Raw genomic sequence first — 206,480 nt, 5'->3', positions numbered from 1 at the left:
TGTAAACACTGTGTGCTGTGCTCTGGCTAAACCAACCTAAATAGAATCATATGCTCTTGCCTGATTTTGATCAAATTTGTACTGCTACATGACGTACAACCGCATAGAGCTGGTATTAAATGATCACAGAACCGCTGTCTCAGTAGTCTACCAAAGCAACAACTCTGTGGTTAGAAAATTAAAGACATTTCATCTTAGCGTCTGCTCTTTGCTTAGAATTACAAACATCCTCATCAGTGGAAGCTGTCGTTTCTAATAAATGGACAGCTTCAATCATTATCATCTAGGATGTCATCGGGAGCAGAAGATGGAAGATGCAGAAAACATGCCTCAGCTGTAGGATTCTTAATGCTCGTTTTTTTATAGTGACCCAGACCTCCTCTAATGGCAAAAAATATTGCTTTTTGTGCAGGATAAGGTTATTTGTGTGCCCCTATTTGCTCTAATAAAATAATTTTTTTTCCAGCCTACAGAAGGTGTATCGTATTTCCATGATTATAAACTCAGAAGATTCCCTGGTGATTATCTAGCCAGTGGAGGTTATACGCTATATATACTATAGAAGATTTTACATGCATATAACAGTGGTGGTTGATTATTTAGTTCTCTGTTGAACAAGTCATAAGATACACCTGAGTTTGCATGAGAACTTCTTTTAAAACAATACCCAGTCTTTTGTTTAAAAATTTTGAACCATAAACCTTGGCATGTTATTCCAATGATTAATTTATCCTTGCTTTAAAATCTGTCTCTTTTTCTAGTCCTAATTTTAAACTTATGGTAGATAGAGTTTCTAATAGCTTATGTGTAGAGGGAAGAATCTCTTTGACTTCTTTCCTATTTTGGGACCTCCAAGCTTTGATTAAGTCATCTCTCAACTTCTCTTGTTAATCAGAACAAACTCCTTGAGTCTTTAGCTATAAAGAATATTTTGTGGTCTTTCAGGTGCTTTGCAGGCGCTTCCTTGCACCCTTCCTAAGCAATACTCATCCGTCTTGGACTGTGGACAACAGCATCAGATGCCAGACCGCAGCTGCGTGTACCTCAGTACCAGGCACAGAGGCAATATCGCTCACTTATAAGTATCAGAAATTCTGCTGTTCATAGATCCAATTCTACTCATAAATCCAATTTACCATTTGATTCTGGCTGTAGATCTTACACAGCTGATTAATCACCATGACCCCTAAGACCTTTCCAAATCAAGGCATCCCCTAAAGAAATAAAGATAAGTCCTACAGACTTTGGTTTTAAGTGCACAGCTGTTTAGAAATATATTTGCTTATGTTCATCTCACCACCCAATCCAAAGAATTTCTTTCAATGATTTGCCCTTTTCTTGATTTATTATCCCCTGGGTCTTCGTGACATCTGCAAATATTATCACTTAAAGGCTGCCTGTCTCTGATTCCTTCTCTGCTTGTTTCCATGGGATCCAGACGCTTTCATCTTAGAAACTGGTGCCTAATAAATCTGGTTGACCAGGAACCGCTCAGTCCCTTTTAGGTTCACGAGGTTGGTACTTTTCCGTTCGAACCACAAACCTTTCCTCCTGGCATAGCTTCACCCGCACGTCACAAACATGAAACCCCCTCTAAGTTTCACAAACCTCGCGCGGGAAAAAAGCTTGGTTATAAATGATATCCCTGTTCCCACACGGTGTGACTGCAGCAAAACATAAAGCAAAGAGCATCTCCAGACTTGGTCCTTAATTTGCCCTTTTGCTATTCATCTGGCCAAAAACGTGTTTGCTAGTCACCATTGCCTTGCCCCACGCTTCCTGGCGAGGGAAGAATTAGCCCCTCGGATATTTCACAGCCCGGCAGATCCGTTCACGGTGCCACAAGCAAACAGACCTATCTCCCACCCTGCGCAGCGTCCCAGCTGTACCACACTGCCAGCGAACAGGGAGGCCAAACGCATCTTCCCCGCCATCCCGTGCCCGCTCCATGCACAGAGCTGGCGGGAGCCACCAGCAGGCACGCTCCTTCTTCCATCCCACGATGAAAGATTGCCGTTATTGTAGGAAAAAATCTGACAGGTCTTGCTTCACCTCCCCGTGAAGTAAGATTCTTAGGACCGACCAAATTTCTTAGAATTTGCTTGGTCCTAAAATACCAAGGAGGACGGAGAAGTATACATGCCTGATCTAGCTGAAGATGTCCCTGCTCATTGCAGGGGAGGTTGGACTAGGTGACCTTTAAAGGTCACTTCCAACCCAAACTATTCTATGATATGCTTTTATTTGACAGCAGTAATGCAGACTGGTAAATTCTATTAAAGTACTTAAGCCCGTAAGCCCTGGTAGCAATACATACTTGTTCGTTACACCTCGTTGTAGTACTAATAATGTGAAAACTTTAATGGTGCAAATCTTCAGTAAGACAATAAAATATTTCTCCCTACAAACAAAAGATCAACATTATTCACATGTGACTTCCGCAGTAAATGACAAGATGACAGTCAACTTAAGGACATATTATTTTTAACGTGAGTCTTCACTAAAAATATTTATGATATTCACCCCTGTATATTTCAGCTTTATTAATCCAAAATACACAGAAATGTCCCTTTTATTTACTTTTTCATTTATCTAAACTAGCCTTGGCTATACCCAGCCGATGTTAATTTGGAGCTCTCCCATACGCTATGGCTGTTTTGTGGATTAAGACTCTTTCTTTAAATTAGGAATACAACTTAAACAAGGTTAAAGTAGCAAAAATGTATTTTTTCTTTTCTGGTAAGTCATGTGCCATCCTTTCTATATTAAAAAGTAAAAATAGCTATGCAAACCATCTGATGGGATCCCTTGAAAGTAATGTGGGGACGCTATTAGAGCAATGCCAGAATTTCAACTCCACATTAAGTTAATAGACTCTATGAAAAACTTTGCGGCGCAATTTGTCCCCGAGATAATTGAATTTAAATCACAGGAATTATAGCAAGAATTAATTTAATCTTGTTATACTTGGCTCAATTACTAAAAGCATCAGTTTTACTTAACATTGGTATTTGTGGAGTTACTGACTTATTTTATTTGCTTCTGTCAGAAAAATGTATCATCTTAGAAAAGTAAACAGACACATCCTTCACTCTCTGCTCTGTTTCTCATAGCCATCTCTCCGCCTTCCTTTCCTGCTTTCTCTATAGATCAAATATTTCTCTTCTCAAATCTGTCAATTTGCAAGGCTCCCCACTGAGGGCACGTGCTTTCAGCGTGCGCTGGGAGTGAAAATAAATGGGACAAACTGCGTGCGTAGAAGTAGAATCATAGAGTCATAGAATCATAGAAGCTTCATGGTTGGAAAGGACCTTTGAGATCATCGAGTCCAGCCCAGTAAGCATATACCTCACTGGCTTGGCCACAAGAATACTCTGCAGGTTTCAGCACTACATCCACCAACTCTTGTAAAAACTAATATTATTTTTTTTTTGCCATGGCAACAGTATTCTCTAGGTCATCTTCAAAGAAGATCAGGACCGTGGCCACGAGTCCATCTTACTTTTTCAGGATGACCACACGGCTGCATTTATACCCCCCCACCACGTCGCATACATCTTGTCGCTTCTTCCTTTCACTTGTGCAAGCAACAAAAACTCCACTGGGATTAAGTCTGTCTCTTTCCTCTATTAAGGAGGCGGGGTTTTTTTTGAAAAAAGATCTGGTTTGATTTTTATTTGAACAAGTACCATGATAGACTTCAAGGAGAAAACCGACCGAAGTAGGAATTTTACATATTGATTTGCTGTAATTGGAAAGCTCCCAAATATTGTGCTTAGTAGAACACATAAAAAGATAAAAGCAATGGCTCCATCACAGCGCCAAGTTGTTGGGTGGGCTAAATTCTTTCCGTTTTTCATATAAATAATTTTGCCACCTGTTTTCTCCTTTTTAAGCATCAGGACAGAGGCAAAGCTCTTTTCCCCCACCCCAATTTTGCCATTTTAAACCTTTAGTGGTTCGGAGATTGTTTAAATAAAATGTTTCCTTTCGTTCTAAGCATTTCAGAAGGAATATATTTATTAATTTGTATGTGATTTTAAAGTATCACATTAGTAACCCTAATACTTTACCATTTGTTTCTCTTTCTCTTTTAGAATAAATGTTTTTCAAAAATTTGCATCTGCAAGGTCTGAATTAATTCAAAGCAGCAGATACTTAAGTTTGTGCCAGGCTTCCCAAAGTCTGTAACAACAAATGCAGAACTCCATCAGAGGTATTTGGCTCAGATGTAAAAATGAGGTGAAGGTACATCCTGTCTTGAATCGCTTCAGTTCTTGTACTATGAAGTGAAACTTTAAAAAAGGACAAAAAGGAGGAACTCAGGAATTACTGATCCATCACATAAACTTCAATTCTCCCCAAAATAACAATAAACCTTTTGTACGTACTTAGAAGATAACAGGGAGGGGTGTAACAGATACATGTATTTTCAAGGACAAATAACGTCAAACAAATCAGGCCTGTGGATGGGGTAGATGCCACGTACATCGATTTACTAAATTTACTATGTATTTGATACTGATGTGCCATTTTCCTAGGAAGCCACGTTTCAGCTGAAATATTCCTGAGAGCTCACAGAACCGATGACACGCCATCGGGAGGAAGCCCTGCTCCACATACAAGCTGGAAGGATGTTTCAATATCCTCATTAGTGGTCAGGGTGATCAACCGAGGAGGTTGTAGAGAGATGGGTATTGGTCTCTTCTCCCAAGTAACAAGCGATGGGAGAAGAGGAAACGTCCTCAAGTTACGCCAGGGGAGGTTTAGACTGGATATTAGGAAAACTTTTTACACTGAAAGGGTTATTAAGCATCGGAACAGGCTGCCCAGGGAAGTATTTGAGGCACCATTCCTGGAGGTATTTAAAAGATGGGTAGACATAGTGCTTAGAGATATAGTTTAGATTAGTGATGTTTTTTGTCAGAGTTAGGTTGACGGTTGGACTAGATGATATGAAAGGTCCCTTCCAACCTAGGCGATTCTATGAGTCTATGTTCATCACACCTAGACAAACCCAGGCTGATGTTATTTAAGGTGAGGCTTCAGCTGGAGCATGGTGCCCGATGGGTGCTGCATGTCAAGCGAGGCACAGGAAACACCTTTGGAAGTGTGAGCTGAGAGGTCAATGATGAGAATGAAATTGGGCGTGTTTAGGGTTGAAACGTGTGACAACAGCCTCCAAATGCACCAAAAGTTATCATTGAAGAGGCATGGAATAGGTTACCTGTATTCACAGAGGATGAGATGAAAATTGCAGCACGACAGATTTAGGTCGTTCACTAAATACATCTTAGGAAGGCTACAAAGTCCTGCTCATCAGGGTTTGAGCAGGCAATGCCTGTTGAGGATGGTTTGGATACAGTTGGTGCTGCCTTGGGCCAAGAGATCGGAGTGAATGACTCTTTCCAAAGGTATTTTTTTGAAACCATCCATGGAAAGCTAGAATGCCTTAAATCTGGTTCAGCGATCTCTTTAAGAGAATGTATTAGCACATGCCCTCAGGTAGGGGCACTGGCAGAGGTCTTTACTGAAGGTTAGCAGCAGCTTAAGGAATCGACGCTTGCAGCCATCTGTGCTTTCACGTCATTTTTTTGCTGACTTTCAGGGTAGCCTGTTGCAACTTCAGCAGCAGGTCAGGGTGGCCAAAGGGGTGGGATGACAAACACACCCCACCCAGACATCTCTGAATGAAGTCGACAAGGGGAGAACAAACTTCAGCCCTGTTAGCCCCTGATGCCACTCAGAAGGAGGTGTTGAGCTGGTTATCCGTGCCAGCAGAACAAGCAGGAGATGCTGACTCTGAGAGGGAAAAAACCGAGAAGGGGAAATAAAACCGGCGGGAGGGCGATGAAGGGGCTGGTGGATTGTCCCTCCACAGCTCTGCTGCTGCTCCAGTAACACATTTTTCCCCAAGGCTTCCTTCTCACTGTGATTTCTTTCTTCCTAAAGCTCTTCGTTTAGAAAATAGACAAATTTCTGCCAGTGCATAAGTAATTTCCCCCTTGTGAAACCCAAAACTCCAGGGAATTGTTTAAAAGCATCCTGTCTCTTATAGGTATGCGCAGAAGTGGCTATTAGAGTAACGAAAGGAATAATAATAATGAAGAGAGAATGCATATGGTGGAGAAAGTCTATGAACGAAAACTGAAGGCTAAAAACATTTCTCAGGTGCCACGTGTGAGACAGTCCCAAGCAGCAGGTATCGTAAACTGGGAGAAATGCAGAATTTCTACAATAGTTTGGATGCTCTCTCAAACAGAAAGTAGTGGGTTTCAAGGCAGCTATCAGGGTTTTGCATATAAATCATAGAATCATAGAATCATTTAGGTTGGGAAAGACCCTTGGGATCATCAAGTCCAACCATCAACCCCATTCTACAAAGTTCTCCCCTACACCATATCCCCCAACACCACATCTAAACGACTCTTAAACACATTCAGGGATGGTGACTCCACCACCTCCCTGGGCAGCCTATTCCAGTGTCTAACCCCTCTTTCTATGAAGAATTGTTTCCTAATGTCCAGCCTAAACCTACCCTGCTGCAGCTTGAAGCCATTCCCTCTTGTTCTATCGCTAATGACCTGTGAGAAGAGACCAGCACCAACCTCTCTACAATGTCCTTTCAAGTAGTTGTAGAGAGTGATGAGGTCTCCCCTCAGCCTCCTCTTCCTCGAACTAAACAGTCCCAGCTCCTCCAATTGCTTCTCGTAAGATTTATTCTCCAGGCCCTTCACCAGCTTCGTTGCCCTCCTCTGCACTCGCTCCAGCACCTCGATATCTCTCTCATATTGAGGTGCCCAGAACTGGACACAATACTTGAGATGTGGCCTCAAATGTTACTGATATTTTGTTTTTTTTTTTCTTAATTCATTCTGTTACTTCAGTTCTATCCGAAGGGTTACCAGGTTGAGACTTGTGTGCATTTTGCTCTGCTTTTAATATGTTTATCATTTTAATAACCTATGGCGGGTTGTTACTACCTGTCTGTCTGGCAGGAACCACCCAACTACCACGTTGATGAAATCCTACCTTCAAATGTTTTGCAAAATTATTTAACAGGGAAGAAAAAGGCCAGCTGGCATGTTTACAATAAAGAGAATGAAGAACAACATTTCCTTGAAGAATTTACTCAAATTAGGCTTGCATACTACGTGCCAAGAAAAGAAGGAAGTTTCATGTTAGCATAAATGGATGAAAATTAGTGTATGCTTTTTATGTGATATATGCTAAAGGCAATGCTGGTGGAAAAAATACAGAAAAATGTAAAAAAGCTCATTCTTTTAATGTCTTTCTACCTTGAATTAGGAAAAAAATTGAAAGTTCCTTTTTTTCCCCCCAGGGAACGGAAATATTTATAGAGGCAGGGACTTTGCTTGCGGATGTCTGAGCACAGCATTGGAATCAAAATCTGTATGTTTCAGTGTGTCCAATATATCCAAAATATTTTGCTTCGAAAAGGCAGGCATGTGTTACTATTTTCAATGCGCTTCATACAAAAAAAAATGTCAATAATGAAACATTCACTTTGTTGATCCGGTTTTCACTGAGTCATTAAGGGTAGGGAACGGAAGAGACGGAGGGAGATGAGGCATCTTTGAACGCTGTAGATAGAGCAAACTACCAAGAAATTCAACCCCAAACGTCTAGACTAAGTGGAAAAAAAAAAACCTTGAAAAGAATAAATAAAACAAACAATCCAAACAAACCACACGACTTGGAACAAAATCAAAAAATCAATGAAATTAAACCAACCCCTGGGCTGTGTTGGAGATGTTTTGATGCAGTTTGGTAGACCAGCCAGGAGAATCGCTCTCTGTTCCCAAGCCGGTTGCGAAGACCTGCCTCCAGTGAGCTCTTCTCCCAACCCAACATCCCCATCGTCTCAAGGGGACAACTGGTCACTCCTCATTTTAGCAGGCAGCTCCTCTACCTCTCACTAATGAAGCTTATCTTTGCCTCGGGCCTGACTTCAGTTCCCTTGCCCTTCTGTAAATGTGGCAGCACACCCCTGAACAACAACCAAAAAATCTTGTGATTCTGACACCCGTCCTCAAATTCCATGTCGGCTTTGACAGACTCATGTTTTTCAGCAAAATAATTTGCCCATGATTTTCAGCCAGGTCAGCCAAGCAGCCCAGACACCTCGGTCCGGGCAGAAACTGTGCTTTTCAACCCGGTGAGCAGAGCTCACGCGCAGGGAAATCACATGGGGCAGAGCTCCTCAGCAAAGGGCGAAATCTGTTTCCTTCACAGAAAGAAACGAAAAATCAAATTTGGCAGTCGGGAGCCCGAAAGGGCAGGGCTGAGTTGAAGTTGCATTGCACGGGTTTCATTTAGACCCAGCAGGATCTGTGCCGCGGCTGATGTCTGTCCTCCTTTATCCAACGAGACCTTGAAATGTTCCTTCAACCTAAGTAGGTTGTTGTAATCTTCTGGGGCCTATACTAGCGTTCCACTTAGGGAAACCCAGCTTTGAACTCCAGGGGATGAAACGAGGCGAAAGTAATTGCGTATCTAGCCGCAGGTATAAGATTCAGGGCACACAAAAACAGACAATGGGGCTGAAGGCACAGCGAGAATCTGAATTTCAGGGCAAAAAGGTATGTATAGCGCTTGAGTTGAAGAAGCAACTTCAAGTGGCTTGAAGTTCCTGTACATGAGTTTTCAGTTTTTGTGGTTCAGCAAGCAAGCAAATGCGAGGCACCAGCATGACATACATTTCATGGCAGGCCACTTTTGCCACAAAGCCCCAGCCTGGCCAAGGCTAACGAGGCCAGATGTCGAGAGGTATAAACAACCATCATGTGAGATCCTCTGGTGCATCATGAGGAAAGGAGGGGAGCTGACTAATCTTTCTCTGACACTTGTTCTTAGTGTAAAGCCCTTTATAGTACGACATTCCTCGGCAGTATCTCACACTCGGGGGACAAAGGGAAGGAGACCAGACATCCTTGGACAACCATTGCTCACCATCAGCTTTAGAAAGCTGCCTTCCAAAAAAGCAAAAGGCTCGAAGTCATCTTGTTTGCTTCCTTCCGAGGTTACGCTCCTACCATCAAAGCAGCTCATCAACAGACCGCCGATAAACTTATTATCAACAAAAATAGTTCCTTTTTCTACTGCCGGGAGAAAGGCAGCAATTTCGGTTCCTCAAATGAGCTATACCACTGTGGCACTTCTTTGGGCCTGGCTTCGGGGTACACCATCTAAACTTCATGGGATTTTTCCATAGGCTTAGTTAAACGCATAGGTAAGACTTCACCTTTTTTCAGCAATAGTGCTACTTTTTGTTAAGTTGCCAATGTATTTTGCAAAAGCTCTTAGGTGGCAGTGTGCCATTTTTTTGGTATAAAGAGCTTTAAAACACAAAGAAAAAGAATATATCTTTAAATAAAACTATTATACATACAAACTCCTTCTTCTTTCTTGTGAAATCCAACTCCTTTTCGGATGTTTGTGCTTATCAAGTAGATGACTTGGAGATTACTTTTTATAATCAAGCATGATAGCTGCAAATTCAAAAGGGCAGGCTGGAATGCAAAGGAATATAGAAAAACTGGGGTGATGAACACCATTATTTTGGATGGTGACTGAGCTTCATTTTCTCACTCTCTCCTCCGGTCTTCTCTCTCCTAGAGTATCTAGAAAGATACTTTTTCACATATCCCGCTATTCTGCAACAACGGGGAGAAACAAATGAGTGAAAGTGCTGAGTTCACAGGAGATACAACATCCACTTGAAGAGTCCTAACACACTGGCCGGTGTTCAAGGCTGGGCTGGTAACAAGTAAACTGAGAAGACTCAAGTATACACACCGTGCATTAATAAAAGGCGTGATGGAGGGCAGGGAAATCCCGCTGCTCCATAAGGCAGGCGTGGTGTCCCTGGAAATGAAAGGCACCCCGTATCAAACATGGCCTACATGTCCCTGCTGTCTTCTCCGCAGTGGCCATGCCGTGTCCCAACTCCTGCTTGTCTTAAGGTACGTGCGGGACCACCCGGCTCTTCTGTAGGGCAAAGAGGCTGCCCAAAGCGGGTTAAAACGTGCGGTACCGCGCTCTCAGACCCCTGGTGGGGGGGGCAAAGGGCTTCCTCCACCACCAGGACCCCCACTTTGACGCCTCCTGGTCCCCAGAGAGGGCTCGGTGGGAGCGGAGCGATGCGAGGGGCACCCAGCCGGGCCCGTCGGGGCTGCAAGACCCCGCTCTCCGCCCCCCCGGGAAAGGGGGAAGCGGGAAGGAGGCATCACCCCGGCGGGGCATGAGCGGCTCCCCGCGCACGGAAGGGGGTCTTTTCCCCTCCCCGCACCGCGCCGCGCCGCGGGGAGCATTCTCGCCTGCCGGCCCCGCCGCGAAGCCGACAACCCAAGCGCGGCTCTAAACCGGCTTATGCCCAAAGCGATTTGCCTGTAATCCGGTGGGTTTCCCGGGGCGGGGAGGTGGGTGGAGGAGCGGGGGGGGGCCGGTGTGCTCGGCGCCCGGGGAGCCCCCGGGGCGGCGCGGCGGGCGGGCAGGGGGCGGCGGGGGCGGGCTCCGCGCCCGGCACCGGAGGACACGGCGGCGGCGGTGATGTGATCGGCGCGGCAGCTGCCAGGCCGGCTCCCCCGGGGGCCGGGGCTCAGCCCGGTGGCCGTGGGAGGGAGAAGAGCCGGGCGGGGAGGGGAGGAGGGGGCCTGGAGGGGGCCGGGGGAGAAAAAGGGAGGAGCGGGGCCGGGGGTGAGGAGGAGGAGGAAGGTGGGGGGGGAGGAAGAGCGGCGCTGGGGAAGCCGGAGGAGCGGCGGCGGCAGGAGGGAGGCGCAGCCCGGCGTAACCTGCTCGTCGGCGCCGTCCCCGCGGAGGTAGGGGACCTGCTGCGGGGTGATGGAGGAGCACGGGTACCCTTCCTATAGCGCCCGCAGCCCCGCCTGGGAGGAACTGGTAGGTACATGCGTGCCTGGCAGCCGCACAGGCATTTCCTACCCTTTTTCCTGCCTGTATTGTTCAGCCGGGGTGTGTGTGTGTGTGTCGGGCTGTCATCCTTATCGGTGTGTGTGTCCCCCCTCCCCTTCTTTCCCTTCTTCCCAGCCCGGCCGCCGGCCCTCGTCCTTTCCCCGCGGGGAGCGAGGGGAGAGTTGGGGGGGGGGTGGGGGTGGGGGTGAGCTTTTCGCCCCCGCCGTGTCCGGCCATTTGCTGTCGGGCTCCGTCCCTCTGGGGGGACGGGGAGTTCGTTGCCCTTTTCTGAGTTTCGCTGCCCGGGTGGAAAGCCGGGGATTAGCAGCGAGAGCCCTGCCTCCAACTTTGCCGGGGGGGGGGGGGAGTGGGGGGGGGGGGAGTTGGGGCGTGTTGGGTGTTGATACCATTAAACGCCTTCTCTTAGCACAGCAAAAGCAACGTGTCCAGCGTTGGGAGGCAGTTTCCAGAAAGAGAGACTTTTTTCTTTTTATCCCCCTTGTTCTTTTGTAGTCTGGCTGGGAATTGTCCCCGTTGCTGCGTGGCGGCAAAGCGGGCTGGGGTACCCCGCTGACCCCCGGCTTTGTGGGGTGCGGGGAAAAGTGGGTGCCTCTCAGTCGCTCCGAAGGGAGCTGGGGTGCCTAAACTGGCCAGGAGGAAAGCTGTGGTGTGGTGGCTTTACGGTTTGTTTAAGCAACTCGGCAGACCCACCTTCCAGCCGAAGGAAATCATGTCACCGGCATCCTCAGCAGGCGATAAAATCAGATTTCCCTTTTCAGGGCCGTCTGGTCCCGCTCTTGGGCTTTTCTCCATTGTGCAAACACACACATATATACACACACACACACACACACACACCCCGGGCAGGGAGGGATAAAAATAGGCTTTGGGTAGCTGCTTGGGAGATTTCAGGCTATCTGAGAGGTCAAGGCTGGGCTGTCTCTGGCCCTGAACTTGGTGAGGCGATGTGAAGCACTGACCCATGCCACTGCCAAGCTCCCCTTTCGATGGCTGTGCCATGTTTTGCTAACTCGTTGCGTTGGTCCGGGGCCCCTGGTTTTTCCTTGTAAACCCAGTTTTAAAGAGCAGCTGGGGGAGAAGCACACTTTGCCTGGATCGGTGTTCTCACTCCCGGGAAAGCAGCAGCCCTGGAGATACCCACAGTGAACTAAGTTCACTCCCTTCCCTGCTTAGGATTTGTAGCCCTCCCAAATACGCTTTTACTAGCCTCATTTTTTGCTGTGAAGTTGAACATCCCCCTTCACCGCCCTCTGCAGTCCTCCAGCCCCGAAGCTGCTGCCGGAGATGCAGCTGTGATAGGGAAAACAGCTGTATGCGTGTTCCGGTAACATGGAGCTGACACCGAAAGGATCAGGCAAGGGAGACCCGAGATTTTTGCCTGGAGAGATGAAGACATCGTGGGAGGAAGGCGGCGAAGCTGATTCCCGCGAACACATTATCCTATTAAACAGTGACATTTAAATTGGCTGCCGTCGTCATCCGAAACTCAGCTGAAACTTGGGAGGCAGATGGATTGCAGCCCCTCTGCTTGGAAATGCAGAGTCCTGGCTGAAGCATCCAAACCCGCTTCCTTCTGCGCGCAGGGCTCAGATAAACAAGGAGCCGATCTTTTTTTTTTTTATCTCCATTTCCCCCTCCCCCCGGTAAGGGCCAGGATTTGGGTCATGTTTATCATTTCATTGCTGCATTTGTTAAAGAGTACATCCATGAATGCAGTTTTAAGGTTAACCACTGCACTGATTTCCTTTACGAGACTCTAATTTCAGCTAAACCACTCAACCCTTTACCTGGTAACCTGCTGATAAAATACATAGTCTTTGTGGCAAAAGCCACATCGTTCTTTTTGTACCTGCTCGTCAGCAGGCTTTTTATTCTAATGGGAGCAAAGGGAGATTTAGGTGAAGGGAAGGCAAAAATGATGAAGGGAAAAAAAACCCGCTCAGACCTCTCCCTCGCTCTCAAAACACAGAAAAAGAGCAGCAGGATAGAGGAAACTATTTATTGCAGGTTTTGAATCTGTGCAAGTTAATTTTCTATGCAAATTGTCAGAAGTCATTGGGAAGTGCTGTTCCTATAGCTGTTCTGAGAAATAAGTGACAGGCGTCAAATGAAGCCACAACTTCTCCTTTGCCTGTCAGGGTTGGACATGTCTGTGTGCAATTTCAAATTTCTATACAATCCTTTCCTTAATTCACAGCTGACTTTTGAATGGGAAAGCTCTTCCTGACTCCAGTAAGAGTTGCATGATGGAGCTAAATAAAAGTCAGAGAAAATGTAAGGCTTATCCCACATTTTTCCCAGAGAGATTTGGGGACTTTATACTCAAAATATACACAATATATGTCTTAGAAATTTCTAGACCCGACTTTCATGTTTTACAGGAGACCTGAGTTCTTCACCTTTCCCTTGAAATGCATAGATGGGTCCTAACACATTTGCAAAGTGACTCTTTATTTTGATGACCTACACTGGTCTATACCTTTTCACTCTGAAGCGTACGACATGTTTTTGTAACCTACAGGTTACAGGAATGCCTCGGCTACTCCCAAAACAGCCACGAGCGACGCAGTTACTCTCTTTAACAGTGGTATGCATACATTTTGTTATATTTTGGCTTCCCCTTTGGTAAGTAAGGGAGCCAAGAAAGAATAACATCGCTAACTTGATCTGCAGAGGGAGTTCAGACAGGCAGCCCTGAAATTAATTTGCTCAGTGTGGGGAGTCCGGTTAAAAACTGTAGTTATCACCGACCACCAAAATTAGGAAAGAGTCAATAAAATCTTTTAAACACGATGAATTGTTAACCTGACACATATACCGTTATTCATCCAGATCTCCTCAGAACAACTTTTTGAGGTGGAGGAAAAAAATCAGCTTATAGATGCCAAAGTGACCTAGAGAAAAAGAGGTAAATGTGCTTGTTATGAAGGGAATCAATATTAGAGCTGGAATCAAATAATGCATTAATCTGCATTATAAACTATAATCTCCAGTGCAGCTAGAGTGGATAGGTATTTGGATTTTTTTTTTTTCCTACCGTTGCACGTGCATTTTAGCGACACATACTCTGTTATTGGGACTGGATGTGGTCGAGTTAAAACGCTCTCACGGTGCATATATGTACCCAGCACTCTGGGGTTCTTTGACTAGGAAGGGTAGATCATCAGCTCATACCAATTGCCGTAGCACAAATGATGTAAGCGGAGCCGTTTTCTATCAGTTGAGCATCTCCCTTTAAATGCCAACCTTTCTTTAACGCTTTTCGCCAGTCTTCCCTTGCTTCCATTAGGAAATTTAAGGCAATTACTAAAGAAGCGTGAAATAGAGTATGTTAAATGCAAGACATAGCGCATGCAAATATTGTATGTTTTTAATGGCTTTAATGTGTTTTAATATAGCCCCCCCCATGTTCTTCAAGAGCCTTTTCAGAAATCTAGGGGATTTTTGTGGTACCATTTGTACCAGCGTATTCATAGCCTATATTCACTGAGCTGAAATGTGCTATTCAGTATTTCTCATCTCCAGTCTGACATTGCTCACCTGGAAGAATTCCAGCTGTGAGGTGAAGGGATGGAAGTCAAGTTGGCAGTCCTTATTGAGGCGAAGTTTCGTGGCTATCTTAGGCAGCTTTAGCTGAGTAAAAAGGCTGGAACCGGACCCTGATTATCTATTAATGCCTCTGAAAAGAAGAACAAGTGGAAACGGTGAGATCTTTAAAACTGTCTTTGTGCACGGACAACGTATACATTTGTAGAAACAACTTTCTACACTAACATGAATGAGTAACTTGGGTATTTTCAACAATACTTTGCTTGCTTTCTCCATTTTGAAGAGCTCTGTATGCATTAGCTGGCTAGAGATTTTAGAGCCTGTAATTTTACAGATTCCACTACATAGTTTGTAGAAAGCATATTCTCACTCAACTGTACTTGTGGGACATTTCCTATCATTTGCGGATTTAGGTCATTGCTACTAAAATCTTCACATTAAGTGACATGAGAGAACATTCCTAGTACTTCAGGTTTTTGTCATAGCACTCACTTGGAAGTAAAAGGCTGGTGCCTTCCCTCCTTGTAACTCAATTTTTGTGTTTGAGTCATGAGGAGAGAGGAAGAGCACAACAGGGTAGCCTGTGCGAGGACGCATGATGCCCTCTGCACGGTGCAGAAGGAGCGCAGAAGCTGGGGCTGATAGTTGAGCTCAGAACAGAAGTTGAAGAATTGCATGTATTCCCCGCTTCACCTACAGATAGTCTTTTACCAGCTTTTATGTATTTGAGATGAAATCTAGTGAAGGAAATCTGAGCTGGCTATACAGACATCTAAGGAGATCTCCAGCTCCTTTGTTGGCATTGTAATAGCCACCGGATGTCATGGGAGCTGCTATATTTAAAAACCAAATTATTAACTTGTTTCTATTTTTCTGTGTAACATATGATGAAATGATGTATTTACATCCACTGCTAAATAGTCCAATGTTTTACAAAATTCCAGACAAGTGTTTAAATTAACTTGCAGTGTAACCAATTGTGAAAACAGAAGACAAACCAGATCAGTGTCTTGCTCTAGAAGATGCTGGTGCTGTGTGTTTAGTATTCCAAAACTTCAGTGGAAGGCTGTTTTTGGAAATAAACTTTAACCACCTACTGTTTTTAGGACCCATGTCTAAGTATGTAAGCAACAAGCAACGAGATAATGTTTTACTAAAAAAAAAAAAACAACAAACGCCCAAAGATGCAAATTTAGGGTCATCAATAGAGTCAACTTCATGATCTTCCTGAGTTCAAATGTCCTAATCCCAAGTGATACGATTGAGTAATACGCTGTCTTTGTGTGCCTTTCCTCCTCGCTGTCTCGTCTCTCCTTTTCAGCTGGATTTGGAAAGGTATTTTCTGTGGGTGAAAATGTCTGCTTGTAAACAGTTTTGCACGTAACTTCGCGCAGGATCCTATTCCTGTGATACAAATAGATGGCAGTCACATGCGCCGATATTTTGAATGCTTTTTTAGTATGGGAACAAATCTAACTAACTAATGTTGTTCGGCTGGCGCTGTTTAATTCAGCTGAATTAAATGGAGTTAAGTCTTGCTGGTGTTCTGTTAGCACGAAGTGTTCCTCAAATCCCAGTCGCAATTACATGTAATACGTGTTAGCATGAATTAGCAAACTCTGTCTTATCATCCTCTTGCAATGTTCAGTTGTCATTTACCTTCCAAAGGCTCAAGGAATTGCAGTGAGACGTGTTCCGGCGTAATTTGCTCTTCCTGAAATTAAGGCAAAGAGGAAGAAAGGAGGGTGGAAAGAGCAAGCATCCATAGACTTTGCTCTTAACCCATCTTTCTTCCTAGCCATGCCCTAAATTAATTCACTGTGAGCAGGACATACGTGCGCTTGCCCAAGTTTGATCCCATGTTTTTGATAAAGGAGAACTTTCTCAGGGGAGGAGCGAGACAAGACAGGAGTCATCCCCGAGTTTCACAATTAGCCTGTAAGGAAAAGGGACTGTATGAGAACTTCAATCTATTTTGAGATGTGGTATTAACGGTAGGATTTAGGCCCTATTATTATTCTGATAGGGAATGTAGGTAATACGATCAAAATTCCTTTAAAATATAACTTCATAGAAATGCTGACCTTTTTATAAGGTAACTTTTGGCAATTTTTTTTTTAATATAACTTAATAGAAGCGGTCCTACGTAGCGGACAGTAGTAGACTCTCATTTGAAGTCCCTGGTGCAGCAACATGGAACCAAGACGCAAAACTTACAAGGCTTCATGGAAATATTTAATTTCACCTATTCCAAACAAGTCCCAATAAAAGAAATGGGATACTCCAGAGTGTATGAAGTTAAGCTCGTGGCAAGGTGTCCATAGTGTACGATAGGTTGCCAACTATGGGTTTATCTTTATTTCTCATTAACTGCTTTGTATTTAGGTACTGTGTCATTATATTAGCGAATTAAGAGATGTCAGTTCCCTTTCTAGAAATATAAATAGAATTGTGGGAACACAGAAGCCACAAGTTTTGATTGCTTTCTTATGTTTAATCTGGTCCATGCAGCAAGGAGTTGTGTGTTTTATTTAGTATCGCTGTGATTTAAGTGCTTATTTTGAACACTGACTACATACAAGCCACAACAATTTCGAAGTCTCACAATTCAGAACATGTGGTGACATTTCCAGATCGTGTGAGCTGCCAGATCTGAGATTAAAAGGGAAAACTGACCCTTTTTCTCCCCAAAAGTAAAAGTTCCTCTTTTACAAAGACAAAAATGAATAAGAGTAATAAGAAAATTACACTAAGAGGAGAGACCTGGGTTTGTTTACCCTGGAGAAGACTGAGAGGGGATCTCATCAATGCTTTTAAGTATCTAACGGGCAGGTGTCAAGAGGATGGGACCAGACACTTTTCAGTGGCGCACAGTGACAGGACAAGGGGCAACGGGCACAAACTGGAACACAGGAAATTCCATCTCAACATGAGGAGGAACTTCTTTGAGGGTGGCAGAGCACTGGAACAGGCTGCCCAGAGAGGTGGTGGAGTCTCCTTCTTTGGAGACATTTAAACCCTGCCTGGACGCGTTCCTGTGCAACCTGCTCTGGGTGACCCTGCTCTGGCAGAGCATTGGACTAGATGATCTCCAGAGGTCCCTTCCAACCCCTGCCATTCTGTGTTTCTGTGAAAATAACTGGAAAGCAACACAGGCATTTGCCAAAATTGTCCAGCGCTTTGACGCTGAAGGGTGCCGTGGGATTGACTGGCTGGAGGTGTGGATTAGGAACCCGTTGCGTTCGGTGATGTCCATCCAGTCCCCAAAAAGCCACCCTGCGCTCCCCAGGGCGTGTGTGCAACACAGCCGTGATGGGACAGACCCTGGGGAGCCCACCCGCCTTCACACCCGCACGTTTTCACCGTGAAACATTGAAAACCTGGCGTTCTACCTTCAGGTCACCCGGGTTGACGAACCCCTGGGTAGCGGTCGGTGAGGCGAGCAACCTGCGGCCCCCAAGGTACCTGAGGGCCGCTCGCAGCCTTGTGCCTCGTCCCACCGCCCCCGAACCAGGCGGGACTCCGTTCGCGGGAACGCCCGGGGAGGTGCGGGGATCGCCGTGGGCCCCTCCACCCGCCGTGGCCAGGCTCCCCCCTCAGACTTATCCCGCCGCTCACCTGAGGCGCAGCCCCCTCCCGCCGAGGGCCGGCCCGACCGCCGCCGCCCGGCGCCCCCTGCAGCCGGCCCGGCCGCTGCCGGGGGCCGGGCCGAGCCCGCCCGCCCCTGCTCCGCCCGCCGGCGCCTGGCGGCTCCCCAGCGCCCTGACAGCGGGCAGCGGCGGCCGTCGTGGCCGGGCCGGGGCGGGCGCGCTGCCCTTCCCCGTCAGAGGGGGCGGCGGAAGATGGCGGTCGGGCGGCGCGCTCCGCTCCGCCAGCGCCGTCCCCGCCGCCTCCGTCTCCTCCCCCCCGCACCGCCTCTTTCCCCACCCCTCCCGCACCGCCTCCTCCTCCTCCTCCTCCCCGGGGAGGGGAGCGGCAGCGGCTGCCCTGGCTGAGCCGGGCTCGTGTGCTCTCTCTCGGCAGGAGTCCGGGAAGATGGCCGGGGCCGAGGCGGGGATGAGCGGCGCCGGGATCCCGCAGCAGCCTCAGCACCAACCCCCGGCGGCGGCGGCGGCAGGGGGACCGGCGGACGAGTCGTCGGACAGCGAAGGGGAACACGAGGGCCCCCAGAAACTCATCCGGAAAGTGTCCACCTCCGGCCAGATCCGCAGCAAGGTAAGGGGGGAGCGGGGTGGGGGGGGGGCAGGAGCCGGCGAGCCCCGCCACCTCCGGGGCGAGTTGCTCCATCCCCATCTAAGAGCGGGGCCAGCCCGGAGCCGGCGGCGGCCGCTGCATCCCGCCCGCATCCCCGGGAGCGGCGGCGGTGGAGGAGGGGGGTGGTGGTCGTGGTGGTGGTGGTGAAGCAGCCGTGCCTCTTCCTTCCTTCCCTCTCCCCTCCTCCCCGTCCAGCTGTTGCGTCCACATCTGTCCCCGGCTGGCAGGAAGAGCCCCCCGGGGCGGCGGGGGCTCCGCGGGGGCCGGAGGGGAAGCCGCCTGCCCCAGGCAGCCGCCCTGCCCTGGCCGGGCGTCCTGGGTGTGGGGGAAGCGGCGGGCTGCCTCCTTCCCTCCCTTCCTCCTTCGCTCTCTCCCTCCCTCCGGCTCCTCTTCCTCGGGGCACCGCTGCCGCGGGGATCCCGCCCTGCCTGCCCGCAGCGCGGGTGGGCTGTTTCAGCCAGCCCTTCTTCCTCGACAACTTGCCTTCCCCCCGCACCCGCCCCTTCCCTCCCCGGCTTCTTCACCCCCGAGCCCGCCGGGGCACCTCGGGCTGCCGGTTTTGGGGGAGCGGGAGTGCCGCCGAGGAGGGGAACGCCAGGGCTGGCACTTGGAAAGGCGGGACGGGCTTAAAACTTCTGTACATCCTCGCCCGCGGGGCCGGATACGCGAAGCGGCTGTCAGAATTTCAGGTTAATGCGGTTTTTTGGGGTTTTTTTGTTTTATTTTTTTTGTTTGGTTTTTTTTTTTTTTTTTGGCTGCCGAAGTCATCCTGGTGGAATTAACTTTTTGTGGTGGATGGTGTATTTACATCACGGTGTTTTTTTTTTTTTTTTTTTTTTTTTTTTTTTTTCCTGTGAAGCGAACTTCAAGAAGCGTGCATTTAAAAGTGTAAAAATAACGAGACCTGACTTAGTTTCTGTGTGGGACAGTCCCATAACACTGTCCGGAGTGTGGCCCGCATTCAGCGACGGGGTCTGCACGAAACCCTGTGGAGGAGAGCCTGTGGGTGCAGCGACGCCAAGATCAGGGGGTTTCGCTATAGGCGGCTGGTTTGAGGGGCAAAGCGACTCCCTGCAGGCCCAGACAGATCACACTTGGGATTTGATTTCTACACGATAGGTCATGTGTTGCTGTTTCCTTTACAGAGCACCCATTAAAGTTAGTACGGAGCTGTTTGTGGGGTCCTGTTGGGTTGTTGCTGTTTTGCCTTTAAGCTTTCGCTTCACACGCTGCATCCAAAAGGCAGCCACCTTTAAACAGAAAAGCATTGCTTGGTAAACAGTAGCGTTATCCCGTTAGGCGAGGTGGAAAGCAGTTTTTTCCTGAAACCTCCTAAACGTGATGTGTCATCCCATTTTATTGCTAAATGTTAATTTTGCATTTGCAGATGTTAGGCCTGGCTGAAGGGTTACTATAGTAAATAAGTTACAACTGTTGCATCGTGTTGGAAATGTAGTTCTACACAAACTTTCGGCTTTAACACCACTTCTGTGTGGCGGTGTTCAAAACGTTTTTAAAGTGACAGAGCATGATGCTTTGTCAGCTGTAGTGGTGTTAATTGTATTCGAAAGTTTGCTCTCTTAGTTGATGCTTGTGTAAGGAAGGCATGTGGATTATGGATGTTACTGAAACAGGTCTGTGAGCATGAGATTCCAGCCAGTCCTTACCAGCTGTTATGGGTTGGTGGGATAAACGCAAAGCTGGGGTTGCCTGAAGTTCTAAGGCAACTCTACAAGTGATGCTTTTGCTTATCTTAGTTTGCGTCTCAGTTCTATTTCTGTGAATCAGATATATGTAGGAAAAACTGACTGCTGACATAATTGGAGTCATAAAATGTTGCTTTACGGCTCGCGGTTTACAATAATATGCAAGCCCGAATATAAACATCTTTCTTTCCGTTTAATTAAAAGTGATATATCTTTGTTAAAGATGAGACCCGTGTTAAATAATTCAGTAGCACTTTATTTTATAACTCACGATGCATTATTTAAAAGTAGCTATATTTAGACAGACAACTCCCATTTAGTTTAAGGGTGTTGTATGTTTGCTGTTGTAGTAGTTGGTGATCAGTGGTTACATGAAACCACTAGAGCAAGGAACATCAGGGAGCTGCTCTTTTACCCAGCTAGTACCTTTCATTCAAATTAGATTTGTTAAGCTTCACTTACTCGGTGAATGTGTTTGTAAGCTAAGGTTTTAATTAAATGGATGGGTTTGTCTTACAGCTAAGAATAGACTTTTGAAAGAACCCAAAACATGTACATTACATTTATCATTGATGCTTGTGGGCCATTTAACGCTGTGCTATTACTCTCCGGAGGTTGCTTATATACTTACTCGAAACATTTCAGCAATGTGGTATTGATTCCTTAGCTCAGAACTATACCCAAAAGTCTCTGCTGGTAATTGTTTTTATTTTACTTAAGGAAGATGTTATTTTTAGATGTTTTGGTACAGTTGATCATTTGTGAAAGCTACCATATGGTGATACTTTGCAGACAGAATCATTCAGTGGATTTTTTTTTTTTTAAACGTGTATATAATAAGATTTAGCAAATCTATGTATAAGAGCGAACCCCTTTCGCTAGCACAAACAAAGTCTAAAAATTTCTAACACCTGTAGTGCCTCAAAGGGAGTTTTTAAGCTTTGCGTTCTTCTTCCTAAGTAAAAACCAGTAATTATTTTCCTGGGGGCAGGGGGTGAAAAGCATAATGTGAAAATAGAAAAAAAAAATACTATATTGGCAGATGTACTTACACTGAAGTTCATTGCTTGCTTGTGATACGCTAATCATATGCATACAGTTCTACTTAAAATCTGTTGTCCAGTTTTACCACCACCTGCCCAGGTTGAATAGCAACTTCCTCTGCAAATTGCTCGCTTGATTGCAGTGGAACTACTTTTACGGTAAATCACTACGAGGAACGGGTGGGCGATAGGGCCAGATGTTTATGTAATTTCTATTTATGGGTATATTTTTAATTTGTGCATATGCATCCCTCACTTTAAAGGCATGTCTGTGTCAAAATGTGGCCATTGTTGATTTGCCCAAACAGAAAACTTGAAGATCAATGTGTTTTGGTGTGTGCAAGCCTGAGAAGGATACTTGGTTATAGAGGGACGCTGTGGCAGTAGGTGTCTTTAGGCGAGTCAGGACCAAAATTAATTAGTACTTCTGAGAGAATCCAGTATCTTTAAACCTAATCCTAGAAGCTGTTGCATCTCTGGAGCTCGTGTGTGTTCCCTAGACGAAATGCAAGGCAACAAACAGGTGGCAAGTACCCCGTGAAGTTCAGGCAGTTTTGAGCTGAAATCCCCAATGGAGAGCATTGAAACAATTCTTGACTTCGTGATGTCTGCCCACAATTTCCTCCCCACCCCTCTGGGAGACCTGAATATTTACTATATAAGAAGTGTCTTGGTAAAAAATATTTTTGGAATATATGTTTTGTTTCTATGAGGATTTTGGAAAACTGTAGTCGGGCAGTTCTGAAGTAGTATATATGATGCTGTACACACAGTGTTATATTGGGGATTTAAGTCGTGGAAAGTTCTCCACGCATCTGCATTAAATTTGTCTTCTTAACTTTTAAAGATGCCGGTTAAGACAGGCAGCGTCGGTGCCTTTCTTAAATGAAACAGATGACTTCAGATCTTAGGGGCTGCAGCCTGAAAACTCTGCCTGTCATCAGCTGGGTTGTATTTTCTTTAAAGTTAATCACCGTAGTGCAAAGTACATTCCTTAAAAAGATGGTCTTGCTTCAGTTCTTTGTAGCTGGGACCTGTCGAGAAGGGAGGGTTCAAATTAGAGCTGACACTTTTTCTCTTTAAATTCTGCACATCGTGGAGGGAAGCACAAGATTAATAAATGAAATGGACCCTGGATACTTGGAAATAGAGTCGTCAGATTGAGCACGGCTATAGTTCCTACTCTTGTCTTGAGTACTCTCTGCTAAAAAGTGGATATAAAGAATAGCACTTTCATCATTGACCTGGCTTCCTACTTTAATGTGTCCATGTGCAGTTAATGGGAAAGCTCTGCTGGATACGGTGTTTTGCTGTCAAGGCTGCAATTGGGTATCTGGCCTGTGTTTATTTTTGGATGAAGCAGACATTCTGGAGCAGAAAGTATAAATCAGGAAATGCAAGAAAATAGGGTATATTGAGTGAGATAAATACACTTGTAATGTATCCAGGAGAATGCTTTCTTCCTGTCCTTCACCCCCAGTGGGTTTTGTTAATAATGAAATTACTGTAACATGGGAGACGTTCAGAAACACCGGTGTGTTATAATTAGCGGAGATGATACAGTGTTGTTTAGTTAAATGGCAAGAGTTGTTACTAAAATTATATTATCTGGGGTCTTAATATATTTTTTTTTAGGTATCCTAAATCATTATGGGGTAATAAAAGTAAATTAATTAAATTCCCCACTGTGTTTTTATTGGCCTTAGTGGATAACACCGGCCATTTAGGAACTGAGCCTTCACTAAGTTTCTAACCTCTTCCATATGGTGACATCTGACAGTGCCAAGTCCCAGTAGTCACATCCTGTTTGTTTCTGGTATACATTTCTCTCCGATTACCGTCACTTGTTAATTCACCTAAGTGTAAAGTGCTGTGGTTGATACCGGCGTTAGACTTCACGAACATTGTACTCTGCAATGTAATCTGCATTTTCTAGCTTTGATGGTTCCTGATTTACTCAGCTGAGTAGCGGTTGATTCCTTTCTGGTTAAGCAAACATGGTTTTTGTGTACCAGAAGTTCTCAGGAGAATGCTACGGTAGCGAATTTAGCCCCATTGGGGATCCTGTATGTGCATTAGGATTGTCTGGATCTGCACAGCTTTAAAATGCATTGTAAATTGCAATTTATTTGGCAACAGCAGTGACACATGTAGTGTCACTAAACTTTATTGTTGTGTTTACACAGCATGGGGCAGAACTAAAGGGACCAAGTGTATAGAAATCGTCCTCAAGTTCTTGGTACCTGGCAATGCCTATGGAAAAGACTGACGGGTGCTGCAGAATATCTGTCTGCAGCATTCGTATTTTCCATCATTTTCACTTTGCAATTATATAAGTTGTTTAGTGCTTGCACTATATATCCATCCTTAGTGAAATGTTTCGCCAACTTTTTTCACAACTGTTGTAAAATCTCTGGAAAATCCGATTCTCTCCTCGCATCCTGGGGTCTTTAATCTGATTTTTAAGTCAGTTATTCAGAATCAGTTCATCAGTGTATGCTCCTGATACGCGCAGGCACACATACTCATGCGCAGAGTAATATATTTCAGGTTTCATGTACATACATATATTATTCAGTTCTCAAGTAGGCCTGGACGAAGCAAACCAATTTTTAGCATGAAACGGTGCACAAACGAGGAACATGGTATTTCTTCTCATACTTGCTGGATCTCTACGTAAGCTTTCAAAAAAGGGTCCGCTAATGGAAAATTTCAGCCAGAGATGTGATAGTTTTGGGAAGTTAAAAATGACTGAGCATACTATGTAGAAGCGAGCAGGCTTAGAATGGAAAGAGTTACACTATTTAAGGCACAGTGGTCATTACCACTCCAAATCCTGACACGTGTTTGTATAAAACTGAAATGAAATATGCTAAGGCATTTTAGTGATGCATGTATTGGCAAAGCTTAAATTGCCAGCTAAGTACCAGAAAGGAGAGAAAGGAGGAGCTTGTAACATTTTTTAGTAGATATTTGCAAGCAGGTCTTTGAAGAAAATGTTGGTGTGTGTTTTTTTTTCTTTTTTTCCCCTAGAATATTTAAAGGATTAATGCTGTTTTGTACTGAAAAATAACATGAATTATACTTTTTGTTTTTTCACCTCCCAGACAGCTGGTGAGCTGTGAATGTGGAAAAAGACAAGATAATCATACTCTCATGTTTAATATAAGAAATTTTGATTTTTTTGTGTGTGTGTGTTTTTTTCCTGGGGAATGCTTTTCTGCCAAAAAGATCAGGTGAAACACATTGAGCTTCTTGTTTAGTTTAGAGAGAATTTCTGGTTTTAAGAAGCACAAGAAGAGACTAATTCAAGAATAAATGACAACTGGGAATCCATTTATGAGATGCCTTATCTTGTGAACTTCATGTGCACAGTCCTTAAGACACATAACAGCCATGCCAGAGCTCAAGAAAGGACTATTCTAGAGCTAGATCTTTATCCATGTAAGGCTATATGGATAATTTGTGGACATTTTGAATTGTTTCCAGCAGTTACATCAGAATCCAAGATGCAAGACTGCTGTATGACTACTGTATGACTAGCTGGACTAGCCAAATTAGTTTGGATATCTGTAGCAGAATACATAGAATTACAGTGATTTTGTAACTGAAGTAGTAATCGCAAGAATAGTCTGTCTGGTTGTCACAAAGCCTGTATCTCAAGGTAAGTATTGAATCCACTTGACTCACTGAAGACGATAAAAGGCAGCTTAGACCAATGTTCTTGCTCTGGAATGCTCCAAAAGGCTAAGTGTTTTTTTGTTTTTGTTTTTGTTTTTTTTTTTTTAAAACCAATGTTACTCTCATTTTCTTTGAACTCTGACCAACCATGCTTCTGGTAAGGGGTCTATAGAACAGCATATACAGGCTGGAGACCTCAAAATCTAAGTGCAGCAAGAAGGTAACGTGTTTGTGTGTGGATTCATTGAAGCTCAGAGTACGAAGTTTTGGGTATAAAATAATGCTTCTGTAGTCATTCTGATGTTTTGGATGTTTTCCTCTGATAGGTATAATTAAGACACAGTTTGGTGTCTTGTGAAGGTAGTTCGGTAGCTCCCTTGCAGAGGAACCACAAGACCAATATTTTGTTCTGGTTGGCCATTACACTTTTGAGATTCTTTATAGTTATTTGTGACATAGGTGGATGTGATGTTATAAAGTAATTGACGGCATGGGTAGCTTTGTTCATTTTTTTCAGTTTGATACTTCGGTACCTGGACTTTGTCTCTTACGAAGAGAGGTAACTCTTTCTTTCACCTTTGTACTTGCTGCTGCCTTACATTACTGTTTTATCCTTTCCCCTCCTGCTTCCAAAAAGTAAGTTGCGTTCTCCAAAATCTTCTTTTAAAAACCTAAGAGCAGGCTACTAAATAACAGTGCAGTAACCGTGGCTGTGTTATACTAAGTTCAAGCCACAATGGCAAAAAAAGCCTAGCTTGGGGACATCCATAACTTACGTCCTCCACGTGATAATAAAATGAAACCTCATTCTTTCTTAACGTAAACATTGCATTTATCACAGCAAACAAGCTTAATGCTGACCCAAAATAAATATTATTTCATTGATATGCTAAAAATAAGACCACTGCATTAGATCCATTTAAAAGGAAATGAGAGATTTATTCTAGTAAAACATTGAAGTTCATACTGAAACACTTCAGTCGTCCTGTACACTTTTATATGATTAATAACTTCTTAAAATTAAGCCGGCGCTTAAGTGCTCGTTGGATGGGGGCCATAAAAATTTTGTACACGAAGTCAGAATGTAGTTGACTTAGAAGACTTTTACCGTGTAGGAATTATCCTGATATATTGCATGATTATGAAGAAAGAGCAAACCTTTTTATTTTATTTTTTTTTTTCCAGCTAAGTTTTTCATTTGACTGGTGTTCCTGGTTAGGAATATTTCACCGCTTAGATACTGAAAGCACGATAACAAAAACCTGAGCTATACTCCTGGGAGAGTTAACGTTATTGTAATGAATTCAGCAAGGTTTTAGACTTGATGGGAATTTATTTGTTTATTAGATGGGCCGCCTGAGATTTATGATGAGCCGAACCATTAATTTCCTTGCCTTTAAACGTTTGGGGTTTGCAAATGGTGTGAGATCGCGCTACGTTATTGTCACTTAGCAACCTTAATAGGGTTTTGAAGCTGAAGAGGAGCATGTGGGTGGTGAGTCTCCCTATGCATTTGCCGAGTGGGAAGCAATGCGAGCCCCTCTGTGTGCAGCCGTCAGGAGGATGCGTGTCCAGCCCGTGCCGAAGTCTTTCTGGATGTGCTCACTGAGGAGAGCCGGCTGTGCCCTCGGTGTCATTTTGCACTTCTGGCATAGTTTCGTGCTGGGAAGATCTGCCGAGGTTTTTCATGCCTGCGGAGATTTAAGTGGATCTAAAGGGCTGTCATGCTGCTCTGGTCAGTTATGTCCTGTTGTGTGGTTGCTTAAATTTAGCAACCGAGTTTGACTGGCTTCAGTTTGACAGCTGGTAGTCCTTATTGCCACTGTGATCCTCTGGATGGAGCAGGGAGGTCTTGCCCAGCTCTTGGTGAGAAGGGTGGCTTGCTCTGGTTCAGCTAGGGATGTCAGAAGGGATCAGCGTGGCTAACCAGCAGCCCCAATTGCCCGTCACGCAGAGACTTCTACCCACCCTGTACACACACTCTGTTGATCGTGAGGACGGCACATACTTCTGTGTTTGTTTTAATGCTCCCATAGAGACATCTTGCTTCTTGTTCCCTCCTTTCCTGCCTGCTGCTGTCACAGTTTCTTCAGGAATTCGAACAGAGAAAGGGTGACATCCCTTTTCCTTTCAGCCTGTGCCCCTGCAAGGTTTCTCCCAGTAATCCCCATAAAGAAAGAACTGCCCAAGACCAAAAAGTTTGCTGGGCGTGGAGTCTTAGAGAGGGTGAAGATACGTGAGGTTGCTCCTCTGGATAGTGCCTCCTCCGTCAGTGGTGCTGATCAATCTTGGGAGCAGATGGTTTGCTGGGCAGCTATTGACTTGAAAACTAATGCACCCTTTTTTCTGATTTTTCAGCTGTTATTATCATTTTTTTGCCCGATAGCCTCGGGGAGCTTTACACGAGTTACACTACAGACAAACATTGATTGCCTCAGCCTCAGGGGTCTGTTAAAGTGAAAAAAGAGAGGGAGAGCACAAAGGGTAAAAGGGGGTTTAGTGAGTCAAGGATCCCATCACTGAAAGAAATAGTGGTGTTCGTGCTGTAAACAGTAATTCTTTCTATTGTATATTTACTTGATATATTTATTATACGTGGATTCTGCCTGGGAACAATGCTGAGAGGCCACAGGTCTGCAACGGGGAGCTACTGTGAGTGAGTTACTTGGGTGTGAGATGAAAAGCCAACATTTCTGATTAAACCAGAGCTTTTAAGGAAATAAAAAAGATTTTTATCGTTTACACAGCTTCTCATTACAGACAAAATAAACAGGAATAACCTTCAGAGCCATCTATCTGATGTTGTTAAACTTTATTTTCTTTCCCCAGAGCGAGGGAACTCATTCAAGCAAACTTTGCATATAAAGTGGAAGTCTGCGTTATAACACTTTTGTAACAGGAAAACAGAATTTAGGAAAACTTCTTCATGTAGCTCAGCTGACTGCATCATGTGGCTTTTTTTGTTATGAATGAATCTGGGCTAATACACACATTTGGATGCTGATTCTTGCCTGCTTTTGGGAGCACGCAAGCTTTAGTAAAGAAAGGACTTACCCGTACTGAGTCCAGTGGTTAACATCTCGGTCAATGTGCATCCAACTACATGCAGGCAAGATAAAATTTATACCTGAGACACTTTACTGCTTAGGCCAGTGGTCTCCAGCCTTCCCCAATCCACTGCAAATAAGTTTTCAAAAACTCAAAGGCAGTTACATAAATTAGGGTCTGTGCTTGTATCCTCTCTAGTAGATGACAAGCTTTTTCCCTTGCCCTAGTTGGTAATTTTATAAAATACATGAAAAAATACTCTGGGCTGCAGAGGGTTGTCAGATTTCTATCTGTGCCCCTGATGCAGCATCACAAAACTCTGTTCTGCAGCTTCTTCAGCATTTCAAAGGAGAAGAAGATCCTAATAAGTACAGAACTTCTGACGAGCTCTTGTCAAAAGCAAGCTATTAAATGTTCTGGCAATGTCAAGCTGTACGCTTAAGAACCCATCAGTGCTTTTGTGTATTATCTCATGTTACCTGGTGTTGCCAGGTAAATGCAACTACAGTGAATAGCTTTTTTTTTTTTTTTTTGTTGAAAGAATACATAATCTTTATTCCAGTTCCTTTAAGCTTTGCATTTTCTTTTCCCATAGTGCTGATTATATGTATATTTCAGATGATCTTACTTCTTGTATAAAGAGACCAGTAATTCTGTATACAGGTATGTGCATGTGAACCAATACTGATTTTTTTTTTTTTTTTGCTTACACTGATTAGGGTAAAAGAAAAAAATCTTTTTAAAAAACAATCAGTTTTTCACTTGGTCCCTGTGCGCACCACTGAGGAGGAGATAAAAGGAGTTAACATCACAGGTTCTACTCCTTCTCCACCCTTCTTCAGCCAGGGATCTGTTGCCAAGAGTTCTACAAAGGGCTCCTATGTCAAATTACCCTTTGAGCCCATGATAAACCTGTGTCCCTGGGAGGTTGTCTCACAGTGAGGAGTTAGAAATGAGAGGGAAATCTTGTGGTTTTCTATTTGAGTTTAAAAAAAAAAAAAAAAAAAGTCACAGCCCGGGCAAGAGGCAAATGAGCTTCTGGTGAATTTTATCCGAAGGATGATTATACCTTTTCTTTGAAATATACACCAAGGTTATTTATAGCTAATCCACAGTTTAAATTACTGTGTGTAGGTGTGAGAGGTTATAGAGACGGACTTTTTCTAGAAAAAAATATATTTATGGGGGCTGTTACAGAATCATAATAGTAATTTGCATTGGAAGAGACTTTGGGGGGAGGTCATCTGGTCCCACCCCCATGCTCAGAGGAGGGACATTTTCAGTGCAACATTGGGTTGCCCAGAGCCATCTCCCTCTGAATGTCTTACAGATTACTATGGTATGGTTCCTGATTTATTTTGAATTAAGTATTCTCTTTCTTTCTTTTACACGAGTGTCAAGGATAACCTGTGTCTGCTGAGGAAGATTTGTCAGTGTTTAAAGGCCTGATTAAATACCTTCGGAAACAAAAAAAATAATTCTTTTCAATGGTACAACTTTAAGAAAGGCCTTAAAAAAAGGAAAGTGCCTTTTTTCTCCCCCACCTCTTGTAACATGGAGCAAGAATGAAATGGTGTGGTTGCTCTCTATAAATAGATTCAGTAATGTGCCAGTGTACACTTATTATACCTAATTAGGAGTATTCTAAATAACTTTCTGTTTGCATTACAGATAAAGCTATGTGATTGCAGATCAATGGCACGGAATCATGTCATGCCTTATCAAGGTCTAAAGTCTTTCTCCTCTCTCTAAATTAAACTTCCCTGGACTGGTTGCTATTTCAAATAGCCTCCCTACTATAGCTGTGATTTATTTGCTGTAAGACCGTTTGTATGCTGCTTTAGTTAAAATTTTAAAGCTAGAATTTTAAGAGGCACTCAGGGGAACTGGGAACTAAACTAAAATTTCCTACAAAAGGAAATGGCAAGAACTTAAATTATTTCCAAGTTTTCTTGTTTCTGATGCCATCCTGCATCACATTTGACGACCTAGGGTTTGACAGCTGTACAGTTGGTCAAGATGCAGTTGAGGGTGTCTGGATAGTGCTGCACCGTCTTCGCCATTCTTCCCACGTCACTGGAGGTGATTCTGCACCTCTTGCAGGTGGTGACAGATGACTCAGAGGTCATGAGTATGGTACAGAATAGGACCCATCTAAATGCAGCAAAGAAACGCTTGGCACAGGGACTTGCTAAAATTTAAGCTTCTTGACCCTTTGTGTCCTGGATATACTTTTAATGCTTCCCCTCTGGTGATTTATTTGTTGTGGAAGTGACTATAAAACTTCTCAAACTATGCAGTTTAGTTGAAAGACTGTACGTCTCTTGTTTGAGCCCAAGCTTCGTCTTCCCTTTTACTTGACCTTGGACCAATTAAACTTTGTCAGTTGTTGCTAATACCACTAATCAGTTTTACCACAGCGTATGGTGATGGAGAAATACTGATTCCAACTCTTCTCCCAAGGTGTTAAGCAGTACTAAACCTCTGACTCTTCGTGTGTGCAGAATTTTGCAGTGTACAGCAAAGCCTGTACTTCTGTATTCTTCTTTCATTGGGGAGGTATGTAATGTAACTTATACAAAAAGAAATTTATATTAAGCTGCACGACAAAAATAACATGCAGTATCCACAGAGAAAAATGGTTGATAGCGCTGAATTTTGCTTCAAAAATTTGATCGATGATGAATACCTATGAATATGTGCAAGGCTGTAGTACCGCTGTCTTAGAAACGTGGGTAAGAGAACTTTTGTTCTCTAAGTAGCTACACAGTGTATAAAATTATTATTCATCGGATAGATATAAATATGGAATACTGTTCTGACACCTAAGGTTTAATGGTAGCTTTTGTTTTAATTGCAAAATTACCTTATTTTTAGATGGAAAGGTTGAAAATCACCAGCAGCATCTTGTTAAGTGGTATAGTAGGCTGAGTTTTTCTGTTCTTTAGAGCTTCCTAAATTTGACTGAATTTGCACTTAATTTTTACCCTAGGGAATAGATCTTGCACAGGGAATTTCTATGCATGCTACCTGAGAATTGCTTATTCTCAGATTATTATTTTTTAAATTTTATTTATTTTTTCTTAACTGTTGTGTATAGCTTGGTTATTCTCATCTTTACAGATGTTTCTTTCAGGTTTAACATTCAGGAAAAGCAGTGCCAGGCATGAAGCCCGAAGTTCAGGCAGTTCCCTGACAAAGTTCAGAGTAGCGCCTATTATAGAAGCACTGTTTATACAGTTCCAGTTAAGAACATCATAGCATGTCTGTTACAACCATCTCCTTTTATATATCGGCTATAAAAACGAATTCTAAACTGAAACAAGAACGTGGTCTTGATGTTTTATTGCTTTGAGCTAATATATAGTGAAAGCCCATTTGAGAGTATTCAAGACTAAATGCAGCTCATCATTGCAGTCTCTTGGCAACCTGTGCTGGGTTCATTGCGTATAGGCAAGCAGCTGCCTGAGCATCGGTGGGAGGTTTTTATCTTCTTTGTTATTTTCACGGGTTGCATAGGGAAGAGCACAATTTGAAATGTCAGCGTCCTGGGATTTGGACAATGGGAATGGATATGCTTAGCGTTCCTAAAAGCTTCCGCGGAAGAGAGTGAACGATGGAGAGGGCAGCCAGGATGTTTCGTCAGGGCGGTTTAAATGGAGTGTAATGTGTGGGACAGCTTCCTTCTGAAGCTTGATCAAAGCAGAGGTAGAGGATTGTTTGCAAACAGCAAAGTAACTTGGGAACAGCTTTTTGGCCAGTGTCTTGGAGACCTGGAACTACACGCCCCAGTGAATGCGTAGCTTGACTGTCTCTTTCAGTGACCTCTTAAGTCTTTTCCTTTTTTTTTCCGGCCCGGTCATGGGCATAATGTTGCCAAGAAATAGAACTGTTGTAGCTTCTAGGGTCGTCTTCATGTGTTGTCACAGCCAATGGAGGCTTAAATGAAGGCTCAGTGCGGGAGAGAGTGTTCAGTGCATCAGCAAGGAAGGACGTAGTACTTGATCCACTTCTTGTAAGCTCCTGCTCTGGACAGAGAACCAGATGTAAAGAAATAAGGAGTATCTCTGGAGTAGCAGAGAAAGTGTGTGATTTTAGGGCTGTGTGCACTATGCTTAATGCAGCAGATCACACTGGGAAAGTTTACAGCAAGCAAGAAACAGGATTTAAGTGCCTGTAGCTTGTGGTGTCCGCTGCACGTATGTGCCTAGACGTATCGTGGGACGGCTTGGTCAGTAAGGTGACCTGTGGGTGTTCCACCTCTAGCACCATCTCAGGTATTGCCTGTCATAATGGCTTTCTAACAGCTTTTCTCCCAGAAGCTAGTGATGCTTATGGGACATGCTTAATTCTGTGGGTGGATCTTAAAAGGGAGGATGTTGCCTGGAGGGCTGCGTTCAGCCTATGAATTGTTCGTTATTTTTCTGCAATCTGTGGCTCCTGAGGCACTCCATTTTTTGTTTTCCTTATTTTTCCCCAGGTGCGTCCCTACCCATGAATTCGTGATGTCATTTCAGTTAAGAGTTTGTTTTTAATTGCTGATACTGGATTCCAAGTAGGTCCATGAAAAAGTAATTCTATGACTGCCTATCTTCTTGAAAATCCAGCTAACCCTTTCCATTTTTCAGGAGTGAAATGATGACGTTCTAAGCCTTGCATGTCTTCTGAGGATAAGAGCTTACTTTAATTTAAAAACATTTATTTCCCTAATTGTCTGGTACGCAAAGGCGGAAGGCATAGTAGGTTAGTGGGATCAAAGGACTGGGATGGGGATGCAGGTACTGGAAGCCCTTCTGTAACGATTATGAAAATGTCATTTTGCAAGGCATGTGTGTTCTGAAATGTGTATTCTTATGCCATAATTATCTGCACTTATGACATGAACTTGTATTTTTAAAGCCTATCTGTCAAACCAGAAAGCTCAGATTCTTTTTTTTTCTTTTCTTTTTCTTTGTTTTCTGTTTCTCCTCCCAAATGAGCTTGGGGATTCTTCAGAAACATTTTAGTTCCTGGTGAGAAAGTTACAAACCCCAGGTTGAGAAGAGTACTATAGAATCTATTGAACGCTTTTGAAAAGGCATTTGCCTTATAATCTTTTCTTTAGTCAAATTGTGTACCACTTCTATGTCAAACGCCTGTGAGGTCTGTTGGTTAGAGTGGTGGGAAGGGGGAATGGCTGCCACGAGTGAACTCTTTAAAGTTGTTTTCTGTTCTTGTGGCTTTTCTTTTTCTAAAACAACTGGATAGCTTCAAAGGACTTTTGTGTTGCAGTGGACACCGGGGTAGGGTGCTGGGCCATAGTGATGATCAGATATGGCACAAGGCCCATCAACAGCTATTTTCTTGGCTGGGATAAACATGCATGTGAAAGCAGCAGGGTAGCAATGTGTGCTAAGGCAGAGTCCGCGCTCTGCCTGCTCGTCAAACGGAGGAGTTCCTTTCCAGCTCTGGTGAAACAGCTGACGGTTTTGGGGTGTAATTGGATCTTCTCGCCTTTCTTTTTTACAGCATGTACTTCAGAACTGCTTTTCCAGTGAAGCTGTGCCCCTTTCTGTGGTGGTGATAATGATGATGATGATTTTTATTGTATCACGCTTTACACCTTCAGCTGATACATCGAGGAGGTGTCTGTCTGGAGGACAGTAGTGCTGTACTGAGGTGCCTTAGCTAGCCCTAAATGAACTTGCTTGCCTTCTGGATCCAGTGCAGGCCTCTCAGGCTTTGTTCCTAATGGAGCTAATTAGCTGGGGTGTTACATCATGCTAAAGCGGTTATCTTGCTTCCAGTTCCAACGTGCTTCATTTAGCGATAGCTCACATATCTCTGCAAAACATGGCATTGTATTGTTTAGGCCTGTCCTAAAATACTTATGAGGAGAGATTTATAACGGGGTGCTCAGATCTGCTTCCTTATTTCTTTGGTCTTTGCACGGTGATGAATTAGCTCCTCAGTTTGGTATGATTTCTTCCATGCTGCTGAAAGTTTTTTTTTTTTTTGTGCAAAGGGAGCCAGTCTTGTCTTGTTTGTCTTCATTGTTCCTTGCCATCAAACTCACCTTTCCACGTCCTAACCAGCCCTTGGTGCCTCGCTCGCTCAAGGTAACGATTGCCATTGAGCAGCCTGCCTTCGCTTCTCTCCGTGCTTATTTAGGAGCACAGTATCTGAAGGATTACACGAGGAGAGAGAGGGAGTTGTGTGCTTCCACTTTACCAGGAGAGGAGAATCCAAAACCTTGCCTGCTCTCTGTAGGGACATAATTTGCCTTTTCCCACCTGAATGGTGCAGTGAAAAACTTCTAACCAGTATGCAGCAAAACTCTAGGAGCATTCTGGTAATTGTCTTCCTTCATTCAAGGACCTAGATCAGTGGATATGGAAAATGGTATCAGAAAGAACAGTCTTGTGTTTTCAGCCTCTTAATTTTTTGTGGTCTGTGTCCCCAGTAACTAGTTAATGTAAAGCTGAAGCAGAAAGAGGTTCGAAGTGCCCTAGTCCAGGTAAAAATGCCGACACTATGAGATGGTCTAATTGGGATCAGAGCTTCCGCAGTTCAAAATTTTCCAATGTGTATTTGTTGCTTGTTTTTCAGTCTGTTTGCTTTTCTAATCATCCATTGACCTAAGAAATACAGTTATTGTAATTAACAATACTGTTATAACACACACTGACAAAATCCAGATAACTTGAAGTTGGGCTGACACTTGATCCTTTACTCATACTATTGTTCCATAATATTTTTTCCTCCATGACATCATGAACTATGAAAGTGCCAACATTTTTTTTTTAACCGCCTAGCCATTTCTTCCTTCATGCCATAACCTTTATGTTTAAAAATAACTTCTCTCTTTTTAAATTTTTTTTTTATTATTTAGTGCACGTTTCAAGAGGAACCTGATAGCCATGTGACAAAGTTTAACATCTGCAGTGGTTTTGCCACCGTGTATTCCAAGCAGTTGGCACATGCATTTATCTGCAGGGGTACAATGACATTTTTCTCGGCAGCTGTATCCATGACAACAACTGGGAATGTCCATGCCTCCTCTTTAGTTTTCAGAAGAGTATGAATTCTTACCTTCCTAATGAAAGGCCTGGAAGCAAAAGCTGTGCAATTTTAACGATGGCATGTTCCCTTCAGCCCTTCAGTAATGGCCTTTCCCAAGTGTTTTAGTATCAAGAAAGTATCAAAGGGGCAAAATTAATGCCCATGTGTCCATGTGCACGGAGAGAAGAGCGAGTCTCTGATTCATGATCACCTGCTACAACCTAGGATGAATTGTGCCAGTGTTTGAAAAATGAGGGTACTTGGGAAGTTAACTTTATTTTCAGTGTTGACATCTGTACAAAGTGGGTAATTTAAACACTTAAGTTCAGAGATATGAGGAAGAACGTATCGTTATGAAACACGTTTTTGTATCACGATAGACCCATTCTCTCTGTCTGCCTAACGATCAGAGTTATTTCTGAGTAGTGCACTGTCTGTGTATCAATGTCATCTTTAAATCCAGTGAGTGGTATGTGAAGTGGTACGGAAGTAGTAGATGGGGCAGCTCTTCAAGAGGAATCAGCATCCAGCAAATCCGAAGTGACTTATTTACATGCTTAAATGGGAGTTCTTGATGCTGAATGCTCTTGAAAATTTGATGGTGTTTAAAGTAGTCTCTTACCATGAACAGAGCACAAGTTGGAGAATAAAACAAAGGGCCTGGCTAACTTTATTTTCTCTCAAACAGAAATCTGAATTCAAGGATGAGACCAATATAAACATCCTGCTAATATATAGGCTGTCAAAAAGCAGTGATTTCTTAGGAGCTGAGATTTTGATTGTTGTGAAAATGAAGGTACAAGACTTACTACTTTGGGAAACTTAACACCTCTTCTGCATACTCTCTACTCTGTTCTCATGAGTAGTTTCTGGACCTCCAAGAAGAGCCGACTATACCTCTCATACCAGGTTTTCAGATCATTCGTTGCTTTAGGAAAGAAGAAACACTATGACAGATGGTAGAAGTATTTAAATTGATTTATTCATAGTTACCTGTACAAATGCTGCCTATTTTTTCTTCAGATGAACAGGAGTGTGGGAAACGGAGTAGAAAACAGCTTGCTTACCATTTTCTGCCTCTTGCTTTCTGTCAAGGAGAGCGGAGGGAGGGGGGAGTTGGTACCTTTAGCTTTTGGGAATTTGCAGGAGAACAGGGGATCTGTAGGAGTGATGGAAGGAGAGACTTCTTAGAAGCCCAGAGGGGCTTCTGGAGAACATGTTCAGTTGAGGAAAGCACCGAGAACTGCTGGTGTGCAAAGCAGAGACTTGGCCTCTAACGCTGTGGGTAGTCAGGGGGAGGTTTGTGTGCAAAGCTTTTAAATGTTTCACTTGACAATTCTGAATTTTCACTATCTATGGGTATATTATATGTTATAATAAAGTATTAGTTCCAGGATTCAGAGTTGTTTGGCGCCTTTTGCTATGCCCACCTAAAGGGAAAGAAGGTGGAGGCCAGCTGGCTAATGGCTCTGTCACGCCACCAAACCTCACTTTATGACTGTTTAGGCTAAGTTCAAAAGCTTTTCCATTCCAAGGCAAGAGGAAGCAGCTATGACAAACTCAGGAGTCCCTAAGGACCACCTGGATCCCCTTCTAGAGAGAAACCTTTCTCCAAAAGAGAGAGCAGCATGTCTGGAGAGGCTGTTACAAAGTCATTCATGGAAGAGCTGTCTGTTTTCCCATCAGGGCATGGACAAGCCTGGCTTATCTGATGATTTGTGAGAGAAGCTGGAGGCAGGATAGAAGCCCTTGGGAGGGGGAGAGGTAGCCAAATGTACATGGGTTTTGGCGTGGAATAAAGAGAAATCTCTGCCTCATTTCAGGGCTTCTGAACTGCGCCATGGAAGGAAGATCAAAAGATTTCTTTCTGGAAGGGTGTTGGGACGGTTTCTATTTTGCTTTGAGCTCCCAGACAGCTAGCAAAAGATCTCAGTAGATCTGCCCCAGTGATTCAAACCGTGAAGCTTTAATCCTTTCTTGGGAGCAGCTTCCCATGAGTTTAGTGAATGAAGTAAATGGAAGTTCTCATTCTGAGCAAAATCTTGGGTATGATAGAGAATAGGGCCCTTCTATCCTTGCAGGAAATGAGGAAAGCCTTGGAAACCAAGTAATTGGAAAACCAATTAAAAAAAGATTGCTTCTGTTTCATGAGCATGGTTGCCTCTCAGAGAACTTTGATTTTACAAACAAAGGCAGCAGAATTATATGTTTTAGTGTACCAGGGTAAGAAGTGGCTATCCTTTTTGAAAGCTCAGTTGGCTGCTGAAGTGGTTCTTTACGGCGGGGCTTGTGAAATGTCTGTCGTTCTGGTTAGGGGTCCACAGACGCCTTTTGTTGTCGTGCGCATTTAACCAGAAGAAAAGGATGTAGAGAAACTGCCGGTGAGCTTTCAAGAACGTGACCCTGGAGAATGACCTTTGGATGCAGCACATTGGCTGGGTGTCCGCCGGGCACTTCAGGTTTCTCTCTGTCTCTCGGCAATGGGTGGCATGGCTGGAGGGGTCACCTTCCCTTTTTGGGGGGGAGTGGGGGGGGAAGGGATTGATGGGCAGCACCTGCCGCAGTGAGTCAGCAGGGATGGACTGGCATCAGCTGCGGCGTTTCCGCACCTGCTGCGGGTGCCAGCCAACCTTTGACAGCGTCAAAAAAAATAAATATAATAATCATGATTCAAGAAACAACGGCGGGCTCCGCAGTGGGTCTTTTGTTGCTGTGTCCAGAGTTAGCGCCCTAGAAATCTCCTCCCATCCCTGCTGGGAGCGCCGTGCTTGCTTCTCTTTCGCAGCTTCTTTTTCTTTTTGCTTTTACATTTGTTACATCATTTGGTTGCGGGTGATGTTTGGTTTATGCTGAATGCATACCTGATGGAACTACTCATTGGAGCGCTTGGTCTCTATGCCAATAAACAATATACCTTGGCAGCGCCCAACATTTTTTCCCAGTGAATGTGTCAATGGTTGCAGGGACTGGATGGCAATAAAAACTCATGGATGATGTTGAAATAAGATGCGTATTTTTAATGATCGCACAACCTTTTTTTCTTTTCAACACTTTGTAACTATTTTGTCCAACAATTCTATCGAAGCCAGTACCATAAGTTTTCTCAGAAAAAAACCTGTATGTGGCCATAATTCATCAGGTCAATGAACTTCTTTGTTTTAAACCTCAGTATTAGTTTGGTGAATCCATTTATCGACAGAACAGGCTATTTCACTAGAAAGATCTAAAAGAGTGATAATTAACTCTGTAGCTGATTCTGTCTGTCTGTCTTTTGTCCGATAGAGTCTGGAAGCAACTTAATAGAATATAAAGTATTTAAAATTTCATTATCTAAAATTGCTTTCCCTAATTCCATTCACTTTGCATGTTGCAACACTGAATTAGCGTGTATTCTGTTCAGAGCTGCTAATGAACTACGTTCCATTTACCTGGTTACTCCTAGGCTTCTCTAATAAAGTCATGAACTAATAAACTTCAGAGTTGAGGTACAGCAGATGTATCTGGAAAAGTGTCTGGTAATAATGGACCGATCTTCATCTGTTTTTTTACAGACGACATGGACAAAGAGTCTAAACTATGGGGGTTTTTTTTGAGAGAAAAGGTATCTTTGAGTTTTGATATTGATATAATTTTCTATCTAGATCTTGCTGCTTAGGTTCACATCATCCACATATTGTGTCCATGCAACATTTCTCAAGCAATCTTTTGAATAATTACTTTTAAATAATTACAGTTTCATAAATACAAATATTAATATCTTTTTCATTAGAGAATTCATACTCCTTTTATCATGCTTTGCCTTGAAGAAACTGTTTTATTATGCAAATAAGTATAGATGGTATCTGCCATCTGAAATGCTTTTAACCATCAGTCTGAATAGAAAACCCTAGTGCTTTTTGAGGTGAAAATAGATTGTCAGAAAAGCTATATGAAAAATTAATTAAAAATACTATTTTGCTGAACCAAATTGTTTTACATGAAAATTACACAATACCTACAGCTAACAGGGGATAACAGAGGGAAATGTAACTTTCTTATTGTGAATATAATAACCTTTTTTGTAACCTCTGAAAGGAGTAGGTAAGGTGGGATTCATGTCACTTCACTTCACTGATACCAAGGTGAGTCATCTACCTTGTCACCCAAACTCCCTCTATAAACAGTGGAAAGAAAAAGGTGCCTCTCCAAAGCAATTTTTCCCATTTTCCCAGTATCTTTTGGGCATCCCTTTTCCTTTTTTACCACGTTCTATTATCTGTTCAGATTTTACTTTATCCACATGACAATCAGTTGGCAATGGGACTTGCTAAGACAGGGCCTGATGGAGCAGTTTGCTGTTGATGCCAGAGGTTTCTGTAGGATCTTAAAGCTTTCCTTCTCCTCCCTCTTCCCAGTAGCATAGCTTCCGGGTGCGCATTAGCCATTCTGGGGTGGATTCATTCTCTTTTGCTGTAATATGCATAATTTCTCCATATAGTTGTGCGTGATCTCCTCTGACTCTGTTGGTGCTCGGTCGGGAGGGAGTTACTGGGTCCTACCTAGCATTTAGGTCACCTGGTGAAATGCTGTATTAATTACCTTAGAAGAGCAGGTTAAATAAGAACCTGAACAAGGTAGCTGTGTATTTAGATAGCAGGAACAATTCACTCAAATAACTCTCTGAATGCTCACGGTTTCACTCGCTGTTCGAGGCAAGTCTCACAGATCTAATCTTTCCCATGCCCTTTTCCACTACATGACAATGACTTTTGGTAGGGCAGTTCTACCAGTTTAAGACTGCTGTGTAGAAGTACAAAGTGTCAAGCGTTTCATGATTGATTTTTGTTAATATCTTCATGGAAAGTATGAATCAAAATAGCATGGGAAAGAGAATTGTATTTTCATTCACTAAGTATATTGGTGGATTGAATTTACACAAGACTTAAGAGCTCAGCTGACTTCTGCAGGAGCGCACATGCTGTATGATAGGCATTCAAAAAGGATGCTCGCAAACAGGGAAAATGCATCTTGTAATGAACACCTAAGCTGTTTCACTTCCCTTATAGCTGAGTAAATAGGTAATACGTGTAGATGAGGCGCATTTAATGAGAACAAAGGCGAGTGCAGCTCTTTGATGCTGGCATATAAATAACATTTTTCTTTATTAGAAGAGTGCTTTAATCAACTGCTATTTTATAGAAGGAAAAATTATTATTTTTTTTTAAATATAGGTGTTCGTTAAAAAATGTTAGTAGAAGTTTTTAGGATGTGTGGATGAGTCAAAGTGTCAGGTGTCAATTGGTTGAGGTGACCTTGGGAGGCAGAGGCCTTCAGTAAAAGTTCCAATATTTCCACTTCTTCATGTTTCTTCCGTGCTTTTTCTCCCTCCTCTTTCATTTCAGTGCTTCTGCACTTTTAACCACCTGTGCCATTGCATCCACCCTCCCTGTTGCCTATTTTGGGTTCCCACCTGTATCGCTTGTGCCATTCATATTTCAGTCCTTCAGTTGCCCATAGGGCCGAGGTCATCCGCTGCAAGAAGGCTGTTGTGTGACCATGAAGGGTGCTGGGAGATGAGCAGAAGCGCTTTCTTTTTCGTGTTTCATTTCTTCTTTTCGGAGCCCCTATCTCTTACCTGACCCTGGGCAGGCAGCAAGGAGGAGCGTAAGGAGTCGCTGCTCCCTTCTTCGAGCTCCTGGCTGGCTCAGTCTCACCGTTTCTCTCTGGTTTGAACGACACCGATACTGATAAGAAACGCAGATGTTTGAGATATTTTTAAATAGCTGAAAATGTTTCGAGGGTAGCTTACTATTTACTCGTAGATGGAAATTTTCTTTTCCTTCAAAGTGTCGTGCTCATGGAACATCCCAAACGGGAAGCTCAAAATATTGCTTTATATAGAAACATTTTGCTGTGCAGTTTAGCCAATCGGGTGAATTCTTTCTATATTAGATTATGTGGGGAGTGATAAATCTGACTGAGGGCAGTGGCATATAAAAACCTTGAGAAGCAGAACAGTCACAGTACATACTCGAAATCTCATATTTAGCAGATTTGTGAGGAAACTTCTGGGAAATAAGACTTAGACTAGACTTTTGGTTTTGTTGAAGACATAGTTCTAGAGAATCAGTGAAGCAGTAAGTATTGTAAGAAAATTAAGCCTGCAAACTATATCTGTAAAACCAGATTTCTATGTAAAGGCAAATGTGTCGAAGAATGATGGATTTTAACTCAGCTAATTGCAGCAGTAGCATTTAAGTTTAGTAGAGCATTGTTTCTTCTCAAATAGATTTGTTTTATAATTATCAGTATATCGGAGGAAATCACGTTGGTCTCAGTATTTCACGGCTCTTTCTGGTCTTGTGTCTATTTATGCTTTAACTTTTGTTTCATTGTCATTTTTATTATATTTTTTTATTAATCTACAGCCGTCTCTCTCTTTGTAATATATGCTGTTATACGTAACTGGTTTATTTTTAATAATATGCAGTGGATGCCTAGTTTTTCATGCAGCACCTGTCATCTTAAATTTTCTTTAATTTGAGGTGTATAAATGTTACTTACCTGAAACCATCTCCCCCCCTTCCTCATAATGTTTTTTTCCTCAAACCTGTCCTATTCACTAACGATAGTGAAGATCTAGAATATTGCCATGCAGGAATCAAACTTATGATTTTGTATTGCAGCTGGAGGTACAAAAATATTATCCTAGTTTTATTTTGATCTCCGTTTCTGTGAAGATGAAAATGATTAGTTATGAACACTTAGTGTAAAACATTGCATAATGAGTTATTACAAGAGAAACGCTCAGTGGTTTGTGACTGCCTTCATACTAATTTTCTTAATTATAATGTCAATTTTGAAAAATACATTTTGGCAACAGCTAGATCATCAGCTTCCTCTTGAAGCTTTTTATTCAAAAAGACAGATACTTGGGAATCTTACTTTACTAAAATAACTATGTACTTGACATTACAGGAACAGGTATTTAGAACCTATTAAGGAGAACATTATACCATGTTGCCGAATACTTACTGATATGTACTAGTAGATAAATCGATGGTTTAAAATGGCTTATTTTCAAAGCACAAAGGAATAAAATAGCAGTTGCCTGTTGGAACACGCAGCTGCCACCTTTTACTTAAGTTACTTTTAAATGTGACTATTAGATGGCAACTTTTAGCATTGTAAAGTATTAAACAATTTAATAGGTTTGATTTATTGTTTCTATTGTAATCCGTATTGCACTGTCTGCATTGCTATGAAGCAGAAGCGTGCTCTGGATATCACCATCATCAAAAATACCTTCTTTAAATTGCTCATTTAATTAAATGGTTATAGTAAAAAGCTGTAACATACTAAACATAAAATTAAGTCAAATAAAAAAATCAGTCTCAGTCTTAACTAAGTAAGTTTCCCTACTATAAAAAGTACTATAAAAATGGGATGCCCATTTGGAGTGAGTGAGTATATTCTGGAAGTTACTGGCAGCACAGATGTATCCCCACAGGAGAAGGGGGTTATTTTATATTATCACATCTTGTTATATATTAGCATATAGATGGTATCACCAGTTTCTCGAAGATTAAGGTAGATTAAGTGCAAGGGTTGTCACTGGGATGCCTAAGTGGCTGTGGAAGATTAGCTCACTAGGATGAAGAGGGAAAACGCAGATAAGGAAAAGAAGGGGAAAACCTGAAACGAACCCGTCAAAAAAGCGCACGGGTAAATGCACCACATTGTTTGCGGAAGGGAATTTCATTTAATTCAAACCTGTATCAACGCCATGAAAACCAGCAAGCTCCATTATACGATGGAGCTCCTCCTGGTCCTGTGTTTGATACATCTGCCTTGCAAAAGGAAGTTACTCCAGTGTTGTTAACTAATGTGGTTGCATGGCTTGCTGACATATTTGAAAACACCAGCTGATTTTCCCTCAACTCAGCATCACTGAACCGGATACTTTAATAAGAAAGTTTACCATTTTCCCTGCTTTGGGCAGAGCTTCGCAAAACCACCAGGAATTGCACTTTCCTCTGATTTGAAGTGAGCTTTTGCAAGCTCTTTTTCTTTTGTGTCTTCATTGCAGTAGTTTGCACTCAAACTACCGGTATGGTGAAACCATCCTGATTCCTATTCACCGTTGGTATCACCGTTCAGAGATGAAATCCCATTAATAAATTTATGCCTCCCACGGTGGTCTCCTTCTATGGCTTTTTTTTTTTTTTGGTGTTGCCGTTTCCTCCTCTTAGTTACGCTGGTGCAGTTTTATGGTTCGCTCTGTAAATGAGATTTTTGCCATGATCTGAGCTGAAAATAACTTTTAAAAAGAAATTATTTATTTATTTATTTATTTATTAACATCAATCATTTCATTGATCCAGGTTGCAGCAGCATAGTTGACAGGGGGTGAAATACAGCTCAGTATACCGGTGGTGGGGAATGAGAAGGAGAGAATGAGCATCTTTAGGCTGAGTTTGCATGCGGGGAGCCAACCTGTTGTGCAACCAAGTGAAGTTCCCTACCTTGTCAGGAGAGAGAGGAAGATGCCTCTGCAGGCCTCCAGAGGGAGATCCTGTCCACCTCAGTTGAGGTGCCTCAACATTAAAGGGGATTCAGAATAAAGCTTATAGTATCACTAAGATTACCAGGAAATTTTGTGGCAGCTGCTGCAGCTCCATCATTAAAAGAAAAGATATATACAAAATTAAGTGGATTGATTTCCTATGAAAAAAAATCTGTAGAAGTTGCCAAGTCCTAATCAAATTTTTAGTTTAACCTTACGATGCTAAATTTCACTTCTTCCCAGTTCAGATATTCCTATTTATAAACCTAAAATTCCATGGCCCTAAATGTATGTGAAACAGGGAATATGTTTTATTTTTCATCTGCGTAGCTCTATGTCGATATTGAGATTGCTATTTAAGGAAATAAACTGTAAAGTAAGGCAAAACAGCTAAAAATAGGACCCACTAACTAATACATGCTCATCCAAGTAGAACATGTGGAAAACTTCCGTTGAGCATGCTGAAGATTAATTTTACCAAAAAAAAGAACCATGTTAAACTGGAGATAAACACAGCATTTTAACGGAGGAGGGGAGCTACGTCAGTCTGTTAGTTTAAAAGTGGAAAGGAAATGGGGAAAGGAAGAGGGAGGTTTGTGCAGCCTGTGTGGTGAACTCGATCTGGCTCAGAAATAATCGGGGAAAGAACTGGGAAGCAGAACCGAGTGAGAAAGAAGCTGGGATGTTTGCTCAGAGATTCTTGGCTCTGTCTGTCAGTCCGTCGTTTTCATGCCATCTTATCCCGGCGCCAAACTTAAACTTAGTAGCTCCAGCTGAGTGATTGGAATTGGGGAAATAAATTGGAAATTTCATGATGCCTGTACAACTGCACCATCAGAGCAAATACTTTAATTCAACTTCTTTAGCTTTTTGCAGACACTTTTTTTTTTTTTGATACCTTTTTCTATCCAAGCAAATGTTTTTCATCTAGATATAGCATCTTCTGCCCACTTGTGCTAATAAGTATTTTCTTGCATTATTAAGTCTAATTAAAAAAGGTCAGACAGAGAAGAAACAAGCTGTTTCAAAATGAGATTGGGGGAAAAAAAATTAGTTAAAAGTAAATGTATTTTGTTGAAAGGGCAGAAGACTAGATGGAATGAGTAATAAGGAAAGGCATGATATGCCTTACCAGTGTGGGCTGTTACAACCGAGCAAGTTGGGACAGAACTGCAGTGCACCAGGAAGTGAAAACCAATTATTTGTAGAGCATGAATTGTGTGGGAAAGGGAATAAAGTCCAATCTTTCCGCTTCATTTAACCCAACAGCTGAAATTTGTACAAAGGCCTGGTTTAACGGCCGTCCTGCTCTATCACTTGAGCAAGGATGGGGTTAAAATTTCCATCAAAATAATGTAATATTTTGGCGGTGGAGTAGATTCCAGTATCTTGAATTCTGTTATTAATTTAATTCACAGTTTAATAAGCATACCTCCTTATTTCAGGGCTCTTGATAGTATAATCAGTCTTCATCACTAGGTTCAGTTCTGCTTGTATAAATGCAAACAGTTTTTGAGATACAAAAAGAATTTTTGCCAACATCTCTAATATCTCTGATTCTTTCAGCAAACTACTTTTAAAGAAGGCTTCATTTATCCCTTTTTATTGGATATTGACAAGATATTCCATCTTGTACACGGCGTAAAACACAGAGGGAAATTTATTCCCTATTTGAGAAAAAACTGCGGATTAGGTGACTTTACAGGTTGAGCAGATGATATTTGGGGACTGGGATATTTTATTTTCTCATGAGGTTGGTTTGTTTTTTTTTAAAAGAAATTTAAAACTTCTCGTAAGTAGATTACCAAGGAGTGTTTGCTTGTTCATCCAGAAGGAGAACAGCCGTATTCATGGGACCGTCTATACGGTAACTGTACCTAAAATTCATACGTTACTGAGGCATTTGACAGTGTTTGAAATTCTGACACACAGAACTAAGCCAATTGACCATGCTGATCGATAAAAACAAGAAACATGGATTACTGGAGATAGAACTGAGAGTGTTTGTCAAAATAAAAAAATTGTAAAAATAATAAAAAAAAAAGATAAATGGATGCAAGCAAAAAGCAGTAACTTGTAGGAAATAGGATCAGTCATTCTGGAGACAGGGAGCTCTTGCTGTTTGTTGTGATTACTCTGGTTTATTAATTATAACTCCTTTCGTGTTAATTCAGAAACCAGATGTTAAGTTGATGAGAACGAATCCATTGTTATGTTTTGCCAGGTCTGTTGTGAATTTTTTGTTCCGCTTCAGTAAATAAAAGTCCCGGTGCAGTTAGTGGAAACCTTGGGGTAGAATTCAGATGAAGCCCCCAGACTCTGCTTGACCTCCCTTAGTGTGTAACACAGCTGGATCAAACTCCACATCTGTGAAATGGGGGCGATAACCCTTCCATCTCCCCGCAGGGTGGGAGCGCTTCTGAAGTGCATCAGATGGATTGGTCTAGTGGCTTGGAGATAGCCTGGTACTGCACCCTTTCCCCAGATACACTGCTTATTTTCCTTTTTTAAAACAGTTTATTTATGCTCTTCTTTTGCACATGTACTTCACCTGCTGCCTGTTCGTGATGAAAAGTAAGCTCTCAGCACCTGACGTGTAGTAAAAAGCCTGTGTTTTCAAGAAACGGGTAATTTTAAAGTATGAGTTGGGGAGCATAATGTAGGGGTCGAATCCGAGAGCTTGATTTTCTTTGGGTTTAAGTAATACTTAAAGCTGATGTTCCTTGTTTTGTGATCACTTTGAGTTTTGACATTTTTCTCACGTAGTTTGATAGCTTTAAATAAATTTAATGGTTGAATAGAGTAATATAATATAGAGGTTAACTTAGAAATGTAGAGAGGCCAGTGCATAATTCCTCCAAGTTAAAAAAGGTAGAGTTTTTCCTTTGCTTCAATTAAGTTTCACATACTCACTTTCATAAATTTCTGAGCTGTGGCCTGTGAATTAATTAATTCCTTTTGGGGCTTTGGAGATAGGAATATGGTGTAGTAGCTCTCCTCATTTCCAGGCTTGTCAGTACAGAGCAGCAATGCAAAAAAGAGGACTGGAAATAAGAGTGGTTAATGTGCTCTGCTGTGGAAACAGGTAACAGTCCAAATTATATTAATTATATATTAACAAATAATATGTTATTTATTAGCTGTTTCTCTTCAGCCTAACAATCTCATTCTTGGGATGAAAATTTTGAGAAGGAGATGTGGCTGAGATTTTGTGTGTGTGTGTGTGCGCACATATATAAATATATATACATATATGCATATCATCTATTATATACATAGGTTTTTTTTATATATAGGTATATTTGTATATTTTTGCAATTTTGTATGATATACATACATAGCTATTTTTATACATATGCAAACTGTACACAGACACGTACACACACGCGCGCGCGCACACACACACACATATATATATATATATATATTAGACATGCATGGAAATTTTAAGAGGATTTAGGGGCTTTAGGGGTTTTGGACATGTTTTCCCAGCAGAGGAGCACGTGTTTGTTTGTTTGTTTGTTTTTCATGTTTTCCCTGCTCTTCTTTTTCACCCCCAAAGCCATTGAGGTGAACCAAAGTGTAGTGGCATCCCTGCTTTATCTCAAAAAAGAGAAAATTGTTTGGACGTTGACGTTAGTTTGAAAGGCCATGTCTTCATTGCAGTTTTTAAACAGATGTGTAATTGGTGGGTAGGGCTGGCTGCTTTCTGTCAATATTCTGTCAGTCACTACAGCTGCAAGCTGGCAGGATCTTCTGGGTCATGGTTGTTTTCTAATTATTCATTTCCAGCATCTTCTCTTTAATTTAATTTGCCCCCCCCCCCCCCTTTTTCTTCTGTGTGGGGGTATGGTCAGGACTGAGTTATTAGCCATGTAACTTTTGCTTGTAGATGCATATATTTAGTACATAAGTATCTGCTTAGATACTACTCAGTAATAACCCATTTTCCATCTTTTTTGGGGGTTGCAGAGCTAGCTGAGTCTGGTAGGGAAAGAGTAAACAGAATTGTGACTTTGAGTGGTCTTACTGTCTTAGCTGGGATGCTGTCAATTCATCGTAAGGAAATATTAAAACCAGTAAAGAGGGTCCGAGAGCAAATGCCTTCTCTGAAACAAACTGCTGATGACTACCCATACAAGATCCAGCGGAGGAGTCGGTGAAGGTAATCAGACTAACAAAAGGAGGTTTCCTTTTCATATATCTACTTGATTAGGGATCTCAAATAATTTTAATGATCTTAAAAACTGTAAGCCTTTAATGTAGTATTTTTGTCAGGTTGTTAGTGCGGTGCTTCACCATAATCGATCCAACTTAACTATTCTTCATAGTTTTGCATTGTGCTTGCTTTCCATCTACAATGCCTTTAACTCCAGCCCCTAATCCTTTCCAAAATTGGTTGTGTGCTAAGTTAAAAGGTATGCAAACCTAATCTCTAGCTCAGATTTAAACTTAAATTTGATGTGCAATGTATTCTGGATGGTGTGAGAAGATAATTTATGTGGTATATATTTGATCATCTTGTTGAATTTTACTTTGCTTATAATTTACTGAGTAATATTGCTCATAATCTACCTTGGTTTTGCTCATTTATTTTGCTCATAATCTACCTTGATAAGCTTTAGAGAAAAAAAAGCTTTAAAAACTTGGTCTTATCTGTGCCTGTTTTTATTTGCTTTTTGTAGTGCCTTGTTAAGAACTGTACGGCAGCATACACACTTTAAGCATTAGTCAGAGTTGGTTCACCTAGTTTTCACATCTTTGCATCTAAATTTCCATATTTAATCTAAATTTATGCTGAAGAGCTAATGGAGTTTTATAATTCTCTGTTTAACTTGGTAGGGAGTTTTTATGCACAGAGACTGCAATTAAGGCATGTTTGTCTTAGGTAAAAAAAAAGAGGTGTACCTTTAATAGCCACAAAATTTGAAATTACTTATTCTCAAATTGTTTTGCACTTTACTTACTTAAATTGAAACTTGTTGCTGAAATTTAGTCGAAACTTTCAGTGATTAAAAAAAAAAAACCTCTTTAAATTTCCTCTCTTTAGTGGCTAGAACATCTTAATTAAAGTGAAAGTAAGTTGATCTGCCGTCTGCTCAGTCTCTAGTCTCAGATTTTTATTTTTTTTTTCAAATATAGGACTTCATTGCCACTTATCCTTAGTCTTTGTGATTGAAATGAGTTAATCAGCAGTACAGTTATTTGTTACTTGGAGAAAGATCAGGTTAACATTTTCAATAGTTAGTAATTATTTTAATATCTCCCATTTTCCCTAGAAGTGCAGGAAACCACTATCTGTTTTTAATTTGTAGGATTTGTAGATATTTAACATCTTTGTTAAAAGTGAAATTAGACAAGCGAATTAGAAAAACTTCAGCTGTAAATCTCTTGGTATGTAAATTTTCAACTGGTCACTCAACTGCATTAGAACAACTATATGAAGCTTAAAAAGTGTCTTTGGGTACAACAGTTTGATAAATGATCTGTTTCTCAGTTATCTTATATATTGGTTTTGTGTCTTCTGTGTTAGATTTGTATATGTACAGCAACAGACACTTTTACCTAGCAACTGGAGGAAAGTCATCCATGTAATATTAATGTTACTTTTTTCTACGAAAAAGTACATGTTTAAATTGCTAGAATAATCTATTCAAACAGGCTTATTTTTTTAATTTAAGTTCTACTCACTGATGCTCGGTGATTATTTGGCATATAATTCCTTTGATATATGTGTTTTTTTTAACGTCAAATGGATGTTTGGGTAAAGAAGCTGCTTGTAAATACGGAGTGACATAAAAATGTAAAGTCTCACATGACAGAGAAACTATTTTTAAAACTCTACTTTAATGTTTCAATGATTTACTTTGAGGAACAAACACTTCATCTTTAAACATCCTGCTGGATGCAACTTTTACCAAAGGAGCTCGACTGTGACTCCACGTGTGTCTCCTCATTGCTCTTGTACGCTGAATGTCCAGATACCTTCTCTTCAGAGCGTACAACCGTATTTCCAGCTTGTGAGGGTACGTGAAGGCTGACATATTTCATAAACTTGCCCGCGGTGATCTGAAGCATGAGATTAAAGGCTGAGTGTCTCCAATAGAAGGAGTATTCGACACTCTTGACTTCATTAGACACATGACTATACATTTTGAAAAAGAGTTCAAAATCGCATCGCTTTAAATAGTCAATCTATCAGCTTATTTTCTTGGCCCATGTAATATTTCTAATAAAGAAAAAGTGCAATAAATTGGAGAATATGTTTTTTTTTATCATTGACCAAGTTAACCTGAGATTTCCAGCTCTTCAGAATTATTGCTTAAGATTTTTAGAGATGACAGTTAATTTCTTTCTTAAAAGTAATTCAGACATATTTGATTTAAGCACTGAAGCATATATGGAACAGCAGAAAATACTCCTTTCTTTGGAATGGTCTGATTTAGTCCTGTTAATTCTGTGTGTGTGTTTTTGTGGGTGACCATGATCTTCTCCTCTTCTTGTTCTCTGTCTTTACAAGGGGACAGTGAGGTGGATTGAGAGCTGGCTCTGTGACAGGACTCGGAGGGTTGTGATTAATGGAGCAGGGTCGAGTTGGAGGCCTGTAACCAGTGGTGTCCCCCAGGGGTCAATACTTGGGCCAGTATTGTTTAATGTATTCATCAATGACCTGGACGAGGGGACAGAGTGTATCCTCAGCAAGTTCGCTGATGATACCAAACTGGGTGGCGTGGCTGACACCCCAGAGGGCCACGCTGCCGTCCAGCATGACCTGGACAGGCTGGAGAGCTGGGCAGAGAAGAACCAAATGAGGTTCAACAAGGACAAGTGTAGGGTCCTGCACCTGGGGAGGAAGAATGTCAGGCACCAATATAGGTTAGGGGGGGACCTGCTGGAAAGCAGATCTGAAGAAAAGGATCTGGGGGTCTTGGTAGACAGTAAATTATCCATGAGCAAGCAACGTGCCCTTGTCGCCAAGAAGGCCAACGGAATTCTGGGCTGCACAGGGAAGAGTGTGGCCAGAAGGTCAAGGGAGGTCATTCTCCCCCTCTACTCTGCCTTGGTGAGGCCACAACTGGAATACTGTGTCCAGTTCTGGGCTCCCCAGTTCAAGAGGGACAGGGAACTGCTGGAGCGAGTCCAGCGTAGGGCAACAAAGATGATTGAGGGACTGGAGCATCTCCCTTATGAGGAAAGGCTGAGAGAGCTGGGACTCTTTAGCCTGGAGAAGAGAAGGCTGAGGGGAGACCTTATTATGGCATACAAGTATCTGAAGGGTGGGTTTAAGGAAGATGGAGCCAAACTCTTCTCAGTGGTTCCCAGTAACAGGATGAGGGGTAACGGGCACAAGCTGGGACATAGGAAGTTCCGATCAAATATGAGAAAAAACTTCTTTACGGTGAGGGTGGCAGAGCGCTGGAACAGGCTGCCCAGGGAGGTTGTGGAGTCCCCTTCTCTGGAGACTTTCAAGACCCGCCTGAATGCAGTCCTGAGTGATGTGCTTTAGGCAATCTTGCTTTAGCAGGGGAGTTGGACTAGGTGATCTCTAGAGGTCCCTTCCAACTCTGAAAATGCCGTGATTTACTATTAACCAGCAAATGTGTGAATTGACATGGTCCCTCCCTTCTGCAACTGAGAAAACAGCAGCTCAGAGGAAACAGCAGTTTGCAGTTGTTAGCAATCTGCTGAGGCCTGACTGCTAAAATACATACAAAGACTATTTCAGCTTCTTCAGTCGTAATCTTAACATGCTTTATTAAAGAAGCAGAAAGTGAGAAGTAAGTGGTTCAAGCCTGATATTTCCATATGGAGCATGTTCATTATTCCTGTCCAAAGGGAAGAAGCAGCTAGGCAAGCTAGAAGCAAAAGAGGAATGAACATAGCGATATACGTGTATAATGTACACATGCAAAAATCCCAAGAGTATGAAAAACAATGATGAAAACCTGCAGTGGGTACTAACAGATAAAGCCTAGGTCTTTATCTATCGCCCTTTTGCAGTGACTCTAATCCCTGCATTGGGTGGATCATCGAGCTCTTTGGCAATTTGTATGCAGACAGGATTCTGCAAAAACAAGTCGTCTGCTTGGATTTTCACTGTCAGGATTGGTTTTCATCTGCCTTTGTCAAAGTAAATCCCAAAGTTTACCTGTAACTAAAACCCTGAATCCAAATATATTACATTTATAATTAGCTTTTGTGTTCATTAGTTGGTTTGGCGGGGGGGTGGGGGGGTGGATGGTGTTTGGTTGGTGTTTTGGTTTTTTTTTTTTAGTTGTTTTTTTCCTTGTTTGTTTTGTTTGTTTGTTTTTATTAAACTAATATATGGTATTTTTCATGCAGAGAATCTGACTGACATTTAGTAAGAATGAATCTCTGGTGGAAAATTGATAATGGAGTTGTAAAGCAGAGAGAGAACTGGCAAAGAAGAGCAAACCGAAATTAAAGTGTACAGGCAATGCTATTCGGTAACAGGGGGAAAAAAAAAAAGGGCAAAGCAGAAATGAGCAAACCAGGAAATATGACAGTCAGAGGTAATATTCATCTTATCTAATATTGAGCCGGTCATTTCCACTTTGTAGTCAGTGGAGAGAAACAGGCACCTTTAGGTTGATGTCTGTCCTGGTTTAGGTGCCTGCTTCAGGATAAAGTGCATCAAATGGTAGAAAAAACCTTTTCTCCACTGTCTGCCCAGGCAGGCGAGGGGGAACGGGCTGGGATGGATCCCACAGTACTGCCTGCTGCTTGCGTCAGCTTTTGCAAGGATAACAAAAGGGTATCAGAAAAGATGCTTGGCTCACAGAGGATTTCTGCTGTGTCGCTCTAAGTCAAGCTTGTGGTATAATCACAGGTAGGATTCTGAATTACAAAGGAAGCAGCCTAATGACTCACCAAATGAAACTCATTAGAGGAAAAAGTCTTATAGCCTCCAACAATAGGGAGAAACCTAATGAAGTGATGACAGAGGGTGAAATAACATTTTCCAACTTTATCTTGTTAGTAGAGTTCATCCCATCCTTCCAGAAGAGGATCCAGCTGTACTCTTCAGCGTGTTTACCAAGCTCATGCTGAAAGCACAGTTAAACATCAGCCAGTTTTTTTTTTCTTGAGTGTATTAGACTAGAGAAAGAGCCTGCGCTTTTTTTGGTGACCAAATAATTGTTTTGAAGGATGAGAGGTGGTTTCCTCTTGCACAGCGTTGGGTAGCTTTTCTTTCCCGTACCACTGCTGGGGCAGATTTTTGAAGGGGATGAAGGACGTACTAGTCCCCTTTTTTTGCCACTGTTAGCGTGTGGACTGCTGATCGCCACAGGGGGAATATCTGTACAGCGGTTCTCCACGTTCACATTGTGTCTGCAGCTGGCTGTGTGACTTCTGTGCGCTGCAATTCCTATTACACCCCTAGTTGTTTTTTAGGGACAGCTGAGAACTTCATCGCAGTTCTCAAAGACATTAATGGACCAAGTCATAGCTGTAGCAGAGACTGCCTTCTGTCTATACTTAGCAAAATAAATTTCATTCTAGTAGCTAATCGGACATCAGGGGAAAGTGCTTGAATTTCGAGAAGGAGTTTCTAGGCTAAGGATGTGCATTTTGTCCTCGTCCCAGGAGAGGGCTAGATGTGCGGAGGCACGCAGATGTAATTTCCCTGTTGCGTCATTAGCAGCATGGTGCTGGCTGGTTTAGGACAATCTAATGGCATATTGATGTTTCAGAGCAATGAATCTCCTACAATTCAGAGCCGAATCAAACCTGTTGAGTACATTTGAATAATTAAAGTTTTGAAGAAAGATGCCTCTACGTGGATGTTTTGTGAATGCCAAGAGGATGATTTGACAGGATCGCTGAAAACTAAGTCGTTCACACAGCTTTGAAACAATTAGTCATCATCCTGTATAGTCCACATTTTTAGACTTTTAAAACACTCCCCGATGTAGTTCTGCTGAGGAAGAGGGGCTGCTTTTTCACCAAGTTTAATGTTTTGAGCACCAGAACAAGGAGATTCCAGTGTTGCATGTTACACAGAGATTGGGGACTTTGACTATTCCTCCTGCCTCTCCCCCACCTGCCCCCCCCCCCCCCGCAAGCTGTTTGAAGCTGCATTGTAGAATATTTTCCATAGAAACCTCCATGGAGATTTCTTTGTGCAGTTTACTTTGTAGTTCAACACTCAGGATGAAAATTGTGATGGTTTCCTGTGGCAGTGGCTGCGCTTTTGGTAGCTACCGATTCAAAGGTTGCGTTTCTCTTCTCTTCTGAATTTGAGCTCCTAGCTGGTTCCTTCTTGTTTCCCTGCCCTATCATTGGGGGGAAAAAAAAAAACAACCAAAAACCCTATGAAAGAAGTGATACAGCCTCAGGCAACGTTATTTTAATTGCATGGAATTGGTAGATCAGGAAGAGTGTGGGATGGGAAAGGAAAGAAATGAGATCAACGTTGCACGGATGTGGAAGTATCGTTTCACTGAGGTGAATTTGGGATTTGCACATTACCTGGCCCTTGGCTCCTGCTGCTGTCTGATGAGCTACACTTTTAATTTATTTTTTTTTTAAGAGCACTAAGATTCTGCGGCTGATGTCCTTTTATTTTAGGTGAGGTTGCCTAACACTTTTCATTATAAAAGATTTTTGTACCTCTATTATTTTTTTAAACGGCATTCTATTAAGTCTGTTACTTACTGCGGGTCTTTGGAATTCAGCAGAGATAACCGCAAAGCCAAAAAAAGTGCTTTTTCTGTGTTGCTTGAAATCCTGGAGTGTTTTTTTAGCTCAGTTACAAAAGATGGAAAACAGATATTCTTTTTCTCCTGTTGCTTTTGTTGCCTGCAGAATTTTGGCAGCTTGTCAAAACACTGCCTGAGCACAAATATTCGTATCAAAATCTGGTCCCACACTGCTGTCAGCAGCGCAGGGTGCTTCGCTGGGAAGGAGGGAAGGGATGGTAACATTGGGAAGACGGAACTGTGAGAAGGGCGGGTTTTTTGTTTAATAATACACGGTTAACAGATGGGCAGGGCTCAAGAAGTTTGGTAAGGGCGAGGGCAAGGTGCTGGGGCTGTAGTTTGAAGGTGCCGTGTCTCGCCTGCTAGATCACCATGTGTGTAGGGAATGAAGCCAGAGATTACAAGGACAGGTGAGCTGTTGTTATGAATTAGATGAATGATATACCGAGGAGGCTGTATGTAAGCCTCGCTTCCTCTTTAAAGGATTACTTAAAGTGATTTTAGGATGGATGGCCACTAAATTGCAAGTCATCCCCTTTTTGGATGCTATTTATGGCAGAGTTGGACTCTTATCACTTCTCCCGAGGTCCATGGGAACATTAAATGCTGAGTCCATCTGTGATCTACAGGAACGAGCAATCTGCGAATCTGTGACTGGAGACACGTTCTGAAGTTCTGCCCTCAGCTCCATCATTGATTCACTGTCCTTATTTAGAAAAGGAGAAAGGTAGCATGTTCTTATTCCACAGGGCACGTAACAAGATAACGTGCACTGATGCTTGAGCGACATGACGGTGAAAAGTATCTGAGGAAATTAACAGTTCTCAAGCCAACATAAAGACTGGGTGGCATGGCATCCCTGAATGATCAGGATAAATACAAATACACTTTTTTTTTTGCTCTTTGAACATCTTATATCCTGCTCACTGCCTCACCTGCCTGGAGGGAGGCTCCAGTGGGAAGAAATAGCCTATCATTTTGTAATTACCGGTCTGTAAAAATATGTATGTGATTTACAGAGCTAAATTATGATTACTCAGCCAGACTATTCTGGTTTTAGTTAGTTTCCGAGTGCTTGACTTTGTCACTGAAAAAAGTGTTCAATGAATGTAATGTGATCAGACTTTTGAAATAAAGATAGAGCCAGTATAAATACTTGTTTCTTTGTTCCTCTTTTTTCCCCTGCAGTTGTAAAATGCTTCTGAATAGTAACACTTGTGTTGCTAATGCTGATTGTTTAATTAGGGCTTTTAATTTCCTGTATGAAAAATGGGAGTGGTTTTTATTTTGTTTGTTGTTGTTTTGTATAAATAGCAAAGTGCTACGGAGTATAATTAGATGTCTCTGATGGCCTGTCTTATTCCAGGCGGTAGCATCTCTATTTGGTTTTGTATAAAGTCTGATTAGAAGCGGGCATTTTGCAGGTTGCAAGGGGATCGTATCAAACTTTCTCTCAGGCGTCTTTCAGCTAAAGATGTTTACCAAGAAATTCTAGTAATAATTTTAGTAGGAAAAAGCTTCTATTTATAGCTCAGCTCTCTGTTTGCACTCCTGTGTTTTTTTGTTGTTATGTTCCTAGAGAGCTTTAGGAATGAAGGAAAGTACGTCTACCAAAGCATTCCTTATACAGGCTGCTTAATATACTACGTACAATATGGTGAATGTTTAAACAGATTTTTTTTATCTCCTGTTTATTCTGAGAAGAAGACGTTACCTGTTTTGAGGCGAGTACTCAGCAGAAAAAGCACTATCTGCTGCTAGGAGGGACGAGCAGCTTCCAGTCATAAACTCATGACCTCCTTACTCTCAGTTTTCTGGAGAATGTGTCTGGTGTTCAGGATTTTCCAGCGTGCCCTGTACTGTAGGACTGATGCTTCTCTTCTCTATATTTAGTTTGTTCTTAGAAAATAAGTCTCTTGCTTAGGAAAAGAAAAGAAAATTTTGATGGAAGGGGAAAAGATGTTAAATACTTGACATCATGCTCCGATTTAATTCACTTTCTGCCCTTACAGTGAAATCTCTGTGTTCGGGACATTGCACTGTGAAGAGTTGTTCTCCGAGGCAGTTCTTCAAAATGTACATGGATATACAGACCTGTTTGGCTGCTGAACCACAGTTTATTGTTTGATTAGCCTAAATTTGTCTATAAACTTCTTGGATTTTGGTTACTTACTATATAATACGAATGATCCAATAGCCTGAAGACGCAGAGGGGGGAGAATACTGTCTTTATGTCTCTTGGTTTGAGTTGATTTTTTACGTTTTATAAAATACATTTTATAAATACATTTTAATCTCATTTAAAATAGAATTTGATTCTTTAGTTACGCACTTGTCTATGGCACCTTAACTGAACATTGTAAGAGTTCCTCATTATAAGAGGAAGTGAGAGAGCAATTAATGTCTTTCTCTTTAACGTTTTTCATGTAATGATTTCCCATCTGTGCAATCTCCAAATTCTTTCGGTTTCCTTGGCTGAGTTAGAACTTTCTTTCAATGGAAATTTGGGCACTGAAGGGCAGTTGGCAAACTACAGAGTGTGGATATGGGAAAGCAAAAGGAGAACGAAAGATGGAATAGAAAAGTTTTAAATCTTGCAGTCTGGTAACCAAGAGAGCTGGTCCTTTGGAACCGAACTTTTGGTAACGTCACTGAGCCACAGAAAAATGTGTATTAATGAAATATGGTTTGGCTTAGGGTGGTGTCCTAGAGCTTACTTTTGTTTGTTCGACATTTTCCTTCTTTCCTTAATCACTTGACCCCTTTGTATAGGAGGCTGCATCAGGAAAATTTAAGTAACTGTAACCTCTTGGGTGGACTTTTTTCGAATTTCTCACTCTTTTAGAAGAAAATTAGTTGGTTTTATGACCAGAGAGATCTGGAAGATCTGTTTCATGAGAACATAAAATTCTTGTGGTGCTTAACTTGTTCCCGTTTACAGGCTTCTGACTGCTCTTAAAAGTAGTTACACATGTTAAATTTGATATACACGACATACATATGTGAAACTTCTAGACAATACCCTAAAGCAAAACTTTTCAAAGACGTATCCTACTCTGTCAAAATCGCCATTTGCATTACATGCAAAATGGCACTAGTTCTGACAACCTCCCACTTCAGTAACTACTGAAAGTATCCTTCATTTTAAAATCATCTGTATTGTGGCTTGGGTTATCAGCTGTAAATAGGAGAGGACACCAAAGAAATCAGTTTAAATCACAGATGATGTACTTCATTTTGTTGATGTAATACAGTAAGTTCCTGTCTCTTAACCATCAACTGTACATAGCAACTGAACAGGATCATGCCATCTCTTCAGTTCCTTCTTTTAGTGCTTAATATCCTTAAATTCCTTTGCAGTATCTGTAGGCACAGCTTATACCTTGTGTTCTCGGGCAAATCTGTAGAATGATATACCCTATAGGGTACTTATACATACTATTGACATTGCAATGTTTAAGTGAAAAATCTGTTCAAATACCCACTGATGCTTCTTATTGTAAGAGCATATCTTTTATTTATGACGTTCAAATTCATGAAGTTTGTAAAACCCCATATCGCTTTTTAAAATACCACGTTTCCGTTTATATTTTCCCCGGGACTTGATGATCTTAAAGGTCTCTTCCAACTGAAAGGATTGTATGATTCCTAGCCACTTTTTCAACCACGCAAGACTAACTTCCTACCTTGTGATGTGAATGTCACCAGGCATTGTCAAGAAGTTTTAGAACATGCTGCTTTTCCTGTACCCACAGGTTTGGTACCCTGTCGTATTTTTCAGTATTTTCCTAAGAAAAATACTTTGGCCATTATTCTTTGGCTCTTCCTTCAATCTCTTTCTGAAGACAAGGATGATGTTTTTCTCTTTGGTCTTCCTGAGGTGTACTTCCCTGACTCGCTCACTTCTCAAAGGTTATTGTTGATGTTCTGGCATGAATTCTGTCAGACTGCAACCAAATGTTAAGAACTGATGTCTTTTGGCAGCCATTTTTGGGAAGGCGGGCAAAGGGGTTTGGAGTTTGTACTTGTGCAACCACTGCTTGACAGTTTTTATTTTCCCTCCTCCCCCTTCTCCAGCAAGAGAAATCTTAATCTCCCTGGAGCAAAATAAGATCTACAGGGTTGGGTTTTTTTTCTCCTTCATTGCAGTTTTTTCATCATGTATTAATTTTGTTTTAATGACTTGCTGCAAGTAGAAAGAAGCGGTACAGTGGAAAAGCTTTGCGTTTGAAGCAGAGTCGCAGTTAGAATCAGATTAAACGATGAAATGATTGTTGTTTAATGGTCAAACAATTTCAGGAATAAATGTCATGTTGCAAAAAATAACCTCTTTAGCGTCCTTTGCTTATCGTAAGGTTATAAGCTCATTTGCCTATGTCTCCGTAGTCTGGAAATCAGTGCCAGCGGAGATAGTAAGTACAGGCCATAATTACTGGTTCGTGGCAGGATGTTGAGTGTGCAAATAACTGGGTGTCATTGAAGAGGTTAGATTAACTGTTAGAGCTGACAAGATATAATTGCTTATGAACCGCTTTCTTTAACTATGAAAATTGTGTTACTTGAGGCTGTTTCTTCTTAGCATAGCGTCTGTGTCTGGCTGTAGAACTGGTTTTAATTAGGGGTTGAAACAGCTGAGAAGTAAGTGCTCACTTATTTTTATCCAGGGTAAATATCAACTAAAACAGATTTTCCTCAGAATTGTATGAATAAAGGGTAATGACAGACAAACATTTGAAAATGGAGAAACCGGTAGCTTAATCGAGTTTGAAACAAATGAATTCAAGCCCATAGTCTATATATAGAATGTCTGTCTTTTAATTGATTTCACCTTGGTAGTGTTGAACACTGAAATTATCACACTTTAACCTGAGTTTCTTGATTGTGTCAGTGTGTGGACTCTCAATATAGACCTTTTCAGTTGTCTGGTCTTGAGTAGCAAGTTGGGGTTGTTGGTAGTAAAGTGTAAGCCTCACACACATTGTCACAGGTGTCTTCCTAGATGCAGGCTTGGGGAGGAAGGTTTTGTGTGTCAAGGCTGCTGGTGGATGCTAACTGAGATTTTTAAATTGTGACAAACGACGTATATGAAGACGCCCCTGTTAATTTCACGAATTGTTCTGGACTGGACTTCGTGGTTAACTAATGCCTGTTTACTTCTTGTTTGTTATTTTTTCCTTTTATGGGACAGTACTCAATTTGCCGCACTTCAGAGGGGCTTGAGTTCTTCAGAGAGATCTCACTTATGACTCACTTTGGGCATCCAGAATCTGTTGAGGTTTTTTGCCCATCTTGTGGTAGTGCCTTTGCATCAAAGCTACTCATGCAATGGGAGAGAATCCCCGAAAGAATGTAAATGCCCTTCCCATAGTGAGAGTGGTGGCCAGAAGGTGGCTCACAACACAGAGTTGACCCCCATCAAGCTGGGTGCTCCATGAATTAATTGTTCTGGAGGATTATACCTATTTTTTAGACCCAGGATGACTGCGCCTGGTCTTACAACATGAAAATTTCCAACACAAAGCCCCGTCCTATTTTGTGTTCAGCACTAATGTGATGGGTCCTCAATTCCAGAAACATTTCATATGACAGTCTGGAGTACATAAGAAAGGCGGTGATGGGCAGTCCACCACTTCATAGTCCAAATGCAAATAAGCCTTATGTTTTGATAAAAACGTAGTATGGAAAGAAGGTTTGTCACTCCTTCTTGAGTTGGTTGATTTTTCTGACTCTTTACAGATTGGTCAGCCAACTGTAAACATTATTATATGTTCCTTGTATTGTTTCATCCTGTGGACTTGATGTATTTCATTGAAAAGTAGCTCAATTTTCTACTGTATTTTGAAGAAAATATGTCCAGGCTTTTAAGAGAAAACGTCAACTTTGGGCTCATCCCTTTTTTCCTCAGTATTTGAAATGACCAGTGAATCCATCAACAACTTAGAAAAAAATTGCTTGGGGACCTTTAGAATGGGGTTCTCAGGTCTGAAAGATTCCTTGGCCTAATCTTCCCATTCCCTTTCTTACTCTGATCTCTTAATCTCTTATGTATGTAGATAAAAAAACTGCACCTCCCATAGGTATGTGTTGTGGAGGAGCTGGGCAGGTCTCGGACCAGTTTTAGGAGAATCATAGAGTCACAGAATGATTTGGGTTGGAAGAGACCTTTAAAGATCATGTAGTTCCAACCCCCCTGCCATGGGCAGGGACACCTCCCACTAGACCAGGCTGCTCAAAGCCCCATCCAGCCTGGCCTTGAAGACTTCCAGGGATGGGGCATCCACAGCTTCTCTGGGCAGCCTGGGGGTTCCAGTGTCTCACCACCCTCATCGTAAAGAATTTCTTCCTTGTATTCAATCTAAACCTACTCTCTTTTAGTTGAAAACCGTTACCCTTTGTCCTGTCACTACAGACCCTTGTAAAGGGCACAGTTTTGATTTGATGATTCTCTGAAGACTGAAGAGTTTGAACACTATATGAATATTCTGGTCAAAGTTAATGTAATGAGTCCAACAAATCCAATCCTTAATATACCATATTTTTTTCAATACAGCTTCATTAAAACCAAGTCTGACTCCAAGTTTGTTTTGCTTTTGTGCTTAAAGAAAAAAAAAAAGAAAAAGAAATCACAGAAGTCTAAAGTTCCAATGTCTGGACTTGCAGACAGGTTGTACAGATTAATGCAAAACAGCTTTTCCCAACAATGTAGTTGAATCAATCCTATGTGACAGTGCTCACTTAATTTTGAATTTGGTTCATTTCAGTATATTTGATCTTAGTAAAGAATACTGGTGTCAACAGAGTGGATATGTTTTAAACTAGTACTCATCCTTGGCTAGATCTAATTTAGGGGCTACCCTGTACTTTAATTGAAACTTTAACTTTAAAAATTTCAATATACACTTGGGGCATCAAGGCAACATATGTTGGCTGGTAGAGGAAGAAGAACCTACAGTGGGTAAAAAAACTATCAGGCTGAAAAATTGCCAGACATTGATCTCATCAGTGCCGATTTTAACCAGGCTGCTGTGAGTCCTAATTGAACTTCTGCAGTGAGAACCGGAGTGGCAGAGGACTGTCAAAAAGCATGTAGCTTCGTCGGTATTAGCAGCGAGTGGATAGTCCTGAAAACATGACAAGATTTTCACAGCTAGAAGAAACACTTTCCCAGATATCTGAATTTACCTTGGAAATGCAGAAGCAGGCTATCTATTAGGGCTCTGAGGCAGGCAAAGAGCATAAGACTTTTCACCTCGACATGTCTAGTTTACTTCCCATGTGCTTCTGATGAATAGCTACCAGGTTGCTGCTGGTAGGTGGAAAATCAGAGCTACTGTATTGAGGAAGTCTGCGCTGTTATCTAAGGGTACTTTTCTTTCCTGGTCACAAGCTGGAGTACCATATGGAAAGTTTTACTGATAGGATATTAAGGCTGAGCTTTCCAATTCTATTGGCATCATCAGCAAGTCTTTTCCTGGAAAGGAATCTCAAGGTGAAATTTTTGAATGGTTTAGATTTCTTTTGTAGTGACAAAATTTTGCTTCTGTAGCCTTTTTGGGAGGACACATGGGTTGGGGAGAAAGGTGCTGCAGCTATCTTTTGAGTAGTTATGGAATTAGAACAGAATGTGCATTTGGCAAACTGAAAGGCAAGCTGAGATATCTGATGGCCATGCTCTAAGGAGAGCAAAAAATACCCGCCTTTCCCTGGGTGCCTTCTGTTTTCTGTTCTGTTTTGGTAAGATTTTCTGCGAGCAAGTAACCCAAGCCTGTGGATATTGGGAGAGAAGGGTAGCATAATGAGCTGTTTAATAAATGTTTTGGGCAGCTGGAGGGACTCTTTCTAAGGATCACATAGAATCATGGAATGGTTAGAGTTGGAAGGAACCTTAAAGATCATCTAGTTCCAACCCCCCTGCCCTGGGCAGGGACACTTTCCACTAGACCAGGCTGCTCAAAGCCCCATCCAGCCTGGCCTTGAACACTTCCAGGGATGGGGAAGCGATGGCTTCTCTGGGCAACCTGTTCCAGTGCCTCACCACCCTCACAGTAAAGAATTTCTTCCTAATATCTAATCTAAATCTCTCCTCTCTCAGTTTAAAACCTTTACCCCTCGTCCTGTCGCTACATTCCTTGATAAAGTGTCCCTCCCCATCTCTCCTATAGGCCCCCTGTAAATACTGGAAGGCTGCTATAATGTCTGCCCAGAGCCTTCTCATCTCCAGGCTGAACCACCCCAACTCAGCCTGTCCTCATGGGAGAGGTGCTCCAGCCCTCTGATCATCTTCGTGGCCCTTCTCTGGACCCTTTCCAGCAGGTCCATGTCCTTCCTGTACTGAGGACTCCAGAGCTGGACACAGTACTCCAGGCAGGGTCTCATGAGAGCGGAGTAGAGGGGTAGAATCACCTCCCTCGACCTGCTGGCCACGCAGGAAACATCTTCCTTTGCTTGTGTGTGAAGCCTTATTGGCAAGGCTGCCCATGGTGGTGTGTGCATTGTGCCAAGTTGGAATGCTTTACATGAGATTTACACAGCCAGTGTATTAATAGAGTGCCTGTTAAGGTCCGTGATGGCAGAGCCTTCTGTGAAAGGTAAAAGCATTAAAGCATTGCAGGAATGGCTTAAGGGAGGAAAGGGAATCTCTTGTTGTCCGCAGCTGTTTTACAATACCTAGAAGAGGACTTGGAGAGCAGTAAGGGACACATCTAGTACTTCAGAGGTATTGAAAGACTGAAGAGTGCAAGAGTACTGTAAAGTATGTGACAGTCATTAACCACGTGAACTTCTTGCTATTATCTAGGCAAGCTCCTTCATTTCCAAAAATCATGTCTGTGAGAATTGCCTGTTCTTTTGTCTCTCCTTAATATTTCTCTCCTTATCTGTTCTTTTGGCTCTTCTTTGGGATCCCATCCCTTCAAAGTTTCTCTCCTTCCCTGGAGATCCCAAGAATTATTCGAAGACCTTTGATTTTTCCCAGATGATTTACATGATATTAAGGAAGTGTCAGCAGCTGTAGGGAAAAGAAAAAGAGTTGGAAAATGATTCTACTTGCGCTCACCTGTCTTACGACAACGAAAATGCTGGCTCTGAGGAGACCATCTGACATCACGACTCGGAGTTGCTTTCATTAAAAAAATGGAATCGGAATCCTGTTGCGTTAGTCTGGTGACCCATAAGAAGTAGGCTTGGCAGATGTGTGAACTTCATGAATGGTCTGCCTCACAGTCTCATCCCTTGATATCATATCGTATCATCCAGCATTTGCATTCAGATTCATGACCTTCATGGATTTATGTCTCTTGTTCTTTTTAGTAATAAGATCCAAGAATTTTGTTGTTGTCGCTGATGGGGGATTTCCCAGAAAATGCACTGGTTGAGCAGTGAGATGTTTTTACAGTCTCATAGATACTGCAGGCCCGAGAGCTATATTGGAAACTGGAATGTTATCTTCTAACTTGTTGGAGTGCATTTCTCAAAAAACCAGCATTTTTTAGTTTGTGTCTGGGGACACAGGCTTCCGAAAACTCCTAGAGAAGGGTACGTCTGTTGTCAGACAGTATAAACCCACTATTCAGAGGTCTCTTCCTTTGTTTTGGGGGCCTTCAGGTAAAGAAAAGGTTGAAAACCACTGACAGGGAGCTGCACTTGAGTACTGTGGTCCTACACAGTGATCTGGAGGTTTATCAACAAAGCAGGACAGAGTACCGATGGACTTTCAAACACTTCTTCCCAATGGCATGGTGGTCAAGAGGCCATGTTGATACTCAAATAAAAAAGGATATAACACTGCGTATGAACTTTGCATCGTAAATAGTCACCGACTTTGAGCTCACACTTAAATAGCAAGCTAATGTTGGGTCAATGGTGACACGACATGATGCATAAATTCTCTAGCTTTTATGATATTCAGATAAAAAGCTGGGCTGTCCACGTAGCCAGAAAAGCATGAGGACTTGGCAGATAATCAGCCATTGCTTTAGGACAGTTAGACATATGTTTATTTTGCTGAACTTGTTGGCGAAGGTACTTGAGTGTCAAAATATACACGCTTTCAAAATTGATGTAACGACATGGCTAAAAAGTCAGACGGTTTATAGTAAAAAAACCTGTAAATTCAAATGTCTGTGGTGCAGGTTAACTTGTGTGATTTTACTTTTGAAGTGTAGATAACCTTTTAATTTAAACTGTAAGTACCACTGGGAGCATCCCTAAGTCAAGTGGGATCTTGGTGCTTTGCTCTGGATTAAAAGTCTGTTCTGAGATTCGGTCTGTCTGAGCTTCATTCCATCTGTTACCTAGGTTAGAGTATCTGGCCTTGTTAGAGTTTTTAATTTCTGATTAGGCTTGAAAAACTTTGCAAGTATTAATCTATAAACAGTCTCAAAACATTCTTTCTAGGGTTCCTGCAGCTATAAAATCATCCCCTTCATCTAAACAGTTCAGATGAAAATTGTCTGCTTTGTGTAAAGTTTCTTAAACATACACAGAGAAAGGTTTTATATTTAGAAATAAACTGTGTATTCTACTCGAGAAAGTCCTCGATTAGAGTTATACTCTGTCCTTTGTGTAAAGGTGAGCAATGCTCACGTTGGTAGGCTAGCGAAGTGAATTAAGAAGCTGTTGCCATTTGTGCAGGCATTGAAGTAACTCTAGATGCTTCCAGAAAATATAAGTATAAACCCACTTTCTTACATTATTTAGGAAGATGTATGTCAAAAACATTTAATAGGGCAATGTACTGTTTAGCACTGTGTTAAATTCATCATGCCATACAGTCTTTCCTCTTACCTGGAAATCTTATATGAATGCTCTTTAAAAGAATAGATGGTTCCCATCTGATTGTTCGATAGACTGCAGTAGAATTCGATGTTGTATAAGGATTATTTGAAACTTCTGCCAATAACACCTGTCTAATTTATTCTGGATATTAGAATGTCTCCCATGGCTATTGTGTCTGAATGATTCATCAAAATAACGAAATTTTATCTTTTCTCCTTTCGACGAATAAGAAAGTATTTTTGCTATTTCCAACTGTGAAATGAAGGTAAAAAAGAGGAATGAAACGTTGCCTGATGCAATCATCAGGAAGTCTGTGGCAGGTGGGAATTGAGTCCCCGTCCCTGATTCACGAGTCGTGGCTTTGCCACACTGTTTTTCCCAGGCTTCTCATAGCGTTTTGTAAAATTTATAATTTTTCAGTACTGTCTATATTCTAGAAGGTGTCTGCACTTGTTAATTTACTTTCAGTTTTTACATAAGATCGGGCAGGGTATAAAGTGCATTTTCATCCCCTGTGTCTTTTAGGTTCCTCTTTTGCGAGATGACGTTAGCAAAGAGTCACTGAAGCCTCTAGGCTGACTCTTAACGCAGTTGCCCATGTGAGCATTTGTAAGAGGTGTTGTTTTAGAAATACTGAGATAAGTACAAGTTAAGAAAAATAGGTGCAAAATACAGAAACCCTGTTTGCACTTTCAGTCAATTTTTGATGCAAAATGTGAAACTGTAATCTAGATTGCACAGGCTGTTGTTGAATTTTTTGTTCTTTAAGACCAAATGCCTAGAATAACAACATCTGACATTCTCAGGGGTTCTTGCATCAGGTCTGATAACTTTTCCATAAACATATCAGCTTTTTTTTATTTACAATATAAGTGAAAGCCAAGATGCCACAGTAGATATTTGTTATCTACAATAAGCGAAGTCCAGATGATACAGTCACTGGATACCTGTATAATACAGGTATCACTCTATTTTGGTGCTGTTTTTTTTTCTTCTTCTTTCTGTCAGAAATGTTGATGAAGTAACAACATAACGGGTAATTGTGCTCACTAATTATTTATGATTGGCATTTTGGCCTGGGTTGCTTACTGTTTAGGAGAAACTTGAGAAAATGTATTTCAGGAGATAGATGTTACTTCACTTCTTAAGAGTTAACACATGTAAACTGCTATTAAATATGCAGTGCTGTAGGTCTATTGTCTCCATTTATTTAAAGAAAGAGTAAAAAAAAAAGTTCTTTTCGAATACAATTTTTTTTTCTATTTCTTCATTGGTCTGATGCAGAAAACTTCCTTTTTATTTGGTTCTTGCAGACTAACAAACAACAATTGGCAAACCAGTAAGTTGCCAAAGAAAACATGTTTGAAACATTGTCTGAAACAGCCGTCCCTATCCCAAAGTATAGAAAAATGTACAATTCTAGTCTCTCGCATTTGTTTTTGTAACAAAAAATCCCTCGGATTTTAGGTGGCAAGAAAATGAGATGTGCCTAACTGTGTTCTGGGCTGCTCTGATGTACATTAGGCAACAGATGGGGTAACACAGACGGTTAATTCTTCATGTGTGTCTGAGTTAGCATAAAGTCCTGGAATGGTCTCAAATTTGCATCTAAACGGAGTATGCGCCCCATTTGATTACAAACACGCATGGAGATTTTTCTGTTAGTCCAGTTGAGCTGAGAACAGGGAGGAGGAAGATGAAATAGGATGCTGTGAAAAGCCATGTAGGTCCTGGAGTGAAAAGGTGTTTACAAGGGAAGCTGAGCTGCGAGTTCTTTGGGAACCTAATCCTCCTCCCGTCGTAAACAAAGGAATTTTTGCTGTTGACTTGTAGAGGACCTTGAATCAGATCCGGGCATAACAGGTTGCTGCGTCTGCCTTTGGGAGTGCTGTATCAATGCAGAAGAGGAAGAAGCCGTGCTCCCTGTTGGGAGTTCATGCTGGAAAAAAACGTAATTTGGCAGCCATACTCAAAATTGCTTCCCTGTCCATGACAGTAGTATCCGGATGTATAGCACAGGATGTCATGTGCTTTTGTTGTGTCTTAAACAAATGTAATCCTCTCACTTGCTTTGGCACTAAATGACTCAGTAACTCGTGAAAGCATCTATTTGGGATTATCTGCAGCCTGGATATTAGAGCATTAACCTGGTAGAAGGGGGTTGATTTTTTTTTTTTTTCCCCTGTGCTAGTTCATTTTAAATAAATCAAAATTTCAGCAACCAAAGTCCTTGTAGAGATTAAAATAGACTTCGAAAGTTGTAAACTGACGTGCTAAAACCAGAATATTAATTGGCAAATGAGTGTCAAATATAGCGTTGCACATTCAAAAATAGTTATTTTTGGGTACTGGTGGTTATTTTAAGGTAATTGGCTTGTTGAAAGCGTAAGAACAATAATGATGGGGAGCTCAAAAAGGTACAGACGTAAAAGTGAGATGCTGATTTACAAGATTTTGTGGTCTAAATAAATCTATAAAACTAGATTTTTAGTATTTCATTTTGGAAATAAAATTGATTATTTTTTTCCCCCCCTGGAGACTCAGTCAAAATTTGTGGATTCAGTGGAGTTCAAGTGGCATTTCTGGAGAGGTACTACAGCACTGCCCCAGCAATTCTGGATAGGAAATACAGACCGGGGTCATATTTCTCCAGAAATAGAAGGAAAATAAGGAGAAAGCCAGCAGAAATTACTGGCTTGCTTATAACTTCAGAGATGCAGATTTTGGTTTAAAAGTTTGCTCTGGTTATGTTTTAGACATTGTGCTCACTTCCCTCAAGAGTTAAGTAGCAAAGACATAATTATGATGTTATGGCCTGAAAATCATAGTATTAAATCCACAAAGTGATGCATACAGTGCAAAAAAACCCCCACGCCATAGCTGTGTTTATGCAGTGACCGTATAATATACACTGCATAAATGGCTGACGGAGCAGAGGTCAGAACCTAGGTCTCATGCTTTCTGGGGAAGTATCTGTTGGCACATGGAGTCATGATTTTTTTTTTTTTTTTTGGAAGCTCTTTGAACGCTAATTATTTTTTTGCAAAGTGGTGCACCTTCGGCAGGATGAGCATGGCATTGTTTCGTGGCTGAACAGCTTCTAGTGAAGTTACTGTCTTCAAAACAGACATGTTGGTTTGGGCCCCCTCCAGCTGAAGAATGGAGTGCTATTGTAGACTTCTTGCATCATCGGCCAACGCTTTAAACTGTGACCTACTTGGACCATCAGCCCTTTTGTATGTTCCTCAATACAAGTGGTCGTGGTGGCTCTTTTGTGAAAACCTCTTTCCTGGTGTTGCGGTGTAGGTTTTGCGCACATTTACATTGACAGCACCTGCCAGATCAACACTTCTGGAATATTATGAGAATCCCAAGCACATTTCGATGAGAGGGAGCATCTGGACTGCTCACTGCTGCCAAAGTGGGGCCCAATCTGGACACTTGTAGTGACAAAGCTTTAGCCCTTATACAGTACTTTACTATTTGGAAACTAAGGAGCCTGAAGAAGTCGGTGGTGAGTTTTTTTGGTAGTCATGTTTTGGAGCTTTAATACTTAATATAAATTGTTTTGTCCCAAACAATAAAAATCAGTTTCTTAGTCTATCAGCTTAAGTGTCTATGGAAGGTGTCACCTATCAGGGTCATGCTCTGGGTTTGATTTGGGTTTTCTTGGTAGAAGAGCTTTCACATTTTGAGTACTTTCACCTAAAGGCATGGTTTCTGTTGAGGAAAGTTTCCTTCTTTATGTCGCTTTCCATGCGTGGTGGAAGTGAGGAGGGCAGAAGGCAGGCACTTAGTAAAACTTGTGTTGAACAATGTGTTTTAATGACCGCAGGTTTTAGAGATGTATGGTACTTCGGGTAAGAGGATTTAAAATCTGTAGGGATGTGCTCCTTATTTATCTTCAGTGCTGCCTGAGGGGGTGAACTGCAAGAGTTACTGTACTTTCAAAAGTGCAGAAGAGTAGTGGTATCATCAGCTGTGGTATTTATAGGTGTGTTAAGGTAGCACATACACTTTCAACAACTGTAAAAGTCTATTCCTTTACCTCTTGGCACTCCTGCTATTCTAGAAAGGACAATAAACAAATAAAACTTTTGGTACAAAAGTTGCCTTCCAGCATGGTTCCCTAGTTTGTCATGAAACCGCTGATTTTGCTTGTCCCCATTAATTGCTTTTGTTTCGTGGTGAGCAATCAGACATCATCAGGATGGGCGGCTGTACAGGCGACTTGCATCCTTCTGTACTATTTCCTTTTTCTCACTTTTTTTTTTCTTTTTTTTTTTTTTTTTTTTAAATAACATATTTGTTCAGATTATTACTCACCTGTAGGTTGAACTCTTGTGTAAAATTCAGGTCCTGTAGGTTATGTTTTCTGGGGTGTTACCGCATGGAAAATTATTACAAGGATGTCTTGGAGTTATCTTTGTGGCTGAGAGTCAGAGTTTTTACTCCAGCTTTTCATATTTAGGAAGCATACGTACATGAGGTTCGTCTCAAAGTGTATTCCAGGCTTGGCCTGTTTGCGTTATGATTATATGAACTTTGCTCTTGCCTTTGGGCGTTTTTCGGAGGGGGTATTAATTCTCGTTCTTTCTTGTATGTCCCCATGTTTGTTAGTTGTTCACTTATCTTCCAGACCTATGATGAAGTCCAGTTATCACGTCTGTTGCTATTTTCCTTCCCCCTAGAGAGATGTATGCATGTAAGGTATGTAGCCTGTATACTGCTGCTACTATACAGTTCCTATGAAGAAAAGCCGGCTTTTATTATGATTATTTTTGACATTTATCCCTATCTTTGATCTTTACTAAATGGGATTGTGATTCTTAAATACCATGGCTGTTTACTGATGTAATGTTTCCAGATATGTCTGTACCGGACAACTACAATTCCTGGAAGGAGTGTCCTCAGTGATGTACCTAAATATTAAGCTCTGTTTTGTTAAATATGGGGTTTTTCTGTGTATTAAATTCACTTGTGTATCAAAAATTCAACTCTTTATTCAAGCCGCCTTTTATTGGTACACCCGCAAAAAGAAAAGGTCTATATTAAATGCTGAATTCTTCCAGTAGGTCCCAAGGTAGCTGTTTTTCATGCTTGGATTTCCCAGTGCGCAGTAACTGGAACCAGTAACTTTCCCAGGTTATCACTTGAGAAAGAAAACCCCAGCACGTCAGTGTAATCAGAAGTGTGATTATGTGAATCATGAGCATTACATAGACTTAAGAGGTGCTCAGGGATTTGGGGGGGGAGATTTTTTTTTTTCTTTTTTTGCCTTTTTTCACTTTACTTCTGGCATTTTGCCTGCGTGACCCTTAACTGTGTCAGAATATTGCCCGCTAGGAAGCCTCTCTGTATCGCCAGTGACGGATTGTTTTGATTTTGGAGTATTTATACATGCTGCGCATTCTTTGGGAGCGCAGTATTTATGATCCGCTTTACGGAGCCGCGTTCTGTTCGTGCTTGCCCGCGCCTGCACCTTCCGTTAACGGGGCTCTCTGAGCGGCAGGGCTGCGGAGGAGGAGAAGAAGGAGGAGGAATGGTTTTCGGAAAGCGGAGAAGCGGAGGTTTTGGCAGCTGGCCGCCTGTCCCCGCCTGCCAGCCCTTCCTCTTTAACCCTACGCTAGGCACGAACTCGGCTGTTTCTCCTGACCGTGCCGTGGGGTTCCTGCTCCCCCATATCCCCTGCTAAATGAATTTGTAAATGAGTCTAAGCAAACGCTGTCACGTCCTCTGTTGAAAAGCTTGGTATTAAGCTTTAAGCACTACTAATACTTCTGTTAAAATGCCAGCTGTCCATCAGCAGCAGGTGTTTTCATAGGAATGAGAAAAAAAAAAATATAAAAAATCCCATTACTAATAGAGCCTTTGCCAATCGGTCATGAACGGACCGGGAGTTTCTTGGGGGTGTTTTGCTCTTCTTGAGTAACAAAGTTCAAAGCTACATCTCATTTCGGACTGATCTGCCGAGGGAATGTACGCAAGAGAGATGAACATCATTCCCCTCGTGGAAGTGTGGCATGGAGAGCGTGAGTGGATATTTTATGGCTAATAAACAAACAAATATAGTGTGACCTGTGTACTTAACTTATCGATGCCTTCTTTTTTTTTTTTTTTTTTTTTTGAGAAAGAAATCGCTCTACTTAAAGTCTGAGATTAACTAAATCCTCCCACAATAGGTCACATTTTAGCCTTGGCCTCTGTTTCCTGTGACCGTGATGCTTAGAGATGTAAGGTTGGGTTATTCCATCATCTTGACATATCCCTGTGCTGCTGGCTACTATCCAGAAATGTTAAAGAAATATTTTTTTCCCTAAAAATAACAGCTTTTGACTTTTTTTTCTTTTTCTTTTTTTTTTTCCCCCCCCATGCAGAGATGTGACAATACAATTTGGTCGAGGCCAGATTGCATCAGTCTGGTGAATAAATTAGGTTTGTTATAGCGCTGCTTAGCCCCATTTCTCTTGTGCTGCGAGCTAGTATGCCTTGTTGTGTCCCTCAGAGTTTAGTTTACTCTTGAAAAAACTCCTTATAACTCAGCGTTCCATGCCATGAAAAATTCTAAGCTTTACTTCTGATCGCAACTTTTATGCCGTTAAACATTTGTAGGAGCTGTTGAGTGTGTGTTGACTGTCCATTTAGAAATGTTCTGAGGTGCCCTTTAAACTGCCTCTGTTCTCCCTACAAAAGTTCACCTCCCGCCACCGAAGGGAGTAGGTTATGGAGTCTTGCCAGTGAGAAATCTTAAGGGAAAAACACTGTGTTCAGAAAACGCTGCTGTATTCGGAATCCTAGGACTTGCTCTAAAAATAAACTTAATTGAAAAGATTTGTTTTCTTTTCTAATGTGGTTTACATCACTGTTTTATTAATATTTAAATAACAGAATGTCGTAACCCGGAGTACAGAAATACTTCTGTACAGAGCTCCCACCAGAATCTTGGAAACCTTACATGAAGCATTATGATGTTTATTTTGCCACTGGCAATTTTCTTGGTTTAATGTTGCAGTACAAAGGAAGACGAAACTCTGGGCTTCTTCCAGAATGAAAACCAGATGATTATTGGGTTAAAAAGGAAAGTAATTAATTTTACTAAGTCATTATGCATACTCAGGAACAAGGCTTTAATTGCCAAGAATCTTGTGAGAATCTCTTTAGAAATTTCTTGCAAATTTTTGCATTTTTCCCCCAAGCCGCCAAAAATCTGATGTTTGAACACAAAGATTAAACCTGCTATTTTCCTTTGTACCCGTAATATTGCAAACATAAATGAAAAAATGTGGATGTGATATGTTCTCAGGTATATCTGTAAAAGGGAAAGTCAGATTTGAAGAACCCGACCCTACATGGCTTCTACAGGTGTTTTGGCGTAACACGTTTTTAATGTAGTTCTACCAAAGGGGACACATTTTAGTTGAGCAGAAATCGAAAAATGATACTTCTTTTTGCTTAACTTTTCTATAACAAACAGCTAATGCTAAGTAAAGCCCCCTGAATTTAGACACAGGTAGCAACAGGCAGTTGTAGAGTTCCCCATTGTCGCGCGAGAAGGTGGAGGGCTGCTGACTGCGTGTCTGATTTTACCACTGAAAGCCCTATCAATGTGATACAGCCAAGGTTTCCTTACAGGTGTTTTTCCTGGGTATGCAGAATGGAAATAAGAAATTTGCATTGCAAAAATTCAGTAAAATGGCTTTTGCTTGATGGAAGAAGTGGTTTTGCCTGGCTTTCGGTTCCAACCCCTGTTCTACAAGGAGAGTTTTTAGTCTTCAGAAGCCTCTCTTCCTCCGAGACTTGGGTCAGAAACTGGGATGTTCCTCAGAGGTGGCCACCAACAGCATCCTTGCCTTGGTGTACTCCCTTGCAGGGCTGTTGGGGAGGGGATGGGGGCAACTAAGGAATATTTTTATCTCTGAATGTAAATACTTTTTCGTGGTCAAAGAAGGGCCTATCGCTGCTTGTGGGAGCTGGGTCTGGATGGCAAAGTGGGCAGCCCGATCTCGTGCTGGCTGATGAGCAGGCTCATGGTTTGGTAAATCTTAGCTCACCAACTGAGCGATTGATCCAGATCTTAAAACAAAACTGTCTCCTGCCTCAGCTTCTTGAAAAATGCCACTAAGTGACAGAAGAAACAGGTTTTTTCACATCCTTCCCTCTCTGTCCCTGGGCTGTGCTTTGAGAAGAATATGTTCAACTGTCTTCAGCCTTTCCAAAGGCTTCGCCAGACATTTGTCAGGTAGTTGGAGAGAAACTAAAATGGGATTTTGTATTGTAAAATATAAAAATGGATGTTCTACTTGTCTGTCAGGATCACAGAGTCAATATTTGTTGATTTTTTATTTTTTTTTTGTGACTCAGGGTGGTTAGAAATTAATTTGCATAATTATCTTAACCAGATTTTTTCTTCTTGTATTTAAAGGATGGAGCGTTTTAAAAACCCTTTCCTCTCTGCAGTTCTGTTTTAATATGAAGACTATTGAACCAAACCTTACACCCTGACAAGAAACTGAATACAGAAAAGGCACATCTTGATAAATTATATTTTTAATTTGCAATTATTTCACTATATTAAACACAAATTGCCTTGCTTCCTATCTTTTCCCAAGTAATTATCGTACTATATTGTCTTTCAGTAATTTGAAGTGGAATAATTGGATTGATGCAAAACTACCAGTGACTGGCTTGTAAATGAAAAATCAATTTTTCCAAAGGAAAACATTATTTTTAGTAACTTCGGAGTTGCAGCTTCAACTGAAAGCTTATGGCAAGCTGGCATCTCTTCCAGTGGCTACCTTGGGTATATTAATGTGTATTTATTGAGTGTATTGATTTCTTTTTCCTTTTTTCCCTGCCGTATTGTCCTCCCATAACCTGGTATGATTATTATAAACGTGGTCGTGATAAAAATAGGTGCTCGATAAATGTGGATGCGATGAATCTAAGGTCAGTTTAACATCATCAGGAACTTGCTTAGGAACAGGTTTATGACATGGATTTTATCTTGCAGAGCTTGAGTGGGAGTACAGAGCAATTTGGGGACCAGCCAGGGTTTTCTATTTGTCTTTGAGTACTAAAGTAACAGTAAAGCAGTGAGCCGTGGTGCTTTATAGCCTCTCTTCAAACAATTACTTTGTATGTGTGTATAAAAGTTTCAGTTTTGTTATTATTTGATAATTCGGTGTATAAACTTGAGGATTTTCTTTAAATCGTTTTTAGCTATGTGAGAAAATAAGAGTAGATTAGAAATGATGGCAGAAGTGAAAGCTTTTCTTAAGGCCAAAGGAAATCATGTTCATTACTCTTTTTAAAGTAAATCATTACTTAAATGTGATAAAAATGAACCATTTGGAACCTGTATGTTTGTTTCAGCTCCAAGCTGTTTGAAGTGATGTTGAATGCGGTTGTAGAGGTGAAACTTTTACTGGGCTTTTTTCCCCATAAACTTTCAGCTGTAATTCTGCGGATGCTAATGGAAGCTGCACCACCCTATTATATTTTGAAGACGTTCTAAAATATTTCTAAAATATTCTAAAAATAGTTCTAAAATATTTAATTATCTATCGTGGCAATGTGACGTACCAGCAGATGGAGACAGAAAGTAAAACAGACTGTGGTGAGGCCAACTTTCTTGTATCTGGAGTCACCTCCACTGAAAAAAAAAACAATCATTTTCGTTTTTCAGCTGTCCAGTGCTTCAGACAAGCTGCTGTTTTTAGCTGCTCTTTTTAGCAAAATATAGCAAAATGTAGCTGTTTGCCAGAGAGCTTATCTCTTGCCATGGTAAGATTACTTACCTAGAATCAATTAGATGGTGGCCTTTTTATTTTCATGCTATGTAGAAAATTCTCTGTCCTCTCCTGTTCATCTGCGTTTTTGGAAGAGGGATCAATGTGTGTGATATAATGAAGAATGTTCTGGCTCTGATTTTTCCCTTCATCCCTTCCCTAAAAACATAATTTCCCTGCTTTCTGTAGCAGTAGCATGTACATGGTGTGCAGTTCCTCAAACTTCCTGTGAAGTTGTCTACAGCTTCCTCAAACATCCAGGAAGTTCCTCAAACTTCCCATGAAGTTGTCTCCAGATGGTGATTTTTGTCCCAGTTCCCACTTATTCTTTTTTGTTGGGTGGTTTGAACCTGCTGATCCCAGAGGAAGACAGGTGCCGCAAAGAGAAGATATTTTGGTGTGACAGAAAAAATCTGGTCTCCCGATGTCACCTACAGAGGAGGAGATGGAGATGTGGCCTCTCTGTATGCGCATACACTTGCAGCATAGAAGATTTTTGAAAGCATTATGTATAGGAAGAGTTCTTCTTTGGGAAGAAATTCTTTACTGTGAGGGTGGTGAGGCACTGGAACAGGTTGCCCAGGGAAGCTGTGGATGCCCCATCCCTGGAAGTGGTCAAGGCCAGGCTGGATGGGGCTTTGAGCAGCCTGGTCTAGTGGGAAGTGTCCCTGCCCATGGCAGGGGGGTTGGAACTAGATGATCTTTAAGGTCCCTTCCAACCCGAACCATTCTATGATTTTATGTGTATCACTGGTGCTCACGAGCTCACACTCCTGTATCCGTAGGAAAACCTCTTCTTCCATAATTCAGCAACATTGGAAACTATTCTCTGTGTTTACCTCATGTAGACGTAAGAATTTTACTAAAGCCTTTTACTCTGAGTGTAAATGTTCAAAAAGACTGAATTTCCTTAGGGAGCTACTGTAACATTAATTTTTAAATGGTCTTCTGATGAAGGATATTGTTAGGTTGAAGTAAAACCAATGAAATGCAATTTCTGAAGATTTATCGAAGTGATAATTTGGCATAAAGCAGCTGATTAATACAGCTGTGGGGTGAAATTTTCATTTGAAATTGTGACAGAAATGCACACCTAGCATCCAGACTTTTCCGCTTTTAACAGGTTGCTGAATTCTATTCTCTATTTCACAACTGGAAAGGAGAAATTAATTGAAGTAAAGCACTTTTGTGAATTTGCTAGAAAAATAGGAAGAAACGTTAGAGCCTTTGGAATTTTCAGCGTGCTTTATACTCATTTTCCAAATCACTTTTTCCTGCCGATTCTAAATTTGGGGACGGTTATTTGTTTTTAATTTAAAACGTCCCGATGGGTTGAAATTAGCCAAGTTACACAGAGTTGCTGCTGGTTTCCCGGTTGCATAAGCCTACCAGGAAGGTTGTGAGAGGTCACGCTGCCGGGGAGAGCGTGGCTGCAGTTTGGGTGTGCTCTGGCTGAACTAATCAGAAAAAAAAATGTTTGTAAAGCAGGGAGTGGTTCTGTGTTTGTTAGTTTTTGCATGCAGAGAGGAACTACTTGCATCTATTTTTCTCTGTTTTCTGAGGCAACGGGAGAGGGCTCAGTGAATAAGTGGTTTTGCATTGCAATATGACTTTAACTCATAGGCACCTACAGTATCTGTCTTTAGGTTCCTGAAGTGCCATAGGCACATAGTCCTGTAAAATTTGAAGAAAGTGTTAGGGACCTGCTGTTCCACATTGTTGTTACGAATAGTGTAGTAATTTGAGAAAGTGATGCTACTTCAAATGTAGTTCCTCCTTATTCTTGTCGTCTCGGCTGAAAAACGCTTTCAGCAAACTTCAGATGAAGTCCTCCGCAAGAAGGGATGTACTTGGAGTTGTCCTCTGCCCTTCCATTGCAATCAGGATTCCTTTTACTTGCAGAGAGGGAAGATGGATAACCTGAGAATATATTCTTTCAGCAGCAAAAGGGAGATCTAGCTCTATTAATGGATCAAGCAGAGCTGGAGGAAGCGATTTAGCAAAGAAGCTGTGGCACCCCTTCTTTTCTTGTGTAGATGGAGGTGCAAATTTCTGATGGCAGTAAATAGAATATACTGATTTGTATATTCCAGTTAGAGACATGACACATCAGTGGAAAAAAATCTGTTCTCTACATGCTTGATGGCTTTTATTAACTAGCCTTACCTAGTCCAGGGGTCTACTTTATTGGGGTAACTGAGAAACAAGAGGAGAAAAATTGTGCAAAAATCTGTTTCTTCACATGTGCCAGAATATGGAGATTTTGCACAAGTGAGATATTAAAATTATACAGTGGTGACTGTATTACATCTCTACATCCTCCTGAAATTAGTACGTTTCAGTTTAAAAAACCCCCACCCTTCTCATAATGTTTTCAGATTTTTTTTCTACTTACGAAACTGATCTTACATTAGACTTTGTGAAATAGGCCAGGTTTGTGCTATGAATAGTCCCATTTTTAGAACATTTGATCATAAATATTTTGAACCAGCAATGGATAATGCATGTTTTGGTAAACTGTGGATCTTCGCATTCTTTTTTAAATATATGTGTATATATTTTTTGAATATCTTCTGTGTTAGGAAACCATAGAAGGAGAAGGTATAAGGATAATTCTTCTGGAGGTCATGACTGTGAAGCTGGGTCTTCTAATAAGCAAAAAGAAGTGCTTTCTCTAGAAGTTCTGATCATTTGCTTTATATCCATTGCAGGATGCCTTGAAAATAACCTGGCACACTGTAAAACGCGTGGAGGTCAAACTGTGTACAAAGGCTAAATAATGACTTCCTCGCCTTCTCTGATGGCAGAGGCATTGTCTGCGCTTCGTATCATGGGAAACTCAGGTGCTGGAAAACGTTAAAGGCTTTGCAGGGTTACTTAGTGAGTGAGTGGGGAGGGGTTTTGAATTTGGGAACCTTGATCCCAGTCTTGGCTTTCTGAAAGAACCCCAGCATTTCTTTGTTCCAAGATAAATAATTGGAAATGCATTATTTTTTTTTTTTAGACTCATTTCAAAATCACACTTGCCTAACCAATGAATAATGTCATCACATCGGTACTCGGTTTACTGGCCTGGGGTATTTTGTGCTTTGAGCCACTTTGTTTTTTTGAAACAGGTATCTATTTTCTAAGCAAGAGGGGTGCTTTTACCACTATATTAAATAATGTAGTCTTTAATTCAGAAGTATTTTCTGTCTGTGTGTCAGAAGGCAGCATGGAAGAGTCTGGGCTAGCATTTTCTGCAGTTTGTTATTTCCATGTTCTCCCATTAAATACTTTGCATTTCTTAAAGATTTGTGAACAGTTGGTATTGGAGTTGTTCTGGAGATGGAATGTAAAGGTCTTGAATTTGGATACTAGCTCAGACTAATTGAAACTCTTTGTTCTGTCTAGCTTCGTAATATCGAAGTGAGTGGAGTATGCAGTCTGATAATCTCTTTAATGTAGATTTGACATTAATTTGTCAAATTTGGCAATTCAGAAGAACTTTTGGGACTCGATTCCTTCGGAGTTAGGCTTAGACAACTGCTTTTGCAGAGTAAGTTCAGCCAGTGTTTGTGCACAGGTTTGGAATCTGTGAAACCCAAGAGAAACTTGTGTCATTTTGAGTGTGGGGTTGAAGTGTGATTACTCATATTTTTTCATCAGGATACTAAACAAACTATATTAAAAAAAAAAAAAGTGCCAAAAGCTTTCTAGTACAGTTTGTTAAAATTCTTTCCTAATACGGCTTATAATTCTTCAGGCAACTGATAGAAGTTATGCTGGCAAAAAATCAGTTTGCTAATATATCTGTCTGACTTCCACATCCTCTGTGGAAGTCTGTTGTCATACAGACACGTATGTCATTACAGCTCTATCACTTTCTAATGCAACTAAAATGGAGTGGTTCTGTCTTAAAAACCTTGGTGGAAGCTGTCAGTAGATGTTTCTTCTGTTTCTCTTCTTTCCTCTGGGCTTTGGATGTTTTCTGCTGTAGTACCCATGAGTTCACAGCCTTTTTCCAGGAGTAACCCGTAACACCTCATGTGCTCCTGGGTGGCAGCTCATTTTCCAGCTCTTTAGCAATTGGTAACAGAAAGTTTTGCATCAGTAGCTTTAGAGGAGGGAAGAGGTGATGTGTAGGAAGGGCGTCAGTGACCCCATAACCACTGTCTGCTCTTCTCTATTCCAAATTTTGTGTTCTTTGCCTTTCTTTATTTTCATATGTTTGAATTTTCTCACATACTAGGTTTGCTTTAAATATTTTAAAATATATAAATTAATTATGTTATTACAGTCTTTCAGGTACTTTAGAGGGCCTGGCATTCACAAGGATGTTCTTTAAACAGTGAACTAACGATTTCATGGCCTCCGGACTGCTTAACGCAACCAGGTGTATCATGCCTCTGACTTTTACTCTAGAAATGTAACATATGGCTTAAGAAATCTTTGTCTGATGACTATCTCCAGGCAGAATTTCACATCTTTCCTACTTCCCATAATGCGACTGATAGTCTATGCTGCTGCAGCCTTGGGAGGTATGAGGAAATTGCAACAGAACGATAAGAAATTCAACTATTTCCTATAGGCAGCAGTTATTATATTAACAACCGAGTTTTCTGTCCCTTCCTTTTGGTTCATTTGTGATTGAAGAGGTGAAAAAGAATTTGAAATTGGAGCGTGGCTGACAAATGCCAGCATTTGAGGTAATGCCAGAAAAGGCGATCTGACTCCCCAGCACCCTTCAGAGTCAAGTTTTTCCTTAACCTGGCTGGACACGTCCTGTGGGAACCTACCAACTGAATGGAATTGCCTTCACCCAGCCCCACGACCTACATGGCTTCTCCATGCAGGAACGAATTCGTTGGATTTATGACGCTCTCTTCTTGACTCCCTTAAAGCTTTTAACTTTGACAAGGGAAGCAGCTCTTACTTCTCTCAATGAAGTTTGAAACACGCAGGTTTACAGACTTGGATAAAGTGCAGAAGAGTAAGACACTGCCCTCTTTTCAGCAGATAACGCTGGAGCTTTCAGTGACCAAATCCAGGCTAAGCTGGTTTTCAGACTTCTTAAGTGCTTTTTTTTTTCTGCAGGGGACCTTTCATGAGATCGGGTGAGCAAACTTTCTTAGGATCCTTGGCATCATTTATTAGTACCTTTTGGCATTTTGAAATGGTCAAATCATTTTGTATGAAAAAAAACTTGAGGTATGTTATTTTTTTTTCTCTAAGCCAGGGCAGCTGATTCCAGAAGAATATTATGCATTGATTTATAGATATGATCGTATCTAGGTTTTAGCTTGCTTATTTTGTGGTCAGGGCTTTTTGTAGAAACAATATTCCTAAAAAGATGCATTAAAACTATTTTATATCAGTCATCTGGAATGCCCAACTTGACTCACTTACCTAGCATTAAGCAAGGATATACAATATGACATGGGAAGTGAGATCACAGAAGTCGATTAAAAAGTAATTAAATGTTTCCTTGATTGATTTACAAGAATGGGCTGTAACATGAAAAATTCCATTTACAGAAGCAACTTCATGGTTTGAGCGGGGTGTTGCATAAAATACGAGCAGAGTAACTGGATGTGGGAAATGAGTCAATCCAGTAGTTTGAGAATGGGATTAGGATTTCGATTCACTGTTCTGTTGGTGCTGACTCACCGTGACCTTACACAAGTCAATTTTCTACATATCAGCAGCTCAGCCTAAAAATACACAATTTTTCTTACTTTCTTTTACTGCCTGCAAGCTTTGACTGTTGCAAATGAAAGGGCAGAAGTACTTTAAAGAATTCTGAGAAATTGTCAATACTTGTCATGTTCTTAAAACACTCTGTGTTTTTTTTTTAAGTTGCATTTTCCTGTTTTATTACTGTTTTGCAATGTCCTCCTCTGCGGCACTGTGGAGAGCTTTACAAAGGGGAAGAATTGACTCTACTACATTTTACAATTAAAGCAACAATTTTGTAAAAGATTTAGCAAACACACCACGTAAAAACAAGAATAGTTTTTCTAATCCCCTTTGATTATGGTTGTTTTTAAGCCTGTATAACACAGGCGTTTTAGTTACCAGTGCAGTTGTGCCAGCACAAACTGCTTAGCCTCGCCTGGCTTAGGAAAAAAGGTATTAACTAACAAATGAAGGTATTACAGTGGTAGTATTATATTAATTAATATTATATTATATTGTAAAATAGTAACGTTATTCAGATAAAGTGAGATGAGGCTGTGTTTAACCAGGCAGTTGAAATTCCCGTTTAGAAGCAACCTCCTCCTCTTCAGAGCGACTCGGTGTGGCAAATAAGTTTCGCGCTCTTGAATTTTGTCGTGTTTTGCAGTAACCGCTGAAGAAGCTGCTGCCTTCACTTGTCCACCTTGACTTCGTCTGTTTTCACCATGAGACAGATGCCTTGCCCCATTCTGACCTTTTTTTTTTTCTTCCTGTGTTTTACTTGGGTTGTCAGAGCCGAATTTGCTCTGTTGAAGAATTACTTCAGACGTAGCTGTTGATTTAATGAATCATCCTGACAGCAAAGAAGTTCTTTAACTGGGGATTAAGCAAAACAGGAATGCAATGCTTTTGCTTGAGGGTAAGAGTGACTGCACATTGGGTTATGGACCGGCTATTACGCTTTAGCGTCAAACACTCCCATAATCTGCAGCAACTTTCAGGTCTGGGCAAGCCCTTAACAATACTTCTTTCCATTTTAGTACAAATGCTGCCTGTACACAGATTGTAGGAATGCGGGAGTTTATTGGCTTTGCAACATATTACTTGCCAAAGCACTGGGGGGAAAAAACCCCAATGCTGGAGAGGAACAAATCGGTGGCCTGTAGCTCAAGCTTGGCTGGCCAACTTCAAAACTTCTTGCTTTTCCTGCCTGTATTCTCTTGGCAGCCTCTGACCATGGATAACGATTGCTACCAAATGCATTTGGGACCTCTATATGTGTAAAAATAATACATATTTGTAATATATGTTATTATATATCAAAAATAGAATGCGTGTGAGTAAAATAATAAAAAGCCTGTGAATCAACATAGCTGAATAAGAACAAATCATATAGCACAACCAATTTGTTATAAAGGGTTAACTGCACTGTATGATCTTGTATGTACTTATAGCTATTTATATAGCAAGTAACCACTTTCCCCTTTTTTCTCCTCTATTATGTTTGCACGCGGTACAAATCTAATAAATATTTATATACTTATCTTAAAAAAGGCAAGTGGCTTTCACAAGACCAACTCTTGTGAGTTATTTATGATACTGGCTGATGTAACTAAGAGGAAAAAAAGGTTGACCCTATTTCACACTGAAAAGAGAATAGGAATTAACCTTTCTTTTCGTAAGAATAAAGTTCGAGCATCCTCTTTTATGTATAGAAAATTCAAATCTGTATTTAAGGCCAGAAGTGACTAACTACGGATAGCTTACCAGCTTGCCTTAGGAAAAATGTTTACTTTTCTGTAACTTAGGGATTGAAAATGTCAGCTTTCGGTAAATGACTGCCCAAACTCTTTTATTTATTTTCTCACTAAATGTTGATTTGCGACTGTTTCTTTCTTCCACAACAAATCCTTCACAGAAGGAAAGGATAACTTGCAGCACTTCCTCCCTGAGTCTCCCAAAAGAGTCTCTCAAAATTCCGATTTTGATGCTGCAGTTGGCCACGTGTATGTACATCCTATAGTTAAAGTATGTATGCTGTAAACTATCAAAAAATACGCTCACTTCGCGCAGCCAGTGTGGTTGCGTTGCTGTGTGCTGCTGAGCGCAAGGCACCCTACCTGAGCATTACCATCACACTGCTACCCCCGTGTGGTCGTTAACTATAATCCGGTTTCTATAAAAAGGAATAAAAATCTTTGTGGATTATTTTCACTTAAAAGGAAATGACCATTTTTAGAAGGACACTGTGTTTGTGTTTTATCTTAATGTTTGTTCAGGACGTCAGATGTAGGGTATTGGGAGATTACAAAAATCAGCGCGGGTTCTCCTTTTCACATAATATTGTGACAAAGTCAGTGTTACTTAGGAAGGTGCTGTAAGAACTAGCTTTTCCAACAGCTTTTATGGCTTGATTAGAGAAACTACACCTTGAAATTTCAGGTATAGAATCTGCAATAATTTTAATAACCTGTAAAACGTAAATTGGAATGCATATAAAGAAGATTAACATGAGATTTCATTGGCATCGGCTGTTTTCTGTTAACATATTATTCACAGTATTTACTTCCAAAGTAGTTTTTATGTCCAGAAAGTCTGTGCACTGGAAGTGTCTATGACGTCCTTCTATGTAAAAGAGTAGCGTAAAGAACAAGAGTACTCAGAAGGATATGCAAGGGACATTAAGGAAATAAATGCCTGATTCAAAGCAACGGGTAACTTCTAGGAAGGTGTAGAAATACTCTTTGTTTGTATGACTCGTCTATTTATTGTAGAAAGCAGAATTACTAATTATAAACCAGTTTATGATCTCTTTTCAGGAAGTATATAGGCAGGTCTTAATTATGCAGAGTGTGAAATGCTCACATTGAATTAAAAATAATTTTTATTGTTTCCTAATAATTTCCTAATAATTTCTTGTCATTGCAATACGTAATAAATTTTATAAATAATGGCAATGTATTTTTTGAAACATTGCAGGAAACTTTTGCTTCATAATAATTTATTCCTTCGTAATGATATCTCTTAGAATTTATAAAGGATTAAATTATTTTTGTGCATGCTAATGATATACCTTTAAAGTCAAAATTATCACTGTTATATCTAAATTCTAAATTCTGTCTAAATTCTATCATAATTCCTTACAATTAGTACCAAGTTGGTCGTGGAGCTGTCTCTGTGTCGTGCATTGTAAACTACCTCATTTCATTATCAGGATTGCATATTCTCACCTATATGTGGGTCCCATGGAAAGGTAATATGTAGTTCCTTCATATAGATCGCTTCTATATTATCCTCATCCTCACGACTGGCACAATCACAGCAAGTAATTTCTAGGATTAATTACAGTTTTTGCCCATCGAGACCTGGAGTAACTCTGTTTTATGTAAAACCTAGCGTTGTGTGGTCAAATATAAATGGTATCGAAAGGATGCTCCAAGGCACAGCAGGCTGTGCATACACCTGTGGCAATTAAGGCAGCAGAAAGTAAAACTACTGTAAAACTTCTTAAAAAGAAAAGAACCCACCGACCTGCAAAGAAAACACTTCCCTCCCTCCAGGCGCTTGTGCTTTATATATCAGAATATTTATTTTTAGTTATGTTTTTCATTCACCTCACACCCCATGGAAGTCAGGTCTTAAAACAGATAGAGGATTATAAATAATAATGAAAAAAGATGTTCTGTATTGGAAATGTAAAAATTGCAGCTTCCCTGGTCTTTGTCTCAAACTTGGACAGTCAGGTTTTTTTACGTATAGAAAATGAATGTTTTCATTCTGTCAACCTTAAGGTATATTAGAAAACACGTGAAGAAACCTTCGGCCTTCTCATTCAGAATTCTAACCCAGCCAGTTTCTAAAGCAGAAAAAAAAGCAAAAGGCCTGGTGCTTAGCAGCACCCATTAATGAAATGGGCTTCTGTGGCTCGGTGCTGTGTTCCAGATAGAGGGGGTGGGCACGGGGAAGATGGAGGAGCCCATTAGCCTTCAATAACCAACCTACCTCAAGGCCTCCCGCCGTTCTCGTCATCTGTTAGCTTGTCAGCGCCTGTCCATGCGTTTTCCCCCACGGGCTTCTCTTGTGAGTTTAAGACCTTCATTAACTAACGGGTATATAAATTAAACCATGACTTCCAGTGGAGAATAAAGAGGTTTAAGGCTGTTGTTGGCGATGGCGCCCATGGTATTGTGTTGACAGGCCATTTACCACGCCAGTTAATGGAAGGGAATGTACGCCTAGGCCTTGATATATTCTGCCCCTTTTGAGGCTGTGGAGCTACATTTTGAAGTGCAACTGAAAGCCTCCGAGGGTTTAGCAGCTGGGATTTGTAGTTCAGAGAGAAAGGTCTGGTGACAAGGGTTTTTTTTCTTTTGTGATTAAAATACCGTGCGTTTTTTGCCGTGTGCTCATGTTGTGCGTGGAAAACCTGTCCAACATCTCCAATGATAGTTTGAAAGCAGCAACTGCGGCGTCATTAGATGAATAACCCTCTGTCAGTTTGCGTAACTGTCGAGCAGATGAGCACCCTTAGAGGCTGCTGCTCGATGAAGCTTGACCAAATGCCCTCCTGAAATCTCTGGCTGCTCTTCACCAGTTTCACTTGGTTGATCACCTTGCAGTTGGCAACCTGAAAATCAGCCAGTAGCTGTGGTGTTAAAGGAAAGCACTTGCAGCCTCCGCAGCTGATGGGATAAATCAGTGGAATGGCTTTAAAATCAGCACTGCTGATTTGAAACTTGCCTTAGATGTCTTAGATTGTAGGAAACATCAATTTTCTTTGCAGCGTTAACTGCTGTGTCTCTAGAATTGCTAGTGATGGTAGTTTCAGCCCAGACAAATAAAGCCGACGTGTCATACATATAAATAGAGTATTAATCACATTTATTCCCAAACCTCTTGCTAGTAGGAGACCATATTTTTTTCTTAAAATATTCCATCTGAAGGGGTTTTCATTTTTAACAAGAAAAGCACTATAACAAATAGCTAGAATTATTTTTCTTGGAATTAAGCTAGCATAAGACTGTAATTACCTAGCCTTTTCTTTGAAGCCGAGCTAGTTTGAAAGAAGACTGAAGATCATCCTGTAGATTTATAATTTTCATCATACAGCTTAGATCTGATTAATATATTTTCAATGATTTTAGCTTGTTTTCTCTGACTTCCTCTGCGCGTGGAGAAAGTTCTAACGTAACTCAGCCTCCAGCACAAGTGTGCAAAGAAAATGGGATGTCCTCGCTCGGAAGTTTCGGTGGGTTTAGAGCCAAGGAGCACCTGCCCCACCTTTCTGCTCCAAATTACTGGTCCTGAAATATGCGTACTTGTGCCTCAGTCATTGAAGTTCCTAATGGTATTGTCTTAACAACAAATTGACTGTTGTTGGCTGCTTAACCTGAAACGTTGCACGGTGGCTGTGTCTTCCCTTCTCTGACTATCACAGCACAGGAGACAGCATGGGCAAGATTTTCTAGGGTTTACCTTGCAAAGTCCTCCAGCTCTTATCGCAGAGAAGCTCTTATCAGAGGAACAGACGTTCCTTAAGTACTTAATACTTAGAAATTGGATCAATCTCAAAAGTTTATCATACCTGTATTAAACACAAGTAAGCAATTGTGAGAATAAAAGTATTTTAAACAGAAGAGAGCAGATACCAAAGAAACATGATCAGGAAACATAAGAGGAAATCTGATTAACCACATCTATTTTTAAAAAAATATTTTCCATGCTTTCCACTTTCATGTGAAAGGCCAATGAAATAAATAGGACACTTGATCCGCATCCCAGAGGAGAGGAGAGCTTCTCGCTCATAAATGCTCTTGAAGATGGTACTTCATTGAGAGGTTTCACGCAGCATAATCATATCTACCTCAAGGGCTGTATGCTAAGCCTAATCTTAGTACAGAGCAGGATATAAGACTTTAATAACCTGTATCCTCTGTGGAAAAGCATTTGCAATTCTCCATCGTTGTTCTGTTTAAAAGTGCTTCTAGAGGTAAATTGATTAGTTTGGTCAAAAAGCAGAACAACCTTATGACTCATTTAATAACTGCGTGTTCATAATATTTTTTCCTGGTGAAAAGTTAGTGTGATTTGGACAAAAGAAAATTGCAGCATGCCAAGTGAAGAGCAGTAACAATCGTCCTATCAAGTGATTGCTGTTCTCCCTGTTTTTCTCCTTACAAAGTACTGTAAATTAGGAATGGCCTTTGAATTTTGAGTTCACTTACTGACATTTTACATCTGTATCATTGTTCTACAATGGCACTTCATGGGTTTAAAGTACAACAAGGGAGGTTTACACAAGGGAAAACATTTTAGTGGTAGAGGATCGCTGTAACCAGGGGCATTAAGAACATTTCAGGCAAGTGTCTTATGGGAATAGTCTAAGGATGGCTGACAAAGGCAGATGCAGACCTCATTTAAATAGAAAGTAAAGAAGGATGGTGTATTTTTATGACAACAGTCAGGTCATGTGAAAAGCCGGATTTTAGACCCCCCATCATTCTGTCTAGGGCTTCTGTGATTGGGAGCTGGACGTGTGAAGGTTAACTCTACGGAAGCAATGAATGCAGGCTTATGACGTGCAGCACTTCTGCTGCTCGTGGCTTTCTGTCTTCTGATGCAGATGTTGGATGATAGTGGCCTCTTTTTGCTAAAAAATGAGCCAGAAAAAAAATTTCAAGTGAAAAAATGGGACGCCTGAACAAGATGATAGATAACCTGCTTCTGCAAATCTGTATACAGTTAGTATTACCTCGGAGGAGAGTGTGGACTAAAAGAACTTTTTGTGCCTCTTCTAGGTCCTTTATGAGTCTCTGGTTTTGTTAGTGAGTATGGAGGATACACTGTTAAAACAAAGATTTCAGAATATTTTTGAGGTTTTATTGAAGCTGAAATAGAATTTGCCTTTTTTAGCTCCCCTGGAAAGTAGCTTTTCCATCACAGCCTGAAAGCAAGCACACTGTAAAACACATAAATGCTTTTACCTTCAAGGTGCCAAATCCTCTTACACCATGGATATGTAAAGTGACAGGTTTTATGAAACTGAGAATTTATTTATATGGAAAGTACTTTCCTCAAAAAAAACCCCAACCCAACCAACCCACCACCAAACCCAAAAACCAACCAACCACAACTACAGTCAAATTTTATTCTAGCACATTTATTTTCATGTTTCTAGTTTTACTTGGTTTTATACTAGGGCTGTTTTCTTAATAGCAATTTAAATTGTTTAAATGGAAAACATTACCACCCAGCTGTTTAAAATTGAAAAGGCAAAGCCCATACTTAACCGCTTAACTCACCGAAATAAGAAAAGCAAGTGACTATGCGTGTTATATTTTAGCAATTAGAGCTGTTGAACAGCAAGTGGAATGGGAGGTGCTATGCTATTATCTGATACAGGGGTCTTAAAAAAGATTTCTCGACGTTCAGGTGTGATTTACCTTTGGCAAGTCCATGCTAACTGTGTCTAGTTGCCTCCTTCTCTTTCATGTGTCCAGAAATATGTTTCAAGAGGATCCACTCCTGATTTTCCCATGGACTGAAGTGAGGTATTGCGTTGTGTTCCACGACTCAAGGGTTTGGACACAGAGTAAGAGCCAGAAAATATAGAGCTGGGGAAGAGGTTCCCTGATGGATAGAAAAGCATGAGCCATACTGTATAGAACTCTGAGAATTACTGATCTGCTCTGTTCTGGTCAGAGACATCGTCTTTCCGGAGAAGCAGCTTTACTGTGTTTTCTGAATGAGAAAAAATAGCACGTACATGAATGAGCCTGGTCACAAAGGGAATGTGAATTCAAAAGTAATTACAGGCTCTTATTTCCTGTCAGTAAACAGAGGGGAAGGGAGGGTCCGATGTATGTTATTCTTCTGCTCTCCAGTTTGGTCATCTCAAAAGAGAGAATTTCCTCCTGTCATTGTAATGTGAGAATTCTGCTTCCACTGGGGATGCTGCTGAAAACTGGGAAGGAAAATAGGATTTTACCATGAGAATCGCTAGAAACAGCTGAGACCTTGTCCTTTACTGAACGTGCCTTGCTGTTTTGGGGAATTCATCAGCACTCTTGCGATAATAATCTGTTTCATAAATTTATAGTGGTTCAGTAGGTACATGTACGTTTATATGTAGCAGCACAAACAAGTTAATGTATCAGCATAACATCGCTTTGAGACAAGGAAGTGTTATTCCTTTTCTGCTTGTTTAGAATTGAGGTGCAATGAATAAGCCACCTACCGGAGGTTACAGGGGACTGTTAGTGGCCTGGAAAGTCAACTTCCGATCTGTTTTGCATTTATTCATACTATATCACAAACTGGTTTTTGTTCTATTTTCCTCCAAAATACACCAACCTATAAAATACTGACCTACTAAATTTAATAACTACAAATTAATTACAATACAGTAACTGGAACTGGGATTTTTGGTGCCAGTTTGGGCTCCAGACATCGTCTAGAACTGCTAGACTTTTGTATAAGAAAATCCTGATTGGAAGAAATTGTGCAAGGGGTACCTCAATAATATTTGTAAGGAAATGTAGGAAAAGCAAACTTAGAAAGAAGGTGTGGTTTTGCTATGAGGAATTTCACTTTTAGAACTAACAGAAGGTAGAGTGAAAGACAGAGAGTCAGAATCTGGCTGTTTGTGATAGTCCTATAATCTTAAGAGCAGTCTACTGCACGGGTGAACAAGGTGCTTCTGAAAAAACTCAGACGTAAAGAGGAAGCATGCAAAAGGTGGAAGCAGCAGCGAGTGACCCAGAAGGAATTTGGAGAAAAAATCATTAAGGGATGGGGTTAGGAAAGCTAAAGCTCACCTGGAGTTGAATCTCTCAAGGAATGTGAAGGCCAACACAAAGGTCATGTACAGGTACATCAGCAGAAAAAGGAAGACTAGGGCAAACTTGTGCCTTATGCTGAATGAGGCAGGGGACCTGGTGATAAAGGACATGGAGAAGGCCAAGATAATATCAGTGCTGCCTTCACCTTGGTCTTTACTGGTCAGAGCAGCCTTCTGCAATCCCAGGTCCCTGAGACTAGTGCGAAAGTCAGGAGCAAGGAAGACTTACCTTAGGTGGAGAAGGGTCAAATTCAGAAACACTTAAACTGCATGTACACAAGTCCACTGAACCTGATGGGTTACACCTCCAAGTGTTGAGGGAACTGCTTGATGACATTGCAAGACCATTTCCTATTACCTTTCAGAGGTCATAGCAACTGGAGGAGGTTCATGAGAACTAGAAGAATGCAAATATTACTCATATTCAGGAAGAGTGAGAAGGAGGATTTGGGGAAATACAGACGGGATTGGGGAAGTCAGCCTCATCTCAGTCCCTTGGAAGGTGATGGAGCAAGTAACCCTGAAAACCATTTCCAAATACATGAAAGATGGTGATCACGAGGAATCAGCATGGTTTTATGATGAGGAAGCCATTGGTCTGATAGCATTCTGCAGCCAAGTGACTAGGTCAGTGGATGAGGACAGAGCAATGGATATTGTTATCTTGAATTCAGCAAGACTTTTGACACTGTCTCCCATAATGCGCTTGTAGACAGACTGATGAAGTACAAGCTGGATAAATGGATGGTGAGATGGACAGAAAACTGGGTGAGCTGCCAGGCTCAAAGTGTTGTGATCATTGACACAAAGTCCAGTTAGAGGTCAGTCACTACTGGTGTACCCCAGGGGTTGTTACTGGGGACAATGCTGTGTAACATCTTAAATAATGGCCAGGACGATAATAGAGAGCATAACCACAGAAAGTGTACAGACAATACAAAATGAGGAGGAGTGGCTGATACACCAGAAGGCTGTGCTGCCATTCAGAGGGACAGGCTGGAGAAAAGGGGCAGCAGAAACCTCATGAAGTTCAGCAAAGGCAATTGCTGTGTCAGGCACGGGTCTGACTGGTTGGAAAGCAGCTTGGCAGTTTGGCAGAGAAGGACCATGGGGCATTGAAGGCCAACGGTACCCTGGGCTGCAGTAAGAGGAGTATTGCCAGCAGGTCAAGGGAGGTGACCCTCTACTCAGCACTGGTGAGGATGCACCTGGAGTGCTGTGTCCAGTTCAGGGCTTCTCAGTAGAAGAGAGACATGGACGTACTGGAGAGAGAGTCCAGTGAAGGGCCACAAAGATGACTGGTGCATCTTTGGTAGGAGAAGGGGCTGAGAGAGGTGGGACTGTTTAGCTTGGAGAAGAGAAGGCTCAGGGGGATCTTATAAATATGCACAAATATCTGAGGAGTGTAAAGAAAACAGAGCCAGACTTAGTGGTGACCAGTGACAGGACAAGAGGCAATAGGCACAAACTGAAATATAGGAAATGCCATCTAAACAGAAGAAAAAGCTTTTTTTTTGCCCCCTTTCTTTTTTTTTTTTTTTTTTTTTTCTATTTTAATCGAACACTGGAACAGGTTGCCCGGGGAGGTTATAGAGTCTCCATCCTTGGAGATGTTCTCCAACTGGAGATAGTCTCAACTGGACATAGTCTTGGGCGAACTGCTGTAGGTGACTGCTTTGTGAGGGGGGCTGGACTAGATGGGTCTACAGAGGTCCCTTTCAACCTCAACTGTTCTGTGATTCTGCAAAAACCATGCTCCTTAATTGTCAATATATGTAAGCTGAGCCTATGGTACTAGTATTAGTTACACAGTACAAGTATTTAAAAAGTTCTGTGTTATTCCTTGTCTCAAAATGCAGCTTTTTATCCTGGAGCGTTGTTTACAGTTCTGTGCTTTTCAACAATTTTTTTCTATCATTCTGATCATAAAGGATAGTAGGGATCGTGTATTTTTTTTAGTTCCACTTTTATTACTTCTGAAGTCCCCGTCATTCAAAAAGTCATTCATGAACAAATTGTATCAAAATGAAATGCTACTTCTAGTGAGACATTCAATAAAATGATAAGAAATCACAACCAGACTCTTGTGGAGGAGAATAAAGAAAGTTGGGTTTTTTTGCAGTGTGGAGACCAAAGAACAGACAGTAACTGCTTTGCCCCAGGTGACACATAAAATCTGCAGTCAAACTGGGAATACGTTGCCAATCTATCTGTGGTGTATTTATCCTGTATTTCTACTTTCTCTAAATAATTTTGATGATAATCAAAAGGATTTTTCCCTATCTGTGTTACATTAGCTCTTCTAAGTGCCTGTTGCTGTATGTTGGGGTGTTTTTTTTCCTTTTTGCATATTTCACTGGTACAGTTTTACCATCGTCACTCAAATTAGATTCCCAGCCTTCTCACGTAAAGATTAATTTCTCAATAGGGGGAAATATATTATTGTTAGTCTCCCCATGCCTGAAAAGTTGTGTAGGTAAGTGAGAGATCCCGATCCTTGCTTTTGAGTTATTACGGAGTTAAAGGTTTTATTGATTTAACTATTCTAGAAGTAAGAGTATTAAGCTAAGACTGTTAGTGGAAAAATACTAGAAAATGTAATTCAAAACATGATTAATGTGTATCAAGGACTTTATGTGCCATCCAGTAAAACAAAATTGGGGCCAATATAAACTTGCAGTGGAGTGCAGCCACTGAATTAGATTAAAGCATGTAATCTCTGTATCTGCAGCAATCGGAAAGACTATAAAAATTCAGGAATTCTTGGGTATTCAGTTAATAAACTTCTCTGTAATTCTAAACACGTCAGGAATCTGCAGATCACAGGGATACAGTGTCTGTGAAATTGGTGTCTATTTGTCTCTATAGATTTCAGTATCGAGTAAGTTATCAACTGCGATGACCGATCACCTTCTAACGATGGCTGGTAATTTAAAAAAGGCTAAGGAGTGAACGGATGGGATGGTATTTTTACATTTTTCATCTTTTCAGAGAAGTGAATAAATACAAAGATTGTAAGAACTTACTCTTTTTAAACCCATTTGCGTGGTACTGAGATTTCCTGCAATTTTATGTTTACAATGTGTATGTTTTGGACTAAATGATGGCTGTAGGTCCCTTCCAACTGAACTGTTTTATTCTCTTCTACAGCTCTTCCTGGCCTTGTGTGAATTCTGTTGCTAAAAGCTTTTTCTCTTTCCTAATTTGATCAGTGGAAGTCAGATAGAGATGTAGAAAAAGCCTGACAGAAGGAAATAAGTTGTTCCCCAGCTTTCCCTGGAGAGTCACAAGCTCTAAGTGGCTCTGCGTAGGCTCCTTTCCACCCAGCGTAGCTCCTAGGAAGTCTGACAGCATCACTGGAATTTGTTTAAACATTCTTGGAGGGGCAAAAATTAAAACTGCAAGAAGTAAAACACAGAAGGTTTGCTATGACAATCTTAATTTATGATTTGTTTTCAAGAAAGGATCATTTAAAAGCTTGTAGCAGTGTTTAATATATATTTTTGTTATATGATGCTTTTGTAATTTCCTCAAGTAACTGATCAACTGTTATTTGCATATTTACACTGGATAGAACTAGAGGAAGAGTTTGCTCTTTCCTGTGGAAATGTAATGGGATTTTTTTTCCCCCGCATTTTGCTGTGTGAGGTGGCAAAATGGTTTATTTTGGACTTTTACTGCATATACTTTACAGACTGGCAAGTGTGTTGTGTGCTCCTCCTACTTAGTTGAGACCAAGACCTAAATAACTCTGGTAAAGGAAAAAATCTTGCCAGCTGAGTGCTTTAACTGTTTATTATGGGTTTTATTTTTTCCAGTTTTTTTCTTCCTGAGATATGTACCACTTATATTCTTCTGTCTCAAAACCAGTTAGACTTAGTTGTTTTAAAACCCTCTGCCCAGAGCATGTTAATTTAAAAGGAACAGCTTTTGAAGCGCTAAATGGTAGCTATAAAATACTACTCTAAGACTAAGTTAGCTGAGTTGTGTAATAACACCAAGACCCTTAAATCTTTGGCACTAAGTCACAGTCCCTATAAAGTGTTTTATCCTTTTTTCAGTGTATTACAGCTGTTTCATGCCCTGATTAATGGGAACCCAGAGCGAGATCAACATGTTGTACATGGGTGGAAGTTAGGAGTTTAAATACTTGAACTGCAGATAAAGTTTCTTCTCCAATTCTCAGTCTAGTATCGAGTTCATATCTAAAATAGGTTTTTTTGTGTCTTTTAATTCCCAGTGTAACGTTTCATCCTAATATGGCAATATCCTTTGCATTTTTGACATATGCTATAACCTCTATTTTTAAAACAATCTGCTATTTGAACTTCACCTTGCTGCCAAGATATCTTTGTTATGGCAATTTATCTGCAAATTCATATTCATGTTTTACTAGACTACCATATAAAAAAAAAAATATATATATTTATTTTTTAACAACAGTAATGCAAAATCTGTTTCCACAACGTAGGCTGGAAGGGAACATGAAAGGAGAACAATGTTGAGGAAGAAGTGCACTGCATAAGCTGTACAATTGCATTAATTTGTATTACAGTTTCACTTAGGCTAAATCCGTCCACATAAAGGGCCCCAAAAATATGGAATATAAGAATAACTTTGGAAGAACATATTGGTTTAGTATTACACAAAACCAATGATGCTTAATCACAGGTTAGTGTTGTGGTGGGGATGGGGGTGGGGGAGTGTGGCTGGCTTTCATTCTGGGATTTTTGGAAAGCTGTTTTCTCAAAGCTAGCTAGACTGTTGGGGTTTTTTTCCCTTTAATGGGACAGGGATAACTGTAGTCATCAACAATGACAGACTGAGCATATGCAACTCGTCGCTTTTTGTGATTTCTGTGACACTAATGTGACCTGGAGGATGCGTTAGCAGCAGCGGTCTGGGGCATCTCCGTTGAGGCAAGCCTGGTGCTTTACGTACCCCACGATACAGCTCCACGTGTTCCACTGAGCGATCAGTTTTTGATGGTACCTTTTCTAATTAAAATTTTCTTGAAATTAAAGCACTGTTATATAGTCAACGTGATCATATTGTTTTTCAATTTCATTTTGACCGTTTTTAGCTGTATAAATTCATAGGTATAACATAGCTCTTGGTTTGGTTTTAATTTTCAGATGCTGGGCTCCCTTCACTATGATCAGGAATCTTCAATAAAAATGTAACCTTGCACTGAGCATCTGATGAAGTTTTTATTCTTGGCAGATAAAAATCTATTTTTATTTTGACGTAACTAATGAAAAATCTGTCAGCATAAGTGACAGTAATGGAAGCTGTTGTATAGAGATTGTCAAGAAAATCACAAGCTTGGAATTCCCAGGTCATAATTTAAATCAAAATCAAGAGTTTGATTGTCACATTTTTTAATGATAAAAGTAATTTTCCACTTGCTGAACACATGGAATATTTTAAGGGGCTCTGAGTTAATATGAGCTGTGAGACTTTACCTTTTAACTTAACGAAGACTGACTGCCTAAAGCCATGTCTGTGCAGATGGTGAAAATGTACCAAACTCTCCACAATACTAAAAAGAAAAGGATTGGTTTTATTTCAATACTCAACTTTGCAAATTCATATGAATAGGAAGTGTCACAGAAGGGGGTTAAACAATATAAAATACTACTGTCTCTTTTTTTATTTTTTTCTTTAATGGCCTAGTCTGTCAACAATCCAAATATTAATTATTTTACTAAATGAGGGCCTAGGTCTGCATCCAAACACAAACATCCAACTTGAGGGTGGTGAGACACTGGCACAGGTTGCCCAGAGAGGTGGTGGAGGCCCCATCCCTGGCGAAGTTCAAGGCCAGGCTTGATGAGGCTCTGAGCAACCTGATCTAGTTGAAGATGTCCCTGCTTACTGCAGGGGGGTTGGACTAGATGACCTTTAAAGGTCCCTTCCAACCCAACACATTCTATGACTTCAAAGCAAAAGAGATACTGTCAACATCGTGGGAAAAATTGAACCTGCAAATTTTTTTCCTGGGGCAGACAAGAATCCATCTTCAACAGCGAAATAGGAAAGGCTGTTCAGGAGCAGGATGATGTGAGTATGGCTGCAGTCCATTCCCCTGGTCCTTCCCCGTGGTGGATTAAAGGGACTGCATACAGAGTTTGAATTTGTCTAATCCTCTTTGTGTACATGCTGCCTCTACAAACTCTTGTGACAGCAAGCTTCATGAAATCACTGCCTGTTAATGTACAGATGTGCTGCTTTTTATCTTTGTTAAGCTGATCTCAATATAGTTTAATCACATCCCTCCTTGTTATAATATGGTGGGATTTGGTGAGCAACACTTCTGCATTCACCATACTCTGCTTTAATGCTTTTATAAAGTTTGATTGTATTACTCCCTTGGTCTTTTGCTCTTCAAACTGAAGAGTTCCATCCTTTTTAGCCTTTCTTTGTAAGGCAGCTGCTCCATCCTCTGAATCATTTGTGTTGCCTTTCTTTGTACCTTCTCTTAACCCTGTTTCTTGAGTTGGAGAGAGCAGAACTGTCTGGTACACCAGTGTTTTATATAGCAGCAAAATGACATCCTCTGTGTTGATTTTGTTACTTTTCTTGGTGACAGCCAAATTTTTTTGGCTTTTCTGGCTGTGGTTGAGCACAGACACCTGTGAACCGTGACTCCCAGATTTCTTCTCCACTCAAAGTTGATGTGAGAATGTTCGTGAGGTTTAGATTTTTTCCCCGAAGCAGAACATTTTACATTGGCCTGGGCTAAAGCTTGTTTTCTGCCTCTTTGCTCTCTTGCTCAGTTTTATAACGCCCTTTGAGTTCCTCACCATTGGCATGGAATTTGACTACTTGAAAGAACTTAGTATCTTCTGCAAATATGGAGATTTCGTTGTGTGATCCTTCTTTGGGGCACTGAATTTGAATAAACCTGATTCCTAGGCAATCCAGAAGAGAGTGACTGTTAAGCCCTACTTGTGCTTCCTATCCCTCAAGCAACTTTCCACATAAATACCCTTTTCCCAATTTCATTCTAACTTAATTTCTTCAGTAGCCTTTACTGGGAAGCCCTGCCAAAGGTTTTCTGAAAGTCTAAGTCCACTGGATCTTCATTTATCCCCATGCTTTCCTCTCCACCCCCTGAACTCCCTGCAGGTAGCAAGGCAGTATTTTTCTTTACAAAAGCTCTGGTGACTTTTTCCCATGGGGTGTGTATGGGCTCAGCAATATTATTCTTTTCTATGGACCCGTATTGGAAGTTGGTATCAGTGATCCTTTCAGGACCTTCAAGGCTCTCAGGTCAGTGCCATCTGGTCCACATGAGTTAGTGATTTGGCTGCTCTGGTACTTCCTCTATGCGTGCTTCGTGTTGATGTAGCTGTTTTGATGTTACAAAGAACACGTTGTGTGAGATACTGTCCCATCATCTTCATTGGTAAAGACAGATGCCAAGAATTTGTTGAGCTTCTTTGCTGTGATCTTCTCATCCTTGAGTTACCCTTTTCATACCTCTGCTGAAAAATGATCCTGCCAACCCCCTAGCTGTCTTTCATCTTTCAAAGTATTTAAGGAACATTTTAGTCTCAGCGTGAGCATCTGTTGCAACGTGATCTTAAAATTCTTCTTCACCTTCTTAATTTCCTGTTTACGTTTGACCTGCCCTGTTTTGTGTCCTTTTCTATTCTCATTTTCGTTCTTCTCATGTTCAGAAATTTCCTGATGTTCTTTTCTTCACTCTCCTGACACATTTTTGAGCAGTATGTCCACTTATATACCTGAAAAGGAGTAGAGGGGAGAGTTTTATCTTCAATCATTAAATGTTTTAGTTTGCAGTTGCCAATAACACGTCCGTAGTCAGTTTACTGTTTTCTTCTATAAGTTCAGGATATTTTACCCTTTCTTTGGGTCTTTCTAGGAGCAACAGAAGTAAAAAATTTGACTTTCGCGCAAATGTGGGACTTTATAAACAGAGTAAATGAGAAGTAAGGCAGTGTGGTTCATTGTCTTTGAAATTAGAACTGTTAGTTTTGAATTTTCAAATGTTATAGACCTAATATTTTAAAATCTGCTGATATAAAAGAAGATGCCTCTCAGTTTTTAGTGATCAAAATACCCACAAATCCCATTTATTTTTGTCATTTACATTATGGCAACACAGAGTTGCATTCAGCATTCTTGGGTGATTGCACACATATGTACACGTTCTTAATTTTATGAAATGTGGCTACGATTTTTATAATTAGATTTCTTCAGGAAAATATACCACTGTGGAGCACTGTGATGTAGAGATTGTAATATTGTGAATCATTTTCTTAATGGCTAAAGCAGTAAAGATTATTAGTGATTCTATAATAGTGGTTCTATTCTATTCTATTCTATTCTATTCTATTCTATTCTATTCTATTCTATTCTATTCTATTCTATTCTATTCTATTCTATTCTATTCTATTCTATTCTATTCTATTCTATTCTATTCTTATTATAGTCCAGTACTTCTGGGGGGGATGTTATATTACTAGATGATACAAGATGCTGTGTGGGGAAGTGAGAGGTTTTGGCAAGCAGATGAGAGGTAATTTTGTAGAAGTGAGAAGTAGTGTGGGATTGTGGGATGTGCATTTCTTGTTTCTCCTAAATTACAGTAGGAAAGGCGTTAACATAACTGGCAGTGATTATTGCTTACGCTTCAGATTTAATGTCAAGCTGAGATTAATTAGACGAAGGTTTCTCAGAACAGCGAGATCTTGGAGCGCTGTCTTAACTGCCATTGGGAGAGGAAAGGGTACCGATCTCTTTCTTAAGGTGCAGCTGTAGCCTGATCAACGCTTTTGAAAAATTTTATGTGACCTGGTTGTAGGCAACAACGTGGACCTAAATTCAACAACCTGAGAGGTCCCTTCCGATCTCAAATTACTGTAAGTGCTGTGACTTGTGTGTAGATTCAGGAAAGCATTATTAGCAGATTACCTAATAACTTGGTTGGCAGCTGGAAGTTTTTTGCACGTTTTAAATGCTGTATGAAGTTAATTAAGGATATCGGGCCAAAGCTTTATGCTCAGTTGTGATGCCTGCAGCCATGGAATTGTCTATTTAAGATGCTCAGACCTCAGCCCAGTATATCTATTGGTGGTAAAATGTAAACTTCAGATGTCTACTTCATTTGAGCAACCTGATCTAGTGGGAGGTGTCCCTGCCCGTGGCAGGGGGGTTGGAACTAGTTGATCTTTAAGGGGCTTTCCAACCCAAACCGTTCTGTGATTCTATGGAGTGCTTACATTTCTTGGATAAATGTTTTATTTTTTTTAACATTTTGATACAAAAATACATTCTGTAGAGCCTGCATGGTTATCTACTGCCAACTGTAGGGAGTTAATTTGAAATGGCTGATTTGCAAAATGGATTTAATTTTGAAGTTATTAATTTGATTTAGGGATATTGGTCTTTTAAGGGGTGAGTAGAAATAGGGGGAAATGGCTTATGTAGGCATAAAAATTACATGGAAGAGTTAATTAATTCTTTACTGAGTAATTACTCAAGGTTTAGGGAGATTTATGTTCTTTGAACAGATTTAAAAATTCCTGAAAGTATTCAGTATGATGTATGTTCTGTGTCTCGTAGTACACATAGTGTGTTTTAGGGAACGTGGATTTCCTTTCATTTTGGAAATTTTTCCAGTAAGTTAGTGCCTGCCATGTATGTGAAGTACTGTTTCCTTGGAACTGAATTTCTCTGGTCTTACGTCTTCCGACCCTTGATAAACACACAAGTCATCTACTCCCATCCCGTGGGATGAGCTTCCAAAATCTTAGAGAGCGATATGAAACAGAGGTGCTGCAGGGATACAACAACTAGCTTTGAATAAGTGCTTGTATGTGCTAACTGATTAAATCTATTTATATCGTATATAACTAGCTTATCTTAGAGTCTGGTCAGAAAATCGCAAGGAATCTTAAAACGGTGTGTGGTGAGCAGACCCTTTCAGCGGGGGGTTGCTACCCCTGAGCAGGAGCCGGAGGGCTGACCAAATGCCTTGGTCCAGGTGGTTGGCACGTGAAGTAAAGGGAGATAAATCCAAATTAACCTCAGAGGGTTGCTTTTTCAAGAGCATTAATTCAATTGCTTTGTGATTGTTGGACCATATTCTTAGTTTGTGACATTAGGAGTATCTAACTGAAGGGTGCGAAACGTAACAGCGATGTTTCTCATTTCATTTTCAATCTAATTTCTGCTTTTTCTGTATTTTTATTGCTTGCATTTAAGCTAAGTAGAATTTGACATCTGATAACAGAAGATGTTTATGAACTTTAGGTCAGGTCTTGGTTAAGTCTCTAAAAGGTCTAGAATAACTTTAAGTGATGTTTATATCACATCGTCTAGAAATTATAAGATTTGCATCTCGTTATTACACTACAAATTGTAAATATTCTGGAAGCATTTTGGAATATAATATCCAAATGTAGTTGCTTTGCCTCATACCCTATGATTGCTTCAAAGCTGAAGAAAATGAATTTTGAGCCTCATGCAATTAGTATGCTCTGTCATTTCATCTGATTAAGTGGAGAATTTCTGTAATCGGTTGGATGAATCCCACACACGGTGGCGAAAGCAGCATACCCCTTTAAAATATGCTAATTTGTGTCTTACTCATTTGGAAAAAAAGGGCTTTATGTAGGCAGGGTTCAGTCTGCAGTGGAAAGGTTTGGATCGGCGAATCGTTTTTTGACTAAAAATATTTGCTTGATAAAAATATCCTTAGCTGTTACGTTCTCATACTTTCCATATAATAATTATTCCTAACGGTAAGCTGATTTCACGTTGAAAGCTTCAGTTCAGCAATGCACTTGAAGTCACGCATGACTTGCATCGTACTGGATCAGTCCCTCTGTTTTAAAGGCATAATGGACGTGCTTGAATCAGACACGCGTTTAAGTCCCTTGTTGAATTAGTGCCCATGTGGAAAATGTTTTTCTCCTCAACATAATCAAATTTGGAACCGGAAATGACCTTGTGTAGAAGGTTTTTAGTAATTTTTTCTGAACTGTGCCACCATCAGTTGTTGCTCACTTTATTATTTGTGGATTTGCAGCTGTCCAGACAGTTGAATTATTTTGTGTTCTTCACAATAATTATAGGCCTCTAGACCGCCTTTTCAGTTTACGTGTAAAATTATCATTTTGCCAACATTGTCATTGTTTAAAAAACAGCAGTGCAAAGTCTGGTTGTCCAGAGAATTAGTCTCAATTTAATGTGAATAGATACGAATTTAAGTTCACGGTTATATGAGACGTAACATAAATTTTTAAAAGTGTAACTTACATTTGTATGCGTGGTAATTTAGATATGTATTTACTGTGTCTTCTGTATTTTAATATTTTTCAGACAAGTATAAAAGAAGGATTACTACTGAAGCAAACCAGTTCTTTTCAGAGGTGGAAAAAGCGTTATTTCAAACTTCGGGGGCGTACCCTTTACTATGCTAAGGATTCAAAGGTAATTCTATGCTATTAGTGCCTAATGCCGTGCACTTGTAACTTCACTTTTGTTTAGATTTCTAAGTGTAATAATAACAATGTAATGATTTTTAGTGATTGTTTTATTAAATAATTGTTGCATATAAAATACAGTGTGTTAAATTAACTAATGAAGACTGGTGATTTCTTTTGTATTTTTTTTTTAAATGAAGTTTATCACAGTTATTTTAACCTTTTTGACTATTCAGACAAATGATAAATTCACCTTAAGGAGTTGTGGGTTTTTTTGGGGGGTGGCTGTCAGGAGGTCAAATCTAACACTTAAAAAAAAAGAGTAGAAATAGTATAATGCTCAGAAGTTATCCTTCGAAACAAATGCCATTAAAACTCTTGTAGTGTAATGCCTATATTGCCATTAAAGAGGTGGAAATGGCTGCATGAAATAAAGATCGGAAGATTTTCTGCCAAATCTGATATATAAGGGGAAAAGCTGTTTCCCATCAGTTGAAGTTTTTGGTGGGAAAATTGGGGGTGGGAAGAGGGGAATACTTATCTTCTTTCTGAAAGGCATTTCCTCCCTCCCCCTCAGGGCCAGGACTGAGAACTTTTTGGCTTGTTGGGCTGGCTCAGATTGTGCTGTTCCATAGCGGTTGGCATTACTTTTTTTTACCCTGCAAGGTAGCAGCGACTCGTGGGAGCTGTAGGTGAGGTGCTTCAGGTCTCCATCATCTTCTATAGCCTGGTCTTCTCAATAAAACTATTACTGAGGCATGGAGACCTCTCTTTCTAGGACTATATAATTGTATGGTGCACAGTTGTGTGGCTGTGATGAATCAAGGAAAACATCGTCTTTCCAGGGAGCCCAGCACTGAAGTATCTCCGTTGTCACAATTGTCTGCACATAGTGCTACCACAAGCAGTTTATATAAAGATTTAATAAACACGGCAGATGAGAGCTCTGAGAATGGCAACATCATCTGTGCCATGACGATGAGAAAAGGAGGTGTAATGAATAGGCAGTTGCACAAATACTCTGTAACGTTAAATCCAGACATGCTGAAACTCCCCCAGCATCGATTCTCCTTCCCTTGGCATGCAAGATGAAGAACGTGGTATGGCTAAAGAAAGGGGGAGACATTTTTGTTGGTCTTCCCTTCTGTGCTTCAAAACCCACCGTGAATTTAACAGAACCTAATTAATCCTTTGCCAGAGGCAAGATATATTTCTCTTTCTGGAACACCATGCAAAGGAGTGGAAGGGATTTCTTCAGGCCCCTGTGCTCTGTTTTCTCATATGGATACCGTATCATAGATTCCCCTTCATGAATTTAGAGTTCCATCCTAAAACTGATTGGTTAATCTATATTTTACTAAGTGTGGATCTCTTTCCTCTGACACCACATTTATGCTACACAGTAGACAAACCAAAGCTGCATCTATTTAAAAAAAAAGGTTAAAAAAAGATTTTAAAGCAATATATATATTTGGAGCCACTATTTTATGCTCTCAGGTACCACTTAGATAGCAAATAGGACTGTGTTTAAGGGTCAAATAGGGAGTTTTATCACATCATCAGTGTTTTCTATTTTTTCACCACTTTTTTTTTTCTATTTTTATTTTCTAATTGGAATGGACACAAGGAAATGAAAGCACAGACTGTAAGCATACCTGAAAGTGGACTCAGATGATATTTAATGCTTTTATGTTCTTTTCCATTCACAGTCTCTAATATTTGATGAAGTTGACCTGTCAGATGCCAGTGTAGCTGAATCGAGCACAAAAAATGTCAACAACAGCTTCACGGTATGGAACCATTACAATACTGGTCTTGAAAGCTGTGGATAGACTGTTACTAAGAAAATCCAGAATCCTCTGAGTTGTTTCTTGTTTTTCTCTAGTTGGAAATAAAATATGCTTTATTTGGCAACGTATTTGGTATAACACATCAGAACAATATCACATCAGCTATTGATTTGTTTCTGTGATTTCTTTTTAGCAGAAATTAGAATGTTAGATAACAGTTGCTTCAAAAGATGATGATACAAGGCATTAAAAATTCAGCAAGGTTTAGTATTAGTACTTGGTTAGTACTTACTAGTACAGCTTGGTTATGTGCTGTAGTTTGTCTTTGAGGTGGCGTGCTGAATTGGTTCAAGTGTAGTTGTGCTATTCCTTTAATTCTCCAGCTGACTGCAATGGCACCGTTGTTCTTAACCTGCAAATCTTGTTATTCTTTATTAAAATCTTGATTTTCCACTTCCCTGAGGATTTTAATTTCACAGGTGGTCCATGTTGCCAGTGTTGGTTATTTCTCTCCAAGGCAGTCCACCTCGCTCCCAGGCAGTTACTGCACTAGTCAGAGCACTCCAAAGACATGTCTGTGTTGGCCTGGACAGTCCATCGTGTTATGTCAATCTAAGTTTCTTTACTAAGAATGCAATTAAAAAGACTACTTTGACAGAAGGTATTAGAGGAGGGGGTGGTTGTGTGAGGTACCAGCTTGCCTTTTGAAAACGTTCTTTCTGTTGCTTAGAAGCTCTGCTTCTGCCTTGCACCTGGCCAGAAGTAAAGCTGTCATGCAGGCGTGAGGATAGATGAGGAATAATGAGGCATACAAAGATGATGAGTTGAGGATCCCAGCAGTCATTACTGTCACTTATTGTTCAAGACAGGATATAAGGCTCAGCATCCCCTGAAGACCCAGAATTCCTTTACTGTAGCCTCCATTACAGGAAAAAGAAAATTAAGAAAACTCTGCCAAGACTACCACTAAATCAAGTCCCTAAGCACCACATCTACGTGAGGTGGTGACTCAGCCACTTCCCTGGGCAGCCTGTTCCAATGCTTAATAACCCTGTCAGTGTAAAAATTTTTCCTAGTACCCAGTCAAACCTCACTTGGTGCAACTTGAGGCCATTTCCTCTTGTTCTCTCACTTGTTACTTGGGAGAAGAGACCGACCCCCACCTCTCTACACCCTCCTTTCAGGTAGTTGTAGAAAGCAATAATGTCCCCCCTCAGCCTCCTTTTCTCCAGGCTGAACAACCCCAGTTCCCTCAGCCACTCCTCATAAGACTTGTGCTCTAGACCCTTTGTGAGCTTCATTGCTTTTCTTTGGACACACTCCCGCACCTCAGTGTCTTTTTTGTGGTGAGGGGCCCAAAACTGAACATGGTATTCGAGGTGCTGCCTCACCAGTGCCGAGTACAGGGGGACGATCACTTCCCTCGTCCTGCTGGCCACAGTATTTCTGATTGATACAAGCCAGGATGCTATTGGCCTTTTTGGCCACCTGGGCACACTGCTGGCTCATATTCAGCTGTCAGGTAACAGAATACGTCTCAGCTGTCAGCTAACACCCCCAGGTCCTTTTCCAGTAGGCAGCCCTCCAGTCACTCTTCCCTGAGCCTGTAGTGTTGCACGGGGTTGTTGTGACCCAAGTGCAAGACCCGGCACTCGGCCTTGTTGAACACGATATAATTGGCCTCGGCCAGTCGATCCAACCTGTCGAGATCCCTCTATAGAGCCTTCCTACCCTCCAGCAGATCAACGCTCCCGTCCAACTTAGTATCATCTGCAAACTTACTGAGAGTGTACTCAATCCCCTTCTCCGTATCATTGATAAAGATACTGAACAGAACTGGCCCCAATACTGGGGAACACCACTTATGACTGGCTGCCAACTGGATTCAACTCCATTCACCACTATTCTTTGGGTTCAGCCATCCAGCCGGTTTTTACCCAGCGAAGAGTATGCCTGTCCAAGCCATGGGCAGCCAGTTTCTCCAGGAGAATGCTGTGGGAAATGGCGTCAAAGGCTTTACTGAAGTCTAGGTAGACAAAACCACAGCCTTTCCCTCATCCACTAAGCGAGTCACCTTGTCATAGAAGGAGATCAGGTTAGTCAAGCAGGACCTGCCTTTCATAAACATGCTGACTGTGCTTGATGACCTGGTGGGCCTATATGTGCTGCGTGATGTCACTCAAGATGATCTGCTCCATAACCTTCTCTGGCAGCAAGGTCAGACTGACACACCTCTAGTTCCCTGGATTATCCTTTCTGCCCTTCTTGTGGGTGGGCATCAAATTTGCAAACCTCCAGTCAACCGGGGGGACTGATAATGTTACTATTGATCACTGAATCATGAAATAAGACATTCATCTAAATATTAGGATAGACTAGAGAACTGGACAATCACCAACCGTATGAAATTTGACAAGAGCAAGTTAGAGGTACAAATTGGGTGATGAGAGGCTGGAGAGCAGCCCTGCGGAAAGAGATCTGGGAGCTTGGCTTGATGGCAAATTGAATGTGAGACAGCAGCCAAAAGGGCCAACACTGTTCTGGAGTGCATCAAGCACAGCATAACTAGCCAGTTGAGGGAGGTGATTGTCCCACTCTACACTGCACCGGTGTGGCCCCATCTTGAATACTTTGTGCAGTCTGGGGCATCTCAATATAAGGACGTCAAACTATTGGAGTTAGTCCAGAGGAGGGCGATCAAGATGGTGAAAGGGCAAGGGCAAGACTTATGAGGAGCAGCTGAAGTCACTTGGCTTGTTCAGCTTGGAGAAAAGGAAGCTGAGAGGTGACCTTATGGCAGTCAACAACTTCCTCAAGGGGTGCAGCAGAGGGGAAGGTGCTGATCTCCTCTCTCTGGTGACCAGTAGTAGGACATGAGAGAATGGAATGAAGCTGCGCCAGGGGAATTTCAGGTTGGAAGTTAGGAAAAAGTTCTTCACTGAGAGGGTGGTTGGTCACTGGAACAGGCTTCCCAGTGATCACAGCACAAGCCTGTCAGAGTTCAGGGAGCATCTGCATGACGCTCTTAGTCATATGGTTTAGTGGTCTGGCAAGGAGCAGGGAGTTGGACTCAATGATCCTTATGGGTCCCTTCCAACTTGAGATATTCTGTGATTTTATAATCTTGATGTAATTTTGTGGGGGGAAGAAAAGTGTTTTGGGTGGGTTTTTTTTCTTTTTTTTGCTTTCTTTCAGTGTTTTGTGTTTTATATCCTTTATAATCCTTTAGGCCACTCAGTATCTCATTCTTTGCCAAAGGCATGTTTTGTATCTAGTATCAAGACTTCTGGGGAACATGATAGTGAAAAAAAATCTCAGGGGCTACAGCTTTAATGGCTTTGGAGACACTATTTATTTTCATGTCCCGGGTAATTTAAGGCAAACAGTGTTTTCTCTAAGGAGTCTTCAAATTAATTTTGAAAAATTATTTGGATTTATAGCTCTCCTGGATTGAAGTGTCATCTGATTTGACAGTGAAATGTGGTAATAGTTGTCATCTCGCTAAATCTTGTGGCTTTTTTCTTTGTGTTTGCCTAACCCAGTCTCCCAGCAACACAGCTCCGTGAAGTAAGACATCTCTGGCCTCGCCTGCACCGGTTTGGAGTCGGGGGGGTGGGGTGGGTGGTTAGCTTTCCAGCAATACTCCTTATAAATAAAAGGAAACATTTCTTTTTGCCTTTTTTCCCCCTTCCGTCTTAAAAAAAAAGACAATCCAGCCTTTCTTAAAATTACTTTTTTTTTTTCCCTCTATGTTTTAAGCGCTCTGTTAGCATTCTCTTTGTTAAAAAAGCTTTCTCTACTTAATGTGCTCCTCTTGTTTCTTTGTCCCAGTAAAGAATATTTTTAACACAAAGTTATGTAGGTGGAATAAACACCAAATGACCATTTTTCCAGGGAAGAACACCTTTAAAAATGTACATTAAAATGGATGAATTTATTTTTTTACAAATCCTTTTGTCATTTCACTTAAATCCCTTCCCTCCCCTCAGTCTCCCACCCCCTGTTTGTAGAAGCTACTGGTATGCCTTCTTTTGCCCTTTCTAGTTTGTCTGTTTGGAGACAGAGGTGTGCGTGTCACGATTTTCCATGCTTTTTTTTTTTTTTTTTGGATAAAACTCAAGTCCTAAAATTAGTCGTAACACACAGATTTAAGGTTGAGTTTATTTGTAATGCACATGCTTGCAGAATATTTTATGTAACTAAATATCAGTGTTTATTCACCAGAATTACTTTTCCTTTCTTACTACAAACAAATCGAGGTTAAGGGGAAAGTTGAGATAAATAAATATCCGCTAATTAAAAGGTGGAGCTGCTAAAGTTAAACCAGTGCATCTGTTTCAGTTTTTTCTTTATTGCTGATGATACTACCTTTCAATGAGCGACCAACTCATTTCTAGCAAATAGTTCCTAGTGCACAAGCTTACGCTAGGGTGCCTTGTAAGAGATTATAGGCGCATTGTAGAGGCTATTAAATACAGAAAAAGTTGTCCCTTGACTTCAGAATCTTTATATGAGACCCTCAAGGCCAGAATCTTCCTACTTGCTTGTTAGGTACCAGTCTCCTAAGTCTGTGAGGAGAGAGAGAAGAGGTTCATGAAAGCAGTTCAGCCCACCAAAGATGTGCATCAGTCACATCAGGAGCCCATGAGAGCTTCTGCTCACCCCGCTTCAGTGGCGTGGGTGGCCGCTGAGTCCTTGTAATGGTGTTGGGTATTCCGTGAAATGTTTTTTCTATAGCTTCTGCCTCAGAGGGTGATTTGTGTTGCCTCAGCACAACCTGAGGAGTGTAGTTGCACAGCATGTTGCCTCTGGGGGAAGACTTTGGGGGTGAATCAGTCTCCCACCCTTATTGCACGCAAGCAGATGGGGCTGTGACCAATTCTGCTGACAGCTGTAATTCCTTATGCGTTTTGGTTTGTAGGGATGGAAGATGGCTTGTTGATATCTCAAGGGCATTTAGAAAACTCTCTTTATTGTTTCCAAAACAAGACTTGAGACTGAATGTGCTGAATAGTTCTCTCTGGCATGCAAGCATGGGCATGTGGAATATTGGTGGCATGCTTTTGTCCTAACAGATATAAGGAATAGGATTTTTAAATTCTAAAGTGATTCTTGAACAGGCATATTCAATTAATGAGGTTATGAATTTTGACAGGTTAGCTTTTGGCTAAGGTTTCTACCTCTGCCTTGCTTTTGGTGATGAAGAACTGATGCACACTGATGAGGAAGAAAATCTGTAGATGTTAAGCATACTGGTTTTCAGTTGTTGAGCCACATGGATGTATAAAATGCCCTGGGTTATTATAAATGTGTCCACCTAGAGTCTCATGTAAAATGCACAGGCATTGTGTGGCAGCACCTATATTTAATCCATCCAAACTGATGTTTGAAACATTTAATTCAGTTGTGATTTTTTTTTTGTGATAAATGTGATGGAAAATAATAATTTTCGGGTAGAAATACTGGCTTTGAGGCATTACTTCATGTAGCTGGCTTTAGAGATTTGATTTGGATTAGGCCAACTTCTAGCACCTATAAGAACTACACAAAGCCACTCAATTTCTTACTATATGTATATTCAGAAAACTGAAAATCCTGGCTAGATTAATTCTGCTGTCTAATTGCGTCTGAGAGTAGCAGAGGAAATAATTCCACTGTCGTTCTGGAAGGTGCTCTCCAGTGATAGCAGAATTAACATACTGGATGATACTCAGGACGGGGATTCAGCTTGCCCTAACTTCAGGGTGGGACTCAATGATGGGTTTATAAACCCCTAAATTTAGGTATTTAGGATAAGGTTAATAGCTCCTCAAAGTAGATTCCTGTAATCGCTCAATTCAGTATAGACTCCACTGATTATTAACTAACTCTCCCTTAGCTACGATAGGGGCTTTGTCATCCAGGGCACATAACAGGTAGACGCCTGCTTTAGGCTTTCTGAATCAGGTGCTGTATCAAGTCCTTTTTGTTGAATATGCATCTTCTGAAAGTGGTCATCTTGGGAGGGAGGAAGCTGCCGTAGGCAGATCTGCTGTCCTGGAAAGCCTACTGCAATTCTTAGTAATTAGAAATTGGCTGGAAATGAGACTTTATATTCCAGCCAGTGACACTGATTACTAGGATTCTGGGTATGCTTGCAAAAATGTCTAATATCATAAATTTTTGCTGATTTCTTGGTTTTAGAGATGCTATAGACCATATAGACCATAGAGATTATTTATTCTGTGAAAAAATGCTTCCTTGGAGAACTCTTAACGTTCTGGGCTTTAATGAAGTATTCTCACCTAGTGTTACGAGGCAAAGGTAGCAGAAACCTATCAACCGTCTGTTCTTTATTTTAGATTTTTTATTACCTCCTTTTGATTTGACTATTTTCTAAGGTAAATAATGTTTATAAACATTTTTTTCTTATACTCTTACCTGTTCTTGCTGTTCTTCTGACTATTATTCTGCAGCATCATCTTGTAAGTGAAGTGACCAGTTTGGCACTTGGGAAGCACAAGTCACGGATATTTGGGACTATTTTCTAAATTAACGGTCATTTACATTCCTTATGGATCCCACATTTTGTCTGTTTTCTGCAGCAGTAACAAATAATGCATTTTTTTCCCCCCTCTATAATGATGCAAAGATCCTTTTCCTGTTAATTTGGAGCTCTCTGTAATTCATAAATACTTCTATGCTTCTGTGGTTTTTCTCTGGTGTGTATTTCTTTGTTCTTATGAACACTGGACTTTTTCAAGTCACTGTACTGCCTGTTTAATACCTTGCTTGGTTCGCTATGAAGTGCCTTGGTGATCAAGGGGGGAACTAAGTAATCAAAATTTTGTGCTATCTGTAAATGTTCCCATATCACTCTTTTACACTTTTCTTCCAGTTTAAGAATTACATCACAAAATTTTTTAAGAGAATAACAGGGTGCTTATTATCTATTAGTCTTTTCCCACATTAAAAATTCCTGTTATTCCTTCTTAATTTTTTTATGTCCCTTAGCTTTTCATCTCATCACATGATTGGGACATAAAAATAATTGGTCTTTTTGGTTCAATGACTGAACTAAAAATAATTACGGGTCAACCTGATGTTTTAACTTTCTTGAACAGAAGTATTAAATTTAGTTCAAATTAAAGGGATTAAATTTTGTTTTAAAGTATTTTTTTCATATTATATAAAGAAAAAAACCAACATGCATTGCGTTTCATTAAAGTTAGTCTCTGAATGTAATTTTGTTACAAAACGCTAAAGTTTTTTTTCCTCTGATTTCCACTTTTGTGGTTAGACTTATCAGTTCGCTTTGACCTGAAAACAGAGGGTTCTGCTTAATATGCTTTTAAACAAACGAAAAAAAAAATCATCCAGTTGTCTGCGATTTCCTTGATATTCTGTAAATTTGGATAGATATTGGAAAACTAAACACATATTTGCTGATTTTCCTTCAACCTGTTATTTTGAGATGATTAGGTATTTCTTATAGGTTAGTGAGGCTAAATGCTCCCTTGGAGCAACTGTGCTTCAACTGTGGTTAAAATTTATATTGTTTTCTTCCAGTTTATCTTGTTTTCTTCCAGAACTCTGATTACCCTACTTCCTATCCATATTTCTGAATGTAGCGTATCCTACGTCTTGGCCGGGGATGTAAAGTTTACTGGACTATAATTTATGTGGAACCAGCTTAAAGCATAAAACCAATTCTTTTAATCTTTGAATCCTCCTATACAGACGCTGTTTTTAATGGGAAGTTGCCCAGTTGTACTGGAAACTCAATTCTTGAAATTCATCAGAATTTCAAGTTAAATATTACAGCTAGGCCTGAAAGCGTATTGCTTTTAGGAGTTTATTTCAGCCCTGCTGCTTCTGACATCAGTCAGCTCTCTCCTCATCGTTGAGATTAGCTGCTTCTAATTGATTTTAGAAAATTAACCTTTAATATTCACAATGGGCTTTGAAAACAGAATGCGTTGCCAGACCTTTGCAGTATGTTGGATAGGCAATGGGAATTTCTTAGACTTGGACATATTTTGCTTCCTTTCTTGCCACTCAGATTTTTTTCAGAGTTGTTATCGAGGCTTTTCTGTAGGGACTACCAGAACTTCAGGGAATGGGAGAACTGTTTAACCTTCCCCAAGCCACATCAAGAGGAAAAGAGAAGAGCCTTTTCCCAAAGGAGTTTAAAACCTTTCATCTTTGGGTTTGGGCACTCCAGTCTTCTGTCTTTTCAAATATCAGAGACAAAGAGAGATGGTCCTAAAGCTGGGAATAATTATCCTAATACTGTTTTTTTCCCTATTTAAATAATCTAGCATAAATTCAGTTTTATTACTGACTCTTGATTTGCCCAAAGTTCAGGGTCTTGAGCTTTATTTAAGTGTGGAAAAGATTATGGATTCTAGTGGAGGTATTTCTCTGATGCCATCCCGCTTGTTTACAAAATCCAATTTATTGCAGTTTGATCTCAGTGGACATCAGGAAATGGTTTCTTTGCTCATAGCCTCAAGCCTCTTTCAGACGCTATTCTACCTCAGTCTGTTTTTTCCGAAGGCCACTCACCTAAAGGTTATACTGACCTTCTCTGGGCTTTATGCTGCTTCTCTTTCACCGTATTTCTTATTTTTCTAGTTTGGTGAAATCATCTGTGTTGGGAGACCTCTGACATCAAATAGTCAGCAACCACCTTCAAGGCTTTGGCTTGTTCCAGACTTGGGTGATTTCCCCTGGTTTCAGCTATTGTTAAGCAGAATTTTTTCACTGTCCTGTTCTTAGCCTGGATGATTAAACTTTCCATTCTGCTCTGTAGGAATACTCTGGAGCACATCTATCTGCAATTTTATTTCTTTGTGAAAAAAAGTATTTTAAGTGAATTTCTACATACAGTCTCTGCTGATGTTTCCTTCAAGGGAGACACTCTTGCTTGACTTCTCGCTTTAACAGACCACAGGGACACCAACGGAATGGATTTGTGTTTGGAAACATGTTTCTGTTTCTTGAGAAACTTACATAAATGGCAAATTGCAATTACTCGTTAAATGTATTTAACTGAATGCAGTCTGGTGTGAACACTCTTTAGTCTACTTGAACCTCAGCTATTGGTGTATCTTAACTCAATTGTATACTAATATAATAATACAATAATAATAATACCAACAGTTGTGATCTGGGTATGATTTAGGAGCTTATGTTAGTATTATGAAATTCTTTGTGTGCAGGAAACCAGAAGAAATATGGGTGAAGTGCTATGTACTGTGTGTGGTGCTATCCTTAGGATTCCTCTCGACGTACTTTACATCAGATTTATCCTTTAGGTGTGCAATAATTTCCTGGGTTTGGGTTCACTTTGAAATTTCCTTTGCGTTCCAGTTGAGTGTAAACACTGTGTATATATTGATGATGGTGGGAGTTCAGACACATTTGTAGATGTCTTTAAGTAAAGTGCCTTCCTCTGAGAGCCGAATCCTCCTCCTAGAAACACTGTATTTCAAATTTTGCCCTTGGCGTTATCAGAAGGGTCAGTGCATGGCACTGTTTCAAGATGGGGAAATGGCATATCCAGATATTCCCCGTGCCCCATTTGCAGTCTAGCACTGGAGTGACATCCTTGAAGATCCTGGGGCCTCTTGTCATCTCTGGGAGGTGGAATATGGCTGGAAACAGTTCAAGTTCCTGAAGTGGCCTCACCAGCGTGACTCAGCTCTGCACAGGTAGCTAACTCTTGGGATGGATGTAGCTTTTCCCTGGTTGTGAACTATCTGCTGTTTCATACAGATGCTGATGAGCCTCTAAATGACAAAGGCTTCTTAATGCTCCCAGCCCGAGCAATACCCAAACCACAGAAAGAGAGGGGAAGTGCTTTGTATTCCATTTTGTTCAATTTTCCACTCAGTGTTGGGTTTTGTTTTTTTTTTCCCCTATATTCAGGCGGCCTAGAAACAAAACAAAAACTGAAATAGCAAATTAATATGCTGCAGGAAAAAAAGAAGTTGGAGAGACAAAAGCAATTAGTGTGCACTTGTGATGCACTTAGGGTTTTTTCCCTCCATTTAGCATTTACTCGTTTTCCCCCGCCCTCCGACAGCGACAAAAAAAATGTAATGAAGCTGAGAGCTCTTTGGGTAGCTTTGGGTGTGACTTTCAAGTTTTAAGCTCCTTAGCTCTGACTTGATGCACTGTCTCCCTTTCCCTAGAGTGTGTGAAGACGTTGAAGCTTTAAGTTTCATTATGAGAAAGCAATAAAACATTTCAGCTGTGAGGCTAAAATCCATAGATAAACCGCTTGGGATTGAGCTATTACAACAAAGCTGAACGCTTTTCAGAAGAGGGGATAAAAAAGGGGGTGCTTAAAAATGTGACCATTCTGGGCTGCATTGTACGTTTGGGTTCTAGTTACATTGACGTGGAGCTTGTTTTCCACAAATTTCGAGCTTAAGCAGAAACTTTGAAAACAGCCGAAAGCAATAGAGACAGAAAATGTCTCTATTTCTTCCTTCAGATTTCTAAGAGTTTCTTTAATTTGTGGAACCCAATAAAAAGATTTGCATGGAAGTAAATGCCTGAAAAATACCTTTTAATTCCCTGTCTGAACTCATAGTATAGCACTGATGAAGCCCTTGGAGTATTTGGAGAACGGGCACTGGTCTGTGAATTACTGCAAAAGGATTGCCAGATTTTGTTCTTCCTGCAGTTTTACACTTACCTATTCTCTGACGTTTCTTTATCTTCTTGCTTTAAAAGTGGTTAAAATACCTGGAGAATAATTACCAAATAATTTTATAAACAAAGTCATTGGTGTAAACACTGAATAAATTTCCTGCTTCTGGTGAACAAGGATCCCTGGCTTCAAGCAGCTGGATCATGTCGAAACAGGCATCTGTTATTACAGATGAAAAAAATAGTCACTTGCTGTTTTATTTGGTATAACTTTGCACCTAATGCCATTAAATATATAACTAAATGTTTTCCTTTAAGTACAGAAGCCGTGCAATCTGATAGATGTGTAATGAGCTTGTGAAGCCGGAGCTAAGGGCACAGCAGTGCGAAGTAACGTGCTTAAAAAATCTTTATGTAAGGGCTTTAAAGAAACGTGCAAGCCTTGAACTATAAATAGCAGTTTCCAGTTTACGTTTACAAGAATGGTTTATTGGTTTTGCTATGTTTAAATACTGATTTAAGATAAATTTCTAATTCTTCAGTCCAAATTCATGGAACTTTCCTACCCTGCTTCTTGTAACTGTCTCATTATAAAGTTATACTTGAAGGAATAATATTTTTCTGTTAGCAGTTGGTTGACGTTGGATACATGAGGTCAAATTTGGGGAACTGTAGATTTCTGACAAAGTGACCTTTGCTGGATACTTTTTGCATCTGTTTTACAGTTCGAGGCTGGACAGTTTTACAGTTTAAGGATTACTTGATTTACCTGGATTCTGTTTTCACAGAATCACAGAGTGATTTGGGGATTGGAAGGGACCTCTGAAGGTCACCTGGTCCAACCTCCCTGCTGAAGCAGGACCTCCTAGAGCAGGCTGCCCAGAACCACATCCAGGCAGCTTTTCAGCCTTTTTTTATCTCCAAGGATGAAGACTCCACAACTGCCTTGAGCAACCTGTGCCAGTGCTCAGTCATCCTCACAGTAAAAAAGTGTTTCCTGATGTTCATACAGAGCCTTCTGTTTCAGTTTGTACCCATTGTCTCTTAGGTTGTCACTGCGCAACACTGGAAAGAGCTTGGCCTTGGCTCCATCATCTTTACACCCTCCCTTCAGTTATTTACATACATAAATAAGATCCCCCGAGCCTTCTTTTCTCCAGGCTAAACAATCCCAGTTCTCTCAGCCTCTACTCGTATGTCAGGTGTTCCAGTACCTTCACCATCCTTGCAGCCCTTCCTTGGACTGTGTCCAGGATGTCCATGTCTGTCTTGTACTGAGGAGCCCAGGACTGGACACAGTACTCCAGGTGCGGCCTCACCAGTGCTGAGCAGAGGGGCAGGATCACTGCCATTGACCTGTTGGCAACGCTTCTAATGCAGCCCAGGATACCATTTACCTTCTTTGCCACAAGTGCACGTTGCTGGCTCATGTTAAATTTGTTGTCCAATGGGACCCTGGGTACTTTTCTGCCAAGCTGCTTTCCAGCTGAGTGGCCACCAGCAAATGTACTGGTGCATGGGGTTGTTCCTCCCTAGGTGCAGGACTTTAGACTTCTTGTTGAACTTCATGAGGTTCTTGACAGCCCGTTTCTCCAGCCTGTCGAGGTCCCTCTGGATGGCAGCATGACCCTCTTGGCGTATCAGCCATTCCTCCCAGTTTTGTGTCATCAGCAAACTTGCTGAGGGTACACTCTGCCCCATCATCGAGATCATTAATGAAGATGATGAACAGGACTGTACCCACTATTGACCTTTGGGGTGCACTGTTAGTTCTTGGCCTCCAACTAGACTTTGTGCCACTGATCACTAACCTCTGGGCCCAGCCATTCAGCCAGTTTTCAGTCTGTCTCATTGTCTGTTCATCCAACTCATACTTCATCAGCTTCTCTATGAGGTCTTAAGCGATAATGCTGAAAGACTAACTGAAGGCAAGGTGGATGGTATCCACCTTTGTCTCTTCATCCACCAAGCCAGTCATTTCATCATAGGTTCTCAGGTTGGTGAAGCATGTATTCCCCTTGGTGGATCCATGCTGACTACTCCCGATCACTTTCTTGTCCTTCATGTGCCTGGGTGTATTCTGGGAGATGCTCTTTCATTTTTGCTAGATGTCGTGTACGAGGCAAGGCCACCTAAATTAAATGGCTGGATTCTACTGCAGAGCGAAGTCAGAGTAAACCATATACCTGTTTCTGTGATGGAACCACTTTTCTCCTGCCTTTTAGTTAAGCCAACTTGTCCTGGTGTACTGGTGCAGGAGATGCTGTGTGGGACCAACCCTTTCCTTCCCCCTCCTAAGAGTTTTTATTGTGGGGGCCAAAACCACACATTACTTCATTACTTGTGAGCTTGGCAACAGTGAAATAGGAGAAGGCCAGCAAAAAGAGGGAAGCAACGTTTTAGTGGAGTAGACAGAGCTAATTGTTCTGATTATAAATTCTGTATTGTACTCAGGCAAATATAATAGCCATTTATTCCTTGCCTTGCTTTTAAATCCTCCCCTCCCTTTGTAATTTATACTTTTGCCTGGCTTGGCTCATCCTGAAAAATAATAGTGACGATTCACCATCAAGCACCAACTACACCTTTGACAGTGACAGTACTGTTACAATTTATTTAGTATCCTGAATCCAAGAAATTAAAAGTACTGTGGAAAGCTGCCCAACTGTTAGCGCTGTGATTTTTGCAGGCAAGTTCTGCTCTGGGTGCATCAATGACCCCAGCAGTCTACTCCCACCACTGTGATGGAGGTGCAGTCATCGGTCACATTCATATGGACCCACCTGCACGAGGGCAGGGAAACGGAGGGGCGGACAGAAAGCAAAGGAGGCATAACGTGTTATCGCGGTGTTTGCCAGAACTCACTCGCCAACGTCTAGTAGCACAGAGAAGTTACAAAGCATTAAATCTCTTACGTTCCTGCCCCAGGCATCCGGTGCGGTCCCTAAGAGGAGGGATGGGGGTACTCTCTCTCGTTATATCACCCTCTTCATTAGTTCCAGAAAGATATTTTAAAAATATCTGTTCAAAGAACAGGAAAACCAATTCCCCACCCATTTTAGATTCTAAGTGTTGTTTCTACATTACTAAGTCAATTCAAGATTGGCCGTATAAAGTGCTATTAGTGTAATGCCTGATAATAGTTTAGAGCAGCAGAAGGTGCATTCTTAATGCAAATATCATGTTGCAGGAAGTGGGGTGCTCTGCAGTAGCTGCTGTGTTGCTACTGAGATGTAGACCATTATTTTCTTGATTAGCAAATATAGTGTCTGCATTTTTCTTTGAATCAGTAAAGGGAACCAGAAATATAGCCACCGACTTTTGGGAGCTGTATTTTCTTACATATTGCTGATAGGCTAAAATATGTTAAAAATTAGGCAGTAGGCTTTAATTGAACTGTCTACGATTTTATTTTACAGGTCGTAACTCCAAAGCCAGTGTGCTGAAGGCATGTTATTGGTAAAGTTAGCCCCTTTGAAAGCAAAAGGTGCTTTCAAATGTACATTGAATTTAATGGCAATTTTATTTCCTTTCAAGATGTTAAGCTTGTTCCTAATAGGTGCTGTCTGAAAAAAAAGTTGCAGTAGTGGCCCAAACTTGACTGTGTAATTTCGGGGAAGTAATTTCTAGATGTGTTTGTACGTATATGTGAGTATGTGTATGTTTTTAGAAGCCAAATTCTTACAGTGTCAACATGTGTGAAAATCCCAATTTATGACAAGACCTGTGTGGTGGCAGACTGAACAATGTCCTCTTGGTCTCTCCTTCATTCCCCACTCAAAAAGCTCCCTATTTTTCTGAACAGAACAGGAATACTATCTCAGTAGTGGGCCATTTTTATTCCTATCCAGACGTTCTTTATTCCCTATGATGTTTTAGGACGTGTGTTGTTTGCCTTCAACTTTTAAGACTGTATGTGCTCACTCTTTCCCCATACCTACTGTGTTAAAAACATTTTTTTATTCCCACTACCTCAATTTCATTACTTTCCAATACACTGCAGTATCTGGCTTTGATAACTCTCTCTTCCAAAATCAGCAATGACTTCTTCTTGGCTACTTGACAGTGGTGAAAATTTTTGAAGTAACTTAATCTTCTAAATTAAATCCGCTTGATTTATTTATTTTTAAGGCCTTTTGTCTGTCTTCATTCTTCTTGATTTGTCTCCTGCTTTGTCAGCGTGTGAACCATTAGCACCTGGGTGCATCCAAGATTTAAGAGTTCCCTCATCCTTATGTTATCTTGATGGTCTTCCATTGATCCCTGTGACACTTCCTTTCTCATTGTATTAAACGATTTCTTCTTGTCGGTTGAGGGTTTAGCATATTCAGAGTGATATCTAAATAATAATATTTGGGGCAGCGAGCACCGATTTAAAAAAAAAAGGCGATATGTAATAGAAGAAAAGATACTGACTTTGGTTGGTAGAAGAAAAGAGACAAGACTTTGAATGTGACTACATGCAGAGAAGATTACTAGTAAAATCCAAATTTACATGGCTGGAAAATAGTTTTAAGGACAATTAAATCCATTTTAATTTTGAATATGTCTGCATACAGGTTCAACTGTCTTTAATGAATGCACTCTAAACATCCCACTTAAGTCAGTAAATCATAACTTTCTGTTAAGCATCCATGAGAAAGCATGTCTTCTGTGTAAATAAGAAGGTATAGGAAGTCATTCTCAGTTTAGGACAAGCAAGAGCAGCTACACTGAGTTAGTGTAAAGCTCATAAAACCCATACTGAATTAAAGCAGTATAGTAGCAGTAGCAGGTACTCAAGAAAGGAGTATAAGCCGCAGAGCACGGACGGTGATTCTTCCTCTTGTGTAACTTCCCAACATTCAGTCATTGGATTTTGAGGACTTGCTAAGTTGAAGGTTTCCGATATTGTGTTTTACAGTATATGATGCATCTATTTGTGATGAATTCGTCAACTAACTTTTTAGACATTTATACTTCTGGTCTTCTCAGCATCCTTTGGGAATGCTTTTCAAGTATAAATAATGCATTACATTCAGGAAAAAAACCACTCCTTGTTGTTTGTTAATCATTTCTTTGGTTCCCTGAGTTCTTATGTTAGGTGAAATACCTAATAAATAACAAGAATACACCTTCTCCATGATTTTGTAGGCTGTAATAGATGAGATATAACGATAGATACAAATGTCATGATAGATAGATGTAACAGCTGGGAACCTAAACTTTTTTTTAAGAAAAATTCAAAGCATGATCAGTATTTTTTGCATATCATGCTTTTGTCTTTTTTTCATGTTATCATACATCTTCTTGAAGTTTGTTGTTAAAAATATGTAAATCAAAGACAGTATGTAGTTTAGTCATCATGTTATAGATGCTGTATTTACAAATACGTCTTCCAACTTTCCACTTTATTTTTATAGCAGTAATAATAATTGATCCTCCATTCATATGATCATCAGTATATAATTTAACTTATAGACTGCTGAAATGCTCTTATTAAGTTTATTACGCTCTGAATTTAATGAGAAGCCGAGATATGGGAATTTCTTATATGTTTACGTGCATTAGTTAGAGATGTTTGGTGACATGATTTGGTTGCCGACACATGGGTGTGTAGTACCTTTTGAGATGGCCTTTGGTGTCCCACCTGGCTTATTTATAGCTGCTGTTCTGGGAGTTATGGTCCTCTGTCATATTTACCTGCCTGGTGACAATGCCTTAGGTACCAAAGGGCATCTCCACTGGCACTAGATAACGATGCGCGAACAACTGAACTAAGGCCTTGACTTTGGGAGGGGATTTCTGCCATCAGTATTGTTAAGGACATGAGTAATATAAATAACTATTACTTGAAAAGATCAAGATTGTCAGGAGTCCTCGGCAATAAATGCAGCTGTTGTTGCTTAATGGCATTTCACAACGTCTGCTTACAGGTTAGCATCAGTAATGAGCGTGGGGGAGGGACGGATGCAAAATGCAGAATTTTGGGTGGACTTGTCCTTACTTAATCCGTCATGCTATATAATAGGAAATCATCTGCTGGGTGTATTTGCCCAAATAAGATTTCTGAGTCCCCTGAAACCTGGAAATTCCAGCAGAATGCTGATTGTTGTTGGAGCCAGGGTTATATTATGATTTAATGGCTTTTCTGGGCTTCATTTGATGACCTGGCCTAGAAAAACATTTTGAAGTAATAAAGCGTCTGTTTGGCTCCAAACTAATGAGAGAAGCATTGCTCTTTGCATTAACTGTTCTTTAGGAAGAGCCGCGGAGAGCTACTAATAAACCTTATTAAAAAGCTTAAGCAAGATTGAAGGAAATAGAAAACAGAGAAACTATTCCATTCCATGTGAAGTGAGTACATTAAAAAAAAAAAAAAAAAAAAAAAACAAACCAGGAAAAAAAAAACACAACCCAACAAGCCCACAGGGTTTTTGCCTCCCCTCTGTGTGACTCGCAGCTTGCTGCACTTCACTGACAACATTGCCTCTGAGATATGTTAAAGTGCAGCTCGGTTTAATGAAGAGGTGGATAGGACAGATCAAGGCTAGAGACTATTTACGGCAGAGACTGGGTAAGTAAATGCAGCTGTGGATAAGCGTTTACTAATATTGTGCAAATGTTACAATATCGGGCCGGTAGCATTTAAAACAATATTCAGAACCCTCATTTTTTGGTGGTCCTTTCTTCGTTTTACTGAAGTAATTTGCAAGTGTGGGTGGTGCAGACTATGCAATAGATTTATGCATAAGACTGATACAGGATTTAATTTTATTTTTCAGACTTCCTATGACAAAACAAGTAACTTTCTTTTAATTTCATGTACTTATTTTGTTTTAAATTCTTTGCTATGTAACTGCTTTGTCTATTTTAGTGCAGTGCTCAAAATAATTTCAGTGGGAGTTAGCTGATAGTTTCTGGTGCCTTCCTGTTATTTTAATTATTTTTCTACTGGTGAGGGAGGGGGGAAGAGAGCTTATGGTCTGAACCTCCTAGATACTGCATTTTCAGATTTCTAGAACCCAGCACCAGACCACTGAAAACTCCCCAGCATCAACTTGTTCCAGGAATTTGTTCAACCATCCTAGTAGGATATGATTTCAGCTGTTTGCTTTTGTTCTCTGTGTCTTTTTAGAAAGATTTGTATGTGTTCTTATACTGAGATTTATATAGAAAGTTCTGTTTTAAATTTACGCATGTTTAAATTTCTGTAAATTTAATACCAATATACAAGATAAATACGATGAAAGCTTCTGTTGTTGTTTAAGACTATCAGGCTTTTGCTTTTGATATGTTTTTGTCTCTAGCAATTGGAATGGACCTTGCAGTTGCTGTAATGCTGTTATGAAATAAGATTGCAATCTTAGTCAATTAGTAATTTCCAGAACGGTTGTTTTAGCAGTTTCGGCGCCTGCCATTTGGGTATTTAAATGTCAGTGCATAGACAAAGAGCTGAGAAGGAAGAATGATCAATATAGATTCTAAAGACCTATACTGAAGCCTGATTCGAATACTGGGAACTGAAAAAAGAAAAGCAAACTCCTTCGTTGTTGGTAGTGTGTTAAAGAAAATATTTTTAAGCATTTAATATCTTGTAATCTAGGGCGTGTTTTCCTTCTGCATCATCTCGCAGGAGAGAGTACGTTAAATGTTACAGTCTATCATGATTTTTTTTGTGTTTGGATTAATCGGAATGCGTTATCTTTTTCAGATAATCACTCCATTTAGGAGGCTAATATTGTGTGCTGAGAACAGAAAAGAAATGGAGGACTGGATAAGCTCTCTGAAGTCCGTTCAGTCCAGAGAACACTATGAGGTAAGCTGACATCCCTCTTGGTGCAACCTGTTCTAGCTCAACAGATCAAGCTACAGGACACAGAACTGGAATATTCACCCTCCTTAGCGTGAAAAGTGTGTCTAATGTCAGAGTGAAGATTTATGTTAAGACCTAGTAGTGAAATGAGAGCTTATTGTCACGCTTCTGTTTGGAAGTTTGGAGGGAGAGCAGGCTAAATACCCTTTGGAATATACTTTTGGTGAACATTGCATTGTCGTCCCCTGTAATGTGGAACCGTAGGTAATTTCAGTCACCGTAGCTGTGTTCTGTACTTGCAAATTTGTCTTAACTTCTCCTTTACTAGACCGCACAGTTTAATGTGGAACATTTCTCAGGGATGCATAACTGGTACGCCTGCTCCCATGCCCGACCTACCTTCTGTAACGTGTGTAGAGAGAGCCTCTCTGGAGTCACTTCTCACGGCCTGTCTTGCGAAGGTAAAATAAACGCTTTCTTCCCCCTGTTTATAATGTGGACAGATGGCTAGAAGTTTAAGGCGAGTAATGATTCTGAAAATAATGAGTAAGAGAAAAGCCCAAAGAGAGACATCTATTCACTAGAGTGACTTTCTTTTGGGCAGAGGGACTGGTAATGGGCTTCATGTTCCAGGTGCCTTTTTCTAACTCGTCTCAGTAAAACGGTTCCTTCTGCTGCAGCGACCAGTTTGGAATGTGTTGGGTGGACAGGTTGCAAGAAAAGATAGGATTTCTGTGATTTGCCCATCAAAAATGTGAAACAAAATAGTTTTACTGGTTTGCAGAATCAGCATTCCTCGGGAAGAAAATCATAACGGTAATTTCTGACCAAAATCTGTAAAAATTCTTGGCGCTTTGTTCAGCACCATGACCTCTTCCTATCCAGTTCTTGCTTGCTCTGTTGCTGCTGCTTGGTCCTGCATTACAGGCAGGACAGATGAGGACTGATTTATTGGTTTAAAAATTGTCTCATGCAGTGAGGGGGTAAAGATGTAGATGCCTTCGCATTTTTGATGGCTTAAGAGATGAAATAGAGCACAAAGAAAAAGAAGGTGTGGCTAAGACTTCAACACTAAGCTTATCTGGAGAAATGGTGCTTCGCAAACAAATATTTATAATAAACCTGAAACAGGTTATTTATTTTCTGCTGCAAGTTATGTGAAAAAGGGGTAACAAGTCTGCCTGTGTTAGAATCCAGCAGAAAATAAAGCATCCGTGCGACCTTCTCATATATATATATGAAATGTGGAGATATTTAATTACCAAAATAGCTAACTGTCCGGAAAAGAGTTAAAATTACACCATTCAAAACTTCATTTTTTGGATGCACATTACCCAACAGCTAATGCATTTCTGTTATTGATGCTGTTATAATATTTGAGGTCTGAGCGTGATAATGTGTATTAAGGAAATCTTACAAAGCAAAGAGTAACCCAAAGAGTAACTGTCCTGAATCGTCCGTGTTTTTAATGTAGCTAATGGTGTAGTTGCCAAGGAACGGGATGAGCCCGTTTCATAGAAATTAGAAGTAGCACAGTTACTTCCAGCTTCTCTGGTGTATGTTTTCCCCTGCGTATAAGTCGCTTGGACAGTTTTAAGGCAATTATGGTATTTTCAGTGTCTGATATTGGCAGATGGAAGTATCGTCCTTAACTAAAATGCAGTTGTATTGCCTCTGTGTACAAATAACAGTTATATTTGCTCAGGCAAAGGAAAGACTTCTTTCATAAAGAATTTATCCTTTCAGAAGTTAATTATAGCTATTTTGAAAGGCTGTTTAGCAAGAATTATTCATGTAAGGTTATCAATGTTGATGGTTGTAGTTAATCATCTTCTGGTTTTTCAGTGTCTTATTGTGCTCCTAAGTATGGTTTTAATTTCCAAGGTGTTGGCGTTAACTTTACATTAAGGAAGTTTCCTTAATTTCCCGATTTGGACTTTGTCACCTTTCTGCAAAACTTATTGCAAACTAATGCTAAATTTATCCACGTTTCTGATGCCACTTGGTCTTTCAGCAGTTTTTACGAATGGCTTGTGAAGGTAGTTTGGATTTGTTTTCACTGGTCCAGTTTCATAAATGTGTATAAGCTGGATTGGTTTATATGTAGATACTGTGATATTCTTTTATCTATTAGTAAGTTTACCTCCTCTTACTTCTTAGCTACTAGTTTATATCTATTTTCTTTATTTTTTTTCCAAGTATTTTTTAAAATGAAAAGGGAACTTTAATTACGTGTCTAATCTAAATCATTTGACAGTTGACTCTTTACTGGTATACTCATACTTTGTCCCCCGTTCTGTATACCTGTAAAACCCCATGTTAGTCATCCTTAATTTTTTCATCCAAGAGGTGTATTTTGGTTTGATACTAGTGCTTTCTCTGAAATCCTTATGTGACTCAGTTCATATTTATTTGCTTCTGCCATGTGCACTTCTAATGCATTTCACCATTTATTTTTTTGACTTACCCTGTCTTAGCAATATACGCTGTTTGAGGAGATGATGGAGGAAGTATGGAGTCTCAAGATTCCCCAGACACGTTCTGTGCTACTTCTTCTCATTACATCTTTAAAAAACCTGTTTAAATATTCATGTCTGGCATTTGAAACCTCCAGCACCGCTTTACACTGGGAATCCATTTATATGTGTACTAAATTCAATTATTTGTGTGGTCATTGATCCCAGGCTATTCTATTATGTCTTGTATTGAGAAGCAGGAGAGGCTTCTTCCCAAGAGATATTGGAGCTCTTCCTCCTCTCAGTGCTTTGGGTTACTGGCATGTCGTCCCAAAAGCACACCAAGTAATCTTGAAAGTAGCTTAGAGTCTTCGTACTCTTTGTGGTCTGATTCTTGGCTGTTAAATGAAGATAAAAATAAATCCCATTGCTGATATTTTGCAGTTTACCATACTTTAGAAGATCAGTTCTATAATATTTTATTCTCTCAGACCTGCTGGTCTCCAGCAGCGTTACACAACTGTTTTTTTCAGCCTGGCCACACAAGCAGCCTCATTTCTTTTGGAGGTAACGCGGGTGCCTTCTTTTTTTCAAGGCAGCTTTGCTCCCAGTAGCCTTCAGCAAAGGCTGACCAAATTAATTGCAGGCCATCCTGAAGGTATTCCTGTGTAGGAAAAGAGGGTATGTCAATACCTTTGCTAGGGAAAAGACTGTAGTGTGGACTTGCGTCTTTTTAGAAGTCAAAGAGTCAATATGTGTATCAAATTGAAGATATGAATTCATATCAAACAGGGCTTCATTCTTTCTACTGCTCAAAAAACTTTAAAAAAATTTAATCGTACACTCCTTTGAGATGCAGTGCTGTTCCTACCACTAGTTCTTTCTTTTGTGTCTTCTCAAAAGTTAATCTACTTTTCAAATGCTGTCTGTGTGTTGTGTTGCTCTAGCTAGCTCTAAAGAACTGATCTCCGCAACATTCATCCACAGCCTTCAGTAGGACAGAGAAATTATAAGTTTTTTGCTTTGCTTTGGAAATTACCCTAAACTAGCTGAATGAAGTAAGACTTTTGTTCTTCATGCTCCTCAAAGGTTTCTCTTATTCAGAGTTTAGCTTGCTGTATGCGCAGGAGTCTAAGCCTAAGAAGTTGTCAGGTAAGCACAGGGATACGTAGAACGTTTAGGCAAAGAAACCTAAAGAACTATAGATCATTATCTACAAAAACACTTTCAGAGTTCTCTAAGCTCAATTATTCTGTATTAATACCGCATTTCTATCCAAGTCATTGCCAGTGGAACACTGCCATTATGATTATTCTCAAAGATGTATTTGTTCATGTAGTGTTTTCATTATCATGACTGAGTCTTGATTCTTGAATATGAAATTATATCTAATAAGCTGGAGATTGCAGTTTAAATGAGACTCTGTCTCCTGTGGTGAATTGCACAAACAAACAGTATTGAAAGTATTGAAAAGTATTCAAAAGTATTGAAGGAACACTTTAGGATCGTGAAGTCAAGCAATAAGAAAACACCGGGATTAAATTACCTCTGCAAATGCACTTTGTGCACTTGGCCTTTTTTCGTTATGATTGGGGCTTTTTGCCCACAAAACCCCATTCTTCTTACCCACTGCATAGAGTATTGTACGTGCACAACTTGGGTAGTCCTTGCCTCCAGGATTTTTGCCACATTTTCTTTCTGCACAGGCTGCAGAGCAAATAGTGAATGGGATAGAAGGGGTGTTCATTGTTAAAAGATTTAGGAGTAATAGAAAAGTGTGTTCTGTGACTTTGTATCGCACTGTGCCCCTCTGTAATCCCAGGGAAATCACTTAAATAAGAGTTTTGATCAAATCAGTAATAGTTTGTTGTTTATAATCTGGGACTTGTATCACAGAAATGCTGAATTTTCTGTAACTGCAAAATCAGTTGAAGCTGTTCTGAAGTCACTGGTACTTTGGAGATACACAGTATTGAAAAAAAAAGGTCTTCCATTGTAGTAGTAATGAGCATAATAGGAGTAGTAGTAATAATGTTAATAATAATAATTATATAATATATATTATATAATAATTATATAATATAATGATAATTATAATAATATTTATAATATTATAAAGGCTAGGAAGAAATTAATATTGTTGTCTAGAAAGCAGTATTTCATTAGCTTTTGGTAAATAAAGCAAATACCTGTCGAAAATTCTTATGAACCAGAATATGGCTCAGCTGCTTACTTATCAAGAACCATCCACTGCATGCAGCGACTGAGGGTCCTATTCTCAAAAAGTGTGTGATGATATAACTGAAGACTTTACACCTGCGTAGAGCAGCTATATTGCAAACCTGTATCGCAAAGTTAAATTGCATGAGTGACTTAACTTCACAGTGCACTCAGTAATATTAAATTAACTTAGACAGTTATTTATTTGGGTGAAAATAGTAAAAACTACCAAGAAACTGCTCAATGTTATCCTTTGTAACATAGACATAAGCTTCAAATAGGAGTGAAGTTAGGTTGCTGTTTCAGTGTGAGTCACTCAGTTTTTACTGTGACTTGCCCATCCATCATGGGATAGTATTCTTGGAAACAAAACAGCAGGTTTCTTGGAGTACCTGAAGACAAATCCTTCCATCTTGACAACTTAAACTATAGATACCAGCTCAAGGTTCTTCAGATCAGTTTCAAAACTTTGATTTTTGGCCTTTGAAGCTGGAAAAGAAGAGTCTGGGCCAGTTCTTCTTTAAAGAATACAGAAGAGAAAACTCATCATAAAATAGGTGGAAGAGGGGTAAGTTTAGGGAAAAAAAATCGAGTGTCTTGCCAATGTAGTTAAATTAATTGCTGGGTGGTTAGAATGAAAAGCCTTTGAGACAGACGTGTTCTATGATGAAGGCGTATATTTTCAGTGCAAGAGATCCTATGATAATGTTCCGTAATGTTGACTTTTCTTCATTATAGTTAATAATAACTCAGGATTTAATCACTGTGTCTGACAGCAGATGTTGGTACCACTGTGACAACTGTTTGCCAATTAAGTGGTTCTCTTGGTTGGCTTTCTGAGAGACCTGCTTCATTTTCCAGCTAGAAATATTTACACAGGAAATTCAAATTTTAAATAATGTTCTATGAATATTCTAGATTGGGTTTCGCTAATTTTTTCCTTTTTTCAGCTTTTAGCTTTCATTGGCGAAGTAATGGCAATTGATGTCTAGCAGTATATCTGCGTCTTTCTAGAAAGATTTCAGATATCAGACTGATTCATGAATAGGATGCAGTGTCATCTGAAACAAAAGAAATTAGGGGGTAGTGGTAACTAAGGTTGAGATTTGATTTAAAATTTTCCTTCCTATACCTGTCTCTTCTGTACTGCTGTGTGTTTTGTTCAGAAGTTACCTCTGGTGCAGAATCATAGAATTGCCTAGGTTGGAAGGGACCTTTCAGATCATCTAGACCAACCATCAACCTAACTCTGACAAAAACCATCACTAAAATATATCTCTAAGCACTATGTCTGGGTGTCAAGGTCATCATTTTTGGTAATTTTTAATGCTCAGAGTAACATGAATTGTTGTTAGATAATATTGGGGGTGCAGGGAGGTGACACACAGAAAGTCGAATCTGAGATTTGTTAAGTTATATACTGTAACCACAAAGCAAACATTAGCTGTCACTTGCTATCCGTGGTGTGGCTTGCTGCAGCTCTTCAGATCCCAGGTTTGACTTTGTCCTTGCATTGTTGAGTGAGCAGAGGTTGAATACACAGCCCTGAGATCTAGTTGTGCCATAGCTCAATAGGATTTGGAAATTCCCTTACTTTGCTGTGCAGCAGTCATTTGGGGTTTCCTACTGCCCCTCATCCCTGATTTCACAGAATCACAGACTGACAGGGTTTGGAAGGGACCTCTGGAGATCATCTAGTCCACCCCCTGCTGCCAGAGCAGGGTCACCCAGAGCAGGTTGCACAGGAATGCGTCCAGGCGGGTTTTCAATGTCTCCAGAGACGGAGACTCCACCACCTCTCTGGGCAGCCTGTGCCAGTGCTCTGCCAACCCTCAAAGTCAAGAAGTTCCTCCTCATGTTTAGGTGGAACTTCCTATGCTCAAGTTTGTGCCCGTTACTTCTTGTCCTGTCACTGGGCACCACTGACACCATCCTCCTGACACCCACCCTTTAAGTTTTGTTGTATTTTGATCTGCGTAGCAAAGACAAATGTGTCTCATTTATGAATATGAAGGTGGCATATCTTCTCCAAAACATTCAAGTGGCAAAACTGCTCAAGGGCCGTCACTTTTGAAAATACAGCCTTTATTTCTGTGCTTCTGTGAGAGCTGACTGCTTTAGATGCTTGGAACCAGCTTAGGTTGGCAAACACACAATGTGATGCTGAGCTATTTTGAAAATGCGAGCCTAACCTGTTAGTACAGTAATATGGGCTATTTGCACAATTCAGGCCTATGAATGCTACTTTTTGAAATACCGGGGGAATTACTGTAAAAACAACAAAATTCCTTTTTCTGGTTCCTTCTCTTTCTTTGAGCTAAGCATGTACTTTCACCCATCTCCCAGAACGGGGATGGTTGCTCTCAAACTCAGATGTTGCTTACATAGTCTCAGTTCACTTTTTAAATTGATCTGGCAATGTATCTGTGGAATTAAAATGAGAAATTTATGATTCACAAGACCTTTTGTACCATGGCTTAATGTTTTTAATGGTGGACAAGCAATGGGCCAAAGCTTTTAATAGTTTCCAGTCAAATATTTGTTTGAAAAGAGACTACTACTTCTGGTCTGCTGGCTAGTTCTCATAAACCTTTAATGGTCTTTGCCAAAATAATTTGTATAATGCAGTCTAAATAGAATGATGTCATGCAGTTCCAGTAACAGAAATACCCACAGTGGTATGCATCAGTCTGGTATAATACGATATCATTAACTAGTCATATTAATTGAGTTGAACAAAATACAAATAGTTATTAGATGGTCAAAATGTCTGCCGGTACTACACACTTGTGCTGAGCATTCCAATTAGTAGATTTTTTTAATAAATGATCCAGTAAGACGTCAGGCTCTTCCTCACTTAATGTGACTTCTTAGAAAATATTGTCACCACCAGTATCCTGAATAAATATATCACCACCTAACCCTTCGCTTTCTCAGCTTCTGGGAAAACAGGCATGGGATGGTGCCCAAAAGGGATTCTTTAAGCAAAGAAACAGAGCTCCTGAAGCAAAATGCTTCTGTGAAACACTCTCCCATCACCCCCTGCAAATTTAAACCAGGTATCTGAATAGAAAAGGTAAAAACACAGGAAAAGATATATTTGTACCGTAGTACCTTGCATTGCACCTCAAAAAAATGGGGACCAATGTGGCTTTGAGGACACGCTTAACATGGGCTACAGCTAAACAGTTAAACCCAGTTTAGAGAGTTAAAGCTGGACTGATTATGACCTGAATTTCCTTTTAGTTGGGTTGTGTCATGTGTGCAACACTAAGTGACGTGTACTTACTTGGCTGTTATATGGAATATCTGCGTTTAATTTGTTAAAAGGTTGTTGAAATACAGCCAATAACATAGTATCCATGCTTATGTGTGCCTTCCAGTGTGTAAGTTTAAAGCACATAAAAGATGTGCTGTCCGAGCAACGAATAACTGCAAATGGACTACGTTAGCCTCAATTGGAAAAGACATCATTGAAGATGAAGACGGTGTAAGTACTATTCATATGTGCAGTATTTTCCAAAGCTGTTTCTTCTTTGGGGGGGGGGGGAAAGATAAGCATAGAAATATTGTCATATGGCCCATTGAAGTTAACGACAGGTGGCTGCATTCCTCAACACCACTTTTCAAACATTAGCATGGTATTTGGAACAGAAGTTATATTCCTGTCTCACGAGACAAGTTGAGTATCTGTGGGCGCTAGATTGCAGCTGCGTTACGGGACTTTAAAGGCCGCATGCAGAGAAACTCTGAAGCTGGAGAATTGCTCCCAGAAGTTCCTACTGCTCTTAAGCAAAGGTGGTATTTTATGCTGTTACCATGCTGTTTTGGCAATCTATTTTGCGTCCTCCTTACCGGTAGTTATTCTCCAGGAGGCCTGCTTGGAATTCACTGAGGTATGGATTGTTTTTTTTTTTTTTACTAACGAAAGCAGGAATTTTAAAATTAGCAGGGGAAGTGACAAAACCTTTTCAGAGGTTTATTGTGATAGATGGGTTGTTTTTACAAACGCAACTGGGTGAAACTTCTTCCTAGAAGGTTAGTAGTGAATTGCACACCTAGGAGTGTCATTCCATCGGTACTTGGGAGTTGCACGTCGTATTAATGGGGTGAAGAGTGCACTGAGTAAAGCTTTGCACTGCGTTTAGGGACAGTTCTATAGAGCTGTGACTTACCAGCCGTAGTGACCGCGGGGGTACGTAAAGCCACAGAGATATTCCGCTGTCCTGCCTATTCTGCTGAATTTTAGTTATTTTAATTGGTTTGTGTCATGTAGTCGACATTAAGGGAATGGGTACTTATTTGTATTACGGAGTCTCTAGATTTAACTGCTCCGTTGTTTTGTGGTTAGTTGCTACCGTAGTACCATGAATAGTTGAATGAGGTGTGTCTCCCTTCCTCAATCACATTTTCTGCCTAGCAAATGAAGCACCACCATAGTCCACCTTCGTAGCTGTTGCCTTGCGAGTGTCGGTGTCACTTGCCCCGGTCAGCCATACCTGCTTCTTTGATGAAAGGGTGGAGCTAGGGGAAATAGTTTAAATCCACCTACATTCGAGAGAGAAAAGCTTCAAATTTCTGAGTATTTGACTTTTATGACTGCTTCTTCACAGATAGCGATGCCTCACCAGTGGTTAGAGGGTAATCTGCCCGTCAGTGCCAAATGCGCAGTCTGCGACAAGACTTGTGGCAGTGTCTTACGCCTGCAAGATTGGAAGTGCCTTTGGTGTAAAGCTATGGTAGGTGCAATGAACCGCGTCCAAGCGTCGAGGATTTTGCCAGCTTTACTGCTCGCCATCATTTTCATTTTGTCATTTCGTAGCCGTGCTTTTGGATTAAGTAGGAGCAGGCAGCAGGTTGTGCAAACTCAGGTCTCTCTAACGTTCGTAATTTCTCATGACTTGTCATACTTACTTCAGTTAATTTTTAATACGCCCACAGATGCAGCTTTTCTTTAATAGGTGTTGTCATCCAGTGTGTTTTCTCTGCCTTCTCCTAACTGGTAACTGAAGGTTCAGATGCCTGTTCTGTATGCCTGATAATCAGGTTGCTTTCTTGTCTCTTTTATCGTAGGTATTGCTGTAATAATATTTTACAAATATTTAGTAATATTAATATTTATTACCATTTATTAATGTTATTAAAAAATCTTGAAGTTCTCTTCTTCAGGACACTCTGTAGGTTGCCGATTGACATTCTGTAACATATTATTTCTGTTTCCCCAAAACATAGTTTTCTTTTAATTTTTTTAACTTGTCTATAGAAATGGGCTTCATATGCTAGGCTGTAGAAGTGGAAAGTCAGCAGTTTTTTTAACGTTGAGGCTTTTGGCATATAGAGGTCTGAGGCTCTGTGTGTAGGCAATGAGAAATGATTGGCATCTCCAGAGGTGATTTGAAATTTAGGTGAAGTTCAGCACCCTCTGCATGTGCCTGTTTTTCCAATAACTACGGATGAGACCTTTACAACACATACTTTATGGGACCCACCTTTGGCGGGTTGATCTGGTTTGGTAGGCGTGCTGGCTTTAGTGCAGATCTTCCAGAACATCCATGTGGACCAGGGATGTACAGAGCTATTGCTTCGCATGTTCCTAATGTGCCCGCTGCCCCCAGCACAAGGACTGGCTGCTGGGAGCTTGGTCCTTCCTTGCTCCTGGATGGAAGTAAGTGATTCCCTTGAAAGGACAAGTCATTTCTGCTATAGGGGTAGCTGAAGATGAAGTACTCCAACCTCATGTTTTGTGGAATGAGTAACAAGCCTTCGTGGTTGAACGCTCATATGTTTTTTTCTCCGGTCTCGCTCGTCTTCCCTCTACACCTAAATGTTTTATGTTAGTCCGTTTTTGTTACGTAGATACTATATCACTTTCACCCTGAAATTCCACTGTAGGGAAATAATTACTTGTTTCTTTTGTAGGTTCACACTGCCTGTAAAGATCTGTATCCTCGTAAATGTCCACTTGGCCAATGTAAGGTATCGATCATACCTCCAACAGCACTAAACAGTATAGACTCTGATGGTACGTAGTATTGTAGTGTGTTCAGTGGTAGCTCTGGATTTGCAGTGCCTACTGAGATCTTGTATGATTAAACAAAGCTAAAATCCTTCTGCTGAACAGGTGGATGCAGTCTTCAAATTTACAGAGTAGTGTATTTTCCATGTAGCTTTTTAGAGGTGCATATAACCGACACGATTTAAAAAATGTTTTTGAAAGTTCCCTCACTAGAAATTTTCTCCCATTTTATTTGTGACCCTTGGAAACTTCTCAAGTGAATGACCAGAGTTCTCAGATGAAGCCGGCTGATGCCTGCCTGGCATCCATCGCTCATTCTATGAGTTCTCAAATTCCAGCTAACTTAACTTTATGCAGAGGTGAGCTAGCTGAATGGCTCAGATCCAACAGCTACTTCACCAGGGTAAAGAGAAGAATCGCTTCCACAGTCTCTCTACATTTCTTTTAAATATAAGCAGGGTAAGAATCCTGCAACAACACACTGATAAAAAGCCCAGCAAATGTTCACAAGCTCTTTGGTGGCTCAGGATGGAGATGCGTGAGCAGTGGGAGACTGCACTTAAAGGCACAGAGTGGATTTAATAAGGAGTAACATGAAATCTAACTGCTTGAATTTTATAGTTTGTGTTGATGGCAAATGTAGACCAACAACTTTGAGACATTCTAATGAATTTTATTGTATGAAGTTAATAAAAGTGATTGGTTTTGCTGTATATATTCACTCTTTCTATTTACTTGCTATGTGGTGTCTCAGACCAGAGCGTCATGCTCCTATTTATTATTCGTGCTAGGAAGGTTATTCCATATGTGAAATTATTTTGCTTGGCCTGTAAATAAATCAATCAAACCTTATTTTCAATTACATTATGATAATGCAGAATTAAATTCGCATCCTTTAATGCCATTTTTTTATTCGTAGCTTTAGTAATTTATTTTTTTTTTGGCAACTGAAAGCAACATAGTTATTTTACTATTGCCTGAAGGAAATGTCAAAACCTATACCTGCGATGTCTGGTTTTGAAGTGTTGCTGAGAAACCACTACTTCCACGGACTGGCTGTGTTAGCGACAGCAGTGTCCATTAGTACTGCTAAGGGCCTTAGAGAAAGTCTGCTGTAATCAGTTAAGACCTGCGTTGACTTTAATAAGCTTTGAATCACAGCTGAAGGCCTGTTGTTCAGGGCTTCTATTACAATTAATAGTATAACTTCAGTCCGAGGAAAAAAGTTCTTGTGCAAAATCTCAGCTGGGAGCAACTGACTACAGTAACTTTTAAAATCTATGCGTATTCTTAGAAAGCTTATACGTATGTGGGTGGTCCAGTTCAACCCAGTAAGGTTAAAGAAAAATCAGATTAAAACCCAAACGCTTGTAACTGAAATATATATTTAATTGTGATAATCTGTAAGGACAAGATCTGAGAAGTAAGCTAAAAGGTTAATAACTTTTTTCATTATGGAAAAACAATAAAGCTATTGTCTTCAGGATTTTACTAAATCTAGGCACTGAAAATATCAGGAAGAAAAAAAAATGAACTGGTAAATCTTGAGCGATTATGTTTTCCTTGCAGGGCTAATATTCAATTTAGCATTTACATTATGTAAGATAAAATGTACTCCTTTTGTCCTTCATCCCTTTCTTCTTCTTTCCCATGATTTCTTTTTGTGTTGTTCATATTAGAAAGCCTTATTTATTTCATTCTTTCTACCTATGTTCACAGGTTTCTGGAAAGCCACATGCCCGCCATCCTGTGCCAGTCCTCTTTTAGTTTTTGTTAACTCAAAGAGTGGAGACAATCAGGGAGTAAAGTTTCTTCGTCGATTCAAACAGTCATTAAATCCAGCTCAGGTGTTCGATTTAATGAATGGAGGACCTCACTTAGGGTAATGACCTTGGAAATCTTGAGCAATCCTTTCCGCAAGGGAATTTAGTGCAAAGTATAGTGTTGTGTTGTCCCCGTGTTGCTATAATCCTATCATCAATATCTACTGTGACTTCCTAATTAAAATCTAATAGATAACAGAATTTCAGGGTGAATTCTGGTGGGTGAAGGGATTGTAGGATAATATTTTCTTCTTAGAAAAAAAGCCCTCACTTGAAAATTCAAACCCCAAACCCATCAGCCCAAGTTTTTTTGTGGCTTTTTGGCTAGCTTTGACTTCTGTTAACTGGTAAGGTTCAAACCCGTTGCAAATGTTTAGATGCTTTCCTGAATCAGGGCCTTTATGCACAGTTGCCTGGGTGCTTTTCTTCCATTTCAAATGCGTAATTCAGATATTCCTGTGACTTTGTTGTAAATAGCTATGGAATAGAACTCTCCGCTAAATGTACTCTGTATCTTTTTGAATTCTGAACACAAATGTCAGTAGGGCAGTCCGTAGAGGGTGATGGACGAGTACACTAAAACTTTTGTCATTGGGAAACTACATTCAAAATATGGTTTTAGGCAACATATGCAAATGATCAAGAAAATAAGCATCTCACAAAATTTGGAGCAAGAACACAATTAAAACCATCAGGAATTCTACAAAATCTAAAGGCTGGGTTGTTGGAGAGATAGGGATGAAATCTGCATAGCAGTGGCCACAACCCAAGCGTCTTTTCACATTCATAAAGATTAAATTCATGCACGTTTTTCTGTTGCCTAACTTAATTCCACCCAGATGTAGCATTGTGGTTAAATGCCCTATTAATATCAGTTACAGCAACTAGAAACACTAAGTTATGCACAGATGCAGAATTATGCTTGCATGATAAAAATGCAGATGAAACAAATAATACACAAAAATTCAGTTCAAAGAGTGGGCAAATAATACAAATATAATGGAATACAGATGTGAAGTTTTATAGTTAGCACTGTGTTATGGACATGTTATATTAACTCTTTAAGTTGTAATAGTCTTTTCATTATAACCCTGATTTAAATCTGAGTTTAATCAAAGTCCTTTTTGGCTAACATTTTGTACGTGTAATTATAGTGACGGATAAAAGTGAAGAAGGTTCATCTCAAGTTGGAGAGACAATTTTTGAGACAGGACAATCTGAAAAAAATCTGTCTGTCTGTTTGCAAGTTCTCTTGCTTCATCTAGTTGTACCTACCAGCAGCATGGTTCAGGAGGCTCACTTTGATTTTGCCCAGTAATCGTAGGTCAGGTTGGTTGCTTTCAAATATTTTTCCCAGTTTCCAAAGAGAGGTCGTTAGCAGTTATTCTATCCCGTTGTGCTGACGTCTTGTTTCTACTAGTTGACCTAAAAAGCAGAGTTGCATTCTTTGAGCTAGTGTGTTTCTAGAGGTTTTTCTCTTTTCTCTCAGGGTAGGAGAAATTGTTCTGGTATCAACGTTTTTTTTCCTTAAGTATCTGCATCTTTTGTTCTGAATAGGTATCTGCCTATCATATATACAAGTGACATCATTTTCTTCAGAAAAAATACAAGTGCTTCAAAAATTTGTGATCATAATATGTTGCTTTTTAGAAATAGTTCTAAGATTATACATATTCTGGAAAATAACATGCATTAAAAATAAACATCTTTATTTTGATTATTTTAAGAGTTTCTACTTTTCAATTCTCTTTTTTTTTTTTTAAGCTTAAATCCCTGTTGTTTTTACCTCTTGGCTGTTTCTTCTCATCTCATTCCCCTTTCCTTTGCGTCTCACCTTTCTGCTTGTTCTGTCTCTCTTGTCCTCCTTTTCTGTACTGCCAAAGTGTTGTATCCTGGAGGTGTTAAAAGTCAGAGAACAGGAATCACAGAATCAATCTTCATGGTTGGAAAGGACCTTTGAGATCATCGAGTCCAACCAAACAACCTACAATCTTTGCCACTAGAGCATGCCCTGAAGTGACACATCTAGACGTTTCTTAAACACCTCTAGGGATGGTGACTCAACCACCTCCCTGGGCAGGCTGTTCCAGCGCCTGACCACTCTTTCAGTAAAGTAATCCTTCCTAATATCTAATCTAAACCTCCCCTGACACAACTTCAGACCATTTCCTCTGGTCCTGTTATTATTCACTTGGGAGAAGTGAATTGGGAGATGGAAGAAGAGCCGTAGAAAGTGAAAGCAGGATACGGCTTTAAGGATTTAATATGAAATACCAGTAGTATTTGTCTTACATTGTTGTGATCATTATGTGTAAGAATTGCCTCCAATGGTCCTTGCATTTAGTTAGTCACGCGTTGGCAAAAGCCCACCTGTATTGTGGAGCACATCCTGTCGTTGTGTCTTTACCTCCTCTCCTGAAAAATTCCCTGTGGTGCCTTGTGCTTCTGGCTGAAGTGGGAAGCATAGAGAAGTCGCAATTTCATAGCTTAGAAATTTTTTTTTGATATTGATAAAATTAATAAAATAATATTAATAAAATCCTGAAAACAATATCAAGGGATTCTTTTTAAGCAAAACTTGGCATGTTATTTATCAGAAATGTCAATATAAGTGGAATATACAGCAATAGATGGGATGCAGATAGGTTTATTAAGTAGATGGTTGTATCCACATACCCCAGAACAATACAAGAAGGACCATAAAGGTGCCGTGCACCATATTTTCTTGTAACAGTTGCTAATGAATGTAACTGCTCTCTCCCTAATGGACATAACTGGCTCTAACAGGCCGTGTCTTCTCTGCAGTTTGCGGTTATTTCAGAAGTTTGACAACTTCAGGATTCTTGTGTGTGGCGGCGATGGAAGCGTGGGTTGGGTCTTATCAGAAATTGATAAGCTCAGCCTGCACAAACAGGCAAGTGTGCATACTTACTTTTCTTGACTATACTGACTAGACTTAATTTTGTATGCTTACTTTTCCTTGACTTGGTTCTTTGTCATATCTCTGTGTATCACCCAAACTCAGTTGTTACCGTTAAATGAAAATTTTCACTGCTGTAAACAGGACAAGTTGAATTGGGATTTACAAGCTTTAGACGCCAACTATATACTTGACATTTGTTGCTTGAAATAACAGGCATTTGTAATAGTTTGCACTTTTTCTTTCTAGTTTTCAATAGTAGATTTGCTCCTGTGTTGTGTTTCAGTGTCAGTTAGGAGTGTTACCCCTTGGTACTGGAAATGACCTCGCTCGTGTCCTTGGTTGGGGAGGATCCTGTGATGATGATACGCAACTTCCTCAGATCTTGGAGAAACTAGAACGAGCCAGCACGAAAATGTTAGACAGGTAAACCTAAATGCGCATACACGTGAATTACCATGAGATGCAAATTGTAGTTGTTTGGATGTCTGGTGGCCTAAATCCATCTTGGAGACTTAATCGGCAGTGTTTTGGGTTTTTAGGGAGCAGATCGTAATCGTGAGGCAAGACGAGGTAGTAATGGGGACAGCTTTTCAATGTCCTTTTTAAACTGAAGAGTCAGAGGGGAGAGCGGTTGATGAAACTAGGAGGCGTGTCATCCAAAGATGAACAAAAGGTGGCAAATTATTGCGTAACTGATGAAACTGCCTAACTGCCTCTTACAAGAAATTGTAAGCATTAAGAAATTGTACAGATTCCAAACCATTTGGGGCAGTTTTATGGACTCCATGGATGCTATTAAATACCATTAAAGATAGCATCTTTATTTAGGAAACACCGGAGCTCTCTGTCCTTGGATGCGGGGAGAATGCGCATCGTGTGCTTTCACCCTTCATCATCAGCTGTGGGCAGGGTGCTGGGCTAACTGGATCTTTGGCTTGATCCACTACTGATATTTCTGTTTGAGCCATTTTCTTAGTCAAACCCAAGAGATCTTCCCAGTCTTTGTTTTGTGTGGTTTCCATCCAGAAAGCAAAGGAGCAATCCTCGTTTAAAAAGAGTCAGGGAAGATGATGGTCATGTTGTTCCAATGAAGGTGTAGCACTCTGGTTTTGAGAGGAGTACTTCTTACTCTGTTCCTTTCTCTCATGGTCGTTTCTGTTCTTGCTCTAGTTAGTAGCACTTGAATGTGATCAAAGAGGGTTTTGGTTTAGGGTTTTTTTTAATGAAATAGAGTCCTTTTTTATTTTAATCTTTTCTGTGGACTATTTGATCATTTTACAGCAAAGTATAGAGAGAAATGCTTGTTACTGATTCTTAAAAGTAATTGTAGGTCTGGGCATTCTGAAATATTTGGAGATTAAATCACATTTGTCTTTTTCTGTACTGAAAAGAGCTCAGTGTCATTTTTTGTTCTAATTTCAGTAGACTTGCTCCCAAGGCCATCTGCAGTGATTACCAGTTCTTTTCAGCAGGCTTTGAAGGACGTTGCTATCAGTGGTTTCATACTGTCTGTGCTGTAGAGTACTGTCCTTTACCAGGGGGAAAAAATATAGATGTCAGTGAAGATACTTAACCATTTGCTTTGTTCTCCTGCCGCCCTCCCTTCGTTGAGGTGAAAAGCTAATGTTACCTTGGAGCTTTTTCTCTAGGAACACATCCATTTTCCTTTGACTTCTGCAGTTTGTTTGCGTGAATTCTTTTATACTGTGAATGTTTTGCCGGAAAGTGTTTGTTGCCTGCATTGAGTGTCTGGTGATTTGCTCACAAAGAAGGTTCATCATCAAATCGCTGACAAAAAATCTGAGCAGTAAAACTAATTATTATCTTCAGTCTCGATTATTTCACCTATATTCAGGTAGCATACAATTAAAAATTAAGATGCTTTGTTTGTTTGTTTGTTTTAACAATTGGTGTGACACTGAATTTTCTTTTCATTGATACGTTGGAGAAGAGATAAAACTAATAATCTGGAAAATGTAAAGGTGTTATGTTTTTTTTTTTAGGTGGAGTATAATGTCATATGAACTGAAATTACCAGCAAAGCCTTCTATTCTTCCCGTGACTGCAGAAGAGTCGGAGGAATGTCAGGTGACCTTTTACTTTTGTTTCCTATACTTAACTTTGAGCTTCTGGGATGACAATATTAAAAATCGAAGCACCTGCAGGAAAAATAGATGTTTCATGATCTGCTAACGGAACTGAGTAAACATCTGTTCATGGTGTGTATCTCAAGCGATTAGGGTTTCCAGTTCTGTGTTATTTGCCAAAAATGAATGAAGGTCAGAAAAATTTCTTCCTGAAAAATATATTTTTTTATCTATCTGTCTGTCTGTCTGTCTGTCTATCTATCTATCTATCTATCTATCTATCTATCTATCTATCTATTTTATATATTAGTTTATATATTATATATTCTTATATCATATATAAGAATATAATATAGTATTTTATTGTTCTGTAATATTATTATATGTTCTATATCATTATTTTATGTGAGAATATATTTTTGTATAATTTTATAGATAATAATATTGTATTATGGTATTACATAGTAATACTATGTATACTATTAAAATACACAAATATATGAAAATATATTTTTTATCTATCTATAAAAGCAAAATGTTTGCTACCTTGAGTTTGGAATAAGCATTGGAAAAACTCCACATTTTGAAGTCAAGGGTTGTATTCTGAAAGAGAGAAAGAGAGAGAGAAAGAGAGAAAGAAAGAGAGAGAGAAAGAGAGAAAGAAAGAGAGAGAGAAAGAAAGAAAGAGAGAAAGAAAGAAAGAAAGCTTTTTGCAGCTTCTGAAAGTGAGTTAGATCAAGTGATACCACCCAACTTTGTCTTTGTTTTTTTCAGTGAACTCAAAATCATAAGTGACCTCAGAGAAAAGCTTAGTCTCTCTTTCAGACTAGGCTTGTGCTTGTACTGTTTGATGAGGTTTCGATTTTGAGGGCAGAGGGAGATGCTTTAATCAAATTAATTGGCATGAAAAGTCTGACTAAAAATGAGAAAATAACGTATTCCTTTAGAAAGTTAATGCACATCAACTTGAGCTCTAAAATACTTGAGAAGCAACAATTAATCAGCAGGTTCTTGAATAATTTAATAATCCAATCTGTTTTAATTGGCAAGGAGTTTATAACCTTTGACAGCTTGCTGGATATAGAGATGCAAAAAGGCTGGGGCTCCGCTGGCTGGGATTTTTACAGGGTTGCTTTGTGCACGGCTCTGTTTCCAGCGTCAGACCAAGGCTTTATCTTCCCCAATTTTGCAAGACTGTTAAAATTTTCCCATGTATCTGCATCAGGTAAAGGAAAAAAAATGCACATTTTGTTCTAGTTAGTTCTGGCTTTGAAATTGTATTTAGCCCCTCCTGAAAATGGAAGGAACTGCTCAGACAAAACCTCTATTTTGGGAAATGGCTTTTGTAAGCTATAGTTACCTGCCATTACTCTGAGTTGGAGAAAGCTATTTTCTTTTCTGTGCCCTGGTCAATCTCTATTTTAATGTTTTTTGCATGGTTGCTTGAGTTATGATATTTCAGAAAAAGACAGATTAACCTTACAATAGGTAAGCTGTTAACGCACAGTTCAAAAAGTAAATAAAAGTACATATCCGATTCTTTTTTTTTTTTTCCTACGGTTTGAAGAGACTTGTTTCACTTGGTTTGGTTCCAGAAGCTTCATACTGATGTTTGAACAACTGTAGTTCATTCTTACAGATGAGATAGTTATATATTGTTTTTTCTCTTGAAATGAAAACTGATTTACTGTCAGAGTTCTACAACTAAGGCTAGGTTTTAGGAGGAAAAAAGAGTGGTATATCTACCTGCTCCATGTCAAGGGTAAAAACACACAAAGAGATTTTAAGAGATTCATAAAGGAAGTTGTCAGAAAATTTCAGAACTGCATTTACTTTTAGCTTTAGATTTGGAATTTGGTTAGACTTTTCTCTTAAGACTGAGGTCGATCCCTTTCTATAAAGACGGGATATAGTGCGTGAAGATGTGAATCTGATCCATTCCAAATCTTTGTCTGAATATTTCAGGCTTTATAATTCTTCTGTGCAAGAAAAAACAGACAGGTGCACCCATTCATTCTCCCAAATGTTGCTCCTTAAGGATTGGGTTTGATAACTTTATATTAGTTTAGCAGCCTTTGTCAGAAGGGGTGCTTGGGGCGTAACAGCCCATCTGCCAGTGAAAAGAAACTTCAGGGTTATAACGGCAAACTTTTGATTTATTTTTGTTTGAGCAGCTTAGTTTGAAGGAAACTTTGCTTGATTTGGAAATACAAGGTATAATAATTTAGGTTGCTATAAATCTAGAAAGAAAGTAGGGTTTTTTTTCTGTCTCATGGACTATTTTTAGCCTAGAAATAACTTACTGTTTTCTCTACAGGAGAAAAAGAGCTGTGGATCAAGTTCTCAGATACAGCGTTACTCTGAATATTAAAAATCTGGTACCTAAAATACAGTACGCAGGTAGAATCTGTGTTGCCAGCTGCTTGTCCTTATATTAGATCTGAAATGGAAATCCTGCTATTTTTGGAGGGATTTTAACTCACTACTTGGTGTTAAACTGCTGAAACATACAGAAATTGAAGTCTTCTTTCTCTGTTTTCAGATATCTGCTTACGAGGACTCAGTTGCTGCTCATCTTGCAAAAATTCTCAATTCTGATCAGCACTCAGTTGTCATATCATCTGCCAAGTGAGTTGATCGGTTTTATGTACGATGTGTGGGATAAATCCCCTGTGTAACATCATAACCATAATAACCTTCTATCTAAGCCTGATTCTCTTATGGCTGGCCCAGATGGCTTTGGCTTGATATACCTTGATGTATATATTTTAGAGGGGATGTTTTTTTTCTGCAAAAAATTTTATGTGACACAATTGTAATCGATATCGAAATTCTGAACTCATCAACATTTTTTTAAAAAAATCACATAGTATTAGTATAAAGTGATTTTAAATCACTCCAAATCAGTGTGCTGTTTAAATATGAAATTTATTGTTACTAATGCAAATAATGCAGTGTACTTCATGTTAATGATATGGATATTCATAAAACAAAACAAAAAAGAAATTAAGAGGCCAAACAACTTCACCAGTGTGTAGCAGAAGTTCAGCTAGGTAGCTTTGTCATAGCTCTGTCTGTATCAATTCAATAAATAGCGGCCACAGGCAACAGGGCTTTTTTCCCCAAACCAAAACACTTAAAAATGAGATACAATTACTTGGCAAATCATGGACGTGATCTAAAATCAGAAGTATTCTGTATGAAAAAACTTCTATTTTGCGATATGCAAAAGACCAGTGACACTATCTTTAAAAGTACCTCTGAATGGCATTACGTCTCCTCTTTTTTTTCTGCTAAAAGCAAGTTAATAAAGTTTAGTGTTTTAACTATACATACCACATATTGAAAATTAAACTGCAGGATGTTATTATAACTCCAAATTCTAAATCGGGTCTGTATCTTGTTAAATCTATTTAGTTTCTGTCAAATAAATCTCAACCAAATGAACAGTACTGAGCGATTATCCACACCTCGTTAGTGTTTGCTGTCTGTCTGCGGCGTAGGTAACAAGAACCAAGTCTTTTCTCTGAGTTTACACAATGAAAATTCACTGCAGCCACCATAGTTCACATAGATAACGCCTCGGGGTCAGCTGGCGTTCAAAAAAAGCACGAGCTGTGCAACGGGACGTGTGTGGCCAGATGCTGTCGTCTAAGAAGTGCTCCGTTAAAGTCGGTAGATTTTCTTCGTGGTTTCTAGGCTCCGTCTTCACGTAGGAATTGGCAAGAAGTTTTCGAAGTTTGAAGTTAACAAAGCCAAAGGCAAGTTTGCTAACACCTCTGGTGTGGAAGGTGCACAAGCGAGGGAATGAATAAAATTAGTCACGTTTGTTTCAGTTCTTAGAAATAAGAGACTTAGTGTGTGTGAAGGCTTAAATAAAAAGGGAGGAAGAGTTTTTGTTTGCAAAGCTTACTGCTTGATTTTGGCAAGCCGTGGAAAAGTGTATCATCTGCTTTGCAGGTATGATCACAGAGTTCAGTTTCCAATAAGAGCGGCGCGTAGCAGTATGCACATAAACCAACTGCCACGAGAGTTTAATATTCATTTTGATCTATTTAATTTCCTTTGATTTCTCCCCTCTCCTGTTTTTATCTGAAGAATATTATGTGAAACTGTAAAGGACTTCGTTGCCAAAATAGGGAAGACTTATGAAAAACCGATGGAAAATGCAGAGGAAGCTGATGCCATGGCCATTAAAGTAAGACAATGACTATTCTCTGGTTTAAAGTTGTGGTTTTGTGCTGTAGCTCATGGGTGTTTAATTTTTTTGAACCTCTCCAGGATGCCCAGCTCTGCTTCCATTTCAGCCAGCGACTTTAAAATTCTTCTTGTCATAGTGCATAGAACAGTTATTTCCAAACTATCTTTAAACTGTAGGATCTCTATAAACTCTGTTTACACTTTTTTCCTTCAGAAAGGATAAAGTACAAGGTAGCGTACACAGAGATAAATGGAAATATTCTGCGTTAGAAGTTACACTTTTGTCTGGAAGGGAGTAAGTTAGCTACAGGGAAAAAATGGGATAATGAAGAGAGTATGCTGGGAGAATGAAGGGAAGAGAGACTACAGTGTTAAAAACAACGGCTTAAGCTGTAGATTGTGGAGATCATGTTGCAAAAGCATTGGAAAAAAAACCCAGAAGGATTTGGTATGAGGCAGAAAATTTACATGAGCTGAAAAGAAAAGAAGAAAACAACATCACTAACTGTCCCAGAGTCAGGAAATGTACTTGCTAAATGGCAGTTCCTGGTTCAGGTTTCTGTTCAGTGCACATCTTCAGAAAATGATTTTTCTTTTTTACTCTTCCAGGGCCTAACAGTGTTGATTTCCTTGCCCTTCAGCAGAGAAAATCACCTCTTCTCCAGCGTACCTAGAGAGCAACTGCTCAGTCAGGGGAGAGGTGTTTGACAGTGCTTGGTTCTGGCTTGAGCCTCTTCGCTCTGTGACAGCTCGCTTCCTTCAACGTACAGCTGTGTTACAAAAAAAAACCAAAACCAACCATAAACCAAACCCCTGTGTGTTTTCAGTCTAACAGCTGGGCTTGTCCCCATAGGTTATCTCTTCAAATTGAGGTAGTGATCACCCGTAATTTGTTACAATGCACATGGTACGGGCAAATCTGTGCCTGTTCTCTCTCTGCTGCTGGCCATCAGGAGAGGAGTAAGATCTAATCTGTACCTCAGTTATGTGGCAGGCTGCGTTTACCACGGTGTGTTATTTTAGTCTGAGTGTAGGGGGGGTTTATATTATAAATTGTTCTATGTAATAATGTACTATCATAATATAATGTTATAATTGCTCTAATGGGGTTGAGTGTCACAGGGTCTGCAAAAACCCATGCAGACATACTCATAATCTAACATTATGAAATATTGAACCTGAGTTTGGGTTTTACATAGACAATGACATAGACACTTAGACACAGACAATTTTCACAGAATCACAGAATGGTAGGGGTTGGAAGGGACCTCTGGAGATCATCTAGTCCAACCCCCCTGCCAGAGCAGGGTCACCTAGAGCAGGTTGCACAGGAACGCATCCAGGCGGGTTTGGAATGTCTCCAGAGACGGAGACTCCACCACCTCTCTGGGCAGCCTGTTCCAGTGCTCTGCCGCCCTCAGGGTAAAGAAGTTCCTCCTCATGTTTAGGTGGAACTTCCTATGCTCAAGTTTGTGCCCATTTTAAACCCTTTTCTACTTTGTCTTAGTGCACCGAGTTAAATGAGAAGCTAGACCTATTGCTCCAGGCTCTTCACACAGAGGCCCAGGCTGCTCCCATTCTCCCAGGCATCACTCCCCCCATCGTGGAAGAAGAAGCAGAGGAGTTTTCAAGTGAAGAATCCTTGTCTGAAAGTAAAGAGCAATTAGCGGAGTGTGTCTCAAAGTCTTCCACCCAGAAGCTCTTCAAACCGAGGGAACAGTTAATGCTGAGGGCGAACAGCTTGAAGAAGGCTGTGAGGCAGATCATTGAACAAGCAGAAAAAGGTGCACATCAGCAACGTTTTGATCCTTACCGATAGACTAACAGTGCGGCTTTTTTTCTATACTAGCATAAATTTTCATTATTAAAGCTTGATTTCTACATTTTTACATCGATAAAATGATGTGCTTATTGCAAGCTGCAAGGGAAAGAAATGCAGCTTGTTTGGTTGTTGATGACTGTCTGCATATATGAATACATATGTATACACATGTGTGCACACAGACAAATGCGTTTCTTTTGTAACTGTTATCCTCCACAAAATGAAAATGTCTGGCAGTAAATCTCCATCAATGGGCAAAAGATTGCTAGACTCCCTTTCCCTGAATTGGCAATACAGATCCTTTGTTAATATTTTTAAACTGAAAGGTAAAGCTGGAGAAAAAAAGAAGCTAGTTTTCTATTTTTGCAAATTTTCTTTAAAGATCTTGAAACTTTCTGTCTTTTTTTAATAAGCAGTTGTGGATGAGCAGAATGCTCATAGTGAAGAACAAGTGAATCAGTCCCCACTAGAATATAGCAAGGAATTGGATGAATCCAAAGAGGAGGAAAAAGACGAAGATACAAAGGAACTTGAATCCCCATCAAGTGAGTAAATTAGGAATAAAATAATTTAAAATTATGCTGTCTCCTTATAGTTGTATTATGGAGCGTAGTTGGCTCCATAATTAAAAATACTAGCATGTTGTTTCACTGGAAACGAGTCACAATTTTTAATAGATTTGGATAAATAGAAGTTGAGGGGAAAATGGGGGAGATGTGATGAATGGTCTTTGGGAATGGATTTCCAAAGCTGAGAAGGTATTTGTTGGGGAGAGAAGTGCCTGCATTTAATCAGTGTTTACACTCACCTTTCTGCATGAACCTGAGCAGGGACTAGAACCTAGGTAATGGTGGCGATACCATGTCTCAGTCGTAGGCATTTTTGGGCATATTATAGGAATTTCTGTCAGTCTTTTCTGTGAAGGGGTTTCAAATTGTGTGAAACAGACATATTTATTCATTGTATTGATGACAAACCCTGATGTCTCAGCTGGGAGCTTACCTGGAGACAGTTATTGGAACAGAGAGAATGAATATTTAAGTCTCCTGTATGAAATGGAACAGCAGGAAAGAACACAATAGAAGCTGGAGCATGGAAGCCTCCTGAGAAATGGCAGTACTAAGGTCACCCCCTCTATTTGTCTAATCCAGAACACAAATTTGAACCAAAGTCTTTGATAACCTAGAGCTCCTTCCCATGAAAAATTTCTTGTGGTACAGGTCATTAATCCAGCTAGTTCCTTGCAGCTATTGACTGCTGTGTAGCAAGCCATATAGCAATCACCAAGGTACTCTGGCTTTCCAAGGTGTAGAGCCCACTACCTGCTCTGTCCTTGATCGGATGGACTTTGTCAGCTGCTGCTGTCTAAGGGCTTCTGTTTTCCTGTAGGAGCATCGTTCTGCCCCCACTGTGGGGCTCTGCGGGTTGCTTTCCAAAAACAGGAAGGCAGCATGGGTAGCCCATGCTGGGTTTTAAAATACAACAGAAACAACACAGTTGTATTATTTGTCTCAATAATTGCACAAAGCAATCAGAATATTGAGTGATCTGAGCGTAAAACAACATGCTTGGAAGGCGGCATTTTCATAGAGTAATAGCCCATTTTGTGACTAAGCTTTCCTTTTGGCTATTCAGTGTTTGTTTATAGTGTGTAAAATTATATTTAAAGAACAGTCATCTCCTGAAATACCATAGTACTAATTCCCGCTTTCAAATGGTAGGGTAAAATCTCTCCTTCGTGTGTCCTGTATGAAATTTGCCAGCAAGTGGCTGTAGTGGAAGAAGGAAGGATATGTCTATACAGGACCCTCACTTACCTCTTTCCTTGCTTGGTTTTGGCATCAAACTAATCCAGCCAGAGGTCACGTTTGTACATTTTCCATGACAAACATCAGTACTGCATTTTGTGTTGACTGGTAGTTCATGTGACAGGGTTGTTCAAGAGTCTCAAGCTGCATAGTAATTTTAGGAAAGCTGCTTCTTACTATAGGCGGAAATTTCAGTCTTTGCCATATCAAAGTGGCCAGTGATGCACTGCAGGTGAGGTCTCAAGACGATCTACGAGTCATGGAGAAACAGTGCTAGCTGGTGGACAGCAAAACCCATCCTCTAGATATTTGGTGAGCAACTTCCTGTGGCAAAATGAGCAAAGGTGTTTGGGATTTGCCTCTCCTTCTGTTACCCTAAGCCACACCAACATCCTGAAAACAGGCGTTGTCCTCATGGGACTCTGCTCTGAAGCTACTGCCTGTGTCGGTAGCTCCTACCTTAGAAATACGACATTAGTCCCTTGGGGCTTCTGTTCATTCAGAATCTCACGTTTCCTTGTCTCCAGGAATGGATGTCAGACTTGCTCCAGTGAATGTCTCTTCATTGACCCCTCTCCTTTTCCCTTGGTTATAGGAATCAATCCTTGTTGGTTGTCCGGTTTCAACGGTAGCTCATAGAGGATGCTGGCCCTGTGCATGACCCAATCCTACTGCCATAAATATATAATAAAATAAAAATATACACCTATGTATAGCCATCTGTAGAAATATATATAAACCCCTTGTTTCTTGGTGGTACAATTCCTGCATCTATTGGGGAGCTGTATTATTCTTCATACATCTGATACGTGTGAAATGGAGCGTGTATTAATGCTGTCAGTGGAAGATAGGTGTTTAGGGACAAAGCATGAATTCAATTATCTGCAAGGAAACATCAGTTTTACTCATTAGGGCTCTGTTGTTTTTATCAGAGCATGAACAGCAAAAGTTTATCTTTATTGCAGTTATCCCCGTGAGTCTCATCTGTCAAATAAAGAGCAGCTGCTCTGTTGGTTTTCCTATTTAATATGACTGCCTTGTTCCCAAGTGCAGAGAGAACAGACTGTGTAAATAGCATTGTGAATTTTTCAGTAGCATTATGATAGATGAATGCTAATTTTGTTCTGAATATTATATTTTACCCTTTGAGGATCTTCCTGGTCATTTGATGAAGGTAATGTTTTCCCATACGTCAGTTGCCTTCATCTAAATATTTAATAACTCTTGTTAGATATCGCTTGCGGTTTTTCTTTCTTTTAACTTTTTAACTTTATGTTACAGTGTTGTGCACAGACACAAATCATTGTGTTATACTGTCATCATGCAATACTACAGCATTTTGTGATAATTACCGAGGCTCTTACACAGATGTTAAAGCCCGAAGGAGCTGTTAGGCCACTTGGTCAGACCTTTCATATAAAATAGTCCATAAAATTTCACCCACTTATCCCTGTCCTGCATCTGATGAATTCAGTTTGACGTAAGGAAGTCATCCAGAAAGGTGTGTAATCTTATTCCTGGGATACAAGAGGGTGAGGAATTTGCCATTTCATTGACTGTTCTGTGCCAGATTATCATTACTTAAAAAAAAAAGTGAATGCCCAAATCCTAGCCTGAATTGATTTGAACACAATTTCAAACACTTGGTTCTTGTTATTACCTTTGTCTCTAGATTTTCCCACTCTGCATTTTCTTTCCGTAAGGGTGTCCAGACAATATACCCACATTACTCTCAGGCTGAGTTATCATGATTGATGTGAACTGATCTTTCCCCCTTCTGCCACAAAAAAGGGTCTATTTTATCCTTCCCACCACATTCCTAGTGGTGTTTTAATTCTGCTTTCTTCATGCTAGTCCCAATCATTCTATTTTTGCAGAATTAGTTTTCAGGTTTTGAGAAGAATGTGTCAGATCACTTTGAAATAATCTTATTTCTTGTTCTGAGCTTCTAAAGATGGTCAAGGTTGAAGTTGTCATAAGCTGAAGTAGTTTTAATGTGTGAGATAATTTGGAGCAGAGGTAGCCAAGAAATGTCTGTGATCATCTGGTGTGCAAAAGCTTTCTACATGCTACATGGAAATGCTGTGTCAAAGCATTCGGTAATACCCAAACTTTTTTCCCTGGGGCACCAATTTCTGGCTACATCTGATGGGGCTGAATTTCACAGAGATTAACTTTGATGATCAGAGGGCTGGAGCACCTATGCTATGAGCACAGACTGAGAGAGTTGACGTTGTTCAGCCTGGACAAGAGAAGGCTCCGAAGAGACCTTATAGCAGCCTTCCGGTACCTAAAGGGGGCCTACAGCAGGGATGGGGAGGGACTCTTTATCAGGGAGTGTAGTGATAGGACACGGGGCAACAGTTTCAAACTGAAAGAGAGCAGATTTGGATTGCATGTTCGGAAGAAATTCTTTACTGTGAGGGTGGTGGGGCACTGGAACAGGTTGCCCAGGGAAGTTGTGGATGCCCCATCCCTGGAAGTGTTCAAGGTCAGGCTGGATGGGGCTTTGAGCAGCCTGGTCTAGTGGGAGGTGTCCCTGCCCATGGCAGGGGGGGTTGGAACTAGATGATCTTTAAGGTCCCTTCCAACCCCAACCATTCTGTGATTCTCCAGGCTAAAGCACGCACTGCCATATTCTCTCAGTCTGCAAGAAGGAAGTTCTGCCAGGAAAGTAAATTACAGCAACCTGGGGTTACCCCTCTGAAAGGCATATCCTTCTTAGAATCATAGAATTGCCTAGGTTGGAAAGGAGCTTTCGGATCATCTAGTCCAACCATCAACCTAACACTGACAAAAACCACCACTAAACCATATCTCTAAGCACCACATCTACCCATCTTTTAAATACCTCTAGGGATGGTGCATCAACCACTTCCCTGGGCAGCCTGTTCCAATGCTTGATAACCCTTACAGTGTAAAATTTTTTCCTAATATCCAATCTAAACGTCTCTTGGTGCAACTTGAGGCCCTTTCTTCTTGTCCTATCGCTTGTTACTTGGGAGAAGAGACCGACCCCCACCTCTCTACACCATCCTTTCAGGTAGTTGTAGAAAGCGAGAAGGTCTCCCCTCAGCCTCTTCTCCAGGCTAAACAACCCCAGCTCCCTCAGCTGCGCCTCATAAGACTTGTTCTTCAGACCCCTCATCAGCTTCGTTGCCTTTCTCTGGATGCACTCCAGCATCTCAATGTTTTTTTTGTAGTGAGGGGCCCCCCTTCATCACCTTCAGAGGCAGCCCCAGGGAGAGCCCCGGTGAGAGGCAGCCTCACCGAGCTACCGGTTCCTCATTGTGAACACCTTCTCTTTCCCCTTGATTTTCTTCCCCTTCGTTTTCCTGTGCCATTACCTGCTTTGGTCACCAACAACTTGATCAGCTACCCAACTTTGCTATCTGTCACAAGGTTTTGTTGATCCATCTTCTGGAGAATTTTAACAAATAAGTTATTGTAATTACTTTGGGAATTGCTAGGGGTTTTTTGTGAAAAAGAAAAGATGATGGTAAACTGATCTCCCCCATGATCACTCTTAACTGCAGAAGACAAAAATGCCTGCACGTGGCTTTCCCTTCCCTTGCAGATTTCAGGTCAGCTGTAGATAAAGATGTCAGAGTTTTGTCTGAGGTTTTCAGAAACCTGAAGCAGGCAGGGGGCCCATTTTAGCTGCTTGAAGCAAATAGCATGGCTGTTGATTAGGTGTTTTGATGGCCTGTGGCTTAGAAAGCTTAGCTATCAATATTAAAATTGATATAAATAATAATTAACTATATAATATAGGTATATTTATAAGTAAATACACATTGAATTTAAGTTAAAGTTGTGTTACTTCATTAACATGTTTATCAGAAGCTTACTACAGCATTAAATACTATTACATTTTAAGGTGGATATAATTCAATTCTTGCTGGTAGCTTGAAGCGTAAGTGGGGCACTCGCCACATTGAATGCCATGCACACTTGTTCTTTTTAATTTGTGCTTGTCACTTGATCTGTTTTCTGTGTTTTCTTCCCTGTATTTAGAAGACAAACTGTGGTGTGAGGGGGAAGGACATTTGTCATGGAATGGTAGCAGATTAAATTCATGCTTTTGAAATATTTTCAGGGCTGGAAAAATGATGTATTTGGTAATGTCATAATAGGTCTAATTAGTGCTCCTACTTTTACTTCTTCTGCACAGTTAAAACTGCACCAAGATCTCCAGATCGACGTACAAGCCGAGGTATCCATTCTCAGACAGGCTCTTTCTCTGCTCCAGCTTTGGCTGCAAGCAAGGAAAACCTCCCAGTGCTTAACACTAGGATTATCTGCCCAGGTAATTATGATTTTGAATTCTGCCGTTCCTTACACTACTTTAATATGGCCTTCTGTTCCTCCGCTTGCTGTCAAATAACAATTTTTACTTCATGCTAGGAGCCCTGTAGTTGTTTGAACCGATATACACATCTTTGTGTTGTATCATATAGTAGGAAATGCAAAATAGCATAAAAGATGCCTGAACGCTTGTCATGACACCAGATGCAGCAGAAGGATGAAAAATGAAATTCAGGATCTTAGAATCATAGACTCACAGAGTGGTTTGGTGTTGGAAGGGGCCTCTGAAGATCATCTAGTCCAGCCCTCTGCCATGTGCAGGCACATCTTTCACTAGATCAGGTTGCTCAAAGACCCATCCAACCTGACCTTGAACACTTCCAATGATGGGGCATCCACAATTCCTCTGGGTAACCTGTACCAGTGTTTCACCACCCTCATTGCAAAAAATTTCTTCCCTATGTCCAATATAAACCTACCCTCTTTCAGTTTAAAGTTGTTGCCCCTTGTCCTTGGTAAAAAGTCTTTCAGTCTTTCTTATAAGCCCCCTCTATGTTTTGAAAGGCCTCAGTAAGGTCTCCCTGGAGCCTTCTCTTCTTCAGGCTGAACAACGCCAACTTTCTCAGCCTGTCCTCATGGCAGAGGTGCTCCAGCCCTCTGACCATTTTCATGACCCTCCTCTGGACCCGCTCCAACAGGTCCATGTCTTTCCTGCGCTGTGGATCCCAGAGCTGGACGCAGTACTCCAGGTGGGGTCTCGCCAGAGTGGAGCAGAAGGGGAGAATCACCTCCATCAGCCTGCTGGCCACGCTTCTTTTTTATGGCAATTGGCTTTCCGGGCTTTGAGTGCACATTGCCGGCTCATGACCAATTTTTCTTTCACCTGGACTCCCAGCTCCTTCTATCATTCATCCAAAGCAGTGAGGCCATGAAGGGGCTGAGGGACAGAGCCGTATGAAGTTCAACCCTCTGAATTAGAGGTGTCTGTAGATACCTCTCAGGAAATGGATAACTGAAACTCCACAAAGCTGCTGTGCAGTAAAACCAGTTGAAAAAAAAAAATCTGTTCTTATCCAAATGCAATTAACAGTTGAAAAAAACCTGTTCTTATCCAAACGCCGTTAATTCTAGGGGGCAGCAGTAAAGCACTGTTTTAATTAACTTCATTAGTATAGTTAAAACATAATGGAACTGAGCTTACATTTTTCTTTAGGTCAATTTAAGTGAAAGCTTTTAGAAAGTACTTTTCTTTGTTTACCTGCATTACACAGTGTTTTGCAGAGTGACTTCAATATAAGTCAAAGGTAGGCATGGCAAGGCTGTGACCTTTCCATAAATTAAGTTAAACTATGACTCTACCAGTTGTAAAAAAGGTGAGGATATTCCTTAGGAATATTTCCGAAGGAAAGGACCGAAGAAAAATCATGGACAGTTTGGAGGTGAAGATTAAATTAAATAAAAAGCTCTGGTAGTCTTTTGGGATATTAGGTCACCCATTGGGTTACTATGCCAGTCAGTGAGTGATAGCTTGAAATCCTGAATTTTCTTTGGTTTTTTCTTTCTCAATGGTGGTACCTGAAGAGTCAGCCACCGCACCGCAGCATAGCTGCCTTTCTGCTCAAGAGAGCCAGAGACCTGAAAAGATAACCAATACAGGTAAAAACTGAGATAGAAACACAATCGTTCCCTGTCCAGGTTTAATGAATATTTTGTCTCTCAGTATGTGGCTTACATTATGACAATGTATGTTTCTCTGTTTATCAAATACAAATCGATTTTTTGTTTGTTTGTTTGTTTTAATCAGGTTTGAGGGCTGGTCTAGCTGCTTCTATTGCAGGAAGTTCAATTATTAGCAAAATGTTGCTAGCAAATATCGATCCATTTGGTGCTACGCCGTTTATTGACCCAGATCCAGATTCACTGTAAGAAATGATTTTTTTTTCCAAATTTACTGTTTGTTTTAGTTTGCTTTTCTTAAGCTTTTTTTTTTCTTTTTTGTAATTTTTTTTTTTCATTATGAAATTCTGTTTTGCTGTCCGTTTGGCAGTAGACCTCAAGGTCTGAAAACAGGTTAGATTGTGCCATTTTAATTATAAGTAGCGCAGAATTGTCTTGCAGCAGGAGAACTAATAGGAGACATTTGCTCACTTACCCCTTGCCCGCTGCCTCTGAGGGGAGGAGGCCAGCAGTCCTTCAGAGCTGGGTTTTCCTGCCCAAACTGCTGGTCTGAACACAAGCTCCGCCACCAGCAAAATGTTGCAGCGGGTCTGGGCACTTCGTAGTGGAGGAAGAAGAAGAGTGTCCCCTAAAGGACTGGAGCAGTGAGGTGGAAATTTTATGTCCTAAGCTCTCTCTGCTTCCCAGCACTGGGTGTAATGTTGGCAGAGACTTATGGATGGCATCTGGGTTGTGGGCCGCAAGTCCCCTAAAACAAAGCACCGCTGTGCCAGGCAGCATCAGCCAAACATCTAGCACCAGCATGCCTAAAGGCAGCCTGGATGCTCGGCCCAGTGTTGTGCTCCTGTCTCAGGGCTGTGCCCGGGGCAGCTCTTTCCTCATATTCCACTGTTAATTTGGGGTATGGTGGAGCTAGTGCTAGGATGGGGGTGTGTTAGAGTTTCTTCTGTGTCCTATGGGAAGTAACTTCCATCTGCAAAGTAGCTAGCAACCAATCTGTCTCTTCAACTGCCCTTGGGTTTCCTTAGGGAGATTCAGGGGAAACATCTCTTGATGTCTCTTGGTTGATGTGTCTGTTCTGAGACCAGCCACAATCTTGGCCAAAGCTCTGTGTGTACAGGTACTGTACAAACGTACACCTAATTATCTCTTTTCTTTTAACAGAGAGGGTTATTCAGAAAAATGTGTCATGAACAACTACTTTGGAATTGGGTTAGATGCAAAAATTTCACTAGAATTTAATAACAAGCGAGAAGAGCACCCTGAAAAGTGCAGGTAATATAATTGTCAGTAACAGAGCCAAGACGTTTCCATTATTTTCTTTTCCTTATCTCCTTATTTGAATTTCTTAACTTTTTCTCATCCTACAAATACGATACAGTGCATGTATTTCAATATTTGAATCTTGTTCTACCTGTTTTCAGAAGTCGGACGAAAAACATGATGTGGTATGGAGTTCTTGGCACAAAAGAGCTGCTGCAGAGAACTTACAAGAACTTAGAACAAAAAGTTCAACTTGAGGTAAATTTTATTCATGGGCACAACGGGTATTTTTCCTTCCACAATGTGTAGGGAAGAATTTGGGCTTCCTCTTGAAACCTTTTAGAGCTCTTGTGTCAACCCAAGTTGACCTCAAAGGCACTGTGTAAAAATGTGCCAGGTAAGAGGTGAAAACTCTTACATGAAATGAACATACACTAAACACAATGAAAGAGATAAGGAGTCTTAATCCTTCAGGCTCATTTTAAACTATTGGAGAGCTTGATTACACATAAAGGGAGGGCACACAGATGATTCTTGTCAAAAATTCATGACAGAAGAGGGGAGATTCTGAATGTGCGTCACGAGAAGCCCAGCTGCACCTATAGAGACTTTCTCTAATAGGTGTTTGAGACAGTCATGCAGAAGAAGCAAGATATTATCCCAGCAACAAAATCGCGGTGTAAGTTATCTGAACGTGGTTATTTTTTGTCTTTTGAGCTCTAACTGCAAACCCAAGTCTTCTTCACAATACTGGGAACTTAGAGGAGATATAAATCATTACCAAATGCAGAAAAAGACTATGAGATGGTCAGAGTTATTTTCACCCAAAGAGTATCTGGGCTGGATTTCAACAGAAAACATACGTAATTTCTCTTTTTACTTCCTGCTAAGTATTTCATATGGAAGTTTACGTTATTTATAAGAAGATAACTTTGCAAGTTGAAAGAATAATTTTAAGTTACTGGAACTCTTTCTCGCTCCTCTGAGATTTGGGAGGATTTTGTCTGGTAGGGGCAGATTGCTGTTATCTAAGGATTGAGTAATTATCAAGGAATTATGCGCTAGTTAGCAAATATAATGGCAGGAAAGGACGTTATCTGTGCTGCAGATAGAATTCTAATTTAAGGATTTTTTGAATAAGATTCAAATATGATTCATTAAGACATTCAAATCTGACCTTTCCATAATTATTTTTGAACATTCCTGTAAGTAAACCAGCAACCAGAAATTTCATATTTAGTATTGCCTTGCATAATATTAGCTTTATGCTAAAATGTGTGATGAGGTGCATGGCATTGGAAAATTAAAAATATCCATTTCAGGAATTGGAGGCAGACCTCTACTATAATACAAACGGCTTGGCAGCATCTATTAATATCACAGCGTATTTTGGATATTGTCACATTTTGATCAAAATGTTAGATTCTGTCTCGTTGCTGAGATTAAATCATAAAAAGAGAGCACTAAGCACATTCTGGAAATAATTTTGCATCTCTCTCTCCTCCTGATAAAATTGCTACAGATTTTGCCCTTATTTTCATAGCATTTCTATTTCATTTGTGTAATTTTAAGATCCTTCTGTGGGACAGGTAACTTGCGGTAATCTGGCAATCTTCTTTAAAGGCAACTTCACCCGCAAATTCATGATCCCCAAAGTGACGCCTGCATCCAGCATTTAGGACCTTACATTTCCAACTTGCTTCAAACCTGCACTTGCAGGACTTCACTTTTGGCTGCCAGTTGAGCGGTTTGAGATTTTTGGGTTCACCTCTGCAGGCAGTTGTACTGCTGTAAGTCAAGAGTGATTTCACTGACATCTGTAAATTCACTCATGAGATTGACTGCGTCATCCCATGATGGTGTTGAGCAGGGCTTGGAGTTGCTTGTGGGTTTTTTGGAGGATAAAGAGGTAAGAAAGAAGGGCGGAATGACCGGTCGGTCATAGAAGCGACCTCTTACCTGCAAAATCAATAACTCCAAACCACCGCCAGGCTAACAACTGTGGGGTCATTCCCAGATTTGCACTTTTGGGAGGAAAGTGAGTTATTTTTGCAGGAAGGCAAGTATACAAGTGCTACCAACGCTTACATTTAACCACGTTTGTGGTTATGCCAGAAATATTCTTGGATTCTTTTGATTATTTTTTTTTTCCTGCTTAATAGACTTAACTAAGTGTGAAACTGTGAAACTATTTCTTTGAAGAGTCATGGAACACCTCTGCCGTAGATACTAGTGTTTTTTCAGCTCTGCAGAAAATATTGGGGAGAAGAGGTTTGTGTTAGAGATGCTTCACAGCATGGGTGGAATAGGTTTGTGTCAGCCTATTAGTGACTCCGTCCTCCCCTGCCAGCTCTGATGAATCTTCATGTATTAAAAATTGCTGATTACTTTTATCACATTATTTATATACTGAATGAGGTTTCTATCCATTACAGTGTGACGGACAGTACATCCCCCTTCCGAGTCTGCAGGGCATAGCTGTGCTAAACATTCCCAGCTATGCTGGTGGGACTAATTTCTGGGGTGGAACCAAAGAAGATGATGTGAGTAACATTAAAGAGAAGTAACCTTCTGGGTGAAACCAGCAATAAATAGCATGAACTGCTCTTCTCATTTAATTTTAATAGTAGTAGCGTGTAGTTTGGATAGCAACTCTTATTCAGGGAGGCTGTTTCAGTTTAAACTGTATCGTCTTGTTGATTTTTTAATTGCAAATATATCCCATGATTTTTCGCTGTTGCCTTCTGTCGTGTCCATTAGAGCAAAATGTTCATAATAAGGCTTAGTGATATTTTTTTAAATGACTCTATGGGTGTTTTTAGAAACTAATTTTATAAACAGAGGCACAAATCGTTCCTGTCTATATTGTAAACCTGTAAATAAGGTTTCTCAAAGCGTAGACTCCTCTGCTATATTCTGACAGTAAGCAGGGTGGACAAGGATTATCATTCACCCTTTATACCTGAATTTTCCTCCTGTTTTTCAAACAGCTTTGGACTCTAAGGGATGGTGATTCGGGAAATGGGGACTGATGCATTTAGTGACTGATAATTTAGTGGGGGTATTAATCTTGTTTTCTAAATATTATCTTCAATGAGCTTCTAAAATTCTTCTAAAATATTTTAAGATATCTTTTTTCTCTTCTTTCTCACATCTCCTAAGAAACGTGGTGCTACGTGGATATTTAAATGTCTAACAACTTGGAGCAGTCTTACCGCTGCCATCCGCTTCACACACAGTGAAACAATTGTAATTACTAGCAGATTATCTCAATTCTGCATGTCCTGATTTGGTGTGTGTGCGGTCTGAATTCCCTGAAACTGTAGTTGCAAATTAGCCTGTGATTTTAATGTAGACAATCCAGGATTTTTTTGCCAAAGTGCTTTTGGTTTCTTGTGAGTTATTATCCTTTGCTTTTCTATATATATATATATATACACACCCACACATGCACACACCCACACACACGTAAAAGTCACAAAAAATATTTAAACATGTTTCAATGTCCTCTTCTTATTTTTGGTATATGTTAGACGATGGCAGTTGTGTTTATATTTGGCTATTGATATCTAAAGTTTTTACATGCTCCATGTTCATATTCATAACTCGAAAGCATCTCTAACATCTGCTCAGGAGTTTAACTCCAGTTAACGCCAGTTCAGGAGTTTATTTTTCTCCCTGGACTGCCTTAGTGAGAGAGAAGATTTGTGCTAGCTGTCATACCGGTATACAGCAAATGTGTGTGTCTTGGAGCAGTTTTATTGATATTCTTAGTCTTCTGGTGATCAGATGTACCAGCAAAGTGACATAGCTGTTGTGGACAGAGGTAGGAGCATAATTCACCGCTTTAGTGCAGTCTTGAGTGATTGGTCATCCGAGGTGGTGGTGGTCTGAAGTGCTGCTGATTCTGCTTCTCTGGACAAAAGAAAGATGTTGCCTTGACAGCTGCAGATATTCCTGAAGCATCGGTGAGCCAAGCAGGGCAGCCAAACGCCGACCGACTTGAGCTGGGCTTCTTTACACAGGCTTTTTTGATGTCCGGAAGACAGGCTGCAGCTATGACATGCAACAGGAAAGGAGGGAATTGTTTCTTGAACGTTGATCCATAGAGATTTGTTTGCCTTTATTACAAAAAGAAAAAAAAAGAAGGATGGTTGGTTTTCGGTACAGATATGTTTTACTGGTGGAGAGACACAGCAGTCTGGGTTGTGGTTTGCCCATTCTTTTGCTAAAGTGGAAGCACAAAATAAATGAAATGTTACAACTACTTTTTCTCAACTCTTGCAGAACTAGCCCTGTAGATGTCAGTTATACTTGTTAAAGCTGGATCAAGGACTCTCTGTATTTTTTACCTTGGGATAACGGAATCACTGTCTTTGCTCTTGTCAAGACATTCATATCACCATGTGAAAACCAGAAAAATACCCATGTAAACAGAAAAAATTCAGATGGAGAAACCCTTTGCTTCAAAACAGTCTAGACCCAGTAAAATTGCACTTTCATTCTTTGACACTGACCTGCTTAAGATCTATCCGTGTGATCCTGGGATGCTCTAAAGGGAAGTCTACCTGGATGTGGACCTAAACTGTGGCAATTGCGCTGCGCAGCCCTTTCCCTGAGAAGCCCTCCTCAGCCTCCTGGCCAAAGCCACCGCTTGCTGCACTGGGGTGAAGGCTCCTACTGGCTTGGTGGGCAGCAGGGACCAAAGTCCCTCACCCTGTTCCCCATCCTCTCTCTCCCTGAGCCGCTGCTGCAGACACTACCTGGATTACACAGAATTGGATCCTCACCCTCTTATTCTTCACCTCCAGGAAATCCTCCGTCAGGGGACAGGACCCGACTAGTTGTGGCTTTTGAGCTTCTTTCAGGGATTTTCTCCATTCTGGTCTCAGGCGTCACCGATGCAGCTTGCTCTGCCCAAGGTGCCAATTGAGGTAGTCTGAGTACTGCTCAGAGAGGTGATCTCTCCACCTGTTAAACTCTTACTGGAGTGATTTCTCCTGCTGATTTTTCTCCCTCCTTGCTCCCTATTGCATATCAGGATGAAACGGTCAAGCTTCCAAGTGACCTTAGTATGGCATCTCCTGCCCAGACCCAGTTGAACTCCAGCCTAAGACTTGTCCTGTGGCATGGCCGAATTCCCCTGCAGGACACCAGGGGGCAATGACACACACGAGACTTCCTGTGCTTTGTGTGAGCTCATGGAAATTCAGTGTCTTGGTTGGATATCAGGACGTTTGTTCCATACAGAAGCGTTTTTCATATTTAAAGTGGATAATTGCACACAGCGCAAACAAGATCCTCGTCAGTATGAAAGCTGTGTTTAACAAAGCCGCGTGTGGACTCGGATGTTGGTTTCCAGAGAATTCAGAGCATAAGAAGACATGCGCTTCTGAGAGAAAAAGACACCATTACGCCTCTTAACTTCGAGAACCTCTTAGATATTAAGTACATTAACCAAGCAGAGATTTGAATTGGCCTTTCATCTTGCCTTCAAAAACATTTCTTAGTCTGCACACTGAAACATGCCATCCTTCCTGTATAAGGACATGCCTTGTCATTCAGATATTTGAAATGCTATTAGCACTGCTGTTTTAAAACAATATTTGCCTACAGCCTATGCTACCTCACCCTTACAACTTTTGAGAGACAGTGTAGCTGTTCTACAGTAAATAAGTTAGAGCATTTAAATATTGGGATTTAAGAGATGGGTCGAGTCAGACTGGACGTTAGGAAGAAGTTCTTCACCATGAGGGTGGTGAGACACTGGACCAGGTTGCCCAGAGAGGTGGTGGAAGCCCCATCCCTGGAAGTTTTTTAAGGCCAGGCTGGATGGGGCTCTGAGCAACCTGATCTAGTGGGAGGTGTCCCTGCCCATGGCAGGGGGGTTGGAACTAGATGATCTTTAAGGTCCCTTCCAACCCTAAAAATTCTGTGATTCTATGAAATATTGAAAGCGAGTCTGTAAATGAATCTGTGTTTCATTGAACATAGAATCATAGAACATGTTGGGTTGGAAGGGACCTTTAAAGGTCATCTAGTCCAACCCCCCTGCAGTAAGCAGGGACATCTTCAACTAGACCAGGTTGCTCAGAGCCTCATCAAGCCTGGCCTTGAATGTCTCCAGGGATGGGGCCTCCACCACCTCTCTGGGCAACCTGTGCCAGTGTCTCACCACCCTCATTGTATAAAGAACTTCTCCCCAATGTCTAAGCTAAACCTACCCTGCTCTAGTTTAAAACCATTGCCCCTCGTCCTGTTGCTACATGCCCTTGCAAACAGTCCCTCCCCAGGGACATGCAATCTAAGCACTGATTTACCATCCAAAAATGGAATGTTTTCTTTTCCTTTCAGATATTTGGTGCTCCATCGTTTGATGATAAAATCTTAGAAGTTGTTGCGGTGTTTGGGAGCATGCAGATGGCAGTTTCAAGAGTCATCAAACTGCAGCACCACAGGATAGCTCAGGTTTGTTTCTTCCTTGAAAGCATGCAATGTGGTTGGCAGCAGTTTGGGATGCTGGCAAGTAGCGGCACTTTTGATTACCAGCATCCTATACATTAATATAGCACTGACGTTGTTTTAATTTTAACGGGTAACAAATTGTCTTCAATGATGAATGAAGTATAAAAGTGCTTCATCCTCGAGACAGTCCTGGAGGGAAGCCACAGCTCCTAGTAATGAACATATTTCAGGTGGCCCGTCACTTTCATTAGTATTTATTGCTCTGTAAAATAACGTGTTTGTTCTTTTCCAGTGTCGGTCAGTAAAGATCACCATACTTGGTGATGAAGGGGTTCCAGTGCAAGTCGATGGAGAGGCATGGATCCAGCCCCCGGGAGTTATTAAGATCATACATAAAAACAGAGCTCAGATGCTAACACGAGACAGAGTACGTAGCAGAAAGTGTTATGAAATAACCATTATTTACATTGCTTTCTGTAATAATTAGATTCAGTTATAACATGAGCAAGACAGCGCTTATAAAAATGTTTTATAACTATTCTTGTAACTTAGATAATTACTTACAGTTTTATAACTTTTATAATAAGCCAGATAGAGAATTGTTCTTCTGTATGTGACAAAGCTTTGTTAGCTTTTATCTGTTTTATTAGTAATATTCCTGTGTTCTTATTAATACATAGTAAGAATGGTGAAAATTTTATATCTCCTTCCTTCCTTCCTTCCTTCCTTCCTTCCTTCCTTCCTTCCTTCCTTCCTTCCTTCCTTCCTTCCTTCCTTCCTTCCTTCCTTCCTTCCTTCCTTCCTTCCTTCCTTCCTTCCTTCCTTCCTTCCTTCCTTCCTTCCTTCCTTCCTTCCTTCCTTCCTTCCTTCCTTTCCTCCTTCCTTTCCTCCTTCCTTTCCTCCTTCCTTTCCTCCTTCCTTTCCTTCCTTCCTTTCCTTCCTTCCTTTCCTTCCTTCCTTTCCTTCCTTCCTTTCTTTCCTTCCTTTCCTTCCTTTCCTTCCTTCCTTCCTTTCCTTCCCTTCCTTCCCTTCCTTCCCTTCCTTCCTTCCTTCCTTCCTTCCTTCCTTCCTTCCTTCCTTCCTTCCTTCCTTCCTTCCTTCCTTCCTTCCTTCCTTCCTTCCTTCCTTCCTTCCTTCCTTCCTTCCTTCCTTCCTTCCTTCCCTTCCTTCCCTTCCTTTCCTTCCTTTCCTTTCCTTCCTTTCCTTCCTTTCCTTCCTTTCCTTCCTTTCCTTCCTTTCCTTCCTTTCCTTCCTTCCTTCCTTCCTTCCTTCCTTCCTTCCTTCCTTCCTTTCCTTCCTTTCCTTCCTTCCTTTCCTTCCTTCCTTTCCTTCCTTCCTTTCCTTCCTTCCTTTCCTTCCTTCCTTTCCTTCCTTCCTTCCTTTCCTTTCCTTCCTTTCCTTCCTTCCTTCCTTTCCTTCCTTTCCTTCCTGAGAGCTTTGAGAAATTACTTATTCTCTGTACTAAATCTAAAAAAAATTAAATGTCATTTCATTATTTATACAGCTTGTGTTATTTATATAGACTTAAAATTAAATTTAAAAAAATTATTTGTTAAATTATTTTTAACACAATTTTTTTCAAAAGTAAAATTGACATAAAATTCAAAATTCATTTTTTTAATAAGCAAGAGTACTCCAAGTGCTGTGAACTGACTGTGTAATTCATTTTGCTTAGGCCTTTGAAAGCACCCTGAAGTCTTGGGAGGACAAACAGAAGTATGATTCCTGTAAACCTGTCATTCGGTCTCCCTTGTACCCTCAGCAGGCTGTTGAGTTGGCTACAGAAGAAGAAGTTGCACAGATCCAGCTGTGCTCACAAGCTGCAGAAGAACTTATTACCAGGTACAGTAAAATTAATAAGTTTGGATTGGCAGCCTAGACACCAAGACTGAATTATTCATGCAAATGCATACATAGACTTAGAAGTTTATATTTTCCCCGTTTTTTGTTTAATTTTTAGTTGCCACTCAGTTATTTTATTTTATTTTATTTTATTTTATTTTATTTTATTTTATTTTATTTTATTTTATTTTATTTTATTTTATTTTATTTTATTTTATTTTATTTTATTTTATGGCTCAACTTGTCTATGTATGCTTTTCTTATATATTTCTGTCCTTCTATTTTTATGCGTTTATTTTTTTTTTTCCTTGTGAAAAACGACTTTCTGAAGGAGCAGTGGAAATGGAAAATGGGAAGGCTTATTTGAGGAGGGGCTTTTGATTGAAACTTCTTGTTTTATGCAAAAGCAAAAATATATTTATTGAAAAAACCCACTCTTAGAAGTCAACAGTGCGGGTGTATCCACCTGACCTTAACGTCTCCTGACCTTATTTCGTCTTAATGCCTTGCTATTCGCAATTTCAAAGAGAGGAACACTTTTCAATAAACCTGAAATTTTTCCTAACGTATGTAGAGAGTAAGCAGTTAACATTCAAGGAGCCCAAATTGCCATATAAAGTCTTCATACCTTTTTGCATTCATCCACTCATTCATTATTATTGCAGTTTCTGTTTCATTCCTAATGCTCAAAATCCTCATCTCTGCGCCCCTGGATGCTTCAGTAATATGTGTGGGTTGAGACGACAGTAGGCTGATGGTATAAAACTGATCCCACAGCCTTGCTTATTTTCAAGAATTTTCAAGAATTCCTGAGATGCCAGTATTTAAATAAAGAAGACACTTTGATTTTTACAGGGAAAAAAAAAAAGCCACCTAGGTTTTTTTAGAATAGGCATTTTTTTTTAAAATCGGAATATTTTATAAAGCTGCTCTTCAGTTCATCATGATAACAAATTATCTTAAGCATAAAAATCAACTCTTGGAGTCTCTGTTGAGTTGCACCGATAATATAAGAAAGGAATTGAAGAACTACACATTCTTTATACACTGTATTGGTGACTTAAGTAGACATAGAAGAATAATTTAGGTTATAAATTCCCTAAAGTGAAGTTTAGCCAAGACAGCTTAAAAACTTTACTGTTCTAGAGATGGTCCTGAGGTTGTAATTACAGCTCGACTTCTCATAATCTCAAATGATTGCAGCCAATTTTAATGTCACATCTGAAGGATGTGCCGTGTGAAATAGGTGTAATAGTTCTTAAGATAACTTAAAGTAAGTAATCTTAATATGCTAGGGCTTTCCTCTATACTTTATTTGAATTAAGAGCCCCGATATTTTTGGTAGCATTTGTGTCTCAGTATTTCATAGCAGAATAAATCATCTGTGTTATGGGTATCATTTATGTGAGGTGCTGTATGATTTGAAGAGATACTTGTATTTCAACTTGTGTTATAAAGGACTGTATTTTTTTAAAAGTGTTTTGTGAAACATATCTTTGCGTATTTTCTCATCTGATGAGGTTGTGTACTCTTAAGAATTTGTCTTTAAAGGAAGTGAGAAATATTTTTCTCTTTTTTTCTGTTTTTGTAGGATCTGTGAAGCAGCAAAAATACATGGCCTCTTAGAGCAGGAGCTTGCTCATGCTGTTAATGCATGTTCACATGCATTAAATAAAGCCAACCCAAGGTTTCCTGAGGTAAAGGAAGAACAGAGACTTATGTATAAGTAAATAAGCTATAATATCTGCGTGCATAAGTTTGTGACACGGGAGCTGTATTGTACTCCCTGTCCCTGTATTAAAACAAGTTGGGTGATAATTCTTGAAGTTTTTGATAAACAGAGGAACGGATGCTGTATCTTCTCCCCTTTTTTGCCACTTTTTCTAAGGCGAAAGATGGGGGAAAACTACTTTCGATTCTGAAAGTACTGGTCTATTTGGCAGCAGGGTGTCTCATCCCTTCACGTGCGTAGGGGAACACCCCATAGCTGATGAATTTGGTAGAGATCATGTTCAATGATTCTGAAATTTATTAATAATACCCGGAATGGGAGTTAGGAGAACTGCCTTTTTACGAAAGAGTATTAAAGAGGAGAGTCCCCTCCTGGTGTTAGATGGGTGCCGCATCTGAGAAGGCAGAAGATGCAGTTTCCGCATTCATCGGGGTCCTCCCCAGCTGATAGACTCTCTCTCTGATGCACTGTTAGAAAGGGACATTAATGACACTTAAAATGCGGACCTTTTGAGCGTTGTTGCAAGGGGAAGTGAGTAGTTGAGAGGGAGATAAGGAGTTTGGATTAGGAGCATGGTAAGAGTATGTCTGTTGCCTTTCGGAAGCAGGAAAGAATTCGTTCCACCTGCAGCAGAGGTCCATAGCTAGGGGGTGCACATCCTGAAGTGATCCAGCAGTGCTTATGAAATCAAGTGAGGTGGTGTACTAATGTAGCTACGAGCATGAATTAACCAAACTTGGGTCAGCAAACAGCAAAAATAATAAAAGTAAGCTCATATCTGCTTGCAGACGACTGTGTAGGCATGTCCCCAGACACAGGGCGGAGGCATGACGAAGGCTCAACCAGTGCTCTTCCTACAGACAGGTCAATTCTTGTGGATGAATTCGTAGAAACTTTCATGCTTGTTAGCCAAATGCTATGTTGAGAATGCAAAGGGAGCGAGGGGAAATGAGTTTCCTGGTTTTTCTTGTCACACTAGACAATCTGGCTGTTTTCAGGGATTGGACCCAAAAAAGATTAATTAGGTAGAGGCTGTCTATATCTAACCTAAATTTACGTATGGTAAATACATCGGTTAACCTTTGCTTCTTAAAATATGGCTAGCACCTTACTTCCACTAAAAATAAGGTGAACAATTCAGATCAACAGTCGTTGTTAAGTGAGCCCCAAAACTTTTCTGGTGCCTTTTGTCATCCATAAAAATTGTGGCTTCATCTCACTTGATGATCTGCAGGATGATATACGGTCATATTAAATTAAATTGGGGAAGAGACAGTAAATAGATTCTACATTTTTGTTCAGTGCTGAAGAAGTTGTTAGTGTACAGATAAATTGATGTATTTCTCCTAGAAGACGCTTAAGAACTGTGCTGTAAGTCCAAAGTACTTATTCACAGTTTGACTTGCAGCACTTCAAATAATTTTTATGATTCTTATTCCCCAGAGCCTTACCAGAAACACTGCCATGGAGATAGCTGTCAACGTGAAGGCCCTACATAATGAAACTGAATCTCTGCTAGTAGGAAGAGTTCCTTTGGTAAGGTCACAAAATACATGGGTTTATTCCCTCATTCATATTATCTGTCATTTGTTCTTTGCTGATTTTTTAAACTGGCGCAGGATTTATGACATGGTACAGGGAGCTCATTAATTACACTGCATTTGTGGTTTGGATCGGAATGAGTTATGAATTCTTGTCCTAGGTTGCCATCCATCTTATGGGCACTGAATTCTATGAGCTTTAGAAGAGAAAATAACACGATAGCAAGAGGGAGCTTATATTTCCAGTATTACTCTGCTGAACAGCAATATCTTACTAAAGACGGTCTCTCCTTTGAAAGGTGGTAACATACACAAACTGTTGAGGCAAAGGAAAGTTTTTGTTAGGTGGGATAAGTTAATGGGGGCTTGTAATTTATCACCAAACCTCAACAACGTCAAAATCTTTTTCCAGCGCTAGAGATCAAAGATTCACTTACAACTTCATTTTAAAAATGCATTCACTAGGATATAACTTAATTAGATCCTTTCAAAAGGATATTCTGCACTGCCTTGGGACTGCTTTTACTTCAAAGAGAGAAGTAGATGTTCAGATTGCTTTATTAGGGATTCCAAGCAGCTCGTTCCAAGAACTCTTTACCTCAAAATGATGTTTCAGCAACCCCAGATGAGCCCAAAAAAGGGATCAGCTGCCTTCCTTGCCTCTTCCTCACAGTTTGGACTCACACAACAGCTGCAGAATAGTTTTCAGACCAGCATTTTAAGGAAAACTGGTGCCTCCATGGGGTCCTCGGAGTGTTTATAGAGCCAAATTCCCATAGGTCAGCAAGCCCAAGCTTTTTACACTGCTACCACTTTCTTTTCCTCTTTGGCCTTCACTGATGTGTTTGGCTTTTTGTCTCCCATCTGGGGCTGCAGTCGTGTCCCTCTTCCATGCCTGGTCCCCGTTCTTCCCACCCTCAGCCCACAGCAGTGGCTGTCGCTCTGTGTGTCACCTATTTAGAAGGCGTAGCGCAGGGATTCTATCACCACTGGAAGACCGTTGGGAATGGAGCATCTTCGGTAACATCCATTTCCTCTTACTTGACTGTGAGAGAGCGATCTATCATATGAAGACATTTGCAAATAATAACTCAGGCTTACTACCATCTATTCAATCTTTTTACGCTACTTTTCATACAAAGACTTTCCAGGCTCTTGTTTTTCTGGTCAGGTTTTATCTCCTTGTGCTGGTAGTTTCCATTTCTAGTGTGTTCTAGTATTGGTGTTACCAGATAAGTTTTGCTCTGTGAAGACTCCAGGAGCGTGGTGAATGATGAGAGTGATGGACAGCTAGGTCCAGCTGGTCCGCACCAAAAGTCTCAGTCATCCCTTTGTGGTGGGGACCATACTAAATGTAGCGGCAGGGTGGTCTGATGTACCTCTGAAGGAAAATTCAGTTTGGTAAGATTATTTGTTTTCACTGTTCTCACTGTGAAGTCATCATCTGTTTGTGTGAGGTAACAACATATCTAGATTTAAATGTTATATATGAACAAAACTAAAAATACTATTTTTCTGACCTGTTTATAAACAGCAGTTAGAAGCTCCCCATGAAGAGCTGTTGTCTGATGCTTTGCACAGTGTGGAAATAGAGTTGAGAAAACTTGCCGAGATACCTTGGCTTTATTATGTTTTTCAACCAAATGATGACGAGGTGAGTTTGATTAATACTTCCTGTTTCTAACTGAACTTAATTTTCTTTTGATAGGGAAGAGTACGTTAGAACCCCTCATGATCTGGAGAGGCAATTTCAGTAGCGATGCTGGATCCCTTCTGTCTGCTGCGAACAAGCTTCTAAGCTTAGCGCTTTTTGTGTGTTTTGCTTCCTTTTGCGAATGCAAAGGTTTTAAATGGTTATTTAATAAATGAAACAAGTATAGTGTTAAATCCCAACATTATTCTTTACAAAAGTAAAATCTGGTATTAGTTTTTGAGATTAACTATGAATTACCGTCTCAAGCATGTGATTTCACTGCTGTTTTCTGTTAATTAAAGGTAAATATGCCTCCTCTTTCATGCAGGATCCCCCTCTGGATTATGCTAAAAGAAACAACAGAAGTACAGTGTTTCGCATAGTGCCAAAGTTTAAAAAAGAAAAAGTTCAGAAGCATAAGACCAGCCCTCAGCCTGGTATGTGTTTTGCAATTACAAGAGAAATAGTGGTGTTTGGGGAAAATGTGATTTCATGGGTCAGGTTGTGTTTTTTTTTTTCAGTAAGAGCGGAAATGATGCACCCTACCTAAGAGTAAAGTCAAAGTGAAAAGCAACTGAGCTAACTGGCATCTTCATTAGGATGAAGGTTTCTTTCAGTGCATTTAGAAAGCATTCAGTAGGACCCCAAATGAACCAAAGAACTACTGCGAAAATATTTAGGTAGCTTTATTACGTGACAGGACCCGTGTCTTTGCTGGTGGTTAACTCATAGCAACGCAAGTCGTAGGTAAACACATTGTTTCCCTGCGAAGCTCCAGTTCAGATTTTTCAGGTTAGTTTCAGGAGGTGCGCAATAGCTTTTATCATACTGGCTTAATTAACCAGTTATTCTTAAATTTCAGATGGGTTTTAAGTTCGGCGAGTGAGACAAATCAAACAAAAAGCCATGATAGGCAATATCAATTTTTTTTTTTTTTTTTAATTAGAAGAAGTTGAACAAACTCCACTCTCCTCTCTTCCCATTCTTATCCATGAACTTATTTCCTTAAGATTATGTCCAGGAGTTAATCAGTGATCAGATGGTCCTAAAACTGTTTCTACATCTTTGTCTTTTTAAGGAACAGTTGGTCAAAATCTGCAAAATCTTGCAGTTATTGATCAGACTTTAGATTTCAGATTAGACTTCAGATTTCACTTCGTTTTAAAACTGATCAGCATTGAATGAAGTTGCAAAATTATAGCAATAAGTAGCATAACTATTTTTTTGTTTTCAATAAATGTGGTCTTATTAGGACTAATGTGGGCAACTAACCTTAGAGAACAATGTTTTACAGAGAGCTTATTAATGGCCTATGTAACACAGTAGCTTAAAGAATACTTGTTGCATTAATTAAGAATACTAGAAACTGTTAATTAAAACCGAACTTGCTTGCTGCCATTGCTATATTTGAGTTATGGTTGATATTTTAATTTTACATGTTAATTAGTTTTTGAAGGCTTCTCCTCTCCCCTGGATGACTACTAATAAATTAACGGTGTAAAGCAGAACAACATTAGACTTTGCGTCACTGATCCTAAGGTGGTTTAATGTGAATTTGTTGGGACGTGAGGTTTTAAAGGCTTTACTGAAGAAACTGGAGTAAAGCTGAAAGCATGGCTGCAAAGCAAAGAACCCCAACTTTGTTTAGATACTTTCTCATGTTAACTGCTAACCTGTAACCTGCATGTGAAAAGGAAATTGTCAGTTTTTGTGGAAATGACACCTCTAACCTTTCCCTTTGCTAGCACGGCAATTCTACTCTGTTTTCCACTCTCTTTGGCCTAACCTTTGCTTGTGATGCATTTGAGCATGTAGAAATTAAGGGGGTTTTGCTCTTAACTTTGGTAGTTCAAAAATGGGGCACAGATGAAGTTGCTGCTTGGCTGGATCTGCTCAGTTTGGGAGAGTACAAAGAAATCTTCATCAGCCATGACATCCGAGGCTCTGAGCTTTTACATCTGGAAAGGCGAGATCTTAAGGTATTTCCTTTGTGCTACTTTTCTGCTATTGACCATTTTCTTTGACAAAACAACAACCGACTTTTCTTCTTTCCCTGCACTTGTTATGAGCTTGTAGCTTGGCTTACACTGTGCAAATATGCAATAAACTAATACGCCCTGTCCTTTCGCCTGAATTTCTGAAGTGCTGACTTGTACTCGCAACCAAGAATATCTGTGTTATCTGAAATTCCCCTTTTTTTTTTTTTTTTTTTGCTCTTCACGTAGAATCGTAGCATTATGGTTTATGTCAGAAGGCATAGGAAAAGCATGTTTGATATCTTACTGACATCAGTGTCATGTAATGTCATCTTCAGGAGTTCACTGTTTCCATTAAACAGGATCAGTATGGATCAGTTGAAGGTGGGGATAATAATTTTGAATCTATCTCCTGCAAGGTCAGCAGCTACGAGCAGCTGACCTGCCTCAGGTGATTTATTGTTTATATATTGGATATAGTGTGCGTGAGAGAGATAAGCAGCTTAATAAATTGCGGCATTGGACTTCCGTGGTGTTGGTGTTTGTGTGTCAATATAGACCTCTGCAATAGGTTTTCTCGCCCCTGACCAACCTCTGCCTGATTATAGCTGTAGAGATTTAAAAAAAAAAAAAAATGACGTTATTCTGTCTCCAGAATGGTAAAACTTTCTTCCTCTGAGGTCAGATTGATAAGTTTTGCAGGGAGAAATGTTACCTAGCAGGCTGAGGCTGTTATTTGAGCTTGCTGGTCTTTTTCAGGAATGACTTAAGTGCATCCATTAGATGTAATAGAGGCTATATCTTTGGGGATTCATTACATTACTTTTTCCGGGAACTCAGTAGTAATGAGTTCTTGATAATGTGTTTTGCAACTGCTTTTAGCACATAAGAGAGGAAACAGGATATTGTATAAATCGCAAACATTTACATTTAGAGTGCAAGTCATCGCTCTAGCCACAGTGCAGTAGTCTCCAGATAGAGGCAACGCTTTCATACAAATGTGCCATTTTTCATAAAGTTCCTTATATAGTATGAAATCCTGACATTATAAAGTAGTGCTTCCATTTGTGACTGTTGCAGTAGAATGCAGCTGCTGAAGATAGCTGTCTTTCTTTGATATGACGTGTTTAGCTGTTGTGTATTATTTTACCCTTTGGTATTAGCTCACCTAAGCTTCTTTCTGTGGAAGCTAAATTCCTTTTTTTCAGGATAGTACAGTCCCTCCATGCAAAATTTTAGAAATGGGAAACTGTCCAAGCAATCCACCACAATGTTCCATTGATGGATGTTGCAAGTCCCTGTTCTCTTAAAACTTAACCAGGAAACTTAGTACCGTACGATGCATAGTTTTGCTAAAATGTTAAGAAACCTTAATTTAAAAACAAATCAAGATGTCAGGTTTGTTGGAATGAATGATGGTGGTTAAGATCCGTGTTAAAATAGGCATGGCTTCTGACCATCCCTCGTTTCTGGTAGGTACCGCTTTGACTGCATGCCCAGCAGACTGGCACTTCATCCCAGTGAATATCCGCAGCAGGGTAATCATCACCCTGTCACCCCTGTTGCTGGAGACTCATGCGGATTCAGCATAAATAAACCCCCAGCACGAAGGCCAACTGCCTGAAATATCTAAAAGCCTGTTTTAGAACCTACAGAGAGTCAGACCTGTAGCGTCCCCTCTATCTAGTGCTGCCTGGAAGCACGTTGAGCAGGTTTTAAATTGCTCAGCATAGCTGGAGGAGGGGTTGCTCTATGCAAGTTGCCAAGGGTATGTCATGTGCAAGCAGAGGTCTTGCTCTGGAATCGCCCCATCTGCTCGTGAGCAGAGCTGAGAGCTTCCAAGGCGGTGCTCTTCCCTAAGGTAGGCCGGGCTTTTGGCCAAGCACAGCTTGCTGCTCTAGGTAGCAACGCTGAATTTAAATAGCAGAGTTTAGCACTCATCCTGTTCGTTATGTACGGGGCACGATCTCTGCAGGGAGCCAATTAAGGATGGCTGAGGGAGCCTGCAGATTTCTGACCGGTGACCTGAATTGGTGTCAAGACGTGTAACGCGGTACCTAGGAAATGAGGAACACGTCGCAAGCTGCCCTGGTAATTTTTCCTCCCTTTGGCTATCAAGGTGTGCAGATGAGTCGTCAGTGCTCTTGCGAGCTATAATCTTGTCTCCAGCCTCTCCTCCTGGTGCTTCCTGCCAAGCCAAACGGGCTCGCCATTGATTCACAACCTCTTAAGTCATGTGCAATAGATTTGCCTCTGTTACCTCTCATGTCTACGACAGGAAAAATCGGTGCCTGTTTTAATTGAATCCTCTGGGCCCGTCTTTCTTTCTGTGGTCAAAAGGAGAGATCAAAGGCAGTACGGAAAAGGATTTGATGAAACTCGCTTCCTTTGCACGCATCCCTGAAATCGGTCGATAAGCTGACTGAAGGGTTGGACGCCTCTAATTCTATGTCTGTGTAGCTTGTGCATCCCATTCTCGGTTAGCTCTGTGTGACAACTCGGAATGGAGAACACCTCTAAGAGGAACCAGACACCTCTCTCCATCCAGCCCCTGCAGTAATACCCTTTCTCCAGCCTCCTATGCCTGATTTTATTTAGGGGAATCTTAGACTTTTACACCCATGTGATTTTCTTTTGCTCAAGGAAAGGCTGGACGGTAAATTGCAAACTAGGTTGTAGAAATCGTAGAAAGCAAGCTTGTCGCGACTTTTTTTTTTTTAGCTTTATTTTACAGGCAAACTCATTGAAAACTAGACTCTGATTTTTCTGAAATAAATGCTGGCATTCTTAGCATTGATAACCTTGTTCCTATGTATGCAATCAGAACTGCAACACATTTGGTAGGACGAGGATGATGTCTCCTTAGAGCTCTGTAGCAATGCCGGTTTCCTTGGAAAAAGGGTTTCCACGCCTGATGTCGGCTCGATGTGCCAGTGGAGCTGAAGTCTGTGCTGAGGACTGTGGCATTTCATCCCAGTGTTTCGCAGTAGCGTGTTTTGAAGAAGTTCTTGCATGGAAAATGTGTTCTCAGATTTGTTAGACTTCGGGTACATTAGATGGCTTTTGACACTGGGAATGCAAGTAGAGTAGGTTTCCCATCTGGAAGATGTTAATAGTAGGGAGTGTTTACAGAAATTGTTTGGTAGTATTACATTGGTGGTACATTTGGCCAAAATCTGTGTGGGACAAACCAGGAATAAATGGGTTCTTGGCTAAGCAGAGGCCTAGTCACCATAATGTAATGCAGATGAAGAACTTCAGAAAGCTGTTGCAAGAATTTTCATCAGCTTTTTCTTGTCCAACCTCTTTTTTTTTTTTTTCCTTTTTCAGATTTTTTTGAGCCTTACCTGCTGAAGGCCTAGAGATGGCAAAGTGGGCAGGGAGAGCAGCAGGAGAGGTGATCCCGTAGTTTTAAGGCCATAGCTGGGACAAAAGAAAGACTGTTTTCTTCCTCAGACTCTTGTCTTCAAAACCATATTTTAGTCCAATTGAATCTTTGTTAATTAGATACCAATTAAATATGGACAGATTATGTAAAGCATGATGAAACTCATGCATGCACGAAAATGCAGAGATCTTCGAGCATCTTGCTTTTTAAATGGTGCACGTTATGCTGCTGCAGCAGATCCTTTTAGTCTGAGATGACGGAAATCTTGATTTCCTCCAAACCAAGCTATTACACAGCTTAAAAATTCAGAGGTCGTTTTGGCGGTTGGTTTTGTTGTTTGGGTTTTTTTTCTACAAGTGTGGCAGAATTTATCAAACGGGTCCCCCAAATTGTGGTAAGGCTTGTGAGGCTTGCTGTTCTGATCCACGTTTACAGCAGCATCAGCTCAAATGGAAATAAAACCTCTTGCCTCTGAAACATAGGCGATGCTTTGTAAAAGTTGGTGGAAAAGAGGGCTGAGTTTTCTGGGAATTTCATAATGTGATTCTTTCCTCTGATCTTTGAAGTCTGGCAGCGTCTCGCTATGTTGCTTATCCAACAGAAGTTCTGCTCATGAAAAATGTTTGTTCTGACGAATTTGCAAGTTCTTAACCTTTAACACATGTGTGGCTTCTCGTGGTTTGGAAAATATCCATATAGGTTTTTCTTTATGTAGAATTTCCTCCACATAGCAGCTGGGCTATTTCAGTACTTTCAATAGCTGTGTGTATTTTTGATTCATTGGAAAATTAAGTTTAGCATAAGCAAGAAAATATTCTTCAAATCTAAAATGATAAATGTTACTCTCATTGTGGGATGAATTTAACAACTGCTGCCTACATCAATTCTCTTAACTTAAAAATTAGTATTAGGTTTTTTTGTGAGTGTTGATAAAAGATTTACAAATCAATGTGATGTGGAAAAATCAGAAGTTTTGTTCAGATAGGTTTACGAAGTGCACTTGATTTGGGGACTTTTATGAACGCATCTTGAATTCTTTAATGCTGACACCTTTGTCCCAAAGTACTGTAAAGGACAGTCACGTATTTATAGTACTGACAGTTTTCTACTGAAGAAACAACCAGATTTTTTTTTTTTTTTTTGTCTCTAACATAACCAGAATTCAATCTTGACTTTCCAAAACCAAATCCATCTGTTTAATCTGTGCCGTGCTACCTTTATAACAAAATAATTAATTCATGCCCATCTTACCACCCTTTTCTTCCTTTGGAGAAATGCAAAATGAATTGCATGCTAATGCTTTTAAGTAATACAAAGTGCAGATTTCCGGAGCTTTCTGTGACTGTAGAAAGTGTGATGCAGTCCTTGTGTAGGGTATATAGAGAATATTTTATTTGCTTCCATTTTTTACTCTGTATGAGAATAATTATTTCAAGCTGCTTAATTACACTCCCTTCCTTTTAATGTCTCCATAATGGAAAATATTCCTATTAAAATGAAAGGATTTCTATTTCAGAAGACTAGATAGTGAAAATTTGCTAAGACTTTTTTATTTAATCACAACCTATTTACATAAGGCTTATTCTACAAATCACTAATGTTTGAATCTGCCACTTGCTCAACATCACTAACGCCAAGATTTTAAAGACTTTTTTCAAAGCTGGGTTTTACAGATAAGGGAAGCAGATTTCTACCAAACTGAGCTGAAAACTCATTAGCGCAGTTGGGGATCGTTAGCACAATTGGGTGTCCCATTCTGCTCCTCTGACCACCATTGGACCAGTCAAAATTGAAAAAGGATGTTGCTGGAAGAGGTTTGCTGCAAAAATTTCTTGTCTGTTGCCACTCATACGGAGATGGGTCCCAGAAACCAATATTGGAAACATTTCGGCTGCTGTGATTGTTTTAGTGGTGGCTACAAGGAGATTTACGCTTGTGCTTTTTACATTTTCCTTTGGGATGTGACTGTCATGTCTCTGAGAATTTTTCTTCCAGCTCTCTAATCAGGAAGATCCATGTTAGAAGACGTAACCTTTTTGGAATGAAAAACAAAAGCTTACCTTTTCTATTGCTCTCTAAAGGGAAGTTGTCCTACATGCCTGTAGCCGTTACATCCACTTTCCCTTGAGAATTTGGGAATATGTGCGTTTGTTGATTAAAACAGACATCGTAGGGCCTCAGATCAAGTGACATTGCTGGACAGAAGCTCTAACCCATCACATCCTCACCAAGCATTTGATTGCTGAATTAGAGAGGAGGGGGAGATTGTTCTTTTTTTTTTTTTTTTTTTTTTTGACAGAAATTGTGAAAAGGTTTTTGTACTTAGAAGTGAAAGTGAAAGATGTTTTTGACAGATATTGCACTGCCTTGGGTTGCAGGTGAGTAATTATCTGTCTGCAAGACAGAGAGGGATTCATTGTACGCGCTAAGCAATTTTTTGGTGAGGCAACACTTGCTAGTGCCATAGAGTCTTTTCCAGTTAATGTTGATTGCAGTGAGCATATTTCTAGACATCTGTTGCATGGCTAGATTGTAATCGATGGTTTTGGTTTTTTTTTTTCCTTTTTGTAAATAAACTTCCCTCTTTTTCCTTTTCTCTTTCTCTCTTTTTTTTTTTTTTTTTTCTCATTTCTGTAGGACCTGGGGATAACGAAAGTGGGTCATATGAAGCGAATTCTCCAGGGAATTAAAGAGCTCGGCAAGAACACCCCTTTGTCTGAAGTGTAATTATGCTGGCGCTCTCCCTAGAGAGAGAAGGGAAAGTTGCCGGAGAAGCAAAGCTGTTGCAGGCACTTCGCTGTCTTTGTAGTTTACTCTATGGAAGAACAAGCGCCGGTGTTTGTACAGGCTCGTATCTCTGAATTCTTGTACGGTGAAGAGCTTGCTGCAAGAGTACAAAAGGATTTGTGCCAAAAAAGAAAAAAGGAAAAAAAAAAAAACAAAACAAAAAACCCCCCGACACAAAAAAAGGAAAAAGTGATGTGTTCTGCGAAGACGTTTTCTTGGTGTGCAAACTTGGCCAGTTCGGATAAGCACATTGTGGTAAATCAGTCGGTTTATGGGGAACTGCACTGACTGGAAAATATTATCAAGAAACGATCGCTTTGCTTTTGTGCAGCTCAGTATGCCTCTCTTTGTGCTGCAGCAAGATACCACTGTACAGCATGAGGTTGTCCGGTTATCCTTCCGAGGCCGAGCTCCCTAAAACCTCCCGTGTGGGAGACGGAGAGGTTTTTTTTGGAGGTTCGACGCGCGAGGCCGGCAGTGCCGCGGGTACCCAGCGCTCCCTGGCCGCGCGGAAGCGGGGAGAGATAAGATACCTTGTGATACCATGAATGCAAACGATAATGCATGGTGTGCCTGCCTGAATCGTCTGTTGTTCTGTTGCATGACACATCTGATACTTTAAACACTTGAACAACTTTTATATCGGTTTGAATGAGGTTTAATTTATTACTACTTGAGTGTCTTTCCCTCCCCCCACCCTTCCCCCCAGTTTCAGGCACTTTTCTATTCTTCAGTGTTGTGTTATGCCTAAAACGTGTTCTACGGCAAAGGATGTGTGGGTGTGGAAACTTAGCATTTGTGCCATATTCAGCAGATTATATGCATTATATATGATGGAAACACTGTACAGTTAGATTTTTTTTAAATATACCATGTACAGAAGGTGTATCAGGTAACTAACTTATGAGTATTTTTGAAAGACCGGTACCTCACAAAAATATCAGTTGGCTTCCTGCATGGAAAATGATAACGAGTTTTCTCATGGTGCATTTTAATGTAGTTATCCAGTTATCTTAAACATCTGTAGCATATTTGAACTTTTAGGCACTAATGGTTTTATTTATTCTATTGTTCAAAAAGCAGGTGGAAAGATTAATGAAAATTTTTTACAGGAAAATTCATTTTATTTATCATGCGTAAGAAGAGTTTTGAAATGTAGCAGCTGATTTGATTTTTGTGGGGTAAGCTTTTACTCATTACTAATTTACTGTTAATTTAAAAATGTCTCTGTATGCATATCTCTACAAAGACATCAGTCTGTTTCTTGTCAGCACTCCTACATTGCTAGCTCAGAAAAATCTAAAAAACCCAAACTCTAGGGTTTTACACTATGCATGCAAAAATGAATCACGTGCAAGATAGTAATCCAGGAGTGTGAACAGGTTAAAAAATGAAAACCATTTTGTTTAGAAATTGTGTTAGGCCAGAGTTTATAAGGTTATTTACAGTTTACTTAAGCGAAACATAGCTTCATAAGGGAATTTCCTGGTTAATTTTTCACAAAAATGTTAAGCTAGTAGAAAAATAATTTGCATGCATCTACAAAAAAACCTACTGAAATGTTAGAGATGTGATGATATTGCACCACCTGCCAGAACACTTGCACGGAATCGCGGTCTCCTTGCTGTTCCTAACAACATGCCATTGAGGCATGAGGAACACTTGACTTTTACTTACTCGAGTAGCGTTGACATGTCTTACAAGTTAAAGAGTATCTTCATATCTATTTAAGTTTTCCTCGTAGGCAGCAGAGTAAGGTTTCTTTTGTTTTTTTCCAAGGCTTATTTTCCCCGTTTAAAGGGGCTGACGTCAAGTACTGCATCCTGGTTTTGCCCTCTGTTTCTCATGAGTATGATGGGAGTCGTCCCTTGGAAGATAGATGGAAATCATCTCTTGGAAAGTAAAATCTATTCCCCTCATTGTTTTATTGCAAAAAAAAAATTAAAAATTTCAAGAGGAGCAAAACCAGTTTCATTTATATCCAATGATAGTACTATGTTCTCTTGCTGCTGTAGGTTCAACGGGCACCACTCTGGGAGCTCTGTGGACATAATTGATTGTTCTGGTAAACAAACAAAAGTAAAAGGCTACGTTCCATTAGGTTTTCCATAAAAAACAAACCAAAATCCCTTTGCCGAGTGACACGATTTTCATGCTGTTGTACGAAAAGCATACGCAAACAATGGGAAGTTAGGCAAACAATGGAAAGATTATATATATTTTTTTAATATGCTTGACATTCGCCCCTTTAATGATGTTCAGATGGCATCTGTGAAGTCTTTGCAAGTTGTATTTCCTCTTCTTTTTGTTTCTCCGTTAAGCTACGCTATATTTTAACGTGTGGCAGCATTCTAATATATCGATGTTACGGTAGACTACGTAGTTAAATCTTCCTGGTCGATTCAAGGACATAATACAGGGAAGAACTTTCTTTTCTGACTTTAGCAGACACTCTCTTTACAACTTTCAGCCTTGCTATATGCAATGCGTTAAGATGGGCTGTGGAAGAGGATCTCTCCAGGTTGCTGTAGAGGTCTACGCTGAGTATGTTAAAAAACGGGAGCTGCTTTTAGGCAGGGAAAAGGTCCAAGTGGTGTTCATAACGCAGCGTTCTTACGACACTCCTCAAATTACCTCAGTATAGGACAACTGATCAATTGTCTTTGTACAGTTTGATTTTTTTTAAATGACCACCAAAGAATTTAACTTTGATTGTCCTAAGCAGAAGGGTTTTTTTTAAATGTGCGAGTAGGAAAAAAAAAATAAATTGTAAGCATCATCTATGCTGTATTTACTGGATGCCCAGGAGAGGAAATTTTATGCAACTCTATGCCTTAGACTAGTGTTGGCTATCAAATCCAAATGCGGCTGACAGGGAGGCTCAAAATATTTTACAGGGTTTCTCTGCCGAGCTCATGGGTTGTAACTGTGTTTAGAGATGTGGCTTTTCTAAAGAGAGACTTTTGAACACAGTGTTACTATCTCACGATTATTGTAATTTCAAACTATTGGGTTGGCTGGGGTTTTTTTCCCCTTTACTACTGTACAAGTCCCAGGTCCTGGAACTAAGGACATGCATAGTTACCTTTTAAATGAACTGAATTCTTTACGACTTAATACTGATGTTTAAAGTTCTTCAAAGCATACATCCCAATATTTCATCAAAAATAAGGTAAACACGTCCCCTAAAAGTAATTAGTTTTTTAGAAAACACATTATCCCAATAGATCTTGTGAAGTCCAATACAACGTGCCAGATTCATCGAGACAAAAATCACTGTACAAACTTTACTGGATGGATTTTTTTCCTCCCCTAGTCAAATACGCTTAATTTCTGCAGTCAGTCAGCGTACCTGGAAATCTGAAAAGAATCCAGCGCAATCATCATTTTTTGTGAAGTGGTTGGCATTCGTATAGGTGAAATGTCCGACCCTTCAGAAAGAGGAAGGGGGAGAAATGCACGTTTGAAAATGGCAGCAGACTGCTAAGCGCACGTTTCTGTTTTGCCATTTTCGAACGGGATTTTTCCAGTTTACTGTATTCAGTTCGGGTCATGCAAATATTGCCTTTATAATGCCTAATGCCTTCTTCTTAGAAAGTGAACGAAATCAGGCAAACTCATGGTTGCAGGTGTTGGGTTTTGTGGTTTTTTTACAATACCTTAAAGAAAAAATACTTGTTCAAAAATGAAAATTTTTATATGATGGCAATTGCAAAATTTCTTTATGATACGTTTTTATCTATTTCCCCTTTACCGCTATTTTTGTCCTGAACATCTCATTCTTTCAAGGAAAAATATTTCAAACGTATGGAAGAATAGTAAAATATAAAGGATGTGATCAGAACTCGTCCCAGACTATTTCAATCCAGTGTTTCTTACTTTGAGACTGGACTAAATATGCTTGGGCCTGTGAATAATAAATAGAAATCATCTTTCTCTCTCCATCCCTGCCCACAGAAATTCAGACTGCAATGTTGAATAACCGTAATTCAAACAAGAGGAATTGATTTTTTAATTATTTTTTTTTTAATAATTGCCCATTTCATTTTTTTCCTATGCTTTTTGTAGAAAAATAGATAACCTGCCAAATTTGACTTTTTGATTGAACTCAGCGATGCTAATTCACTTAATGAAAATGTCATGATGCCTTGATAATGAACAGATCTTATTGGAAGGGTAAAATGTGTTTTTCAATCCATCTAGTCTTCCCTTCTGGAAGACTGGCAGGAGACCTTTTTGACATGTAATGGAAAATTAATATATAAAGCAAATACGAGAGGACGTTCCATAGTGCTACTTTAAAAATAAATATAAAACTACGTACTATAGATAGATAATACTGCAACGGACATGTGAGAGAAAAACCGTGAGTGATTCCATTTTCCTCGATGCTTCCTATTAATTATTGCGTTACTAATGTTTACTGCTGTTTCCCCGTTGCTCTCTCTGTGCCCCTAAGTATTAAGTTCTTGGATGTAAGTTTGACAGCTCTGGTAATTAATAATTGGGAGTGCAAAAGGTCTTTGCAGAAGCGATGTGTATTGTGGAGGATATATGATAATGTTGAGGATAACCAAGCTGGAGCAATGTATTTAGCGTACGGCCAGGAAATCATCTTGTCATGCGCGTACGTGAGAGCCACGGAAAATTTTATGATTAATTACAAATTTATTTTTTTTCACCCCAATAACATAAGTACCTCTCAACTACAGTGTCCTGAGTGTTACATTTATGCCACAGGCTCTTCCGTTTTTTTAATTCTGTTTTCATAGATTGTATGGTTTTGTGGTATGATTTTTGTATCGTCAAGGTTTGATGCTGCTTATTCTAACTGCGAAGATTTAATGTTTGCAGGAACTGTACATGACTGTAATTGCTGTCTTAAGTAAAAGGAGGAATTTTTTTGGTGACTTGAGGAAGTCGAGGAGTTTGGACAGGACTTAGAATATCTCTGCTGCCTCTTCAGAGACAAATGGCAGCGTCAGCAGGATTCATAAAGCATCATTTGGTAATTACCAATAGAAAATCTTTACTGGTTGTATAAATTCCTGTATTTATATATAGAATATAGCATGGAGCTCGATCTTTTTTACAAAAAGAAAAAAATTTTCTAGTTCTTTTCTACTACTGTTGCATTAGGTTTAATAGCTCTGTTAATGGTTAGCTTATGTACTTGAAATGCTCGTTTCTGCCATACAGTAGCCCAGTCTGTTTCTCGGAAATCGTATTCCATTTGGAAGCCATCTGGAGCCTTCCAGGAGACTATTCCTGTAGCCAGTTGGAGCTAAAACCAAAACTCATAGCAACTTCCGTAGGCTTAATAGTGATTGCCTTCAATATTTTAGCTGAAAAAAAAAGTTTCTGAAAGTTGGGTTTTTTTCAGCCTGTAGAATTAAACTTAAAACATCATCATTCCCTCATCAACTGTAAAAAATAAAATACTAGTACTGTTCACACTTTGGCAAACTAGCAAAATGCTGGCAATAACAGACCTGGGAGCGTTCCTGGACAAACTGTAATGAATTCAACTGCAGTGGTTAAAAGACCTACCGCCTTCAAAGCAGTCCACAGAAAATTCATATATTTACATGGTAAATGTAAATTTAAATGTAAATTCATATAGTTACTATTTTAAATAATTGGAGACTTCGTCTCCCAGTTGACGGAAACACTTTTTATATAAGCTCTTGGATGGGATTTTGAGTTCATATAACCTATTGCTTCTATGAGTGAGGGCAGAAGAAGCTGGTGCATAATTTATGTTTAACACAAGTTATGTCTCCACTAATGTTCCCACATTGCTTCCCAGCTCCTGTGTCTGGATGACTTCCCAGCTGCTTGGCAAGGTGCTTGGCACGTCCCCCCTATTTCTATTCAGAAGAGCTGGACAGGCGGGCTAGGAAAAAGCTGTAGGACGCTCCAGGAGACCTAGATTGACCAGGGCTTCAGGTTCCAAAGTCTAGCGTAGCCACGGTGGAGTAAAATCCTTTTAAGTTATACTTTTCAATGCCCACTGAAAGCTGTATTTAGCTCGCCGTGCCACTAACAATTGGCACTAGCCCTTTGAAAGAGAGGTGTTTCGGCTAAGCCCAGCAGCTGGGTAAGGCTTTTGAAAATACTAGAAATGATGGTAGCTATTAGTAGGACAAGTATGCAAGTGACTAATCCGTATTTTATTCTGTGGAACAAACGCTTTGGAAAAATGTATTTGTAGTACGATTGAAAGATTAGTGATGGGATTGAAAAGATAACGGAAGGTAAAAGCAATATGGTACAAAGTTTAAAGTAATTTGAGTTTATTATTTTTTTTCAAATGCATTGGAAACAATTCTTTTAGGAAGCTGGTTTTGATCCAGGTGTAGCTACGTTATACTAGAGCATGTGAACTAGAAGATGAAGCCAGGAAGAAATGAACTGGGAGTAAAATTGAGTAGGTTTTTTTTCTTGATGGAAGCGGTGTGAAAAGCCAAAAATAAAATCCCCGCAGTGCCCCAAACTCCTGCTATGAACATATATAAAGGGAGCTTGCATTTTAAGTTCTACTTTTATTAAGCTAAAGTATTAATTGGACAGAGAACTTCTTAGTTGAATTAATTACCTGACAATATCACTACCAGGGAAAGCGTTACAGGTATGACTCTGCTTTTCTCCCCGCGTTAGTTGTGGTGGGCTCTGTTTGGGACTCGTTCTCTTTGCGGTTACCGTCAATGATTACATGAATGGGGAGGTTGAGGAAAGCCGCGTGAAGCTGCTCGGTCTTGCTTTTCAGGAAGGGAGAGCGTGTGTGCGGATAAGGAGGGCCTGGGGACTCTTACTGAGAATTTTAAGAACATAAGATTTTTCTACTGGGACGCTTTGTGAAGGTTTACAACAATCACACAGGCATGTGGATACTCACCGCAAAGGTTTCTGTCTCTATATACTGAAATAGGCATTTGGACTGTACGGCTTAGCCAGATTTTGGAGGATTTTCTACAGGCATCTGTCGCTTGTGGTGTCCGTACTTTCCGTCTTGGATTTCCGTCTCTTTAAAACATGCACTTTCAACAAGGCAGTTGTCCATATATGACAAAAGTTACCATTTTTCCCCTTAAAGAGCACAGATTGTGAATCTATCCTGAAATAATTTGTTTCATTATGCACTCTCTCACATCATGTCTTTTGAATCCTAAAATAGCTGAAACGTGGGCCTCTCTAGAGCTGCCAGTTACCTCGTAATTTAGTTTGCTGAAGCTTGTACGTTGAAGGGATCATCAAAGGGCAAGATAATATTCACAGCAGCAGATGAGATGTGCAAAAGATAAGAGTACAAGCCATTGAGTAGCTTCTGAGAGGTGAAGAGGGCCTGATCTCTGCACCAGAGATCTCGTCCTTCTTTGTCACCGTCATCACACGCAAATCATTTAATCATAGAATCATAGCCTGGTTCGGGTTGGAAGGGACCTTAAAGATCACCTAGTTCCAACCCCCCTGCCATGGGCAGGGACACCTCCCACTAGACCAGGCTGCTCAAAGCCTCATCCAGCCTGGCCTGGAACACCTCCGGGGACGGAGCATCCACAACTTCCTGGGCAACCTCTAATGACCTCTAATACTAATTAATGACCTCTAATACTAGCAGCTTCCTGTCTTAATTCACGGTGACAGCAAACATATCAGTTAGTACTAACAAAACTTCTCACTGTCACAGCTGTACGCCCAGAGCAGGTATCTTTAAATGTTGAGCACCGTGGAATCGCATGAATGTATCTCCAGTGCATGTTCTGGCATTTTAAAAAAGCAAATTTAATATAAAGGTATTTTAAAGGTCCTGAGAGGTTCCCAGCCCAACATGAGTGATTTCTCTCAGTAGCCAGGCTCGTCACTTAGATTAGTATTCCAGTCAAGTACAGCTGTTAGTTAATTCTGTAGTAACATCCGCTCACTTGCATGAATGGACGCATAAAGTGCACATGGAAGTGTTGCAGAGCTGCGGCACTGTCTGGTTTTCTGCATAACTCATATATTGGGATCTGAATAGCATTTTGTAGCAAAGAGCTGAAAGACACGATTTCCACTCAATTCAAAAACATACTCAATAGAAAATGAAAACATCCTGTGGCCAGCAGGACTAGGGGAGTGATCGTCCCCTGGACTCGTCACTGTGAGGCCCCGCCTTGGGTACTGTGTCCAGTTTTGGGCCCCTCACTACAAGAAGGACATTGAGGTGCTGGAGCGGGTCCAGAGAAGGGCAATGAAGCTGGTGAGGGGTCTGGGGAACAAGTCTTATGAGGAGCGGCTGAGGGAGCTGGGGTTGTTCAGCCTGGAGAAAGGGAGGCTGAGGGGAGACCTTATCGCTCTCTACAACTACCTGAAAGGAGGGTGTAGAGAGGTGGGGGTCGGTCTCTTCTCCCAGGTCACAGGCGACAGGACAAGAGGAAATGGCCTCAAGTTGCACCAGGGGAGGTTTAGGTCAGGTATTAAGAAAAAATTCTACACTGAAAGGGTTGTCAAGCATTGGAACAGGCTGTGCAGGGAGGTGGTGGAATCGCCATCCCTGGAGGTATTTAAAAGATGGGTAGATGTGGCGCTTAGCGACGTAGTTTAGTGACGTTTTTTGTCAGAGTTAGGTTGATGGTTGGACTCAATGATCTGAAAGTTCCCTTCCAGCCTTGGGAATTCTATGATTCTATGATTTGTGCTGGTTTAGGTAAAAATTGCTGCACGCTTGGTAGTTTCTGCCCTTCGTTTCCCCTCTTCGCTCCACAGGAAAATCCATTGTCTTTGCAAACATACGGATCTGTTGGGACTTAGGCATGTGCTTAGCTTTAAACAGCACTTTAGTCCCCCTTGGAGATTGCTCATGGATTTCGGTTTTAGCATTTATGTGAAAGCCTACAGAGGACTTAGGTAGGTAGAAATTGCTCCTCACATAAACGTTAGCAGATTGATGATCAGTAAGGCTTTTAAATGCCATACCTATGAATGTTGTTCTCTTGCCAGTATTTGCGTGTGCATGTGTGTATATATGTAGTATCTAGTTTGTAGGGCGTATGTGCGTGCACACCTGTACATATATCTGTATATACATACCCCGTTTTGCCCAATATAATGACGCCAACTTGTGTGTAGAGCCAAAAAAACTTAAAACTGTACAATGCTTGAGATGCTGCATTGTTTTTATTATGATATTTTTTATATCAGATGAATTGCAGGATGTTTACAGATGCTTATTAATATTTAACTTATACAATGGAGTGGCAGGATGTTTATGATTGTTGTCAGCTAAAGAATTGTATATGATTCTGGGTGAAATTTTGGCTTTGTTGAAATCCTTGGCTAACCTCCCATTGATCTCACTGGGGCCAAGATTCAACCCCCCTGAATCTGTTGTTTACTGGCTATTTTCCTACTGTGATAATTTTTTAAAAAAAAAATGAGTGAAATGTATTTATTTTTTTCCCAATGTGAAATCTGCGGTTGCCATTTGGATTTTTTTTTCTACGGGACCTGCGAACTACAACACAAGTGGGAATACACGCCTCAGAGAATGTACAGAATTTTTCATTGGTCTGGTCCTTGACTATGTCTAAGAAAATACCTTCTAAAACAACTTTTGTAAGATTTAATACAGAATCTTCTAAAGACAGATCACCTTTCGTACCTCTCTCCACATCGAGGGCGTGCAGCGTGGCAGGTGAAAATGAAGCGTTATTTACCGGTGAATAAAAAGTAGTCCCGTCTTGTTTTGTGTAGCTGCTGCTTTCATACAGCTCACCTGGCTCTGCAGCTCTGGAATGAAACACTTGAAGTACCTTATCCAAAAGTACCTTATCGAAACAAAAGAAGTTACATAGCGTATGGCTTTAAACTTCTCATCAAGACGTGGAGGTGTATCTTCAGAGCCAGTCTGTAGAATGATTCTTTTACTATTTCACGGATGAATAAAATTGTGAAAATATTAAGTGGTAAGGCGAATCAGGCAACGGCTTGACAGAGAAATCCCTTGTTTAGGGACAGAAGGATCAGTTCTTTGATAGCACCAGGGAGGAAAAATACCGTAATGCGGCGCTTCCTAAATCCCTTTCCAGGGTATCTTTTCATTGCGTATGCTCTAAGTATATTCTTCCTGTAAAAAGACATAAGGCTGTGAAACAGCTAAATAGATGCATCTTAATTTCTTCATCTAAGGCTAAAAATATAATTTTCAAACAAGAGCTGTCATGCACTTTGAAATATATGTGTCTGGAACAGGTAAGTTTGTATTCACCGTAGATAGTCGTCATGCAGTAGGATTTGTACAATAAGGTAGTCATGCCAATGTTACCAAAAGCCGAAGAAAAATAGCAAGCCAGCCGTATTCCCCCGTGAGGCCCTTTCCAAAGACATCTGTGCAAATGCCCACCACTCCCAGGAATCTTTTCCCATAATTTTGTTTAAGAAAGGATCCTATCCAGATTCCTGCTCTTCCCCTTGCTAATAAGGAAGTACGCACCTTGGTTGAACTTTCCAGGAGTTTGTTGGCTATAGAAACAGACCTCAAAAGGATTAACAGTCGAGGCAATCGGTGGAGGATACGCAGGGCTCTGCCTGGACTCGATAGTCTACTAACGTGGATCTGATGACAGATTCTGAGGGGAAAAATGCTCCTATTGGGCTGCTGTCAGTGGCAAACTTCCGTGGTTATCCGTGGGAGCAGGTGGGCACCCAAGCGAGCGGACGATTTTCCTTTTGGCTGTTCCTTCTCTTTCTGTCCTTATAGTCAGGTGTGGAGTTCAGGACTCGCCCGTTGTTTGTCTGAAAGGCCAGGAGGAGTGGAGGAGATGGGAGGAAAGGAGGAGGAAGTGGCGGGAGGTCGGCATTCGGCCTTTCGTTTCCTGCCGCGGAGCTGGTGCGAGACTGGGGGCGACTGGGTTAACCTTTGTGTGCCTCACTTTCTCCGCTCGCGGGAGTAAGGATGCTTACCACCTTTGTACAGCCCCCCCCCCCACCCCTATAGGCGAGCAGTGGTATATAAGCGGCTAAGTTTTACTGACACTATTATATGTAGTATAAATAAATGACTTCTGTCCGTAACACTGCAAAAATTGCTTCTCCTAGTTTCGGTTCTGACTATTGGGTGACATCCTGGGTAGTCAGTTTTGAAGCTTGGCGATCGCTCTAGTACTTAACGATTTACACACATCGCGGGCTCTGCGTTTGCTGCAGAAAAGAGTAAAACTTTAAACTGCCTGAAAAAACTTGCCAATGAAGTATATCTAACAGAGCAGGGGTGTAACTTTTGGCTTTATTTACTTGTAATAATGGTAAGGAGCAGTGAATTTTGTTTGTTTACATACTGTTTACAATGGCACAGTTTTATTTTTAATATATAAAAAACAATTGAGGTATTTATTGCATATACTATTTTAAAGATGTTTTATGTGTTTTCACCTTTGGAATATATTGTTACATTTCCTTGTACAGATAATTTGGGTGGCTTTGTTAATATAGTTAGTAATTTTTATGACTACTAAGTGACCAGTTTTCCGTGCCTTTTTATTGTCGGATGCATGAATTACATATTTATTATTGTATGGAAGTCACTGAGATGTGTATTTTTGTATTCTGCTGGAAGCAACGGTTGATTTTATTGTACATGATAAGAGATGCCTTCCATAACGGGCACTCGTATGAGATCTTCCTTCTCAAATAAACAGAATGCATTCAATGTATGTAAGTCCTTGATTTTTTTTCGGTGCCTGGAAATCGGTGGAAATCCTTGAACATCGTGACACTGAGTTTTAGATGTTACCCACCTCAAGCGTGGGCTGCTATCGGTGTCGTCAAATCCAAAACAAAATTCCCCGTGGAAATCAAGACGATGGCAAGCCCTTGGCGCCCAGTGTAAGCCGTTGTAATTTCAAAGAAAACTCTGTATGCTACAACTAAATAAAATGTGGATGAACGACTATCCAGCATCATTTCTATTCAGTCTGCCACACGCTGCCTGAAAATTGTTTTAAATTACAGGCCTTGAATACGGCTTTTAAACATACTTTATATGGCTACGTGCAAACCCACATGTAACTTCTAAGTAGGTCACTGTGCATGTAGGTATTTACGTTTACAGGGATATTCTGCCAGATCTTGGTGGCATACGGCATATTAAATGTAAAAATAGATTTACATTTGCATCCATAGTAACAACGGTCGTTAAAACGGAATATACAGTAGTGCCCTTCCCACCCCCCACCCCCCTCCCCCCCCCAGCCCAGGTAAGCGGCAGTAAAACAAACATTTTTCCTTAGCAGTCTATACTGAACCTCTCTGACACCAACCCCAGACAAGCACTCGTTTGAGTTGAGGCCGTGCCAGGACGGGGCAATTCCGCAGGCCATCATCAACTACCGCGTCGTGGGGCAGGGAGCTACTAGGCTGGTACCTAAGGCGTGATGTGAGAGTGGCGACAAGCAGTGGCTCATACAGAAGGAAAACCATCGCGGATAGGAACCTAAGTCAGTTGATGAAGGCAATAATCTCGTGGCTGATGAAGGCAGTCATCTTGTGGCTGAGATCCGATTGTCCTGAAGCGATCATACGCGGGAGAGGCGTTTTTATGGATAACCCGGTAATCCTTAAAGGTCAGCGCTGGCGGTTTTAACACACAGTGAATGCCACGTGCTTACAGATCTCTCAGCATTGAAGCCTGAAATGGTTGGTTGTAATAATCAAAGCTGCGGCATAAACGAGAAGGCTGTATCAGGAGAAATAGCTAATGAGGTGAAGTCGGGGACACCGCTGGGGGTGGCGCTCTGCAGTAAATGAGACTGGGTTTGATGGTGTGTCGACACCGTGAACTCTCCGGAATTGCTTCTAGCAGTAAGACTTAACAAAAGGTTGGCTTCCCATAGTCGACCTGGCACATCGTAGGTTAGATTGGTGTGAAGAGGAAGTCAAAGAGTGTGAAAAAAGTGGTTACGTTATTAAGCCTTAATTTGGGAGATGCACTTAGGGGAAGTTTTTAATAATTTTGCGAGGAGTTTGATAAATGGGCCAACTTTATACCACAGTACATATTTTAGTACTTGTGTATAATCAATCCGGTCATGCCAGTGATACTGAATACCTGATGATAAAGACTTTGAGATTGTGCTTTTAACTCCCCTGACTAAATTCATTAAAATTTGAAAAAAAAAAGGTGGCGGTAGAGAGGAAAAGATTAAGTTAGAAGTCCTGAAGCAAATCCCTACAAGCAACACGGTAATGAGAGTTCTTGCCCGGACAGTTTATGGAAAAGGACTATAGATGTCTTGTCTAAAATACAAAATCTAGTCGTGGTTTCATTGGGATGGAGTGACAATCTGCAAGGGCAGAAATGAAACTGACGGCAGCTCCCTCATTTCATAACATTAGAATATTCAACTGTTAGAACAGTGGGCGCGGCAAAAAAGTGGGAAAGAAAATTATTTCACAACGATGCCATTCAGGCCACTGAAAGCTTGTGTTTAGATTAAAATCCGCCCCTGTCTTGGAAGCAGGTGTGGGAGCGTGGTGTTAGCCCAAACTGGCTGCGCATTTAACTAGTTGTTTGTACCATTTTCTCTGGAGTTATTACAGGCTGTTTTCTAATTATATAACTGCAGTTCTGATCACACTTATAAGCATACTTTTAGGAAATAAAATGACCTATGTCAACAGAACCATGGCCTTGATTGTCCCCAGACGTGTAATGGCCGGAAGAGGCCATGGGTCGACTCTGTACCCTGAGTGTGACAAAACAGAAGGTGGGTGCAATAGCTTCTGGCCCAGCCAAATGCCCAAGAGATGAGTGAGAGCAGCAGCTGGCCCCAGCCCTCCTCTTTTAGCTGAGAACCAAAGTGATCTACACGGAAGTGCATCTTTCTTTTTATAGAGGGAGAGACGGCTAGGTGTCACGGTGATGAAATGGGACATCCTGGGACGTTTCTGCTGGGGCTTTAGTTCCCATTTCCTTTCCCTGACAGCAGCGCACAGCTGTGCCCGCGCTTGCCCTGCTGAACTCGTTCCTCCACTCTGCCCTTTGGCTGTTATTTGCCTCTCCCGTATCTCAAAACTTTCAGGCCTGCTCAGGTGCCTGTCGTCATTTCCCAATTTCACGTTGCCAAGTGTAATTTCCTTTCTTCAATTCCGTTCCTAGCGGCATCAGTGTAACAGCAGATATACGTTCTCCTGTCAGTCATGCTATCTTCCGAGTAAATCGGTTCATTAATTAAAAAATCACACAGCTAATACCTCTGAATCCCTAACACGCTGTCCCCGGTAATAATAACCTGCTAATGGCATAACTATTTAACGAATGGTGTGTTTTCCCTCACCCTGGGAGAACGCCACTTTGCTGAGACTTCCTGGGCACGGCTTCTCCGACCTGCTGTTGAAGCCATCAGTTCTCTGAAGGTCAAGTCAGCAAGTTTTCATGCAGGATCCTGCAAGCAGTATGAAAGTATGGGCTTCTGATTTATGCTTGATGACTTATTTTCCAGCTAACTTTGCTTAAAAGCATGAATTCGGTTGATCAGAAATATTAAGGCGCTATTTTTAGATGAATAAAAATGAAGAAAATGCAGGAGTGTTTGAAGACACCATGGAGCCGCTTCCAAAACACAGGTTTTTCTGGAGTTGGGAACCCACTTATTTAAGCATAGTAGGTTCATCAGTTACTCCAGAAGACCTGCAGAAAGAGCTTGGTAGGTAATGGTTTCAGGCCATCCTTTCTCCTTTCCCAGCTTCTTCATTTCCCAGACTAAGTCATATGAGGAGCGGCTGAGGGAGCTGGGGTTGTTCAGCCTGGAGAAAAGGAGGCTGAGGGGAGGCCTTCTCGCTCTCCACAACTACCTGCAAGGAGGGTGTAGAGAGGTGGGGGTCGGTCTCTTCTCCCAAGTAACAGGGGATAGGACAAGAGGAAATGGCCTCAAGTTGCACCAGGGGAGGTTTAGATTGGATATAAGGAACAATTTCTTCCCTGAAAGGGTTTTTAAGCATTGGAACAGGCTGCCCAGGGAAGTGGTTGATACACCATCCTTAGAGGTATTTAAAAGATGGGTAGACGTGGTGCTTAGAGATATGGTTTAGTGATGTTTCTTGTCGGTGTTAGGTTGATGGTTGGACTAGATGAGGAGCAGGTTGGGTTCTGGGGTCAACTCCTCCTCATCTGAGCCAGAGTACCCTTACCTGGACTTGTGTAGGCAACTCTTTCCTAAAATTAAAACCCAGGCAAGTAAATAAAACCCTGTCTTATGAAGTGTTTTTTTCTTCTTTAAGCACTGACTTTCTAAGGAGGTGAGCTTTACGTGATTCTGCTCTGTCATTCCGTCTTTCTCGCGTCCTCTCTTCCGGGCCTCCACCTTCCATGCCACTATGTTTGGAGCCCCTTCTCTCAGGTAATCCACATGCCATAAACCCAAGGAAGTGCTGGTACGTGTGGGACACTTGAGATGACGAGGTGGGAGAGCCTCAGACAGCATTGATCGGCTCATAAAATCCATCTGAAAAATTATTTTTCCAGATGCCAGTTGCTCATATCCGTCATTTGTTATTTATGTCATCCGAAGAAAATAATTGCATGAGTTTATATATGAGTAAAAATCAAAAATTTTTTCTTAAAGAGTTTATAAAGGAATTAGACAGTTAAACACGGGGAGATGGAGTAGACAATACCTGTGCCAGCCCTGTGACACCTCAGCATTGAGAAATGAACAGCGTGAATTTTACAGTTTCAGTGTAAAACCTTCTCAAAATTGTATTAGGAAGGTATATAGAGCTTTACAAATCAAATGTCTTCTCTATTAACATTTTCAACATAATTTCATCTCCCTGTGGCCACTCAGCCATGAAAACGATTACTCTCTCATTCCCAGGATCTTGAGCCTATTTAAAATATTGATAGGAGTATTAGTTAAATCTTCCAAACATTGTGGAAAGAGTAGCCTGGGCAAATGAGCCTAAATTCCTGAAAAATACAATAACAATTAATTATGTCAGGACAATCAATCCCTATTTCTTTCTTAGTTAATAAGAGCCATAGCTAATGGCAGACTAAGCTCAATTTTAAGTGCTAGTTTTTAAACAGAAGTTAAATTATTAAACCATACCGTTTGCCAGCAGGATCAACAATAGATCATGGCTTATTTATTACGCACAAATCTCCTCTCAAAATGTATATATTTTGAGATTTATGTATATATTCGAGGTCCCGTGTTTTCTTAGATGGCCAGTCAATCTGAGATTTTATTAAAGACTTTTTTGCCTTGCTGGATTAAATGGAAAAAATCCTGGAAGATAAACCCTTGTGATTCTTTTACATCTGTTTATCTAATACCTAATTTGAATGCGTCTGTTATCCAGACTAATCCCTGGGGAAGTGGAAAGAAAAAAATATTTTCCCTGGATTTAAAGAGCACTCCTATCCTCAGTAGACTGGCTTGCTTTGTGTCTTCTTGGGAGCCTGGCCATCAGGCTGCCTTTGGGTTGGGTGAAGAGGTTTGCCTGGGAGGAAGCACAGCGATGGAAAGATGTTACATGACATTTTACCAATGCATTAATGTTCCCATTCCGGCTGCCAGACTCACTTGCTCCTGCTGTCAGGTTCCCACCTCCACCATTAAACAGAGAAAAATGAGCATTTTAGGGTCTGTGCCACACTAGAATTCTGCTGCAGATGAGCCTTGGGCACTGGGTGATTCTGGCACCTAAAGCACGATTGAGCATGGAATCATAGAACCATAGAATGGTTGGGGTTGGAAGGGACCTTAAAGATCATCTAGTTCCAACCCCCCTGCCATGGGCAGGGACATCTCCCACTAGACCAGGCTGCTCAAAGCCCCATCCAGCCTGGCCTTGAACACTTCCAGGGATGGGCCATTTGACAACTTCCCTGGGCAACCTGTTCCAGTGCCTCACCACCCTCACAGTCAAGAATTTCTTCCTAATATCTAATATAAATCTCCCCTCCTCCAGTTTAAAACCGTTATCCCTTGTCCTATCCCTACACTCCCTGATAAAGAGTCCCTGCCCATCTCTCCTGTAGGCCCCTTTTAGGTACTGGAAGGCCGGAAGAAGGTCTCCCGGTAGCCTTCTCTTCTGCAGGCTGAACAACCCCAATTCTTGTTAGAGTCCCTTACTATTTCACCAAAGCTTGGTTTGCTTTCAGTATTAACTGATTTTTTTTAATTAAGTGGTTCAAGACCTTTACAATAAGTGGGGTTTTTTTTCACATTGACTTTTTACTGGCCTAGAGTCATTCTCCTTTAGTGATACACAAATTACAATTGCTATCAGGACTTTCCCAGAATACGTGCAGTACCTCAACTAAAAGGCAGTTTCTCTTCCTGAATCCCATCTTTTTCTCTTGTCCTCCCCTTTTGATAGTCAAAACCAAAACTAGAGCAAAAAGCCTGTTTGGCAGGGCAGCTGCATCTCTCACCTTCCATTCTCCTTTGGCACTCAGTGTCTTTGAGGGCATCCAACACCAACGTTGGTGGTGTCTCTTCCTTCAAGCGTCATTTTACAGAGGTGTTGAGCCTTTTTACTGGACCGAGGGTGGGGATAGGGAAATGCACTTTGAAGACACATATTGTATTGTTTCATTACACAGAATTAATCCTTAACTTCTGTCACAGCTGGGTTTTTTTTGAGTTGAATATACATTCTCCAATGGCTCATAGTCATGATGAGGCCATAGGATACCACATCAGCTGAGCTGTGGTAACGGCATCTGTCACAGTAAGTATGAAGTAATTCAACTACATCACTATGAAAGCAGTTTAAACTAAGGTACAGCAAGAGCCTGCACACAGATAGTTTTCATGTATTAACTTAATCCCGTGGCTCAACAATTTGATAAATCACCTCTAATATTTATGAAGTGAGTACAGTATTCTGTGATTTCCCTGCACCACAATAAATAAAAGCCGATGTTCCCTTAATTCGTCACAGAGTAGCACGGTTTATAAAATAGACACATAACTAGTGCAAATTGTACTTTTTAGTCCGTCCTCTCTTCCATATTGCAGTGGATGGGATTTCTCATTTCCTTTAAAAGCAGGCCACCTAGTGCTTGCGGAGCTTCATCACAGAGAGAAACCTACTGCAAACAGCTTGGTTTGCTCCCTCATTTGCATTCCCTTTAAACCACGGAGCTGCTCACTACTTTTTAAGACCCAATTATGAGTTATGCTATAGTGCGATTTAAAGGAACAGATTAAAAGAATCAGATTGTGATCTCGCACTCCTGTTCCCTGTCTTGCTCTCTGCTACTTACTCAGCTCCAGTACCGGTTTTTGTCAGTCCTCTCTGTCAACCAGTGTAACTCCCTACCGTGGCCAGCAGGGCGAGGGAGGTGATGCTGCCCTTCTACTCTGCACTGGTGAGACCCCCCTCCCCACTGCGTCCAGCTTGGGGGCCCCCAACATAAGAAAGACATGGACCTGTTGGAGTGGGTCCAGAGGAGGGCCACCAAGATGATCCGAGGGCTGGAGCACCTCTGCTATGAGGACAGGCTGAGAGAGTTGGGGTTGTTCAGCCTGGAGAAGAGAAGGCTCCAGGGAGACCTTATTGTGGCCTTTCAGTACTTAAAGGGGGCCTCCAGGAAAGATGGGGACAGCCAGGGCCTGTTGCGATAGGACAAGGGGTAATGGTTTTAAATTACAAAAGAAAAGATTTAGACTAGATATAAAGAAGAAATTCTTTGCAATGCAGGTAGTGAAACACAGAAACAGGTCTCCCAGAGAAGCTGTGGATGCCCCATCCCTGGAAGTGTTCAAGGCCAGGCTGGATGGGGCTTTGAGCAGCCTGGTCTAGTGGGAGGTGTCCCTGCCCATGGCAGGGCAGTTGGACTAGATGACCTTTAAGGTCCCTTCCAACCCAAGCTATTCTATGATTCCATGATTTGTCAAGGAGAAACAATCACCACCACAACATGGTAGGAATCTGCTGGGTTAATGAACTAAACCAAGTGATAGAAGGACCTAACACCAGGACTGGCCCAAGGAGGAGGTAGTACTGGGACAAAAGAGGAATGACAAAAGGGAAAGAGAGCATGATCTTCCCCTTTCACCACCCGTAAGCTGGCAGAAACTGCATCCTCAGGTTCACCAGAGAAGAACAGAATTAAGGTACAAACACTGACAACTTCTCCAGAATGACACCAAGGCTCTATTAGAGGAAAAAAAAAAAGCCCCAGTCCCCTACAAGTGCTATTAAAAAACTATGAGCTAAGTAGTTTCCATACTGTAATGTGACATCTCCAAAGAATGCCGAAAAGCATAGCTTGGAATGATGTTACTAATTCTGTAGCTGTCTGATTAGACATGTAACCGGTGTCCCAGGAAGATACTTCATCCCAGCATTTTGCTGGAGCTTTCCTTCCTCCTCCCAGTGAGACGGAAGGAGAAAACCCAACTGTCAGCTGTCATTAATGATCCCATGGCGCTTCTCATATCATGTCTAAATTCTGGTGATGGTAGATCCCGTCCGAATTTTGCGTTGGATAAATTGGATAAATCTCTCAGTGATCTCAAGTGAGAGGTGAGTTTGGGGCTTTTTGTGCCTATGTAAGAACTGTAAATACTGAGCTATTCAGCCCTATATGTGGTATAGCATAGCTAAGTTCAGCCCTGCATGGCTGCCAATGTATTTGACAACATTCTCCTTTTTTGCATGGGCTCAGCCTTTCAGGTAAAGTGAAAAAAAAAAATCCAGTAATTTCTCATTCTAATCTGCTTTTTAAAAAGTGCGGAGCTTTTACTTTTAGCTTTTTAAAAAAAGGAAATTTAACCCTAGCTAGAGGATCAAATCTGAATCGCTAAGAACATTTGTGGAAACCCCATGTCTCAGACTTTAAAACTTGAGAAAATTATTAAATGTCAGAAGTTATAAATAAATCTTTCCTATATTTGGTCTTCATTGGATAATGGGCACCTTCATGCAACACATCTTTTGTTAACTACTGTCAGAGATGGAATATGGGCTGGACTGTTGGTTCTGGCATGGAAATGCTGACATTTCTACGGCGATAGGAACTTTAACAGAAAAAGAGGTCTAAATTAAATTGTTTTGGTCATATATTTCAGAAAATTAGACTCTGAAATTCAAAGCAAGCTTTGCATTCTTCAAGAGCAATGCGTCAAAATGGACTACGTGCTACTGTGTGTGTGCTCTGTGCAGCTTCTTGTCAAGGTATGTCAAAGACCTGTTATGTCAAACTGACTGAACATTTTGTGGCTGGTAAAAATAGCACATGCATAGATGGACAAAAAAAATAAATCTGTAATTACGCTCCTCAATACTTTGTCCTGTTGGCAGAACTTTTAGCTTTTGACGTAGGATCGTCTCGCATTAGTTCTGTATCATCCACGGTAAAAGGATGTTGAATGAAAAGATAGGTGTGTATGGTCACACTTCTGATGAATGTCAGAGAGTTTTCTAATATAGAATCACAGAATGGTTCGGGTTGCAAGGGACCTTAAAGATCATCTAGTTCCAACCAGCTTGCTCAAAGCCCTGTCCAACCTGGCCCGTCCAACCTGGCCCTGTCCAGGGATGGGGCATCCACAGCTTCCCTGGGCAACCTGTTCCAGTGCCTCACCACCCTTATAGTGAAAAATTTCTTCCTGATATCTAATCTAAATCTACCCTCTTCCAGTTTGAAGCCATTACCCCTCGCCCTATCACTACATGTCCTTGTAAAAAGTTCCTCTCCAGCTTTCTTGTAGGCCAAATTAATTAATATAATTTTTTTAAAAAAAGCAGTCTTTTATGTATGCACAGTACATTAGTATTTTTAAATTAGGGTTTTTTTTTTTCCTAATGAATCAAGATGTACTTTACAAAGAGCCGTACAACAGCACCTGAGGATTGCTCTTGAGATGGCTGTGGGGGCAGAATTTGTGAAATGCCTTGGAGCACAGGGGGAGGAGGGTGCAGTGCACGGTAGCTTTACATTCACTTTCTGCCTTCTCCCAGATGCTTCTGAAGACTGAGGGATTGTCATGGTCTGCCTATACGGTACTCTCTTCCTCAGTCCACAACAGGAGTAGCACTCCTTGCTCTGACAAGCCTCCTTCACCTCCAGTGTCCATCATTATCTTTCCTGAACGGAACTGGAAAACGCCCACATTAAAAATTAAAGGCTGCAGTGGAACACTTTAATGAAAATAAGGTGTTTTCTCTAGCACAGTGTGTATTTTTCTCTCACATACACATATATACTGCCTTCAAATATACCAAATAGCCATGCTAAGTTGCAATTAATAATATTATTTACATCAATTAAAAATTTCAAATTTTTAAATCATATCTTAAAACTTGTCATCGATAAAACTGAAATTAAGTTTCCTTAGACCATCAATACACATTAGGTTTCTGCAGTTTCTTCACATGCATTTACACAGAAAAGTATCCTCCCCTGGAAGACCCAAGATAGAAGGGGACAAAATAAATGCCTTAAATTAAAAACAAAAAGAAGGGAGGCTAGAATCTGTGCTCTGGATCCTGGCACACTTCCCATTTCTCAGGTTTAGGCTCTTCCTGCATCACATACCAGTTATCAGGAGCAGACTTGTGTGTTCTAATGCTCTGCCTCATAACAAACCCCCTCTATCTTCCATGATTTTCCTTATTTATGATAACAAAACCCAGCCATTCAAAGCTGCAAAGCTCCAAAGGGTTCCCCCTCCATGGATGATGAAGGAGGCAGGAGGAGGAGGTGTGCCTTCAGCCTGAGAGAACTAGGATGGGAAGATTAAGAGCATAAAGAATAAGCATTAGACTAATTCCTAACAAAAGCCGCATGCAAGAATCAGTGATTCTTCTGAAACCCTGAAGTTCTTCCCCACACAAACCATTCACATCAATCAGTTTTCAACCGTAAAAAGGTGCTTTTGATGCCCTGAAAAACCAACATAATTTTGCTGACGAATAAGCTAAATTGGATTAACGTAACTTCCTTTTCTGATATAAAAATGGTAAAGTTAGGTTTGCACATGAAATGAAATTCATTTCCATTTTTCTCCTTTGGTATGATGTGTTTTAGAGAGTATATTACTAAAGAATCCATCATCAGTACATTATTGTAACGTATCCTTCAGTGACTTCGTTATACTATTAACTTCAGCTCATAAGGGATCAGATGGTTCTACGCTTATGACTGTCATAGACTTTTTGGCGTAAAATAAAGAAATGTGAATATTATAGAGGCTTCAGCCACTAATTTCTTTCCTGTACCCCATCTTCACTGCCCCTAAAGAACAGAAAATCACAGCTGGCGAATCCTTACCTGACTTTTAGTAGCAGGGAAACACTTAAGAAACCTTTTGACTGCAATCTCTCAAGATAACCATCTTGCAGGGACAGACCTCAATGTTTCCATGTATTCAAAGCTGATGAAATGAAAGGCTGCTGGTAGTTCTGGGAATTTATTGGCAGATAAGGAAAAAATCATTTTCATACTTTTACAACACAGCTTTCATGATCAAATTCTGATTTATCAATAGCACATCTGCTTTATTGTGCAGCATGTGACCTGGGCAAATATTTGAAAGCAAATATTAATTCTCATTTTCCATTCATTTACAGATAGAACAGTGTCTTAGCAGTTGAAAATGATGACACATCATTAAAGTTCAAATAATTTGATTTTAATATACTTTTTTTTTACATTTTCATATATTCCTAATACAGTTTCCTGCAACTGAGCAAGCAGGCAATGGATTATTCCCCTTTCAACCAATGAAAAAAGTTTTAGCTTTTTTTAGATATATATATTCCCACGGCTTTAAAACATCAGTGGCCACAAAGAAGATACTTTTCTTTCAACAAATTTAAAAATAATTTTTCGTAATTAAAATATTAACGAATACACCATTGGTACATGGTCTAAAGTACCCGGTAATACACAGGCTTACCAAGACATCTAATTTTAAGCTACATTTGACTCTTGAAAAACTCAATTTACAGTCACAATCAAGTGAGCTGTAAGTATTGGTGATGCTGTGGAACATTTCTGTTGCTCTGCAACAGGTACTGTTTTTTCTGTATGTCACATTTTTGCAACAAAGAAATAAGAAGACTTGCTCCTAGAAGCTACCATCTCTTCCGTTCATGTGCTGTCTTACTGGTCAAAGCAACATCATGGAGCTGCTTCTTCCAGAAAGTGCCATCTTGACTAAATGACAGAATATTACAGTCATTACTGTGATTATTATCCACCTATACCCAGGTGCAGAAATTTAAAAAATCATTCCTATTTAGACTCAGGCTTAGTTTATCATTCCATTCCATTACCAACCTAACAGACTCCAGTTGCTGTACTTCATACATCAGGAGCACATGGGATAATCATGACTCCCAATATTTTAGTTAAACTCGATGTACGCTGGAAATACATTTCAGATATTGTTTATATTCTACATTTCTGCTCGGATCTGCTTCAGTGACAGCTGAAAAATTAAACTTGTTTGGTTCTCAATAGGCCGTGTAAATGTGACATGTCTGAGCTGAGAAATTATCCTGGAAAAATTTCATTGTGAAAATGAAATAGCCTTCAGTAAAGGTAGCTCAGAAACAGCTACTCGGAAATCTCACAGTGGTATGGAAGAACGCACGGCATTTCTTTCAGGCATTTCTATTCCTTGTCTCATTCTGGCCAAGATTTTCCATCTTCAAAGAGTAATTCGCAAAGAGGTCCTTGGAAAGGAGTGTTACAGTGCTCATTTTTCACAATGGAAGCTCCCTGGGGTAATAATTCCCTCTCTTTGGCATAAGGCATTTCAGGATTCTTTGTATCACAATGAGCTTTCATACAACCAAGTGGATGGAGTGAGGAACTCCTAGTTTGTCTTAGATGATCGATTCCTTGTCACTACTAGTTTCTTTTTAATTTTTTGAGAGAACTGAAAATGAAGTTTGGGAGAAGCCATTAACATTCCTATTATTCCTGAAAAGGTGTCACCAAGCAGTAGGAGGATTTGGTAGTTTCCCTTCAATATTTTGAAAGAAAAGACAATAACACCTTCATTAAAAGGCGCGGTTGTTTAAGGAGCATTTCTTTTATATACTGAATCAGAGAGGAAATGAAATAATATCCGAGTATGCGGCAACACTGAGGAAATTAAGAATCAGAGAGACTCAAATGACACATGACAGCAGCTATTTGTGTGTGAAATATAAAACCGGGCAACCCAAACGGACATATTGATTGAGACTGACTTAAACCTTAAACATATGCTCAAGTTAATGCCCCTGAGATGAAGAGCCCATTTTAAGATACGTTGCGGCAGCGCACAGCAAACTGTGTAACAAAGCCGCCAGAAATGCAGAAGAAAGCACACCATGAAGGGTACATTAAACACAAATTATTTCCAGTTCAAGAATAAACTCTGTAAAAACACCAATAAACTGAGCCATCCATAGAAAATATAAAGGTCAATGAAAAGCAGAGCAAGTGCCATAAAACTCATTTGGAATCCAGATGGCAATAGCATGGGATTCACCAAGACTGATGCAGCATCTCCGCAGTAGTTGAATTTGAGAGAGAAAATAAGAGTCAGGTTTAGTTACCAGTGGAAGGAACAAGATTTGAAATGTAGCTCAGTAAAGCATCTGTTGTTCCTCTGATTTCACAGCAGGAGTATTAGAGACTACTTAAATAGATGACATTGCAGAACACTTAATTACCACTAAACATTTACAAGGGAATTAATTGTTCCCTGGAGTTACGACAGTTGAAGTAACGATGGTATATGACATCTCTGGGCTTTAAAAAGGAAGTATATGCATCAACTGGTTGGAAACAAATGAGAAAAGTATACAGTATCTGCATATTTAAGAAATGATGAGATTTATCCTACAACAGAAATTATCCAAGCATTTTTAAAAAGCAGCTGATACCTTTTGTGATCATACCATAATTGTAAACTGCAGGAATGCAAAGATGCAATTTTTTTTAATGAACTTTTCCAACACCTTTTCCTAAAAAACACCAAAAGGGACAGACAACTGGAACACTGCCAGAATTCTGCAATATCTGAGGTTACATTCAGCAAACTTAGCACTTGAGCACGGCTAGTTCTGAAAATGAAGGGGGCTCTCTGTATTGGTGTTGACTTCAACATTAGCAATTACTCAGTAGGGCATAAAAGACCAGTATCTTTTACCTAGTTCAGACGGTATATTTGCCTCATTATTGCATTTTTTGGCAAGTTCATCCTAACTTGCCACAATGACACAAAAGAGGCAGTGTGTATCTGATACACATAAGAGTTTATTTCAATCTAATAGTGTATTATCTACAGCAACTGTACCTTCTGGTTAGCAGGCATACACAAGCAGATACTACTAGATATTCCTAATAACAACAGTCAAAAAAACTAGCAATGAAGGACATCCTGAAAACCCCCTCACGGGCTTGGGTATCACCACTGATGCTTAAGGAAAAATTCATTGATTTCATCAGCTCATACTAGCAATGAAGGTGGGCAAAGCTGCAGAAATCCATAAGGAATCGAAAGTGGAGTACAGTTACATTTTTTTCTGACGGAAGTCAGTTATTGAGAAGGTGCTTGAACATTTTCTAATTGAACAGATTGGCATTGAAAATGCTGGATCATACTGGTTCCATCCAAACTTTCTACAGAAGCTTAAACTTTCTTGGCTGTGACTGTCAGGTGGCTGCTTACTGTAGCTCAGCTGACTGGCTATCTAGCTCCCTGGCAATATGCCGACTGCTCAGTTGGTTTCTTAGCTCCCCAGGCTTGTCAGCTGGCAAAGAAATAGATTGTTCCATTCTTGCCAGAAAGGCTGCAGAGCCAACACGTTTTGTTCCAGCGCTTGATGAAACAAAATATTGACAAGCTGGAATTTCCTGTAGAATAGAAATTTCTCTTCCCAGCCAGCTCCAGTTATTATTGTACTCTTGTGTAGCATAGCGACGGTGTTATCGCATCCTCTAAGTAAACACAATGCACAGAAAGGATGTGAATCCAGAGAGCTTTCCAAGCCTTTGGATAAGAATCTCATAGCATCTGAAACCCTCTCTGCACAGTACAATGCGTCTTTTGATAAGGTTAGTTTGTGACGCTTTCCATTTTGCATTAAAAGGCCCATTAAGTTGGCTCTGAGAACTCATTTGTCAGCAGGACATAACTGGCCACCTGAGGGATTAATTCAGTCTGTGGATTACGCTCTTTACGCATATTGTTTTGGAAGAGGACTTACATAGGTTGCAGATCTAACTCCAGGGAAAGAAAAAACAGTAATAGCTGCAACTTAGTTACGTATATAAAGACTATTAGTTTTCGCTGCTGAAAAAAGGATTCGAAATATCCATGAACATACAAATAAAAATGACTTCTCAAACATGTCACTGGAAACAACAGATTCCTGAAACATTCAGTGAAAAGAAACCTGAAAATGTCATTGCATGATACCATAGTGCCATAAAACCAATCTTTGTCAGAGACAAACACCATGGTCCAGCCCAGGCCAAAGATTCATGACAGGATGACTAATGAAATTATGCATTCAAATGAAGAGTTCCAGTTTCATAGTTGGTAGGTGCGTCAAGAGTGTTTTCAAGGAGACGCTGAGCAGGGTCTAAATGGCAATGCCAGTCAACACATGGGTATGCACTCAGTGGCAGAACAAGGCCATTTAAGCTGTTTCCGTTCTCGGTTGTCCCTGTGCTATCCCCAGTGCCACGCTGACACATTTATTATGTTGGTGAACTGGATCAGCAAAAAGGAAGGAAAGCAGGTTGTTTTCTAGTCTTCTCAGTTCAATCTCATTTACTGCTTGATTTCACAAATGTTCATGCTGGCACAGTCCAGAAGCAATGCAGACATAGAAGCAGGTAGCTGGGCTGCGGAGCATAAGGGTATGTTATAAACAGATAAGCCACTACAAGTCATTAATGAAATTATTACTTTACGAGCCTTAGATTTCCGGGGGGGAGAACAGTACCAAGTATGGCAGATCCTTCCCAGCCTGCTGCGAGGGGATTTATGGAAAGGCTTACCCAGGTTTTGAGACAAGAAGCGTATGCTATGCCTCCTGTTAAAGGTAGGAATACAAAGACTATAAATCACCTATCTGTCTTTGAGAAGGTAATCTGTGCTATTATAAATTACACCAGCCTAGTTTATTGGATGTAATTTAAAGTCATGCCTGAACTTAATAAAGCTTTAGTTAGAGAGGGACATTTTTCAGAGGTAGTATAAAAAAAAAAAAACGAAACCACTGACACAATCATGCAACTGGGTAGTTTTTATGTACAGAGGAAAAAATTTTAAGTAAGAGATTAGTAAGAAAACGGATGGAAAATGGCCATTAAGTCACTGACTAGCTCTTCATCTCCTTTTATGGAACTGGCATTCAATACCTTAGAGAGATGACATACAAGTCAGTCTGAGATAATCTTTCAACAAGTTGCTCCAAGCCAGTGATCCTGAAAATATCAAGCTTAAAAGACAGGTGCAGACAGTGACTCAGGATAGTACCAGGGACATGACAGTATTTCTGACAGAAAGATAACAAAGATGCCTATTTTTGATACTGAAACAGCAGGCAGAAAACACTACAGGTGCATGACACCAGCCAGCCAGCTTTGCCTGATGCTGGTTCCCCTCACCAGGCTTGATCCTGAGCCCCACACATGGACTGACATGCCAGCCTGGCCTTGACTTGTCCCTGTCCCTGCAGAGATCCCCGATGCCCTGGGCTGGGGCTGTACCCGGTTTGCCCTGCTCCCTGGCTGGGGGTAGTGCATCAGGCTCCAGCTGGCCAGGCCATGTCCTGAAAAATATAAAACTGAACAGGACACAAAATACCAGAGCCCAGAAACTGATACCCTTATTTCTTCCCAATTAACATACATTTTAAGAAGTGTTGACTGACCAGCTAAGTTTCCTGTGCTTTTACATAGGCAGTATTTAAATCAATTGCAAATAAAATATAAATCACTATTTCAAAGCAATTCCCGTTTTATTATTGTATAACAACAAAAAAAAATATTCTGACAAACAATGGCATGCTCTGGGTTTTGTTTCATAGTTTCCTGATGAGGGTAAATCTTGATTTTTTCCAAGGTTTTGGCAGGGAGCCATAGGAACTCATTATTCTGAATAGTCTAAGGGAAATTATAAAACAAAGGGAATAAAAGGCTTGAATTTATTTTTAAAGCATGCTTTCTCATGTTTACATTGCTTCCAGATCTATTTTGTTTTGGATGATTTCTCCTTACTGTAAGTCTTGATACATGAGAAACAACAAAACCCTCTCACGGAATTTTTTCTTTTTATGAAAACTGAAAAGTATTTTGAAAGGAGGAGTTGGTCAAAAGAGGTATTTTTTTGGTTAACCAAAGATGTGCAAAACTGTTGATTTTTTTTTTACTCAAATGACAGTGTATTTCCAAGCCAGGCTGGTCTCAATGGGCACTGAAACTTAAATTTGATTCTATTATTCATTCACTTTATTGCCATCCCATAGGGACCTGCAGTCTCTGGGAATGTAAGAAACCTTTTATTTGTCCCACTTAGCTAACACTGTGACATACTTTAGAACCCATAATCCTTTGTTTCTTTTATCTACCTAGTCTGTGCATGGTTTGTGGGCTTTGTCGCACAGCTTATTAGTTTTTAGGGTAAATTAAAATGTAGTTTATCTGACCTGTTGGCAAAATGAGTGAGTACGCACCCTCCGACTTCTAAAGTGTCTGATTACACAACCCAGAAACAGCGTATGATCAAGGACTAAAGAGAAATAAAAGACACAGCTTAAGTAAAAACAGAAGCTAGGCAGAAGCAGGAATTATCCGGAAAAGTGATGGAGATCCAGTAGCAAAAATTCTTATATCCTTTTTATAGGGCTCAGGTGGTACGCAGAAGAAAAATGTAACCTACAAAGTCAGAGCGGTCTCTCTGTCTAGTGGTCAGGTTAGATTTTTAAACCCCCCAATTCTGAACAAGCTACCAGTCTAGCATATTTTTCTGATTTTTTTTTTCTTTTTTCTTCCCTACCCCCTCCTCCAGTATACAAACTTTTGGATTCTTGCTGAATTCAGCATTGGGGGTTCTTTCTTTTCTGGCTTCCAGAAGCTGTTGCAACCACATGCCGCCTTGTCTGTGCCTGTAGCCACAGTGGAACTCTCTGTTGTTCCTCCTGCTGAGGTTCGCTCTCATATGCCAAGTCTCAGAAAGACCTGTCCGGATTCCAGGAGTCTCTCTTTGGGGGAGGGACAGAGTTGTTAGCTGACAGTGTGAGGCTATCCATCACATATTGTTCAACACACTTCCTTATTTGTGTCCTCCTCATTGTTGTCAGGTTAGTGTCTGAAGGAGATGCTGCTTAAATGAAGTGATGTTGGGAAGCTACGTGAGGTTACCGTTTCCATGCAAACAGAAAGAAATCCCAGGCCCCAACATCTCCATCATAACTCATGAGGATTTGAAAATAAATTGCATAATTGCTGGAGTAAATAGCACACCTGATGCAGAGAGGAATCCAGTGGCACTGAGTTTAAAAAGGAGTGGGAAGGGAGGAAGGCGTAGGAAATTCAGATAGGCTTTGACAGTTTTCTGTCTGTGCCCCGTCTGACAAACCAGATTCTACCCTCTAACCTATCTACCCTGCTGAGCCAGCCAGCCAGCTGGAAAGCAAGCCTGGCACGAGAGGCTTTCATGAGCAACCAGAAGGCAGGCCTCCAGTCCAGACTGACTAGGCAGGAAAGACCCACCTCACAAGTCTACTCTCCCTCACATCTCGGAGTACAGAGCTTAGTACGCAACTTCCTGAGGGCTTTGCAAAAGGCTGCAACTACCCAGAAAAAGAGAGTCAAGCTCCGTGCTGCAGAGCAGATCCTGACTGCAGCTGTGCCATGGCTGCTGTGGCTGGGACCATGCGAGGCAAGATGCAGAGGCTCTCCTGTGGGTGACAGAATCACAGAGTCATAGAATTGCCTAGGTTGGAAGGGACCTTTCAGATCATCAAGTCCAACCATCGATGTAAAACTGACGAAACCACCACTAAACCATGTCGCTAAGTATCACAGAATCACAGAATGACAGAATGGTAGGGGTTGGAAGGGACCTCTGGAGATCATCTAGTCCAACCCCCCTGCCAGAGCAGGGTCACCTAGAGCAGGTTGCACAGGAACGCGTCCAGGCGGGTTTTGAATGTCTCCAGAGACGGAGACTCCACCACCTCTCTGGGCAGCCTGTTCCAGGGCTCTGCCACCCTCAAAGTCAAGAAGTTCCTCCTCATGTTTAGGTGGAACTTCTTATGCTCATGTTTGTGCCCATTACCTCTTGTCCTGTTGCCGGGCTCCACTGAAAAGAGCCTGTCCCCATCCTCCTGACACCCACCCTTTAAGTATTTATAAGCGTTGATGAGATCCCCCCTCAGCCGTCTTTTTCCCAGACTGAAGAGACCCAAATCCTTCAGCCTTTCTTCATGAGAGGTGTTCCAATCCCCTAATCATCTTGGTAGCCCTTTGCTGCACCCTCTCCAGCAGTTCCCCGTCCTTCTTGAACCGGGGAGCCCAGAACTGGACACAGTACTCCAGGTGTGGCCTCACCAAGGCAGAGTAGAGGGGGAGGATGACCGCCCTCCACCTGCTGGCCACACTCTTCTTGATGTAACCCAGGATGCCATTGGCCTTTTTGGCCGCAAGGGCACATTGTTGGCTCCTGGTCATCCTGTTGTCCACCAGGACTCCCAGGTCTCTTTCAGCTGAGCTGCTCTCCAGCAGGTCAGCCCCCAACCTGTACTGGTGCATGGGGTTATTCCTCCCCAGGTGCAGCACCCTACACTTGCCCTTGTTGAATTTCATGAGGTTCCTCTTTGCCCAACTCTCCAGCCTGTCCAGGTCTCTCTGTATGGCGGCACAGCCTTCTGGTGTCACATCCACCTGTCTTTTAAATACCTCCAGGGATGGCGATTCCACCACTTCCCTGGGCAGCCTGTTCCAGCGCTTTGATAACCTTTTCGCGGGTTTTGTAGAAATTTTTCCTAATAATGATGCTGCGGGAGAGGGGGGGGGAGGGCAGCTCCACCCAGCCCGCGGCCCCCTCCCTGAGAGGGCCTGGGGAGACCCGGCGGGAGGGTGCTCCTCTCACGGCCATCCAGGCACAAGCTGCCTTTTCCTCCCGTGAGGGAAGTACGGCCCCCAGAGG

General features: G+C 40.6%; 1 protein-coding gene and 1 long non-coding RNA gene across 3 annotated transcripts; one reads left to right on the top strand and one right to left on the bottom strand.

Annotated features, from left to right (window-relative positions):
* The first annotated feature begins 10,747 nt into the window (after positions 1-10,747).
* On the top strand, positions 10,748-187,228 carry DGKH (diacylglycerol kinase eta). 2 transcript variants are annotated; one of them, XM_063334985.1, is made up of 31 exons: positions 10,748-10,920; positions 18,526-18,717; positions 100,961-101,071; positions 102,774-102,854; positions 121,189-121,293; positions 121,619-121,751; positions 129,350-129,456; positions 130,580-130,705; positions 131,886-131,988; positions 133,702-133,864; positions 136,611-136,719; positions 137,012-137,151; positions 138,732-138,816; positions 141,358-141,443; positions 142,914-143,013; positions 144,523-144,799; positions 145,254-145,382; positions 150,820-150,954; positions 152,758-152,875; positions 153,795-153,905; positions 154,055-154,151; positions 156,329-156,436; positions 160,248-160,361; positions 160,651-160,785; positions 162,034-162,200; positions 163,792-163,897; positions 165,376-165,468; positions 167,008-167,127; positions 167,495-167,603; positions 169,015-169,145; positions 175,168-187,228. In XM_063334985.1, exons 1-31 carry the CDS (start codon positions 10,864-10,866, stop codon positions 175,255-175,257), a joined length of 3,738 nt encoding a protein of 1,245 aa, XP_063191055.1. In that variant the 5' UTR covers positions 10,748-10,863; the 3' UTR covers positions 175,258-187,228. The 2 variants fall into 2 exon arrangements, with proteins under 2 accessions (XP_063191055.1, XP_063191065.1); XM_063334995.1 differs by lacking the exons at positions 10,748-10,920; positions 18,526-18,717; positions 100,961-101,071; positions 102,774-102,854 and having other exon boundaries at positions 121,188-121,293; positions 121,650-121,751.
* Positions 12,210-18,226, bottom strand: LOC134515715 (uncharacterized). The gene is made up of 4 exons (XR_010071081.1): positions 18,121-18,226; positions 16,338-16,438; positions 16,162-16,216; positions 12,210-14,632 (listed from the first exon to the last, which is right to left on the bottom strand). It is a non-coding gene; the product is annotated as an uncharacterized LOC134515715 (long non-coding RNA).
* Positions 187,229-206,480: the final 19,252 nt, after the last annotated feature.

The sequence above is a fragment of the Chroicocephalus ridibundus genome, chromosome 1 (genome assembly GCF_963924245.1).
Source record: "Chroicocephalus ridibundus chromosome 1, bChrRid1.1, whole genome shotgun sequence".
NCBI lineage: Eukaryota > Metazoa > Chordata > Aves > Charadriiformes > Laridae > Chroicocephalus > Chroicocephalus ridibundus.
The sequence above is the reverse complement of the archived record's forward strand: the minus strand, read 5'-3'. Positions and strand labels throughout refer to the sequence as shown.

Excerpts from the sequence above, each read along its gene's own strand:
- DGKH (XM_063334985.1), top strand. The coding sequence starts at position 10,864 with ATGGAGGAGCACGGGTACCCTTCCTATAGCGCCCGCAGCCCCGCCTGG. Across the intron at positions 129,457-130,579 it reads TCATTGAAGATGAAGACGGT|ATAGCGATGCCTCACCAGTG; the intron begins GTAAGTACTATT and ends GCTTCTTCACAG. Across the intron at positions 156,437-160,247 it reads GTGGAACCAAAGAAGATGAT|ATATTTGGTGCTCCATCGTT; the intron begins GTGAGTAACATT and ends TTTTCCTTTCAG.